At 42.5% G+C, this 284,070-nt stretch overlaps 2 protein-coding genes across 8 annotated transcripts; both read right to left on the reverse strand.

Annotated features, from left to right (window-relative positions):
• Positions 1–5,930: 5,930 nt before the first annotated feature.
• On the reverse strand, positions 5,931–9,750 carry CER1 (cerberus 1, DAN family BMP antagonist). The gene is made up of 2 exons (XM_002707983.5): positions 9,029–9,750; positions 5,931–6,579 (listed from the first exon to the last, which is right to left on the reverse strand). The coding sequence occupies exons 1-2, from the start codon at positions 9,689–9,691 to the stop codon at positions 6,283–6,285; spliced, it is 960 nt and encodes a 319-aa protein (XP_002708029.3). The 5' UTR covers positions 9,692–9,750; the 3' UTR covers positions 5,931–6,282.
• Positions 9,751–26,992: 17,242 nt separating this feature from the next.
• FREM1 (FRAS1 related extracellular matrix 1) lies at positions 26,993–203,816 on the reverse strand. 7 transcript variants are annotated; one of them, XM_002708087.6, is made up of 37 exons: positions 203,210–203,816; positions 168,261–168,759; positions 164,367–164,461; positions 160,454–160,755; positions 158,320–158,516; positions 151,064–151,387; positions 146,684–146,792; positions 142,882–143,013; positions 139,216–139,560; positions 137,999–138,141; positions 129,295–129,491; positions 128,553–128,643; positions 126,593–126,760; positions 124,304–124,512; positions 121,235–121,328; positions 115,894–116,146; positions 108,609–108,803; positions 107,327–107,512; positions 105,435–105,631; positions 97,689–97,911; positions 90,197–90,341; positions 86,167–86,308; positions 81,020–81,215; positions 79,355–79,619; positions 70,712–71,126; positions 65,958–66,159; positions 65,098–65,245; positions 53,835–53,964; positions 50,884–50,956; positions 44,011–44,160; positions 42,296–42,540; positions 41,605–41,652; positions 41,166–41,330; positions 40,831–40,959; positions 39,981–40,096; positions 31,261–31,346; positions 26,993–29,852 (listed from the first exon to the last, which is right to left on the reverse strand). In XM_002708087.6, the coding sequence occupies exons 2-37, from the start codon at positions 168,492–168,494 to the stop codon at positions 29,653–29,655; spliced, it is 6,549 nt and encodes a 2,182-aa protein (XP_002708133.3). In that variant the 5' UTR covers positions 168,495–168,759; positions 203,210–203,816; the 3' UTR covers positions 26,993–29,652. The 7 variants fall into 7 exon arrangements, 5 of the variants coding, with proteins under 5 accessions (XP_002708133.3, XP_069908445.2, XP_089172949.1 ...); XM_070052344.2 differs by lacking the exons at positions 26,993–29,852; positions 31,261–31,346; positions 39,981–40,096; ... (7 more) ...; positions 65,098–65,245; positions 65,958–66,159 and having other exon boundaries at positions 70,503–71,126; positions 203,481–203,686; XM_089316823.1 differs by lacking the exons at positions 26,993–29,852; positions 31,261–31,346; positions 39,981–40,096; ... (8 more) ...; positions 65,958–66,159; positions 164,367–164,461 and having other exon boundaries at positions 70,503–71,126; positions 203,210–203,319; positions 203,481–203,611.
• Positions 203,817–284,070: the final 80,254 nt, after the last annotated feature.

The following is a 284,070-nucleotide window of genomic DNA, read 5'->3' on the forward strand; positions in this document are numbered from 1 at the left end:
AGGTCTTCCTTTTTGCCATTGGTTCACCCTCCAATGGCCGCCGTGGCCGGCGCACTGCGGCTGGCGCACCACGCTGATCTGATGGCAGGAGCCAGGTGCTTATCCTGGTCTCCTGTGGGGTGCAGGGCCCAAGTACTTGGGCCATCCTCCACTGCACTCCCTGGCCACAGCAGAGAGCTGGCCTGGAAGAGGGGCAACCGGGACAGGATCCGGTGTGCTGGTGCTGCAAGGCGGAGGATTAGCCTATTGAGCCGCGGCACCAGCTCATTGTGGTTTTGATTTGCATTTCCCTGATTGCTAGTGATCTTGAACATTTTTTCATGTGTCTGTTGGCCATTTGGATATAAATTTTAAAAAGACATCCTCACTGATGTAGTTGCCTTAAAACAGACACTGATAATGAATTTGGAAGAAGGAAAACATTATAGCATGAATCAGGTGTCTGATCAATATATACATTTTTATGTGTATATATTGTAATGCATATATTTATATGTATTTATATGTATTATATATGTGCATATATATATATTTCTATATTTGCTGTTTTGCAAAAAGAGAGGCTTAGTCAGAAACAGCTTAAGCTTTGGAGTCATTCTGCTTTTGCTACTTCCAATCAATGATACTCAGGGAATGTGGTTTATTTATGTGAGCCTTAGCATCCTCATCTGTACAATGGTAGAGTACTATATTCCCTACTTCATATGATTTTATGAGGAAGAAATGAAATGCTGTACACAAAGTGCTGGGCACAGGGCCTGACACGTGGTACACCTTCAGTGTATAATATCTACTAATCATTCCATACATGCAAAGGCTATTTAATGAGAAACTTCTCTGTGCTGGACCCTTTCCTAGGCACGGATTAAAATGGTGAAAGAAACCCCAGCATGAGCCCTGCTCTCATGAAGCTTATGTGATTATTGATGACACAAGGGTCTGATTAGGAACTGAGGTGTGCTATGAAGCAAAGGTACGCAGCTCCATGAAAGTATGGAAGAGGTGAACCTGAGCTTATCTGAGGTTAAGGAAGGCTGCACAGGGAAAGTGGTGTCTGAGCTTGTTGGGGGAGGGGGTGGAGAGATCATCATTCTAGTCGACAGAGGAAAGTAAGTGGGAAACAGAAAATGTAGTCACTTGTCCCTGAATGTTAGGCTTCTAAAAGCAGGGGTTATATTCAGACAGTCATATGCTGACTTATTTGTATTCTTTGTTCCCAGCACAGTGACCCGGCTCATCCTAGACAGCCAATAAATATTTGTGGATTGAAAGAATGAAGCTCTCTGACTCTCACTTTCCTTGTCACATAAAAAATGAATATGCTATGTCTACTTTCTAGGAGATAAGGGATCTAAAACACCTAAATACACAGTAAGGGCTAATTGGCAGCTCTTATTGTTGTTACTATTACTATTGACTTATAATTTGCATATCTTACTTTGCTACTACATTGTAAGCCTCAGGTGGCTGGAAATGTATTCTCTTTATCTAAATATGCTAAGATTTTTAGCACAATGTCTTGCACAGTCTACATTTTCTATAAATATTCAGAGAAAAAATTACATTCTTAATTAGGAGTTACATTGAATGGTTAAAAGGACTACGTGCATCACCTTGGTGGAGGATTATAATTCCAGACTCCTTTGGAATCAGATTTGCTGGGGCAGGTGTCTGGAGTAGCAGCTTAAGTTGCAGCTTGGGATACCTGCATCCCCTATCAGAGTTCCAGCTCCACTTTCGATTCTATTTTCCTGCTAATGCAGGTTCTCAAAGGCAGCAGATGACATCTCAAGTGCTGAGTGCTTGGGTTGAGCCCAGATTGAGTTCTGGGCTCCTTGCTTCAACATGGCCCAGCCCTGGCTGTTGTAGGCATTTAGGGAGTGAACAAGTGGATGCAAGATCTGTCTCTGCCTTTCAACTAAATTGAGAATAAATAAATAAATATTTTTAAAAGAAAGAAATCAAATTTCCAGTTGACTTGGTATGGTCAAATTAAATGATTAGTAGGATAAAAATGCTTCTGTGTTACTTCCAAGTAAATCTTTAAGAAAGAGTTCATGAAGTTACCTCCCTTTGTCTCATACAGGAAGGACATCATTATTCCAGAAAGTGGCTGCTCCAGTCCAGTGCATGTCCTAGAGTCTGTGGAGGAGAGAAAAGCTGATGAGCGACAGTGTGTAACCAGTAAAGAGTATCAACCTTTGGTGTTAGGCATCCCCATCCCCAAAAATGGATACACTAAGAAATGAATGATCAAAACTAGGTCAACTGCTTGCTCTAGGGAATACTTAATGCTAGCTGCTTAGCATAAAGATAAAATATATAGGGAAAACCTATAAAACCTGTTGTAAAAACAAACCAGCATCTTTGGTGGAGAACAAAAAGGAAAACTGCTGCAGAAGACATCATAGACATATGTAATTTAAAGTGCATAAGTTTGAGGCAGGCAATATGGCACAGTGGTTTAAGCACATTCCGTATGAGTGCCTGATTCAAAGTCTGGCTACTCTGCACTTCTAGACCAGCTCTCTGCTAATGCACCTGGGAAGTAGCAGATGATGGGCTAAGTACTTGGGTTCCTGCCACCCATGTGGGAGACCAGTATGGAGTTTCTGGCTTCTGGCTTCAGTTTGGCCCAGCCATGGCAGGCATTTGAGTGAACCGATTGATGGAAGATTTCTCTCAACCTCTCTTTGTGTGTGTGTGTGTATGAGAGAGAGAGAGGACAGACCTTCTGTCTCCATCACTCTGCCTTTCAAATAAATAAATAAATACTTTTTTTTTAGAAAAAGTGTACGGCTTTATGGGCAGCTTTTTGGTAAAATGGCTAAGGCAATGCTTGGGATGCCAACATTCCATGTTGGGGTGCCTGGACTGGAGTCTCAGCTCCACTTTCAATCCAGACTTTCTGTTAATGGGCACCCTGGGAGGCTGCAGGTGATGACTCAAATACCTGGGTCCCTCCCACCCAAGTAGAATACTCATATTGTGTTCCCAGCTATTAGCTTTGGCCTGGCCCTGTCCCAGCTATTATAGCCATTCGGGAAGAGAAGCATCAGGTGGGAAATCTCCCTGTCTGTCTTTTGGTCTCTCTGCTTTAAAATGAATAAAAATAAATTTTAAAAACTGTTGAAGTGAACAACTTTAGGTCTCCCTCTCAGATTCTATCTAAAATAATCACTAGCATGTTTCTATTTTAATTCTTCGCATACCACTTAGAGCCATTTGATAATTTTCCTTTTGATTGACTAATGAATGGATTGATTTTGAATTACATGTGTGCCCCCACTAGAACGTAGTTCTATAGGAGAAAGGATCTTATTTGACTTGTTCCTTGCTATACTCACAGCACCAAAAGTGTATCCTTCACAAAGTAATAGACAAATAAAAGCTTTCTGAATAAAGGAGCACATATACAAAAATAACATTGCATACTTTTATGAATGTGTATACAGATTTGCAAAAATATAAAAGGGAGGTTGAAAGTATATAAAGAGGGCCGGCGCCGCGGCTCACTAGGCTAATCCTCCGCCTAGCGGCGCCGGCACACCGGGTTCTAGTCCCGGTCGGGGCGCCGGATTCTGTCCCGGTTGCCCCTCTTCCAGGCCAGCCCTCTGCTGTGGCCAGGGAGTGCAGTGGAGGATGGCCCAGGCGCTTGGGCCCTGCACCCCATGGGAGACCAGGAAAAGCACCTGGCTCCTGGCTCCTGCCATCGGATCAGTGCGGTGCGCCGGCCGCAGCGCGCCGGCCGCGGCGGCCATTGGAGGGTGAACCAACGGCAAAGGAAGACCTTTCTCTCTCTGTCTCTCTCTCTCACTATCCACTCTGCCTGTAAAAAAAAAAAAAAAAAAAAAAAAAAGTATATAAAGAATATTATGGGGGGCTAAGGTATTGAATAAAGTCAGAATGGAGAAGAGTGAATTAATAACCCCTTGTAGTTTTACAGGATCCTGTAGTTTTTACAGGATTTAGCTCTCTGAAGTGCTGTTACCTACTTTCATCATCATCATAATTTTGAGGTAATTATTAGCATCCTTACTTTATATGGGAGCAAAATGAGAGCAAGATTGATGAGGGGATTGCTATGAACACCAAACAAATAAGGGCAAGTCTGGCAGAGAACCTGACCTCCACATCATTTCTCTTTCTCCAGAGAACACCAATATCCTTCAGATAGGAGAGCTAGTTAAAGGTGAAAGGAAATTAGCTTGAGACTTATGGGGAAGAGACTGGGACGAGTTAAGTCAAAATTGATGGAGAACAAATGAGCAAGCATTGCAATCCAAATAGAAAACAGGCTACAAATAATCTCAGGCAAATTGCTGAAACTTTCTGAGTATTACTTGCCTTGTCTGTAAAATAGAGTCATTACCCATCTTTTAGGGTTTTTGTGAGCACCAAATTGTATACCTTTTGTAGAAGACACAGCAATGTATGTAGCACTTAATAGACATTTGATGCTTGCATGTGTCTTCTCAGTTTCTTATGCTCTCGTGTATTATATGGAACCATTGGAAATTGCCCTTTTTTTGTAAGTAAAAATGATTGTAAATGGACAATTTCATGAGGTTCATGCGATTATCCTGTGAATGTAAGCCCTGATACCACTATCAGCTATCCCATCTGGAATTTACATGTGAGGGAAGGACAGATCAAAGTTTGAATAAAACAGATAATTGTTTGGAGCATGGGCTTGAGAGTCTATTTGCAAGGATAGATAAAAGAGATTTGCAAGGATGTAAGGAGGGGAAGGAGATTCCAATTGGCAGAGATAGGTTTACATAATCAGGGTTAGGTAATTGCAAACTAGACAGCTGCTCAATAGCTTTTGGCACCAAAATATATTGACCAGCTGGGGTATCATTAATGCTTAACAATTTTATTCTTATGACCACATCTTGGCCAATTAGGTTGTCTTTGACCACCAAAGGGTATAATACATTCTGATGTAATTGCCACATGTGTATCTGTGTAGCTCATATTCTATTACATTGATGTGTTGCATAATATACACTAAATATAAATACATTTGCTTCTTTGGAACACTATGTTTGATGGTGTGATTTAAGAGGAATAGAATTAAAATATAAGCTAATTTCCTTTTAAAAATAATTGGTCATTACTTGGGAAGCATGTGTATGTATGTGTGCACACGCACATGTTTGGGTGCTGAAAATAAAGGTATCCAAATAATTAAAATAATTTTCTTAAAAATGACTTTAAAAACACTTGTAGAAACAGTAAACTAGCTAGAGAAAGCTGGTTCTTCACAATAAATGCATACAAATAAATACAGACAGCAGGCAGGTTAAACGAGTAAAAACAAATTGTAAGATATTTGTGAGCCAAAACATTTTCCAGCATGTTTCCTATATCAACATTTAATACATCAGAATATTGTCAGAACCTGTAATTATAGCATTTGCTGAATAAACTTTGTGATACAGAGTTTTATTCAATAACAAACACAGAAACCTTACTTACTATCTAACCCAAAATACATGTGGATAAAGATTTCACCTGTAAATTGTTTCAGTTTTAAAGCGTCACCAGTTTATTTTGAAACCTATTGGTTATTCTCATGAGCACCTCTGGATTGATTTTAAAGCCTCTGGCTTTTTTCCTTCCTCATAATATTGGTACTTGTTTGGCTAGCTGTGAATTTTCCTCTTACCTATGTAAACTACTAAAAACAGCATCAATATTCATTCTTCAAAGCCAGAGAACTGACAGTAAGATCTTTATATGGGGAGTATTAAAAAAAAGGGAGACAACCAAGTTTCTTTTTACATCTGTAGAAAGACTCCATCATCTAATAGAAGTCAAAACATTGCTTGAGTCACAAAGGCAGCTGCAAGTATGAGCCTTCCTAAAAATACCCCAACTTCTTTCTTTTCCTTCCTCTCTCCCTCCCTCCCTCCCTCCTTCCTCCTTCCCTCCCTTCTTTCCTTCCTTCCTTCTTTCTTGGTTTTTTTTTTTTTTTTTTTGCTGGTGATCTGACCAGCTATCATTTCGATGGCCGGGTTTATTTATTTTCCTTCTTTGGATGGAGGGCTTTTACTAACACTTGAAGAAGATAGGTCACAGAATACTGTAGCAGAAAGACTTTAGCAATCAGCTAGGTTGAGTCCCTCAAATATAGATGAAAAACTTCAGATAAAGAAGGCTTTTACAAACCACCTTGACCTTAAAGCATTTTGTACACACAACATTTCCAGACTGAATAATCAGCAACTTTACTGTTCAGGTTTTGCTTTTCAAAGGTAATAGTGAGAAAACTTCTTAAGTGGAAACTCCTGGTATAAAGGAGTCCTGGGAGCCAGCCTGTAGGAGGTGCCCATCTTCATGTTCTGTCTTCACCTTGCACTGGCACTCTTCCACCAACATCACCACCTTGACAACGGGGGGAACGCCGGTGCAGTTCAGTTGCAAGTGCATCGTGGTGGACTTGGCAGGTGAACAGTGGGAGCAGAAGGTATGGAGGTGTGGCACAGCTTCAGGAAAGTGAACGGACCCACATTTCCCAAAGCAGAGGTTGTTCTGCAAAACTACTTCTTCGCAGTCTTCATGGGTGATAGTCTAAAAGGAAAATACATTTCCCTTACATCACATTGAGTCATATCTTTAATACACAAATGAATAATTTAGACTAAAACCTCCAAAGCAGCTGGCGCCGCGGCTCACTAGGCTAATCCTCCGCCTTGCGGCACCGGCACACCAGGTTCCAGTCCCGGTCAGGGCACCAGATTCTGTCCCGGTTGCCCCTCTTCCAGGCCAGCTCTCTGCTGTGGCCCAGGAGTGCAGTGGAGGATGGCCCAAGTGCTTGAGCCCTGCACCCCATGGGAGACCAGGAGAAGCACCTGGCTCCCAGTTTCGGATCAGTGCGGTGCGCCGGCCACGTTGGAGGGTGAACCAACGGCAAGGGAAGACCTTTCTCTCTGTCTCTCTCTCTCTCACTGTCCACTCTGCATGTTAAAAACAAAACAAAACAACAAAAAACCTCCAAAACTTTCTAATTTGAGGTATATTTTGTAATATTCAACTGATAAGCTCTATAAACAAAGAGCATCTCAACCCAATTCTCTTTATTGAGTAGGTTATCTTTTCAGAGATCTCAAAGTTAACTTGGAAATATTTTACTCTATACCATAAATGCCAAATGATAAGATATTTTCTCTAATGAATGTGACTACTCAGAAAAGTCCTCCTGGCAATCCTTTTCACATAAGTAACATGCTTTGATTTCTACTCCTCACAGTGCATTGCGCATAGTAGGTTATCAATATATACCTATTAAATTGATCACATAATGGATTACAGCATCATGAATTCGATTCTATCTAATTTTGCAGGACCTATGGTGCATTCAAGTCCATGAAGTCCCATGCAGCAGAGTTTCAAGTATGTGCCTACAAATTATCATGCGTTACACCACTCTTGCTTTGCTCATAACCTCACACATGTAGTTTAATGTGCCTTTCAAAATATATGAGTCAAACGCTTTAATTTTCATTTAATTGGCAGTAGAACTCAAAATAAAGATTTCAAAGGAAATTTGATTGCCTGATTCTTACAAGCAATTTTATAATTGCATATGGACCAACAAAGCAGCCATTATTATTTGATAATTGACTTGTTATTGTTACATGTCCTTGCCTTTTCAGGCAGAATTCTGAACTACAATGCATAGTCAATTGCCTTATAATACTGCCTGCTTAATTGTGTAGCATTGCTAGACTATAAAACTTTACCATTGCATTGCTTTTGGTTTAGTATCTACAGTTTTAAAGACTTGGTGCATTTTCCCAGTTTTAATTTAGCATGTGTGGGAATTTCCAAGACTGGAAGAAATAGAACCTTAATGGTGTGGAATTTATCCATGATAACCACAAATCAAATAATACAACATGAATTAGGAGATAGATGGGGGGAGATATGACTTCACATCAAGGTTCTATTTTGAAAGCTTATGGGAAAATAAGTGAAACCAAATGATTTAGGGGATAATGCTAGAAATGATAAGGGGAATTTTGCCTGAGAATTGCTACATGCTTTGATTTTTAAAAGCTGAATAGTTTTGATGGGCTATGAAAGAAAGAAAGAGAGAGAGAGAAAGAGAGAGGGAGGGAAGGAGGGAGAACGAGAGAAGAAAGAGAGAGAGAGAGAGAGGCAAAAGGACAGAATGACATAGAGAGATATCTCATCTGCTGATTTACTCTGCAAGTACCTGCAACAGCCAGATCTGGGCCAGGCTGAAGCCAGGAGCCTGGAACTCATCCAGGTTTTTCATGTGGCTGACAGGATTCAACTACTTGAGCCATCACCTGCTGCCTTTCAAAGTGCACATTAATAGGAAGTTTGATCAGAAGCAGAGGAACCACAACTCCAAACAGGCACTGCAACATGAGATGCAGGTATCTCAATGACTGACCCTCTGCCAAAAACCCACACTTGATATTTTTGTCTAACCATCCTCAGATTTACTCCAGTAAATCTTTTATGTCAATAAAATTTTGAAAATTCAATGGCTTATTTTGCATTTACCCTTTCATGTTGAGTATTATTTTCAATAAACTTGCTTTTTTTAAAAAAAAAAAAAAAGAAACCCTTCATAAACCTAGGAAGTAGCTAAGTGTGAAATACAGAGATCAAGAGCATTGTACATGGATGTAAGAGTGTTTGGGAGAACGTCTAATGTATCTCACCTTATTTAGAGATGGAGTTAACCTGCTTACCTATACTTTAACAGCATGAAAGATACAGCTACAGTGAAGCTCTGATGATTGCACTAAAATTCCCAGTGTCCTAAGTAGGGGTACAGTCTTACTTATCTCTCTGGGTAGATCACCATACAACATTTACAGAATGCCAAGAAGTGATGAAAAACTGTGAAAGAAATTTATGGAATAGGATCATACCTTGATGAAGATCCAAGGACCAAATCTGGAATTTGACAAGACTTGGGTGCCCAACAATCTCTCTCTACCCTCCACCTGTCCCAGCTGCTTACATCCCCCACAACACATACCTGGCTGAAGGGCACTGTCCTACAGGTCTCCCAATGAACTTCATGACTTTTGATGGGCAAGATGATCCCCTGTGAAGCTGGACTCTTTCTGAACATGAAGTGATGCCAGAATTTCTTGGCTTCTTCTCGAAGAGGAGATTTCTCCGCTCTCATCCCATCCATTGGCTGAGTGAGGGCCTGGATCCCAGGTGAGAAGTGCTCATCATCCGAGCCCCTGGCTGGGTGCAGTTCTCTCTCTGTCTTCTTCCAGAACCTGCCAAACTTGGACAGCATCTTCTCTCTCTGCCTCTGGCTTTCCCCTGCTGAGCTGGCACCCATCAGGTGTGGCAATGCCACAAACAGATCTGGCTTATCCTCTGCTTCTTCCTGGTTGCCCATGGGGAGCTCCCTGCGATGTCTTTCTAAGAGCACAAGGGAAAGAGGACTCTGACTCTGGCTGCCATGCAGACGCTGCCCAGCCTTCCCTAGAGGCAGGAGCACCAACAGCTGAAATAAGAGGAGACGCATGCTGTCCCGGGCTGAGCTGCTTTCAGATTCACAGATGGTGAAGCCCCAGGGAGAGGCTCCCTCTCTGCAGGACTGTGAACAAGGACATCCTATATATAGATACCTGCCTGGTGGGATGGGAAGGCAGGTGGTCAGTAGCTGGCAGAGTAAACACATTGATTGTTTGCTTCAATTATGTAGTGCTAATGACGTCCCGCCTTCACTTGGGTTTTGTGTATTTTAGAAGGCTGCAGTGAAAGCCTGGGGCCCACCGGGTAATTAGCTGACAGTTTAGTTATCATCTGAGATTTAAAGAGCAGTAGTAGCAAAAACAACACATCCTTTGCCTGGATTTCCCATCACTGTTTTTAGAAGAACCGGCAGCCGCTAACATTTGCTGTGCATCTGCATTGTGCTGGGATAGGAGAGACACGTTTCATAGGAGAAGTATGCCAGATTCAAATGAAAGGCATACATTTAGCAAGAGTCCAGGCCTTCAGGAAAGCTATCTGCACATGCACACACACATAAACACAACAACACAACGTGAGTGACTAAAGGAATGTGTCAAAGTTGTAAAGAAGGGAAAGGAAGAGAAGGGAGGATGTTAACTCTGTTAAGCAGGGCACTTACTGCTTCTGACTCACATGCAGATTGGGGCTGTTGACTTTTCTGCGGTGACAGAGAAGGGGATGCATTCACCTTTTCCACACTTGGAAACTCACAATTCCCAAGTTAATCCTATATTAAGAATCTAATACTGGGTGCTAAATTTCACAACTGGCCAGGCCAGTAAACTCTTCCAATTGTTAACAAATTTCTCAACAGGATCCTAAGTAATAGACTGACAGCTTGGCAGCCTTCAGTGAGGATGGGGAAGTGTCTCCCTCAGGCCATTCTATCATTTTTTTTTTTCTTTCTTTGAGTAAAGAGCTAGACGTGAGAACTGAGAACGCGGATTCGGAAAGCCAGGTTTGATAGCTTGGGGCATGAAGCTGGCTGCACCTTTCTTTACCTTGCTGAATCCACATCATCCTCTCCTATTCTCCAGTAATTGGTGATCAGATTAAATAACAATTGAGACAAGCAAGTCTTCAGGGATAGAGGAGATTTTGTTAAAGGACTGCCATTCAAAGCTATCATAAATCCTCCAGGAGTGGGAGAAAGAAATATATTCGCAAAACTGAAACCTCAGAATTGAGCTCAATCAACCTACCATACCATTGGACTAATATTGCCGCTGGGAATCGATGTGATACTTGATTATATTCCTCCCTTAATTTACTCAACACATTCTTTCAGTAACACAATAATCCTGGAATATATCCTGCTTTTTTCAGTACTGCCTAGGCTTTCTTTCCAAGAGTGACCCATTTGATTCCTTTTCCCAACATTTGTGTTCTTGATAATCATGCCTGATTTCTATGAGATGAAGCTTCATGTAAGTTCCTCTACTTAGAATCATGAACCATTTTTAAGTGGATCATCATTTTACCAGAATTCTATGAGGAGATGTATTTTAGCTGTACCAAATATCCATGAAACCTGTGCCAGTATTATAACTAATTCAGACTAAAAAGAGCATTAGTATATGCCATGTCTTTTAAAGCATTGTTTTTATTAGTTGCCTACTCTGTAGTTTCTCAAAATGCCTCTTAGCCATCCAGTGCGACAGGCTTTCTAGAGCCAGACATTATGACCTCTGCTAATAAATAGGGTGTGGAAGCTAGATCGGCAGTATTCCCTGATTTCCCATTGCTATCGATTGTGGTATGTAACATCTCCCCAAACTGTAAACTAACCCAGAGATTCCAACTGGGGTCTGCAATGTTGGAACATGGGATATAGTTTCAAAAATTACTGTTGAACTGAAATTTGTAGAAGACCCACTTTGTAGGCCAAGAATCATAGCAGATATTGGAAGATGGCTGAAATGGATGACCATTTGGTCCCTGTCCTCAAGCAAGTTCTACAGTGCAGTGGCATTGTATGTTCTCTGAATTCATTTTATTATCTGCAGGGACATCAGTTACCCACTCTTAACTTCCCATTTTTAATTTTAAACCTATTTTTAATTTCCCTCCCTCTGGCTCTAATTTTGGTGCTCACAAATGCCAGTTAAAAATCACTGTGGAGATTCTCGCTTGGCTGCTGTGTCACTGGTATTGAGGAAATGTGCAAATATCCTGCAGGGTGAACCTAACAATTCAAAGCCTTCCATCATGAGCATTGTGGGCCATAAACCTGTCTCCAAGCTCCATCTTTTATTGTTGAGTGCCAGCAACTTTTGCCTTTCACTGGGCCCTTTTCCCAGTTCTAAAGCTATGAATGTGGTACACTATAATCTTCAAACATAGACAAATGTTTTATAGCTTTCAGCAAACCCATCCTGCTTCTGCTTGTCTGCAGTTGACATAGGCATCTAGTCACTTCTCACTCTGGATGAACCAAATGGAGTAAATGTGAAGGAGGCCTCCATACACAGCAGGGAGCTGTTATGAGGACAGCGCCTCACCAATTGTTGATTAGGGACCAAATACCACAATGGAAGGTGAGTCTGAGCTTATAAAGTGAGCTCAAGCCTGTAATGTCCACTTCCCCATGCCTGCAATGTATGCTCACTGGGCCAGCTTCAGGCAATCTCAAAATACAGTTATCCCTATTTACAACCCCTGCTCAGCATGATCTCTCTCTGTTCTCAACTTGTCCGGTATTTCTGAGGTGTTTTCAGGAATCTGGAGGACTTCATGAAGATACCTAAATATGTTTCCATAGACCAATGGTGCTTTTACAAATGGGCAAGGAAACAGGAATAAGAAACCCAACAACTGCAGAGATGGATTGAGGCTGTGAATCTTGGTATATTTTCAGAGTTTTGACTTACCTATGAGAGGATAGTAATGGCAACATTTTCTGTCCCTCTCACAGAATTTCAGAAAGGAGCTAAAAAAGAAATCTAGTGCTCTCTGAGGAGAGACAAAGAGGCTAAGTTCTTTCCTAAAACCCCAGTCTTAAATCAACAAGGGGTGAGAGACAGTGTTGAGGGATGGTGTGGGTATTAAATGGGACAATGGAAGAGATGGAAAAGGGAATTGCGGGTGATGAATTTGTGGGAGAAATCTGTTTGGGGTGCATGTTGTTGCCTCCTAACTACCTCCCTTTTCAAAATATAGAGTAACAATAGTCACAGCTGAGGAAAGCTCATGGGTCCTCGTCACAGCCTCCTGCCCATCCTGTGGATTTGAGCGTCTGATAACCACACCGTCCTACCCTGCTGGCTGGCCCTACAGAGCCCTCAGGCCACTGGCCTCCTCAGTTCCACAGGTAGGTAATATATACTGGGATGAGGGTTGAGGGAGGAAGACAGCAGGTTCCTGGCCCTGTCTGTGATGGGGGGAGGGACTGTGTGGGCTCGTACCAGAGTTCAAAGTGCAATACCAAGTTCTGGTTCCGGTTGGGCAGGTTGTTGGGTTTCATATCCCCATTTCCTCACCCATTTGTAAAAGCACCACTAGTCTATGGAAACATCATATTTAGATATCTTCATGAAGCCCTCTAGAATTTCTGTAGACATCTCAGTGCCTAACCTTGGGTCATAATAACCTAAAGGGATTTTCTAAGGTCCTGGGATGGCAGCTCAGTAACACTGCTTTGGACATTAATGTCCTGATTTGGAAAGTTGCCAGCAATCCTAGCCCCAAGTCCACATGGGAATTCCAGCCTTATCTCACTGGTTCTTCTGTTACAGAACCCAGAAGCCTGGGCCTGACTCTGAAGTAGTGGGGGAAGCAGGAGGTGAGAATCAAACCCAGCTACTCTCCCCCTGGAACTCCCTTAATGGAGTGAGTTGATCTTTAAATGGAGCTGACATGCAGCCAAGTGGGCACAGGAACCACAAGCTTAGGGTGGACTGGGGCCTAGTAAAGGGGACATCAAAGCCATAGAGTTCCATTTCAGACCCACTGGAGGCCAGAGGACTGGGGGCATTGAGACTGGCAGGAGTCAGTCAATAGATCTTTGTAAAAATTAAGAGTAGGAATGAGAGGGAGGAAGAAGAAGGGTTGCAGCATGCGTGGGAGGGAGGGTGGGGGGAAGTATCACAATGTTCCTAAATCTGTATATAAGAAATACATGAAACTTGCATAACAAATAAAAATTTTAAAACTTTTATTTAAAAAAAGTCAGTGGATTGGCCATCCTTTGGCTGAATGTTTAAACTGAGCACAGATCTAAATCAACTGTTAAAGTCACTTGCATAGGCCTTTGGGGCAACGCTGAAGTCACTTCTTGAGTGTCTGGGTTCAAATCTCTGCTTAGTTCTCTACTCTAACTTCTGCTAATGCTGCCCCATAACCTCCTCGATGGAGGCAGCAGGTGCTGGCCCCTGCCACCTACCTGAGAGACCAAGATTTAGCTCCCGCCTCCTGGCTTTGAAACTCTGTCCATTATGGACATTTGGGGGCTGAACCAGCAGACAGGAGGTCTCTCACTTTTGAAAAAGAATACCAATAGTATCATGAGGATGTATATTATTTTAAAAAATCCAATGAGGGGCCGGAGCCGCAGCTCAATAGGCTAATCCCCGCCTTGCGGCGCCAGCACACGGGGTTCTCATCCCGGTCAGGGCACCGGATTCTGTCCCAGTTGCCCCTCTTCCAGGCCAGCTCTCTGCTGTGGCCAGGGAGTGCAGTGGAGGATGGCCCAAGTGCTTGGGCCCTGCACCCGCATGGGAAACCAGGAGAAGCATCTGGCTCCTGGCTTCAGATCAGCATGGTGTACCGGCCACAGTGTGCTGGCAGCGGCGGCCATTGGAGGGTGAACCAACAGCAAAGGAAGACCTTTCTCTCTGTCTTTCTCTCTCTCACTGTCCACTCTGCCTGTCAAAAAGAAAAAAAAAAGAAAAAGAAAAAAAAATCCAATGAAGCAGAATCTTTCCTCCCAAAGGAAAAGAAAATAGGCAAATTAGGGCAAGTGGTTCCCCCTTAGATGTTTTTTTTTTTTTTCATATTTATTTTTATTGATTTGAAAGAGTTACAGAGAGAGGTAGAGACATAGAGAGAGGTCTTCCATCCACTGGTTCACTCCCCAATGGCTCCAATGGCCGGAGCTGCACAGATTCAAAGCCAGGAGCAGGAGCTTCTTCCCGGTCTCCCATGTGGGTGCAAGGGCCCAAGGACTTGGACCATCTTCTACTGCTTTCCCAGTCCACAGCCAAGAGCTGGATCAGAAGTGGAGCAGCCAGGATTACAATGGGCTCCCAGATGGGACACCAGTGCTTCAGGTCAGGGCTTTAACCTGCTGCACCACAGCGCCAGCCCCCCTTACATGTTTTAATAATCTAATTTTAAAAATTGTTTAAAACATAAAATGCTCCCTCCAATGCTCCTTCCTCTCCCCACCACAAGGATATATTAGGAAGATCATCATTCCTCAACATTGCTCCATTTATTCAACTCATTCATCCATTCACACAGCACATATTTGAACACCAACTCTGTGCCAGAGTCCTGGGCATAAATGGTAGGGTGTCCTTGTCCTTGCCTGGTAGATTTTACAATCTGTAGAGATAGTCTAGTTTCATCAAAATAACTTATATAAAGAAAATTACTAACCGAAGACTGCTTATGGCCTGTCCAGGATGCCTCACTGATGCTAAACCTCTGTCATGCTCCTTCTTCCTCATCCTTGAAATTTATCTTGATTGTTTTGCATTCTACAGAAAGCTGTTCTCATTATTTCATAATGTAGGTAGAAGAAGCTCTGGCGTTGAAGCCAGAAAAACTACATCAGATTCCTAGATCTGCCTCATAGCTTGTAAACTATATGATCTCAGGCATTTATGTCCCTAAATGTCACTAGGGACAATACTGCCTGCCTGTCCTCCTTATCTAGCTCATTGTTCTTCTTTTCACCCTAAATCTAGTATCATCTTGGATAACTTCAGTGTCCACAGGGACAGGTCTGATCAATAACGTGCTATCAGTAGCATATGGCTATTCCATCCAATGCCCTGGCTGAAATCTGATGAGCCCACTCCAACTGGCTTCCGCATCCATTACCTTCTGACTCCTGTTGTTACCAGAACTGCTACATTTCTCAAGTGTGAGTTTCCCATTTCACTCTCTCATAACAATATTCTGTTGTTTCAGTTCTCACTCATTTGCTTCTACAGCATTATCTTCTACTTTTCCCCCTATCACAGTACTACCACAATCATAATTATTTTTTGTGCGTGAATATTTATTTAATATCTGTCTTCACTCTAGATTCTAAAGTCCATGAAAGTATGTTTTTCTTAGTCTCTATCTCAGGCTATAACACAATTCCTTTTACATAGTAAAAGCACAAAAAAGTTGGTTTAACAATGAATGAATGATCAAGTTAATGAATTGCCATCTATATAGTCTCTGATTTCTACTTTCTTCCCTCTCCATCTTGTATTCCATGGTCCATCACATCAAACTTTCTTAATATTCCTAACTCCCTGTCCCTCTTTCCTTCTCTTGCACATATCTTGTAAATTCCAACCATGGAAACATCTGGCTGTGCACCTTCCCTGGCCCAACCCAGGGATATGGATGCTGCTAGAGACAATGAAAACTGAATTACACCTAAATTGTCTTACTTCTCAACTGAACCCTCAACTCTGCCCAGTAATCTTTCTGCTTACTGTAGTGACTCTTCATTTTCCATATAGATTGCTTTAAATCTTCTCTAATTATCTCAGACTTTTGACTTCCCTGCCTCTTTCTTCATTTTCAGCAAATGACCTCAGCCCCCTTTCTTCAGAGATAGAAGACAGGAACGTTTTCTCACATGTGACGATTGAACCAAACCAGTTTGACTCTCCTTTCTACTCTTCTCTTGAAATTGCACCCTTTTCCAACCTACTTTATTGAATAGTCTCCCCCATATTGTCAAACTTCTTGACTCTATTATCTTCACTTATACAATGTTTGATTATTTCAAATTTTTAAAAGTCTCTTAATTCCATAAAAGTTTTCAGGTACTACCTGTAAGCATTGTCTTCTGTCTGCAAGGTCAAGTGATGGTTAGCTTTGTGCAAACCCAGCCTCTGCTTTCTCACATCCATTCACACATCCACCCGTGAAGTCTGACTTTTACTTCAGCAAGGATATATGAGTCCTAAGTAAAATAGAGGGAAAAGGAGAGGTCAGAGTGGACAAAAGAGATGTGAGAATCCCAAAGTTTTAAGCTACAAGACCTGATTGGCCATCCAATCAGCTTTTAGGTAGTAAAGGGTTTACCAGGGAGCCACCTCATTGTAATACTGGGGTTTACTGGGAGCTCCAGAGACCAGGGTCCTTCTTTATTCACCCATTAAGTGATACCTTGGACTTGGCTTGAGTACCTCCAGGTCTTCCTAACAGAGAGAGAAGGTTTCTCAAGGTTGGGACTATATTTGCTAGAGACTGCATTGTCAGCAACTTTGAGAATAAAGATTTATTTTAATGTGTTTCTCTGTTTCTTTTCTATTCCTGGTCCCTCATGCTCTGCTTAGGAGGTTAATGAACAACTTGCCCTATTAAAAGTCCAATATATATGTGGACAGAAACTTCTATCATAGATCCTTGTTGTGCTTTTCTTTCTAAGGGCTAATGCCTTGTCCTGGAGAATTTGTCCTTAATTCTTTGTGTATAGGCTCTTTTAAAATCAAATTTCCACTGAATCTGGGAGGATGCAAGAATAACCCATTCTTTATTTCCCAGCCTGGCCACTGTTTTAGATGGGGTCTATGGGCTTTGTCACATTGCCATAATTCCCAAGGATATGTCTCTTGAAGGATAATGACACTGCTGAAAAAGAAAGAGCAGCTCCTGCCAGAGGACTGCATGTCTGTTAGGTAGCTTTGTGAAGCTTGTGAATTGTTTTACTCCAGTTGGAAGATGAGAGTGGTGTATCACCAACAGAAGTGAGTGTAGGGGCAGCTGTCTGAAAACTGTTCCCCCACTGGCCACCTTGCCAGTTTCTGATTATACAATGCAGGCAGCTTGGGGGAACCATATTGTCCCTATAAGCTCATAACACATGGACAAATGATTAAAAACACATGGAAAACAGTTCCACAGCTAAGCTGAAATTCAGATGGGAATGGAAAATCGACTTGCAAAGCTTTCAACTGACTCAGGGCCAAACATAGGACAGAATGCAAGGAGATGTTGCCAAGAGAGAGGGAAGTTGGGGGAAGCAAGCAAGTCATGGATAGGAAACCTTAAACAATGATGCCTTGTATTGACAACCCTTCCACAGGACTCTCCAAGTATAGGCACCAAAATCAACTCTTTGGAATTACTAAGGCCTTCATTTCATGAAAGATTTTAGACAGATTTATATTTTCTACCCTCTATAAATAACAGTTGGCTTAACTGTCTTGGCAACACCTCATCTTAAGGCTCTGTTACACAAATATTAAAATATTACATGTTTTTCCTCCAAAGTGTGGGAATTAAGTAACAAGGTGGCATGAGACACACTGTGAAAAGCCGTGACAATAAAATGCAAAAGCAAAAATCCCACCAGGATTTGTCATCTGCTGGTACCTGAGGCTGGGCCCAGGATCGGTATTAAGCTGTGCAGGCCTTAGTCACATTTGCAAAAGGTCAACTCTTGATCCAAACATGAAACTCTAGGAAGCCTGTTATTTGTGTTTATTCACAAAAATGACCCCAGGGATGCTGCTGGGTAGGAAATCTGAGGGCAAGGAAATCATTGACTGGGAATTAGTCCTGCAGGTCCTTTCTGCTGATTAACTTGTGCCCTGAGTGCATACTGACTCCCATGTAGATGGAACCACCTTCCCCTCCATTCAACACCACTTAGATCTTCAAGTGTTGATTTGGGGCATAATTTGCAAGCATAGTCCTCCTCAACGTATGTGACAAGTTTCTTAGACGCTGAATGCAAAAGGAAATTTCGAAAATGTGGCTCCTTGGAGGGACTAAGCTTAGAAAGGAATTATCACCCAAGCACAATCCATTAGCAACACAGATAACCCTTCTGCCCTGGGAAGAACTGGCCCCTAGTTTGTCTCTGTTTAGAATGAGATTTGTGCATCACACGTTGTGTCTGAAAGCAAGGATTTAAAAAAGTTCCCTTAGTCATCTGGATGTCTCTAAAAACAGGAAACATTTCCACATTTGACACAAAAGTCCTAGCTTGTGGAAAAGTTCTCCCTGGTAATACAAAACTGAAAAACACCAATCCTCCCACAGCCAGCAACTCCTTTGGGCAGAGATTTGTTACTGGTGAATAAACACTGAACTTGTCGCCATCTCCCATGTGCAGAAGCTGGCTTTGCATGCACACATGCAAACACACATGCATACATAATTCAGATACCATTTATTGAGTGCCTACTTTGTCCCAGGTACATTCTGTACAGGTTCACATTTAATTTTCACAGTTCTTCCAGGAATTTATTATCTTTATTTTATAAAGGAGTAGTTCAAAAAGTTGGTGAAAAATGAAATTGAAAGATGTTTATTTTGGTGCCAAAAAATTTGAAATCCATGCATACTTTCTTCATAACATGCATTTCCATGAATTTTTTGAAGACACCTGTCAGATGAGAAAGCTGAGTTTTAGAATTTAAGACACATGTCTAGTAACTGGTAGAAATTAGATATAAACTCATTTCATATTTTTCTCTGATTAGTGAGCCTGCTGCAGTATAGTTATTTTTTTAAGATTTATTTTATTTATTTGAAAGGCAGAGTGACAGAGAAAGGCAGAAAGAGATGGAGATCTTATCTGCTGGTTTACTCCACACATGGCTGCGATATCTGGGACTGGGCCATGCTGAAGCCAGGAGCCTGGCTCTCCATTCAGATTCTCCTATGCATGGCAGGGGCCAAAGCACTTGGGCCATCTTCTGCTGTTTTCCTAGGCACATTAGCAGGAAGCTGAATTGGAAGTGGAGCAGCTGGAACTCCAACAAGTGCTCTGATACGGGGTGCTGACATCACAGATGGCAGCTTAACCAGCATCACCACAGCACCAGCCCCATGGTGTAGCTATTAAAATGGAACACGCATTTAGATTTCAAAGTAACATTATGTGGTAGAACTATCATTTCAACAGGACAAGGTAAAATATTTCATCAAGCATTCTTGTACCATTGTCTCAAAATTGTTATTGCCCTGAAATAAAGATATCTTCATGCTTAGAATTACACTTTTGAAAAAATTTTATCATGTTGTAGAAATTATTTGTTTCTCTTTTAAAACAACTTTACTGGGGCCAGCACTGTGACATAGAGAGTGAAGCCGCTGGCAGTATCCCATATGGGCACTGGTTCGAGTCCTGGTTGCTCCACTTCCGATCCAGCTCTCTGCTATGGCCTGGGAAAGCAGTAGATGATGACCCAAGCGCTTGGTCCCCTGCACCCACATGGGAGACCCTGAAGAGGTTCCTGGCTCCTGGCTTTGGATGAGCACAGCTCTGGCTGTTGTGGCCGTTTGGGGAGTGAATCAGCAGATGAAGACCTCTCTCTCTCTCTCTCTGCCTCTCCTTCTCTCTCAGTGTAACTCTTTCAAATAAATAAATAAATCTTTTAAGAAAAAAACTTTATTGAAGTATAATTTGGCAAATAAACGTTTAAATAAACATCTAAAGTGTACAATTTGGTAGCTTTTACATGTGTGTATATGTACATCTATGAGCCTATTACTGTAATCCTGATAGTGGCCCTACCCATCACTTCCAAAGTTTCCTCTTGTCTCTTCCTAATTCCCACCCACCCCCATGCCCTTCTCCACTCCATAGCCCTATTCCCAGGTAATACCTGATTTGGTTTCTGTTACTATAGACAGGCATGTGCTTTCTAAAATCCTCTATAAAAGGAGTACGCATATGCTGTGTGCTTTTGTTTTTGCAAGGTTTCTTTCACTCAGCATAATTATTCTGAGAATCATACATGTTGTGTTAATAGCTTGTTTGTTTTAATCCATTGCAAAGACACCCCACAATTTGTTTATTCATTCACATGACAATGGACATTTGGGTTGTTTCCATCTTCGGCTGTTACTGCTATAAACATTCATGTCTACATCTTCAGAAATAATACTGTCGGTGCTGGCACTGTGGCGTAGTGGGCTAAGCCTCCACCAGCAGTGCTGGCATTTCATATGGGTGTCTGTTCAAGTCATGGCTGCTCCTCTTGAAAACCAGCTCTTTGCTAATGTGCTTGGGAAAGCAGAAGGTGCCCCAAATGCTTGGGCCCCTGCACCTGCGTGGGAGACCCAGAAGAAGCTTGGGGCTCCTGGCTTTGGATAGGCCTAGCTCTGGCCATTGTGGCCATCTGGGGAGTGAACCAGAGGATGGAAGACCTCTCTGCCTCTCAAATAAATCAGAATAAATCTTAAAAAAAAAAATAAATGTTGCTGTCTTTTGGGTAAATACCTAAGTGTGCAACGATTGAATCATATGTGATTCAAAGTAAGACATGAGTTTCTTTTGTATAAAAAAATTATTTTTTTGAAAGGCAGGGTGACACAAAGAGAGAGATCTTCCATACCCTGGCTTATGCCCCAAATGGCCATATGATGGGGGTTGGTCCAGATTGAAGCCAGCAACCCAGCACTCAGTCAGGTCTCTCAATTGAGTGGCAGGGACTCCAAATACTTGGCTCATCTGTTCCTCCCTGAGTACGTTAGCAGGAAGCTGGATTGGAAACACAAAAGCTGGGACTCAAACCAGTGCTCACATGGAATGCCGGTGTTTCACACCACGGCCTAACCCATCACAGCCAGCCTGCTTGTACCACTTTATATCTCCACCTGCAGCATATGAGTGTTCCAGTTCCTCTGTCTTCACCAGTACTTGTTATGGTCAGCATTTTCAATTATAGGCAGCCTAATAGGTGTTTAGTGCTGTTGGTGTGGGTTTTATTTATGTCTCTAATGACTAATGATGTTGAATGTATTTTCATGTGCTTATTTGTCATATTTTTCAAAATATCTGTTCAAATATTCTCCCTATTTTTTTTAAAAAAATTATTGCATTTTGATGTTTTTATACTGCAAGTAATTTATCAGATATGTATATGGTAAAATTGTTCTCCCAATCTGTGTCTTGTCATTTTCTTAACACTTCCTTGGTCAAAATATATTATCCATTTGTGCATATTTTGTTGTGGTAAAATTTTGTTTAGATTTTGTCCCTGGATAATCATGATGGACATTAGTCTGCAGTTTTCTTGTAATATCTTTGTACAGTGTGGTATCAGAGTAATATTGGCCTTAGAAAATGAATGAGGGGGCCGGCACTGTGGCGCAGCAGGTTAATGCTCTGGCCTGAAGCACCAGCATCCCATATGGGCACCGGTTCAAGACACAGCTGCTCCACTTCCAATCCAGCTCTCTGGTATGTCCTGGGAAAGCAGTACAAGATGGCCCGAGCGCTTGGGCCCCTGCACCCATGTGGGAGAACTGGAAGAATCTCCTGGCTCCTGGCTTTGGATCGGCACAGCTCCGGCCGTTGTGGCCAATTGGGGAGTGAACCAACAGATGGAAGACCTCTCGCTCTCTTTCTATGCCTCTCCTCTCTCTGTGTAATTCTGACTTTCAAATAAATAAATAAATCTTAAAAAAAAAAATGAATGAGGCAGTATTAAATGCCAGAACCTCAATTTCTTTAGTTATTATAGGGATTTTCATGTAATCTTTTTGTTTTGAGGAATGATCTTTGGTTGTTTATATCTTTTTTTAAAAAAAATATTTATTTGAAAGTCAGAGTTTGGCTGGCGCCGCGGCTCACTAGGCTAATCCTCCTCCTTGCGGCGCCGGCACATCAGGTTCTAGTCCCGGTCGGGGCACCAGATTCTGTCCCGGTTGCCCCTCTTCCAGGTCAGCTCTCTGCTATGGCCAGGGAGTGCTGTGGAGGATGGCCCAAGTACTTGGGCCCTGCACCCCATGGGAGACCAGGAGAAGTACCTGGCTCCTGCCATCGGATCAGCGCGGTGCGCCGGCCACAGCGTGCAGGCCGCGGCGGCCATTGGAGGGTGAACCAACGGCAAAAAGGGAAGACCTTTCTCTCTGTCTCTCTCTCTCACTGTCCACTCTGCCTATCAAAAAAAATAAATAAATAAAAGAAAGTCAGAGTTACATAGAGAGAGGAGAGAGAGAGAAAGAGAGAGAGAGAGAGAGAGGTCTTCCATCCAATGGCCCACTCCCCTTTTGGCCACAATGGCTGGGCCGAACCGAAGGCAGGAGCCAGGAGCCTCCTCTGGGTCTCCCACATGGATGCAGGGACCCAAGGACCTGGACCATCTTCTACTGCTTTCCCAGGCCACAGCAGAGAGCTGGGTTGGAAGTGGAGCAGCCGGGACTTGAACCGGCACCCATATGGGATGCTGGTGCTTCAGGCCAGGGTGTTAACCCACTGCGCCACAGCGCTGCCCCTGTTTATATCTTTTAAAGACTTGGCCATTTAAAGCCAATTTACTGGCACTAAGTTATGTATGATATTTCCTTATTATCCTTTAATAGTTTTAGAATCAGTAGTGATGTCACCCCACTTATTCATAAAATTAGTAATCTGTGTCTTCTCTCATTTTTTATAATCAGTCTATCTTGAGATTTATAAATTTTATTGATATTATCAAGGACTATCAATTAAAAAATGGAAAAATTCTAAGAACCAGCTTTTGGTTGCATTGATTTTGTCTATTGTTTTTCTGTTTCCTGTCTCACTGAATTTCATTATTTCTGCTTTGTTCTTTTTTTCTTTTTTTTAAGGTGAAAAGAGGTTATTGAGTTAAGACTTTCTTCCTAACAAGAGAAGTCTTCAAAAAGTTCATGGAAAGAACATATCATAAAACAACGAGGTGGGGATGGCATCTGATCTGGCAGTTAAGATGCTGCCTGGGACATCGGTGTTCCATTTACTAATGCCTGAGTTCAAGTACTAGCTGTGCTCCCGATTCCAGCTTCCTGCTAAAGCACACCATGAGAAGCAACAGTGATGGCTCAAGTAGCTGTTAAGAGACCTGGATTGAGTTTCAACTCCCAGCTTTGGTCTGGCCCAGTGCTAGCCATGGCTGGCGTTTGGGGAGTGAATCAGCAGATGAAAGGTCTTTCACTATGTCTTCTCCCTCTGTCTCTCAAATAAACAAATACATTTTTAAATAAAATTAAGCATGGATTTCAAATTTTTTGGCACTAAAATAATCTTTTAATTCCATTTTCCATAAATATTTGAAGTACCTTTGTACAAGCATTGAATGCTATAAAATCCAGCTGCATATTTCTTTAACAGCATCTTACAAACTTTAATGTGTTTTCTTTTTATTCAGTTCAAAATACTTATTAATTTCCTCTTTGGTTTATTCTTTAATCCATGTGTTCAAGAAACACATACTCTAGTTTCCAAACACTTGGGGACCTTACAAAAATACTACTGTAATTGATTTCTAATTTAATTCCATTGTAGTCAGAGCACCTATTTCCTATGATCTGAATCATTTTAATCTGTTGACGTTCTACAGTATGGTCTGTTCTGGTAAATGTGACACATGCACGTGAAAAGAATGTGTTTTCTTCTCTTATTGTATAAAATGTTCTATAAACTTAATTAGGTTAATTTGTTTGAGTGTCCACACTTCCTTATCCTTACTGGTTTCATTTGTTCTATCAATTATTGAGAAAATGTATTGATTTACCTATTCCTGCTTACAGTTCCATCAACTTTCAATTCATTTTTAAACTTTGCTATTAGCTGCATACATGTTTTGGATGATTATATTCTCTTGACGTATTGATCTCTTGATGTTATGAATAATCCACTACATCCTTGGCAATATCCTTTGCTCTAAAATCTACTGTTGGGTATTAATATAGCCACTTCAGCTTCCTTTTGACTAGATTTAGAATAATATATCTTTTTCCATTCTTTTACTTGTAAGGCATTTGTGCATTTATATTTAAAGTATGTTTCTTGTAGGCAGCATATAGTTCATCTGATTTTTTTTCCTATAGGGTTTAGTTGAGATTGATTGCCTTTGGAAAGCAAAACTACAGATGCAGATAGAAGCAAAAGGTGAACTCATACGTCATTGCTTGGAAAAAGTGTTGCAGGTTACCACGAGGCCTTTAATGGAAGTGTCAGTTGATTTTTGTTCCTTTCTGTCTTAAGATAAACTTAACTTTATTGCCTAGCAGAATATAAGACCTATAAAAACTGCTCAAAATGAACAGTTAAATGTGCAAGTTATGAGGATAGTCTATTCATTTCCTGCATGATCCTGTTCTACAGGCTTGTAAAATTAATTTTAAGAAAATCACAGTGTTCTGGACATTACAGACATTCAGGCACCCTCTGCCATTAGTAATCGTTCTCCTATGATTTTTGGGGAGGAAGGAGAGGATCAATAAAGCAGGACTGTAAATTTAAAAATACATCAAGTCAGCGTTCCCTTCTGCTGAACCAACTACACAAACAAATAAACAAAAACCTAGGTGAAGCACAGGGCAAAGACTGGAAAATATCTTAGATGAGTCAGATAAACACACTGACTCATTTTTAGCTTTCTAAACTAGAATTTAGTAGCTTTTTAAATGAAATACACTTCATATAAAATTCACCATCCTAAAACATACAGTTCAATGGCTTTAGTGTATTTACTACCTTATGCAACCACAATGTAACTGCAGCAGAATATTTCATCCCTTACAAAGAACCCTGTATCAATTAGCCATGAGTCCCAGTTGCCCTCTTTCTCACACTTTGACAAATACCAGTCTACTCTGTGTCCCTATGGAGGTACATTTTGGGGTCTTTTCATATAAACAGAATTACACACCACGTGATCTTTTAGGTCTGCTTTCATTTACAATAGTGTTTTCGAGAGATGGTGAATTTTATTGTACTCCTCATTCAAAGACATCTTACTTCAATACAATAAAGCCATCTGCTCAGAGGTTACCAGAGAGGTGGAAGACGAACGGCTTCAGCTTACAGTTCAGAAGACCTTGGTGTTGTTTTCTTTACTCTGTAACTTCTGAGCACCTAGGTCTCCTCTGTTGTAAAAGAAGGCTATTAGACATGATGATGAGGCCTCTAATTTCTGCTCCCCTATGAATCTCTAAGGTACATGGACAGACATGGGTTGTCACTTTGGAAAAGGTAATTATTACAAAGCCAATGTACTAGATTCAAAAACCCTAGTTCCCATCTTGATTTTGGAGATATGGCATTTGGGACAGCTGCTATGGACTCTTCATAAACTCAGAAGGTGAATCAAGGAATATAACAAAAGTCAGCCTGAGGGCCGGCGCTGTGGCACTGCCGCCTGTGGTGCTGGCATCCCATGTGGGCATCGGTTCAAGTCCCGGCTGCTCCACTTCTGATCCAGCTCTCTGCTGTGGCCTGGGAAAGTAGAAGATGGCCCAAGTGCTTGGGCCCCTGCACTGGCACAGGAGACCCAGAAGCAGCTCCAGGCTTCGGATCGGCACAGCTCTGACCATTGTGGCCAACTGGGGAGTGAACCAGTGGATGGAAGACTTCTCTCTCTCTCTCTGCCTCCCCTTCTTTCTGTGTAACTCTTTCAAATAAACAAATAAATCTTTTTAAAAAGTCAGCCTGAATGGTTTGCATCTGTGTTTCTCTCCAATTCTGAAAAGAAATAATTTAATCACTGATTTCTGCTGTGACTTCATTCCTGATAAAAAAAGCCTGAGGTTCAAAAAAAAACAAAACAAAACAAAAACTGTTAGAAATTTGCATATATGCCATTATGCTTTCATGTTTTTATTTTCCTATTCCATTTACTTTCATACCCCCTATATCTAGCTATCAGGCGCAGTTGGGACTTCCGTGTCCAAATGTGTTGATTGAATGTGACTGAATGGTAGCTGTATATGTAAAAACCATGCAACTAAAAGCTGGGAAATAGCAAAGATAAGAGACATATTTTGGGGGCCAGTGTTGTAGAGTAGGTTAGGCTGCCACTTTGATACCAGTGTCCCAGCACTTCACTTCCTATCCAGCTTCTTTCTAATGTGCTTGGAGCTTAGTAGAAGATGGCCCAAATATTTGACCCCCTGCCACCCACACAGGAGATCCAGATGGAGTTCCTGACTCCTGGCTTTGGTCTGGCCCAGCCCTGGCTAAATCAGCAGATGGAAATTCTATCTCCCTCTGAAAGTCCCTTTCTCTCTGTCATTCCAAGAAGGAAGGAAGGAAGGAAGGAAGGAAGGAAGGAAGGAAGGAAGGAAGGAAGGAAGGAAGGAAGGAAGGAAGGAAGGAAGGAAGGAAAGAAGGGAGGGAGGGAGGGAGGGAGGGAAGGAAGGGAAGGAAGGGAGGGAAGGAAGGAAGGAAGGAAGGAAGGAAGGAAGGAAGGAAGGAAGGAAGGAATATTATGCTTTTTGTCCTTTCTCTTCTCACCTTGGGTAGGACCATTAAAGCCTAAATCCCATATGTGCTGAAGAATATAAAATGTTGGAAACAGTGACTCAGGACTAGAAATAAATGTATTTTATTCATTTTGATGCAACACAAGATACAGTACATTTCATATGCTGCTTTTTTGCAGACATTAGTCAGCACCAGTTTGCAGTTTAAATTACACAGAGTCATAGTGTGAAAGAAAAGATGTGCACATCTTTTCAGCTGTATTAAAAATAAACAAAAACTAAAAGGCAAATAAATGTCACCTGGTTAATTTCTTACCACTCCTTGGAAAGAGAAGACATGATTATCATGTGTTCCAAGTTTATTTTTAGCAAATTTATGTTGTGTGTTTGTTGAAGACCAAAAATCGGTAGATTCTGAAAAGCCACAGGTCATTGAGCTGGACTGATGGCTTGCATACAGGGAGACTTCTCTTGAGTTGGGATTCAGGTTTGGGGAGAAGATCCGGAAGACACTCAGGTCTCTCTTCCTGGTGCTCTCCTTCCTAGCACCTTCAGTGCCCATCCCTTTCCCCTCAGCTCCTTTCTCTCACCTCTTCTCCCCCATAACCTCCAATTCCCTCCTTACTCTGTCTCATTCCTTCCCATTCCAACCAGAACTTGAAGGGCACCGGTGACCAGTCAAGCAGAGGAAACCATGACAAAGGTTTCTTTCCTTTTCCCCAATTCAAAGCACAACCATGAGAAAGAAATGAAGTTTGCGATGAATATTGCCTGGCACCCAAACTTGCCTGAATTTCTATTTGTGCCTTCTTCCAATTAAGTGGATTTTCCACTAAATCACACTTTCATAACTAAAAAGAACAATTTAAATATTTTTCTAGATTGATTTTTTGTTATAAAAATCAAAACATTCTTTATGCTGACATTTACAATTACAATTAAGTATCATTTTTATTGCATTAGATGTGTGGAATCTCCCAAACTGACCAGATTTTTCAAAGTTGACATAGTTCCAGATTTCCAGTTTGGGGTAGTATTTTTGTAGTTTTAGAGTTCCAGTAGGAAGGTGTGACCCTTGAATTCCTCATTCCTTGAATTTTCACTTTCTCTCCTAGGACTTAACTCTTTAGATAAATAACTCTTTCTTTTTGTTTTCCTGAACCACACCTTTCCACACTGCAGAAAGAGTGATTCGGACAGGAATTAACTAGAGCTGACATGGAGGAAGAGTTTGACATCGTTCAGTTAAGCACCAAAGACTGCTTTTGTCCCACATGAGACCTGTACCTGGAGCCCACCTGTGACATCTAAGATAAGGAGACCTCTGATTCTGCAAATATGCTTGGATGTATAAGAGGTAGAACATCTGCGTCTTAGCCCAACCTCTCTTTGTTAATTTTTTCTAGTAATTTTCCATAAATGAGCAGAATGAAACAAGTCTGTCATGCTTTTATATCCAGAAACTGGGCCGAGATCCTTCAAGCATTGCCAGTGTCTTCAACACTTCAGGTACTGTAGTGAGACCTTCCCCCAAGCTCTAGTCCATTGGAAAACCCTGTTTGGATTCTGAAGTCACACTGGTACTCACGCAGCATGTTACAACTGGCACAGCCATAGTTTCAGTGATTATACGAAGAGGAACATTTTGAATACATGTTTCAGAAAATAAAGTTCTAATTTCCTGTAATCAAACTTTGATTTCAGCAGGGAGTTCTGGGAAGGCAGCAACACGCATCACTGCTTCAAAAATGTTTCACTCAGCTGAGATTATAAATTAATAAGGTAGCCTTCCATTAGAGAATCTACTGAACACGGCATTTCTGTGAATATTAAAGGTTTCAGGGCTTAAAATGGCATCAAACTCCTTTCTGACAACTCAGGCTTTTAAGAGCTCTGTTTTCAGTATTATTTTTCTTTGTTCATCAGCATAATTCATGGGGGACACCTCTGAGGAGGCACTGTTTTTCTTCCATATGTCAATTGTCATTCATAGACACCCTGTATTCCAAATGTCCTTGCGGAATGCTAGTCAGGACAGTAAACACAGATGAAGAGATCAGGTTACTTCAAATTTCTCATGACTCCGTCAGTTTGGAGAAACCCAATCTTTGGTTTGGGAACGGTTCAAAGCCAACATACACACTGGAAAAGGAGATCTGTTTCATGAGCAGTGATGCGTGGATCTCAGAAGCGCAGGTAGCGCCCTGGATTCTCACCTGAACTACAGTTCTGTACATGAGCCTCCATCTGCAAATCTGTCCCATCTAAAGCTTTCCTTTTCACCACGAGAATTCTCCTTCCCATCTACACAGGCTGGGATTCCAGGTTTCACATTTAAAGGGTTCCAAAGAGACAAACCAGTTCATTACTGGTTCAGGTTCGCTTAGAATCAAGTGGTAGGAGCACCCGCATTACACAGATCAGAGTAGATTCATTTGATGTCATGGGGTGAAAAAAAATCCAAGAACCATGGAATTAGTGATGCCTGAGATTTGGAGAGGGGTGAGGCTGAGAGTCTTCTAGAATAAGTAAATTTTATACCTTATAATACTGTAGACATTTAGTCTGAAAGATATTAAGATGCAAAAATTACATCTCATTTGCAAGGAATATTCATTTATCAGTCTCCCTGGAACCATTAATTTGTTCATCACAAAGATGAACTTGGCCAGTCACAACAACTTGCTTTCCACTGAGCGACATTCACATATCCTGTGAATAAATAGGTGAGAAATCCCGGGAGGGCACCTGTAGAGCCAGTCGCATTTAGAGTTTCCTGGAGCACACATAATTGTGGAGCTTGCCCTTCCTACAGTCCTTTGGTTGCCATTTCCCTAGTCTTTGAACCAAAACACAGCTTCTCCCAGGCTTCGTGCGCTGAGGGGGCCCTCTCCTCCAGGAGGTGAAGGTGACGGGTTCACCACCAATCCATTCCCAATGGCCGGCATGCACTTGGTCGTTCAAACCTAAGGTGAACCAAAGGACGTGCCAAATGATTTCATTACACTTACACTTATGTATCACATCCAGCCTCTTGTTCTAAGCTATCACATTCAAATGACCAGGTTCTCAAAGATTAGGAACTGGGGATGCTCTAAGAAAGACTTAAGAACAACAGCCTTTGAGGTCAAGCAGACCTGAGTCCATAATTCTAGCTCTATCCCTGCTGGGTGAGCATCTTTGGGCAGGTTATTTAACCTGCCTGAGGTTTAGTTTCCTAATTGAAGGAATGAGCATGAAATAGTACCTCTAGGGCTAATTTGAGGATTAAATAAGCTAATGCCTGTAAAGCTCCTGGCATATTTAAGTGTGTAGTAACGGACAGGCATCGAAGGAGTGAATCATGTAACAGGAGACCTCTGTAGTGGTCTCTCTGCCTTTTTGTATTTTTAAAGATTCATTTATTTATTTGAAAGGCAGAGTTACAGAGAGGAAGAGACGAGAAAGACAAAAGTCTTTCATCCGTTGGTTCACTTCCCAAATGGGAGCAAAGGCTGGAGCTGGGCCGATCTCGAGCCAGGAGCCAGGAGTTTTTTCCAGGTCTTGCACAGGAGTACAGGGGCCTAAGTGCTTGGGCCATTTTCTACTGCTTTCCCAGGCTGTAAGCAGAGAGCTGGATCAGAAGAGGGAGCAGCCAGGACAGGAAATGGCATCCATATAGGATTCCGGCACCACAGGTGGAGGCTTTGCCCACTGCGCCACAGTGCCAACTCCTAGTGTTGGTACTCTTAAATCATACCAGCTTTGGTACCTGGGGCTGAAAAAAATCCAGTTTAGTCTCCACCCCTTCTGTTCTCTTCTGTCTTGGTAGCCGCTACAGCACGGCCTCAGACTCTGTCTCTCTATCTTTGAAATAAATAAATAAAATAAAAAATAAATAAATAAAATAAAAATTGTAAAAATGGGCTGGTGTTGTGGTGTAGTAGGGTAAGCCTCCATCTGTGGCACTGACATCCCATATGGGTACCCGTTCGTGTCCTAGCCGCTCCTCCTCCTATCCAGTTCTCTGCTTATAGCCTGGGAAAGCAGTGGAGGATAGCCCAAGTGCTTGGGCCCTGGCACCAGTGTTGGGGACCCAGAGGCAGCTCCTGGCTCCTGGCTTTGGATAGGCCCAGGTCTGGCTGTTGCAGCCATTTGGGGAGTGAACCAGCAGATGGAAGACTTTTCTGCCTCTCTCTCTCTATGTAACTCTGGCTCTCGAATAAATAAATAAAGTCTTTAAAAAACTGTAAAAACAGAGGGGATGAGACTACCGAACCAACTACTGCCTGTCACTTAAACCCCAATCATTTGATCCATGGAGACAGTGCATGGTGGTGGTGCCCAGTCCCCTCCTCTTTTTGTCTCCCTCCTTAGTGTAGCACAGATACTTGCCTATCCAAAAGGGCTTTCTTCCACTGATGTCCCAGAGCCATCTCATGTGCTGTCTGGAAAACACACTCACAAGGCTGCCCAAGTGTCTACACACAAACAAACGAAAATGCAATTGAACATTTCTGCTAACGTGAAATGCATAACACAAATGAGAGTTAGTTTAAAATACTAAAAAAAAGTATGTGTAAAAAGAACTTTCAAATATTCTACTACTCTTTTTACTTTAATGAGTATCTGCAGAGTAGGGGCAGGTGTGAAGGCAGGGAAAGTGATCCTTTAGTGTACAGTAATATCTGGGTTGCAGAGTACAGTTCAACAGATTCTGAACATCTTTTGGGAAAGTCAGCATCAACGACTTAGAAAGATTAATCAGTTATTCTTAAGTCATTTCTAATGGTATAAATTTGGCAATTATCCAATTAATTTGATTAGTAAGATAATCTAAATTATTCAGATACAATTACTTGAGGTCTTCATTTTGAGCTTGATATATTTACTCAAATAACCTAATAATTAATGACTTTTCCTTATGTTTAATGCAATGAGCACAGTAGCCCCACTGTCAAAATCTTCACCTATTCTGTTGAAGTTAAAGCACTTGTTCTTACAAACACACATGCAAATTTCCCCACCGAATAGAATTCTTTATGAATTACTTTTTGCAGCTGACTGAATTATTCCTCTAAGACTTATTTGATTATGTCTGATTCCCTAACAGTGCTCTTAAACATGATGTACGTTAAAAGCCAATATTTACATTTTCTTCTTTTAAAAAACAGAAGTTTCAGATATGAAACAAATACATGGGGTTGGTGTCGTGCAACAGAGGTTAGGAAAAGCTGCTAATTGTGGTGCTGACATTGCATACTGGAGTGCCAGTTCGAGTGCCAACTGCTTTGCTGCCCATCCAGCTTCCAGCAAATAGACCTGGGAAGGCAACAGAGGATGGCCCAAATGATTGGTCCCCTGCCACCCACATGGAGACCCAGATGGAATTCCTGGCTCTTGGCTTCAGCCTGATGCAGTTCCTGGTTCTTGCAGACATTTGGGGAGTGAACCAGTGGATAGAAGACCTCTTTCTGTCTCTACCTCTTTCAGAATCCTTCCCTTTCAAATAAATAAATGTAAAAAAAAAAAAAAAGAAATATACACATTGTACAACATAACATCACACTGGACCTTATAAACACATGATTATTATGTGTCAAATTAATAAGTAACATTTTTTTAAAAAAACCAAGCAAGAACAAATAAAATGCCTGGTTACTCTCTGCTGATACTGAATAAATTAGGAAACAAAATTAGTAACACTTATATCAGGTTAGACATTGTTGAATCGATGAACCTAATTCATTTTGCATATATCCTTCCAAAATTCAGTTCCATTTCTTTGCTTTTCCAGGCCACTTATGTTAAGAACAATTTGTCAGGGCCAAGGCTGGTACTGTGGCGTAGTGGGTTTAGCAGTGCCGGCATCCCATACGGGTGCCAGTAGGAGACTTGGCAGCTCCACTTTGATCCAGCTCTCTGCTATGTCCTGGGAAAGCAGTGGAAGATGGCCCAAGTCCTTGGGCCCCTGCACCTGCATGGGAGATCTGGAAGAAGCTCCTGGCTCCTGGCTTCGGATCAGCGCAGCTCTGACCAACTGGGGAGTGAACCAGCAGATGGAAGACCTCTCTCTCTCTCTGCCTCTCCTTCTCTGTGTAACTCTGATTTTCAAATAAATATTTAAAAAAATCCAATCACAATTTAAAAAAAAAGAACAATTTGTCTATTTCCTAATGATTTTTCCCCAAAAAATCCATACTTTGCTGCTCTGTAATGCGGTGGTGACTTCCAGGCCCCTGAAATAGGTGAGGCTCTTTGCTCCACCACTGAATGTCCTAAGGAAGCTGGATTTCAGTTTTGTGACTTTGCTCTGACGTCATTATTTACTGTCAACTCCTGTCTGACAGTTACAACAGGTATATAAAATCAAATTTGTGTAATATGTAGGCCAAGGGAGAGTTTGAGTGACCGTGTTGCCTAATATGGTTCACTGGACTTGGCTGGCTAGACCTGGGCTCCACATCCTGCTCTACCTCCTAATTCCCTTGCTGAACTAATTTCCTCACTGAAGTTTACCAACTTCACATCCTCAACTTCATCACGAGTAGTCACAGGCCTTATTCAAGGATATTTGACATCACCTTGAACTTGAAGATTTGTAAAACTAAGTTTAAAACACTCTTTGTAAATTGCACTTCAGTTGCCTAAGTATGATTTGGCTTTCTTTCTGACTCTCCAAAAGGCAAGAAGCTCCACTATTGCAAACAAATAGCTATGCTTCAGATAGGTAAACTGTTAGAGCATAGCTATTTACAAAAGAAATATCTGGGCATTTGTGTGCTGATTGTTTTGTTAAAATACCATTCTTTTTCTTTCTGTTCATGTACATATGAAACCTGGTAGACATTATCTATATAGATATGTGTATTAATGGATATAAAAAAAAAGTACATAAGCCCACATTTACAAATGTGAATCTCTTGACAGCTATTAAATTTGAAGGCATTCAAAGTATAAAATTAAAAACAAAACTTAATTTTGCTGGTTATAGAAGTAACCATCTACTTCTTTGAAAGTTTTAGATTATGTGTAGATACATTTCAGAGTAACTCTTTAAGGATAGACCAGCAGGGGTTCCAGACACTCCTGTGGGAAGACAAAACAGGTTCATAGATAAAGATCTATAATAATAGAATTACCTAATGTACAAGGACTGCCATAGGAAATGAGCAGATGAGATTACAACATGCAAATTCAAGAGATGCCTATGCTAAAAGTCTGGCTCCTTAGGGTTAGAAAAATAATAAACACTAATGGGGAGTAAAGGAGATTGGAGATAAAAATTGAGTTGAGTTAGAATCTCAATGGGGACAAGGTAGAACATAAAAATTTGCTGTTTTTATAGAAACATGGGTGTTGTAAATGATCCACCAAGAAGGACCTTCAGATACCTAGACCAGTGAACTCCAGGAAACATAGTCCAGAATCAAATAATTGTTCCCAAGATCAAATTGGACAACATATTACATACATTCTAATTACAGATTCTAAAACTAGCTGCTAAAATGCCTAATGACATGGAAAGGCTACTTATTATAAAATGCAAAGCTGCAAATTTTACACCATGCAAGGAACTGACAGTTCTCAGAGGAATACCCCTTTTCAAGCCAATGGGATCGGCGAAGAGGCCAAAATGAACCAGAAAAGTAAATGACGAAGGGAAAGAGGGAGTCTCAAAGGGTGGGGAAAAATTCTGAACTGGCAGAGGAAGACTTGGGATTCAGGGAAAAATTATACCAAGGAGGTGACCTGGTCACCAAAAAAATATTTATTTGAGAATGATTGACACAAAGGAGTGTGGCCATCATTAATTTTCTTTGAATTTGCTCCTAGAGTGCTTTTTTTTGAAATCCCTATAACTAGTACAACTATAATTGTTCTTCCTGTCCTTTTGAAATAAAATGCACACTTAATTATCAAATAAATGCAATTTGAAATACTCATATATAATATTTTAAAGGTAGAAGCTTTTTAAATGATATTTAAAAATATAACACCATATATATTTTCTTTACTTCCCTTGTACAACCTAGTATACAACCTGAAATAGTATATGATACATGTTTTAATTTCTAGACCAGTATGGTAAAGATACAATTTGAAATTTGACAGAGTTTGTTTTCTGACAAATAATTGGTCATTTTCTAAAATACGGTGGAAAAGCACCAGTTGTTTCTAATAGCCTTCTTTTGTTCTAAGAGCTTTCAAATTTCTAAGAAACTCAGAACTTTACAGCTTAAAACATTTATGAGATGAGAATTTATCAACATATTTTGAACAGTTCTGTGTCTACTTATGATATCATATTTGATTTGTTAGATATGATTATTAGTCCCCTTGAATTAAGGAAAGGTGGAACATTTTCAGGTATCATAAAAGCTTTGGTAATGATTTATTCAAAAGAATGTCTTTCTACTTGTAAGTATTTATAAGTACCATTTATATTCTTGTATATGTAATCAACAAATATTGATTGTAGCTTATATTCATATATTTAGTTCTAGAGAACCTAACTGGACCTATAGGAAGACATCAACTCAATGAAAGCTATATCCTATAATTCAGCAACCTTCATATTCTTAATAGAGCTTTATGGGATGGGAATAAGGAAAAGGACAGTATGATAATCTTATATATATAATTTAGCATGTAGCTCATAAATATATACAATAACCACTTGCTAATTAAAATGTAAAGAAATATGATTTAGGACTTGCCAGTAGGACAGTTGGATATGGAGAGTTATGGTGTCTATCTACCTTAAACTCACTGAAGAATAGGGAATTATTTAGTTATTGGCTTTTGGGGTCACTACTAGAGAATGCTACTTCAAAGTATGACCTGGTTCAGACATTTCCAGTACAATAAGTACCCAATAAATACTTTTTGTATGAGCAAATGTATAAAATTGGAACTTGGTTATACTTTAGGTTTGCCCTGAATGGAAAGTTGGAACCATAATTTAATTAAAATATTAGTATGTCTTGGTTATGAGAGATAACAAAATTATTTACACATAATTTTGAAAACATACTTTAGCCAACACAATGTTAAAATAGACAGGCTTGTCTATACAACTGTGATGAGAAATCCCTTTTACTTATGGTACTGTCTCAGAGAGTATAAAATTGAATCCTATTTCTTTCATTTACCTGTATAAATGTATGACCATGAACAAGTGCTTTTGTTTCCCTAAATCTCTTCTTTTAAACCTGTAATCTATAGAGGATAATAATATCTGATCCCTCACCGAGTGATGCAAGTATCAAATAAACTAACACATGTGGAAGAATTCCATAAAGGATAAAGCAAAATATAAAAGTAAGGCATTGTTGGCAAGAAGTGTAGAACTAGGTCAGGCCATTTCATTGGTGAAGGTGCTTAAAATGAAGTTGCAGATGAACTCTTAGGTCAATTATATGAGGAAGCAGTTAGGCTTTTAACTTAATTTGGGGCTTAACATGATTATTGGGACGATTGGATTTTACAATAATAGTAGACATGAAGAGCCTCTCTATAACTCGTCTAGCTACATATCATTAAAACCCAGCTGCAGTGAAATGGATCAATAAAAAAAACTTTTTTAATTTATTTGAAATACGGAGTTACAGAGAGAGGTAGAGAGGTAGAGAGGTAGAGAGGTAGAGAGGTAGAGAGGTAGAGAGAGAGAGAGAGAGAGAGAGAGTCTTCCATCCAATGGTTCACTCTCCAGATGACCACAACAGCCAAAGTGGAGCTGATCCAAAGCCAGGAGCCAGGAGCTTCTTCCAGGTCACCCACACAGGTGCAGGGGCCCAAGGACTTGGGCCATCTTTTACTGCTTTCCCAGGCCATAGCAGGGAGCTGGATCGGAAGTGGAGCAGCCAGGGCACAAACCAGCGCTCATATGGGATGCCAGCGCTGCAGACTGGGGCTTTAACCTGCTGCGCCACAGTGCCAGCCCCAGTAAAAAACATATTTACAAAAAGATGTTTGGAGACTTATGGAGGGTTGTTATAGTTAAGAAATCAACCTTACTGTCAGCTGCCATTTTTCTTTTTCTTTCTTTCTTTCTTTCTTTCTTTCTTTCTTTCTTTCTTTCTTTCTTTCTTTCTTTCTTTCTTTCTTTCTTTCTTTCTTTCTTTCTTTCTTTCCTTCCTTCCTTCCTTCCTTCCTTCCTTCCTTCTTCCCTTCCTTCTTCCCTTCCTTCTTCTCTTTCTTTCTTTCTTTCTTTCTTTCTTTCTTTCTTTCTTTCTTTCTTTCTTTCTTTCAGGCAGAGTGGACAGTGAGAGAGAGAGACAGAGAGAAAGGTTTTCCTTTTTCCATTAGGTTCACCCCTCAATGGCCGCTGCGGCCAGTGCGCTGATCTGAAGCCAGGAGCCAGGTGCTTCCCCCTGGTCTCCCATGCGGGTGCAGGGCCCAAGCACTTGGGCCATCCTCCACTGACTTCCCGGGCCACAGCAGAGAGCTGGACGGGAAGAGGAGCTACCGGGACAGAATCAGGCGCCCTGAAGGGGACTAGAACCTGGGGTGCCGGCGAAGCAGGCAGAGGATTAGCCTAGTGAGCCACGGTGCTGGCCACCATTATTTCTTAAAAATCTATTTTTGATACCAAAAAAGCTAGAAGATCATAATCTTAGTATAAAGAATAGTCTTTCTAAGAGAAAACACATGGTGACCTTGCACCAAAATCTGTGATTTGGAAAGATAGCTGTCAATACGTGTTATCCTTATTTTTCTTGCAACATTAAAATTCAATGAAAGTTACATTATAGACCAGCAGAGTTACTTGTGTTGTCCTTTGAGAACATTAAGGAAGATGAACAACAAGTCTTCTTCCACACTTGAAGTGGGGAGTTTTGTTTTCTTCATCTATATTTCACCAAGAAATCTCAGCAACAATTTAATCTTGATAACCTTGACTGGTGTATAACTGCACTTGTCCACATTTTTGTCAGTAGAGAAGCCTAATCGTTTCCTTTTTTGTAGCATACTACAATCTTCTCCTTGCTAGTTCAGGAAACTTTTGCATCTACATCAAAGATCTTTCCTTAAGAGATAAAAAGACCAAGTACCAGTACTCCTACCCAAGCTTTCAATGTCTGAAGTCAAACTTCAAATACAAGTAGGACATCTGATGATTTTCCAGGAAGAAAGTCATTTGTTCCCAAATATAAGGAACTGTATGTATTTAAACAATGATTATCTTAAAGATTTTAAAAAATTTTTTACTTTATATTACCAACTTAGCAACAAAATCCTCAAAGCCAATGATTAAATCCCTGTGGTGACTCTACTTATAGTAAGGATATGACATACACCATCGATGAAAAAGGTGGTTGATTTGACCACTTTTTATGATTTACATAGAATAAAATGCATAGATTTAAAATATTTAATTTGATGACTTTTGACAAATGTATATGCACAATGTAACAGACACCCACACTAAGACACAGAACATTTCCACCTAGAATATTACCTTACTCATGCTATTTTCTAAGCATCCCATAATTCCTTCCAGAGATAATCATTTTTAAATTGTTTTTAATTCCCAGTATTTTTTACTTAACTTTTTTGGTTATTGTATTAAACACTTTTTGGATTGACACGCAAAACTTTTACACTTTTATGAAGTACAAGGAAATACTATTTTTTGTTTCTCACACCATAGATTTTCCTATTCATAAAAGTGGAATCATACAATATATATTCTTTTGTGGAGAGCTGCTGTCTCTCTACATTCTGTTTTTGATTTACCTACAATTTTCCACATGGTTGTAGATTTAGGAGTTCATTCCATTTCATTGCTTTTAAAACATTTTACCAAAGAAGAGAAAATACATTCTCTAGTTAGTGGAGAAGATACCTAGGACTCCTACAAATCAATAGTGTAAAAAACAAAATGACTCAATTATTATCATAAATAAAGTTACTACAGAATTATTTTGTGTTTTCTTTTAGTGCATGTTTCTATTTCTTTTGTTTATATACCTACAAGTATAATTGCTAGATCATAGAGTAGATATACATGATTTTATATGAAACTTCCAGACAATTCTACAAAGGGTACCACTTTACACTTTCACCAACATTGTGTGAGGCCTCTATCTGTTCTACATTCTCACCAATGTTTGCTACTGTCTTTGTCATACTTTTAGCTATTCTAGTGGGTGTGAGGTGGTATGTCATTGCGGTTTAATTTTTATTGACCTGATATCTATTGGTGTTGAGCGTAACTCCTGACCAATTGCATATCTCCTCCTGTGAAGTTTCCAAGTCATTTTCTATTTCTTAAGTTACTTTTTGTTATTGGTTTATAGGAGTTTTTTTTTTTTTTTTGGTATTTTCTGAATTCAAGAACTTTATCAAAGAAAAATATGGTTTGAGAATAGCTTTTCCAGAATGTAGTTTGCTCCTTCATTTTCTTAATGGTATCTTTAGATGACCATAACTTTGAAAATTTGATGATACAAGGTCTGATCAATACTAGCCAGGGACTTCTCTAGTCTGTTCCTAGCCACAGACCATATCAGTCTAATTGCATTGTTTGGATGATATCCATGTTGGCAAAAAAAAAAAAATAAATAAATAAAATAAAATAAAATCAGGAATATGCATCATTTTTAAAGTATTGGACAAAATAAATTTTGTTGTCATTACCTGACCACAAGCCATCTTTCACTGAATGTTCCATCACTCAGTGAGCCTTTGTCTAACTTGTCTAGCTTTATAATCATCAGTGTCTCTCACATTGCTGGAGGCCTGATGCTATTATGATTTTTATTACTATATATTTTCAAATCCATGAGCAAGAATACCTATCACATATAAAACAATCAGAATGTGCAATGCTGCTGACTCAGAAAAGCTGCTCTGACTCCAAAAAATTAATACGGGGGTGGGAGGTGGAGAGAAAGAAATATGGTGATGGCACAGCTTTAACAGCAAAGAGCTAAGTCCAAGGTCAGCAGCAAATCCATTCTGAACCACAGAACTCCCTCAGGGCTTCTAGAAACAAAGCCAGACAGACATTCAATACTTGAATGAATGAAGTAGGCCTGCAGTTCCATGAGAACAGAAAAAATAGTGGACAAGGAAATATCAACCCAATGTGAAATCAGGTTCCTTACTGTTCCCTGCAAGCTTGCATCGCTGCTTCCCAGGTCTCTTTCCGCCCTGTGATCAATGTGTGACAGTAGCCTGAGTGATGTTGCCATCCAGTGGGGCAGGATTTGTCTTCCACCGCCTGAAAAATAGTTGTCCGTGTTCACACTGTAACATTCTCTACCACTTGGAGTCTATTCCCAGGATAATGAACTCTGTGAGTCCCAAGAAGAAAGTCAACCCTAATTCCAATTCTCAATCTCAGGAAATTCAATGGCTTCCTACAGACAAGACTAAGAGTCAGCAGTGTTTTAATTTGATTTCATCTGACAATGAAACAAAACAAGACGACATCTTTTCCAATTGCATTGATTTTGTGATTTAAAAAAATCACTGTGGGGGGGGCAGGTGTTTGGTGCAGTTGTTAAGATGCCACTTGGGATGCCCACATCCTGGGTCAGAACACGTGGCTTCAAGTCCTGACTACACTTCCAATTCCAGCTTTTTGCAAATGCTCACCCAGGAAGGCAGCCGTGACGGCTCAAGTACTTGGGCCCCTGCTACCCACATGGGAGATCCAGACTGAGTTCCTGGCTCCTGGCTTTGGCCCAGCACAGCCCAGTACAGATTGTTGTGAGCATTAAGGAATAAACTGGCAGATGAGAAATTTCTCTCTCTTTCTGCTTCTTTAAATAAATAAATGAATGAGTAAATTTTGAAAATTACTTTGGGACATTTCTCCTTCTTGGCTTTCCAGGTGTAACGAGGGCATGTAGACATACATGAGTTCACAGTCATGAACCAGATCACTCTGTCTTTATTAGCTTATCACAGGACATATTACAAGTAAAGTGCTTGGCTTTGCCTGTGTCTCACCTTGGTCTGGGGGCTCCAGGCTTTCCAGGCAATCCCATTGCACTCATACAGCTTTTGAATGCTTTCTTCAAAATGGAAGAGGCCCTTTAAATCCAGAGTGCAGTTCTTTGGAAATGAAGGCAACTGGTCCTGTGGGAAGGAAAGGCAATTTAGAACCAACTTGGCCTAAGTGGATCACACACTTGCCTCCGCAGGGTCTTCATTTGCTGGGCAGCATTTGTGTTAAGCAAACTATTCTCAAGCTTGGAGGCTGTGTTGTGAATTAAGTTGTGTTTACAGTCCAGCACACAGCTTGTTATAAGGTGAATAGGAAGGGGAAAAAAAGATTTCCATACCTGTCTGGGGATGTGTGAATCCATTGTGGATTCCATCTTATCTGCCTGCGGCAGTTCTGCCACTCTGATTGTCTTTTGTGGCTGATTAATGATGGATACTTTGGCCTGCCTTTTGTGAGCTGGGAAACTGTCATCTTCCAGTTTCAAGGAAACCATCCCATGATACTTGAGAAGATCAAAACATAACAACAGTAAAGAAAAAACACGCACCAAGATAACAAACAAAACATTTTGTTGTAAACATGAGCAACTCGAAAATCATAAATCATTAACAAAACAAAGAGATGAAAGGTTTCTTTTTGTTCTGACCACTCAATTCTCTAAAACGAATTTCAAAACAAAATTTTAAGAAAAATATATAAATATACTGGTTATAATACTTGCCTAAATATTTTGCATACATAAATACAATAAATCTGGTGCTTTTGACTGTGCTTACTTTATAGACGATGTCTGTTCCATTTCTATAAACAGAGGATGGACGAATCTGGAATCAATGTAAGACAACAAATGGAGAAAACTGGCTAGAACAATGATTGGTAATAGGTTAAAACCCTTTTGATACAATCTTGTGAGTGCCTAAAAATTTTTAGAACATGTTTCTTGGAATTTTAACTCACTAGGCCTGATCACAATTAATGTGTTGTGTTGATTCACACAAAAATTGTCCCAGTGAGGAAAACACTGGGTTTTTTGCTTCTTTGCTGTTTTTTTTTTTTTTTAGTATATCTAGTATACAGCCGTCCAAGAAAACACACACACACACACATACACACACTCATGAGGAATGTGCCTGTCTAAAATGCTATTTTAAGAAGGTCAAAGTCGTGGCTTCCAGAACCAAGTGGATCACTTGAATCTCATTGTTCTAGGGTCACTTGCCATCCCCTATCTGTCTTGACCACAAAAGAAAATATCCTGGATGACTCCGTGTATCTATCACCTAGTAAGCCGGGCAGCATCAGGATCTTTGTATAAAAATGCACTGCATGACTGTGCGAGGAACCCTGGCCCCCACAGGCTAGGAGACTCAAAACAGCTTCTCTAGTGTTTCAGAAGAGCTTTTGGCATCTTTTGTGTCTTTTATTATGCGTCCCGCTCCTCCACTCCCAGACGGTCCCCATCCTTACTGTTTTGCCATTCCCGTGGGCCCCCAGCTTCCTTTGAGAACGATGATGATGTGTGGCATCAAAGCCCCGCAGGCTGTCACCCCTGGTGACTGCTTGCCACTTGGAAGATGGAAAGGGTCTTCCTTCCAGATGAAAGGAACCAGAGGCGGTGGGTGAGGAAGATCCTGGGGGCAGCGGGGGCCAAATGCCCTGCTCCCATGTGTCGTGCTGGCTTTGCTTGGAGGAATACGAAGGATGGCACCGTCCTGGGGACATGCAAGGTGTCAGTTGGTCAGTTGATTTTACACGTAAGTGACCACATGGACACAGCTCCTGAAGCAGCTTGTCATTAAACCTAGAATGGATGGTTTTCCCACCAGATGTTGCCTTTCTGCCATTTGCCAGAAACCCTTTTACTCTTCATCAGTTTTCATCCCCTAAAGCTGTGCCCTTCTGCCCATCTATGGGGTGATTATAAAGCCATGAAAGTGATTTCACAAGCCACAGATGAAAACCAGTGCCCTGAGTTTATCGTCATGCCTCTCCCTGAGGGGAACAGCCTCCCCTTTCTTCACGTTACTGTACCTCTCAATATATCAGGTTTATTCTCTGATCTCTTTAAAATGTTCCTCCTCTCCTAGAGGTTGAAGCTGGAATTGTTTAAAGAGGTCATAGAATGGAGAAACGAATATAAAGGTTGGCATTCAAGTGTTAACAGAATAAAGACCTAGCAAATGGAAACAGAGCTGGAAGCCTGGCTGATTAGTACTTCTGAGAAGGCATGAGAAATAATCTAAGGGCAGAGCATCACTTGGGAATTTACATCTCCCATAGAAAGTGTGTACTTCATGTTATTTCTGTCTGCTTAACATGATGAGAAAATTCTATTGGAAAAGAAATAAATGTGAGGAAGGATGCCAGGGAGAGATGGTTTGAAAATACAGATATTATACAGGAAACAGGATAGTGCCCATTTTTTTTAATTAGGGTGAAAAAGAGGAGATAATGGATTCCAGGTAAGAAAAAACAAACAAACATGGATCACAGGGTATGACAGATGTGAAATAAGGGGCATAAGATTGAGTCTGCTACTGGACACTTCTCAAATGCTAAATAGACAAGGAACTAGATGGGATTTGGAAGGGGGAGAAAACCAGCACCAAGGCTGGTTTTTATTTTGTTTAGTTTGCAGGTTGTTCTTTAGCATAGCTCATCCAGGACCTGTTTGGCTCAGCAACCCAAAGTCATTCATTAACATTCTCCAGCTGCTCCCAATCCCCAAGCTGGCTGCATCTTTCACATCTATTTTCCCCCAATTCCTTCTTCTCAGAGTTTTCTTGGTCACACTACAGTGGGGGCTGAGGTTTTAGGCATTGAGAGCTCTTTTTAACAGAGAAAGATAATTACAGGCCTGCAAACTCTGGGTGTGTGTGGGGGGAGGATAATTGTTGCTAGATTCTCACCAACATTGTCTCCCCCTCGGTGAGAACAGCAAACGGGTGGGCAGAAAACAACCACACTGACCTGTTGCTTTTCTCAAGCACTAGTTCCTAGCAGGAGGAAAACCACATGAAACGAAACCAGAATAAAGGACCTACATCATGACTGAGGTTGCTTTCTTGACAAGAAATTAAGCATTTTGATTTGAAGGTGTTATCAAGCATGTTGGCTGTTGAAAGCAAGCAGCTACAGCGCCAGGACTGCTCCTGATTTCAAGATGAGGATCAAAAGAATACCTCCTTTTGAGTCCAAAATTTTCACTGTGGCTTTTGTCTTTGTGCCAAGAACTGCATTCACAGGGGAGTTCAGAATTACTTCAAAGACCTCATCATCTTCCTCCAATCCGTCATAGGTAATTGCTATATTCCACGTCTTCGTTGACATTCCTACAAGAAATAAACATTTTAATTACTCTTTAATTGCTATTTCAATCACCTAGGTGTCAGAGAAATATATTAATTAACATGTCGACAGCTAGACTGCAGTAGCCTGAGTGAGCTATTGTACTCCCACCAACTCACAGAAGTCCTGCTGTTCTTCCAAATAATAAGGAAAGACCACATTTGTTCCTGGACAATGATGATTCCCTTTAAATGCAAACACTGTAACAAAAAAGTAAGCTGCATTATATATGCAAGGGGTGAAAAAAAACAGTGAGTAGATGAGATCCAAGACTTACATTTTTTCCCAACCCTTCTCTGAATAATAAACAAGTACCGCAATCTTAAAATCTTAATGGTTTCAAAAAAATCTTAACATGTTGATGCAGACAGGAATGATTATTGGCTGGTACTTTACGCAATTCATGGAACTCTTGAAACGATTAATTTCTAAAGACAGCTGCCCTACTCCCTGAGATCCTTGTAGCCCACAAACGCTTTTGCTGATAATGTAATACTCAGTAGTCCGATACCCTCCTAGAGAGAATTTATGAGCTGGGGGGTTCTAGAAATAAATGGTGCCATTTCTTCCCTTGCTTTCTGTCTGCCTCTAGTCACACAGTTACAATCGAGCTTGGTTCCCAGTGGCTTTGTGAAGTTAATACAAAACAGTCCTGATGTGATAGACACTGCCCAGCTCTCCTGCCACCATCAAAGCAGGAAGCAAAGCAACCCCCAAAAGACAAAACCGAAGGGAACTTTGAGGTTGTCTAATTCTGACCAATTTCAGGTTGTCAATGACAGGATGTCCCTCTTAGGTGATTTAAAAGAAAAAGCAGTGGTAGGAAATAAAGAGAACACTGTTCAGTGGAGAAAGAAAATTCAAGTTGAAGGGGCAGAAAGATAGTTAACTTAGAGTTTAACCTCGTAGGACTAACTTTCAAAACCTTACTGTGCCGCTTACTCTTGCTTATGCGAATGCTTTCACTTCCATAAATGCTCCTGTATATAAAGCAGTTAAACATTTTTCTAGCCTCCTCTTCAGAAAAGATGGCTCAGTTTTTGCAGATTGCCTTCTATAGAAAGGCCTCTCCACTGTGCCATTTCCCTTTGATGGATGCTTTCCTAAAGGTAGGCCTCACATAGACTGCAAGATCTAATCAAAGTCTCAACAATCCCCAAGAGAAAGAACTCAAAGTAAAGATGAACTTTGGCCAGAGCTGTGGCGTAGCAGGTAAAGCCGCTGCCTGCAGCACCGGTATCCCATATGGGTGCTGGTTCGAGTCCCAGCTGCTCCACTTCTGATCCAGCTCTCTGCCATGGCCTGGGAAAGCAGTAGAAGATGACTCAAATCCTTGGGCCCCCGCACCCACCTAGGAGACCAGGAAGAAGCTCCTGGCTTCGGATTGGCCCAGCTCTGGCTGTTGCGGCCATTTGGGGAGTGAACCAGCAGATGGAAGAATTCTCTCTGCCTCTGCCTCTCTGTAACTGCCTTTCAAATAAATAAATAAATCTTAAAAAATAAAAAAAAAATGAACCTGCTGCTTTACCCTACTCTTGGCTGCACTTAAAGGCAAAGAATTAGGTGTCCTTGAAATAATTTTATTTTAAAAACATAGGCTGACACTTATTAAGCTTTCAATATCAAATTTAATAAATTATTTTGCAGTCTTTGCAAAAACACAAGTTAAAGCATCTACTGAAAAATCATATTTAATTCCCATCATTGATGGATGAATCAATCCATCAAAATACATATTCTGTAAGTATTGTATCCTAACCTTTACAACAGATGCTATGGACAATACCAGAAGAGTAACATAAACCAAACGCTGACCTGAAAGAGTTTAAAACTTCTTGGAGGAGTTAAGATATAAACATAGTTAGCTGTCCTTTGATCACTACGGGGGGTTGGTTCCAGGACCACTGAGGACACCGGAATCTGTAGTGGAGTTCAAATCCCACATATAAAGTGGTGTGTTTGCATATAAATGATGCTATACTCCCATAAACTTTAAATCACATATACTTACAATATTCAATATAACGTCAATTCTTGAAAAATAGTTGTTATACTCTATTGGTTAGGGAATAATGAAAAGAAAAAATTCCGCACAGGTTCAATGCAGACACAATTTTCTTTTCAAGTGTTTTTGACCAACGTTTGGTTGAATTAGTGGACTTGGAACCCATGGATATGGAGGGTTATAACTATTCAAAGTCGTGTATGATTAGCTGCCAGGAGGTGTAGGCTAGAGCGCTATGTTATATATGTGTGTGTGTGTATATATATATATATATATATATAGGCTCCAGAATTGGAAGGATTTGGACAGAGGAAATGAGAGAACAATGTAAGCAAAGGTAGGAAGGTGGCAAAGCAGAGGCCTCGGTCAGGGGAGGGTGAGAGGACACAGCAGTGGGCAGGAAGCTGTAGGACGGCAAAGGTAGTTCACAAACTGCAGAGAGCCCTGCAACCCAGACAGCCAGATTCAGACTTTAAACCACAGGCAAGTGAGATGGTTCTAGAAAAGAGAAGTGGCACACTGAAAGTGCATGTTGCAGCAAAATGAGCCACATAGGTGGCTGCTGCAGTAAAACTGGCATGGGCAAATGACAGCAAACAATGCAGAAAGCATACAGATACTGAAACTTAATAGTGAATATCTTGACCTTTGAAACAAAAAGTTATGCATTCTTTAAATAAAAATCCAATACAAAAATATATTCAAGCCCTAACCAACTGCCCTCTTCTTTTAAAAAGTTAAGTACTCCTTCCACCACCAAAAAAACCCATTTTTGTTGGGTCTTATGGAGCAGAACCAGATGGTTAGCAAAAATCTTTTCTGAGTTCACTGAAGTGCTTGTGATTTATTTGTCTGCAGTTCAGCTGTGTTTCTATGCCCACCCAGGTGTGTATATAGGACCAACTTTCTTTTAACTAAATGAGATTGGAAGTAAGAACTTCATTGTTTTTTTTCTTTTCCCTTCCTCTTCTACTTTCAAGGTGCAAAGTATTTGTTAAGTCCCTGAGATACAGGAGCATTTTTGGAAGGCTTGAACTGGCTCCCTGTTCCCACAAAACAAAAGGTGCTGAAAAGGAGAGAGAAGCTGTCTTTTTATATACAGCACATCCCACTTCACAGAAAAGGTAAATTCCTGAGTATTTTCCTGCAAAGTAGATTTTGTTATTGAAAGATGTTTTTTCAATATTTTTCAGTAAATGCCACAGATCTGTTCCTTTGGAAAACATTATGACTGATAGAAATGAAGTTTCAATTGAGAATGCAGCAAACCTTTCAAGAACAAATATATGAAAGGAAAACAATCATTTTTCTGCAGAGCATTTACACACTGATTCAAAATTAGTCACAATAGCAGAATGCAGCCTAGTCAGGATCTACCTACTGGTTTCACACAATAGCAACCAGGAGGCTTTCTCCCCAGTTCCTTCCTAAGTGTTCTCCAAATCTAAAAGATCTCACTATATTTAACTGCTCTCTTTACTCTTCCACCTGATCATAGAAGCTTCTGCTTTTAAAGGCATGGGCAGATTGCTCCGGGCAAAGAAGGGGTGAGGGTGAAGGTGGCAGAGGAATGGGATGGGGACACCAGATCACAAAGAGGCAAAGATTAACAAAATGGGTAAATAAAGATTGACTAGACCTGGGTATGGGGAAATGAAAAATTCTCTAAAGCAAAACTATGGTTTATGAAACTATTACTGGCTTAAGAAATTCCAAAATAATGAACAGTCAAGTGTTTTTTCTCATTATAAGATATGCTTGTATTACTTCTTAAAATGTTTAAATAATCTCTACAATTATAAGATTATTTAAAGCCCCCAGAAGTCATTAGGATCTACTCAGAACAACATGTAAACTCCTCTAGATGGGTATTTATCTTACCCAGTGAATCTCCAAGAGGTAAATTTCAGAGCCTCCCTAGTGTGATGCATTCTAGTTCCTATCAACCCAAACAGAATTCCTGGTGGGCTGCTCAAAACCTGCTGGAATCCAAAATCACTCCTGATCTTGTCACAAACAGAAATCAAACAACAAAGACAACATATGGCAGAGACTCTTGACTCCAAAAAGTAGGGACAGGGGTGAACATTTGGCCTTGCAGTAAAGGCAGCCACACCCCATATCAGAGTACCCAGGTTCCAGTCCCAGTTCAGCTCCATATTCCAGCTTCCTGTTACTGAGCACCTGAGAGGCAGCAGGTGATGATTCAAATAAATTGAGTCCCTGTCACCCACATGGGAGACCCAGACTGAGTTCTAGGCTTCCAGCTTCAGCCTGGCCCAACTTCAGCCTTTGTGGGAATTTACAGAGTGAATCAGTCAATGGGAACACTGTCTTTAAAAAAAAAAAAAAGGAAAATTGGAAAGATCAGAACTAGTTTAATACAATGTACAAAACAAAAATGGCACAGTGCAAATGCATCAAACCCGTCTATGGTCAGGTTAACCAGAACACCAGAGCCTGTAGCAGCCTGAGGGTCAACATCAAAATTATGATGGGAACAATTTTCCTGCACAGTGTAGTCAGCCTGAGGAATCAACGCATCCCCTGTCAGTAAGTTACATATCACAGGAAGGAGGCCATAACAACACTGGGTGGCTGAGTGTCAAAGTGAAGGCTCATTTGTACGGGCTGAATTGGCCCTTCAAAAATTCATAAGGTTAAGTCTTAACTCCCACTAACTCAGAATGTGACCTTATTTGGAAATAGGGTAATTGTGCATGTAATTAATTTACAGAGTCATACTGGAAAAGGGTGTCTCCCTAATCTACTGTGACTTATAAGAGGGAGGAAATTTGGACACACACAGGAAGGGCACCACTGAAGATGAAGGCAGAGTCTAGGGTGATGCAGGAGAAGCCCACAAACACCAGCAAAGCTCCAGGAGCTGGGAGAGAGGCTGGGGAGAGTTTCTCCCTCATAGGTCTCAGGCGGATCCTGCCCTTGCCCTTGGATTCCAGCCTCTATAACTGTGCAAGAGTAAATGTATGTTTTTGAAGCCACTCCCTTCGTGGTACTGTGTTGTGCAGCCCTGAGAAATTAGCACAGTGGTCAAACATCCTGTGATAAACAGCAGCAAGCCATTTCTTTCTGCCTTTAATATTATGATTGTCAATTTTGGGATGGTGATGGTCATTAGGCCATTTTTTCCTTGGTCTGTTCCAGCAATTTTATGTGTTAGTGGTGGAAGATGCAAGCATCTAGGCACATTAGCAGGGAGCTAGATTGGAAGTGGAGCAGCGAGACTTGACCCAGAGCCCATATGGGATGCTGTCATAGCAGGCGCCAGCTTTACCTTCCAGGCCACAACACTGGCCCCAAAGCGTCTCCACATTTCTGTGCTGGACCCTCAGCCTGGAGTTTCCTTCCTTTTCTTCTTGCCTAAGTATTGCCTTCCCTGAGAAATCTTTCAGAGCTTTCCTTAGCCAGAACAATGGCTCACCCTTGGAGTCCTGATGCTCCATCAGTGAGTGTTTTCATGTCTCTCTGGCCCACTGCCTTTGAGGATAAAACATCCTTGAGAGCAGTCACTGTATTTTTGTATTCCTTTTGGAACCTAGCAAAATTTTTCCACAAATTCAATTTTCCTTTTTATTTATTTGAAAAGCTGTGTGTGTGTGTGAGAGAGAGAGAGAGAGAGAGCGTGCAAGTGCTTATTATTGCTTCCATTCACTGGTTCACTTCCCAAATGCCCACAACAGCTGGATCTGGGCAAGACCAAAACTGGGAGCAAGGAACTCAATCCAGTTCTCCATATGGATGGTACAGACTCAGCTGTTTGAGCCATCACCTGCTCCTGGCCCAGAGTGTGCATTTGCAGGAAGCTAGAATCAGGAGTGGAGCTGGGACCAGAACTCATATTCTCTGATATGGTATCAGGTGTCCCAAGAAGCATTTTAACTGCTAGATTCAACAGCTACTCACCACAAATGCAAAAAAAGTAAATGCTATTTAGTTAAAGTATGATTTCCCTGGGGCCTATGCTGTGGCACAGTGGGTTAAGCCACTGCCTTCAATGCCTGGTATCCTATATGAGCACCAGTTCACTTTCCAGCTACTCCATTTCCCATCCAGCTCCCTGCTGGTACACTGGAAAAGCAGCAAAAGATGGCCCAAGCATCTGGACTCCTCCCACTCACATGGGAGATCTTGGTGGAGTTCCTGGCTCCTGACTTCATCCTGGTCAGCCCCAACAGGGGGCCATCTGGGGAATGAGCCAGCAGATGGAAGATTCTCTCTCTCTACCTCTGCCTTTCACTAAATAAATAAACCTTTACAAATAATTTCCCTGGGAATTTTCCTAGATCAATCTATTCCAAGCAGGACAATTTAGAAATACCCTTCAGGAACTCATATAAACATAACATTCTGAGAATTTCCATCAAACTCCAAGGCAATTAAATGATTATAGCTTTGTGCCAGGCCTTTAAATAATTTTTAAAATGACCTTATTTGTTCTTGATTGCTTTGGATTTCTGCTTTGCTATTTTATATTTGCTATTTGTTATGATCTTTCTTCTCATTTTAAATGAGCATTCACTGTCATAAAATAAAAATAAAGGTAAATTCAACTCTTCTGGAGTGGGGTGATGTGGATCCCCAAGGAGTTCCTGATAGCTAAAGCTGTATAATATTCTGTCTTTGCCATAATCACCAGACTGGGTTACAAACATGCAAAACAAACAGTGGACAGAAAATGTACCTGGATCAAACTGGATCAGTTTAGATGGAGTCACAGTGAAATCTTTCCCAACTGTTGCTGACACTTGGTTGACCTTAAAGGGAAACAAATGTCTTTTTAAAGTAAAGATAAATGTTATATAATAAAAAAAAAATCAATTGTGCCCCATACTAGACTAAACTCATGCTCTTAAATCTGTTTTTAATATTATGTGGGTTTTTTATTGTAATAAACCATTTTAGAGTCAAGCTTACATGGATCTTTCTCAAAGTTCCCTTTCTGCAAGACGAATATCAATGGAAAGGAAAGCTTTTTGCTTTCTTTTATTGCTTCTCCTTTATATGTGATTCAGTTATTGGAGAAAGTCACTTGAATTTTAAACAATATTTTTTCTCTTTGTTACTAAAGCACTATTTTATTTTACTGCCTTCTCTTTATCCCAGCTTGGTTTTAAAGCAGTGCATCAAAGAAAAGGGAGAGAGAGAGGTGGGGGGGAGGTTGGGGGGATACTTCTGACACCCGGGTGATGATCTGTCAGCCAGCACTGAGGGATCCTGCAGGCTCCAGGGCACCAAAAGCCTTCAGACCAGATGAACTCAAACCAGTCTGGTCCATTTTCCTGTCTGGATGAAACCATCACTCTTCACCGGCATGAATGAGAGCTTTGTGGGATTGACAGCCCTGGTGAACAGCCGCACAAAGGCAATCTACACCCAGATTCCCCAGCTCTAGGGGCCCATCAAGTAAGCTGGAAAGCACATCGCCCAGTCTTAAAAGGACTGTGGACTCATGCTTGGCTCCTGAACGCCTGCACTGAAAACCAAAGGCGTGATTTCGGGCTCTGATGTTCCGACCTTAAATTTGCCCAAGAAGTGCCTACCTATGTGTTAAGCAAAGCACGCTGGGTTGATTTGAAAAGGAGGTAATCTAATGAGAACCTTCCATGGGCATCACGGGCATTGTTACTTTTGCACATTTATTTCTAGACATTTCAGATGGCCAGGGAAGTTGGTTAATATGGTTCTGTGCCTTCTCAAAAAGGAAAGATGTGCACAATGAAAAACTTACAAATAATTCCTCTTCCAGGAGCTCTCAGACCCATCTCTACCACAAAACATAGGCAGTGGAAACATTTTGCTGAAGAGAGGTATTACTTCCCACACTTCCATTTGCTCTTGGTCTTCAATGCCAAGGCTCCCCCTGAACCACCTTTCATTGTGAAAAGGCAGCCCATTGTACACCTGTAGCCACCATATGCTGGGAGCTATATTTCCCTGCATGGGTCTTGCATGTGCAATTACCTAGTATTTACCACCACTGAGTTTACAGAATCCTATGTGGGAAAAAGAATGGTCTGGAGCAAGGTAGGTAGTTGGAGTAATCAGTCAGGTGAAGGTACACAATTCAAAATGGAGCAAAACTGCTTTCTCTCTCCCTGTCAAGTGGCCAGTAAGGTAGTAGGAGGTGCTCCAGGTACAGAAATCCTGAGAGACTCAGGGACCTTGTTGGATGAAGGCCTGCACACTCAGCAGACAGGTTCACAGTGGGCATTCAGTTTAAGTAGATACGAGGTTCCATGCACATCATGTCTATTCTTTCTACCTGGAAAGGTGGATGGTAACAGGGCCCAAAACTGCAGACTACAGCATATGCTGCCTTCTAGGGAGGGCCAGAGGATTACTAGCAAACCACCTCTAAGCAGTCTTCTGGAAAATTACACAGCATATCGCGTTTTCTGCTATTTTAATAACAATAAAACTCAGGGGAAAAAGAGCCTATATGCACTGGAAAGATACGGACCACATCCAGATATGGCTGACTTGGGTGCATGAGGTGTTGAGGGTGATTTGAATTCATTGCAGTAACTGAGAATTAACAGAGATGCCATTTTTCCACAGAAGTTAACTCTGTGCTTTTCTTTTAATTTTTTTTTAACCAGACCGAGGAGGAGGGTCAGGCTCATTCTCCTCCTTTGATCATTAAATGTGCAGCTTCTCATGGTCTCCATCTCTTGAAGGGCTGTGGTTTTTATGACTCCAAACAGATCCTTTAACGCTAGATTGTACTCCATTGTTCAGGTCATTGGCAAGGAACAGCACTTGACCAATGCAAAAATGATCACTTGAAAATTCTTTATATATCAGAGTTCCTATACAATACAATCTCTGGTAATTTTACATGACTTGGTGACTCTTACCACAGGGTTAAGCCCTCTGATTTACCTCTTCCTCTGATACTAGGGGAAGTTACTGGGGTACATTCCAAAAGAAAGCCATTTGAGGACTAAAAACACTGGGTACGCCCCGCAGACTTTCTTACATTTAACTTCTTCTGCAGCTAAGCTGGGACCAAGTTCATGAAGTTGGATAGATCTCCCTGTGAAATCAAACTTTAAAACTTAAAAGAGTGCTGGCTGGTGCTATGGCACAGTAGGCTAAGACTCTGCCTGTGAGGCCAGTATCCCATATGGGAATCAGATTTGTGTCCTGGCTTTTCCTTTTCCAATCCAACTTTCTGCTTATAGCCCGGGAAAGCAGTGAAAGATGGCTCCAGTGCTTGGGCCCCTGCATCCAGATGGGAGACCTGGAAGAAGCTGCTGGCTTTGGACAAGCGCAGCTCTGGACATTGTGGCCATCTGGGGAATATATTAGCATATGGAAGACCTTTCTCTCCGTCGCTCCCTCTCTAACTTTACCTCTCAAATAAATAAATAAAAAATATGTGTTGAAATAAGACCTTAAAATGTGTAAAAAGTAACCAATTTCAAAACTAAAAATTGGTTTAAAGAACCCTGTCTGGGAGTTAATTAGGCCAGATGAAAGCTAGGAATAAGGATATTGTGCACACAGGATTTTCAAAATCCAGTAACATCCCCATGCTTTGAATTTTCCTTAGTACATTGAATTTTTCTAATAAAGGCACCAACCAACAAAGAAGTCTTAGCTTAGCAATTTGCATTTTATAGCCATTACCTTTATACTAACAAAGGCCGAGTCCATGGAATATCCTCTTCTGGTAATTTCCAAGGGCAACACACCCACATTCTCACAGACCTCGTATTCAGTCCGTGACCATTCGATATGAGACCACTTCAACTCCAATCTGTGCAGGAAGGGAAAAGGAAAGGGAAACCATAAGAAACACAGAGAAGTGCTCATTAGGGATTCTCTGCTGGGAGGGAGACTGAGCCACAGGTTCTCATCCTGGTGGCTGGTGTGGTTGCTCAACCTACAGCACGGATAGAAATTCTTGACATTGGTTTGATACCTTGTAGTTCACAAGAAAGCTTTATTAACATTCTCTCATTTGATTCTTACAACAACCCTGTGAAGCAGACAGTACAAGTACTAGAATTCCATTTCACAAATGAATAAACTAAGGTTGAAAGACTACCAAAGGGCTCACGGTTATTAATCACAAAAAGGGACTCGGACTTGAGTGATCCAAAGGGAAGGAACCGGCAGTTGTTAAATTCTAAGAGACACTTATTTTTGGCAAAGGCATTGATTGACATGAAATCCCCTCTCATCTGGAGGCCTTCTTCATTCGTGCAGTAAAAGCCCTTCCACATACCTATCTTCTCTGAACTTGTGTTCAGTTTAACAAGTTATCCTTGATGATGTGCCTAGGAGTTAAAACATGCATGTGTTTTAAAACTGTTATCTATGCCTTTCTCTGTATATGTCAAAGGCCATACTTCTACGTAGCCTGGTGCAATTACAATTGTCCCTCATGATTGGCAAGGGATTGGTCCCAGGATTCCCCAAGCATACCAAAATCCTCAAAAGCTCAAGTTCATCACCAAAAATGGCATAGTATTTGCAAATAACCTATGTGATCCTTCTGTATATGTTAATCTCTAGATTACTTATAGTACCTAACACAATGTAAATGCTATGTAACTAGTTGCTACACTGTATCATTTAGGGAATAATGACAAGAAAAAAGTCTATGTAGTTCAGTATAGATAGTTTTTTTGAAATATTTTTGATCTGTGGTTGGTTGGAACTGTGGGTATGGAACCCATGGATGTGGAGGGCTGACTGCATACAGCTGAATAAATCTGATAAATCAAGAGTATTCTTTTTCTATGATGTATTTACTGAGTCTAACATCTGATGGAAATTGTCATCTTTAATATTCATCATCTAGAGAACTTTTATTTTTTCAATAAAGAAAAGAAAATCCAGCTTCAGAGAAGGTAAGTAGCTTGCTCAAAGGCAAAAAGCTCTGGTAAAGCTAACAGGTGGCAGAGACAAAATTCAAGCATGAATCTGATGACGCCAAGTCTCCCATTCTGCCTCTACCACTGCTCTTCCCGACTGAAGTCCCTCACGATTCTTGTTTGATCTCAAGTAGAGCAACATGAAATCCCCTCTCACCTTCACCCTTTTTGAGGGGCGAGTACTGGAATGTCTCACCTAAACATTTCTAGGCATGTCCCTACTGTTTTCACCACCAGGGACCTTGCAATATAGCAGCATACAGGACATGGCAGCCTTCACCATGGCTGTGGATCACATCCCCAGAGCTTTTGCTTTCTTATTTCCTGTTATTCTGGCTTCATGAAACACTCCGTAGTTACCTTACTGTACTTCTAAAACTCCCAGATTCACAGATTGATTGATACCTTTCCCTCTCAATTTTTAATTTTTTTTTTTATGGAACTAGAAATTCTGTGGCCTACTGTGTGGAACTTGAGTTCACAAATTTCACAGGCTCTCCAGCCTTTCCTGGGGGCAATTCAAATTGAGAGCAAGTTTATTCCCAGCTGCTTGGTGACCTTGCTCTGGTCACAGGTCGTACTCACACCCTGCCTAAGAAGTTCACTAGCAAAATGACTGCAATTGCTCTGGTTCATACTTAAGGCTTGAGAGCCTGGAGGAGAGAGAGGGCAGAAGTGTGAAATTAGCAGAGGTTCATACCTCTATAGAAATATACTTATTCAGTCATTAGATATGAAGCTTACTGTTACTGCATATTGGACTTTATAATGTTTTTGGCATTAAACCAGAATCCTTATATTAAAATATACTGGGCTCCTCATGAGTTTTTGATTCAATTGAACTCAAATCTGGCATGAGACAGAATCAAGAAATACAGAAATAAAGACTTAAAGAATTAGTATAAGATAGCAAGCAAGGAGGATATCATAAATTCTAACAGAAAGAACATGTTGCTAAGAATTCCTAAAGAATCCAGATAAATGAGAAGAGGGGAAAAAAATCAGTGAGATGGGGTAGGGGAAAAGACAGAAAGATGAAAAGGGAAGGGAAGAGTAGGGAGGTAAAACAAATAAATTTGGGTCTTGGTAAGGTTCACGTGAATATCAACGTGTAGCTCTGAGAATCTACCCATTGTGCTGCTAACCACGACACCCAAGAATCCACCAATGTCACTCTGCAGATCTGGGTGATCTCAGTGCCTAAAACTAAATGTAAGGTGGTTGCTGACCTAGATCCAAAAGGCAACAATTCATAGGACTATGCAGCTTCCAAGTATAAAGGGCTCAGTGTTTGGGAATGCGCATGCATTTCTCTGAAGCACCATTAGAAAGCTACATAATGTTTATGGGTTAAGATTGTCATTACACAACATTTTATTGCGTTTTCTTAAGTCTACTCACTGCGAGTAATGAAGAACAATTGAGAAACCATGAAATTTAAGCCAGTTATGTATTTTCCAGAAAAATATTTAAATAGCAAAGTTCCTGCATACTTACAGGATATGGGCAACATATGTTTGAATGTGATTTTTTTTTTCAGCCCCGTATTTGAGAAGACCTTTCTATGCTGACACTGTGATTATTTAAACTCTACATAAACACCTGGGAGAAAAATAAGAGATGTGGGCAATCACTTGGGAATTCTCCCTGCAAGAAGCCAAGCAGCTATATGCTTAGCATTATGTTAATATACAAACGCAGGAGCCCATGAGAGAAACTTGGAAAGTTCTGGACGTGTGAGGTGTCATGTAGATACGTGTTGGTTCATGTCTTCACATTTTCATGATCCCTCCATTCTCCTATTACCAATGAGTAAAATTCATTCTGTGCTCAGAAATGAAGTTTACAGACACACTTTATGTGAAACCCATATGGCAATCATTTCTGGTCAGTTCAAAGGAGGTGAAAACTCCTTAAACCAGGTCAGGGTTTCTCACCCTCAGCGCTGTGGACATTTTGGAACAAGTGATCCTTTGTGGTGGGGGCTGCCTTGTGTGTAAAAGCTATCTGGCAGCAACCCTGACCTATACCCATTACACAGAGCAGCACTTCTTTCCCTCTAGTCTGAACAACCCAGACACTGTCAAATGACCCTGGGAGGAAGGTCACCCCAGTTCAGAACTACCTCCATAGGGTTTTGGGGCTTTCATCACCATAGAAAAGCTGGTTCAATATTAAAGCTACATCATGGTCTTCAACCACCACTAATGTGAATGAGAGAAACAGCATGGATTATTGGAAATACAACTGGATTAGCTGCTGTGAGGCTTCTAGTTCCTCTGGCATGCACTAGTTCTAAGCAGTCAAGCCAAAGGAAAGCTATTTAAACACCCAACTTGGGGCCAGCGCTGTGGATCACTTGGTTAATCCTCCGCCTGCGGCGCTGGCATCCCATATGAGCACCAGGTTCTAGTCCCGGTTGCTCCTCTTCCAGTCCAGCTCTCTGCTGTGGCCCAGGAGGGCAGTGGATGATGGCCCAAGTGCTTGGGCCCCTGCACCCGCATGGGAGACCAGGAGGAAGCACCTGGCTCCTGGCTTCGGATCAGTGCAGTGCTGGCCGTGGCAGCCATTTGGGGGGTGAACCAATGGAGGGAAGACCTTTCTGTCTCTCTGTAACTCTGTCAAATACAAAATAAATAGATAAATAAAATAAACACTCAACTTAAAATCGCAACCTCCTCCCTAAAGCCTGGCCCCTGCAATCCCCATTACGGTGACAGACCTTTTCATTCTCCAATGTGGAGATCACGTATGCCATGCCACCTGACTTAGATTAGGAAACACGGGTCTTCGGTTCATTGATGTATCCCAAGTCTCCCATAGAGTGTCTATGGACATAGTGTCTAGGACATAGTAAGTACTGAACAAATATTTTCTAATTAAACAAAGAAATCTTGTTTAGCACACTGTTTCCCAAGATAAGTTGATCACTGGACATGTTTTTCTCCCCACCCCTACTAATATCATCTTTCACAGAACTGGAAAAAAATGCTAAGCTAGATGATGCCCATATGTTCTCTCTAGGCCTAATTTACTCTGGATTCTCTGTCTATTGTTAGACTTTATTAGAGTAGAGAGAAAGATGGCATTGATAAAAGAACATTCTATCAGAAATCATAACACACATGCATGCTATTTTCTTAGGCATGTGTGTAGTTCTCAACATTTGGGGCTGTACGCAGAAAGCCTTCATGTCACAGCTGGGAAGAGGGTGGTACCAGCATTCTGTGGATAGAAGCTGGGATGCTGATGAACGCCTACCCTGCACAGGATGCTCCCCTATGGGAAAGTACCATCTGCCTCCAAATGCAGATAATTCAACTAAGGTTGAGAGACTGTTCAAGAGTAAAACACACATGCTTTCTGGTGTTTTATGTTGTGGCTACTTGATTCATTTATGTGAAGGAACAACAAAATGAAAGCAACATTTGGTGTTACAACACCTCTTCAGGATTTGGGATGTTAACTTAGGTTAGTAAGAGTTGTGAAAAGGTATTTAGCCCCTCCCTGCCTCAGTTTCCTCACTTCCCCACATATAATGATGATGCATCTATACTTCAAAGGGGTTAAATTAACCTTCATAAATGCTCATTAAGTATTTTGAGCTTCTCAGTAAAAAGTTTTATGGAAGCTAAAATTGTGATTAATCATATAATTAGATTATCATTTTTAATCAAGCAGCACACGATTTAAGAAAGATGAAATGTTAAAAAATACTTTTCCAAGTGTCCAAACGAAGAGATCAATTCAAAGATATTAAGCTCAATAATCAAATTCTATGAACACCTGTGTTTTCATTTTCCTCTCTTTCTCTTTATAACAGGGAAATAGTGTTTAGCCAAGAAGTAGTTTAGCAAGTACCCAAAACAAGTGCTTTGGAGTCAAACACGCCTTGTAACTACTTATTACTGAATGATTATGGTCCAATAAGTCTCTCCAGGTCCCAATTTTCATTATCTTCAGAATGAGAACTATACTCATGTGAAATGATTAAAATTGAAATCAGTTAACATGGATAAAGCACCTGTACACAGTGGGTGCTTAATCAGTGCTGTTTTCCTTCCCTTTGTGTTTTCCTAAGATCCAGTCTAGAGACAAATCCTTTAGCTCCTGGCTTGCAGGTAATGTGGATGCATTAGCTGGCCAAGAGTTTCAACCTCTTCCCCTACAAGGTGTTTCATATAAGCTGCTGAAACATTGCAAAGTTCACCTGATAGAAATTCCTTTTCTGTTTTTATTTCTTCTGTCCTTTCTCTTTGAAGGCCAACTATGGGTAATAGAGCACCAATGCGTAAAACACAGGTAGCCAGAGAAAGAAAAAGAATCAGAGTGTGCCTTCTCCAGCAGCTGGAGAAACAGCCACAGCATTACCAAGAACTTCAACTTGGGCCAACTTTCCTTTTGAAGTTCACTCTTTGTTCCACGGGCACAAGAAAGAGGTCTACATGGAAGATGCATTAGGAAAACTCTCTTGGCCAGAGAGTGGCTACGTTCCGTGATTCTCAAAGGTGATTGTGCTGAATGAAGCAGGCCCTGTGTAACTTAGTTTGGGAGCTATGCAGAGCATCTAGGAGATTCAACCTGAGCCCAAGGATAGACACGCCAAGGCACAAGCCTGTAAGACGAGCACTGGTGTAGATCTGGATGTCCGAGTTCATGATCAGCTGTCACTCATCCAAGGAGCTGCGGGATAATTGCTGAAATGCTTTGAGCCAAGAGTTCCTTACTGATCCCAGAGGAGTGTGTTTTGCAGATTAGCCAATACACGTGAAAGCACCTAGCACAGTGCCTGAAATTCAGGCACTTAGCCAAATGTAAATATGTGAATTTCATGGATTCCAACAGTATAAAGTAATTGGTCTTTACAACAGTATCTCACAAATGCATTCCATGAAGAACTTGTTCCCTAAGCTCGTCTGTGTGGGGGTGGGATGACGGAGGGGCAGGTCTGTAGTCCAGGCAGGTTTACACACACTGCGAATCTTATCTCCGACAGAGTCCCAGTTCATAGAAGCATCTCAGATTCTGGGATGGGATGCAGTTAAACAAGCATGCTAGGAGCCAGAGCTGTGCTGCAGCAGGTTAAGCCGCCACTTGCAACTTCAGCATCCCTTATTGGAGTGCCAGTTCAAGTCCCACCTGCTCCACTTTTTGATCCAGCTCGCTGCTAATGTGCCTGGGAAAGCAGAAGAAGGCGACCCAAATACTTGGGCCCCTTCCACCCATGTGAGAGACCTGGATGGAGTTCCAGGTTCTTGGCTTCAATCTGGACCAGCCCCAGACATTGCTGTCATTTGGGCAGTGAACCTGAGGATGGAAGACTTCTCTTTTCCTTTATCACTTTTCCTTTCAAATAAATACATCTTCCCCCACCCCCAAAAAACCCACATAATGTTAGCTGGTACAAATTTGATTATTCTTACCTAAAGAACATCATTTCTGGGGCCGGCACTGTAGCGCAGTGGGTTAATCCTCTGCCTACAGCACCAGCATCCCATATGGGCACTGGTTCTAGTCTTGGCTGTTCCTCTTCCAATCCAGCTCTCTGCCGTGGCCTGGGAAAGCAGTGGAGGATGTCCCAAGTCCTTGCTCCCTGCACTCGTGTGGGAGACCTGGCCATTTGGGGAGTGAACCAACTGAAGGAAGACCTTTCTCTCTGTCTCTTCTTCTCACTGTCTGTAACTCTACCTCTCAAATAAATAAAATCTTAAAAAAAAAGAGACCAATATTTCTAACACTTTTTAAAATGGAAAATCCTCCGACACGACACAGAAAGACTGCCATAAATAAAACTTCTTGGCAATCTAGATTCTGGGACATTCCCACTGAACACAGGCCCCCTTTGGCTCCAGATTGCACCACTAGTCCCTTTAGCTTCATTACAAAAGGGTTTTTTGTTTTTCAAACAGTTTGGTAAATTTTTTAAAAAAATATTATTTATTTGAAAGGCAGAGGGGGAGACAAACTGCCTGCAGCAGACAGGGCTGGGTCAGGCTGGAGCCAGGAGCATAGAACTCACCCCCAGTCTCCCATGTGCAAGGCAAGAAGCCAACTGCCTGAGCCATCACCTGCTGCCTCCCAGGGTACACATTAGCTGGAAGCTGGATGGGAAGTAGAGATGGGATTTGAACTCAGGCTCTCTGACGTGGGATGTGTGTGTCCAAGTCAGTGTCTCAACCAAATGGCTGCTCCTAAGAAGGCTTTTACCCTGCGTGTATTCATAATGATTCTAGTAATTCTAAGCCAGTGTTCCGCAGCACTGAGCATGTTGGTTCATACGCACATCGAGTGTTCGCTTTGTGAATCATCTCAGAAGCAACTTCTAATTTAAAGTAGGCCTTTTTTTTTTTTTTTTTTTTTGACAGGCAGAGTTAGACAGTGAGAGAGAGGGGGACAGAGAGAAAGGTCTGCGCCAATCCAAAGCCAGGAGCCAGGAGCTTCCTGCTGGTCTCCCTTGCAGGTGTAGGGCCCAAGCACTTGGGCCATCCTCCACTGCCTTCCTGGGCCACAGTAGAGAGTTGGACTGGAAGAGGAGCAACCAGGACAGACTCCGGGGCCCCAACTGGGACTAGAACCCGGGGTGCCAGTGCCGCAGGCAGAGGATTAGCCTACTGAGCCGCGGCACCGGCCTAAAGTAGGTTTTCTAGTCCACCAAAGGTTTCCAGGACACTTCTCTCGCAGTTCATCGTATCCACAGGAATTAGTGACACCAGTGGTTGTCACAGATGGCATCCGAGGTATTTACAGGACACATGGGATGCTTTCACGTTTTTGATTGTCTTTGTTTTTCTAAACAAATTGTAATATTGCACCCTTTTTGCAGATAGGGTCTCTAAGGCTTAGATAATCACTATGTGAATGGCAGAGATAAAGCTCAAATGGCATCTTTTAGTTTCAAGTTTAATGGTTTATTATTAATATGTATTTTTAAAATGTATTTGTCTGAAAGGCAGAGTGACTGAGAGAAAGGGAGAGGCAGAGAGATCTTCCATCTGCTGGTAGATTACCCAAATGCCCAGAACAGCCTGGGCTGGTCCAGGCTGAAGCCAGGAACCTTGAACTCCATCTGGGTATCCCACATGGTTGGCAGGAACCCAAGTACAAGGGTCATCATCTGCTGCCTTCCCAGGGATCTTAACAGGAAAATGGATCAGAAGCAGAGCAGCCAGGACTTGAACTGGCGTTCTTATATGATATGCTGTTGTCCCAAGTGGCAGCTTAACCCACTGCAGCACAATGCTGCCCCTGTATTCTACCAATTCCCAATGTGATCGATGTAGAAGGCACATCAATACTGACACCTATAACTAACATTGTAAAAACCCACTGAGCAATACGGTTCCCAAGCAGTACGTATTCCTTCTTTTTGGCTGCCTGGCTGGCCCACATCTGGAGAGAAAGATGGGAGGGAAACTTGCTGCCCCTTCCCTCCCTTCAGGCCAGGTTAGCAGAGTCATTCAGAATGGGCAGCAAGCTTTTCAGTGCAGTGAGGAAAGCCAGGGACTCCAAAGCTGCACCCCTGACCCGAAGCCCAGCACCTAGCACCTGCACAGCCTTGGGAGAAAAGCCACTTCTTAACTCCATGCGTCAGTTTCGTCATCACCCATTCAGGGTCACGATGGTAACTAACTCCCACTTGGTTGTGGTGATTACAAGACCAAAAAAGTTACCACATTGCAAATACAGGTTTTATATTGTACTTGTAACTAGGCACTTGCTGGCTGTCTTGGGAAGACAATCCGGTATTCACAACATTGCTTCTCACTGGAAAAATGTGCTCCTCGTTCTGGAAGATATTTATTTACAAATAAGGTTGGGGACAACTCTACCACCCCCAAGTTGTGAAGATAAATACTGAGTAATTTCTACCTCGCCCTGCCTGCTCTGAAGAAAATAACCTAATTTCTGTCAGAGAAAAATCAAAGATATTTTTGCATTCCCCCCTGTTGGGGGGCATATGTTACAGCATTTAGTTCCAATAGTTTCAAGTTGAAGTAGAAATAGCTCCGGAATGGGTATATGAAAACTGATATCCAACCCAAACAGGAGCCTGGTTGAAATCCTCACTAGCAGTTATAATTACAGTAAGTAAATTCTGCTGTGATCCTCAAAGGACTCTCAGGGTTATTTAAAAACATAAAGCATCTTCAAAAACAGGAAAAGGGTACATGGGTGAAGCAGTGTCCATGCAGCACCATCGGTCAGCTACACTGTGCTCACGTGTGGAGGACCAGAGGCCAATCATAGGTCAACAGCAAGCCTCTTCAGTATTCTGTTTTGTGGTTGAAATATAGCTTGTTAAAGAACCAAGTAGAGCTGGCGCCGTGGCTCAATAGGCTAATCCTCTGCCTTGCGGCGCCGGCCCACCAGGTTCTAGTCCCGGTCCGGGCGCCAGATTCTGTCCCGGTTGCCCCTCTTCCAGGCTAGCTCTCTGCTGTGGCCTGGGAGTGCAGTGGAGGATGGCCCAAGTGCTTGGGCCCTGCACCCCATGGGAGACCAGGAGAAGTACCTGGCTCCTGGCTTCGTATCAGTGCGATGCGCTGGCCACACCGGCCATTGGAGGGTGAACCAACGGCAAAAGGAAGACCTTTCTTTCTGTCTCTCTCTCTCACTGTCCACTCTGCCTGTCAAAAAAAAAAAAGAGAGAGAACCAAGTAGAGTCAATTTATTAACGTTTTGGGGACAGGAAGGTTTTTGTTTTTATATTTTCTTGAGAATTGGAAGTTGTCTGATACCGAAAGTAGCTGATACATTTCCTGTAACAATTGTGATTCTAAGGACTCACCAATCTTAGGCAAAGGCAGTGTATGAGGTGGGGTCATCTGTTTAATTTTATAACCTCAGGATTATATATTAATGCCAGGGGCCAGGTTTTCGTTGCCTATTTCCCAACTCCTAACGTGGTGTTCCTGGCATATAGAAGCCATTTAATAAAAATCTGTGGGATTAATACATCTGGACCAGGTACTACACGGTGTCAGGACTATGAAGATAGAATACTGGGGATGTTTTTAGAGGATGCCAGCCTTTTGGTAAAAATGACAACAGAGACCTCTGCTGGTGAGGGTTGGAACTACAATTGAGGATCGGAAAGAAAAAGGGAGGAGTACAAAGAGGTTTCTCAGCTTTCTTTTCTTCCTTTATCAACATCCCACCTTAAAAGGACCATAACAGGGTTGTACTCACTTATGGCATTTAGAGTGACTAGGATATGGTGAATAGTAAGACATGGGCAAATGGACAGCTTTTCTTTGAGGTTCCAGGGAAGGGCATTAAATAAAAGGAAGGGACAAGAAAACACGCAGCCCAAGGAGAATGAATTGGCCTTCCTGTGACCGCCCACCAGGTGGTGGGTTCCTTGAGGTCAGCAGCATGAAAGCCTAGAAAGGCGCCCCAGTCGGGGAAGCCACCACGGTCTATTAACCTTACTAAACTAGAGGATTCAGAGGGCCATCACTTCCTGCGCCCTGCAAGTGTCACTAGGTGTATTTTCCCTTTCTGCTGGCTTCATTCTCACTGTGATAGGTTTGCTAACCTGTAAGTTACAGCCTTCGATACCTTGTTGCTGTCTGGGAAGGAGAGATGGTGGGCTAACCTTCCCCACGGCCTCACTCTTCCTGACCCCAGGTAGCTTAGAAGATTCTGTTGCTCACCTGGAGCTACAGTGACCTCTCGCTGCCTGGTTTGTACAAGAGCACGCCAGCCCAGTCCCGGATGCCCGGGGAAGGGTCAAGCCAGGAGCCTCTTTGGGTGTGAGAGTGACAGAGTCCGCGTCTACATGCATGGTGTGAGTTTCCCAGCACCACCCCGCCTAACTTTCTAACATTTCCACTCTCTCTAAAGCTACCGGCTTTCTATCCTTAAGCAGTCCTTCTCTAAACTAAATTCTGTGATATTTGAAATGCTGTTTCAATTTGTCTTCTTAGTTTTTTTGAAAAAGAACATTTCATTTTCCTTAGATTCATTCTGCAGGTTATAGACAGGACTACTGAATAAGCAAAAAAGCTTACATTTGAGGAGTGGCAGAGTTCCCACTGGGGTCCATGATTTGAAACTCCACCAGGTCTGAAGTCACTTCCTTCAAAGATGGGCTTATGATGTAAAGGATGGTCTTTCTGCGTAGGTCCCTTTGGCTAAATTGTTCATGAATAAATTCACCTATAAAAGAAATACATGAAGCTCACGATAATCAACATATTAAATAAGAGCTGATAAAATTATATAGCTACTTTATTCTTTTAAACACAGATTTAAAGAACAGAAAAAGTATCTCTTATAAAAGAAATTAGCAATACTGCAACTATATTAAAATTCAAATGCAACAAACTTAAATTAGGCTTTAAATTTACTTTGCTTCTGAGATATCTGCCTTAAAGAAAATATAAAGGGAAGGGAAATAGAAAGATATGGTAATAAAACTTTATAATTTGGTGCCATCTTGTCCAGTGATATATTGCGATCACTCTCTTCATAAAGCAAAAATCATTTACAACCCAGAAAAAACATTGGGAAACACTAAAATTTGAAAAAGAATCTGACTTCATATCATTTAGAATCCATGATAGAAGAAAGAGTGAGTCACAAATACCAACTGTGTCCTGACTCACCATGTCCCCTGCGGTTGCCTTATCAAATGGCCATTGAAAACAACTGTAAACAATCGGAATTCAGCTCTTTCAGTCAGGCCGAATTTAGGAAAACTCGGCTTCAAACCCTCTTTAACACCAATACTGATTTATAAACAGCATAGGCCAGGAAGCCCTAGGGAGTGTTTACCAAATAGGCTTGCACTTAATGAAATTACTCTCCAGCCCTGCTCACCACTGGGTATTTTACAATGAGCAATTGCAAGGATTAAGGCAGCCAGTACCTGTTGTCACGTTCTCCAGATGTCCATGTTGTGGGCCTCGTAAAATCTTAAAGATGATCCGCTCATCCTCCGTGTCATGGTCCGAGGCCTTCAGGACGCGGGAAGTGATGTAAATGCCATAGCAGCCATTTTTCAGGAGCTCCACTTGAGAAGCACATTGCAAGAGCGTGAGCCGGGGGGCTGTTCTGTCCAACGGGTCCACCTGGAGCGTCAATCATTACATCTGGGGTTATTCAAAAACTTCTCACCCTCAGCAGGCAGCGCAAGTCTCTACTGGCTCAACAGTGACAAACTCTATCAAGTTTCAGATTCCTTACATTCTCTTTGGTTAATTTCCGCTAAACGTTATCTTATTCACAATATCCTCAGCAAATCTCACACTGCCTGGAATCTTGATCCAATTTAATTGTCTGTTTCTCTGACTCCACTTAGGATACAAGCTCCATGAGCACAGATACCATGTTTTTTTCTCTCCCTGATTATCTCCTTGCACCTGCCACAGTGCCTGAACCCAAGAAGCAGCCCAGGGAATACTTCATATATTCAAACTAACCTGAGAATTGCATTGCAAACTTAATGTTAGCTCTTCAGAAGGATTTCCTAATTTTCCCAGAGCTTGGTGATGGACAGAAATAAAATTGAAATGGTTTTACCAATACATGGAATTTAGGGGCAGATCTTTGTTTAAATGGCAAAAATGCTTGGGGCCGGAGCTGTGATGTAGTGGGCAAAGCTGCCGCCTGCAGTGCTGGCATCCCATATGGGTGCTGGTTCAAGTCCTGGCTGCTACACTTCCGATTCAGCTCTCTGGTATGGCCTGGGAAAGCACTGGAACATGGCCTAAGTCGTTAGGCTCCTGTACCCACATGGGAGAGCCAGAAGCAGCTCCTGGCTTTGATCAGTGCAGCTCTGGCTGTTGCAACCAATTGGGGAGTGAACCATTGGATGGAAGACCCCCCACCCCGCCTCTCCTCTGTGTATAACTCTGACTTTCAAATAAATATTTTTTAAAAAAATGGCAAAAATGCTGAATAAAAATAGGAACACCCCAGTAAGAAAAAAACAAAAGGTGACTGTTTTCAGACATTTGCATGTTTATCTCAATGAGGCTGAGGAACAAATATAAACAGGTAGGCTAGACTTGTGACAATGGTGGACAGGCCACAGCAGGTGGGAGCAGGAACAAACACTACAAAGGGCTGGGCTGAGGTCTGGTGGAGTGTGTGGAGCTCAGCGCAGCCTGCAAATGACTGTTGTAGGCTGCAGGGAGAGGTTTGGGTGGATGAGCATAAACTCACCACCTGCACTGGAAAACAGGCACTTTCATTCCCCTAACCCCTGATCACTGTGTTCTTACCTTCATTTACCCCAAAATGTTCATCCCAGCAAAGTATTTTCAGATATGATAAAAATACACAGTTTTTGTTATTGTGATATAATAAACTATAGTGTAGCTATTATAAAGAATAAGGGGTAAGAAGAATTGATGACAATTTTCAAGATTTTATATTGATTGAAAAATATGTTGCTGAATAGATGGCCATAATAGAGATACACACACACACACTCACACCCATATATATGTTTGTGTACATATGGAAAAGATTCTGGGAGCATTTGCACAACATTGTTCAGTTTGTGGGTGGGGAAAAAGGACAGCTGCTTTTTAAAAGTTCTCTATCCTCATTTTATTTGAAAGGTAAGAGAAGCGGGCAGGGAGAGGAGGGATATCAACCTTCCATCTGCTGGTTCACTCCCCAAATGAGGGAGTTATCTTTGGTTTAACAACTGCACCAAATGCCTGCCCCAGTCTTAATCTTATTAAACTTCTAGGAAGTCTTCAAAAGCAGATTTTCTGTCTTGGTATAATAGAAACATTTTTAAATATCAGAGTACAAGATTTAAAAAGAAAACAAGAAAGCTGTAACTTCTGATAATTTGTGCTGTGTTTCCTGAAAATCAAGTCGCATTTGCCAGGACCATAGACAGCAAAGGTGTGGGTCCTTTCTCCCACACTCCAGCCAGCCTCTTCCTGTCTAGAGGAGGCCTACAGGCTACATCGTCACAGTGAACCTGGTCAGACCTAATCCCCACAATATGAATGCCAAGTTGTGCCTGCTGCTGTCCATTAAGCAGGACTGTGTTTTGCCCCTGTTAGATCTAAGTAGTTTTACCCTCAGTTTTCTAGCTGTCACTGTAAAAGTAGTTCATCCATGCTCCGTAAAATTATTTGGGTCAATCATCACTCCACGCTGGTCAGTGTCGGACTGTTCTTGCAGAGAAGGTGGGAGACCGAGGGTGCTGCCCCTCCTGACCACGGGCGGGTTCGGTCACTTCCTAAGTCTCTTTACTCAGAGACCACAGGATTCCCAAGTTATGGGAGAAAGTTTGAGGTTTTCCTTGTCAGGTGTTGACACATCATCATTGTTTTGCCAGGAAAACCTGGTTCTTTTGATGAAAAAGGACATGTATCCACCACTTCTGTCTCAGTAAATTCCACGGCTCCCAGGAGATAGTAGACAACACTCTTGAAGATGTGCTGGTGCGGGGAGAGACGTGATTTATGAACTGGGACTCTCTCCGAACTCTACTCCCTGCTCTGGGGTGCCCGAAGGAACTCTTACGGCTGCACTCAGAATAGAAAATGGGAGTGGGCACTTGACATGGTGATGAAGTTGATGCTTGGGTTGCCCGCATCCCATATTGGAGTGCTGGTTCGAGTCCTCACTACGCTGCTTCTGATCTAGCTTTCTGTGTCTGAATAACTTGGGAGGCAGCACATGACACTCAAGCATCTGGGTCCCTGTCACCCATGTCAGACCCAGATTGAGTTACTGGCTCTGGCTCTTGGCTTCAGCCTGGCCCCCAGCCCTGGGGTTATGGGGACCTGAGGAGTGAATCGGTAGATGGAAGATCTCTGTCTCTGCTTTTCCAATAAAATGAAAATCAATAAAAATGTTTTTAAAATTAAAAACAAGAATTTATAACTTTTATAAATTTTCAGCTGAATCAATACAGAAAATTATTCCTCTTGGATAGTACAGGGCCATTTTTCAACCCAGGATGGGGAGTTAGGATAGACCATAGAGTGGGATGAGACTAATTAAGGCATACAATAACAACAGCCTGAACATGTGTGATGTGCTCCTTACATGATGTGTCACTACCCCCCAGTGCCTTCTCTCTTCTCCCTGTGGCATAATTCCATGGTGTTTTCTGGATCTCCCTAGTGCCAAACACTCATGCAGCACCTGCTATCAGGATTCCCACCCTTGATCGACTGAGACTCAAGGTTAGTTTTAGGTGTCAGCTTTGCTACACTATGGTGCCTAGTTGTTTAACTAAACCTTGGGCTAGCTGTTTGCTGTAAAAGTATGTTTGAGGTGTGATTAATGCTTAAATCAGTAGACTTCAGACAACGCAGATTGCCCTCTATACTGTAGGTGGGTCTCATCCAATCAGTTGCAGACCTTAAGAGAAAAGACTGAGGTCACCCAAAGAGGAAAGACCTTTGCCTGAAGACTGCCATTGGACTCAAGACTGCAGCATCAACTCCTAGGGATTTCTAGCCTGCCAGCTGGCCCCATAATTACAGAGCTCATTCCTTAAATCCTTTATTTATCTATCGATGTACTGCATCATATATATATATATATATGCTCTGTATCACATATATATATATCACACATGTGTATTTTGCATATATACATATATCTCTGACATATAAAGATGTAATTTTATACACAAGTACTCATATTAGTAGTTCTGTTTCTCTGGCTAATACAGTAACTAAAGAGCAAGGGGGAAATAAGATTTTTTTGCTAATCAGAAAGTATCCTGACACAAATTTATGTCTTCTTTGCTGTGGGTGGAAATGTGTAGAACAGGAGTGGACTACATCCAATGAGAGTGGGTTCAGGCAACCAAGCACCAGAATATATTTGGTGTGTTTTGACTAAAAAGAGAAAACCACACAATGCCTGCCAAGAATCAGTATAAGAGTCAGCATGTGTGGCAGTTCAGTGCCATAAGAAAGACACAGAATTGGGGATCAGAACGCCTTCAGGGCTCTTTGTTTATTTTGATCAAATTATTTACTTCTTAAAATGTTGTTCCCTCACCTATAAAATATAGGTAACAAAATTTACGTAATAGGATTTTTATGAGAATTGAATGAGATATAAAGTGGATCCAATCTACAAATATTAAAATAATTGTAACAGCTGCTATTATTATCCTCACCATTGCTACATGTGTAGTATTGGTGCTTGCTGCCTTGTGTTTTCATGTTTCATTCAAAACCCATTACAATGCCAGCAGATGACATGGACCAGTAAGGATCCTCATAACAGCATATACATATAGTTAGTGCTATCTTGGAATATCATGCAAAATGCTAGTGCCTTGCATATCTTGTCTTATTTATTTCCAGCCATAGTACAGCGGACATGTTTGTCAAACAAGGACAAGTAGATTCAGAAGATTAAAAAAGACAAAGTTATTTCAAAGATAGCTAATAAATGGCAAAGCCAAATCAAACCTAGGTGTGTCTGATGATAAAGCCGATATTTTTTGCTTCCTTCTGTACTGCCACCAATTGTCATTGGTGCATACATGGGGACCACACTGTTTGGTTCCTATTCATGTGCCTAGCATGCTGCACAGGTACAATCCATATTTCAATGAAATAAGGAAATAGTTCTCGCAGTTACTTTCTTCACATCTCTCCCATGAATTGTGTTTGTCATACTTGCCTGAATGGTAAATGAAACAGGTTCTTCCCACACTCTCCCATCCACAACAAAGCCTTGGTTTGTCCCATCTGTGGCCACGAAAGTAAAGCAGTCCGACTGGGAGTCCCCTCCCAAGTGCTGATAGGCCACATTGCCACCATCCACATCCTGCTGAGTAAAATTGAGTTGAAGGAGCACGGTGCCCTGCAGGTAGAGCTGGCCATGCTGTGGGAGCTGGGCCAGGAGGAAGGTGAGGTTCTCCACAGGCGTGTCAGGGTCGGCCAGCTGGAGGAGGTCGGGGGAAAGCAGGCCCGTTGCCCCTTGGGCCAGTCTCAACCCCTTATTCCTGGTCACCACAGGCAGGGCTCTGTCCACAGCCTCCAGTGTGATCTGAAACACCCCGTGCTTGGTCTGCAGTCCATTGCTGACGATGAATCTGGCAAAGAGAGGCAAGGCAGCCTTCAGCATGGATTCTTGTGTCACCATCCACTGGAATGAAACGATAACAATACACACCTTTACTAAGCGGTATGTCGTGCTGTGACTCACAGGAAAAACCAGGGGCAGGTCCTTCAGGATGCCTTTCCATCAGTAAGCCAGTCATGGCTAACACGTGAATTAACCGTTCTACCCAAGAGTATTTTCTCAACATTAACGGAGTACTCACGGGATGGAGCAGGCAAATTCTGACAGCGCCATTTCTCAGGGTCATCAGTAGTGAGAATAGCTCCTTATCTCAAATAAGAATTTCACATCCAACTTGATGCATTATTTGAGTTTGAAGAGCTAACTCGTTATATATATTTATCATTTTGCAGTTTGGAATGTAATAAGCTAAGCATGCATGACTAATGATTGGGGGCAACACAATAAAGTGCTGAATAGAACAAATTTGGCTAATTCCCTCTATCCATATGTTTTTATGGTGAATTTCTTAAGGGCAAATCGCACTACTCAGCCATGTAGCTGTACCTAAATCATCTCCTCTTTATGGGCCTTATTTTTACTCTTCTATAAAAGAAGATGGATCAGATGATTGCAAGTACAATCCGACTCCAAAATACCAAGGTATTTCAAAGAGTTTGTAGGAAAATGGAATTACAAGTTTGTCTCAGCACACATGAAAAATGGAAATATACGTGTAGGTTTTCATAATATGCATTTCCCATGAACTTTTTGCAGATCTCATTAGTGCTTCCACACTTGCTCATTATAAGATAGATGAAAGCTGTACCAGACAAGGGTTCTTTCCCAGATGAAAAGAAAGGTTGAAGAACTTGGTGGGAGACATTAAGGCAGGTAGGAGATAGCTCTGCACCCAGGTCAATCTCACAATAATACTGACTTAAATGGTCTTTATAACATTTCAATATGTGATTTATAGTTTAAGAAGAATTAGGAGTACCATGAAATTATGCAAACAAATGCCACATTTAAACAACCAAGAATTAGAATATTGCTACTCACAAATGGAGTTGACAAATTTACCATACACACAAGAAATATACTGAGAAACAATCACAGGCTTGTGTATAATCAGTTTTTTCTCATGTACCAAAGTTGCTAGAAATATTTACAGAACATACAATATTATATTCCATTGATGTGGAACTCTAAAAATGATGTTTTAGTGGACTACAACATTTAATTATATAAAAATTTTCTTTGCATGCTTTTTCACATTTCTTTTACCATTCTGGCAAATTTGAGAAGTTCACTTTATTCCCCCTGAAATTTGTCTTGTCCTGCAGGGTTTCGGCACTGACCTTGAAGGCACCAGGGCCTTGAAATCAGGTCCTGTGAGTGCAGCGAGTCAACTAGTCTGTCGGAGGCCAAGGACTCAGGGAGAAGAACAGTTAGACAAAGAGGGGCTGAGTCTGGCAGAGTGCAGATTTTGCTTCGAAGGTGAGGCTAAGTGATAAGTGCTTTCTCATTATCTAGTTAGTAGGACTTCCTACAAGGAATGTAGGATGTGATGCATAGGACAAGGAAGCTATGTCCAAAAAAGGTAAAATTGCTAAGTGAAGTACGACACAGTCAATTTGACATCTTAAACTCCTAGACTTGTAAAGCATGTAATCGGTTGGCTTTTGTCCCACAGCATCACTTGTTTTTGTTTTCAGAGTCTGGATAAGGTATTGACCTTCCTTTAGACTTGTAGATTGAGAAATGTCACAATCTCCTGCAACTAAATCAATCAGATTTCCTTTTGTAACGCCAAACCATGATGAATGTAGTCTAAGCAAAACAGGCAGTTTCATTGCTGAATCATGAGATGCTATGAAATGAGTTTTTTAATTTAAAAAATATATAGTACACCTAGACAATATCTGTGGATTCTTCCAACTTTTTGCTCAAGTTACTCACCCTAACAGTTCCAAATGCCGAGTGAGACGCATTTGGGGCTATAAGATTATGCTCTGCTTCTCAGGCAAAGCCTTCACTCTGTGGTGCTGCTATTACTTCTTCCTATTTCCACCCCAGATCCTACATCTCCCTGTAGGAAATATAAGGAGGAAGCGATGTGTCCTTTCAGTACCTCCGAGTTCTCCTTTGTCCGCTTGACCCCTCCAGAAATGCCTTTCCCACCTGCCATCCACCCTGTTTCACAAGCCCAGTGTCTCAGATTCCCACAACCCTGGGATCTTCAGTGTGCCCCTGTGGAGATTCTTAGACCAGCCATGGAAACTAAAGGACACAGATTAAATATTGGCATCATCCATGGAGCTAAAGTCTGTCAAATATCAGCAGAGAAAGAAAGAAGGAGAAGGAAGGGGAAAGAGGAAGAGTGAGACGGGCATCAGAGCACCAAGGTTCACCGTGGACCGCGGGACAGGCTCTTTGGATATCTGATGACGACTTTCTCCTCTGGCAACTGAACTCCAAAAATGCCTTGCAGGTCCTCACGGCTCAGTCTCAGGACAGCCACATTCACTGTGAGTGCATGACCTCCGCGAGGACACTGAAGATGCCTTGTGACCCAGGCTGGCCCCCTCCACTTCCCCCCTGCCTGGTGACCAGCCCAGCCACAGTGGAAATGGCCAGGCCGCCGTCAGACAGATGGCACAGGGGCCAGCAGGCTGGGCATCCCCGAAGAGCCAGAAATATGTTTACTGAGGTCGGTGTGCCCAGCTGGGACACCCAGCAGCTGTCAGCGCTGGCCTCAAGCTAATAAGTCAGGGGTGAAAAGGATGCCATTTCTAAGCTAACTGTATTCATGAGTTACCACGCTGACTCCTCCCAGGCAGGGAACTGGCTTCAGAGAGACAGAGGGAAGGATGACGGTTGGGTGCCCGGTCTAAAGGAAGCTAGCAGAATAAAGGGGAGCAGGTCAGTGCTGATCATGTCTCTCCAAAGTCAACCAGGTGATCTACGAAATGTCCCCCACCAAAATAACTGTCCTCCAAACACATACTCGAGATTTAAACCAACAGGGCCGGAGCTGGGGAAGCAGCTGGTGGTGCCAAGGTCCGTTTTGTTTCATTTCCCTTATGACACTCCCCTGGGAAAAGATGCAGCGGGATGCCCACCGTTCTCATGAAATTTAGGGAATGACTCTCGGATTTATCTGGGGTGCCTGCCTGGTCTGATCTCACCATTAACACAGTGCTTTCAAGCTTTCTGCATTTCCTGGCAATAGAGTTGGCTGAAGACTCTGCCATCTGTCATGGCATTTAAAAGATAAAAATGGAATCATAAATAGCGCCAGCTCCTCCTTGGGAAAAAAAAAAAAAGTCCAGCCGGCATGTCAAAATGGAGGACATTAGCATGTTCTTTTAGTACCCGGCAGCCTGCAGCTGAAGTCAGCGTGCTAATCACTTGGTGTCATCTGTCCTAAAGCAGGCTGCCAAATCTCTCTTCCAGGCCAGCAGCACCAAACAATGCAGGAGAAATTTATGATTCACAAAATATTTTTGCAGAAGGTAAAACCTGACCATGAAACTCCCCAGTTTAATTAATGCTGCCATATCCTCCATTAAAAAGGGAAGAGGGGAAAAATCCTGTATCATAGAATTTATCTCTTTTTTCCCAGCCAAATTCCTTGCCAAATTTAACAGCAAGCGACATAAATTTAGGTGATTAGATTGGTTGCATATATTTAATTTTTAAAAAGCACCATGATCATGCTTTCATTAAAATGGGCTCTCAGTTTTGGTTTAGTGCCACTTGACAAACAACAGCACAGCCCATGATTGGGTTTGTGAAATGACAAGATTAAAATTCAAGTCTTGGGCAGATGCTAGGCTTTTCCATTATAAATATGTAAAACTGCTGGCCAAATATCAGAATGACACATTGAGGAGGTTCCTTTGTGCGGGCACAAATTCACCATCATTTTTTGGGGTATGACAATATACAATGGAAATGAACTCTCGGCCCCAAATTCCGCTATGATACTCAGTGATGTCATTTTAGGTAACTTCTGCCTCTTGGAATCCTGGCTGCCTCATGCATAAAATGGGAATAACCACATTTCTCTGAAAGTATTGTTATAAGGCTTGAGGAAAAAAAACATGCAAAAGAGGATCTGATACGTTGCCTGATGCATTGCAGGTATTCAATGAATAGGAGTGAACTTCAGAAAGTTAATGGGTAAAACAGAAAGAAAAGAGATGTTTATTTTGGTGCAAGAAAATCTGAAATCCATGTATAGTTTTTTTTTTTTTTTGTAATATACACTTTCCACGAACTTTTTGAAGACCCCTCATACTAGCTGTCCTACACATATATATAAAAGGATTAGACCGAATCATTGCTTTCCTACCTTTGCTTTTTCTCTCTAGTCCTGTTTCCCAACCTTTTGAAATTTAAGTTAAATTAATATGAAAGGCAGAGAGACAGAGAAAGAGAGAGACATCCTCCATCCACTGCCTCACTCCCCAGATGCCCGCCACAGCCAGAGCTTAGCCAGGTTGAAGTCAGGAGCCAGGAACTCAATCTGGGTCTCCAATATGGGTGACAGGAACTCAAATACTTGCACCATTTATCACTGCTTTCCAGGATGTGTATTAGCAGGAGGCTGTACTTGGAAGCAGAGTTGTGATTTGAACCCAGGCAATCTGATATGGGATGTGGGCATCCCAAGCAGTGCCTTAACCACTGTACCAAATGCCTGCCCATTTTCCTTGTCCTGAATCACTCAAATATCACCATCCTAGTTTTTGACATATGCCTGTACTAACTATACTCTTATTATTTGATATTATTTTGATATCATTTTTACCTACATACATGAACTTAAAAGAAAACCTTATAACTACTACAAACTGAAAGTACTCAATGCTAAAACCTTAGTTTCTATTGTAGAAGAAATACGGCCACAACCAGAGACAAAGAAAGAAAAGGAGATCCCTTCTCCCAACACAGACCTTGAAAAGTGGCTGCTTGCAATTAACTAGTGAAGCACTGCCCACTGTGATCTTGTCTATGGAGGGAAGACGTCCTAAGTTCTACTTCTGTAAACTCCAGGCATAAGTCTGTCCTAATAAATCTGCCCCTGGTACCTCTTTTACAAACATACCAGGCCCACTGACCACTGGAAGTGTGGTCCTAAGTCACACAGGCTGCAATTTAAGCCCACCAATGCTGTAACAGCTAAGGTATGATGCTGATGAACCTATAAATATTGTAAGAAACTTGGGGTTGTCGCTCAGTTCTCGGGAAATGATTCCAGCTGGGCCCGCTGGTGTAATAAACTACTTCAATCCTCCACTGTCTCTGGTGCCTGTTTGAACAAAGGGAGTCTTCCCATCTCGGATTTTTGTAACATTATAAATACTACAAAAAATAGGCATAAGAAAACACGTTTGTAATTCCAACTAGCTATCACTGCCCAGTGGCGTGGAGCCTAGGCCTGCGGTCCTTTTGTTAAGAAGGGAAACCTAAATATGAAGAGCTGTTAAAGACGCGTTAGCACCAGCCCGAGCCCAGCCTCTCTCCTCAAACCAACCAGAACGGAGGAGAGAACTGAAGCAGTAGTTTCTACTCTTGGTTCTCTGTGATTCAGAGGTGACACAGTCTTTCTGCTAAAGGAAAACCTTACCCAGAAGACCAGTGCGGGAAGGAAATTAGAAAGCAAAGTTTCAAAAAACAGAACAGAGCCAGGATCAAGCATTAAATAGGGATGAGGAGCTCAGAACCCCACTGGGAGGCCCTGGGGATTCTTGGGGCTCCTCATAATTCACTCAGAGCAGTAGACCAGACCAGGGACCACCAGTCCTGACTGCCTCACAATAGCCAGGAGAACTTCAAAAAATACAGACTCCTGGGCCTTGAGGTGTTCTTACCAAAGTTGCCTTTTTAGGGGTCAGACTCCAAAATTTGCATTTTGTGCTTTTCCTGGATTTTTCTCTGAGAACGCAGAGATGTAGAAATCCCTGGGTTGAATGGTCCTAAAATGCCATTTAATATGACTTTCTATAGATGCGAATTAGGACAATTTTACAGCATAGCCCATCCTTATATATGGATATTGTATTCTTTATCCCCCTAGATGATTAAATCTAGCCTTCATTTCTCAACTTCTTTACACATTCAAATCCATTGGCTTCTCCAGCAGGGTCACTGGTTTCTCGAATATGGTCATTAATGTCTTCAGCAGGCTCACCTTCGGGCTTTGATTAGGGAAAGCAGCAACAGAGAAAAGCAAGAAGTTCAGAAACAAGTGTAAAGTTAAAAGCCCTGGATCTGATACATACAAGTTAAGCCAAGAAGCACTCAGCCTGCATCAGCAAACAGAAAAAAAAGAACAATGGCTCCTCTCTGTAACTTCTTTCTTCTTTCTACATTATGCTGGGTGTTGTAAACATCAGAGTAAAAATGGAGCCAAGGAAAGAATAAACAATGACAACAAACAACAAATAGATCAGCTGTAATTTTTCAGTTTTTCCTGTGTGCCAGGTGTTGTTCTCAGTACTTTGCATGCATACGGTGATTTCAACCTCCCAATAACTGTTCTGTGAGGCAGGTGTTGTGAGCATGATTCCATTTCACAGACGAAAAGACGCAGGAGCTGTGTAACCTGACAAGGCCAGAGTGTGAGTCAAGGAGACAGTAACTGACCCCAAAGTCTCAAACAAAAAAACCATCCTGAAAAGCAATCCCTACATCTAATATTCGACGAGTACATAGCAATGCACTAGCATTAAATTGGTTAGAGGTTGATCAGCTAGGTGATTACCTGCTACACAAAGGACATTTATCATGAGAAAAAAGAAAATATTCATTCAAGCTTCCTTGGATTTTTTTAAACTATTGGGCTAGCTAAATCATCTTTCGGAACTCATTTTAAGGGCTCACAAAGCATGCAAACCTCCCTAACTGATGGTATTCACCTTAGCAGACATAGTATGAATTAGCTATTTATTTACCTATTTATGTATTTATTTGAGAGGGAGAAAGACAGAGAGAGACAGAGAGCTCCCATCTATTGGGTCACCCCCAAAATGTCCACAATGACCAGAGCTTGGCTAGGCTGAAGCCAGGAAGCAGGAACTCAATCCAGGTTTCCCCAGTAAGTGGTAGGTACACAATCTGGAGCCATCACCACTGCCTCCTAGGCTGGATTTGGGAGCCAGAGTCAGGTATTGAACTCAGGTACTCCAACATGGCACATGGTTGTCTTAAGTGATAGGCCAAACACCCACCCCAACAGTGCAATTTGAATAGGGGTGTATCAGTAGTATTTGACAGTTGATGAGGCTGTACTGAAAATACAGGAGTATACCACACTTATTTTAAAGCGCTCCTAAAAGATTGTGTTATGATGTGGTGAAACTATACTGTTTATGGTAGACAAGCCAGTACTCATAGACCTCCTTCTTAATCAGTAAGTTTTGGACTGGGATTATGTACCGTGATTCCCCCAAAGGCAAGTCAAGATTTTCTGACCTCATAGTGGCCCGAGGACCTGTATTTTTACTATGGACCTCAAGGAAGCCAGCTTTAAGAAGTACTAGATGGTAGATGTTCTAGACAGTTTCTTTCACGTTATTCAACTTGAAACAAATTTCCATATTTTTAAACAACTGTAGACTTCCATTAATGTTATATCTGCCTTTTCACCAGATTGTTGTTCATTCTAGTGATTTATTCGAAGCAAAATCCTCGAACAGGTGCACAGTCCCCAATTATAACATTAGTTCTATGGGGAAATATGATCTACTTTATGACAACATGATTTATGATTTAGTTACAGGAACACATTGTGTCAAAAGGCAGTATCTGCTTATGCCAAATGTTTACTAATAAATGCATTTTCCTCAGACAGAAAAACACACTGACAAAAGAGGGAAATTACTTCTCCGTGTCTCCCTCTGCTGCGACCCTCTTCTTCACATTCCTCCTCAGAGAAGGGCTTGCATTTAGATCTGCTTATTGCGCTTATTTTTCAATAACAGGACCTAGTTTCTTGCCTTGCTGCTGTCATTTTAATAGTGTGCTTTCATGTTTCATAGAGTTAAGCAGAAGAAGAAAATCATAGCTTTTTTTCCTCCTTTTTCTTTTTTGTCAAAAAAATAAACTTTTTAAAGTACACTTAAGGAATGCAATTATGAAATACATACATCTATATCACATATATAATAAAGTGGTTAGTATAGTCAAGCAACATGTTTCCTTTTCTCTTTCTAGGCAGGAAGTTCAGGAAGTTCCCACAGGGCTCACCTGAATGTGTCACTGGGGACAGCAGCCTTGCTCCTATGGATATAGCAGACTGTCTGTCCAGCTATGTCCATCTGGCTGAAGCTTGTAATGGGGACTCCGGGATAGCGGACATATTCTACCTGCCCGTATTGTGGTGGGGAAGTGATGACATAGAGAAGCTCCTCAGGCTTGTCCGTCCCATCCACAGCCAGGAGCGTGGTGGTCGTCAAGAAACCTCTGTCACCATTAGACACCACAAGCGGCTTTGCATGAATGACAATTTCACCTGTGTGGCAGAAGAGGGTGTGGTCAAGAACCATATTAAAACATGTGAAGTCCAAGGTAAATATAAAAGACAAAGGCCAGACTGTGCAAAATCAAAACTTGGATGACATAGACAGGTAGGAACAAGTGACATCAATAAAAACATTAGCCAAAAGAGATAAGGAGCCTTGTCACAGAAGAAATACACGAGGCTGATAAATACATTAAAAGAGACTCAATCTCATTAACTCATTAACAACTGTGGAAATGCAAACAGGGTCACAAGTTGTTGCCATCTAATAACACTCCAGTTGTCAAAGATTGACCATAGCAAGTATTAAAGAGCCTGTAGATCAAGAGACTCATACATGCAATTCTGGAGCAAGTGTAAATTGGTACACAATTTTCATTATTTTGCAAAGAGTTCAATATTCACATATGCCTTGATTCAGCATGTCCACCCTACTTACACTTGTACCCCAGGAGACATCAACTGAAATGGTCACTACAGCACTGCTTGCAATGAAAATGGTGCAAATAACCCAAATGCCTTTCCACAGGTCAACGGATAAAGAAACTGTGGTCTACTCATACAATACAATCAGAGACAAAATGAATGAACTACAGCTGCATGCAGTGATAAATGTGTAGTTTTTTGGGACAGGCATTTAGCTTAGTGTTTAAGATGCTTGCCTCCAACATTGCAGTACCTGGATTCAAGTCTCCCCTCTACTCTGCTAATGCACACTCTAAGAGGCAGTGGTGATGGCTCAAGTATTTATGTTCCTGCCACCCACAAGGGAGACCAGGATTGGATTCCTGGCTCTTGATCTTAGCCTCAGCCAAGCCCTGGCTATTATAGGCTTTTGGGAAATGAACCAGTGGGTAAGAGCACTTTTTCTTTATCTCTCTGTCCCTCTGCCTCTTAAGTAAATAAATAAATAAATGCATTTAAAACATGTGGTTTATAAAGTTTCAGGAGTTGCATGAACAAGTCAAGAAAACTATAAACAAAAGCAAAATAATACATAACTCAAGATGGTAGTTTTCTTCATATGGTGGGAGGAGCACACAAGGAAAAGTCCCTTGTGACTACTCCCATCCATGAACCATGTGGTGGTTGCACAGGTGCTCACAATGTATTTTTAAAAGAAGGTATGTTTACACACTCATGTTCATAGCAGGATTATTCACAATGGCCAAGAGACAGAGGCAACCCCTGTGTCCCTCCACAGATGAATGGATAAATACAATGTGTTATGTACAGGGTCCTTGAAATCTTGCAGAAGAATGAGAAGTTTATTGTGATGCAAAAAGATCTTGAAGTCTAACACAGTTTTTCATAATATGAATTTTCTGTGTACTTTTTGAAGCTCTGATTATAAAAGTTGACCCCACTGATGTTGGTAGGCGTACTTTTACCTTTTCCCATGTGCTTGATGCTGATGTGACAGTCAAATGCAGGGGACTGATTGTCACCATCCCAGAGGTAGAAGGTGAAACCATCTTGATTCTGGGAATCCATTGACCCGGTGTGTGTGTATCTCAGCAGGTTCAGATCCACTTCCTCCTGAGTGCATTTCATGCCAGGGTAGAGAGGGACCCAGTCCCTCCCTGTCTGAAAGGTGCCAGAATTAGTCAGTTGTCCATGGTTCCTCCTCTTTCCAGACTTTCCCCTGAAAATCTCCAGTAGAAAATTATTTCAGAGGCAGGCATTTGGAGCAACACTAAGGATTCTGTTTAAGATGTCTACATCCCATATTAGAGTGTCTTTCTTACAGTCCTGGCTCTGCTTCTAATCCAGCTTCCTGCTAATGCTACCCCAAGCAGGCAAAGATGGTGGCTAAAGTATTTACGTCTCTGTCTCCCACATGGGGGACCCAGATTGAGTTGTGGCTCCTGGCTTGTCTGGTCTTCTGGTTCCTTGGCCCCATTCTAACTGTTGTAGTCATTTGGGGAGTGAATCACTGGATGACAGATCTCTCTTTCTGTTTCTGTCTCTGTCTTTCAAATAAAGTAAACAATAAATGAATACATATACATTTTTAAAAAATGTGTTTCAGGGAAATCCCAGGCTACTTTTGTTATTTTACCTTATTTCTTTTCAAGGAAATATATTTAAATAATTTAAGACTTAGGGAAAAAAACTATTTTCAATAAAAGGATCTTTGATGAAGTCATGTGACAATTCAACAACATTGCTACTTCCAAGATATTTATCATAACCAATCATTGTTGATAAACTATTCCAATTAATGACAGCAGGCAGATAATTAAGCCAATGGAACAGGTTCTTTAGAAATTCAATGAGTTTCTTTTGGAGTTTCCTTTTTTCAGTTCATATCATTATACAACTAATGAAATATACTTTTTCTTTTTTTTTAAAGATTTCATTTATTTGAAAGACAGAGTTACAGGGAGAGGTAGAGAGAGATAGAGGTAGAGGTAGAGGTAGAGAGAGAGAGAGAGAGAGAGAGGGAGAGAGGTCTCCCATCCACTGGTTCACTCCCCAAATGGCCGCAACAGCCAGAGTTGAGCCAGGAGTTTCTTCCAGGTCTCCCACGTGGGTGCAGGGGCCAGGGACTTGGGCCATCCTCTGCTGCTTTCCCAGGCGCATTAGCAGGGAGCTGGATCAGAAGTGGAACAGGCAGGACTTGAACTGGCGCCCATATGGGATGCCAGCGCTGCAGGTCGGGGCTTTAACCCACTGTGCCATACACGGGCCCTGAAATCTATTTTTTTTTCAAAGTGGTTTGCTACTGGGCTTATCTAAAGGAGAAAAAGCAAAAATAAGATAGATGTATTCACTCTCCCGTCCATTTTCCAAGCTTACCAAAACCTAAAGAAAATGATCAAAATCTCCATCACTCTCTATATTTACATCTACTAAGTCAGCAAAAAATACAAATTGCAAATATTATATATTATTTGTGCCAGAATCTTCTAAAAAAAAGCCAATATTAGTTAAGCATATATTCTATACAGAGATTTTATAAAAATTGTGGAATTTTCAGTTAAAAGACATTATCATGCTAGAAGTGAGGGAGTGGCTAACAACTGAGAAAATTTGGGAATGAAATAATAAATCTGTACCTTATTAATAATCTTATGTTTATTTTCTTAAGATACATGTGTAGCTTTTCCTAAGAGTAGTTCATAAAGTCATTTGATGTAATTCAAGGAAAATATTATCTTAGAGTTTTTCTAGATGATATTATCTTGCATATTTCCTATCTGCTTTAAGAGATTAAAACAGAAATTTAAATAATTTACTTTGTATTTCCCTTAATAATCACTCTAGAGACTCTCAGCCCTTGGAATCCTGGCAAGATTTTGTCCCCCTCCATCCCCATTGTGTGGCCAATTCCTTTTATATCATAAAGCTTCTTTTCAAAACTTTTGCCTATCTGATGTTTGGAGATGTATGTTCAGCCTCTGTGCTTGCTGGATTAAAGTTGTTTATATTGTCATCATTAAGTTCAGTGCTTTCTCCATCCTAAGATCTATTTGCAAACACTAGGTTTAAAACAGATATTCTTTCGCATTTTCAACTAAGCAGCCTGAAATTCTATTTAAGTTTTTCCCTTTGTAGTATGAGCTAAGAAAGTAAATACAGTAGCAGTTTTGCTCTCTCTTGTCTAAATCGAATTCCTCACTTGCACCCCTACATTTGAGATTGACTTGAAAGAACTGTTTGAAGGCCCAGAAAAAGGAAGAAAAAGATAGTCAGACTCCAGGTGGAAATGTAAGAAAGGTCAACAAGAAAACAACACTTGAGAGTCGGGGAGGCCTGGAATCCTGGTCTCTGGTTTTGGGAAATCTTGGGGAACCCCTAGGGAGCTGGGAGAGAACTGTGTGGAGCCATCCTGGGAACCTGGACCCATCTGGATGCTCACATATCCAAAACAGTTCAGCTCCCAAGCCACCCAAATGTGTGAGCCATCACTGCATTTCTGCTTCATTACTCTCTGAAATGAAATAAGGACACAGCTGTACCTCAATTTAAATCAGTGACTGCTCTTCACTCTGATTCTCTGTGGTGTCTGCAATCTAAGACAATCAAGCTGTTCCACACAGAGTGAGTCCTTGCTGCTCTTCCAGGACTGCATCCACATTAGATGAAAAGTTAAGGAGTCAGGTGAATAATCACACTGAGAATAGTGGGTGATTGTAGATAGCCTAAGTCCCTCATTCACATAAACATTTTGATTGATTACTCAACTGATGTTCCCAAGTGACTGATCTATAATTCATGTTGGGTAAATCCTTGGATATCACACACAGTCAGAAGGAGACTGAAATTTGGCCATTCCTGGACTACCATGAAAGAAGGGGATGTTACAGGAGCACAGAGCAAGCCGCTGGAAGAGTTAATGAGGGGCTCCCATTGTGGTACAGGGATTAAACTGCCACTTTCAACGCTGGCACCCTATTTGAGTACTGGTTCAAGTCCTGGCTGCTCCTTTTCCAAAACGGCTCCCTGATAATGTGCTTGGGAAAAGCAGTGGAAGATGGCCCAAGGGCTTGGGCTCTTGCCACCCTTGAAGGAGACCTGGATGGAGTTCCAGGCTCCTGACTTTGGCCTGGCTGGCCCAGGCTGTTGGGCCATTTGGGGATTGAACCACTAGTTGGAAGATTATTTCTCTGTGTTTCTCCCTCTCTAACTCTGCCTTTCAAATAAATGTCTTTTTTAAAAAAACAGTTAATGATGGGACCCAGGTGACTTGACCCCTATTGTATCCTTTTCTATACTTACTTGCTCTCCATTAAAGCAAGAAATATCCAGAACATATACAAATCTAGAGATGTCAATGTATTATGCCATGTACTTCACTCACTGGTTTCAAACATGGCTGTTGTTACAATCTGATAGTTGTCAGTGGGTGGATGACTGCCACAGGAAGTCCCCCCTCCCTACTGTTAATTTTTGATTCAAGATTTTGCCCATTTAGACCAGAACATGAGGACTCCAGTGTTGCATGGCAGAATAAAGGCACCAACCTTTGAGTTTTTAAGTTCATCTCAAACAGAATGCAGAACAGTTCTGTCTATTGCTTGCTAAGAGAACTGTCTCCCTAGGGAAGAGATAAAGACTGTCCTGCTCCCCGTGGCGGGGCGGGGGGAGGATGAGAATTGGGAGAGGAACAAGAAAGCTGCCCATTGCTGAGCACAAAAGGCAGGAAGTGAAAATCTCAGTAATGATTGGCATCTAAAGTAGAGAGAGGACCATTTCCCGGACCACTGGGCCACTGGTCTCAGGTCCCTGCAGCCCAGTGTCAAGAGGCAGAGATTGTTGTTAGTGAGAGGATGAGGGCAGAAGGTGAGGGAGGCAGCTCCTTCCAATTCTCCTGACCCTCTTGGCTATGAAAAAACATTATAAGTTTTTATATACCTAAGAATAGTCTAGAATTTATCTGAAAGAGGGAGGTAGAAACACACAGACACACACACACACACACAGACTGATTGATTGTTGGTGGATCTGAAGGAGTTTTATGCTTGAGATGATGGATGGTAAAGAAGAAAATTATGGGCTGGCATTGTGGTACAGTGGGTAAAGCCACTGCCTGCAGCACTGGCATTCCATATGGGACTCGTTGGAGTCTCAGCTGCTCCACTTACAATCTAGCTCCCTGCTTATGGCCTGGGGAAAATAGAAGAGGATGGCCTAAGTGCTTGGACCACTGCACCCATGTGGGAAACCCAGAAGAAGCTTCTGGCTCCTGTTTCAGCCTGCCCAGCACTGGCCATGAGAGGCATCGGGGGAGTGAACGAGCAGATGGAAGAGATCTCTCTTCCCTGCCACCCCCACCCTGTAATTCTTTCAAATAAAGCAATAAATCGGGCTGGCGCCGCGGCTCACTAGGCTAATCCTCCACCTTGCGGCGCCGGCACACCGGGTTCTAGTCCCGGTCGGGGCGCCGGATTCTGTCCTGGTTGCCCCTCTTCCAGGCCAGCTCTCTGCTGTGGCCAGGGAGGGCAGTGGAGGATGGCCCAAGTCCTTGGGCCCTGCACCCCATGGGAGACCAGGATAAGTACCTGGCTCCTGCCATCGGATCAGCGCGGTGCGCAGGCCGCAGTGCGCCGGCCGCAGCGGCCATTGGAGGGTGAACCAACGGCAAAGGAAGACCTTTCTCTCTGTCTCTCCCTCTCACTGTCCACTCTGCCTGTCAAAAAAAAAAAAAAAAAAGAATTCAAATAAAGCAATAAATCTAAAAAAAAGAAGAAGAAAATTACATAGATCATAAGTAAAAAATCTGGTGGGAACAAAGATATCTCAAAAGATGCTGAATTCTCCTTAGAATTCATGCAACTAACTTCACCTCTCTCCCTTAGCATTTAGGGACAATCTTGGGGGCAGAGGACTAGCAATGAAGAATGCTGATACCGAGTTTACTCTGAATTCAGTAAGAAAACTTAGAAGAATGTGAGTTCACACTAGACTAGAAAAATTTCACTTCCGAATAAAAATATGGTTATTAAAAAAGAAGAAATTCAATTACCCAAATGTGTGCATGGAGAAAATTTTTACCTGCTACATTCATTCTGAAAATAAGGAGGCCACTAACCTTAAGCTGAAGTTGCCCATTTTGGGGAAGTCTTTCAAATAGGTAGTAAATCTTCTCCCTGGGTGAGTCTTCATCTACAGCCGAAAGAACAGCGCTAGAGATGATACGGGTTTCCCCCATACTCACAGCAATTTCAGCCTTCCTGTAGGAAAAGCGAATGAAAACAGAAGGTATTACTGCAGCAGGGGACACCATATTGACTCCAGCAGTTCCCACCCTTCAGCAATTAGGGAACGATATTCAATAACCCAAAGAACTGTAAACTGTTACTCAGACACAGGACATGGGTTCTCATTTCATTTCTCACCCCAAAGTCTCAAAAGACAGGTCAGCAACAAGGAACACAGTGAGCGGTGACTCGAGAATTCTAATTACTTGTACCTAGAGAGGCTTTCAGTCTTCTAAGTGGCAATTTGTTAAGATTTTGTTTCCTATATTTCATTTGATAAAACCTGATGAAGTAGGTTGGCCAGGTACTGCCATTCTAACATTATAAATGGAATTACAGAGACTAAATGAGTTAGTCATAGGTGCTCCAGTAACTTTTATGATTGCTACTCTCAGTTTGGTGGCATTTATGTCCTTGTTGGCCATCTAAATCACTCTTGTCCTTGGTAATGTTCTGGGTAGCTCGTGTTTTCTATTAATATTAATATTATTATTATTATTATTATTATTAGAGAGGCAGAGGGGTATGAGAGGGAGGGAGGAAGAGACACAGACACACACACACACACAGAACCAGGGCCCATCATTAAGTTTATCTCCCAGATACTCACAAAGACCAGGACTGGGTTGGGCCGAAACTAGGATCCCAGAACTCAGTCTGGATCTCCCATGGGAGTGGCAGGGATGTAACTGAGTCATCACTGCAGCCTGCCAGAGTCTGCCTTCACAGGAGGTTGGAATCAGGAGCCAGAGCTGGGACTAGAACCCAGGCACTCTGATACTGGATGTGGGCATCTTAACTACGGGCCAAACATCTGTGCTACTTGTGTTCTCTTTCCGGAGATTCACCTTTGCCCAGTGCTACAGCTGCCACGTGAGCGCCTGGTGGCTGGGGCAGCTGCTGCTTCTGCCATGGACACTGCCTCTGTGGTGTCCGTGGTCCCAGCATTGGTGTTGCTTTCACACCATGATGGCCATTTTCTCTGCTCTCATTGAAGTGAGGAAGGGACCTCTTTCCAGCAATGTTTCTGGCTCTTGTTGTGGCCAGCACACATGGCCTAACCCTGTCCAATCTGACAGCTTAGTTTCAGAGAAAAATCAGGGTACCCGAATTCCTTGGCATTCAGGTGAAGAACACTTGAATGCACCCACTGGCGCCCACGGCCTCCCTGTCCCCTGGTATGAAGCCGAATCCTTCAGGGTGTGTTTCCTGACTGCCCAGGACAAAGCAAATATTCACTAGCAACAGGAGGTGACATTTGCCCCTCTCTTGATTGGAGACATTAAGCCCATTATTCTAGAAGGTCAGTTAGTTGGTTGGGAGTGAATGCAGATTAGTGGTGCCATTCCCAAAGACAGACGAATCAAGACAGTAAGCTGATATGAGGAAGATGGCGTATTTGGAAAGAAGAAAGTGAAGGAGTTAAGTATCAAAGAGCCAAGAGAAGAGAAAGCATCTCATCACTGGGGTTACCCTAAAAGGGACTCCAAGAAAAGGACTGTGGCTCAGGTCATTTATTGGGGAAGTGATCCCAGGAAAAAGGGGAGAGGGAGTGGGTGAGAAGGGGAAAGAAGAAAAAGGCTCTGGACAGCTGGGGTTCAACCCTGCTGGGGCTCTTCTAAGAAACCCTGTAGAACGTGATGCACATGGTGCTTCTGAAGAACGGGAAGCTGGGATCTTTTTCTTATCCACTATCTACCAAGGTTAAGGGCTGTTTCTACAATGTTCTCTATTGTGGCTGGTCATGGGCTGAAGGAGTCACTGACCTTCAGAGGAAGCCCGTGGGCAGAAAAGTGGAGCAAAGCACTGTGGGCACCTGAGACAGGACACTGATGACACTGACCATGTGTGTGGTACATCCCCATGGAACCAACAGCATCCAAAAGGATCTCAAGGAAACAGTGTCAGATGCTTCCACAGGGTCCAGTAAGCTGCCAAGAGCCACAGACTTGGTGGGAAAGCCAAGGGTAACTTTTAAGTGAGCAGCTTCAGTAATGAGGTGGAGGTTGGAGACAGTGGACAGAAACAGAAGGCAGGTATACAAGCTACTCTTCCAAACAGTTTGGCATTGAAATGAATGGAGACTGGGTTGTCTTTGCTTTTTTAGAATAAGGATATCTGCTTGCAACAATGACATGGGTTGCTCATGAGCAGTTGCTATGTATGGCTAGTCTTTCAAGTACTTTCACTATTTACATAATCCTAGCAAGAAACCCCATGAATAGGATCCTATTAGTATCATTTACAGAGATGCTAAAAGAGAGAAAGAGAGAGGTTATGCAATATATTCAAGATCACACTGCTGAGAAGTGGCTGAAATGTCAATCTGGCTCCAGTATTTGCCCCCTTAACCATGAATGATATGCTTATGTTTCATTAGCAGAAGACCATGAGAAATAAGAGAAACTTGAAGAAGAAATAATGGAGTCCCAAGAGGAAAGCAAAGGTGAAATACCCAAGCGTTCACATGGAAGATAAAGAGGCAACATCAGTTTCTCTCCCAGGGGGACAAAGAAAAAAGGAATGGGAAGGAAAAAGGGGTGGGGAGATGAAGCAGGGTTGAAGGAGATTTGGTGATTCCGTAGATGCCGATGTTTCAGGAGGATTAGCAGCAAGAACTTGGCCTTTGCAGTCAGTCAAGGTTGAGAGAATACCTGGTGTAAACTATTTAACCTCTCTGGTTTCAGTGTCTCTGAGTTAGGACAATAGGACACATGCCCCACAATTCTGGGGAGGAATAAATGGAAAAAGACATGTAAAAAATCTAATAAGCTGTTCTATATCAGGTACTTAATAGATGTCAGTTTTCAATGCTCTCCCTCTCTGTTAGAAAAAGTTCAATGATCGAACAAAGCTTTTGTAATACCACAAATACTTCACAGAATCTCATTATGAATCAAGGTTCCCAATGTGACATTTTAGTCAGTAAATAAGAGAACAGAAATTTCTGGTGAAAAATACCCTAAGTCCAGCTGATACAACCCTACGAAAAATGATCTGAGATAAAACCCTCTGAGAAACTATCATCAGTATTCCCCACAGTGGTTCTCAAGGACCCTCCCAGAGGCCTATAGGGAATATCGGGAGAGTTGGTTGGGTGAGGAAGCATTTGTTTGAAGCCCTCCCTTTTCTGTAGAGTGAAGGAGGCTGTGGGGGTTTATATACTTTCAGGAAGTTATTCACAGACCGTCTACCCGCTGCCTTTCTCAGCTGCACCTTGGAGTAAAGGGGTAAAGCCCTCCAATAAGAACCTACAACCAGTTACTTTCTACACTCAACACTCAAGAAGAGCTGGAGATTCTGAGAAAGCCTGCAATGAATTCTATCAACTTAGAATTTGCCAAACTGATCATTTTGCCATGAGGTGGCAGGAGATGTTAATCTGTATGGGACATGGCAGAGGACCAGCGGACAAAGCAGTTCCAAGATGATGAGAGAGGAGGAACTGACATATTCCCTCCTTAAAAGTTCAGTCACACTCATGAGGAGGATTGCTGGCAGTTCATATGACATTTCAGTGGACTCTACACTAACTGCACTTCAGTATGTATACAGGCATGTTCATGTAGGTATGCATGCGTTTAAATATTTAATAGAATGCTCTTTCCATACTACGTGTTCAGTCATTCTTAGTTTTACACCACTAGAACTTTTAGAAGAAAATCAACTCATTAAAGCAGTAAGGTTCAGGAGAAGCACTATTAACTCACACCAGCACTAAAGGCTTCAGGTGCCTGAGTGAGTGGGGCTGGTTGAGATAGGAGCTATTTGCATCACTGGGGAGACACACACTACCCAACGGCTATTTCAGACTTTTTGAAATTAGGGAAATCTGAAAGGGACTCCTTTCAGCTAGCTTACTTGCTCAGTGTTGGTTTCTCATCATTCACTGGGGTGACCTCTACTGAAATGGTTTTGAGTATCTTATGTTTCCCATCTGACACCTGGATGGTAAAGTCATCAGCAAGGCTCTCTGAGTCATCGTGCACATATGCCAACCTCATTCCTGGAAGAAGGGAAAACAGAGAGAAAGTAAATTTTCCTTTTATTGAACCATCCCAATGCATGTCACAGATACCCCACTTCAATTTCCAAGGTGTTGGTATTGGAAAGAGTTTATGAATCAATGCTAAATGATGAAATGAAATTAGTTTCATGAAGTCAAAGAGTACCTTCTTGGCCCATTAAAGAATCTTCAATTAAATAACTTAGTATTTGATAAGAATCTTATTTAAAATTAGTGAGAAAAGGATATATTATTTCATCAACTCTGTAAGAACAAAGGTATCAGTGTTAAAAATTAATTACTTGGGGAAAGTCATATAGTTAGATCCCTACCTCAAGCCATTCACCAAAATAAATTAAAATGGATTAAAGCTTAAATATAAAAAATCTACTTTGATAAACTGCTTGACATTTATATGGAAATGCAAAACACCCAATAAGGCCAAAAAGAAGAACAAAATTGGAAGCCTTATATTTACCATTGTCAAAACTTACTGCAAAGTTACAGAAATACTGAAATGTGCACCAACATTTAGGTAAAGTATGTTTCTTGACATATAAGTTTTTTTTTAAACTTCATTTGTTTAAAAATTTATTTATCTGAAAGGTAGAGTTAGAAAGAGAGAGCGAGAGAGGGGGAGAGAGAGAGAGAGAATTGACTGATTTTCCATCCACTGGTACTCTCCCTACAATGGATGCCAGTAACCTGGAACTCCACCTGGGTCTCCCAAGTGTGTGCAGGGGCCCAAGCACTTGGGCCATCTTCCACTGCTTTCCTACGCACATCAGCAGCTAGTTAGATCAGAAGTGGAGCAGCCGGGACTCAAACCTGCACCAGCAGGGGATGTTGATGTCACAGACAGTGGCTTAATGTGCTGTACCACATGCCAGGTCCAACATAAAACTTTTAATACCAAGAAATGGAAAACTATCCATATACTTAAAAATTGGAGATAGTAGTAAAAAATATAACATAGTTAATTTATACAATGAAACAGTATAGTTATCAAAATTATTTTGGATAACATTCTAAAAGTAAAAAGATGCTTATAATAATTCATGAGAAAAGATCACATAACATGGTAGCAGCTTTATGAGTTCATTGGTGGGGGAGGAATGTTTTTGAGAATACATTGTTGTTTTGTTTGTTTGTTTTTTGACAGGCAGAGTTACAGTGAAAGAGAGAGAAAGGTCTTCCTTTTTCTGTTGGTTCACCTCCCAAATGGCCGCTACAGTCGCTGTGCTGCGGCTGGCGAGCTGTGCTGATCCGAAGCCAGGAACCTGGTCTCCTGTGTGGGTGCAGGGCCCAAGCACTTGGGCCATCCTCCACTGCCTTCCCAGGCCACAGCAGAGAGCTGGACTGGAAGAGGAGCAACCGGGACAGAATCTGGCGCCCCGACTGGGACTAGAACCCGGGGTGCCTGCGCCACAGGCAGAGGATTAGCCTAGTGAGCCACGGCGCTGGCAAGAATACATTGTTTTTAAAAAATGTAGCCAGGGCAGAGGTTATCTGCAGTACATAGACCCTAAAATCACTCAGTAGAAAGTTCTGAAAGGTTAGTTTGAGGGAAGGTAGAAGTATTTAAAAATATTTTGTCTCAGCAGATCAGAAAAGAAAGGGATATTTAAATTCTGGGAGACCTTTTAGGGCTTTTCAATCAATATATGTTGCACATATGGCTATACTTAATATTCAGTGGCTACCAATTAAATAAATGCTGCTGCCTGTGCTGGTCTTTACATGATGTGAGTACAGTACTTAACTATAAAGTCATTGGGTTACAATCTTAGATGCCTGATGATGACCTAGCAAAACATAACTTTGACAGAGAAGGTTAAAATATGGACACAAACATAGACAAACTAAAAACAAATTGTGTTACTACAGAGTTCAAGGAATTATAAGATCTAAGAAAATGCTATAAAGGAATTTCAAGGAGCAAGCACACTTCTGTGGAAAAGATTTTATGAGATCAAATAAGTAAGCTGGCACTTTTGTATCATATGGATAACTTTTTTCCTCCTTATGTGTATTTTTGTTACTTTTGTGAAAATAAATGTTGGAAGAATCATAAGTAAAATGGGAAATCATTTTTTTTTCAGAATCTTAATGACATAATCATTTAGTGGTACTGAGTACTGTTATTGTGCTAAGTATATTAATATGTTTGTGGCACATGATTCTATTTTTTAAAACAAACAGTTGGAAATTCAGTATATGTATATTCAATATTTGTTGATTCTTAAGGAAATATGTATGTGATTATAAAATAGTGTAAATTGTACATTTTAAATTTAGATGTGAAATAACAATAGCTACCATTGTTTCTTGACCCAGATATCTTAATAAAATTAGAAAACTAAGTGGGAAAAAAAATGTAGCCAGGAACAGGTATTTGTTCTAGTGGTTAGGATGCCCTGGCCTGAAGTGCCAGCATCCCATATGGGTGCCAGTTCAAGTCCTGGCTGCTCCTCTTCCAATCCAGCTCTTTGCTATGGTCTGGGAAAGCAGCAGAAGATGGCCCAAGTCCTTGAGCTCCTTCACCCATGTGGAAGACCCAGAAGAAGCTCCAGGCTACGGATCGGTGCAGCTCTGGCTGTTGCCGCCATTTGGGGGGTGAACTAGAGGATGGAAGACCTCTCTTTCTTTCTCTGCCTCTCCTTTTCTCTTTGTGTAACTCTTTCAAATAAATGAATAAATCTTAAAAAAAAAGAATTAAGTGTAGCCCTAGGTGAACTAAACTAAAATATAAGTAAACATATAATCTCTGAGAATATAATCAAAATATTAACATAAAAGCTAATTTATAGGGCTGATTTGTGGTGTAGCAGGTAAGGCTGCTGCCTGCAATGCCAGCATCCCATATGAGTACCAGTTCAAGTCCTGGGTGCTCTGCCTCCAATCCAGGTCCCTGCTAATGCACCTGGGAAAGCAGCAGAGGATGGCCTAAGTGCTGTGGTTCCTGTCACCCATGTGGGAGACCTGGAAGAAGCTCCTGACTCTTTGCTTTGCCCTGGTCCAGTACTGGCTGTTGCAGTGAACAGCCAATCTCTCTCTGTCTCTGTCTCTGTTATTCTGATTTTCAAAAAATTGTTTTGAATTTTTGAATTTTAAATTAAATTTTTATTTAAACAAATTTTAAATTAAACTTAAAATTGTAATTTAAATTAAATTTAAAAAATTTAAATGCTTGATTAAAAAGTTAAATATTTTAAAATTAAAAATTTAAGTTACAATTAAATTTTAAGAAATTTAAATTAAATATTTTATTTAAAAAACTAACTTATGGAGTCAATATAGTGGCATAGCAGGTTAAGCTATTGCCTTCAATACTGGCATCCCATATGAGCACCAGTTCAAGTCCAAGTTACTCCTGATCCAGCTTCCTGCTAATATGCTAGAGAAAATAGTAGTAGATAGCCCAAGTGCTTGGGCCTTTGCCACCCATGTTGGAGATTCTTTCAAATAAGTAAATAAGATAAATCATAAAAAGCAATATGAAAAATTTTTAGTTTTTCTTCAAAATATCTGGAGTCCAAAATTTACACAATGAACATGTAATATGTGCTTACCTTGATAATAACTAGCAAATGTTTTTAAAAAATATTTTTGACTAAAATTATAATTATTTCCTTTTGTCTTAAATTTGGAAAAAACATATTTATAATAAAATATCTATTATTTACAGCATGTGGATACTGATTTGGTTGTTATCATTTAAGCTCCAGAATTATTTTGTTGGATTCACTAAAATAGAAATATGTGAATTAGCTTTTTCTAATTCAGAAATAAGATGACATTTATGCAAGTATGTAAAATAAATTTCGGGGCAGAGATTTACATTTTATTGGGGTAAACACAATTCAAAGACAAAGTACAAAAATGTTGAACAAGTGCCAAGATGAAGCCAGCCCAGAGAAGGCATGGTTTGGAGGAGCTGGGTGGTCTCCGAGGGGAAGCTAAGAGAGAGCCGCGTTCTGAAGGTGCTGTCCCCCAGCTGACCTGCAGAAGGAGAGGATAGACCTTCTAGGCTGGAGAAAACACACACATGAAGAAAGAAGGAGAGAGGCCCGCATTCTGGTGTAGCTAGTAAAGCCACCACCTGTGATGCTGGTATCCCATATGGGCACTGGATCAGGTCCACTTCCAATCCAGCTCCCAGCTCCCTACTGACACGCCTGGGAAAGCAGTGGATGATGGCCCAAGTGCTTGGGCCCCTGCACCAGTGGGAGACCCAGATGAAGTCCTGGCTTCTGGCATCAGCCTGGCCCTGCCCTGGCTATTGCAGCCATTTGGGGATTGAACCAGCAGATGGAAGGATCTCTCTCTCTCTCTGCCTCTCTCTCCAAAACTCTGCCTTTCAAATAAAATAAATCTTAAAAAAAAAAAAGGAAGAGAAAGAAGGAAATGAAGAACAGGTAACACATAAGAACTGTACACTTCTCTCAAGTTTTTAAAAGTATTTTTTTTTCTTAAAAATTCATACCAGGGGATTCCAATTCAATCCCATCAAGGTGGCATGTACCAATGCCATCTCACTAGTCCCAGTGATCAATTTCTATTCACAATTGATCATAATGATAGGACTAAGAGCCAAAGGGAGCACATAACAAGACTAGTGTCTGCAAATACTAGCTGATAGAATAAAAAAGGGAGAGAACCATCCAACATGGGAAGTGAGATACACAGCAGACTCATAGAATGGCAGATGTCCTAAACAGCACTCTAGCCTCGGAATCAGCCCTTAAGGCATGCAGATCTGGCTGAAAAGCCCATGAGAGTACTTCAGGCATGGAAAGCCAAGACACTCTGGCAAAAAAAAAAAAAAAAAACACAAACAACACCTAAGTGAAAGATCTCAGTGGAAAGAACAGGTCATCAAAGAAGGAGGTACCTTTCTCTGAAGGGAGGAGAGAACTTCCACTTTGACTATGACCTTGTCTAAATATGATCAGAGTCGGTGAACTCAAAAGGCTTCCATAGCCTTGGCAACTCATGACAAGAGCCTAGGGTGATTACTGATGCTATAAACAAGAGTGTCAATTTGTTAAGTCAACAACAGGAGTCACTTGTGCACTTACTCCTCATGTAGGATTTCTGTCCTTAATGTGCTGTACATTGTGATTTAATGCTATAACTAGTACTCAAACAGTATTTTTCACTTTGTGTTTCTATGTGGGTGCAAACTGTTGAAATCTTTACTTAATATATGCTAAACTGATCTTCTGTATATAAAGAGAATTGAAAATGAATCTTGATGTGAATGGAAGGGGGGAGGGAGCGGGAAAGGGGAGGGTTGCAGGTGGGCGGGAAGTTATGGAGGGGGAAGCCATTGTAATGCATAAGCTGTACTTTGGAAATTTATATTCATTAAATAAAAGTTAAAAAAATTTATTTATTTGAAAGGCAGTGTGACAGAGACAGGGAAGGAGGGAATGAGAGAGGGAAAGATAACAAAAGAGAGGGGCAGAGAGAGGGTGAGAGAGAGAGAGATCTTTTATCTGTTAGTTCACTCCCCAATGACCACAAGAGCCAGGGCTGCACCAGGAACTCCACAAGGGCCTCCCACATGGTTGGCACAGGCCCAAGTACTCTGCTGCTTTTCCAGGCACGTTAGCAGGGAGCCGGATCAGAAGAGGAGCAGTAGGGACTCAATCCAGCACTCTGATATGTGTTTCAAGTAGCGACTTTATCTGTTGTGCCACAACATTGGCGCCCTAAAATATTTTACTTGTGAAAAATTAGATAAAATAATTTTTAAACAGCGATTAAAAAATAATTCAGACTATCATTCCAATGTGTCATTTCTCTAAAAGGCAAATTACTCCCTCAGAGAATAATGCGCTGTTAAATGTGATTCTGTATTTGTTTCAACTGTGGAAATTCTGGCAGGTGATTCTCTTAAAATTTAGTCCTATAATCTCAATAGTTTTAAAAGGATTTTCTTATTATGACATTAAAAACTTGAGTTGGAAATATCAGAAACCACAAACATCACTTTTAATAGTACTATAAATAAAAAAAAGTGTTAGTGCCTTTTCAATTATTTGCTATCTCTAGCTGGGGCTTCATCTCTTCCTAAATCCAGAGCCAGTAAGTAGGTAACTCCAGAGGGATAACTTAATAAAGGAGGTGAATGCTATCTTTTCCATTGTCTCTTTGATTTCTTATTATCTTTTCTGTACTAAATATTTTTAATTACCAAATAAAAACAATATGAAATACACCATGATGTTTTGATTTCTATTTGCTTGTTAGATGGTTAAAACTAACTAACAAGCATTACTTCACTTAGTGATTATATTTTTTGGGAGTGAGAACACTAAAATCTACTCCCAAGGGTGTGTATATGGTACAATGGTTAAGACACTGCTTGATACAGCTAGACAATTCCAGCACATCCTACAAGACAGCAGGTGATGGCTCAAGTATCAAATTCTTGTCACCCACGAGGTATACCCAGACTGAGTTCTGGGCTCCTAGCTTTGGCCTGCCCCAACCCTGTGGGCATTTTAGAAGTAAACCAGGGGCTGGCGCCACGGCTCACTAGGCTAATCCTCCGCCTTGCAGCGCCGGCACACCAGGTTCTAGTCCCGGTCGGGGCACCGGATTCTGTCCCGGTTGCCCCTCTTCCAGGCCAGCCCTCTGCTGTGGCCAGGGAGTGCAGTGGAGGATGGCCCAAGAACTTGGGCCCTGCACCCCATGGGAGACCAGGAGAAGTACCTGGCTCCTGCCATCGGATCAGCGTGGTGCGCCGGCCGCAGCGCGCCGGCCATGGCAGCCATTGGAGGGTGAACCAACGGCGAAGGAAGACCTTTCTCTCTGTCTCTCTCACTGTCCACTCTGCCTGTAAAAAAAATAAAAAATAAAAATAAATAAATAAATAAATAAATAAAAGAAGTGAACCAGGGAATAGATATAGAATCTACCCAACCTTCCTAGCAACCAACTTCTGGTATCCACTATTCCACTCTTGCCTTCTATGAGTTCAATGTTTTTAGACTCTGCATATTTGTGAAAGGCAGAGGGACAAGACAGAGAGATATCACCCATTCATTGATTCACTCTCCAAATGCCCAAAACAGTGTTACTGGGCTAGGCTGAAGCCAGGATCCAAGAACTCAATCCAGGTTCCCCACATGGATGGCAGGGAACCAACTACTTAAGCTGCCTCCCAGGGTACAAATTAGCAAGAAGCTGAAGTCAGAAATGGAAACAGGGCTTGAACCCAGGCACTGCAAGATGAGATGTGGGTGTCCCAAGCAGTGTCTTATCCTCTATGCCAAAGGCCCATCCCAAATTATTAAATCATCACTACTAAATGAACAGAGGTGGACCATGATATACCATTCCTTAGAAGTTCCATGGAAAAGTTGTAAACAGGTTCATGCTTCTGGTGAGGGTTGGCTGGCTGCTTCTTCTGAGGGAAGTCCTTGCTGAACACCTCACTGATGAGGAGGCCGTGATGTGGTTTGCGTACGATGCTGAGCAGTAGGAGGTCCTCAGGAATGTCCAGGTCAGCAGCATGGATGATGGAAGAGTCCAGCTCTTTCCTCTGACCTTCACACACCTGAACCAGAACAAGTCAGAAAAGTCAGCTGTGAGTCAAAGAGAACCTGTCTTCCTGATGGCAAACTGCATTAAAAAATGAATTGAAGATATCCTATTTCAAGTGTTCCATGAGATTTGTAATAGAACGAGTCCTAAAAAGAATTCGCTGGTTTAACAGGAACATAAAAGAAAAAACAAACCTATCATTTCCTTCACATATTTTCTGAAAATTTCAAAGCACTTTATTTCCATTAAAGACAAAGCACATGAGATTTTAAAGCCATGTGTTGTTGGTCATCGTTCAAATGTTAACAAAAAAGGCAACCCAAAAGATGGTTCTTTCTGGAAGTGGCAAAATTTCAGTTGTGAAATCAAATCTAGAACTTTCACCTTCAGTTACCAATGTGTTTGTTTAACCTCCCAGATCTCATCACTTCCACGTTTCTTATGTTCTAACTGCGTTGGAAGTGGCACAAATGCCTGCTACACACACTGGGTTATATTGGGCATATTTTTATTCTGTTATTGCAGTAAGAACTTCTGTACTTCTACTGCAGTCACGAATGAGTGACAAGGATTCCTCTGGGTGCATGGCAGTATATAATTTCATTCTGAGTCCCTCATCTCTGCCTAGTCCTCCAGTTTTCCTGAACTACCCTCCCCCACCTCCCACTTTAGGCTTTGTACATTTTATGCACACAGACAGCTGAAATTTTATCATTTCATGTAGGGTTGAGTTACTTAGAACTTGACAATATGGCACTTATCTGTCTTGATCTTATTTTTTTCCTCGTAGGGAAGACAGACAAAGAAATATCTGTTTCCTATTTGGAAATATAGCAGGGTGTAAATAACAGGGTGTACAAATTCTTTGTGTGCTTTCTGGAAATCTGCAATGTTGCTGCTCTCCACACTGTGGGAAACAGATATTCTCAGCAAGCAAAATCAGGAAACTGTGAATGTCTGTCTATCAACAGCTGCAATGCAAGGAAGAAAAGCCCGGTGATGCTACTTATCTACGGGCAAGAAGCACAACAGGGTGGACACAATCAGGACACCTTCATGGCTGAGAGCCCCCTCAAGCCTGGCAAGATACATCTGGCTTAGATTTGGGAGAACATGCTCTCTTTTCAGCCTCTCTTATTGACTTGGAAGGGAGCCCTCCTGCAAACATTCTTTACTGAAATTGCAGAAAGAACCGCTCACCATCTATAAAACCAGGGCCAAAAAAGCACTGATTTCCTTTTACCTGGCTGTTCTTCCTAAGAAATAAGGGGGCATCCTAGTTGAAGTCACAACAATATACTTATGAAATCATCTTTTTGATATTTGTCCCTCTGGGACTGGCTTATTTCACTCAGCTTGACGTGTTCCAGATTCCTCCATTTTGTTGCAAATGACCGGATTTCTTTTTTTTTTAACTGCTGTATAGTATTCTGTAGAGTGCATATATGTTCTCCCTGATCAGTGACAACTAACTGAGCCCCAAAAAGGAAACCGGTGAAGTGAAATGGACACTATGAGAAACAGTGACTTGATCGGCTCTTGTCCTGTTGATGTACAACTTAATACTTTATCCCTTTTAGCATTTCTTTTGTTCTACTTAATACTATTGGTTGAACTCTTTAATTAACACACAATGATTCTTAGGTGTTTAAATTTAACTGAAAAGTGATCTCCATTAAATATAAGAGTGGGAATAAGAGAGGGAGGAGATGTACAATTTGGGACATGCTCAAGCTGACTTGCCCCAAATGGTGGAGTTAGAAATATGCCAGGGGATCCCAATTCAATCCCATCAAGGTGGCATGTACCAATGCCATCTCACTAGTCCAAGTGATCAATTTCAGTTCACAATTGATCACACTGATAGGTCTAAGAGTCAAAGGGATCACACAAACAAGACTAGTGTCTGCTAATACTAACTGATGAATAAAAAAGGGAGAGAACGATCCAACATGGGAAGAGGGATACACAGCAGACCCATAAATGGCAGATGTCCTAAACAGCACTCTGGCCTCAGAATCAGCCCTAAAGGCATTCGGATCTGGCTGAAGAGCCCATGAGAGTATTTTAGGCATGGAAAGCCAAGTCACTCTGGCAAAAAAAAAGGAGCTAAATGAAAGATCTCTGCGAGTGAGACCCAGTAGAAAAAACGGGCCATCAAAGAAGGAGGTACCTTTCTCTGAAGGGAGGAGAGAATTTCCACTTTGACTGCGACCTTGACTCAATAAGGTCGGAGTCGGCAAACTCAAAAGGCTTCCATAGCCTTGGCAACTCATGACTAGAGCCCAGGGAGATTACTGACGCCATAAATAAGAGTGTCAAATTGTTAAGTCAACAACAGGAGTCACTGTGTACTTACTCCTCATGTAGGATCTCTGTCCTTAATGTGTTGTCCAATGTGAATGAATGGTATAGCTAGTACTCAAACAGTACTTTACACTTTGTGTTTCTGTGTGGGTGCAAACTGTTGAAATCTTTACTTAATATATACTAAATTGATCTTCTGTATATAAAGATAATTGAAAATGAATCTTGATGTGAATGGAATGGGAGAGGGTGCGGGAGAGGGGAGGGTTACGGGTGGGAGGGAAGTTATGGGGGGGGAAAAGCCATTGTAATCCATAAGCTGTACTTTGGAAATTTATACTTGCCAAATAAAAGTTAAAAGAAATCATCTTCAATGGTCACTTGACTTTTTCTTAAGAATTTTACTAAAGGAACTTAAAAACATGTTGTAATTTTCCTTCTTCATAGAGCTTGACTATAAAGCCTTTCTCCCCTCTGCCTCACTGTATGTCAATGTTTCCAGCTAATGAGAAGGTAAATTCAGGGGCCAGCACTGTGTCATAGTAGGTTAAGCCTCTGCCCACAGTTCCAGCATCCCATATGGGTGCAAGTTCAAGACCTGGCTTCAAATCCAGCTCCCTGCTAGTGTGCCTGGGAAACTAGAAGATGGCCCAAGTGGTTGGGTCCCTGCACCTGTGTGGGAGACCAGGAAGAAGCTCCTGATTCCTGGCTTTGGATGGGCCCAGCTCTTGCCAAAGTGGCCATTTGGGGAGTGAACCAGCAGATGGAAGACCTCTCTCTCTCTCTCCCTCCCTGTGTCTGTAACTCTTTCTATCAAATATATAAATCTCTCTCTCTTTTTTTTTTTTTTTTTTGACAGGCACGAGTGGACAGTGAGAGAGAGACAGAGAGAAAGGTCTTCCTTTTCCGTTGGTTCACCCTCCAATGGCCGCCGTGGCCAGTGCGCTGCAGCCAGCGCACTGTGCTGATCCGATGGCAGGAGCCAGGTACTTCTCCTGGTCTCCCATGGGGTGCAGGGCCCAAGCACCTGGGCCATCCTCCACTGCACTCCCAGGCCACAGCAGAGAGCTGGCCTGGAAGAGGGGCAACCGGGACAGAATCCGGTGCCCCAACCGGGACTAGAACCCCGTGTGCCGGCGCCGCTAGGTGGAGGATTAGCCTAGTGCGCCGCGGCGCCGGCTCTAATATATAAATCTCTTTTAAAAAAAGGTAAATCAATTCATGAGATTACTGGGGTATTCTTTAAAATGTATTTATTTGAGAGGCACACAACTCTCATCTGCTGGTTCACTATGAAAATAACCACGATAGCCATGGCTCGACTGGGCTGAAGCTGGCAGCTGGGAACTGGGAACTCAATCCAGATTTCTACATGAGCGGCAGGAACCCAGTCATTTGAACCATTGCCACTGCTTCCCAGGGTTTGTCTGCTGGAAACAGGAGCCACAGCTCGACCTTGAATCCAGACACTTTGATGTAGTATGCAGGCATGTTAGTGAGTATCTTTTTTTTTTTTTAATTTTTTTAAAATTTTTAAATTTTTTTACTTTTTGACAGGCAGAGTGGACAGTGAGAGAGAGAGACAGAGAGAAAGGTCTTCCTTTGCCGTTGGTTCACCCTCCAACGGCCGCTGCGGCCGGCGCGCTGCGGCCGGCGCATTGAGCTGATCCGAAGCCAGGAGCCAGGTGTTTCTCCTGGTCTCCCATGGGGTGCAGGGCCCAAGCACTTGGGCCATCCTCCACTGCACTCCCAGGCCATAGCAGAGAGCTGGCCTGGAAGAGGGGCAACTGGGACAGAATCCAGCGCCCCGACCGGGACTAGAACCTGGTGTGCCGGCGCCACAAGGCGAAGGATTAGCCTAGTGAGCCGCGGCGCTGGCTGTTAGTGAGTATCTTAACCACTAGGCTAAGGGCTGCCTCAATTATTGGGAAACTTTATTAAAAAAAAAAAAAATGGGATTCTTTGGCACAGGTTGAATTGCCTGTTGAGATTACATCAAAGTGTTTAGAAATCAATGTATATAAAATGCAGAAACTTTGTAGTAGATAGGTTTGAAATGGATTCTAATAATCTAAACTAAAACCTTAAATCTTTTTTTGCAGTATAACTGCAAAAAAAAAGTACTACAAAATAAATTCCTGTTCTTACAAGAAAGCAAAATACAGCTATTGAAAAAAATCCCGTAAAGGTTAAAATGGGCTGTGCGGAGAGCACACAGGGCTGCCTATTTGTTACTCTCCAGCAGCTTCCGCGGGGGAATGCCCAGATTCAGAGCATGATAACTTCCAGAGAAGAGCAAGGGATAACCTCCCAGCGGCCCAATTATTTTAGAAGTCCCAGCCCTAGACAACAGACATAGCTACAGAAGGAATCATAAATGCATTTTTTTTCTCTGATATTACTGAAGGGCTCTCCAGAGAAACCCATGTGCCAACAGAAGAGGAAAGGCAAGGCTGACTCTTAACTTTCGTGTTTATTCTCACATGCCAGTAAGATTCAGTAGAAAATTAAAATTAGATAAAGACTTAGCATTTAGAATTTGATTTTTAGTAAAAGATATAACAAAATAATGGTCTCTAAATTGCTAATATTTGCTTTGTTCCATATCATAAAAAAGATCAACACACTAGTGAAAACAGCAATAACACCTATTTTAAAAAATTTTTGAGATGCAAAGAGACAGGTGAGGAGAGAGAGAGGGAGGGGAGAAGGGGAGGGAGGGAGAGAGAGAGAGAGAGAGAGATTGATTTCCCATCCACTTGTTCACTCCCTAAATTCCTGCAATGGTTGGGGTTGAGCTACAACAAAGCCAGGAGCCAGGATCAGAATCCAGGATTCTATATGGATGGCAGGGACCCAACTACTTGATCCATTAATCCATCACCTGCTGCCTCACAGGATGTAACTTAGCAGGAACCTAGAATTGAGAGCAGAGCCAGATTTGAACCTAGGTGCTGCAATATGAGATCTAGGTGTCCTAACCAGCAGCTTAACCACTACTCTAAATGCCCACCCGACACACATGTATGAAGGGTCTCTTCTGTACCATTCATCTTGATCATCATGGTTACCCCTTAAAGAAGATTTGCTGAACATTTTGCAGATGAGGAAACAGAAGCATGGGGAGAAGTGGCTTGCCAAATACCCTACAAACTCATCGAAATGACACTTAATTCCCTCTGATCACAAAGCCTGGCCTCATGCCAATGAATCAGAATTTGTTATACATATGTCTGAATTAAGTAACCACACATAAAATAGTATTGTTTAAAAATAATTACACACTGGGGGCCAGCGCTGAGGTGTAGCAGGTAAAAGCCACTGCCTGTAGTGCCAGCATCCCATATGGGTACCAATTCAAGCCCTGGCTGCTCCACGTCCAATCCAGCTCTCTGCTATGGCCTGGAAAAGCAGTAGAAGATGGCCCAAGTCCTTGGGCCCCTGCACCCATGTGGGAAACCCAGAGGAAGCTCTTGACTCCTGGCTTCAGATCTACACAGCTCTGGCTATTGCTGCCATTTGGGGAGTGAACCAGCAGATGGAAGACCTCTCTCTCTCTCTCTCTCTGCCTCTGCCTCTCTGTAACTCTGCCTTTGAAAAAAATATTAAAATCTTTTTTAAAAAAAGAATTACATACTGATATGAAAAGACTTCCATATATACATATGTAGTAGTACATAAAATCTGATCCATTATTTTTAAATTAAAAACATACAGAAAAATCATAGCACACAAACATCGCTGCCATGTGAACAAATCCTTCATGTGTAATGAATTATACCGCAAACTCTGTCACTGGGGAGTGACAAGTAGTAATGGTTTTTGGAGAGGGAGAATTTCCGAGTCTGCTTTGCATGATTATCTACGTTAGATTTTATTTATTTATTTTAATAATTTAGTTTTTACTTTTTTTTTTTTTTTTTGACAGGCAGAGTTAGATAGTGAGAGAGAGAGACAGAGAGAAAGGTCTTCCTTTTCCATTGGTTCACCCCCCAAATGGATGCTGTGGCCGGCGCTTCGTTGATCCAAAGCCAGGAGCCACGTGCTTCCTCCTGGTCTCCCATGTGGGTGCAGGGCCCAAGCGCTTGGGCCATCCTCCACTGCACTCCCGGGCCACAGCAGAGAGCTGGCCTGGAGGAGGGGCAACAGGGACAGAATCCGGCGCCCCGATCAGGACTAGAACCCCGGGGTGCCGGCACCGCAGGCGGAGGATTAGCCTAGTGAGCCGCAGGGCTGGCCTAGTTTTTACTTTCTAAAATCAACAAGTATTATCTAAGTAATAATATTAAGGGTCATTTAACTATATAATATATACTACATATAATTTTTCCCAAAAGTAATTGTATAGAAACATGTTTAAAACTACATAAAAAGAATAGCTTATATTTTTCAGCTCATATGTGTTTTACAAATAGTTATATTTTACAAGATCCTGAAATTTGTGAATTAAGAATACTTGCCATTGTAGCTTTGGTTAAGAAGGAACGGTATGTAATAAGACTATATGGGCGGGGCTGGCGCTGTGGCTCACTTGGTTAATCCTCCGCCTGTGGCACCTGCATCCCATATGGGCGCCGAATTCTAGTCCCAGTTGTTCCACTTCCAGTCCAGCTCTCTGCTGTGGCCCAGGAAGGCAGTGGAGGATGGCCCAAGTGCTTGGGCTCCTGCACCCACATGGGAGACCAGGAGGAGGCACCTGGCTCCTAGCTTCAGATTGGTGTAGCTCCGGCCGTAGCAGCCATTTGTGGGGTGAACCCACAGCAAGAAGACCTTTCTCTCTGTCTCTCTCTCTATCTGTCAAATAAATTTTAAAAAAAGATTATATGGGCAAAAATCCACTATGTTCCACCTAACTTCCAATCTTTGTGATCTTGCCTTATTTAAAATGGGAATAGTAATGCCATCATCCTAAAAGTCTATTGCAAAGACTCAATATAAGTACATGTAAAGGACTTGGAACCTACAACCTAGTAAATATTCCATCCTGTAAATATGCAACCTAGTATTTATATCTATGCAATTGCTACATGTTAGTAGTTATTATTATCTTTACCCTCATCATTATTCTTAGATTAATAGTTTTCAAGTGGTTGCATTACATATTATAGGATACTGCCTTTCCCATCCTTTACCAATTTAATGTGAAAAGTGTACCTGGACCAATGTAAATGGACAAAATAAAAATCAGAAAGTGATGAGACACTAAGAACATTTTGATATGTTTCTTACAGTGATATTCTGCACCACAAAGTCGGGAGCTTCATCATTTCTGGGATTGATTGTAACATAAAATGGTATCTCCAAGGAGCGTTGCTTTCCATCTGTGACATACACCACAAATTGATCGGCAGTTGGTTCTATCCTCCGATGTCTGGACTGCACATAATTAATGTGCAAAGCCTTCATGTCTTTCCACTGAAATGAAGCTAGAGTACACCAAGATGGAAGAAGGAAACGCGAAAAATGTTATTTCCAAGTTTACTGGTCCTCAATCCTTAACCCAATAATAGCATATTTCCCAGCAAATCAAGAGATCTTAGCAGTTGACCTACATGTCGACTATCAGGGGCTACAACAACCGCTGACCACCGACATGAAAGCAGGCATCCAAGGATCACAGGGGAAGATGGAATTTGCAAGGAGAACAGAACAGTGATCAACATTAACCATAGTGCATACAGACCTGTGGCCACTTTTCAGATCCTTGAAATGAACATCAGCCCGTCCCTGTTAAACACTGTTTCTGCACGAACAATCCTTGTCATGCTTCAGTAGGAAAGGAAGAAGTGACCACGTCAAAGGAAGAGTCAACCAGTCATCGGCCCACTTGACAGGCACACATCAAGCAATTGGCTGGGTTGAGTGCAATTAATTGGCCCATTGTTTTGATATTTTGACATACCAAAGTCAAAAGAAAAATTCTATAAGTTGCGTATGAAGTCACTGGACAAACTGGGTGACTTTAATTCAATTAATCTTAAATCCAGTCTCTCTTATATATAAGATAGATAGGTTTCCAAGGGTCTTGGAGAATCTTTTATTTCTAAAGTGTTGTTCTTGAAAGATTTTCTTTTGGATTTCTGTTTTTGTCTCTGTTGTGTTGTTTTTGCCTGACATGCAGTAGCTATAAATAACTGGGACATATGTAGGTTTCAAAATTAATAAATCAGTATCAGCTGTTCTCTCTCTGATATACTCATCGTATATTTCCTAACCTTTTCCAGCAATATCTATCAAAGATGCCAAAATTTTAAAGAATGATTTTGGGAGCTCCCATCAGATTTTGTTTGTTTGTTTTTAGGATTTATTTACTTAGGGACCCAGCATTGTGGCATACTGACACCAGCATCCCATATGGGTGCCGGTTCATATCCTTGGTTGCTCCAATCCACCTCCCTGCTAATGGCCTGGGAAAAAGCAGTGGAATATTGCCCCAGTGTTCGGGCCCCTGCACCCACCTGGGAGACCCAGATGAAGGTCCTGGCTCCTGGTTTCAGCCTAGCCCAACCCCAGCCACTGTGGCCATTTGGGGGATAAGCCAGTAGATGACAGATCTCTCTCTGTCTCTCCCTCTCTGTAACTCTGCCTTTCAAATAAGTAAAAAAGAAGCCACGAGTCTGGAACTCCATTCAGATTGTCCACATGGGTGCAGAGGCCCAAGGATTTGGGCCCTATTCCATTGCTTTCCCAGGTACATTACCAAGGAATTGGATGGAAAATGGAGCAGCCAGGACTTGAATCCATGCTCATATAGGATGCTGGTGTCGAGGTGGTGGCTTAACCTGATGTGCCACAACACCAGCCCCATCACCAGATCCATTCTATCATAATATTCTGTTGCAAAGAGCCTTTAAACATAGTATCTCTTCAGTATTTATTATTTTTTCTTTTTTATAAGTGAAAATTCCATTAATTTTGAAGTAAACTCATATGCATGGGAAAGAATGAAAATAAAAATGAAACATAAAAAGAGTTGAAAGTATCAGCTACTATAATAAAAATGACTTGAATGAATTCAGTGCCGTGAATATTTTTTAAAGACCAAACCCAGTTATTATGCTCGATTTGGCGAATCATATCCTTAAACATAGGTCACTGCCGGTCATAAAATCTTCACTTACCTATACTTATGCCCATATTGCTCTTTTCAAAACCCACAGAAGGAAGTGTGTTTTCCAGATAGCCAAATTGGGGTGAAGAAACCAAAATGAATTCCAAGTCATCTTCTGCAGTGTCAGGATCGGTGGAGAGCAAATGGTTAATGGTAAGGGTTGCTGACAAACCCTCATCTACAAAGAACATGGTACCTGCATACAAACAACAGCACAGTGATGACTTAGCATGAACTCTTCTGATCAGAACACTGAGGACGAGGGGCATGGCTGAAATTCCAATCCAGAGAAGCTTCCTCTATGCAAATACACTTCATTTGTTCATTCACTTCAGATGTTCATTTCCTTTGATCGAACAATGTTTAGAGCAAAAACATTCAGGAGCACTGGGTGGAATTTAATTTGACTTACGGAATTATACTTTTCCTTGTACAAGCAAGCCAGACAATAATGGAAAGACAGCAGAAATACGAAATGCTCCAGCAGAGCTCTTTAGTCATTCTCAAGGAGCCCTGATTTCCCTGGTGTCTCTATCCAAGTGACAAATGAAAAGAAGAATTGCCAAGCTGTTTTAATGATAAGCCACTAAATGTAGTTTATGTGCTCTTCAAGATCAGTTGTTCCTACTGTTTGTCAGAGCGTTAATTACCTGAGAGCGATTATGAATTGTGTATAAAGAACATTTTTTTCATGCCTTGGTGCTTAATTATTCTGCTGGGATAATGCTTCCTTTCCAGAACATTGCTTGGCAAATAGTTTGCAAATTACAATAACATTCATACATATGCTTATATTTTTCTGAGAGACAGAACATATACATAATGCCTATGAAGAGATGACTTTCTCAAAAGCAAATAAGGTTAAATGTATATAAATGGTCTCTCTGGTATACTTACTCTGTTCTAATGGAAATTATTACAGATAAAATAAATCACTCTCCCTCTCTCTAGCAGGCAAATGATATCTTCCCCTGTGAAATAAACTAGAAAATTTGTAGATTCTAATGTTGTCCTTGTCCCAATACACACACAAACACACATGCTTATTCTCTCACACACATACACATACACACACACACACACACATGCTTGCATTTGTTATACACAAATATCAAATTTTACTTGTAATCTCTTGGAAATTTGGGGTTTTCTACAAATTTGTGTGGCAGCAATTATTGGGGGGTAATTCATGATGATTTTCTATTTTGACTATAAATAAGGTATTATTTCACTGAACCACAGATATGACATCAAGTAAGAGGACAGTACTTTAACAGAAAAAACATCATCACCGATTGTAAGCGAAGGTGGCTGGTTGTCCACTGGATGCACTGTGATGTTAAGAGTATACACTGGGAAGGACTCATGAAGAGGAACAGATGGATTAGGTCCGTTGTAGCAACAGCCGTTCACAGAAGGGCCAGCATCTCCATCCGAAACCACCAACGAGATGGTGTCAAAACAAGGCAGGAGGCCAATCTCGCCACCTGGAAGACACGACTATATCTAACACCTGACTTTTTAAAGATATAGACCACATAGAAGAAATCTACTCCTACCTCTTCTACAAGCAGCAACTGAGAAGGAAAGGAACTTACATGCATAAAATGTAAAACCTCATCTTATCACTATGAAATTTAACATAGTCATGAAAATAATGCAAAAACGGTTGTCCATCTGTTGCCTCTGGTGAAATCCCTGCCAGCCATCTAACACCATATGGAGGCAAAGCAGGGCTAACGATGGTCTGACAGTTCACAAATGAACAAGGGAGAGATGAGAAGCTAGACTGGTGATGGTTTCATTCTGCCCTCATCATCGTTCTGTGTAGGGAGAGACAGAAGGAACCTCCATCCCACGATTGGCCACTGGCTTTTCTTTTGCATTAACCACCACTGTCAATGGACCACCATCAACCACACAGCACATGAGAAGGCACAGGGGACTCCAGAGTGGTCAAAGACAAAGGTAATCTACGTTTTTGTCGTTTTCTTTCAATATTTCCTTATTATGTACCAGACAAAATGTTGTAAAGTAGCAACAGTCTTTGGAAAGGAAGTGACATTTGCTTTTCTTCTTTTGTTCCTCTGCTGACCTTTTAGGATTCAAAATAGCCCCAAGTTAGACAGTGAGAAGGAAGGAAAGATAGCCTGCTCTTGGGTTGGACAGCATGGAGGAGGAGTCCTGGCTCGCCAGGGGCCACCATGTCTCCACATCTGTGCTCTTGGTGATTCTCACACATCCCCTTCACAGGGCCAGGGGAAGAGGGCAGACAAAGAAAATCTAGAGATAACATTACAGAGCAATAAAATTATTAAAGATGAGAAAACTGAAAAAAAAAAAAACCCACAGAATTGAAGTTGATAGAGTTAGAAACAACCAGTCTTCAACTTTGGGAAAAGTCAGTGTAAGAGGTCTCTCACCTGTGAATAGTTACAAAAATCAAATTGGCTTAAATTACCTTTTTTCCTTTTTTATTGGCTTAAAACTCTTACCATTCACTCACTGGATAAATATTTATTTAGTACCTACTATGGGATGATTAATGTTTTGGTTGCTACAGTAGAAAAAAAGACAAGCCATTTCTAAAGAATGTCAGGAGCTGGCATTTGGTGCGGTGGTTAAGACACTGCTTGGAACACTCACACCCCAAGTCAAAGTGCCTGGAATTGAGTCCCAGCGCTGCTCCTGATTCCAGCTTCCTGTTGATACACACCTGGGGAGGCAGCAGATGATGGCTCATATTGTTGGGTGCTTGCCATCCACATGAAAGACCTGGATTGAGTTCTCAGTTCCCAGGCTCTTGTTTCTTTCTTTCTCTCTCTTTCTCTCTCTCTCTCTCTCTCTCTCATAAAATAACTAACTCAATAAATGAAGTTCCAAAAGACAAACTGAGTGCTGGGAACTGAAAAAGTCTAATGGGAAAGAGGGACATGTTAAGTCAGAAAATCACAGGTGTTTGTATGTGCTATGAGCATACATGACATTGCTATATTGGAGCAGGTGTTGTGCTGCAATGGGTTAAGCTGATGATTGGGATACCCACATCTCATATCAGTGTGCCAGTTCAAGTCCTGGCTACACCAGGTTTCCACTCCCAGCTTCCAACTAAGAGGCAGTAGATGCTGGCTCAAGTACTTGGGATGGGGTTCCTGGCCCCCTGGCTTTGGTCTGGCCTACCCACCACCTTTGTGGGTATTTGGGCAATGAACCAGAAGATGGAAGATCTTTCTGTTTCTCTACCTCTCTGTGTGTCACTCTGCCTTTCATACTAAATACATTTTCACACAAGAAATTGCTACTATTAAACCCCTTTTTACCCACTGAATGGCAATTTCAAATACAGTCAGACCACCATATCCAGGATTTCCATATCTATGGATTCAAACACCCAGATCAAAAATATTCTAGAAAAAAAAATCATGCATTTTGAATGAGTATACTTTTTCTCCTTGTCATTATGTCCTAAACAATATAAAGTAACAACTACTTACATAACTTTTATATTGTACTAGATATTTGAAGTCATCTTAAGAGGATTTAAAAAGTTTACAAGGAAATTTATGCAGGTTGTATGCGAATATCATACCATTTTACATAAAGGACCTGAGCACTGTGAGACTTGGGTATCTACAGGAAGTCCTGGTAATAATCCCCTGTGGATACTGAGTGAGGATGGTCCTTCAGCCACACTTAGTACGAGGTGCTAAGTGTGAAAGAAGATGAGAGTACACGCAGGGCACACACACATGTGCAAGTCAGGGAAGTCTTTCCAGCTGGCTCTGATGGCTTTGTGCTGGGCAGTAAAGGGATAGCAAGTATTTGCCACTTGCCATTTGCCAGGCAGATGAGGCACAGAACTGAGTTGGGAGAGAAGATCTGCCAGGAGAGATAGTTGGAGAGAGAAATGGAAATGGACATTTTGAGATTTGATGATTGTTTACAGCCCTTATCTCTTCTGTTGAGGAACAGTGTTTTTCTCCTTCATACTATTTGTTGAACTCTTTACTTAGTATAGGGTTAACCTTATGAGTATAGGTAAACTGAAAATAGATCTTTGTAAAAACTAAGAGTGGGAATGGGAGAAGGAAGAAGAAGAAGAAGGGTTGGAGAGTGGGTGGGAGGGAGGGTAGGGAGGGAAGTATAATTATGTTCCTAACTCCATATATATGAAATACATGACACTTGTATACCTTAAATAAAATTGAAAAAAAAGACAAAAAAATTGCAGAAACATGTCACTTAAAAAGAAAAAGGCAAGCAAAACACATTCAATAACTAATTTCTCCACAATGAACACATAGGATATACAAGAATCTCATTTTTTCCATGAACATTTGGATGTACTTAAAGAAATAATTGGAAAGGTAGGCTAAAAATTAAATGATTAAAAAGGCTACACTGGGGATGGAAGACTTTTTTACCTTGAAGTAGAATAGTGCAAGGGTTGATTTACACTTAAAAACGTTAATCATACTGTGATTTAAAAGAAAAAATTTTAATGATTTCATGTTTAATATTGGAGGAAAAGCAAACTAATAATGTACTTCTACAAGTAAAATATTCAGTTGTTAAAGCTTATACCATTTAAAATATTTTCAATATTCTAAATAAAAAAGTAATGTACAAGATGGCATATACAATATGATTAGAAAAAAGAAAATACTGTGATCCTGAAATACCAACAGAGATTATCTTTGAGAGGTGTTAATTGTCAATACTTCTGTATATATTCTTACATTTTTATTAACATAAAAAGAACAGATTTCATGTATGTCATAGGTACAATTCTAAGAAGATAACCATATTTCCCTCCTTCCTTCCCTGCCACAATCCCCTCCTTCCTTCTTTTTTTCTTTAATTTTCGCAAAAACACAATTTCAGTCTACTCTATAATCACAGGCTTAATATGCCAGTAAATACTTCTTATATTTTCCATTCTTTTCAAGTTTTCTGTAATGAGCATGGATTCTTTTTATAATCACAGAAAGCAAGTAAAATAATGCTGATAAAACTATTCTTGGGTGGTCATTGTAATCGATGCACAGAAGCAAGAGGGGGCCAGATGACTCACTGAAACTTAAGTCTGCAATACTGGGGTTCTTTACGCTGGTCATGGCATAGTGCTGAGTAATTACCTATTGAGTAAATAAGTGAGCATTATAAGCAAACACAGCATGCAACTATGAAAACATCCTTTGAACGCAGTATTTCTTCTAATTTAGTAACATGACTGAAAACTATCTATTTGAGATACACAATTTGTCCCAATGTCCTAAGATCTTACTTTTAAAAAAATTAGTTAGCACTCCCTTACATGGCCATTACACTAGAAAAAATCTAGCAATATGTACACCCAGTGGTCAGCACTTGGGATATAGCACTGGAAGAGAAGACCAACTCTTCTCACCCCTTTACCTGTACTGCATGAGCCTGCCAAAATTGCTAAAATTGTGACTCAACGACCAAAGGGGCCCAGAAGAGTCTCTAGATCTGATTTCTGCCGGTCTGTTTCAGATCTAGCGAGAAACTCAAAAAGAGGGGCAACAGCACATGAGCTGCACTTCCTGGACCAGGAAACAGTGACAGCTTCCCTAAGACCAAACACAGACAAGAGGAAAGGCAGATACAACTTAAAGAGAAAAGATGTCTGGTGGAGCGATAGAAGTGTTCCACAGTAATTCATTAGCCAAGACACAACCAGTATCCTTGTATTGTTTGCGAAAATACACATGAAAGATGTTATTTTTAAACATTTTCTCCTACTTCCAGATAACTCGTTAGCTATCTCCACCCCTCTTCCTGAGTCCTTGCCCTCCCTCACCACTTGATTTCTCTGACTCTTCAAACAAGAAAATCATTTGAATTCTGGTAGTTCTTCCTTGTGCCATCACTGGTTCTCACATATGCCAATAATGTTTCCACTATGAAATCTGCAGATATTAGTAGCCAGGAAACCATAGCAGAGTGTGGTTAAAGCTGGCATGAGGGGTGGGTATTTGACACAGTGGTGAGGATACCACTTGGGCTATTAGAGTGCCTGATTCCAGTCTCAGTTTAGCTTCCAATTCCAGCTTCTTGCTAATGTGCACCATGGGAGGCAGAAGGTGATGCTTAAGTACTTGGGTCCCTGTCACTCACATGAGAGACATGAAATGAGTTCAAGACTCTCAGCTTTGGGGAGCCGACGCTGTGGCATAGTGGGTAAAGCTGCTACCTGCAGTGCCAGCATCCCATATGGGTGCTGATTCCAGTCCCGGCTGCTCCACTTTCACTCCAGCTCTCTGCTATGGCCTGGGAAAGCAGTAGAAGATGGCCCAAGTCCTTGGGCCCCTGCACATACGTGGGAGACCTGGAAGAAGCTCCTTGCTTTGGATTGGCTCAGCTCTGGCCATTGCAGCCGTATGGAAAGTGAACTAGCAGATGGAAGTCAGTGTCAGTCTCAGTGTCTGTCTGTCTGTCTGTCTGTCTCTCTCTCTCTGTAACTCTGCTTCTCAAATAAATAAATCTTAAAAAATTAGACTCTTAACTTCAGCCTAGCCCAGCCCTAGTTATTGAAGGTATTTGGGGAGTGAACCAGTAGATGGAAGATCTCAATCTCTTGGTCTTTCTCTGTGTCTCTGCCTTATAATTTTCGTCAGCCAGAGGAAATCCACGCCATCTGTCGCTCCCCCTCTTCACGGAGGAATGACACAGGACCCTGCGCTGTTCTTTTGTCTGCTCGGCCCTTTCCGGGTTTGCTGCTGGTTCTTCCCGGGTTGGCTGCCGACCCTTCCACCTCCGCGGAAGGGCGGTGCCCCCTGCCACTTTCCCCACTTCCACGGGGGAGCGGCACACCGCCGGCCAGCTCTCTCGGGGGCTGCTCAGATGTTATCCGGATGTTCCCTTTAGATGTTCCTGGTGCATGTTGTCTCTCTCCTCCTTTATAGTCCTCTTTCACCAATCCCAACTCTGCTACCCACACGCCGAGTACGCTGCTCTCCTCCAATCAGGAGCAGGATCAGCTCCTGCAGGTCATCACTCAAGTTGGCAAGAGGCAGCTAAGTAGAAGTTGTTTACTCCCTTCTCAGTGCCATATTGTGGGAGAGCAGATGCATAGAATAAGTCTTAATTCCAGTAACTTAGTCTAGTCCGAGTTGCTCCCCACAGCCATCATCACTGAGGAAGTACTGCCCCCCAGGCTGTAGATGACATGATGATGAGCAGATATGTCCTGTTGTCCTCTCTGTATATGAACTTTGTTTAAAGATTTAGTTGTTTGAAAGTCAGAGTTACAGAGGGAAAGAGAGAGATCTTCCATCCATTGGTTCACTCCCCAGATGGCTGTAATGGCCAGGGCAGGACCAGGCTGGAGCCTGGAGCCAGGAGCTTCTTCCAGGTCTCCCATGTGTGTAGCAGGGTCCCAACACTTGGGCCATCTTCTGCTGCATTTCCTAGGCCATTAGCAGGGAGCTGAATCAGATGTGGAGCAGCTGGGATACAAACTGGCACCGTTATGGGATGTCATGGTGGTTTTATCCACTATACAAAACACCAGCCCCATTTTATTAAATATTAAAAGTCCTTCCTAGCAAGGTCTGGATTAGACCCCACTGTAATCCCATAGTGCCTAGCCTTATGTAACTTGCAGATAATCATATTAAAATTAACATTTTTGTTAATTTTACATATCATGTGGGAAATTAATGCCACCTTGACCCAATATCATGTGACAGCAGCAACTAGGCACAGTATTTATAACCAGGCTTTTGCTGTATACCCTACCCGTACTCACACTATCATGTGCTGTGGGCAAGTTAAATAAAGTTCAACATACCCTCATTACTTTTAAGCAGTTCAAAAAGCAGATGAGCTACTTTTTAGGAGCTAGCTGGTGATCAGTGAGCTTTCTAAAAATTAATAATGTAATTACATTATGGAACCTACTTCAGGCATTTCTGTTATGATTGATGGATCCATAAGCTATGATGGTCAAATAAGTATTCTTCAAATTTGCCAAAAAGGAGATGAGGGGAATCACAGAGTAAATAGGAGTCCTGTGTGATCAGGAGTAGAACAGCAGCTAACACACACACACACTCTCTCACTCTCTCTGCACTCTGAATGAGAAACACCTCTATGTGGGGTGATGAGGCAAACATGAGGTATAGACTGCAGCTGTATCTTTTTCAAAAAATTATTCATTTATTTGAAAGTCAGACAGAGATCTTCATCTGTTAGTCCCCAAATACCTGCAACAGCCAAGGTGGGCCAGGCTAGAGCCAGGAGCCAGGAACTCAATCCAGGTCTCCCCCAAGGGTGAGGGTAACCCAAACACTTAAGTCATCACCTGCTGCCTCTCAGAGTGTGTATTAGCAGGAGACTGGAATTGGGACCAGACCTTGGACTCAGATCTGGGCACTATGATGTGGATAATCCAAGTGGCATCTTAATCGTTGTTCCAAGCCCTCACCTATGCATCTTTATTTTAATGGAAGCAAGTATCAAGACCACTAGATTATCTGAGCCTGTAGCACAGGGTGGACTGAAACTCCCACGTTTTCATTGCAATGCCCCTTGAGTCATGCTGTCACTTACCTGTGTGTTTATATGTCACAGCCCCTGCGATAACATCGCTCTGAGAGAACTGAACCACAGGGACTCCAGCTTTGCTCACTACCCCATGCTCAGGTGCTCGCACAACCACAAACGTCAGCTTCAGGTCATCACTGTCCACATCAGTGGCAAAAACATGTTCAGGGGTGATGACCACCTCCCCACCCTCGGAGCAGTGCATCACGGGGACGAGGTCAGCCTTCAGGACCGGGGGTTCGTCATTTACAGGGAATACCTAAGCAGGAGAAAAATGCACATTTAAAAAAAAAAAGAAAAAAATGACAAAATCGCCCAACTGGTAACTCACAGCTCCTAGTCCGAGCGACAGACATTATTTACGTCTTCCAGATATGTGAAACAATAGCCGTGGAACTTGGCCAAGCAGCCTGCGTCTTGCAATTTTCCCCACACGAACCATCTTGCGAGGAATGCCCCACACGAGAAGCATTTGGGAGAACGTGGTTACGATTTGGGACTCAGAGCTCTCATTTGTTCTCAGACAAAATATAAATGTAATATAAAGTGTTCTTCATCAAAGCCCCGTCCTCTGTGGTTAAATCCACACATATTCCAGAGGAATGCTGGTCCTTGTGGTCTAATGCATTTCCATTTACTGCATCAATGTTATTTTTATTTTAAATGACTTGGTGATTACAAAGCTTTCCTCCACCAGCAACTTCCTGCCAGCCAGGAACTTGCTCTGGGCTTACAATATGCAGCAGCTGCATTTCAAACCATGTGAGAGTGGAAACTCCGAAACTATTTAATCAGCACCAGATTTCAACTTGACAAAACGCTTTTCTCTCACTTGCATGAAAATAATGCTCCAGGTAGCAGGAAAAGGAAAGTAACATGGATCCTGCTGGCTCTCTGAACTTAGAATGATCACCTAGAAAACGGATACAGTGTGTCTTCCAAACAAGGAAAAGGGGCATTCTGCACGTACGTTCATAGCCACAGCCTAGTAGGTACTCTAAATAGGGCAAGACTCACTTATGAGTTCTTTCAACCCTCCATTTCTTTCCTTCATGCTTCAGCCGAAGTGGTATTTTTAAAAATGTTGATTTCAAGGGGACAGCATGGTGGCACAGCTGTTTAAGCCACCACTTGGGTCGCTGGCATACCATATCAGAGTGCTGGTTTGAGTCCTAGCTGCTCCACTTCTAATCCAACTCCCTGCTAACGTGCCTGGGAAGGCAGCAGAAGATGGCCCAAGTGGTTGGACCCTTGCCACCATGTGTCTTTAGCCTGGACCAGCCCTGGTTGTTGCAGCCATCTGGGATTGAAATAACAGTTGGAAGATTGACCTCTCTACTTTTCCCTCCTCCCACCTACCCTTGTCACTCTTTCAAATTATAAAAAAATCTTATTTAAAAAAAATCAATTTCTAGTCACTGCCCTGTGAGGACCTTTGATGGCTTCTCCTGGGAACCTCTGGCCTCACCCACAGTGAGGGATGCCTTTACCACCCCAACCCACTCAAGGCCTTTGTTCTCTCTCTTCACCTTGCCTGGTTCTGCTCTGTCTCCAACTCTGTTCAGAACTCCTCCTTTGGGGTTACATGTAGATTCTTTAGGGAAGCTAATTTAGGGGCTACTATCATTGTTCTCTTTTAGCACTTTGCTTATTTATAGAACACATCTAAGTTTTTAACCAATTCATGACCATGGTGGTCACCTCTTTAATGCCTGGTCTTCAGCTCTGGGCAGTAGCCTCTAGAAGAGGGACTCTGTTTGTCTTGATCTTTTTCAAAAAGATTGATTTGTTTATTTGAAAGGCAGAGTTACAGAGAGGCAAAAGCAGAGATAGAGGCACAGGCAGAGAGAGAGACATCTTCTATCCACTGATTCACTCTCCAAATGACCACAATGGCCAGAGCTGGGCCAATCTAAAGCCAGAAGCCTGGAGCTTCTTCCAGGTCTCCCACACAGGTGCAGGATCCTAAGGACTTGGGCCATCTTCTACTGCTTTCCCAGGCCACAGTAGAGAGCTGGATTGGAAGTGAAGCAGCCGGAACTCAAACCGGCACCCATATGGAATGCCAGCACTGCTTTACCAGCTCCGCCACAGAGCCTACCCCTGTCTTGATCATTGTAGCTCAAGTATCTATCTTAAGATCTGGCACATAGAGGCACTTAATAAATATTTGCTGAATAAATGAATGAGTGGATATAACTATGTATATAAGCCCTGATTATCCTGCTCCTTAAGCAGGCTAACAACTCTGAAACAAGCATGAAGTTATGCGGGCACATTCCTTTAATGGGTAGGATGGGAGAGTTGGAAACCCTAGGCATAATTATTTAATAAAAAGCCAAAAATGAGAGCATACAGTATTCTTTATTTTCTATTAGCTTGTTAAGAAAGATTATCTTTGATCATGGCCTCCAAGTGAATTAATTAAAGACACTCTCATTGATCCTGATGCTAAGGAATCTCACGAATAAATTCAATGATGACCATTTTACAGCAGCTCACAAAAGAGCTTCAGTTTTCAAATGGATAATAAAGTCCGAAGCCAATAAAACTAAGAACATTACTTCTGGGTAAAGAAATATTATAAACACTGGCCCAAAAGTTGGTTCTGCTTCTGTTGGTTCTCATAGATCATGCTCTATTGTTTAAAAATAACAATAAGCAAATTGTTTCCCCTAAATGCATTGCTTATTGTCAGTAATAAGACAGTCACAGATGGAAACAGACTTGAGGCTTTGTCCCCTAAAAGTCTGCTCTCCTTTTTTTTTTTTTAACTTACTTGAATGGCAGTGAGATATAGACAGAGGCAGGGAGACATACCGAGATTGGGAACAGTATTGTGGCAAAAGCAGGCTAAGTTGCCAGCTCCAACTCTGGAATTCCATATGGGCACCAGTTCATGTCCTGGCTGTTCCACTTCCGATCCAGCTCCCTGCTAACGGCCTGGGGAAAGCAGTGAAAGATGGCCCATGTGCTCAGACCCCTGCTATCCCTCTGGGATACCAAGAAGCTGCTCCTGGCTTCAGCCTGGTCAAGTTCTAGCCATTGCAGCCATTTAGAGAGTGAAGTAGCAGACAGAAGATTCTCATTCTCTCTCGCTTGCTCGCTCTCCCTCCCTCCCTCCCTCCCTCCGTAATGCTGCCTTTCAAATAAATACATAAATCTTTTTAAAAAGAGATAGACTTCGGGCCACAATGTTATATCAACTCCAAAACAACTCCAACAGTTACAAGAGGAGTTCACTAGGTCCATTGAGATCTCAGCTGATGCCATCCAAGGTCTCCAAAGCCAGATCTCCTCACTAACAGGCGTGATACTGCAGAACAGACCAACCTTAACGGTATTGTTATTATGTTAACCAATCAGGCCAGGTAAAACCACATCCATCAGACAGTCTTCACAAGGGCCCAGAGACCCCCCCATTTCCTCTCCTCTATGAAATCCTCTCATTCCTTGGTTAATGCCACTCCTAATACCATTGGCTGCTGTTCTCACCCTGGCTTTTATACTACTGTGTCTGTTTGAGTGTTTACAGGAGTTGGTAATGGAACAAACCAAAGCCTTCACCAGCCAGGTGGTCAACTAAATGCTGCTACAGGGATATACACAGCTACCCACCCAGGAGATCACAGCTTGAGACATCGCCCCATGCCAGCAGAGAGTAACTCATTGCCCCATGTCAGCAGGAAGTAGCTCTAAAGTCAGATCATCATCCCTCCACCCTTCCTGGACTTTGGGGGCTGATATAATCCCATACAATACTTGTTTATTAAAAAACAAAAGGGGGGAATGTTAGTAAAATGGTGCAGTCTTATCTGTGCTGCAACCTAAGCCCTGGGACACCATCCTCCACTCTAGCCCCTGCCACCATTGCTAGAAGCCAAGTGACCAAATGGCCCAACCACAGATGTCAGTCCCTCATAGCGGGACTTGTTGATCCTATCTCCCTGCCCCCGAAAAGGTATAACAGGACCTGCTTCCCACACACGTCATCTCTCTCCATCTCACCACCCCTCCCCCTGTCCCGGCTTCCTCCATGCAACAATAATCCTTTCCTCTAAAAAGAGAGAGAGAGAGAGAGAGAGAGAGATCCTCTATCCACTGATTGAATTCCTAAATGCCTGTCACAGCTGGGACTGGTCCCGGCTGAAGTCAGGAGCCCAAAACTCAATCCAGATCTCCAACATGCAGTGGCAGGGACCCAACTACTTGAGCCATCACCTTCTGCCTCCCATGGTGCACATCAGTAGGAAGCTGGACTCAAAAGTGGAGCCTGAACTCAACCCCAGGCACTCTGATACAGGATGTGGGTGTCCCAAGCAGCCAGTGTGTTAGTAGCTGTGATAAAAGGGAAAAAAAAGTAACCCAGAAAAGTTTTGAAAGCTGAAGTAGCATCCTGCTCTTCATCCAAATCTCAAAGGCCATACGAGGACTAAGTAGGAAAACAGGCCTGGCATACAGAGAAGGGCGTAGGAACTATGGGCAAGCATGGTCCTTATAATCAGTTGGCAAAGCTGATGCATGGCAGAGGGAGAAGGAAAAACACTGCTAAGTTACAGAGTGGAAAGGCTAGCCCAGGTCCTCATGGTCAAGTTAATGTCTAGGGGAAGTCATTGAAAGTTGATGAGTCTAAGTGTCCTTAGCTATGAAATGGAGATAATTCCTTTCTATCTGCTTCTTAAAACAACAGATTGTGGGAACACTCTTCATGTATTACTAACTGGAAAATATCCTACAAAAACTTAGTTATCACCATTGGTAATAATTTCATATTACAAATATCTGACAAAATTCTAACCAAAAGTCCCGGAATTTAGTGCCACGAGAATGCTTAGTGGTTCTGCAGGGAAACTGGTGAGTTTTTCTGAAGATCTTTCTGTCACTGGTTCCCCAACCCTGCAAAGTATAAGTCAGGCTCAGGGACTTGGTCGCCACTCAGCAGAGAACCCCAGGTGTTCCCCTAAGACCTTCAGGTTCGCACAACTTTTTGCTTATTTTTTCTCCATTTGTTTAAAGCTCCAGTGTTGCTAGCTACCTACCAACCTGGTAAATAAAAACTTGAGTGTTACAGTAAAAAAAAAAAAAAGTACATAGAACCAAATATTTTTTAAATTAAGTATCTAGATTTGAGACCAAGCTAATTCTACCTTTAAATGCCTTGGAGAGAGAGAACAGTGCTCCCATTTCACCAATATAACTGCGGTCTCTACAGCCTGAGACACACAAAGGTATCTGAAGGCATTCTCTTGCTTTGAAGCCGTGTGCTTCAAGTTCTATCAGGGACACTGAGAGGTTTCCAAGCCAGACGCTTTACTTCTCTGATCCAGGGAGGAAACTTCCTACCCACCTCAATGTGTAGAACAAATTCTGCTGAATTTGTGCCATCTGTGACCTCCAAGACTATGTCATCCTGAAGAACCTCAGATCCATCATGTTGATACCTGTGGGGATAATATCTGTCACTCATTTCTCAAGAACACTGTGAGAGTAAACTGAGACGCATAACACAGGGACCTTTACATGGGCCACATGCTCATTAAATAAATAAATGCATAAGAACAAAACAGCATAATCATGAAGTCACATGTTCAGCTACTCAAGTATTCCTAGAAGTAAAATTGTTCCACCCTGGAAAAATGTGTTGTATGCATTGATAATTTGCCCCTGCAACAAAAATCAACCTTTTAATTGACACCATAACAACAGGAATCATTTGGTGTGGTTCTGCCTACTTGTAGAATACACTGGCTGGGGCCAGGGGACTCTGAGACTGAGCAGTAGACAAGAAACAGGGGACCACTGCATGGATTTGATGAATCCCTCTGTACCACTTTAAGGGCTAACCTGCCTGTATTGTAGTTCTATTCAGCTCTTCTCTAAAACCTTGCTCTATAATCTTGCCTCTTACCTGTCATTTTCCCTCTTCCATTAACTAGCTCTCTCCCTCTCAACCTATAAAAATTCTAAACCCTCTCCCAAACTTAAAAATAACATTCTTTGGTCTATCATTGGCTCTCTCTTTCCTTAACTCTTAGCCCGGTTTCTTGAAGAAATTATTAATTCTAGGTTTTCCATGTACACTCCTGTCCACAGCTGTTGAACTGGACTGAGACAAGTCTTTGACATATCAGCTATCTCTTCAGGATAATCAGGGATAGAAATAAGTCTTAGGAATTCAAAACAAAAGTTACTTTGAAGATAGTATACAATATTGAAGATATTGACCCACAGAAAAAAAAATCATTGCTTTAAGGTATTTTACTCAGGACTAGTCTCATGCATAGGCTGGGTAGGGACTTGGGTGTGGAATTCCATTCCAGTGGTGGTACAGGTCTATAGTTTGCCATGCTCCCTACCCTGTTTTTCTAAAATAGGTAAGTGATAAAGTACTATTTTATGAAGCTAACACCTCCAAAAAGGGTTACATCCAAAGTCATGTCTATAGAGTCAAGCAAATTGACTTTTTTTTTTTTTTTAATTTTTTTGACAGGCAGAGTGGACAGTGAGAGAGAGAGACAGAGAGAAAGGTCTTCCTTTGCCGTTGGTTCACCCTCCAATGGCCGCCGCGGCCGGCGCGCTGCAGCCGGCGCACCGCGCTGATCCGATGGCAGGAGCCAGGAGCCAGGTGCTTTTCCTGGTCTCCCATGGGGTGCAGGGCCCAAGCACCTGGGCCATCCTCCACTGCACTCCCTGGCCACAGCAGAGGGCTGGCCTGGAAGAGGGGCAACCGGGACAGAATCCGGCGCCCCGACCGGGACTAGAACCCGGTGTGCCGGCGCCGCAAGGCGGAGGATTAGCCTATTGAGCCGCGGCGCCGGCCGCAAATTGACTTTTGAAAATTCTTTCAAAACCTGACTCCTTTATATACTCATAGCAGCCGCATAATCTTGGGCAAATTCCTTAACCTTTTGTGCTTAGCTCTTCAACTGTGATATGAGAGTAAAACCATCTACTCTGTCAATCTTGATTACTGTGAAGATTAAGTGGGAGGGAGAACATAATTGAAAATCTCTAGCAGAGTACTTGAACATATAATTGTTTCAAAGATTGTACCTTCTTTTTCTCATCATTCACTCCCTAGCAATAATTGCCTGAGCAGAATTCTCTTTTTAACGCTTAGCTGAGAGCATCATCTCCAATAAAGGGGGGTGAATTTTAAAGGGAATAGGAGTGAATAGTGAAAAGAAGTGAAGAAATTTGGAATGGTAAATCAATGATGTAACTAAACTAACAGGTTTAAACTGATCTTTGCATGTGTAAATTTTAGTTTCTAAGCATATATAGAACTAAGCAGTTGGTGTTTAGTGCCTCATACTACACTTTATCAAAAGAGCAAATGCTCTTTTGTAACTTGAATTTTTTTAAAGATTTATTTCTATGCTAATTTATTTGAAAGGCAGAGTGTCAGAGAGGAGGAGACTAACAGAGAGATCCGCTTGCTCACTACCCAAATGGCTGCAACAGCCAGAGCTGGGCCTTGCCAAAGCCAGAAGCCAAGCCAGGAACTCCATCCAGGTCTTCCACATCGTTGGCAGAGACCCAAGCACTTGGGTCATCATCTGCTTCCCAGGCACTTTAACAGGAAACTGGATTGAAAGCAGAGCAACTGGGACTTGAATCTGCACTCCAATATGGGATGCCAACATTGCAAGAGGTGGCTTAACCCTGTGTTACAACACTGGCCCCTATAATTTGAATTTATGTGAGAAATTAGTCAGTTTATCTATCTAGCTGGCCATTGCTTTTCAATGTTTGCTGTATTAGCCACAGAAATTATCTTACTAGATTTTGTAGAAAAGTTTCTTGCAAAACTATAGTAGATAAAAGAAATGGAAGACATTAAGGTGTGGGGAACTAATGTAGGACCATGAGGCAGGGATTACTCTATCCCTGTAGGGACAGAGTACTACTTCATGTCCTACCCACTCAGTCTACCCTACCTGTGCACCTGCAAACCCTTACTGAGTAGAAAAAAATAAAAGTTATACTCAAGATTTTGATTAACAGAATTCTGTCCCGGGATTTTCAGGATTATGAAATGGGCTTTTCTTATAGTCAAGTTCAATTATGCAGATTAGCCTCACCCATTATTTCAGTCTCCATTTGTCTAGTTTGATTGTTACCTTTTGTGATATGTGCATTTGCAACAAATTTAATATTCATTGTAATTAATTTTTGTTATTCAAATATCCATCAAGTCTTCCTACTGGTACAGCAAGCCAGAGGGAAATAAAGTGTCTGAAGGGAAATGAAAAAACAGGTCATCTCTAATTTTTCCTCTGACTCTTCAAAGTGTTAAATAGGATGTTGGGAGCTCTGAAAGAATCCAGTAAACTTCATTCTCCTTGCTCTACCTCACGATGGGTCCAGATGGGAGCCAAAGCATGAAAAGGACAAAGTCATGAAGTGTTCTAACCTAACTTTTAAGGTACAGAGGTCTCCCCAGGAAAAGGTGCCCCCGGGGTTTAAAGGAAAGCCATCAAGCTCCACCCCTCCATGTAGAGGCTGTCTCTGTAGGGAGAAATAGATGTTGTCCTGCACGGTGTCCACGTCAGAGACCAGGATGTGCTCTGTGCTGATGACATGCTGACCTCCCTCAGTCACTCTCAGAGGGTTGGTGAACACCTACCAAGAAAGAGAAAAACATTCAAAGTCTCATTCCACAAGGTATCCCTGAAGACAGAACTCATTTAATCACTGTAAAACTCCCAGGACCCTCTTCACGTGTCAATTAACTTTTCATGAATGGGGTAAGGGAACAAGTTCATAGCTGAAAGTTTTGGCTAAAATATTTTTGTAACCCAATGTTTCCAATCTTAAGCATTGATGTGTACAAAGAAGCAAGTGTCTCCCTCTTATTTTACCAAACTTACCTACATACCTACGTATGTGGAAGGAAGGAAGGAGCTCTTATTTTTTAAATTTTTATTTATTTATTTGAGCCACAGAAAGTGCACCCATATGCTGATTCACTCCCCAAATGTCTACAAGAGCCAGACCTGGACCTAACCAAAGACCACAGGTGAGAACTCAATTCACATCTCCCACTTGGGTGGCAAGAACTCAATTACTTGAGCCATCACTGATGTCTCCCAGTGTCTTCATTAGCAGGAAGCAGAAATCAGGAGCCAGAGCTGGGTAGGGAACCCTGGTATTCCAGTATGAGACACGAACATCTTAAGTACTTAGTCAAACACCTGCCATGTAGCTCTTTATTTAAAGAGGACAATTAATCTTTGCACCAAGGTTCCTACTTGGGAACCTCATTTTCATGAGTTTTATCATGTGAATGGCCCAGAATGGAAATGCTTTCAGGAATACATTTGGCTACATTAGATGATTTTTAAAATATATATTTTAGGGAAACTTTCAGGAGTCACTGTGCACTTACTCCTCATGTAGGATCTCTGTCCTTAATGTGCTGTGCATTGAGATTTAATGCTATAACGAGTACTCAAACAATATATTTCACTTTGTGTTTCTATGGGGGTGCAAACTGTTGAAATCTTTACTTAATGCATACTAAACTGATCTTCTGTAAAAAAAAAAAAGGAAATTATCAATTCCCAACTTGACTCTCACTGGGATTAAACATGACAATAGGTCTGATCTGATTTCATCATCATTTAAAAAAAATCATCTATTATTTTTCACTTTATGTTTCTGTGTGGGAGCAAACTGTTGAAATCCTTACTTAATGTATACTAAGCTGATCTTCTGTATATTAAGAAAATCAAAAATGAATCTTGATGTGAATGGAAGGGGAGAGGGAGTGGGAAAGGGGAGGGTTGTGGGTGGGAGGGACGGTATGGGGGGGAAGCCATTGTAATCCATAAGTCGTACTTTGGAAATTTATATTCATTAAATAAAAGTTAAAAAAAAGAATCGAAAGCATAAGGTTAATTTGCCTCCATTTTTTTAAAAAAAGATTTTTTTTAAATTTGAAAGTCAAAATTAGAGAGAGAGAACAAGGAATACCTACAACTCAAACAAGGACTCATATGGGATGCCGGCATCAGAAGCTGAGTGCAGCTTAGCCTGCTATACCACAACCCAGTCCCCCCTTCTTTTCTTAGGGATGAGACATGTATAGGTTCTGGTCCCCTCTGGTTTGTAATGAAAGGGAAATGTTCCTCCTTCCGTTCTTAAGGGGGTAAAAAGAGCCCAATAATAGCCTCACTGATTAAGTCTGGCACTCACAAGTGAAGGAGGGGAACGGGGCATGTCAGACTTGGTGTTTGAATGCCAGTTTCATGGATAAGACGCACAAAATAGCATCGCCTTTGTAGTTCACTCTTAATGAAAGGTGTGGGTCCTTTGAGTCTGGCAAAAACACTGGACAGCGTAGGATGAGAGGGCCCATCTGAATTTATTTCAGAAAATTAAAGAGCTTCTTTAGATAACAAAATAGTACAGTTGCCCTGTGGTGAGAGCCAATAAGCCCTTCTGGTTGCTAAGAGACCCAGGACTTAATCCCCTTCCCCTGATCAACATGTGAAACTCAGCAGAATGAAAAGCAAATGAGATTCAGATAGAACTTTGAAAATAATGCCAAACTCAGCAACCAGAAAACCTCACCTAGTGGATAAGTAGTCCCATGGAAAGTAAAGGACTCCCCTCCCCTTGCTTTTCCCTCCTCGATTGCAGCCGTTAAATTAAAAAGTTGATCTTTCTTTCCTTCCCCCACACCAGGCCTTGTACGTACCTCAGGAGCTTGATTGTCCACTGGGAGAATGGTAATGTTAAAACAGATCCCATGCAAAGTGCCGCCGTGCTGGTTGCTGATGGAAAACGTGAACTGGACGTGTCTGACATGAGGGCCTATATCCTGCAGAGGGGGCATGTAGGCCACTTTCAGGTAGTTCACAGCGTGCTGCAAAGCAAATCGAGATGGACTTGTGGGTGTGCATCAGCAAAGACCAGAAACCTTCAGAGACCCATGTCCAAGACAATCATTGTGCTGATATTAAATATCACCATCCTCAATTTAAAGATCCTCCAAGGGTATAGTTTATAAATTATATGTTCTACACATCAGGAAAGAAAAAGACAAAGAAATTAAGTAAATATGTCAAGTGTCTGAAGCCACCAACTCTGTAAAGGCAGGCTGGCGTTATACCACAGTGAGTTAGGGTGCAGCTTATGATGCTGGCATCCCATATTGTTATGCCAGGTCAAGCCCCAGTGCTCCACTTCCTATCCAGTTTTCAGCTAACGAATACCCCAGGAAAGTAACATACGAAGGCCCAAGTACATGGGTCTGTGGCACCCAGTGGGAGACCTGCATGGAATTACTTGCTCATGGCTTTGGCCTGGCCCAGATCTGGATATTGTAACCATTTGAAGAATGAACTAGCATTTGGAGATTCCTCTTCTGTCTGTCACTCTGCCTTTCAAGTGAGTAAATAATCTTACAAAAAAAAAAAGAGAGAGAGAGAGAGAATAGTACTTACTATTTGGGACTCACATAGGCATTTAAAACCTCTAACTACAGTGAAATTAGCCATAATTAGTCCAAACTACACAGCTGTCTGCTGCCTAAGCCCTAAACACCATTATCGTGACTTCCCATGGGGACTTCAAAGTAGGATCTATACAAGTAGGCAGAGTTTTGGTGAAGGATTTTGGAAGATAGTAAATGTTATGGGTTAAATATTTTTTAAGATTTATTTATTTATTCATTTGATAGGCAGAGTTACACAGAGAGAGGAGAGATCTTCCATTTGCTGGTTTACTCCCCTAATGGCCACAAAACCAGGAGCTTCTTCTAGGTCAGGAGCGTCTTCGAGGTCTCCCTTGTGGGTGGCAGGGGTTCATGGACCTGGGCCATCTTCCCCTGCTTTCCAAGGCACACTAGCAGGGAGCTGGATCAGAAGTGGAGCAGGCTGGGATTCAAACTGGCGCCCATATGGGATGCCAGCACTGCAGGCTATGGCGGCCACAATGCCAGCCCCTGTGGGTTGAATTGTGTCCCCATAAAATGATATGCTGAAGTCCTAAACCTCAGTATCGCAGAATGTGACTTTATTTCAAAACGGGGTCTTTGCAAATGTAATTAGTTAAAATGTGGTCATACTGGAGTAGCTATATCCAATATCCAGTGTCCTTATAATGGGAAGAGAGAGAGGATGGCCACATGATGACGAAAGCAGAGATGGGAGTGACGGCTTGCTGGCAGACCACGAGAAGCTAGAAAGAAGCAAGAAGGATTCCCCAACAAGGTCTCAGGAGCTACATGACCCTATCGACACCTTGAATTCAGAGTTCTAGCTTCTAGCATTAACAGACAATGAATCTCTGGTGTTTTAAGGCATCATATTGTGGTACTTTGTTATGGCAGCCCTAGGAGGCTACTGTGAGTTAAATTTGCTTAAATTAAAACATACGTACCTGATCCCCAAATTAGAGTCCTGCTCCTGGCAGAACAAGGCAAAGTGCTGTGTTGAATTCTACCAAGATTCTGATGTCATATCCAACATGATCAAGCACTTTTAAATAGATGTCATGTGCTTAATGGAAATGTACAAGCAGAGATAATAAAGACACTAAGCTTTTATGGCAGACATCAAAGGCCAGTATTCTCAGCTGCAACACTCATGCATGCCTATCTTCTTGCAGGACATTTATATAATCAGATTTATCAATATTTTCACATATCATCATACCTGTGTGAATGACTTCAGTCCCAGGGCAGCAGGATTTTTGGTTAGCTTTGGTATGCTGTCTACCATGAATAACTTCCCAGCATCCAAGTATCTATGGAAAAATACAGGAGAATATATCAGCTAATGTTACAGGTAAAAAGAGTCACATACCCTGCAACCAAATTTCAAAAACTGAAAGAACTCATTGTGGAAAGATATCAGATGTCCCATCTTCATATTCTTGTTTTAGGTAGGGAGCAGGTGCACTAACTTTATGTCCAGGATCACTGATGCCACCTCATCACTGCAAAAGATATGTACAGAATCTTCTGATTCGGCATCATGAAAGGGAACTGTTATTCTCATCCCAAGAAGATTCCTCTATTATCATGTACATGACCCTGACCTGCCACTTTTCTGGACTGAGATCATCAAATACAATCATTTCTTAACCTGTGATATCTAAAAATTACAGAAAACCTTAATAAATTTTACTAAAAAGAAAAACAAGCACTCTCTTTAGAGAAGGGGGATTAATGACTGAAGCCCCATTATGCTGAAGATACTACAGGTTACAGTGACTTTCTAATTAATCCAGATTTTGAAGGGAGGGCTGAGATAAGTTTGAGATAACAGTAAATTCTGAATTGAGTATAAGTTCATGTCTGACCAATGAAGCAACTGAATCATGGTACTATATAATGATAGTTTTTACTCTCGAATCCTAGAACTGATGGCCCTAATGATGACTTTTCAAAGATACCTGTGGCTGAAGGAGAAAAATGGGGGGGTGGTGATGGTGTAGAGCAGCTCCCCATCGTGTGATTCTGTATCTAGGAAGTACAGATGTTTCTTGGTTACGTAGGCAACCTCTGTCTCGTTGACAACCAAATGCCGAGAAACTCCAGGAGCCTCTTTTGGAAGCTGGTCATCCACTGGAGTGATGTGGATTGCCACCACCTGGAATGAAAATATTTGTCCCGTTAATCCAAGATACCCAGAAAATGCCAAAAAGAAAGTCCCCCATTACCTAGTCACAGATAAAGTGATTTTCAAAAGCTGAGATTTATCGTACACTTTTGTTAAAATGATTCAGGAGCTATTGAGGGCATGAGATAAAAATGAGATACTTCTTACTCATTTTATATTCCGTTTAAAGAATTTGATTACCACAGTTATAGTTGATCCAGTCATGAAGGCTGTAGGATGAGCACATAAAACAAAAAAAGGTGTTCTAATTTTTAAAAAACATCTCCTTGCCATCAACAGCCAACACTTTTCTTAATACTTCCCCATGCTCAGTCATCAGGCATAGAAACCTTAACATAACTTTTGGTTCTACCTTCTCCACCCATGTATAACACAGTCCCAGAGTTTCTGTTCAAGAAATTTCTATACCAAGACCAGCCCTACCTATAACCCTAAGTGTTAGACCTACTGCTAAAGGCCAAACTCTCATAAATTCTTCCCTATGTTATTGCAACAGCTTCCCATTAGCCCTAACTCCAACAACTAATCTGGACTGTCATATTTCTAGCATTATTTTTTTTAATGTAGTCAAATCAGTTGATTCACCTCCTGAAAAACTCTTAACTAGCCATCCATGTTATTATAGTATTATTCAAATTCCTTAGCGAGGCTCCAAGATCCTTCACAGTTTAGACACACTCTATTTTTCACCTTTGTCTTCTTCCACTTTTCAACATTAACCTAACATTCTAGTTGCACACAATAGACCATGTGCTGGTCCTCTAGCATATGTCCATGCTTTGGCTCAAGTTGTTTCTTCATTCTGGCTTGCTTTTCTCTTGTTTTCTCCAGCTATATGAATTTGTCTCAGCCTTTAAGCCTCTTCTTAGACATCCCCAAATTTCTCAGTTGGAATTAATTAATTCCATTTTCTCAAATTTCTCTTATCCCTTGATATGTTTCAAATGTTTCCATTCTTACAAAATTGATGTTGAAATTTATGCAACAGTATTTTTTTAAGATTTACTTATTGATTTGAAAGGCAGAGTTACAGAGAGGCAGAGGCAGAGAGAGGTCTTCCACCCACTGGTTCACTCCCCAGATGGTTGCAATGGCCAGGGTTGTGTCAATCCGAACCCAGGAGCCAGGAGCTTCTTCCAGGTCTCCCACATGGGTACAGGCGCCCAGGGACTTGGGCCATCTTCCACTGCTTTCCTATGCCATAGAAGAGAGCTGGATCAGAAGTGAAGCAGCTGGGACTTGAACTGGCACCCATATGGGATGCTGGCACTGCAGGAAGTGGCTTTACCTGCTATACCACAGCACTGGCCCCTGCAATGGTATTAACAGGTAGGGCTTTTAGGAAACGATTAGGCCAGGAGAGAGCTCTGCCCTTGTGAATGGATTGGTGCCTTATAAGAATTTGAGGGGCGAATTCACCCTTCTACCTCTTCTCCAATGTGAGGACAGAGTATCTGTGCCCTCCAAAAAATGCAGCAACAAGTTGCCATCTTGGGAACAGAGCAGCTCTCACTCAACCTGCTAGAGTCTCGATCTTGGATTTCCCAGCCTTCAGAACTGTCAAACTTTTTTTTTTTAATTTCTCAATCATCTAACAGCAAGTATTTCATTATACCAGCATGAATGGACTAGGACATCCCTTGATGTCAATCTCTGCTGGACTGAAAGTTCCATGATGGCGGGATTATGGTAGCACGCAAACCACATGGAATTTGACAATACCGGTTGAAGTATTTACTGCACTACTCACATACCAGAAGCTGTTTGACCTTAAATAAGTTACTCAACTTTTTGATACCAATTTTTAAGGCTTTCTTTTTAATATAAAATTTAGTTATTTAAATGGCAGAAAGACACGTAGAAAAAGACAGACAGTGAGAGAAAGCTCACATTTGCTGGTTCACACCCCAAATGCCTGCAATGGTTGGGGGGGGGGGCTGAAGCCGGGAGCTGAGAACTCAACCCTTGTCTTCCTCATGGATGGCAGGAACCCAATCACCTGAACCATCACTTCTGCTTCCCAGGGTCTACATCAGTATGCAGCTGGAATCCAGAATGCAGGTGGGAATAAATCCCAGGCACTCTTGAAAGAGTTACAGAGAGAGGGAGAGACAGAGAGATCTTTCATCTGCTGGTTCATTCTCCAGATGGTCACAACAGCCACAGCTGGGCCAGGAGCCAGGAACTTCATCCAGCTCTCCTATGTGTGTGGCAGGGGCCCAAACACTTGGGCCATCTTCCACTGTTTTTCCCAGCCCATTAAGCAGGGAGCTGGATAGGAAGTGGAGCAGCCAGGACACACATCCCATATGGGATGCCAGGGTCACAGGCAGCAGCTTAACCTGCTTTGCCACAATGCTGGCCCCCAACCAGAATCTTCATTGCTAGGCCAAATGCCCACGCTGTGTCAGTTTTCTTATCTGCAAGTTCAACATGACACTAACAACCTCACGAAGTTCTTTTCAAAAATCAAATATCACTATGTAGGTAAAATGTCTGGCATGCAGTAGGTACTTAATATATACTATGCTCATCTCTGTATCTCCACAACATCTGGCATAATATTTTGTAGAGGGAACGCATTTCCTCAGTGTTTGTTAAGTGAATGAGTCAACATGGCTTGTTTGCAATATTAAGAAGTCTTGAAGCTATCCTTACAGGTTCGGATCATGCTAGAGGGCAAGGAGCACTAACTAAACAGCTCTAACCATCGCATCTATTTCCTTAGAATACTCTGGAATTGGTTACAGGAAAGCTATTACTTTCTCTGGACGTGGCACAGGCACAGGGGTATTTGCACAGCCTGCCATAGGAAAGTATTCTTACCCTGATTTTATGCTGATGCTGTCACCAAAACACAGATCAGCAATGACAATTCTGTCTAAAACAGCGGTGGTCACAGGACCCGATTTGAAAATGAAGGTAATTCCTTTTTAAATTGACATACAGAGCAGAAACTAAAACACAGTTAAGCTTTTCTATTATGTAAAATAAGACTATATCACATCGGCTTACCACCCACAAGCTGTGCTCCCCAGGGCAGATCATCTAACCCCTCTGGCACTCTGGTTTTCTTCTCTGCACATTAGGAATAATAACTATGGCTATTAAAGTAAAATATTATCATGATCAAACAAGATAGTGGCACAGTGAGCATCTGGCACTTAGTAGGTTCTCAAGACATTAACTCCCTGTCTCTACCTTTCATTATTTTTATAAAAGCTTACAATATGTTTACCATCCATTATGAAGCATTTCAATAATTAAAAATTGAAGCCAGTTATCAAAGTAAAGGAACACAATGACAGTCATTTCTCTAGTCTCCTGGAGTCTGTGTCATGATTTTTTCCCCAATTACAGTATTTTGCTAATCTACAAAGTTCAGGAATGCTCTATGGGACCTTCCCACCATAGTGTGGATCAGTGAGGCTCTACTTAATTGAAAAACTGAATTTAATAAGGAGACAATAGTTATTGTGCCTTCAAAGAGACCATTTTCCATGCTAATTTATTCTCCAATGTGTTCTTTGTGTAAAAAGAATGTACAAGCAAGCTTTATTATACCTCTGTAGTAATTCTTGGTGGGCACATTTTTCAACATGTTTTATGATAGCCTAAGTTGATGTGTCTTTACATATTTATGCATGTTTAAACAATTACTGCGTGTGTGTCTATGGGTGAGAAAAACCCTATTTTAACAAAATTCCACAGAGAAATAAAGCATTTTCATTGTACTGAAATTTGGTTGTAACAAAGACATTATTAAACACCCATTCCCAGGCACACAGTGGAAAACTAGTGCTCGAATCGTCTTTGGTTTCTTGTTCTCTGGCAAATCCCTGCAGTCTACTTATGGCCATGGGCACCCACGGACTTGAAAGGAATCAGAATATAAAGTGAGGAATCAGCATAGACAGTGACAATGTCTGACTTTGACGCTCAGACTCAGCTCACAGTAGGACTCTCCACCATCGGGAACCTGACCTCCTAGTGGCCCTGAGTTCCTGAGCTGTCCTCTGCCTTGAGCTCTGATTCGTGCCTGCTCCTTATTTTACATCTTCCTTTTTGCCAATCCAGTATCACTTCTCACCCCCAGAAACGACCTCCCACTTCAGTTTTGCACACAGGACTTTCTGTTCCAGCTTGTGGTAAACACGTACCCCCAGGGTGCCTGTGGTCCTATCCAGTCACCTTTCATTGCACCCTTCCACTTTAGTCAGGCTGTTATGGCACCTGCTTCCTCTCTTTGTCCATGTTCAGTACTCTCCTCTATCTTTATTTTCCACCCTCCAATTTCCAATATGTCTCTCTCCTTGCTATTATCTGAATCTGGCTTTAGCATGTCCCTTAAGAGTGTCACATGCTGGAAGCTTGCCCTCCTTGCTAAGAGGCAGTGGGACGTCTGGTGAAAGGTTGTGAGATCATTGAGTGCCTTTGGAAGAGGTTAACACAGTTGTTGGGGAACCCCAGTCAGGGTCTGACTTTCTCTCTTGCCATGTGATCACTCCCTCCCATGCACCTTCCTGACACTGTGATGCCATCTGCTGTGAGGCCCTCACCAGAACTGAGCCAATGCTGGCATCATGCCCTTGCACCTACTGGACTGTGAGCTAAATAATCTTCTCTTTATAAATACCCCACTTTAGATTTTCCTTATGCTAACAGAATACTCTCACACTTTTGGTTTTATGTATCTTAAGGCTTAAACTCCATAAAGCAGGATTTAGAAAGAAAATTTTTTCTTTTAAAAAATAATCAATTAATTTAAATTATTAAATACATTTAGTAATTTAATAATTAATTAAAGAGGCAAAGAGACAGAGAGTGTCCAAGCACTGCTTCATTCCCCAAATGCCCGCAATAGAGGGGACTAGGCCAGGCCAAAAGTGGGAGCCAGGAACTCAGTCCAAGGTCTACTACCTAGGTAGCAGGGATCCAACTACTTGAGCCATCATCTCCACTTTCCACAGTGCACACTGGCAGGAAGCTGGAATCACGAGCAGAGCCTGGATTTGGACCCAGTAAGCCAAACTCTGATATGGAATGTGGGTATCCAAATCAATATTTTGTATTACTATTTGAGAGGCAGAGTTACAGACAGAGAGGGAGAGATAGGGAGAAAGGTCTTCTTTCCACTGGTTCATAAAAGGCAACAATGTCCAGAGGAGTGCTGATCTAAAGCCTCTGGTCTTCCACACAAGTGCAGGGGCCCAACCACTTGGGCCATTTTCCACTGCTTTCCCAGGCCGTAAGCAGAGAACTGGATCAGAAGTGGAACAGCCACGACATGAACTGGCACCTGTATGGGATGCTGGTGCCACAAGTAGAGGCTTAACTACTATGCCACAGTTCTGGCCCCACAACCAATAATCTTAATCAGTAAGCCAAACTCTTATCCCAAGGAAATACTTTTCTTTTCTTTTTTTTAAGATTTATTTACTTGAAAGTCAGAGTTACACAGAGAGAGAAGGAGAGGCAGAAAGAGAGAGAGGTCCTCCATCCACTGGTTCACTCCTCAACTGGCCGCAACAGCTGGAGCTGCGCCGATACTAGCCAGGAGATGTGAAGCCAGGAGCCAGGAGCTTCCTCCAGGTCTCCTACGTGGTTGCAGGGGCCCAAGGATCTGGGCCATCCTCTACAGCTCTCCCATGCCATAACAGAGAGCTGGATCAGAAGTAGAGCAGCCGGGACTCAACTGGCACCCACGTGGGATGCAGGCACTGCAGGCGGCGGCTTAACTGCTATGCTACAGTGCCGCCCCCAGGAAATACTTTTCAAAAAGCAAATGACAATCACAGCAACCAAGATAGAAATAGAAAAGGGATTTCTTGCTGATACATAGACACCTTGTTGATATGTAGGTAGATCCCAGCAGGAGTGTTCAGGGGAAGAGTGCAGGGAGATAATAGGAAACCTCCTTCTTACTTTAAAGAGATTCTCATCTGAGAACACCCGTGGTTTCTGCCTCTATGAAAGAAAAGGAAGCTTCCTAACAGCATGACCCGAACGACCCTGGACCTGATACTTTGGTGATGATGGAACCCTCTGATCACAAATGCTGTAAGTAATCATCTTATCTGAACTTTCATTTTTTGTTGAATATTTTAAATAAATTTTTATTTGTAGAACTTGAGGAGGTACTTGTCCAAATTGAGCATCCAATCATCTAATGAACTAGACGATCATTTAAGTCCCTTAAAAATGACAGCTGCAATGATGATATCCACGTTCACCAGCAAGGTACACAAAATATTTGTTTTTGTGGGTATGCACACACTAATTCCTTGAAACTTTGTGCCTGAGAGGCAGCAGATAATGGCCTAAGTGTTTGGATTTTTGCCACGGACATGGAAGACCCAGATGGAGTTCTGGGCTCCTGGCTTCTGCCTCGCACAGACCTGGCCACTGCAGACATTTGGGGAGTGAACCATCAGATAGAAGAGATCTCTCTGCCTTTCAAATAAATTAAAAATCAGTAGGGGCCAGTGCTGTGGCATAACGGGAAAAGATGCCACCTGCAGCGCCAGCATCCCATATGGGCATGGGTTCCAGTCCTGGCTGTTCTATTTCAGATCCAGCTCTCTGCTATGGCCTGGGAAAGCAGTAGAAGATGGCTCAAGTCCTTGGGCCCCTGCACCCACATGGGAGACCCGGAAGAAGCTCCCAGCTCCTGGCTTCAGATCGGCTCAGCTCCAGCCATTGCTGCCATCTGGGGAGTGAACCAGAGGATGGAAGACTCTCTCTCCCTCTACCTCTCTGTAACTCTGCCTTTCAAATAAATAAATAAATCTTAAAAAAAAATAAGTAAACACTAAATGGAAAAAACCTGTTCCAATTAAGTCTTCATTACTTTGGTCTTTATCGTAGAGGAATCTAACATTTCTGTGTATGAGGAAAGAATTCTTGAAATTTTCACTTTTAAAAAGCTACTTAGTTTGCTAAAAGTGCTATGGTATTCATGTCAGACACGTAACTCAAGTTGAATAAATACACAGAAGACTTAGAAATAAACTCTAATAACAGTTGTCATTTTGAACTCTCAAATGAACAAAGGTCTTAAAAAATTTTAATCCAAAGGTCAGTATTGTGGTGCAGCATGTTAAACTGCTGCCTACAATGTAGGCATCCCAGATAAGTACAGGTCCGAGTCCCAGCTGCTCCACTTCTTATCCAGCTCCCTGCTCATGTCACTGGGAAGCAGTGCCGAGTGGCCCAAGTGCTTAGACCCTTGCCACCCATGTGGGAGACCCAGATGAAGCTCCTTTCTCCTGGCTTTGGCCTGGCCCAGCCACAGCTATTGTGGCCATTTGGAGAGTGAAGCAGTGGATGGAAGATCTCTCTCTATCTCTGTCTCTGTCTCTCTCCCCTCTCTCTGTAACTCTGCCTTTTAAATAAATAAATATTTTAAAAGATTTAATCCAGAAGTATATAATGCATTGGTGAAAAGAGAGAGCTGTTGCTTGAAGTTGTCTTGTTAGTCAAAAAGCACTTGAATTGAGATGCTTCTCGTTCGTTCTCCACTCCTTCTTCAGAGGCATCACCTACCTCCTCTAGTGTCAGAGCTCAAGTCTCATCCTCCCTAATCATCTCCTTCTGATGTATTCATCATAGAAAATGGATAATCAGCTTCAGGTAAGCATCAGCCGAGGTCAGTGACTGTGACATTATATGATATTTATGACACAAGCTTTTACTAGTCATTCTAGAACAGGTGGAAAATTAGCTGCATCCACACACAATACCTCCCAATACAAAATGCCTAGAAAAGGGACAGGGATTTGGCACAGTGGTAAGATCTTGCTTGGGACACTCACATCCCATCTCAGAGTGTCTGGACTTGAGTCTCAGCTCCACTCTCAATTCCAGCTTCCTGCTAATTTGCAGAAAGTTCAGGTAAGATAATTACTTAATAGCATTTGTGATCAGAAGGTTCCATCATCACCGAAGATTAAACTCAGGACCAGGATCGTTCGGGTCATGCTGTTAGGAAGCTTCCTTTTCTTTCATAGAGGCAGAAACCAAGGATGTTCTCAGATTAGAATCTACTTAAAGCAAGAGGAGGGAGCAGGTGATGGCTCTAGTATTTGGGTCCCTGCCAATCACGTGGGAGACCCAGTTTGAATTCCAGGTTCCTGGCTTCAGCTTGGCTTAGCCCCAGCTGTTGCAGGTACGTAGAAATGAAACAGCAGATGGGAGATTGTTCTCAGTCTCTGTCTCTCTCTCTGTCTTTCAAACAAACTAAAAGAGATAAAATAATCCCACTGTTAAATAACCTTAAAAACACTAAATAGAAAGTTATAGTACCCTTTAGAAAAAATGTTTGAATAGCCCTAATGCAAATAAATCTCTTTAACTTTGCTTAATCCATTGCTTTTCAAGTCTTGAACCTTGAAACCTGTTTTCATATAGTTTGTGACCATCTGTAAGAACTGATGTCTTATACAAGATGTTGGAAGCATTCAGAAGTTATCTCTTACCTGTGGCACTGAGAGATTCGGAGGTTCATGGCTGTCCCATAGGACAAATTCAAAGGAATCTTCAAAGATTTCTTCACCAAAATGACGATAGTAAATAATCCCATTAAAGAGATCCCTCTGAAGGAAGCCAGGGACAGGATAACCTATTGGAGGCACAAACACTACTTTTTATTATATGAGTTTACCAAGTATTTGGTACAACGATATTAGACTTACCACCCAAAGTTCCTCTGCCTAGTACATTGTATGTGCCCAAGGACTCCACATTTAATGTTTTAAAATCAAAGTTTATAAAAAGCTAATCAAAGTTTATAAAATAATAAATTGGAGAAAGTAAAATTGCTATACTAGTCTTCACATAGGAAAATTATCACTAGAAAAAAAATTTTCCAAAAATATCATCTTATTTAAAAACACAAAGTAATAATAGTTATTATTATTTACTCGATTCCTGTTTTGTCAAATTTCTGACCTACCCACTTTAAGAAGCAGTTATGAGGGGCTGGTGTCGTGGTGCAGCGGGATAGGCTGCCGCCTGCAATATTGGCACTGCTGGCATCCAAATTGGGCACTAGTTTGTGTCCTGGCTGCTCCACTTTCAATCCAGCTATCTGCTAACGTGCCTGGGAAAGCAGCAGAGGACCGCCCAAGTACTTGGGCCCCTGAAGCCATATGGGAGAACCCAAATAAACTTCCTGGCTTTAGCCTGACCCAATCTTGGACATTTTGGCCATCTGGGGAGTGATTCAGCAGATGGTGGACCTCTCTCTCCCAGCCCCCTCACTGACTTTCAAATTAATAAATGATCTTTTTAAAAATGAATCATTTATGAAATGATTCTAACAAAATGTAAATGAACAATATATATGAGGTTACTTTGCAATCTTGAATAAACCAAACACCTCCCTTCAGATTTATTTGTTCCATCTTCTCTTGGTATAATGGTTATATTGTTAACTTCTCTTGGCATAATCGTTACCTTGAAGTTCATCTCTACACTTTCTAGATGTACACCCTTGGACAGGTAAAATTAACTTCTCTGAGTCTCTGGCTTCCCATCCATGAAATGGCAATAGTAATAGCATCTTACTCCATAACGTTGATGTCCACCTTAGCACAAAGGCAGGCATGATTCAGCAAAGCCACAGGAGGACACAGAAATTTCTCTATGGAAGAGTCAGTTTCCTCCAAATGAATCTTACAGGCCCAGAGCTTACCTATCAGACCAGGCCCTGGCTTCTTCATGATCTCGCCAGCCTGTGGGGCTGTTGTAATGTTAAAGAAGATGTAGTCATCGCTGGAGTCCACGTCTGAAGCTCTGAGCATGGAGCCCTGGAGCGGGATGGTCTGCCCCTCTTCCAGTTCAATCACGACATTGGTTACGAGGAACGGAGGGCTGTCATCTTTGGGCAAGATGTTGATAGGAAACTTGTGACCGATGCTGTGATGGCCATCAAATATCCTGAAGACCACAAAGTCTTTGGTGGAGTCGCTGTCATCATGGTGATAGCGAACAACTCCAGCCTGCAGGTCAGCCACGGTGAAGAGAAATGCCTTTCCCCCTGACGGAGAGAGCAGAGCAGGTGCAGAGTGAATGTGGGAGCACTGACACAGCCACTACAAAGACAGCATCAGCACAGGAGATTGCCAGGGAACATAGTGCAGCCCCCACCTGCCCTGCAGAACAACAGAGGATGGCCCACAGGGCCCTGGAACATCACACATCTGGTGCTGAGTACTGCCTCTAACATTTATTAGCTGTGTGGACTTAGGAAGGCATTTAATTCATTTGAGATCCAGCTATAAAAAAGATTAACAATACCGCAATGGTTAACTTTACATGTCAACATGACTGGCCTCAGGGATATACAGATCACTGGGAAAACACTATTTCTGGGTGCTTCTGTGAGGAGGATATTTCTGGAAGAGATCAGCATATGACTCAGCACACTGAAAGACCCATCCCCACCACCGTGGACCTGAACAGAACAAAATGGCCAGGAGGGGAAAACTCCCTCTTCTTGCGGTGGTGCATCTATCTTCTGTCCCGAGACATTGGAATTGCTGATTTTGGGGCTTCTGGATTCAAGAACTCATACTAGCTTCCTCTCCTCCTAACCCTTTGCCTTTGACTTCAGACTGGGAGTTACACCCTCAGCTCTCCAGGTTCTCAACCAGAACAGAACTCCTTCTTGTGCTTCCTGGTTCCCCAGCAGTATCAGACTTCCCTGCCTCCACACTTGCATAAGGCAATCCTCATAAATCTCTTCGTGTGTGTGTGTGTGGGTGTGTGTGTGTGTGTATTTTTTCTCTGTTGGTTTTGTTTCTCTGGAGAACCCTGAAAACTCCAATACAAATGTCTACTTCATGTTGCATAGCAGAGATGAGAGAATCTAAATAATAGTCAGCCTCCAATAAATGCTGGTTATCTTTCAATTCATTGCTACCATACTACATGGAAGCAGTTCCTGAAGGATTGTCTTCCTTTTCATCTTGGCTTATTTATTTAAAAGAGAGAGAGAGGAGGAGAGAGAGATATCATCCATTTGCTTATTCACTTTCCAAACACCTGCAACTGTGATAGCCAGGGCTGGTCAAGGGCTGGGCCCACCCAAAACCAGTATCCCAGAGCTCAATCCAGGTCTCCCACATGGGTGATAGCCACCCAAGTACCTGAGTGATTACCTATCACTCCTTGGGTGCTCCTTAGCAAGAAACCAGAATTAGAAATGTAGCCAAGGCAAGATTCAAATTCAACTAACCTAATTGGATGCAGCACATCCCAAGTTTTATCTTAACTACTGCACCAAATGCTTGCAGTATGTATGAATGTACATATGTATGTATGTATTTTATTTGACAGAGAAGAGAAAGAGAAAAAGGGAGAGATGACAGCTTCCATCTGCTGTTTTACTACCCCAGATGTCCACAAGAGCTACAAAACCTGGAGCTGGGAATTCAATCCAGGTCTCTCTTGTAGGTGGCAGTAACACAATTACCAGAACCATTTTATGCTGCCTCCCAGAATGTACATTAACAGGAAGCTGAGCTGGGACTTGAACCCACGTATTCCAAATAGGAATGCATGCTTCTTAGCTACTAGGCCAAACACCTATCCCAAAGGATTGGTTTTGAAGCAGCAGCAGCAGTATTGTCTGGGAAACTGTTAGAAATTCAAGTTCTCAGGCCTTACTCTGGACCTACCATATCAGAAATTTTGATCTGTGTTTTACCAAATATCTATGTTTTACCATCCTCTGTGTTTTTAACAAACCCTCCAGGAGAGTCTAATGCATGGGAAAGTTTAACAATCACCGCGTTAAAGTCCAAGTACTAGAGCACTAATATCAAACAGACTGAGCCCAAATCCCAGTTCTGCCATTTTCTATGTATATAAATCAATTTCTCTAAGTATCAATTCCATTATTTTTCAAATGATATCGATAACAGCATCTCACTTCATAAAGTCAGCATGAAACAAATGAGATAAAGTATGTTGAAGGGTTTGCACAGTATCTGACACAAAGTACAGGTTTCATTAATGTCAGTACTGTATCCCTACCTCCTCTGATCCCAGAACAGCATTACAGTATGGGCTCTCCTCCCCATTTCACTTCCACTGTGTTAATCAACATTGCTTCATTTTATGCATAGCCACAGAGCATCACACTTCCTTGGGCAGGTATCCCCATCACTCTCCTCACACCCTACAGGTGTATAACAGACATCAGAAGAACAAACGATTAAATGCTAGTGTGACGGACTCAACCAGTGACTTGCCCAATAGCCACTCCCTAGTTTTACTCAGCAAGGCAATACAAGCATTTGAAAATACTCAGCTTCCCAGATGCTGCTGTGCTAAGAGGTTACAGGTGGGAGTCAGGGAAGGACATTCACACGGAAATGCTTGTTCAAGGGCAAGCTTAGATGCCATGACTTCTTACATTGCCCTTTCTCTCTCTTTCAGCCTTGAAGACATGAAGAAAACAACACTGACTTTCAAGCTGCTTTGGTTGGGTTTCTCTTACATGAAGTAGGAGAATTTATCATTTTATTTTTGATTTCAGAATTCCCTCATCACAAAAGATGACAAATGAAAAGTGTCTTTCTGATTTACAGGTAGGCAAACCAAGAGATTTGAATTAAATCCTCTAAGCTCTTTATAAGGAATACATTATTTTATCATAAAGTATGAATATTATTATTAGGGCTATTACCTGGTTAACTGGCATCTTTATAATTATGATTTCATTTCTATTAAATGATGGCAACTATCTCTAATAACATAATAATACCATTCTAAAGGATTAAAAAGTCGAAGTGTTTCTGGTTCTTAGTTTATTTCTCTATTTCTTTGAAGCAGCACCCATGAAGGGTTACACATTGATTTGAGCCTAATATGAAAGTCAATGGCTTCAAGATCTCCAGATTCTCTGAATATGACAATCTCACTTAGAAATAGGGTCAAGACATGTCACATATATATTGCTAAATACAATTTGTTTCTTAAGACACTTTGGGCCTACTACTGTGGCATAACAGCTTGGGCTGCTGCTTGTGATGCTGGCCCTGCTTCTCATCCAGTCCCTGCTAATGTTCCTGGGAAAGGAGTGGAAGATGGCTGAAGTGCTTGGGCCTCTGCCAACCACATGGGAGACTGGGATGAGGTTCTCGGCTCCTGGCTTCAGCCTGGCCCAGCCCTGATTGTTGTGGCCATTTGGGGAATGAATCAGTGGATGGAAGATCTCTTTCTCTTTCTGTCTCTCCCTCTTCCTCTGTTACCCTGCCTTTCAAATAAATACATAAATCTTTAAAAAAAATCAAACCAAAAAAACCACATACTTCTTAGGTTTTTTCTTAGGTTATAAAGGTTGATCATTCACCTCTTAATGTAAGCCGTCCATGCTGTAGACCATCAACAGTGACTAAGCGGACAGCACTTATGTCATCATTGTCAACAATCTGAAACTGTTCCCATGTGATGGCCCGAGACTGACCCTCCAGTAGATTAAGTCCTGAAACAGAAAACAGAAGAGCATTTTGGAACATTTTATTACATGCTGACATGTCTGCTTACAGAAAAGATTAATGGATGTCCATTCACGAAACAATCTGAAAGTTTTATCTTCAAAAGCTTTCCAAGAAGCAGGTGTTTGACACAGCAGTTAGGCCGCTATGTGGGACACTAACATCCCATATCAGAGTGCCTGGGTTTGAGTCCCTGCTCCACCCAATTCCAGCTTTCTGCTAATGTGTATCCCAGCACATAGCAGGTGATGGATCAATACTTGGATCCCTGCCACTCATATGGGAGATGGAGATGGAGTTCTGGTCTCCTAATTTCAGTCTGACCCAACCTCAAGCATTGAAGGCATTTGTAGAGGGAACTAGTGTCTCTCTGTCCCTGTTTCTCGCTCTCTCTCACTCAAATAAAATAAGCAAACAAAAGTTAAAGAAAAAAATGCTTTTCAAGAAACTGGAATGTAGCTTCTATTTTTAATTTTTTTTTGTTTTGTTTGTAAGGCTAGCATTGGGATAGTGGTTAAGAAGTCAATTGGGATGCCCACACTCCATACCAGAGTGACTGAGTTCAGATCTCAGCTCCACGTCTGATTCAGGATTCCTGCTAATGCGTTCCCTGAGAGGAAGCAGGTGATGACTGAAGTACTTGGGTCCCTAACCAAGTGGGAGACCTGGGAGGAGTCTGGGCTCTTAGCCTTGACCTGGCCCATGGCCCAGCCCCAGATGTTGCAGGCATCTGGGAGGTGAAGCAGTCAATGGAATACCTCTCTTTGTCTCTGCCTTTCAAATAAACAAAAAATAATAAATAAAACTTTTTTCAAAGATTTATTTTATTCATTTGAAAGTCAGAGTTACACAGAGAGAGGAGGAGAGGCAGAGAAAGAGTGTGGGAGAAAGAGAGATGTTCCATCCACTGGTTCACTCCCCAGTTGGCCGCAACAGGCAGAGCTGCACCAATCCAAAGCCAGGATCCAGGAGCCTCTTCCAGGTCTCCCAGGTGGGTGCAGGGGCCCAAGCACTTGGGCCATCTTGTACTGCTTTCCCAGGCCACAAGAGAGCTGGATCGGAAGTGAAGCAGCTGGATCTTAAACCGGCCCGGCCCATATGGGATACCAGCACTGCAGGCTGCAGCTTTACCCCAGTAAAACTTTAAAAATCACGTACTTTTTAAAATTTATTTTAAAATACGGTTTTTAAATTTTTTTACTATGATTAAATCCAATCTGACACCTGATTCCTCAGAAGAGACCCTTTAGAAGTCCAACAGAAATGACCAGGTTTCGTTTTTTTTTGACTGCTGTATAGTATTCGATAGAGTACATGTCCCATAATTTCTTTATCCAGTCTACTGTTGATGGGCATTTGGGTTGGTGAAGGAAAGAAAAGATGTTATGTTTCTCAGTGGTCTCTAGTTCATAAATATCCACATGGAATTTTTCAAAGGCTACATGCCAGTATTTTAAGTGGGCAAAAGAGTCATACATGTGTGTGTATACGTATATATATATATACGTATATATATATATACGTATATATATATACGTATATATATATATATATACGTATACACACACACACATATACACTCTGTGAAAGCACACATAGCTTGGAGGATGGAAAATGTCAGGTGCTTAAATATACACATACAGAGCCACTGCTTCAGGGGGTTGTCTAATTGTGATAGACAAAGAACTTCCAATCACTTTGCATTGTAATTTACTTTAGACTGTAATAAGGAAGGGACTTTTGTAATGATATAAAAACCTTCTCCTTAGACCAAGCATGCTGCAGGAAACTATGGAGAGAGATTTGCTTGCTGCTCAGAACAAGAATACATGATCTGAACTAAATGCCCTGGAAGCTGTAGCATCAACAGACATTTCCATCACCCAGGGAAACTGGGAGCCAACAGGTGCAGGGAATCACGAGAAGGAGCGGAGCTCTTTAAAGAATCAAGCTGATAAGACCTAAAGACAGTCCACCAGTGGACCTCGGACCTACCAGCTCTCCCTGCTCCCTGGCCTTGACCATCTGCTGGCTTTCCAGTTAGAACAGCCCCATGAGGCTTCCCACACTCTCCACAACTGTGAAGCCCTCCTATCACTCTGCCTCTTCTTCTGATGCAGTTGGTTACTTTGACTGCCCCGTGACATGACCTCCCTGGGTCACTGGTCAGGTCTCACCCTGTGGGATCCACGGAGTTTGTGCAATGACTGCCAAGAGGAGCCAGGTAACACAATCGGGACAGGAGGGAAGGTAATCCCCAGTGAGGCAAACCAACCAGTTCAAGACAGGAAATGGGAAGGAATTGCCAGACTGTTCACCTTTCCCTACCTACCCTCAACTCCTCCCAGACACAGTGACTCCATGTTGTCCCTGGAGACATGGGCAATGTGGAACAAGCTGCTTTATGTTACTGTAAAGCTAGGACCAGCCCAGCCACGTCACCTTATCACCTGCTTCTCCCCCTACGCTGATTCTCAGGATAGGGTTGGGATAACTGCTTTCTAAGGAAGATGGGCTAAGACATACAATATAGGAATGAAGAGGAGAGAGGGAGACAGGATAAAGGAAGTAAAAAGAAGAGAAGGAGGAAAGACAAGCTATTAAATATCTCTGTACAGGTAGGAAGGGTTTTGAAGCCATAACAACTCACAACAACACAGGACACGTCATGGGATACAACAGAGGAAGTAGCAAAATATCAAAGGTGGCTATATCTTTATGGTAGAATAATAAAAGGCTTTAATTCTACTTTATATTCTCCAAATTTTCATTTTAGAAAGGATTCTCATGTCCAAAGTACTGAAAATCAGATCTGGAGCTCCCTTAACAAACCTGAATGACATAGACTACAAATACACATACATCTCTACACTCTAGCAATAGTCCATGTGATGGCTGATGATTACTAAACCCTAGGTTACCAATGCCTTCTTTTTCCTCATTATCCCTACCACAGAGGTAAAATGCAATAGGGAGCCAAAATTATATATCAAGGCTGACCAACTGATGCTCCCCATCCTCTGCTGAACCTCACATGTGTGCAAGCACAGACATGTGCATACACACACACACACACACATAGACACATATGCATGAGACAACTTGCTAAGCTGCCACCTGAGGGTTTCAATTAGTCATAGATATTTCCCCTTAATACAACCTACCACTACTACCTACAAGCACATTTTGCATGCTGTTGAAGGGATTGGTAAGAAAGGAAAAACTTCATTTATATTCCACATTTGCAATTGATGTAAATAATCCTTCTCATTATGAGTCCACTCAGAATGGTGAAGCAGCACAAAGCCTTTTATTTTTTAAAGCACTTTAAGTTTTGACCTATGTGTTTTGGTTTCCATGCATCCCAACAAAAAAATTGGACAGTGGGCTCTAGAATTTACCTCCCTGAGTCTCCTAAATGGCGAGTAGGAGACCTTTTCTTTCTTAAAAGGTGTCTTCTAGCTTATCTCCTACAGAGCCAGACCTTGACACCAGGACACAGAGATCAAGGATTCCAATTTCTCACTCCACCAGAAAGGAAAAAAAAGGAGAACAGCTTTCTAACAGCCTTAATCTATCTGGGATGCGGTGGTCTCATGTACTGCTCTCTCCTGATCCATCTACTTTCTTGTAATCCCTCAGAGCTTTGACCTTTACCTGTATTCCAGGAGACTCGGGGGGCATTGGTATCTGCAGTTCTGATGGAGATGTGGACTGTGATAGGTGTGCTCCTTCCAAAGAAGAAGTCGTAGACCTCCAACTCCAACTGTGAACAAACAGATGCACCTGACAAGTTAGGGTAGAAAGTCCTATGGCCATAGACAGAGGCAAAAATGGGTTCAGGTTTCTGCTGGCCTCAGATCTCATCACTTTTGAAGAACCAATGTCACTTTTACAGGCCCTAACCTAGTTCCTTAGCTTAGTAGTATTTTTTAAATTTTCTTCTCCATAAAAGTATTCATCTGAAATTAACACCTGTGCTAAAGAAAGATCTCTGTGTGAGCTCAGGAGGCTGTGCCCTTGAGGCAGCACACATCTCCCATAGGGAGGGACTCCGAGGCAGTGCATCTCAGCTGCTGTGACTTTGTCCCTCCAGGGGGCGCTAAGAATGTTGGAAGACGTTTTTGGTTTCACAAATGGGTGTGGTGTGTTACTGTCATGTAACGCCTACAGGCCAAGGAATGCTAACATCCTCCTGTGCATAGCACAATCCCCAACAATAAAGAATTACTGACCCAAAGGATCAATGGTGCTGCTATTAGGAATCTCAGATCAAGAGGCATCCATTACACTAGATGTGTTTTTAAATATCTAGATTTTATTTGGTCTTAAGAAATTTATAACTTCTTTAGGAGCTACATAATAAGTTTGAGCTTTGTTATATGTTTTGTGTGTTCTGCACCAGAGACTGACATGAGAAGGACCAGGTATAACAGAAATACCCGGTTCACTGCCTACTTTCAAATAATGTGTAATTTGGGGGCTGGCATTGTGGTATAGTGGGTTAAGCTACCACCTGCAACACTGGTATCCCATATATAGATGCTGGTTGGAATCCCTGCTGCTCCACTTCTGATCCAGCTCCCTGCTAATGCACTTGGGATGGCCCAAGTGTTTGGGCCCCTGCACCCACATAGGAGACCCAGAACAATTCCTGATTCCTCACTTTGGTCTAGCCCAGGAGTTGTGGCCATTTGGGGAATAAACTAGCAGATGAAAGATCTCTCTCCCTTCCCCCAACTTTGACTTTCAAGTAAATAAATCTTTTTAAGAAATAATGAGGGGCCGGCGCTGTGGTGCAGCGGGTTAACACTCTGGCCTGAAGCGCCGACATCCCATATGGGTGCTGGTTCTAGTCCCTGCTGCTCTTCTTCCGATCCAGCTCTCCGCTATGGCCTAGGAAAGCAGTAAGAGAATGGCCCAAGTCCTTGGACCCCTGCACCCACGTGGAAGACCCAGAGGAGACTCCTGGCTCCTGGCTTCGGATCGGCACAGCTCTGGCCATTGCAGCTGATTGGGGAGTAAACCAGTAGATGGAAGACCTCTCTCTCTCTCTGCCTCTCCTCTCTCTGTATAATTCTGGCTTTCAAATACATAAATAAATCTTTTTTAAAAAAATAATGTGTGATTTTTTAAGACAATAAGAGAAGTATATCAGCAAACACTGAGTAACAAAAAGAAGGTTCAAGTGTGCCAAAGCAACAGACTCAAAATGAAACTAGACAAGGGCAGAAGGTCTTTTGGGGAAAGTATACTATAAACTGTGGGGAGCAACTCGGACTAGACTGAGTTACTGGAATTAAGACTTGTTCTATGCATCTGCTCTCCCACAATATGGCGCTGGGAGAGAAGAAAACAGCTTCTACACAGCTGCCTCCAGTTCAGCCAATAAACTGTAGGACTTGCTCCTGATTGGAGGAGAGCAGCGTACTCGGCGTGTGGGCAGCCGAGTTGGGATTGGCAGAGGAGGACTATAAAGGAGGAGAGAGACGGCATGCACCAGGAACATCTAAGGGGAACATCTGAGGGAACACCTGTGCAGCCCCCGAGAGAGCCGGCCGGCGGAGTGCCGCTCCCCTGCGGAAGTGGGGAAAGTGGCCAGGGGGAACCGCCCTTCCACGGAGGTGGAAGGGACAGTAGCCAACCCGGGAAGAACCAGCAGCAAACCCGGGAAGGGCCGAGCAGACGAAAGAACAGCGCAGGGTCCTGTGTCGTTCCTCCACGAAGAGGGGGAGCGACATAAACAAGCATCAGGCTGGGCTCTGCATCAGGGCTTTCAGCCCACAATCTGAGCCATGCATGATCTCTACTGAGAATATTAAGAGTTAGCTTCCAACAACAAAAAAATCACCCATCCAGACTGGTTCTGCAGCTCATAACAAGAACTTTGGGTGATTACTGACGCCATAAACAAGAGTGTCAATTGTTAAATCAACAACAGGAGTCACTGTGCACTTACTCCCCATGTAGGATCTCTGTCCTTAATGTGTTGTACTATGTGAATTAACAGTATAACTAATACTCAAACAGTACTTTGTGTGTCTGCATGGGTGCAATCTGATGAAATTTTTACTTAGCATATACTAAGATGATCTTCTGTATATAAAGATAATTAAAAGTGAATCTTAATGAAGAATAGGATGGGGGGGTTGGCGCTGTGGCACAGTGGGTTAATGCCCTGGCCTGAAGCGCTGGCATCTCATATGGGCAACGGTTCTAGTCCTGGTTGCTCCACTTCCGATCCAGCTCTCTGCTGAGTCCTGGGAAAGCAATGGAGGATGGCCCAAGTGCTTGGGCCCCTCATCCGTGAGGGAAGCCCAGAAGAAGCTCCTGGCTCCTGGCTTCAGATCGGCACAGTTCTGGCCGTGCGGTCAACTGGGGAGTGAACCATCCGATGGAAGACCTCTCTCTCTCTCTGCCTCTCCTTCTCTCTCTGTGTGTAATTCTGACTTTCAAGTAAATAAATATATCTTAAAAATAAATAAATAAATCTTTAAAAATTGAAGAATAGGATGGGATAGGGAGTAAGAGATAGGTTGGTTTGCAGGTTGGAGGGTGGTTATGGGGGGAAAACCACTACAATCCAAAAGTTGTACTTTCAAATTTATATTTATTAAATAAAAGTTTAAAAAAACAAAAATTACATTATAAAACACCAGAGAAGACACTGAGAGCACACAGAAGAATGGTGCTTTATTTGTGAGCTCAAGGTAAAAGTGGATGTGTGGGAAGTCCCGGGAGGCGAGGGAAGGAAAGAAAAACCAGCTGCCACAACTACAAAGGGAAGCAAATGAAAGCAAAAGGCACAGCCCCACATTTATAGTCTGAAGTCTTTCAGCTGCCCTGGAGGCTAAATGCTGAAAATGCCAAAATTACAGGGAGGACAATTTGCTAACCCCAGCGACACTCATTTTCCTCAATAAACCCAGAGTCTGCACCAATCTGCTCATTTAAATTCCCCTTCCTGTTTGAATTGACTTGCTGGTAGGTCTAAGTATGGGAGGCATTATTGCGGGCAAGGCTGTGACCAGCTGTTCTCCACTCCCACTGGATGCAAAACAAGAGCAGAGAGACTGAACCTGCAACCAAAGGAATTTAGATCTGATGGAAGCAGGACTTTTTACCCATTATATATTCTATCACGAACTCGCCTATCCTGACTTATTATTAGCTAAAATTAAGAACCCCATAAAAACACACACAGGAGAGAACAAAAACTTACTAAAAGAACTGTAAAATACAAAACAAAACAAAAAAACCTCTAACCCCAATGGTGTATGTTAGACAATTTGTTGAAGGACAGCAGAACTTGCAAACTGGGCTGAATGCAGACCTCAGAAGTATTTTGCAGCTGTCTTGAATTTTTTAAATTATTTTTTCTATACCTAAAAAATGAAAATCTTTTTTTTTAAAAGTTAGGGGCAGTGCTTGTGGCACAGTGGGTTGAGCCTCAGTTTGCAACATCCACATCCCATATTGGATGGGATGCCTGGTTCATGGCCCCAGATACTCGGGGCTTCTAGTTCAGCTTCCTGCTAAATGCTCCTGGGAGGCAACAGATGATTGTTCAAGTGCATGGGACCCTGCCACACACATGGGAGATCTGGATGGAGTCCCTGAGTTCTGGCTTCAGCCTGGCCTATTCTTGGCTGTCGTGAGCATTTGAGGAGTGAAATAAATAAATCTTTTATTTAAAACAAAAACAAAAATTTCCCACTTCTCTTGACAAGGTGACAAGTGAGCACCATGGCCAGCCTGGGTCATGTGTTTGCTGGCATGGCAGCAAGTAGTGGGGGGGCTGAGGTACAGCCATTTCCTGGCTCGCCTTTCTATTGCCGTGCCAGTGTCCCTCCAAGCAGGCTGCATATTTGCACCACCTGCCTGGCTCCTCTGGACATTAGTTTGCATCCTGATTTTCAGTGATTGCCTTCCGTGGCAAGGGACATTCAGCCAAACCGGAAGGCTAACAGATGACGAGTGTTAAATGACTGTGGGAACACCAGCAAGGCTAGAAGCTCTGCCCCTCTTCCTCCTTACCTCGTAGTGTCTCCTCTCAGGATGGCTGCTGTTTGGAGGCTGGTAGGCAACCTGCATGTCACTGAGGTCTCTCCAGGTGAATGAGGAGATGGGTTTGGTGTGGTCCAACAGGTGAGTCACATAGCCCTGGAGTGGGGCTTTGGTGACGTTGAACACCAGCAAGGGCTTGGGGGTCTCATCCTCTTCACAGTCCACAACCGATGTAGTCAAAGAGGTCAGGATGAACTGATCCACTTCCAGGATGAACGTGGCCATGAATGCAGCCCTTGGAATCTGATTTGGGATGCCAGCTCTGATATAGACGGGTAACCACGCGTTCTCTGACTTGTGAAGGAGAAAGCAAATACAAAGGGGGAATAACAAGAGAGAAGCTGCAAGTTAGAGAGTTCATAGCATGCTGTGTAATCAAGCCACAGCCCGGAGGATGTGCCCTGCAGAGAGCCGAATCCTGCACATTAGAATCACCTGGTGAGCTTTCATGTTCCGATAACCAGCATCCACCTGCAGAGCTTTGCACTCAATTGTTCTGAGGAGGGGACCAAACAGCTCATCTTTTTAGAGCCCCCAGCTGACTGTAATGTGCAGAGAGCATCAAGAAGGGGGCACCTATCTTGGCATCAGAAACAAGGGTGTTTATGAGTCTGTCTTCTACCCTTTTAATTTGTCTGACTTCAGACAAGTCACTTAACTCCCAAGACTTGTTTTCCTACTACCTGTAAATGGAAACGAACAGCGGACTCCTGAGTATCAAGTGAACACTAAATGAAATAGCCAAAGTAAAGCACTTTGCAGTGTTTGGCATGCATCACCAGCTTCTCCCAGCCACCTCGGCCATCTCCTGCCAAGTGGTGCTAATGCTGGCAGCTGGGGAAGGGCAATGGAAAAACATAACTCAGGACTCAGGGGTTAAGGGAGGTCTGCTCAACTGGTTGGTTACTTAAGATCCTGGGTCTCCAAGCCAAAGGTAGATGTTGGGGATTGCAAGCGACCACTCAGGCTAGAAAAGCATCCATCCAAAATGAGACAGCTCTGAATAAGAAACTTTACAAAGAAACTGTGACAGTGCACCATGGACCTGAGTTGTCAACAAGTGCTATGTGTGAGAATTCTCATAGCAGCAGATTCTGGCTGTCACAGAGTTTGATGTACCCTGTTTGTAAGAGTGCCAGGCTCAGGACTGACCCTGTGGCACAGCGGGTTAAACTGCCATTTGCAGCACCAGCATCCCAGCTGCCCCACTTCCTATCCAGCTCCCTGCTAATGTGCCTGGGAAATCAGCAGAAGATGGTGCAAGTACTTGGGCCCCTGTACCCATGTGGCAGAACCAGATGAAACTCCTGGATCCTGGCTTTCAATTGGCCCAGCAAATGGAAGATCTCTTTCTGTGTCTGTCCCTCCCCCTTTCTCTGTAACTCTGCCTTTCAAATACATAAATCTTAAAATAGTACCAGTCTCAATGATCAAGGTCACTTTAGTGCAATACTGCTGAACATTGGATATTAGCCTAGGAAGTCGTCATCTGTATCTAACAGAATGTTAAAAATGGAATTCTTCTTGGTTCCGTCTCAACTGAATTTCCAATAAAGAGACATTAGATTTTAATATAAATGTGAGACAGAAACTACATGCAAAACTTACAACACAAATTGTCTAGAACTATAAGAATATGAAAAGTTTGGGAGAAGTAAGAGAGAAATTGGGAGAAAGGGGTGCGGTGCTGAGTCATTTCCAAGACCCCAATACTGCACACCCCACAAAGCAGGAAGTGTGGGACAGTGCGAATTCCCTTCTCAGATGTCAGGAGAGCAGCTTCCTTGAGCTCAGCCTTAAACTGAGCTTCCTACAGGTGGTGCACCCAGAAGACTGGCTCTGGGCTCATACCTGAGGAAGTGCAGTAGCCGGAAGCAGAAGAGTAACAGTGGCTCGGCTAGATCCAACTGTCTTTGTTTGCAGCACAGGGGACCCGTAAGTGCTTCCAGATATGGGCCAAGTAGGGTAGCTTTATTTTTTGTGGGGCGGAGGGGTCATCCTGGACCCTAACATTTAAGGGATTATCTTTCTTTGAGAAGGAAAAAAAAAACGCAGTAGTAAAGAAACTGTAGATGGAAATCATATCCTTGGGGCTACTGAAGGGAATGCAGTGACCACGCATTCAGAGGAAACGCATCCTCTGAAGATGAGAGAGCTGTGAGTGAAAGGCCCCATGAAAATTACCCTGAGACAAAGAAACCATCTATCAGCGCCTGATCAAATAAGACCTCTCTCTCCAACACTCGCCCCAAACCATCCCTGCACCAGCCTGAAATGAGCCAGAAAAACTTGGGAGAAGAGAGAAGAGCAAGAGAAGATAATCCACACCTCCTCTTCTCACTGCATGGCAGATGAAGGTCACTGAATGACATACTAAGGCACTCCAGGGCTTACAATGTCTACTCTCCATGTGCCACTGGAAGAAAATTATTTGGAGACCCATGATTTGAAAACTCAAGAAATGGCAAGTCACGATTTAGAATGACTAGAACTGAACACTGAGACCAATTCTAGAGTTAAGTCTAAACAAACATGTTATTTTGAACATGTTAATTAAACAGATACACACATCAGAAGCACTTACATAGAAGATGGATGATACAAGAACTAATAAGGTATAAAAATCCTATGCTAGGACTCTAGAGGGTAGGCAGTTCCCAGAGAAAGGACCAATTGGATCAATCCTCATTTTGTGCATAGGTAGCAGCCTGGGGACTTCATTGGATTTTGTGAACTACACATATAAAGAATAGTTTTTCAAATGTGAAATTCAATCCAAATAAGATAGGGGCCATCATTGTGGTGCAGCTAGTTAAGCAGCTTTGTGACACAAACGTCCTGTATCAGAGTGCCAGTTTGAGTCCCTGGTGCTCCATTTCACATCCAGCTTCCTGTTGATGCACTCAGGAAGGCAGCAGAAGGTGATCTAGGTGCTTGGGTCCCTGCCACCAACATGGAAGATCAGGATGGAGTTACCAGCTCCTGGTTTCTGCCTGGCTGCTGGCTATTGTGGCCATCTTGGGGGTCATAAGATAGATGGAATCTCTCTGCTTTTCAAATAGATAATTTTTAAAATGTTTATTTTATTTATTTGAAAGAGTTACAGAGAGATGTACGCAGACACACACACACACACACACACAGAGAGAGAGAGAGAGAGAGAGAGGTCTTCTATCCATTGGCTCACTCCCCAAATGGCCACAACAGCCAGAGCTGAGCCAATCTGGGAGCCAGAAGCTTCTGGGTCTGTCAGGTGGGTCCACGTGGGTGCAGGGGCCCTAGTGCTAGGGCAATCCTCCACTGCTTTCCCAGGCACATTAGCAGTGAGCTGGATTGGAAGTGGAGCAGCCGGGACTCAAACCAGTGCCCATATGGGATGCCAGCACCACAGGCTGGGGCTTTAACCTGCTGGTGGCCCCAATAATTATTTTTAAAAGAAGAATAGCTTTTAAAAAATCCATTAAAATTAAACCCAATAAGATAAAATAATTTCAAGTAAGATAAAGACAAAGAAAATAACATATTTTATAAGAAAAAATATTTTAATTAGCAAGAAAGCATAAAATGACCACAGAAAATCCTGGGTATACCTACAAATATAGACAAATACTCTGAAATTCAATGAAAATATCCATTGCATGTACCTTACAGAAAAGATCCTTAAAACTACATAAAAAGATTAAAAGTAAAAGGATGATCCACATTTATCATGTAAGGAAAAAAACAGAATGGTCATATTAGTTTCAAACAAAGATGAACTCAAGATGAGTTCATTAAAAAGGACAACATGGACAGTTGATATTGATCAAACATACAAGACAATGACTCTTGTAAACCTTATATTTAATACTGTTCTGCCCAAACCAATGGGAAATAGTGCCGAAATAAGAGGAATAATTATAGAAAAAGAAAAGACACAATTATCATCATTAGTGAATGATATAATTATGGTCTTTAAAAGCCCAAAGAATTGAAAATTTCTTAAAATAACTGGATTCAGGAAAGAAGCCAGAAAAAGAAAATTACACCAAAAATTAGCTTTCATGTTTATCATCAATAACCAATGAGAACATATAACGGGTGAAAAGGATTCTATTTTTGCAAAAACAAACTGGACGGACTTAATAAATGTGCTCAATTGACATGAAGAAAACTTTAATCTTTAGAGAAGCACATGAAAGAGAATTTGCCCAGATGAAGGAAGGTGCCTCATTTCTAATGTTCTGATATTTCAATTCTTCCCCAAAATAATCTATGGTTCTAATCCAATATTGTTAAACATCTTTGGTTTAAAAAAAACTAATACAAATGATTTAACTATTTATCCAGAAACAAGAATAGGGAGAATGACTATGAAAATTTTGGAAGAAAAAAAATTGAATCAGACTAGTGAGGAAGAACGTGTCTAGAAGACATGAAAGAGTATAGATATATTAAATTTCGAACAACAGATATGGTACTGGCACAAGTATAGGGAACAAAAGAGCGAGCCCTGAAACAGCAGACCTTGTACCCGTACCTTTCTACACAATAGAAGAATCATCTAAAATCGATGGGAACCAAGTTACTTGTTCAACAGATAGTGTGGAAAATTTGGGCTACTTGGAAAATAATTGTTTCACATACTTCAATGCACAACAAAATTTGGTCTAGGTGAATTAACAAAGGTACACATAAAAGAAAAGACCTTCAAAAATTCATAAGAAATGATGGGAAAATGTCATTCAGTCATACAATGAGGATGGACTGTACAACCATAGAAGTAATAAAGGGATGAGTACAAATGCTTCATATATAATGTCAACTGAATTCCATAAAACAAAACCAACTCTAGTGTGTGTCCTCCCACTGTCTTTGTGTGTACATAAAAAGGATAGAAATACAGTTAAGTTTTATTTCCTCTTATTTTGCTTTCTGTGTTTTTAAAGTCCCCCCTATTACCTGCAGTAAACATATTACTTTTATGTCCACAAATGGGTCTGTTTATGACATGCCAAATTGACTGCAGAATGGGTGAATGATAAATTAGGCAAGAAGGACATTTAAAGGAGCAACCTCCCAATGCAACAGATCTAAAAATACAAAGAGTGCCCTAACAAAGTAGTCAGGAAAAAAAGAAAATCAGGCCAGCACCATGGCTCACTAGGCTAATCCTCTGCCTTGCGGCGCCAGCACACCGGGTTCTAGTCCCAGTCGGGGCGCCAGATTCTGTCCCGGTTGCCCCTCTTCCAGGCCAGCTCTCTGCTGTGGCCAGGGAGTGCAGTGGAGGATGGCCAAAGTGCTTGGGCCCTGCACCCCATGGGAGACCAGGAGAAGTACCTGGCTTCTGCCATCGGATCAGCACGGTGCACCTGCCACAGCGCGCCAGCCGTGGCGGCCATTGGAGGGTGAACCAACGGCAAAGGAAGACCTTTCTCTCTGTCTCTCACTATCCACTCTGCCTGTCAAAACAAAACAAAACAAAAAAATCAGAAAACTAAATGGCTCAATTTTTTAATGAAAAAAAATCATTAAAAGTGATAGAAGGTTCATGTCAAAACAAGCAGAAAATATGTACTAATAATCAGTGTACCTGGAATTTTAGCCCTGCCCCAGCTATAAAACACCTGAGTATGTTTGGGCAGGGGGCCTCATTTCTCTATGCCACCACTTATAAACAAGAGACTTAGTCAAAGCAATCACAAACCTGTCCCATATCAGTTTTTCACTAGGTGACTTTTGAGCCAGCAAAATATGTGGATGCTTATGATGTGCCAGTCTTTTTGTCAAGCACTTTATACACATTGTCTCCAATCCTCTCATTCTATGAAGTGAATACTATTATCCCCATTTCAAGATGAATAAAATGAGACATTAAAGCTCAAAGTCACAAAGCTAGTTATGGAGATGTATGAGCCCAAGCAATCTGGGACCAGTGTGCATGCCCTTAACTGTTAACATTTAAAAAGCTTTCCGGCCGGCACCGCGGCTCACTAGGCTAATCCTCCGCCTTGCGGCGCCGGCACACCAGGTTCTAGTCCCGGTCGGGGCACCGGATTCTGTCCCGGTTGCCCCTCTTCCAGGCCAGCTCTCTGCTGTGGCCAGGGAGTGCAGTGGAGGATGGCCCAAGTCCTTGGGCCCTACACCCCATGGGAGACCAGGAAAAGCACCTGGCTCCTGGCTTCGGATCAGTGCAATGCGCTGGCCGCGGCAGCCATTGAAGGGTGAACCAATGGCAAAAGGAAGACCTTTCTCTCTGTCTCTCTCACTGTCCACTCTGCCTGTCAAAAAAAAAAAAAAAAAAAAAAAAAAAGCTTTCCAAGTGATTTACCTGATCAATTTGACCACACTGGAAGTTTTATCCCAGGTCTCCATTCTAAAATTCTATGATCCTGTTGTGTTGTTTCTTTCTCACTCCTCATCTTACCAGTGCCTGGGGTAAAAAGTCATTATTTGACTGGACTCCTGGGAGAAATCCTAGTCGAGAAACCAGATTGTGAGAGAGGTCCCTCCACAAGTCCTCCTGGATCATCTCATGTCAAGCACAAAATGTGAACCATTTCAGCAGGTCTACAGATGGCCCCAATTTCCCAAGTAAATTATAGAATGTGTGAATTAAGAGAGTAACGCATTAAATACCTCATACAAATGCATTTCACTTCCTGTCATCATTTGGGTATGAAGATCTCGAGAGGAGGAAGAATGAGGAAGTTTCAAAGAAACTGGAAGATGGGGGAGGCCTTTGGCAGCAGCCTGTCACCTGCCTGACCCAGCCCTCCATCCCAAAGCCTGCATGGGTGAAAATGATTTCATCTGCACAACCATAAAAATGGGACTGAATATCCCTTCCCTCCTAGCTTCCTGTGGCCTCCCTCCCAGCATGGATCCCCTGGTTTCGAGAAGGGAAAAAGGCATCAGCGGGGTGTTACCAGAGGTCAGTGACAAGCTGATGAGTCCTGGGGCTCAAGAGGGAAGAGGGGTAGCCTAGTCCTTCCCAGGTTGCATTGGTGATGAAGAGCCAGAAGAGCAGAGGAGGAAAGCTATTCACTCACATTACAGACAAGAGCTGCTGCTTTAAGCCCTTATTAACAGAGCAAAGATGCCTGCAGTTCCCACGAGTCACCTGACAGTTCCACCTGCAGTAGCACAGGACGGTCCCTGACACGGGTGCCAGCACAGGCACCCCCCTGGGACTGGTTCTCTCACTTTGAATCAGCTGGGGACATTGACATGACCCCAAACCCTACCTTGTACACGATTTTACTCCTGCTGTCCGTGAGGTGCAGCTGGATGGAGATGTAGTCAACGTTGGGCGAAGGGGGAGCTGTATGGTGATAGCGAAGCCCCATCAGCAGGAACTCCTCACAGCTCACGCTGAGACTTCCTATTTTCTTCAGCCCCAGGGCACAGCGGCCACCTGGACACTTCAGTTCTGTCCCCAGACCTAGGATGTACAGCACTGGATAAATACAGTCACCCAAGTATACTGGCTCTAAAATTTAAAACCAATCCACCCTCCCCTGGACACTGATTCCCCAGGAATCCCCCTGTGTCTCCTCCAGTCATTCTCTGAATCGGATGTCATTATTCTGGAAGCTTCTGATTTCCTTTACATAAAAGAACAGTTTGGGGCAACATCAGCATCCCACATGGGTGCTGGTTCAAGGAGTTCCAGCTGCCCCACTTCAGACCCAGCTACCTGTTAACGGTCTAGAAGGTGCCTGGGCCCCTGCCACCATGTGGGAGATCCAGAAGAAGCCCCTGGCTCTTGGCTTTGGGTTGGCTCAGCCCCAGCCATGGCAGTCATCTGGAATTGAACCTGCAGAAAGATGATCTCTCTCTCCCCCCAACTCCCTCTCACTCCACTCTCCCTCTCTTTCTGTAATCCTTTCAAAAAAATAAATAAATCTTTAAACAAACAAACAGAACAGTTGCCCTGTGTCTCATCAGGCCCTTACCCTCCACTCACTGCACTGAGATAAATAGCAGAGTACGTTTTCTGGTGGTTGAGCATCTCTTACGAGGAGGCCCGGCTCACTGCAGGCCTTCCACAGGCCCTCCAGTCTTCCTTGACAGCATCAGCTTTCTCAGCTGCATCACACCATCTCTACCCACTGCCATGCTCACTGAAACTCCTCCCCAGTGTGCTTACACTCAAATCCTACATCTCCTTCCAGGCCCAGCTAGTCTTTTCTACTAACATGTCCCTCACATATTCTTTGAGCACCCTATCCTGACTTAATGAAAACCTTAATTGTCTCCCCTGCAGTGGTCATGCCTCCCCCCAATTGTATTTTTCATTCTTAATGGGCATCGGATACTCATATAGGACATTTATTTTTTGAATCTCATTTCCCTGATGTACAAACTAAATAACTCTTTTTCTCAACCTCAGGATTGGAAAGACAAAAATGAGATGATTATGTTTAAGTGTGTTTTTAGCTGTAAACTTCTGTCCAAATTCAAGGTATTATGTGAAAATATTATGACTATGATTATCACTTTCATTTCTTTTGCTAGTTCCCAAAACACTATTTTGCAAATAGGTGGTACTCAAATATACTGATTGAATAAATAACAGAAGGCATATTATCAACCCTCCCTGATTTAAATCATGGCTGCTAGTTAGCTCTACTTCAAAACTCCTCATACTCCAATAATAATAAATACACCAGCTACAGTAACTATTGCTGTGATTCTTGTTACAGATACCACCTGACAATCACTGTATATCCTATGAGCCAGGTGCAGTATTAAGCATTGTGTGTACGTGTGGTCTCATTTACTCCTTTCCTGCCGCATTGTCCTTTCCCATCCTGCAGAGACTTAGATTGGTGAATAACTGAAATCGCACAGAAAATGAATTGCAAAGGCAGTTTTCAAATCCAGGTCTTTCTGACTCCAAAGTTCATGCTCTTAACCACTATACCATACTTTTCAATGAGCTGAAAAAAAATGTATCAGTTAAGTAGATGCTTTCATGGGGGTAAAACAACCATTTGTAGATACTTTTATCAGTTTTTGTAATATTTAGATATGTGTTAAAAGATATAATACAAGGAGCAGGCATTTAGCCTAGCAGTTCAGACACCTCACATTAGAGTGCCTGTGTATCTCACATCAGAGTGCCTGGGTTTGAGTCCTAGCCCCAGCTCCTGACTCAGACTTCCCCCCAGTGCAGACCCCAGGCGGCAATGGTGATGGCTCAAGTAATTGGGTCCATGCCAGCTATGTGAGAAACCTGGATTGTGTTCCAGGCTCCCAGCTTTGGCCTCAGGCCTGGCCTTGGTTTTTGCAAGCATTTGTAGAGCAAACCAGTAAAAGGGAACCCTCTCTCTATCTCTCTGCCTCTCAAGTAACAATAATAGATAGATAGCATACGGGACTCAGGGAAAAAACCATGTGGCTGATCTCCACGGGGTTCTTCTGGCCAAGACTCCACCAGAACCATCTGGCCATGTGCTGGCAACCGAGTCTTCACAGGGTCCAGCCTGATGGTACATTCCAAGCCAGCCATCCTGTCATATTCAAATCTGAGTAGGTTCTTGTCGATTGCTCGGGACAAGCCATAGAATTCAGACACCTCCAGTGCATTGCCACTCATACGGATGATGTTACAGTCTGGTTCCAGCAGGTAGACCCGCAGGATAAAGGTTTCCGTGAAGGTGTCTGTTTCAGTAAATCTGTGGAGAGAGCAGAGCACAGGTGTGTGGTGTGTGTTCATCGATGCTCACCCATGAAGCCTGCCCTTCACACAATCTGGGTCAAGTTAGCATCTGGTTCAACTCTTTCCTCCCAACCTCCCTGTTCTCTTCTTCACTTTGATGTGAGTGCCTTTTCTGTCACTCCCTCCTTCAATCATCTTTCCTTGAACACTTGCTCTCAAGCTCGCCACCCACACTGGTATTTCATCATTGCTGACAGCTCAGTCTCACTTGTAGCACAGAGTGTCAAGCCTTTATGGATTGAGCTTAATATTCATTTATTTTTTAAAGATTTATTTAAAAGAAGAGAGAGAGAAAGAGAAAAAAAGAAAGAGAGAGAGAGAGAAAGAAAGAAAGAGAAAGGAAGGAAGGAAGGGAGAAAGAAAGAGAAAGAGAAAGAGAAAGAATCTTTTTTTTTTTTTTGACAGGCAGAGTTAGTGAGAGAGAGAGAGAGAAAGGTCTTCCTTCTGTTGGTTCACTCCCCAGATGGCCGCTACGGCCGGCGTGCTGCGCCGATCTGAAGCCAGAGCCAGGTGCTTCTCCTGGTCTCCCATGCGGGTGCAGCGGCCCAAACATCTGGGCCATCCTCCACTGCCTTCCTGGGTCACAGCAGAGAGCTGGACTGGAAGAGGAGCAACTAGGACTAGAACCCAGCGCCCAGATAGGATGCCGGCGCCGCAGGCAGATTAACCAAGTGAGCCACGACGCCGGTCCCAGAAAGAATCTTCTAATCTTCTATCCACTGGTTCACTCCCCAAATGGCCACAACAGCCAAGGTTGGGCCAGGGTGAAGCCAGGAGCTTCTTCCAGGTCTTTGGGTACAGGGTCCCAAACATTTGGGCCATCATCCACTGTTTTCCCAGGCATATTAGCAGGTAGCAGCTGGGACTCAAACCAGTGCCCATATGGGATGCCAACATTGTCGGAGACAGCCTAACCCACTAGGCCACAATGCCGGCCCCTGTGGGTTGAGTTTTAACACAGGAGTAATGGCTAAGGACTTTTGGAGGCATCAAGGCTGTGTGCTCATCAGAAACACCACTATGTGGGTGGTCACTGAAATCTAGTCTGGGCACTATTACTCCCACTCCTTTCAGCCCTCTAGAGACATCATTCTCAGGGTATTTGCAGATTTAGTGAGGGGGCTGTCATTCTTCCTGCAGGGAGAAAATTCAGAGGGAATGAGTGTGTATCAGCCATGCAGCCTCAAATGGACATGCTTTTATCATGGCCCAGGCACTCTGCTAAACTCTACAGCAGCATCTCATTCGGTCTCTTTAAAAATCTATAATAAGGGGCCGGCGCCGCGGCTCACTAGGCTAATCCTCCGCCTAGCGGCGCCGGCACACCGGGTTCTAGTCCCGGTTGGGGCGCCGGATTCTGTCCCGGTTGCCCCTCTTCCAGGCCAGCTCTCTGCTATGGCCCGGGAGTGCAGGGGAGGATGGCCCAGCTGCTTGGGCCCTGCACCCCATGGGAGACCAGGAGAAGCACCTGGCTCCTGCCTTCGGATCAGCGCAGTGCGCCGGCCGCGGCGGCCATTGGGGGGTGAACCAACGGCAAAAGGAAGACCTTTCTCTCTGTCTCTCTCTCACTGTCCACTCTGCCTGTCCAAAAAAAAAAAAAAAAAAAAAATCTATAATAAGGGATAGGCGTTTGGCCTACTGGTTTGAAATGCCCATGTCTCATTTTGGAGTACCTGGGTTTGAGACCTTCCTCCAGTTCCTGGCTCCTCTAACGCTGCCCTCCATGTATGCTCTTCCAACCTCCCTTCAAAACTTAAGAAGAAGTGGGAACAGCCAGAATTCATCAGCTTTTTTCCAGCCCTTCCAGGTAAATCATTGATGTCTGGTTTTTAAGGTGAAAGTCTTTGCAAGATCAGACAGCTCTGTGTGCTGATTTTACAGCTGCGTAAGAAATCTGTGAGTGATGCTTCATTTCCGAGCACAGCATTCAGTTCTTGTCTCTTTCGGCACTTGCTATTCTGCAGCATCAGCGACCATGTCTCCTCGTCTCCGTTTCTTATGCCCTGTGCAGAGCACCAGGCAATCACTAGTCTGCTTTCTGTCTTTATGGATTTGCACATTCTGAACACTTCATATTCATAGATGCCTACAGTGTGACATTTCGGATCTTGCTTCTTTCACTTAACATAATGCTTGCAAGGTTCAACCATGCGTTAGCAAAAATGAATGTTTCATTTCTTTTTAAGGTATTCCATTGTATGATATAACACATTTTGTTTATCCTTTCATCAGTTGGGTTGGTTCAACTTCTTGGATAGTATGAATAATGCTACAATGCACATCTATGTACAAAATCTTTTATAAACAGGTTTTTATTTCTCTTGTACATATAGCTAACAGGAGAACTGCTGGGTCATACAATCATGCTTTAAGTTTATAATTGACTTTTTTTTTTTTTTTGACAGGCAGAGTGGACAGTGAGAGAGAGAGACAGAGAGAAAGGTCTTCCTTTGCTGTTGGTTCACCCTCCAATGGCCGCTGCGGCCGGCGTGCTGCGGCTGGCGCACCGCGCAGATCCGGTGGCAGGAGCCAGGAGCCAGGTGCTTTTCCTGGTCTCCCATGGGGTGCAGGGCCCAAGCACCTGGGCCATCCTCCACTGCACTCCCTGGCCACAGCAGAGAGCTGGCCTGAAGAGGGGCAACCGGGACAGAATCCGGAGCCCCGACCGGGACTAGAACCCGGTGTGCCGGCGCCGCTAGGCGGAGGATTAGCCTAGTGAGCCGCAGCGCCGGCCTATTTTTTTTTTTTTTTTTTTTTTTTTTTTTTGACAGGCAGAGTGGACAGTGAGAGAGAGAGACAGAGAGAAAGTATAATTGACTTTTAAAACATTTTCATGACTTAACGCACTTAAAAATGGAGAAGGGGTAGGCATTTGGCCCCAGTTAGGATGCCAGTTAAGGCGCCTGCACTCCATACCAAAGTACCAGGGTTTGATGCCCGGCTCCACTCTTTGCTTCCAATTTCCTTCTAATACAGACCTTGAGAGGTAGCAAGTGATGGCTCAAGTTATTGGATTCCTGACACCCACATGGGAGACCTGGACTGAATTCCTGGCTCCATGCTTGAGCCCTAGCCCAGTCACTACCTACAGGCTTTGGGGGAATGAATCAATCTCCCCACCTCCAACTTTCTCCATCAAATCAAATCAAAAATTTTTTAAAGAGGAAGATATTTTATTTCTTACAACTAAGCAAGTAATAATCAAAAAGGACCCATTCAATTTTGAGGTATTTATTCTTAATTCTCACTTAGAATTTATAGTTTATAATTTTTCTCATCATAAGCAGTGGATTGGAATATCAGACATACCTGTACAAGAACACTAAAGGGAAACAGAATAGATCTAACAACTTGTCAGAAATGCTCCCAAAGAGGATCTTACAAACGAAGATCATTGAAAGTTGGCTGCAATCTTTGTTTTAGCCACATGAGTCTCCAATTTCTAGTGATTCCTTTCCTGTTAAGAATCTGTTAATTCTCTTCATGGTAAAATCCACAGAAGAAGCCCTAAGAAGTACACAGAATGATCATCCAGCAAGAATTGAGCCATGCTCCTGTGCCACATACCTGTAAAGTCTAAGCTTCACTGTGTCTTCATCAAGAAGTGGGCAGCCGTTGTGTGTATACTTTACTTCATTGGGAAGGAAATGGCAATCAAAAACCTAGTTTGCATGCATGAAGAAAGGGAAATGTCTATGAGAAATTGGTACCAGGTTTTGTTTTCTCATTTCTATCATTAAAAGACTTCCTGGAGAAACTACAATCCACTAGTTGTGTGTGTGTGTGTGTACGTGCGTGCGTGGTCACCACCTTTATCCTTTCTTCATGCTCACTCTCCATCTGCTTATGTAGTTAGGTGTTGTTTAGAGAGTACCTAAATTATGAAAATCCAAGCATATCAAGCAAATAAATTAATGGATGACTGTCTCTCTAAATAATTGTTTTTTAAAGTGGATAGTGCATTTAAAATATGGTTCCATTTATTAAAATTTTATTTACTGCCTACAGGCATTCATAGCAATTGAGTTAGAGTCTGTCAGTGTGTCTGTGTGGAAAGGCATGTCTTAAACCACCCACAAACACACTGCATTTTTTCTTTATATTTTTTTTCAAGTAACATGTTTGTTTTCAAAGATGGAGCCACTGAACATGGATAGTATTGTGGTTGAGCAGAGTCAACCCTGATCAACAGCTGTTTCTCCTACACTTGCAAACAGTTGCTTCTGTTAGTTGTATAACAACATACATGACCAACGATATCAATAGTATTCTGAAGGCAATTTCCTCTCTTCAAATAAAGTTATAATGAACTGTATCACCTCATTCAGAATTTTTGCTCTTATAGTTTGGGAACGCTGGTTTTTAAAAGAAGAATCTTCTCTGCCACCCAGCTCATGGCCTCATTCTGCCCATCGTGACTTGGTAGAGCCATAGGAGGCAGTCTTGAGGTAGTCACACATCATCACTATCGAGGTCACGTGTTCTATCTGTACTTTTTACAACTTCAAACATATTCAGACATAATCCATCCCGAGAAGCCTTCATCACTAAAACAAATGGCTTTCTTTTCCCATAGATATCATTGGTTCCTCCTTTTAATTGACAACTAGGAAAGAGATAAAGAAAAGACCTTCCCCATATCATCAACAAATAGTCATGGTAATAAAGAGACAATCTGCTTTGTTAAAAGAAACATCTGTTTTATGTTTTGTAATATGTTTCCCTTTTATAAAAGGCGACAACCATAATTGTCCATAAATTTACTAACTAAAACAAAGGAGAGCTAAATCCTTTTCTAATTACTGTCTTGCTTTGTTTTTTTCCACTTCAACTGCTTTTCAATTACAATTTATAATTAAATTGTCACACATTCTTAACTCATTACTCACTTTAATGACAGTAAACTGGTTCAAACTAGAGATACTTTGTCACTGCTGTATTTCCTACTCAAAATAGCAAGCTCAGCATTAAGCTAGGTGTTTTTCCTTCCAGGAAATGTCTTGCTTTAAGTTAGGTGTAAGAAGTGCTGTGTGAGGAACTCTTGTCCTAGGACATGAGAAAAAAATACTGCCATTGACCTCATCTAATTGACTTTATCAAGAGGGTTATCTAAACAATAGGTAGCTAACTGTGCACCAATCGAAATTCCTTCCAAATATCTAATAGGAAAATGAACCTGTTGGTTCTACGACAAACTTCAGTAATGAAATGAAAGCACTAATTGAACAGATGTTAAACAAAACATTTTCTGTGCAAATCAAATGAAACTGTTCATTACACAGCAGGGTGTTGTTAATACAGTCATCTTGCTAGAAATGGGTTCACATACGTCTGGCTTTCTAGTAAGCTCTTATGTTTAGGCTCTGTGTGTGTATGTATATGTGTGCACGCACATGCTCACTGGGGTATAAAGTCTCCATAAGAAATAAATCCCTAGGGAGGACTGAACTAGTTGGAGTTAAAAAACAAGCATAAATTAAAAAAATAAAATAAAATATAAACAAAAGAAGGGTGTACATATACCAGTAAAGACACCAGCTAAGATGCCCACTTTGGAGTACCTGGGTTCAAAACTTGGCTCTGGCTCATGACCATGGCTTCCTGCTAATTCATAGGCAGCGGTGATGGTTCAAGTACTTGGGGCCCCTTCCAACCATGTGGGCAACCAGGATTGAGTTCTAGGTTCCCAGCTTCAGCCTGCCTAGTCCCAGCAATTGCAGGAATTTGGAAAGTGAACCAGCAAATGGAAGCACTTTCCCTCCCCCAACCCCAACCCCTACGCTGTGTGAGTGTGTGTGTGTGTGTGAGTGTGTGTGTGTGTCTGTCTTTTAAGAAAATACTTGAGAATCTTGTTTTGGTTCAAATTTACAGAATAAAAAAATGGGAGCAGCCACTTGGTGGTTCAAGAAACAGTTTCCCCACTGCACAGAATTCTCTATGACATAAAATCCTAGTATCAGGCAAAAGGGTGATGAAACTCCGCACTTTAACAGACTTTCACCACAGACTAAGCTTTAGAAGATTAAATCACTTGTCTGCTTTAGATGACATAAATCCGTCTGAGCTGTCATATTTACCTCTCAAAATACATGCACTGAGCATTCAAAACACAATTCTACTTTGTGACTATGAGCAGTGGCTCACTAGGGGATCAGTGTACTTAGGGGTGTCTTCTAGCAATATAACCTATTAACTGGATTTCTGCCTTAAAACAAGAGAAAGTTTGAGACAGAGACCATGTGGAGAGCTATTCCAACCTTCAATCTTTATGACCAAATACGTTTTTCACCTACTTCTTGTCCCTTGGATCCCTTTATGCTCCTTAGAGCAGGCCAAACAATCAGAACATACTAAAAATATGCACTGAAGTCACAACTTCATTATTCAGAGTATTGCCATATATGCTAAGAGCTGCCCGGCTATTTGCAATGAAGAGAGGATAACCCCAGAGGCTGGCTTAGGTCACAACAGATCATCTCCAAACTACCTTCTCTTGAGGAGAGTCTGGGGAAAGGCAGGACTTTTGTTTTGCTCAGTGGGGTGTGCAAACTCCAGGTCTAAGCTGCATAGCACTAGACAGACAGCTTTTGCTTCTCCTCTTCTGCACACCCAAATACTTTTAAATAAAGGTTAACCTTTCTAAATATATTGATCAAGTGAAATACCCAGTGACCAAATCACACAAGTGACTGCCCACACCATTTCCTGGGAAACAGCCCATTTTGTTCCCTTTCTATCTTATAGAGTGGCAATGTACCTAAAATGAGAAATACATATGCCTTTTACAAGTTTTCCCAGATGATAAGCTACTCCATAAGTTCTAGCAGCCATTAAAATATACAGGATTCCTGGGACAATGGTTTAGTCCAGACATTAAGAAATCCGAATCCCAACATAGGAGTGCCAGGGTGGGATTCCTGGCTCCAGCTTCCCACCAATGTAGACCTGCACAGAGTTCCTGGCACCAAGCCTAGCCCCAGCTACCACCAGCATTTAGGAAGTAAACCAGCTGATGAGCACTCTGTCTCTTTCTTTCCCTCTCTGTGTGAGTGTCTGAATGTCTTTCATATAAATACTAATTTTTAAAAGATACATAAGAGTTCTTGTCAATAAGAGAAAAAATTGAAAAGACTCGCTAAAACAGTACATTAAAAAATACATGCTTCCATGTCAGCTTGAACTTCACTTCTTCCACAGATGTTAACGTAATTAGGAGTAAATCCTGACTGCTGCAGGCTTACCATGTGAAATCAGTCAAGAATGTTCCAAAGTAGGTTTCAACTCACATAGAAAAAAAAAATAATGCTAATTACAAGCCTCCTGTCAAATGGGAACACCTTACAACACTCACCTGTGATTGGTTGAGGGGAGACCATTTTATACTCATTCTCTCGTCCTCCTTCCCTGCTGCAGACCCACATCACGCACACTTCTGAAGAGGAACGCTTGGCTACGACCTACCTGGGGAGTGAGCGTGCCCACTCTCTGGGTGATTGGCTCATTCATCACCACTTCCACCTTGCAGGCATCCTTCTCTTTGGGGACGGCCAGCTTCAGGTCATCTGCTGACAGGAAAGCCGAGCTGCCCTTCATCACTCTCAGGCCACGATTAACACTGACGAAGGTGGGGCTGGCCCAGCCCAGGAGCAGCAGCAGCAGCAAAACATGCAGCCCACCCCGGCTCAGAGGGTTCATGCTGACAGGTGCCAACTCGTTTCCGTCCACTGGTGAAATCCCGGCCACCAGGGGGGCCTCGGCGCTTCCTCCTGCAGTGTCAGCTCATAGCCCGAGGAGCAGGGCAAGGGGTCCCCACAATGCACCCTGAGATCTTAGCATGCCCCTTTCATTTCAGACGCAGACAAGGAGGCCTTTCAGGCAATCCCAGGGCTTTTAATAAAACTCGCTGATCACTCCTGACAACGCCGGCAGATTAATGTGCCTCCCAAGAGCTTTCCTAATCCTGCAAATGGGAGAAGGGGTGGGAGGAAAGAGAGGGAGAGAGAGAGAGAGAAACCAAAGGTTTGTGCAGCTATTCAAAAGATTGCTCCTGACAAAGGGATCTTACAACCAGCCTATAATTTCAGCTAAATTAAAAACAAATCAACTAAGTTGACCTCGGAGCCCATCTGTAAGGCAAAGCAGTCATTTCACTGCCCTGCTTGGGGCCCCTGCTTCTGGACTGGACGTGACAGAGCAGGAAGTCAGTGCCGTGGTCCAGTGGCCCAAGTACACTCTGGGTCCTCTGAGTTCAGAGGACGTGGCCGAGCTCTCGAATGCTTTCTCCTCACTTGTTCAATGAGGCTATAATCTAGGTGGCGTCAGGCAGCTGAGAGGATTATTTGCGTGCTGTTTGAGAGCGTGATTAATTCTAAATCGATACATCCCAATTAAGAAATAAGCTTAACGATTTGTCGCATGGGGCACTGTTCTGACTTCATGGAGCATTGTAGACACCTAAGAAACACTTGAGTGGAAACTGGAAAAAAATACATTTTTTCTAAGTGAGCTCTCAAGTTTACACATAGAACAGACTAGGAAGAGAGCACAAAGTTGTAGTGCACACAGCTAATGACTTGGTGTATGTACGCACACTGCTGCCATTCTCAATGCTAATTACATTGTTACATACTCAATCGTCATAAAGGAACCTTTGTTTCTACTTTAATCACACAGAGCCTCATGATAACTCTTTTTGTTCTGGAAGAACTGAAAAGATTTTATCCAAGGTGAAATGTACCACAATACATCCTTAAATGCATAGTATGTTTTATGAATCCGTGGTAGTTTCTTTTGCCTATAGCAAAGCCTCATACTTTAAGGATTTCAGGAAGTTTCTCTGTATAACCAGTGGATACCAAAATCATTGTTTGTCAAAAGAGTGTACGAAAATACCTCCGGTACCCCTCATTTCCCATGCCAGACTCTGCCCACTCCACACCGCCTGCACATGCCATGGTGCTAGGAAGATGGACAAAGCCTTTGCTGAACACATGAAGGAAGAAGCAAGAGTGTCAGCGGCTCTGCAAAAACTGACTACAGTGGCCAAACCTGACCGCCTCAGCTCCTGCAAGGGCAATGACTTCACCATGGAAACTATCCCAGATGCTCTGCTTGTGACCCAGCTTCCTGCTAATGCACTTGGGAAAGCAACGGATTGTGGCCCAAATGCATAGACCCTGCCACCCTCCCAGGTAAGAGACCCAGGTGAAGTTCCAGGCTCCTGGCTTTGGCCTGGTGTGGGGAGCAACTCAGACTAGACTAAGTTACTGGAATTAAGACTTATTCTATGCATCTGCTCTCCCACAATATGGCGCTGAGAAGGGAGAACCAGCTTCTACACAGCTGCCTCCAGTTCAACCAATAAACTGTAGGACCTACTCCTGATTGGAGGAGAGCAGCGTACTCGGCGTGTGGGTAGCAGAGTTGGGATTGGTGGAAGAGGACTATAAAGGAGGAGAGAGACAACATGCACCGGGAACATCTGAGGGAACATCTATCTGAAGGAACACCTGTGCAGCCCCCGAGAGAGCCGGCCGGCGGTGTGCCGCTCCCCCGCGGAAGTGGGGAAAGTGGCAGGGGGAACCGCCCTTCCACGGAGGTGGAAGGGACGGTAGCCAACCCGGGAAGAACCAGCAGCAAACCCGGGGAGGGCCGAGCCGACGAAAGAACAACGCAGGGTCCTGTGTCGTTCCTCCACGAAGAGGGGGAGCGACAGCCTGGCCCAATCTTGGCTGTTGTTGCCATTTAGGGAGTGAATCAGCAAATAGAAGATCTTTCTCTCTTTCTCTCTTTCTCTCTCTGCCTTTCAAATAAAAAAATAAATTCTAACACAACCCTGAGAGCACTTTGAAAGCTACACAGCTTGCCCTGTAACCTAGCAGAGAAGTTCGAAGAAAATATAGCTGATGGCAGAGGAAAAACCTGCATATTCTATGACTTTATAAACAGCTTATTTGTTCAACATTAGGAATGGGATGGTAAAGAAAACTGACAGATGGAAAATTAGAGGTAATATGCTTCATGAATGTTATCTCTTTGAGGATACTCAAAATGTTCATGGAAAAATGGAATTAAAAAGATAAGTTTACCTGGATACAAAAAAAAAAAGTTGAAATCTTGAGTGAGTATTGCAGCACAGTGGTGAAGCCACCACTTAAGATGACTGCATCCCATACCAGAGAGCCTGTGGTTCAGTCCCGTGTTCCACTCCTGTCCACCTTCCTGCTAATGCACATCCTGGGAGGCAGCAGACGATAGCTCAAGTGCACGAGTCCCCGTCACGTGGGAGATTTGCATGCAGTTCTGGGCTCCTGACTTCAGCCTGGCCCAGCCCTTGACTGTTGCAGGCATTCGGGAGGGAACCAAAGGATGGAAGATCTCTTTTTTCTCTCCGCCGACTCTGTCATCCCCAGCCTCCTGCTATCCATAAGTTCTTTCCCTTTGAGTGCCAGCAAAACTTTTGACACTTTCAACCAACAGAATCATCAAAGGTGAGGGATGTCACTCCCATGATCACGTGTTTTTAGAGAGAAGACTCTCAGACTACAGCTAGAGGCTTTTCCTGCTGAACTTGAACAAGCATGCCCCTGTGAGTTCCATGACCTCAAGGCAATGAATTCTGCTGGCAGTCTGCATGAGCTTGAAAGTGGATTCTTCCCAAGCGGAGCCTCCAGGTAAAAGCAAGAACCCATTCAACTCTTCGAAAGCAGTCTGGTGACAACCAAAACACAGAACCTTGCTAACCCATGGCAGACCCCAGACCTCTGGACACTGACAAATGGCAAGTGTGTGTTAAGTCATAGAGTTTGTAGTGATTGGCTACACAGAAATAGGAATTCAATATATTCTTCCTTCAAAACAAATCCAGAATCCAGCTACTTCCTCCTTCTCCTGTTGTCACCTTGACCCAAGCCACCACTAATTCCACTGGATGATAAAAAAGCCTCCTGTTTGATCTCATTGCTTCTACTTTTGCATGCCCATTAAGCATTTCTCAGCATAGCAGCCAAAGTTCCTATGAAATGTTCTGTATACCATATCACTTCTCTGCTCAAAATTTCCAATGACTTCTCATCTAACAAGGTGTGTGATAGTAATTTAGAAAGCCGCACCCCATTTCAAAGTGCCTGGGTTAAGTTCCAACTTCACTTCCAATTCCACTTCCTGCTGAGCTCCAGGCTTCAGCTTGGCCCAGCGCTAGCTATTGTGGGAAATTCAGGAGAGAACAAGCTGTAAGCATTTTGAGAAAGAACAAGTGGATGGGAGATATCTGTGTCTGTGTCTCTCTCTAAACAATAAAAGAATAGGGGCTAGCGCAGGCATCCCATATGGGTACTGGTTCATGTCCCACCTGCTCCTATTCTGATCCAGCTCTCTGCTATGGCCTGGGAATGCAGAAGAAGGTGGCCCAAGTGCTTAGGTCCCTGCACCTGCGTTGGAAACCTGGAAAAAGCTCCTGGCTCCTGGCTTTGGATCAGCCCAGCTCTAGCTGTTGCAATCATTTGGGGGAGTGAGCAGCAGATGGAAGACCTTCCTTTCTGTTTCTCCTTCTGTCTTTAACTCTACCTCTCAAATAAATAAAATATTTTTAAAAAGTAAATGAACAAATATATATATATATAATGTGTGTATATATGCCAGAAATGGGGGGAGGAGAGAGAGATCAATCATCCGTCCACTGGTTCACTGCCCAATACCTGCAACAGCTGGGGTTGGGTCAGGTCCAAGCCAGCAGCCTACACCTTCATCGGGGTTTACATGAGTCCTCATGATAGATTTCTTATAAGGAAATAAGGAGACCAGAGCTCTGTGTCATGTGGATGGATGGCATGAAGTTGGCCCTCTGCCAGCTCTAGCAGCACCTTGATCTTAGACTTCCTAAGCTTCGGAACTGTGAGGAATACATTTCTGTGTACTTCTGCGAGGAATAAACTTAAGCCACCTAATCTATGGTATTTCTGTTATAACAGCCTGAACTAATTAAAATTGTGTTAAATTACATATGTGTGATGTAAAGGGAAACTTAAACGAAATCTTACAATGTTAGAAGGCTTTTCCAAAGTATATTGGCAGGGAACTTCAAAATAAACATTTTTTTAAACAAATAGCTTTATGATTAAAAGTTTACATTAAGACATATCCTCTGACAAAGTCAATGTACACCAAGCCTATCTTACATCCTTTGGTCATTCTGTTGCTTAACTGAAAATCAATTTAAGAAAAATCATCAGTGTAATTAATTCCTGGGTCAGTGTTGTGGCATACTGGGGTAAACTGCTACTCACATAGGAGCACTGGTTCAAGTCTTAGATCCTGCTGTTTTCTATCCAGCTCCCTGCTGATAGCCCTGGAAGGCAGCAGAAGATGGCCCAAGTACTTAGGCCCCTGCCACCCATGTGGGAGACCCGGGTGGAGTTCCTTGCACCTGGCTTCAGCCTATCCCAGATCTGGCTGTTGGGGTTATTTGGGGAGTGAACCAGCAGTTGGAAGATCTCTGTCTCTCCTTCTCTCTTATGTCACTCTTTCAAACAGTAAATATATTTTAATTATTTTACTTACATTTTAATAAATTTTATTTATGTATAAATTTCATTTTATATATATATATATTCCATCAAACACAAAGGGCAGATGCATTTTTCTTCTCAAGCGCAGTCACCCATTCCATGGGTGGACTGTTAATGCACATGAAACCAAAGAACACTACAAAATGCAGAGGCCCCTGTGTGAAGTCTCCCAACTGTCAGCTCAGACGTCTGGTGGGCAGGGTGTGTCACGCTCCACAAGAACTGTTCCTGGCAGAGCTGGCTACATGCATGTTGCCCTGGAATTCTGTTTTCCTACCAACCAATCAGCCAGCAGCTGAAACAAATCCCCTTGGAAGCCCATGAAGTCCTGTGGCATATGAAGGCACATCAAACAGGGGCTTTGATCCCGAGTTAAGTTCCTGACCTTGGTCCATATGGCGAATTCCTGCACAGCCTTGCTGTGGTCCAGCCCGACCTCCCTCCCATTCCCAGCAGCTCACAGCACCTCCACATTTCAGAGCCAGACCTCGCTGTAAAGTATGAATAAATCAGTCTCAATGAAAGGGAGTCCAAACAATTTTGCCATATTTCACAAATTTGTCTTTCATGACTTTAAATATGTTTTGGTTTAGCATGGCTGTAATAAGAAAGGCAATGTGGACTAAAATGGAGCAATCAATCAAAATATTCTGTTGCTTGTCAGCAATTTAGAAGGACAAATATGCTCCTCTTTAATATTTTTTAAAGATTTATTTATTTGTATTTATTTGAAAGGCAGACTAACAGAGGGAGAGGGGGAAGACAGAGATTAGAGAGATCTTCCATCTGCCGGTTTTCTCCCCAAATGCCTGCAACAGCCAGGGCTAGGCCAGGCCAAATCCAGGAGCCAGAAACTCCACCTGAGTCTCCCATGTCAGGAGTAGGAACCCAACTGCTTGAGCCATCATGTGCTGCCTCCCTGGGTTACCAGGATGCTGGCTGGGAAGCAGAGGCAGAACATGCTCCCAGGTACTCCGATACGGGATTGGCCCAAGTAGCAGCTCAGCTCTGCATCACAACACTCACCCTCCGATACATTTTAAAGATATTATGACAAATGTCTCCTTCCTTTCTCTTAGGGAATCTTAGTGATTGTTTTCCAATTTGTATCTGTGACAAGAATGTCTATTTGTCCCACAATATCCATTCTCAACTCATTCAGTAGAAACAGAATTTTTAGCCAGATTTTTAATCACCCAGGTCAAGGACTGTATTTTGCAGCCTCCCTTGCAGCTATATGTGGCCACGTACCCAGATTCCCACCAGTGGAATTTGAGAACCAAGGTAACAAGGCAGCTCTGAGAAACCATCTTTAGGAAGTAGTTACTCATGTTCCTCAACCCTTTGTCTTTTTTTTTTAATATTTTATTTATTTATTTGAGAGGTAGGGTTACAAACAGTGAGAGGGGGAGACAGAGAGAAAGGTCTTCCATCCATTGGTTCACTCCCCAAATGGCCACAACGACTGGAGCTGCGCCAATCCGAAGCCAGGAGCCAGGAGCTTCTTCCCAGTCTCCCATGCGGGTGCAGGGGCCCAAGGACCTTGGCCATGTTCCACTGCTTTCTCAGGCCATAGCAGAGAGCTGGACTGGAAGAGGAGCAGCCGGGATTAGAACTGGCACCCATATGGGATGCCGGTGCCACAGGAAGAGGATTAACCTACTTCGCCACAGTGCCGGCCCCACCTTTGTCTTTGTATTTCCATGCATCTTGTTGTCTAGCCTAAGGCTACTCACTCTTGCCCATGAAAACCAGAGCTACACCATTAAGTGGGCAGGAAGCAGGAAGGAGCCGGGGTCTCTGGAGTGTGTACAAAGCAGTCACCACACCAGCCCATTCTTTGAGAATTTTATCTGGCAAAGAATATAACTTCTTTCTTGCTTAACTCACTATTATTTGGGGGATTTAATAGATCCCACAACTGAACTTTATAGCTTTCATAAACACTTTATGTTTCAAGTTTCTGTATTAATTTAGCTTTACCACTAATGAGGTAAAGATTGTAATTTTTGTACTTAATAAACTTTGGGGTGATAACTTATTCTGCAGTGTATCCCAGTAAGTCCTCAACTGGGAGATAAGATCAATGTCTAAGCTCCCAATATTCATTTACCAGGAAGACAGAGAGAAGAAGAGAAGGGAATCTATCTATATTATTCCCTGTGCCACAGTGTTGTGGCAGGATTAGCCCACTCTGCTGGTCATTCATCAATTTAGTCTTTCATAAATGGGATGCTTCATCCTGCCACTTCCAAACTGTCCCTGTACGACCAACAATAGACATAATCTATGTGGAAATATTTTCTTAATGATAAAGCCCCATATAGATGTAAGATTATTACAAAAAAAGCAAAGGAATGAGAATAAAACTTTCTCAGGAAAAACAGCATGGCAGGAATTAGGCCTTGGTGAACAAGGCACAAAACAACATCCAATAAACCTCAAATAGAGTATGTTGTCTTACCCCACTTTATCATTTTCATCCTCATAATCATAAGACAGGACACATAATTTGAAAAAAAAAAACCACCCTGAATTCTAATATTTCAAAACAACCTGAAACAATGCAGTTGAGAGGAGGGAGGAACACAAGAATAAAAGTTCCCAAATTCAAAATCAAACAAAACTCCTTGATCAATCAGACGTGCAGAATTTGGTGTAATAAAGATCAAACAGAGGGGTGGGCATTTGCCACAGCGGTTAGGACACCACTTGTGACACCCGCCTCCTGTGTCAGATGGCCAGTGTCCTGGCTCTGCTTCTGATTCTAGCTTCTGACTAATGTGCACATTTTAGAAGATGGCCAGTGAGGACTCCAGCAGCTGTCCCTGCCACCCATACCCAGATGGACTTCCATGTTCTTGGCTTTGGCCTGGCCCAGGCCCAGCTGTTGTGGGTATTTGGGAGAGTGAATCAGCAGATGAAAGCTCTCTATCTCTATTTCTCTCCACCTTCAAAATAAATAATAAATATAAAAAAATCAGATAATGATTCATTTGCATTTTACTTACATTTCTAACACTGCTTCTGTAATTTTTTGTTGGTATTGGAAAACACTCGTTTATGGACAATACTGCTGATTTTTTGCCTCAAGAAGATGTGGGGGAAGGAAAAGAAGAGAATTTGGATGAATGCACAGAGAGGATAAAAGAGAAATACAGAATGGTAGCAAAGCACATCAAGACTCTGAATCAAGTAAGATATCAAAGGTGGGGGATGGGTCTTCCATCTCCCCTAAACAAAACAGTGAAGCTATCTTATCTCTGACACAAAGTTAAGATGCCCAGGGCAGCCAGCCTTTACTTTACAGCACCTCTAATGGTAAAGCCTCACACATCCTGAGAATTTCACCTTCTCCATCTCATCACTGGGTCCCCACCCCAACCCACCCCCTGCCGCCACAAGATCTGAGCACAGTTTGCTGGGATCACTATAGTGGGCACCCACTGAGTCAGTAGTGTTATGGGAGGTACTTAAAAGTGGAAGGAGAAGAGGCACTCAGATTCCCCAGGGAAGCTTTTAGCTGCCTCAAACTTAATTTGATTCTGCAGTAGAAACAATCCCTGTCTTGTCTTGCTTATGTGGTTCAGCTGCTGCTTAGTGTTTTGAAACCCTCATGTCTCACTTATAAGTCAGTTCTGCTCTTCCTAGTTTCCCAACATTACCTTTCAACTTCATGCAGAAAACCTGTATTCTAAGTGTACCCTCATATGCCATTAAGTATGTGAAAAAAAGTTCTGAAAAGTAGAAAACCATCCTGCTTTGAAATCTTCCTTATAAAAATTCTTAGGCTTTGTTTAACCAAACTTTCTTGCAACATTTCTCAAATGAAAGAAAAGAGTAACATTTCATTTCAGAGCCGGTTCTGTGGTGCAGCAGGTTAGTGTCCTGGCCCAAAGCGCAGGCATCCCATATAGGCGCTGGTTCAAGACCCGGCTGCTCCACTTCCAATCCATAGCTCTCTGCTATGGCCTGGGAAAGCAGTAGAAGATTGCCCCAAGTCCTTGGGCCCCTACACCCATGTGGGAGACCCAGAAGAAGCTCCTGGCTCTTGGCTTCGGATTGGCGTAGCTCCAGCCATTGCAGACAACTGGGGAGTGAACCAGTGGATGGAAGACCTCTCTCTCTCTCTCTGCCTCTCCTCTCTGTGTAACTCTTTCAAATAAATAAATAAATCTTTAAAAAAAAAAAACATTTCATTTGGTAGAGGGGAGATATACATTAAAATTTATCTAATAACATATTCAGCTTAACTGCAGGAGTACCTATCCTTCTTGTTGATATAAACATGATACTCCTTTCATTATTCTGAGAAAACCTGTGCACAAAAAGAAAAGAATGGATTTCAGCTGTGCTCTAGATTCTCAAAAAATGCAAATTCTTGATGGTTGATGATAGTGATGTGCCCTGATGAGAATAGTATTTACTATTCTCCCTTTCTGGAATGCTTGCAATAGTAGCTACACAGCACAAGGCAAGTGTTCGGCACAGATATACAAGTACCAAAAATCTATCTTGGCTTTGTTTGCTTGCGTTGCTTTCTGCAGAATTCTAATGTGGCCTGAATTGCCTCTCATCATGGACTCAGGTAACGATCAGCATTTCACAGAAGATGACACAAGCAATGACATCTTTCTGTCTTCCCTGGACGTAATGCTATTACCTCCTGACTCATAGGTTTAGATCTTACAAATACTCTAACGATCTTTAAGCAGAGAACTAAAACTAACAGAGAAATGGCATTTTAAGCAAAAACTAGTCCACTCAGGAGTAATTCATTCCTATCTACCCAAACATATGGAAAGATTTTCAATCCTTTCCTAGAATGGTGAAAAAAAAAAGGAAGATTTTCTTCTTCTATTTCACTTAAAAATCTCTAAAATGCCAGTCAGAATAAGCTTATAAGTCAATATGAAAATTTTCATGTATTTTTTTCAAATTTTCATCTACTTGAAGGTGAGAGTGACAGAAAGGGGGAGGCAAGAGAAGGAGGGAGGGAGAGAAGGAGGGACAGAGAAAGTTCTTCTATCCACTAGATTATTCCCCAAATGCCCTCAACAGCTAGGATTGGGCCAGGCCAAAGCCATTAGTTAGGAACTCCATCCAGTTCTCACAAATTGATGGCAGGGACCCGAGTATTTGAGCCATCATCTATTGCCTCCTGAGGTGTACATTTAGTAGGAAGCTGGATGGGAAGCAAAGTAACCAGGACTCAAACCTGCACTCCAATATAAGATGTAGGCATCACAAATGGTGGCTTAACCCATTGTGTCACACACCCACTACATGACATATTTTAAAATCATCATGGGTTGAACATTTGGCACAGTGGTTAGCATGCTGGTTGGGATGCTGCTATACCATATCAGAGTGCCTGGGTTCAAGTCTTGGCTCTACCCCAGCTTCCTACTAATGCCACTCTGGGAGGCAGCAGGTAGTGGTTCAAGAGGTTGGGTCCTACCACCCACATGGGTGACCCGGATTGAGTTCCCAATTCTGTGCTGACCTGGCCCAGCCCTAGCCCCTGTCATTGAAGGCCTCTGGGGTGCGAACTAGTGGATGAGAGCTCAATTTCTCTCTCTCCCTCTCTCCCTCTCTCCCTCTCTCCCTCTCTCCCTCCCTCTCCTTCCCTTCTCCTTGCCTCCTTCCCTCTCTGGCCCCATTCTCTCTTTCTCTGTCTCTTTGCTTTTCAAGTAAATAAATAATAAAATAAAAAGAACAAGCAGAGGAGACTGGAAAGGAGTAGTTGGTGAAATAGGAAGAAAACTGAGTTCCTTAATGGTATTTTTAAAAAAGTAAAGTCATAATTTTCATACAAATGAATTTTCAAGGTAATTCCTACAAATCAAATTTTAGAGCTTCAAGCATAAACCCATAGCTGAATAAAATTTTCCATAGGACAACTGACTTGAATGCAAATCACATGTGGCATAAATTGATGCACTGAGAGGCAATGAACTAGAAGGCAGAAGAGCTGTGTCCTCAGGGACAGCTGACTGCCTAGTCCTGGGGAGAGCAGCTGTCTTCCTTATGTTCCCATTGAGGAAGTAAGGCTTAGAAAGACTTTACCGAGCCACTGTCTCCTCTGACCTTAAATCTCCCTGAGCCAGAGAAGTCCAACCGCTCCTTGACACAGGCCACCAGGAGTGAACATTCTAACGGATGGCAGGGTCACAGCAGGAGCTGTAGAGCTGGGGAGAAGCATCCCAGCCAAGAGCTCTTCCCTCCTGTCTTCTGACAATCTCATTCCATCCCCTCCAACGTGCAGTGGTTGAGCCACACCATGAAAGCACCCCCCTCCCCACAACTCTCTCTGCCTCTCAAGTAAATAAATTCCATTTTTTTAAACCCTAACACATTAAGTGCTTATTATATACTACATATTATTCAGTGTGCTTTACATATGTTGTTTAATACCTACAATGGGTTTAACAGATAGCTAGTGAGTGTACAGATTTGGAAAATGAGGGGAAAAGAGGCTAAGTAACTTGCCCAAGATCATCAGCTTGACCTTGTCCTTGTAATCAAAGCCAGGAACACTGCATTTCATCACTATATTATACTGCTTCACTGTACATCAAAACCATATACTCTGCAAAGGCTTCCCTAGCCTCAGGGTCTTTGTCCCACAATGTGTACATCTTAACAACTTTAAGCTTCCAGACAAGCCATTGATGACAAAATGAGAAGTCAAAATTTCATGGGAGCCCATGTTCTCTAAAGGAAATAGCTGTTACTTAGGAGCACCTAATTAACACAGATACTCCATCCATGGGCAACCCATGTTTCAACCCCTCACATTATAGGAACAATTAGAAGGCCAGAAGGTAAACAGGCCACTTCATAAGTTCAGGCTGTTAAATCAATAAAATAGGCGGCACAATAGGCTAATCCTCTGCCTGCGGTGCAGGCACCCCGGGTTCTAGTCCCAGTTGGGGTGCCGGATTCTGTCCCGGTTGCTCCTCTTCCAGTCCAGCTCTCTGCTGTGGCCCGGGAGTGCAGTGGGGGATGGCCCAAGTGCTTGGGCCCTGCACCCCATGGGAGACCAGGAGAAGCACCTGGCTCCTGGCTTCGGATCAGCAAGGTGCACCGGCTGCAGTGCACCGGCCACAGCGGCCACTGGAGGGTGAACCAACGGTAAAGGAAGACCTTTCTCTCTGTCTCTCTCTCTCACTGTTCACTCTGCCTGTCAAAAAAAAAAAAAAATATATATATATATATATATGTTGGTTCTGTCTACAGCATTTGTTTCCTCCTCTCTGCAATTTTTTCTAAACTGTAATCGAAGCTACAGAATGTATGGTTTAGAAGGAACTTTAGAAAAAAACAGGTCCATATCCTTCATTTTATTTTGCAATTTATTTGCTTATTCTGAAAATAACTTCGTTTTTGGATATCAAAGAAATGTACACTTGTTAATTAAAAGATAAAAATACAAAAACCCATAGAAAAGGAAAATACACTTCCCAGAGAAAACAATTTTAGGTGTATGTGTGTGACTTAATCAGAATGATACTACAAAAGGCATCGAGTAGCATTCTTTTCTACCAACATACATTCTACTGTAAACATTTGCTATATTTTTTTAAAGATTTATTTCTTTAAAAGGCAGAGTTAAAGAGAGGCAGAGTCAGAAAGAGAGAAGAAGTCCACTGGGGTGGCACTCCCTAAATGCCTGCAACAGCTGGAGTGGGCCAGATCAAAGCTAGAAGCTAGGAGCCAGTAACTCAATCCATGTCTTCCACATGGGTAGCCAAAACTCAATCACTTGATCTATCACCACTGCCTCCCAGGGTCTTCATTAGCAGGAAACTGGAGTCAGAAGCAAGAACTGGGTATGGAACTCAAGTGCTTCTGACATGAGATACAGGTATCTGAGCAGTTAGACCACATGTTACCGCCTCCATCCCCCAACTTGCTCTTACCATAAATGTTACAACCCACCACTGCTTTAACATGCATTTCCTTTGTTTACCTTTTTTCTTGTATTTAAATGTCTGCTACTCATGTATTATCTTTTCTAGAAAGCCTTTCATTTTACAGAATAAAGGAAATTCCATGGCAGAGAAGTTTCTATCAAAATCACAGCACTATCTGGAAACCTGGACAGAAACCTCAGTTCTGACCTCAGAACAGTGCTTTATCCATTCCCCCGTGTGACTTCCTTAAATCACTGATGTCTAGTCTGTACTTCTTTCTCAGAGCTATGGAGAGGGAACTCTCCCTCCGGCTTTCATCCTGAAACTAAGGGAGGAAAGATTCATTAGCTGGGAACCAGCCAGACTGAAAAAAGGTGAACAAGAGAAAAACATAGCAACTTATTTATGTGTAAGTATTAGAAGACACAAGAGACTTCATAAGGAAATGAAGACTAAAAGAAAGCTTAAGCCTGAGCATTTTATACTAGCGTGATAAAGAATGGAAATTTATTACAGGGAAATGTGATAGCACAAAGGGGCAGGAGCTCCGGGCCAGGGGGCTGTGGCGCAGTGGGTTAAGCTGCCTCCTGCGATGCCAGCATTCCATATCAGAGTGCCTGATTTGAGTCCTGGCTACTCAGCTTCCTAACCAGGGCCCCCCAACCACCACAGCCACCTGAACTTCCTTTCCTCCTCTTAAGAAAATGTTGCATTTCTTAATTCATGATAAAACATCAAATTGTCCAAAAGTTAGGTTCTATTTAAGTTCATATTAAATCATGGTTCAGGAATTCATCTTCAAGAATACTCCCATTTTTAGAATACATTCTGATCCTTTATTTGGACATAACGCATTCATTCATTGATTGTTCAAACAATTGTTGGGTACCTACCTTTTGACAAGTGCTATACTAAGTGCTAGGATTATGAAGACAAAAAGGCAAAATATTCTTGCCTTTAGAGAGTTAACAATGTAATTCATAAACACAGATATATGAACTAATGATTCAAAAAGGGTGGTGTAGAGAATAAGAGTGGAATGCTCTATGTGTTATAGGAATAAATAGGAGGGCAACATTTGACTCAAACTTAGCCTTGGGGATGCTTCCTTGAAGGTGAAAGAGTTAAATTTGAAAGAATAAACAGGTATTAGAAAAGTGAAAAGAAAAATAAAGACCATGTCAGAAGGTGGAAAGACAGAATATAGAAAGAATCAACAGGGTAGCTGTTCAAGAGGCAGACAGAGAGGCAATGTGTAATAAGAAGTTTATAAGAAGTAACCCATATCTTTGAGAGATTGAGGTCTGATGAGAAAGAGTATTGGCTACCTTATAACACAAAATGTATGCCTGCTGTAAGAGGACGCAAGCAAAATACTCTATTTATTGCCCCAAACTTACAGCATACATCTAAAGAAGTGTCCACTCTCCAGCTTGAACCATTCTTTATCAAGAAACAATTGTGGGGCCAGCACTGTGGCACAGCAGGTTACGCCTCCACCTGCAGTGCTGGCATCCCACATGGGTGCCAGTTTAAGTCCTGGCTGCTCTACTTCCGATTCAGCTCCCTGATGATGGCTTGGAAAAGCAGTGAAGATGGCCCAATTCCTTGGGCCCCTGCACCCATGTAGGAGACCTGGAAGAAGCTCCTGGCTCCTAGCTTCAGATTGGCCCAGCTCCAGCAGTTGCAGCCATTTGGGGAGTGAACCAGTGGATGGAAGACCTCTCTCTTTGTCTCTCCCTCTGTCTATAACTCTGCCTCTCAAATGAATAAATAAATCTTTTAAAAAGAAAGACACAATGGCTCAGAGATTCAGAAAACCACCCAGCCTTGCTCCTTGAGAGTGCTAGTAAGCTCAGCCATCTTATTTGCACGCTGTAGCTAATGATAAAACTCAAACTCACAGATATCTATAGTAGGAAAGCAACCAGCCAGTACATACACTTTTGTTAAGATAGCTGCTATAACGGAAATGCTTTTGATGACTTAAGAAATGTGGTGAGGATAGAACTGTGATATAGTTGGTAAAGCTGCTACCTGCAATGCTGGTATCTCATATGGGTGCCAGTTCATGGCCAAGATGTTCCACTTCCAATCCAGCTCCCTGCTAGTGACCTGGGAAACAGCAGCATCTGGCCCAAGTGCTTGGGCCCCTGCCATCTATGTGGGAGACCTGGATGCAGCTGTTGGCTCCTGGTTTCAGCCTGGCCCAGCCCTGGCCACTGTGGCTAGTTGGAGAGTGATCCAGTAGATGGAATCAAAATCAATCAATCTCTCTCCACACACACACACACACACACACACACACACACCGTAACTCTTTTAAAATAATAAACAAATCTTAAAGAAGCAAGAAACATGGTGATTATGACAAAAAAGGGCCATATTGTTGGACCCTAAGTCACAGTGTATTCAAAACCACAGAATTCTGGAGTTAGTCACAGGGGTGGGGAACATCTTTTCTGCCAAGGGTCATTTGGGTATTTATACATTCATTCACAGGCCTTACAAAATTATCAACTTAAAAGTTAGCCTGCTGTAGATTTATGGAATCTGGAGTCTCTCCTGTGGTTGCCTTGGCAGAGCCAGGCCAAAAGACTTCACAGGCTGGCCATTCCCCACTCCTGAAGCAGCTTCCCCAAATGTTAGATGTAATAATAAGAATAATAAGCATGATTACAATTTAATCTTCAAAACAATGCATGGAGTCAAATCTATCATTATTGCCATTTTGCCACTGAGGAAACAAAATTGTAACTTGTTGAGGGATATGCTAATAAGCAGTGTTACAGGGATCCCAACCCCAGCAGACAAGCTGGAGAGCCCCAGTGTCAAATTCCCATGCTCTGCGCTCTAGCACACACATAGTGATCAAGATGCAGAAACGGGAACCCTGAGAGGCCAAGCGGTTTTTGGGGGAGCTGCTGCTGTATCCTGCAAAGCAGGCAGAGTATGGGAATTAAACACACTATAGCCGGCGCCATGGCTCACTAGGCTAATCCTCCGCCTTGTGGCGCCAGCACACCGGGTTCTGGTCCCGGTCGGGGTGCCGGATTCTGTCCCGGTTGCCCCTCTTCCAGGCCAGCTCTCTGCTATGGCCAGGGAGTGCAGTGGAGGATGGCCCAAGTGCTTGGGCCCTGCACCCCATGGGAGACCAGGAGAAGTACCTGGCTCCTGCCATCGGATCAGCGTGGTGCGCCGGCCGCGGCGGCCGTTGGAGGGTGAACCAACGGCAAAGGAAGACCTTTCTCTCTGTCTCTCTCTCTCACTGTCCACTCTGCCTGTCAAAAAATAAATAAATAAATAAACACACTATCACATACTGAGATGTAAGAAAACTGCAAACCCTAAAACCAACAAATAAAGTTTACAGAACTCTGATAAGAGTCTTGATGTTTCTTCCTGCTGAAGATCTCAGCACAATTTTGACATCTACAAGCTGCAACCTACACATCACTTATCCTTTAGCATTCATTTATACAAATAACTTTTTAAATAATTTTCTGATTTAACAATACTGAGTATTAAGTGGACTGTCTGCTCGATTCACAATAGCTAAGACCTGGAACCAACCCAAATGCCCATCAACAGTAGACTGAATAAAGAAATTATGAGACATGTACTCTATAGAATACTATACAGCAGTCAAAAACAATGAAATCCGGTCATTTGCAATAAGATGGAGGAATCTGGAAAACATTATGCTGAGTGAATTAAGCCAGTCCCAAAGGGACAAATATCATATGTTCTCCCTGATCGGCGACAACTAACTGAGCACCAAAGGGGAAACCTGTTGAAGTGAAATGGACACTATGAGAAACAGTGACTTGATCAGTCCTTGTCCTGACTGTTAATGTACAATGTATTTTATATTTATATTTTTATATTTATATTTATATTTTATCCCTTTTAGTATTTTTTTGTTCTAGTACTATTGGTTGAACTCTGTAATTAACACACAATTATTCTTAGGTGTTTAAATTTTAACTGAAAAGTGATCCCTGTTAAATATAAGAGTGGGAATAAGAGAGGCAGGAGATGTACAATTTGAGACATGCTCAATTGGACTTGCCCCAAATGGTGGAGTTAGAAACGTGCCAGGGGATTCCAATTCAATCCCATCAAGGTGGCATGTACCAATGCCATCTCACTAGTCCAAGTGATCAATTTCTGTTCACAATTGATCACACTGATAGGTCTAAGAGTCAAAGGGATCACACAAACAAGACTAGTGTCTGCTAATACTAACTGATAGAATCAAAAAGGGAGAGAACGATCCAACATGGGAAACGGGATACACAGCAGACTCATAGAATGGCAGATGCCCTAAACAGCACTCTGGCCTCAGAATCAGCCCTTAAGGCATTCGGATCTGGCTGAAGAGCCCATGAGAGTATTTTAGGCATGGAAAGCCAAGACACTCTGGGGAAAAAAAAAAAAGAAGACCTAAATGAAAGATCTCTGAGAGTGAAATCCCAGTGGAAAGAATGGGGCCATCAAAGAAGGAGGTACCTTTCTCTGAAGGGAGGAGAGAACTTCCACTTTGACTATGACCCTGTCGGAATAAGATCGAAGCCGGCAAACTCAAAAGGCTTCCATAGCCTTGGCAAATCATGACTAGAGCCTAGGGAGATTACTGACGCCATAAACAAGAGCGTCAAATTGTTAAGTCAACAACAGGAGTCACTGTGTACTTACTTCTCATGTGGGATCTGTCCTTAGTGTGTTGCCCAATGTGAAGTAATGCTATAACTAGTACTGAAACAGTATTTTACACTTTGTGTTTCTGTGTGGGTGCAAACTGATGAAATCTTTACTTAATATATACTAAATCGATCTTCTATATATAAAGATAATTGAAAATGAATCTTGATGTGAATGAAATGGGAGAGGGAGTGGGAAATCGGAGGGGTGTGAGTGGGAGGGAAATTATGGGGGGGATAAAGCCATTGTACTCCATAAACTGTACTTTGGAAATTTATATTTCCTAAATAAAAGTTAAAAAAAAAACAGTACTGGGGGGAAAAAAGGAGCTGCAAGGCTTAATTCTCTGATGTAGGATTGATACTGAAGTGAGAGAAAATGCAGACATCAGACTGTTAATCAGATCCACCAGTCCTGTGCGCCCATCTTGGTTCTACCCTTCCCTTGAGCAAAATCTTTATCCTCCTTTGCCTCTTTTTTCATCTATAAAATGAAGAAAATACATTATACCTTTCATTCCTACAGCAACTCAAGTGCTAGTTAAAACAGATTAATGTAATATCCTAAAGAAAAGAGCAGATCCAAATCTTCAACACACACACACACTCACACACACACAGCTCAAACTCCTTGTAATCCTCTTTCTACCACAAGTGCAACAAAATAAGCTTGTTCTCAGACTTATTTTAAAAGTTACACTGATAGTAGATACACATGAGTACACATCTGTGGGGAACCCACAGAATGAACAACATTAAGAGAACCCAGAGTAAATTACCAGTTTCACTCATAATACTTGGCTCATCTGTTCTAACAAATGCATCATACTAATGCAATACATTAATAATAGGGAGAATAGGGGATAGAGGTGAAAAGGTATTGGTAACTCTGTTCTTAGGGCTCAATCTTCTGTAAACCAAAAATTTCTAAAAGCTAAAGTCTGTCAAGGTTCTTCATTGAGCCATCCTTCGACATGTCTCATGATTTAGGTCAAATGCATCTTCCTGTGATGCCCAGGTAGAGGTGGAATATTGTCCATAGAGCAATGCAAGGCCATCAGCCACAAAACAAGCAAAGCAAACCACAGTGAGGTACGGCTCACCACACCTGGTGGTGTCTGGGGACTGGGGATGATTCCAGCCAGGCTCTTTGGATCAGTCCTTTCTTGGGATCTGCATGCCCGCAGCCACTCAGGTGCTACTCAGGTGCCACTCAGCAGGGCCTGCTGTCCACAGGCTACTCCCCCCTGCTGCAGCCTCCTGTGGGAATGCATACCCATGCCAAGGGTTAGTTCTGCTGCCCATGCCTGTGCCCTGCTGTGACTGTAGCTCACCAAGTTCAACACCACTTACAGTAGCAAAACTTGATACACTTACTTTGGCAGAATTTTGGGTCCGCTGAATAAAAGGTCAAAGAGTGTTCTCAGGTAGTGAGATTAAAAATGCTTCAAATACTAGTTCAAAATCAAAATCTCCATAAACACCATTGGCTGCAAAAGTACTTGAATATCTGATTAGGTGATTTATTGTTAAATAATGTGTGCAGGAGGACACAGCAGTATACAATAATTATGTCATATAAGAAAGAGTTAGAAACATACCAGGGGATTCCAATTCAATCCCATCAAGGTGGCATGTACCAATGCCATCTCACTATTCCAAGTGATCAATTTCAGTTCACAATTGATCATAATGAAAGGACTAAGAGTCAAAGGGAGCACATAAACAAGTCTAGTACCTGCTAACACTAACCGATGGAATAAATAAAGGGGAGAGTGATCCAACATGGGAAGTGAGATACTCAGCAGACTCATAGAATGGCAGATGTCCTAAATAGCACTCTGGCCTCAGAATCAGCCCTAAAGGCATTCGGATCTGGCTGAAAAGCCCATGAGAGTATTTCAGGCATGGAAAGCCAAGACACTCTGGCAAAAGATCTCTGTGAGTGAGATCCCAGTGGAAAGAACAGGTCTTCAAAGAAGGAGGTACCTTTCTCTGAAGGGAGGAGAGAACCTCCACTTTGACTATGACCTTGTCTAAACAAGATAAGAATCGGAGAACTCAGAGGGCTTCCATAGCCTTGGAACTCATGACTGGAGCATAGGGAGATTACTGATGCCATAGACAGGAGTGTCAATTGGTAAAGTCAACAACAGGAGTCACTGTGCACTTACTCCTCATGTAGGATCTCTGTCCTTAATGTGCTGTGCATTGAGATTTAATGCTATAACGAGTACTCAAACAATATATTTCACTTTGTGTTTCTATGGTGGTGCAAACTGTTAATCTTTACTTAATGCATACTAAACTGATCCTCTGTAAAAAAAAAAAAAAAAGAAATTATCAATTCCCAACTTGACTCTCACTGGGATTAAACATGACAATAGGTCTGATCTGATTTCATCATCATTTAAAAAAAAATCATCTATTATTTTTCACTTTATGTTTCTGTGTGGGAGCAAACTGTTGAAATCCTTACTTAATGTATACTAAGCTGATCTTCTGTATATTAAGATAATCGAAAATGAATCTTGATGTGAATGGAAGGGGAGAGGGAGTGGGAAAGGGGAGGGTTGTGGGTGGGAGGGACGGTAGGGGGGGGAAGCCATTGTAATCTATAAATCGTACTTTGGAAATTTATATTCATTAAATAAAAGTTAAAAAAAAAAGAATTACCAATACCACTAAATTAGATAACTATCTTACAAGACAGAAAAATACAGAACATACCGGCCATCTTGGCTAAAACATTTTCTTAGACGCTAAGATGCAAGCAGGTTTTATTCAAAATACTGATTTGCAAATAGTCTTGACATGGGAATGTGATTGCCCTAGGCAAGATGTCCTCACTAGCTGACAATGCAGTTCGAACTGTGAAATCTCTGGGTACTGCATGGTGAAAGACATTTCTGTGGGAAAATACACTAACGTATCTGCTCTTTAAAGTGCTGGCCAGAGGTGTTGAAGGCTCCTTCATCCAGTTTCAGTCTGGTCAGCACTCCGAATTCCAGGGCGCCATTCCTGTTGTAACCAGGCACCAGTGGTAGCAAGAATGCTGTTTACATGGACCGCAATGTGATGGTGCCCTGGAATTGTGCAATGTGGTGGCAACCTCCCACATCCTGGAATAGTACTAGCTGAAGAACAGACTCCACTCTCTTGGCTTCAGTCCTACTTCACTACCTACCCCAGAAGGAAACAAACTGACTTATAGTAGCTTATGGAGGTTTGTACTATTGATGACGATAGGAAACATACCACATCCAAGAGCTACTTCTGACGCCACCCCTAATCTAGTGGGTTCCATCTCTAGCTCATACGACCATCACCCAAACATCATTTCTGAATTTCTGCTTTAATTTGTCTGGGTGGGGTCCAGGCATCTCAATACAAAAGTCCTCTGGGTGATTCTAATGAGCACCCAGAATTCAGAACCACTGGGATAAATGACTGCTCCTTATTCCTTTTCTTTAAGTATAAGAAGAGGTAAAAAGAGCTTTAGTGACAAAGATGGAAGTCAGATTCCTTTTGGTGTATCTGAAAAACCACCAAACTCCAAAAGTCTCTGGTTCAGGGAAGAATGAAGTAGTAGGGACAGGCTGGGGCCACTACCTTCAAGATCAGTCTCTGGAAGAGTTTGAATACAAGACCCACAGTGGAGGTGATGGAGCAGGTTTGGTGGAGAGAAGAGGAGCATGGGATGATCCCAGACAGAGAGAAGCTGACATCTAGGGTAAAGGAATGCAGGAGGCCCCAAGTTTGGCATCAGAGGAGGATTCTTTCATTGACTGCCTCGCTGGGATGCCAGTACTAGGCTGTGTGAGATGTACACAACTCAGTGACTTTCTCAGTGGGCAAAATTGTCAGAGAGGAAGCAAAGTCTAAAGTGAAAGAAATTCACTTATTTATCTAGTAAAAAATTTGTGCAACCACCACGACTATTTCCTGTAGTATTGTAATATTTTCTCTTGCTGTGAATCTTTAAACACACACACACATATGTAAAGTTTTCCATGCTTTTGTTTTCACAGTGCTATGTTTTCAGATGAAATAGAAATTTGGTGTTTGAGTTTAGACAGGAAATAACTAGCTCTCTCTAAAATCATTACCTACAAAATCGTTAGTGATCAGATTAGGAGACTGGCGTCTCTGCTGAATCATCTGCTGCAGAACAGAGAAAGTCAAACCTGGCCTGTGAATTAAAAGTCTCTCACATCACCCCAAAGTGTGGTTCTTCCCTGTGTTCCTAAAGCGCGGAGTACTTCCAGTGAATTTTTCAGCGAAAGAATGGCCATTATCCGACAACCTTTAAAATACATGAACCTCAGTCTTATCCATTGGAGTCATCTCACCCTCTCCAGCTTTATGTCTGCAATAAACAATTTAACTTTTGTCTGTATAACAACAAAAAACAAGGATCAATGATCTGAAAAAAGAAAGGAATCAATCCCTTCTTTTAAATAAATTGTGGTGCAGTGGGTTAAGTGAGCTCATCAGAGGCCCACATCCGCTATTGGAGAGTCTGGTTTGACTTCTTGTTACTCTGCTTCTGATTCAGCTTCTAGCTAAGGCATCTGAGAAAGCAGTAGATGACGGTTCAAGAACTTGAGACCCTGAAACCCATGTGGGAGACTCAGATGAAGTTCCAGACTTTGGGCTTTGGCCTGGCCCAGCCCTAGCTGTTTCAGGCCTTGGAAATGAACTTGTGGATGACAGACTTCTCTTTCTCTCTCTTACTCTTTCAACTAAATAAATGTTTTAAATAACATAAAAAGGATATATATATATATATATCGAGAGAGGGAGAGAAAGCATTATAATAATGCACAACATTTATAGCATTTATCTGCTCAGATTTTTTTGTAGGCAGACCACATTTAAACATATGAACTGGGGATGGCACAGTGGCATAGCGGGTGAAGCCAGTTCCTGCAATGCCAGCATCCCATATGGGTACCAGTTCAGGTCCTGGCTGCTCCACTGCCAATCCAACTCTCAGCTATGACCTGGGAAAGCAGTGGAGGATGGCCCAAGTCCTTAGGCTCCTGCACCCATGTGGGAGATCTGAGGCAGCTCCTGACTCCTGGCTTCTGATCGGCACAGCTCCGGCCGTTGTGGTCATTTGGGGAGTGAACCAGCAGATGGAAGACCTCTCTGTTTCTCTTTCTACCTCTCTCTGTAACTCTTTCAAATAAATAAAATAAAAATCTTAAAAAAAAAAAAAACATATGAACTAATAATAACATTGACTAGAGTGCTTACTTTTTTTGGACACTTTAGTGTCTGGGGAGAACCTCAACCCACAAAAGGTAAATATGTCATTTAAACTTTCTCCGCTATGAATGCCTCATCTTCACAGTGAGGATTTGTGATCTTGACTTCACAGGTTGTACAGTTGGTGTTGTTATTTTTAATAGAGAAATTCAAATTCCCTCATTCTTGGGCGTGTGTAGTCCTCACCATGACATCATCTCAACATCTTAGGTGTTAAAATCTAATTTCAGGCTCTGTCTGGTCACAGAGCTCACGGTTCAGATGTGATACCTCTAAGCACTGTGATGACGATGACGTCTCCATTCTCTCACAAGGCTGTCATGATTAGCCATTCTCAACACTAAAGTTGGGGGAAGAATACATGAGGACCCATTGTCCTCTGATCAGAGATCCCAAAGCCTGTGATTCCCATGCACTACACCAAGGCACCTGGCACCAATGCAACTTACAAAGCCACAAATAAGAAAAGTTCTCTTCTTTCGTTGGGGGTAGGGTGGGGGATGCTAAATGAAGACCAATGGTTTCCAATAAAGCAAGTTAGCAACAAGAAGTGAGGCCACACAGCATCTGTACTTGGCACACTGCTCCCTCCTCTCTCAACCAGTCAACTCAGCACCACAGGCACTAGAAGACATAATGGGCTGCCTCTGGGGTTTTGAAAAGATTCTACAAAAGTATGAAGCTAGTCCTCCAGCCTGAGGAAGTTTCTTGGTCACCCTATCCTGCAGCAACTCCAGAATATATCATGATTTTCAAATGTGGGTTTATGTGGCTACAGATTTTACCCTATTTCTTTATAATGTAGTCATGTCTTGGCCGGCGCCGTGGCTCAATAGGCTAATCCTCCGCCTAGCGGTGCCGGCACACCGGGTTCTAGTCCCAGTCGGGGCACCGGATTCTGTCCCCGGTTGCCCCTCTTCCAGGCCAGCTCTCTGCTATGGCCCGGAGGGGGGGGGCAGTGGAGGATGGCCCAAGTCCTTGGGCCCTGCACCCCATGGGAGACCAGGAGAAGCACCTGGCTCCTGCCATCGGATCAGTGTGGTGCGCCGGCCGCGGCGGCCATTGGAGGGTGAACCAACGGCAAAAAGGAAGACCTTTCTCTCTGTCTCTCTCACTGTCCACTCTGCATGTAAAAAAAAAAAATAATAATAATGTAGTAATGTCTTAAGGATTTAGAAAACCAGCTAACACACACCAGGATGAGGTCTTGACATGGTAGCATGGTAAACAGGATATGAAAAGGATATTGAATGCAAGTGTCAAACTCCTTGCATACTATTTAATCAAATAACTATTCAATTCCTAGTCTCTTGCTACTGACAAATCACCCTTACATGATCTTTTAATCATCAGTCAGTTCCTCCAGTAGCAGCTGTTTCTTTTAATTGTTCCAAAAATTTTAAGGGCTTAAGACATTGACTATTTCACACTATTAAAAACAAAAGTATTTTTAGAAAAAACTGCATTTCATTCAGATCTACTGGGTGCTAGCAGCAAGGACCAGAGGCAATCAAGAGATCAAAGCTACTGAGTCACAACACGTGGTGGGCAGGAGTGGGATTTGTCTCAAGATGAAGAAAATGTTGGGGAAAGAAAGTGAGGAGAATGAGAGGGGAAGAAAGCAAGGAAAAGGCAGTGGTGTCTGTAATTTGGAACTGAAGGTTGACACCTTGACTGCCAGGGAGGAGTGGCTCATGACATCACAGTCTGTTAAATAACAATGATTCATGTCAAAAGGGGGCTACTTTGTGTTGCCAGGAATGTTTCTGCTTCTGTCCTTATTGAAATCCCTCACAATCATTAACAATTCAGGAAACGCCTCCTCCAGGATACTCTAAACCCTGATTAGTCCATTTGGAAAGGCTCCCTTGCTATTATTGCAGAAGGAATATATTTTATATAAACACATCACACGGCATTTGTCAAACATTATCTGGCAGTGCGACTACTTATCTATATATTTTGAAGGCAGAAGGACAAACTGTCTATTGCATGCAGTCTACATTTGATATATGTATCAATAAGTGAAATCAGCAATTATTTGTCATGCCTTTAGCATTCTCGTCAAAGCAGAAACACCAACACACATTGGTAACTTTCAACTGTTTATGACTTGGGTTATAGAGACATTTTGACAAACTTCCTCTTTAAAAAAAAAAAAAGATACCTAAAGCAATCTACAGATTCAATGCAATCCCTATCAAAATACCAATGATATTCTTTACAGAATTTAAAAAAAAAATCCTAAAATTCATTTGGAACCACAAAACTTCCAGAATAGCTAAAGTGATCCTGAACAACAATAAAATATCAAGCTGCATGTATCTCAACAACAGATTTCAAAGCACAATACAAAGCTATAACAATTAAAACAGCATGGTACTGTCATAAAAACTAATGTATAGATTAATGGAACAGAATAAAGAGGCCACATAGGAATTCATGTACAAAGAGCCAACCTATTTTTGACGAAGTACCAAGAATATACAGTGGGGAGAATCAATGGAGGCTGCAAAACTGGATGTGAATATGTAGAAGCATGAAATTAGATCCCTACCTTTCAGCATAAACAAAAACCAATTCAAGATGGAATGTGGGTCCTGCCCTGTGGCATAGAGGGTTAAAGCAGTGCCGGCATCCCATATGGGCACCAGTTCGAGTCCTGGCTGCTCCTCTTCTGATCCAGCTCTCTGTTATGGCCTGGGAAAGCAGTAGAAGATGGCCCAAGTCCTTGGGCCCTGCACCCACATGGGAGACCAGAAGAAGCTTCCGGCTGCTGGCTTCAGATCAGCACAGCTACTGTCATTACAGCCATCTGGGGAGTGAACCAGCAAATGGGAGACCTCTCTCTCTCTCTCTCTCTCTGCCTCTGCCTCTCTGTAACTCTGCCTTTCAAAAAATAAACTAAATCTTAAAAAAAAAAAAAAGATGGGATGTAAGGAGCCAGCACTGTGGCACAACCAGTTAAGCCACCATCTACAGTGCCAGTTCTAGTCCTGGCTGCTCCATTGCTGATCCAGTTCCCTGCTAATGCACCAAGGAAAGCAGCAGAAGATGGCCCAAATCCTTGGGTCCCTGCACCCACATGGGAGACTCAAAGAAGCTTCTGGCTCCTAGCTTGAAGCAGGCCCAGCCCTGGTGTTATAGCCATTTGGGGAGTGAACCAGTGGATGGAACATCTCTCTCTGTACCTCTGAGTTTCAAATAAATAAATAAATAAACCTTTAAAAAAAAAAAAAAGATGGAATGTAAGACCTGCAACAATGAAATTGCTAGAAGACATAAGGAGAGACACTTCAATACATCGTTATATGCAATGATTTTTCAAATCAGATCCCCAAAATGTAGGCAGCAAAAGCAAAACTACACAAAAAGGATTATACCAAACTCAAACATCTGCACAACAATCAATCAACAGAGTGAAGAGACATGCGACAGAATACAATAAAATATTTACATGGTACTCACCTGACAAAGGATAAACATCCAGAATATAACAGGTACTCAACAACCACAAAAGACAATCAGTCAAGAATAGGCAGGGGCAGGGGCCAGTGCTGCGGTGCAGTGCATTAAAGCCCCAGCCTGCAGTGCCGACATCCCACATGGGTGCCCGTTCAAGTCTCAGCTGCTCCACTTCCAATCAGGCTCCATGGTAATGTGCCTGGGAAAGCAGCGGAGGATGGCCCAAGTCCTTTGGTCCCTGCACCCATGTGGGAGGCCCAGAAGAAGCTCTTGGCTCCTGTCTTCAGATCAGCTCAGCTCTGGCCATTGCAGTCATTTGGGAAGTGAACCAGTGGTTGGAAGACGTCTCTCTCTACCTCTCTAACTCTGTCAAATAAATATTTAAAAAATAGAAATGGGCAAAGAAACTGAGTAGACAGTTCTCAAAAGAATTCAAATGGCCGACAAATACACAGAAAAATGTCCAACATCACTAGCCAGCAAGGAAATGCAAATCAAAACCCTAATGAGAAATCACTTCACCCCATTAGAATGGCTACTATCAAAAATACAGAGTAACAAATGCTGGTGAGGATGTGGTGAAAGGGGAACACTTCTATATTATGGGTGGGAATATAAAGTAGTACACTCACTGTAGAAAACATATAGAGATTTCTTTAAAAACTAGAAATAGAACTGACACATGATACAGCAATACCACCAGAGGGTATATACCCACAAGACATGAACTCATTGTATCAAAGAGATAGCTGTTCTTGGCTGGTACTGCGGCTCACTTGGTTAATCTTCCACCTGTGGTGCCGGTACCCCAGGGTTCTAATCCCGGTTGGGGCACCAGGTTCTGTCCCAGTTGCTCCTCTTCCAGTCCAGCTCTCTGCTGTGGCCCAGGAAGGCAGTGGAGGATGGCCCAAGTGCCTGGGCCCTGCACATGCTTGGGAGACCAGGAGGAGGCACCTGGCTCCTGGCTTCGGATCAGTGCAGCGTGCTGGCTGCCACGGCCAAGTTGGGGGTGAACCAACGGAAGGAAGACCTTTCTCTCTGTCTTTCTCTCTCTCACTGTCTAACTCTGCCTGTCAAAAAAATAAAAATAAAAAATAAAAGATACCTGTTCCACCATGTTTATAGCATTACTGTTCATAATAGCCAAAACAAGGAATCAACCAAGGTGTCCATCATCAGATGAACAGATGAAGAAAATGTGAGATATTGCATATATATGCAATAGAATACTAAGTCATGAAAACAATTGAAAAATGCTGTCATTTGCAGCAAAATGGATGGAATTGGAGGACATTATGTTAAGTAAAATAAACCACACACAAAAAGACAAATACCGTATATTCTTCATACATGGGAGCTACCAAGAAAAAAAAAACAACTTAATATCAGTGATTACTAGAAGCTGTGAAGAGTGTGAAAAAAGAGGGAGTTTGGAATGGGGGGAAAGGCAGGCATTGTGGCACACTAGATTAGCCACAGTGTAGGATGCCCACATCTCATACTGGAGTGCTGGTTTGAGTCCTTGCTACTCCACACTTCTGATCCAGCTTCCTACTAACGTACCAGGAAGGCAGCAGGTGAAGACCCAAGTATTTCAATTCCTGCCACCCTCATGAGCAACCAAGATGGAGTTCCTATTTCCTAGCTCCTGGCTTTGGTCTGGTTCAGCCCTGGCTGTTACAGGCATTGGGAAGTAAAGAGGAAATCTCTCCATTTCTCTCTCCCTAAATACACACGCACACTCTGCCTTTCAAATAAATAAATACATCTTTTAAAAAAGGGTAGGGGAAGCCAGGTGTGGTTTGTTAATTGTGACAAATGTACTAATATGTTAAAAAAGGAGAAAGATTAGAGGTATCACTTCTCTTAAGAGAACCACCTGGAGTTGTGTTCCATAGCTGTTTTGGGTTCTTTCTGGTTAAACATTTTTTTCAAAAATCCCTGAACAGAGTTATTTAAGACAAGCTTAATCTACTTCACAGAGAGCACAAATCCAAGGGGGTTAACTGTTATCACTGAGGACACTACCAAGATCCACTGCCTTGATAATGGGAGCCTGGAATGACGGACTGAAGCCAGTATGTTAGCTTTCAGTGAGCAAAGCCGTGTAGCTCTACATTTCTAAAAATCAATTGCACATGTGCAATCTGGATAGAGAAGAGTCTGTCTTTGGTATCTGAATGAGAAGTGACTTTATTCTGTGGCTGTGGGGAACCAGGAAGAATGAATGGGTATCCCACCTTCAGAAAGAACCTTCCCTTAGTGTTGTCTAACAATGACAAGGGCTGAGGTAGACACAGGACATGGTTCTTTGTGACAGGAAGGAGTATGGATTCGGTACGTTCTAAATCCCTGGAAGACTGGATTTTGCTGATTGTCCCCTGCCCACCTCTCCATGCTCTTCTTGCATGACAATCCTCCTTGGCATTGACACGCCAAGGAAACTGGACTTCTTGCCTTTCTTGCACTCACCTTACTGCCCACCCTGCTTGCAAGCCTTTGCAGGTTTTGCCCAAGCTGATCCATGCACCATGAATTCCCCTTTCCCAGTTCCACTCCCATTCCCTTTTCCCCTGGCTAAATTCTACCCATCCTTCAGATCCCAACTTCCCAGATCACCTTTATCTGCTCAACAGAATCCTGCAAGACACCCTGCCATACATTGCACACTGATAAGCATTTTTGCTGTTCATTTGTAGTCATGTTTTAAGTCTCCATTTTCTTCTGGTCTGTCAGCTCCTTAAAGATAAAAACCAGAACTCTTCTGCTCTCCCAACTGTCTCCAGGGTCAGTCACTGGGTCTTGCCAAGAGAAGCTCAATCAATATCCCTTAAATGACTGATTCCAATATAAACATCAGAGCTATAAAAAAAATTATGGGGATCAGACATTGTGGCACAGAGGGTTAAACTTCTACTTGAAACACCCACATCCCATATATCAGAGTACCTGGTCAAGTACTGGCTACTCTGCTTATGATCCCACTAATGCATCTTGGGAGGCAGTAATGATGAACCAAGTGCCTGGGCCTCTGCTACCCATGTGGGAGACCAGGATGGAGTTCTGGGCTCCTGGCTTCAGACAGGCTCAGCCCTGGCTTTCAGTGAAGTTGGCAGCTGGGGAGTGAACCACCAGATGGCAGGTAACTCTGTCCCTTTCTCTGTAGCTTTGCCTTTCAAATAGACAAAAATAAATAAATAAATAAGTATTTAAACTATGTTTTCCGAGGCCAATGCTGTAGCGTAGTAGGTTAAGCCTCTGCCTATGGCGCCAGCATCCTATATGGTCACTGGTTTGTGTCCCGACTGCTCCTCTTCTGATCCAGCTCTCTGCTATGGCCTGGGAAAGCAGTGAAAGATGGTCCAAGTGCTTGGGTCCCTGCACCCGAGTCGAAGACCCAGAAGAAGCTCCTGGCTTCTGGCTTTAGATTGGCTCAGCTCCAGCTGTTATGGCCATTTGGGGAGTGAACCAGCAGATGGAAGACCCCTGTCTGTAACTCTGCCTCTCAAAATAAATAAGTAAATATTTTTAAAAAATAAAGAAATTTTCCATTCAAATGCAGGCCTCTCTCTGCTGGTGAGGGAAGGGAGGAGGGAGGGAGGGAGGGAGGGAGGGAGGAATGGTAGAAGAGAGAGTACATGTGTACCCCATGTGTTTGAAGAGCTCTGTCCTTCCATTTGGTGATAGTTCACTGGCTCACCATGAGACAACCTCAGAATTTCAAGTTCTCAAACATTTTCCCCTTACACTGTAGCCCTTGCTATAATGAAGTAAATTCCTGGGGGAAAAAGATTCCTCTCCTTAAAAATGTGTCTGAAGGCTGGTGCGGCGGCTCAATAGGCTAATCCTCCGCCTAGTGGCGCCGGCACACCGGGTTCTAGTCCCAGTCGGGGCGCCGGATTCTGTCCTGGTTGCCCCTCTTCCAGGCCAGCTCTCTGCTGTGGCCAGGGAGTGCAGTGGAGGATGGGCCAAGTGCTTGGGCCCTGCACCCCATGGGAGACCAGAAGCACCTGGCTCCTGCCATCGGATCAGCGTGGTGCGCCGGCCGCAGCGCGCCGGCCGCGGCGGCCATTGGAGGGTGAACCAACGGCAAAGGGTTGGTTTGTAAGCTCACAGATCTGTTTCAGGCTTCAATCCAAATCCAATCTTTACAAAGAATTGAGGGATACCTGAGCTGCTTCTGAGTTTAAGGTCAGGGGCACTGAGGGTGGAGATCCACTCTGCTCAGTGGCAACTGGAAGAAAATGTATTGCCTATTTCTCAGTCCTTTTCACCTATAAATTAAGTAACTTGCCACATATTTGCTCCCTTCCAGCCTTCACACCTGTATTAGATGTTTCCCAAAGAAGGAATATTTACCAATCACTTGCTGTAAGTCAAGCACCGTGCAAACGCCAGAGAACTAAGGATCAACACCCTCATTTCACTCTCCAGGGAACTGACTACTTTTACCCATATCACAGAACCAAACAACAATGTAGCCCCAGGATTAGAACCCAGGGGAAATGCATTTAACAGCCATTCTTGTTTTCTATTGCACTTTTCTGATTTAACTTCAGGCTGTTGTATCCAAACTACCTTCTGATTACAAAACAATCACCAATGTTTATTGGATGCAATATAAATATCCTACCAAATTTTAATAAAATTGAATTTTCATATAAAACAGAATCAGATGTGCTGCTGGGCTGTCTTTCTTTGGAGCAAGATCATTTTATAGGAAAAATAAATCAGGGCTTTGATGAAAATGCCCAGCAATTTTGAAACATTTAGATGAGTCTTCATCTGGAGAGTTCTATCCTTTCTGAAAACTTTCCTGACCTTACAAAGATTTTGGTTTATCATTTATACAATGAAGAATTTTTTGTGCTAGCAGAAAATATGGGGCCTTGGAATGAAGACAACATGGCATTGAGTGTGACCTCATGAGATAAAGTTGGGACTCACTTATTTTAAGAGAAAGCACAGGGAGCATTTGTATATACTGAGCAGCTGATAACACTTGACAGAGTGCAGACCCTGGTCCACGGAGGCAGAACACCCAACAGAAGGATTTGGATCCAGTCAGCCTCCCCTCCCCTGGTCTTTAGGAAGCCAGATAAGGAAGCTTCAAGGATAAATTTGAGAGTGAAATGTGACACGCAATCTTAGCAGCCTTGGGATGAGGCACAAAAGGATTATTTGGGGCATCATTTACTAACACTCATGTTCCCCCAAATATCATCAACCTCAGGAATAGACAGGGAAAAGGGGGAAACCAAAAACTATTTCAGCCTCTCCTGGAAAAACTTACCAATGAGAGGAAAAGAACGTGGGTTTAAAATATCCTAATTTTGGGAGATTCCCTTACTCTGATAGTTTCACACCCAAGCATAGAATCTTCAGACAGCTGGAGGCTGCATTTGTCAACAAAGCACATAGAAAGCAGTGATAAGTTCTTTTCTTGATGGCCGACTTTTAGAGTCCTTGGACACGCTGCCCCAGTCCATAGTAACAGAAGCTACTTCACAGGCAAAGTACAGAACGCACAATGTCAGCAGTTGCGGTGTTGGCATGGTTTGGTTTTGCTTTAGGTTGTGTTGGTTTTTCTAGGCCAAAGGTCTCTAAGCCTCTCACCTAGTGGCACAGAAGCTGCCCAGTTATTTGACTGCAAGGGTCAGCTTGCAAGCTGTGAAGTCCTGCTCAGACCACCCAGATCTCCAAAGGGGGAGTGACATCAGATTGAGACGAGATAAGAGGCTCCTACCCGAGCTGGCCCAGGGAAACAGCCTGTCTGGAGAGTGACACATCCTACTGTGTGGCGAACGGCTAAGTGCTCAGAAAGCGGACATCTAACTCAATATACCCTTCGTCTTGGTTCTTTGTAAGAGGAAGAAAATGTGTAAGTTGTAATTGAAAAGATGAAATCTTGTCATTTAAGGCAACAGGTTTGGACCTAGAGGACATTATGGTAAGTGAAATAAGCCAGGCACAGAAGGACAACTACTAGGTGTTCTTACTCAATTGTGAAAGCTAAAACAAAGTGGACCACGTGGAAGAGGAAACTAGAAGAGGTCACTAGAGGCCTGGGCAGGTGAGGTGGAAGCAAGAAAGTGGGTACCAAAAGAGACCAGAGGAGTAGTTCTAATGTAACACATTACAATAGAGGAACTACAGTCTGCAATCATTATTTCATAACAATTAGAGATGAAGAGCATAAAGGTTCCCCATGCATAGAAATGATATTTGTGGAGATGGGAACGCTAATCACCCTGACTTGATCATTACGAATTATATACATGTATCAAATTACAATCATGTACTCCACTAATATATACAAATATTATACATCAGCTAAAATCACAATTTTTAAAAAAGGCACAATTTAAATTCTGTGAAGAAAAACCCACTCTTCAGTTCTGTCCTCAAAGCAAATGCTAAAAAGCTTCCAGATCCCTTTATCTGCATTTACAAGACTGAGCCATATCCAATGTCAGATTGGCAGACCCCGGAAGAGACTGAAACTCATTTAATTCATCTCTTTTTATTCTAGGCTCTAAGTGAAGCTTAGAGCAAATGAGGGGCTCATCCAAGATTGGTCAGCAACACCCAAACAAGAACTGCCGCGAAGACAAGGCCTCTGTGCAGAGTTCACATTCATCCTTCCGGAATCCTTGGACACCAGCACTGAGCCTGGCTGACAGCAGCCAGCCCCAGAGGAAGAGGAGAGGGAACAAAGGAATGGGCTCTCACGACCACATCCTGTTTTCTTCTTACTGAAAATACTAAATGCCACCCAATATGGGGAAGGGGATGGACACTGAGCTCTGGGTTCCACGTGTTGTCAAATGAGGACTTTCACATGATGGAAGAATCACTTCCTTTTCTTCCAGTCCCTGGGGGTGGGTACAGTTTTAACTGATTTCTAGGAAGAAGATTCCTTCTTAACATTTCCAAGAAATCCGGCTCTCCTCTGCCCAAGTCAGCCTAGTCCAGCCCCTGGAACGGGGCACCCCCAGGAGGCGGAGAAGGAATTAAGAACAGCTCTGGGTTTTGAAGTTTCCAAGTCAAACACTGCTTAGCCATGCAGTGCAAATCAGGCTGTGCAGCAAACACGTAAAAGCAAGGTATCATGGTATCCAGGTACCTTCGCCAAACTCCTTCTCTCTCATAGGAATGGAAAGGTGGAAATGGAAAAAGCAGGAAGGAAAGAAAATGAAATCGGTGGGAACACTGGTTTCAAAGCCCTGGGTTGGCAGTTGAGCATGCCAAACCAGGTCACACGTAAGTTAGGTTCAACATCACTTCCAACTCAGGTTTATGATTTAAGTATGAGGTCTACTATTAACCAACTTCATGACAAACATGTAATCGCCGAGGGCAATGCAGAGCAATGTTTGCCCATGTGTGGTCTCACGTGCATCACAATCACCTGGCAGCTCCCTCGCCCCACCCAGGTCCAAAATCCTTGGGAGCTGAGGACTGGCCACCTGCCTTTTCACCAGCACCCAGGTGGCGCTGCACACATCAAGGGTGGAGAATTCCTGATGGCGAGAGAGAGCAAAGGTTACCAGCATTTTGCTGGTTATCCTGGAGGTGCTTTAATCAAGTGTAAGCAAGCAACTGGAGCTTAGAGCCCAGGATGGCGCTGAGTTTTCCAGAGCACAAACTCTCACAGCATCTGCATCACTAGGTCTGGCCTGCAACACTGCCCTGAAGAGATTAATCTCTCCAGCCAGATGCCCAGGCTGTAACGCCAAGCAGCCCTGACACTCTCCTTGCAGTTCACACCACACACCAAAACGGAACCCTAGTTTTGTTTTTTTTTTTTAAGACACGAAAATTAAATGCCTGGAAATGATTTCTGTGATCCAGATGAGAACTAAAATATTTACCACAACACCAAAGTCTCTGGACCAAATCTCAGTAATGTGCTGAGACAGCAAAAAAAAAAAAAAAAAAAAAAAAAAAAAAAAAAAAACACGCAGTCTAAAACTTCAGATTCCTTTGCCTCCCCAGCACTCTCTGATCTCCAAATTATGCTTTCAAAATCATCTACCAATTATAGCTAAGCTAAACCAAAGGTATCCAGAAATCATCACATCCAAACTTCTCTATTTTTATACCACAAAGATACGACCCGATTTTGCTCATACCCTTTGCCATTTTATTTAGCTGAGAAGAAACATTCTAATATCAGGAAATAAATCATTAAATTAAAAAATAGTTATGTCATGGGTGAGTGGTGTTGGGAAGGATTTAGAAAACAGTGGGAAATATGCAGCCAGGAATCAAGAAAATCCCATTGTTGGCATCCAGTTTTTAAAGCACTGCAAGTTGGCCCTTCTGAGTTAAACAGAGAATTAAAGTTCGGTAAACCAGCTGTGTAGACGTCTTGCATTGTTGCTTGGCAATAAGGATGCCAGGCAGAAAACCTCTGGAGTTTGGTGCTAGCAGAATATCCACAATCAAGAAGAGCACAAGCACATAAAGCAGATACTTACTGGTAAGTGGCGGCTGTCCTTTCCGAGCCAGCAAGCCGGAAACCTCTGGACCTGGTGGGCAGTGGGTGGGCAGGCAGCGAGTCACTGACCCGGTAATCTGGTTTAAAGGGCTTTGAGAGGAAGGGGGAGGAAAAATAACCCAGGGGGAAGAAGAGAGCTGAAATTCCAGTCTTTCAAGTCAGCTGAGTTTGAGTTTTCTTTGTACTAAAAAACTATATCCATGAATGCACTCAACAACAACAACAACAACAAAAAATAGAAGTTCACATACACACGGTGCTCTTTGCTGGTCTTCTCCAAAGCTGCTGCTGCGATTCTGAAAACTTCCCAGGCGTCCAACCTCAGGTCTGCCCCTAGCACAGAGCGGTAAAGATGCCTCCAACTGCTGCTAGCAGGGAGCCCGACCTCCCTGGCCGACAGCCACAGCTCGCCCCATCCCTCTGTGGCTTCGGTCCGCAGGGACAAAACTGAGCTTTTGTTAATAGGGCGATTGCTTCTCTCCTAGTCTCTTCCCAGCTTCCTTTCTCATTATGAGTTGTGTACTCACTGCTCTGCCTGCTACTGGCTGAGCCGAAGCAGCCTCTGTGCTTGCAGCACAGGCGCGCGCACGTCCACACACACACACACACACACACTCACGAGGAACACACCCGCAAATGCTCTCATCGGCGTGCACACACACAGGGACACACCTTGTACATATGTGCATGCAGGCTCACACGTGCTACACTCACGTCCTCCCACATACATACTGACTCTGCAAACTTTTTTTCTTGCACTTCTTTTCTTCTAACAAATTCCCATCCTGAAAGGTTTGTATTCAAATTCAGATGAGACACCCTGTGTTCCCAAGGGGGCAGGGAAGTGGGATCTGGGTCCTTTTGACTTTTGTCCTGGTGTTTAAAGGAAAAGACAGTGTGCAGCTAGGTTCTAGGGTGCTGTGTTAAGCACCACCTTAGTTCTCTAAGTTATTTTGTTTGTATGTGTCTGGTTCTGTTTGAAACTCTGATTCCATTTAGATATAGGTCATGATCCCACCAACTCAGATACATCGCTGGCCAGGAACTGTTCTCCCCATGAACATTCACATAGCTGAACTTGACAGGATTCAGTGGGTAGGTGAAAGAAAGCCTTGCTCCTTAACAACTGTTTATTAAATGCGTCCCTGTGTTTCCTCCCCATCAGAAAAAGTTCATGGCACACCATCTGGCCTAACTTTTAAATTAGCCATAAATAAGATGTTGGAGTATTATCCTATTTTTGGAGAACTGTTTATATTGAAACATATATGGCTGTTCTAAACTTTCACCAAAATATAGGGCCCTGTAAATCCAATTTAACCTGACCTGTGTTTCCTAGGAAACTCACCACATCAGGGGAGGAGACAGGGAAATAGAAAAGAAAGGAAGAAAATTATGTGATGAAGGGAGGGAGGGAGGAAGGGTGACCTAAAGGCTCCGCTCCCTCGCCCACATGGGAGACCCAGATGAAACCCCTGGGCCCAACCCTGGATGTTGCAGTCATCTGTGGAGTGAACCAGCCCACAAAAGATCTCTGTCTCTGCCTTGCAAATAAATAAACAAATGCTTAAAAATCCTCGATAACATTTGCAAATCAAATCCAGCTCTACATTTTTCAAGATAATATGATAAATAGGGTTTTTTTTTTTTCTGGATTGCAGGGATGATTCAAAATTAGAACAGTTAACAGTTTAATATTTTACAGGAGGAAAAAAGGACACATGATTATCTTAACTGCAGAGGAGAGACATTCAGTAAAATTCAACACTCATTCACTGAAAAACAAAGAGCAAGAAACAAAAACTATTAGCCAACTAAGAAGGAAGGAAAAGTTTCTAAGCCTATCATAGACATCTTGCTACAGCTTTGGTTGGGAGATCCTACTAAACATGTCAAGAAAATCAATGAAGCATGAAGATTAGAAAGTAAGATAATAAGCTATTTTCTTATATAACAAAATATTTTTATATTAAAATATATATTAAAATAGCTTACAAAATATTTTTATATTTTGTTGTATGCAAAATATAAGTCTCTGTGTAAATTGTCCGAAAGATTTCACTGCTTGAACTACTAAAATTGTTCAGCAAACTCTTTGGATGTAAGATCGATATATAGGGCAGGTGTCAAGGAAAAGCAGGTTAAGCTGCCACTCAGGATGCCCACATCCCATATCTGTAGTGTCTGATTCAAGCTCCATCTCTGCTTCCAAACCATTTTTTTTAAACTTTTATTTAATGAATATAAATTTCCAAAGTACAGCTTATGGATTACAATGGCTTCCCCCCCCATAACTTCTCTCCCACCCACAACCCTCCCCTTTCCCACTCCCTCTCCCCTTCCATTCACATCAAGATTCATTTTCAATTCTCTTTATATGCAGAAGATCAGTTTAGCATATATTAAGTAAAGATTTCAACAGTTTGCACCCACACAGAAACACAAAGTGAAAAATACTGTTTGAGTACTAGTTATAACATTAAATCACAATGTACAGCACATTAAGGACAGAAATCCTACATGAAGAGTAAGTGGACAGTGACTCCTGTTGTTGACTTAACAAATTGACACTCTTGTTTATGGCATCAGTAATCACCCTAGGCTCTTGTCATGAGTTGCCAAGGCTATGGAAGCCTTTTGAGTTCACCGATTCTGATCATATTTAGACAAGGTCATAGTCAAAGTGGAAGTTCTCTCCTCCCTTCAGAGAAAGGTACCTCCTTCTTTGATGACCTGTTCTTTCCATCTTTCATTTAGGATTTTTTTTTATTTTTTTATTTTTATTTTTTTGCCAGAGTGTCTTGGCTTTCCATGCCTGAAATACTCTCATGGGCTTTTCAGCTGGATCCGCATGCCTTAAGGGCTGATCTGAGGCCAGAGAGCTGTTTAGGACATCTGCCACTCTATGAGTCTGCTGTGTATCTCGCTTCTCATCAAACCATTTTCATACCAGTGTGTATCCTGGGAGCCAATGAATTAGGGCTCAAGTACTTAGTCCGCCTCCCATGTGGGAGACCCAGCTAGACCTGGCTTCAGCTTGTCCCAGCCCTGACATTTGGAGACTGAACCAAATGTGATAGAGCTTTATCTTTTTCTTTTATTCTATAACTCTGGCTCTGTCACTCCCCGTCTTCGTGGAGGAATGACACAGGACCTTGCGCTGTTCTTTTGTCTGCTTGGCCCTCCCCGGGTTTGCTGCTGGTTCTTCCCGGGTTGGCTACCGACCCTTCCTCCTCCGTGGAAGGGCGGTTCCCCCTGCCACTTTCCCCACTTCCGCGGGGGAGCAGCACACCGCCAGCCGGCTCTCTCGGGGGCTGCTCAGGTGTTCCTTCAGGTAGATGTTCCTGGTGCATGTTGTCTCTCTCCTCCTTTATAGTCCTCTTCCACCAATCCCAACTCTGCTACCCACACGCCGAGTACGCTGCTCTCCTCCAATCAGGAGCAGGTCCTGCTGCTTATTGGTTGAACTGGAGGCAGCTGTGTAGAAGCTGTTTCCTCCTCTCCCAGCACCATATTGTGGGAGAGCAGATGCATAGAATAAGTCTTAATTCCAGTAACAGTCTAGTCCGAGTTGCTCCCCACATGGCTCCAAATAAATAAATAAATAAATAATTCTTAAAGAAATAGCAATATACAAAAATCAATGTCATCCATAAAGATAAGTAATAATTTATTAATAAATGCTTATTAAAAGACAATTCTCCATAATAAAAAGGTTTAAAGATCCTGGGAATTCGACTAAATCAATTAAATTCAGCTAAAATTTTTATGAAGAAATTAAATGATTAAAGGGCATAAAAGAAGACTTAAATACATGGAAAGATATGTTTAACTGGCTGAGAACACTCCATACCGCCAAAATGTCAATTCTCCCCAAGTTAAAATCCCAGTGCAATGCCAGTTGGAATGCCAATAAGGATATATCTCAACAAGCTGATCATAGCATTTTTCTGAAAGAGTAAAGGCCACGAATGGCTAAGAAAAATTAAAGACAACAAATTTAAGGATGAGTTTTTTTACTGAATATTGTACATTATAAAGTGTCAGTAATTTAAAAAATCTGATGAACTTAGGAGCAGGGGCCTGTGCTGTGGTGCAGTGGGTTAACGCCCTGGCCTGAAGGGCCAGCATCCCATATGGGCCCCGGTTCAAGACCCGGCTGCTCCACTTCCAATCCAGCTTTCTGCTATGGCCTGGGAAATCAGTAAAAGATGGTCCAATTCTTTGGGCCCCTGCACCCACATGGGAGACTCGGAGGAAGCTCCTGGTTTCGGATCTGCACAGCTCCAACCGTTGCGGCCAATTGGTGAGTGAACCATCAGATGGAAGACCTCTCTCTCTCTCTCTCTCTCTGTCTCTCCTCTCTCTGTGTAACTCTGCCTTTCAAATAAATAAATAAATCTTAAAAAAAAAAAAAAAACAGCCTGTAGTGCCAACATCACACATGGGTGCTGGTTCGAGTTCTGGCTGTTCCACTTCCAGTCCAGCTCTGTGCTATGGCCTGGGAAAGGAGAAGATGATGGCCAAGTCCTTGGGCACCTGTACCTACATGGGAGACCTGGAAGAAGCTCCTGGCTCTGGCCATTGTGATCATTTGTGGAGTAAACCAGCAGATGGAAGACCTCTCTCTCTCTGGATCTACCTCTCTCAAATAAAGAAAATAAATCAGAAGGAAGGGGCGGGGGGGAGGAGGGAAGGAAGTTAGGAGCAGCTCACTCACATGTAGCAGAACTAAAAGTCAGAACAGAGTCAGTGAAAAGATCATAGCCAATTTAATATATGATGGAAGGACAACTAGTAATCCTAGGAAAAATATAATGTGAGATCTTTACCTTACTCCATACATCAAAATAAACTGCAGTTAAACTTCAACCTGAAAACAAAACTTTTTAACTTGATATTAAAAAACAGTTGAGTTTCTCCTTGACATTATAGTAGGGATGGATTCTACAATAAATAAGTAAAAACCCTAAAAGAAAAATCTGATATAGTTTATAATTAAGATTTTCCATAGATCAAAAGACATATTTTTGAGAAAAAAAAACATAAATTGGAGAAGATACTCCCAATCAAAACAGATTACAAAAACATTGTTTAGAATTTAAAGGACCTCACCTGCGCCTCGGCTCACTAGGCTAATCCTCCGCCTGCAGCGCCGGCACACGGGGTTCTAGTCCCAGTCGGGGCACCGGATTCTGTCCCGGCTGCTCCTCTTCCAGTCCAGCTCTCTGCTATGGCCAGGGAGTGCAGTGGAGGATGGCCCAGGTGCTTGGGCCCTGCACCCCATGGGAGACCAGGAAAAGCACCTGGCTCTCTGTCTCTCTCTAACTCTGACTGTTAAAAAAAAAAAAAAAGAATTTAAAGGACCTCTAGAAACCTACACAAGTCATTAAGAAGAACATCCCACTATTCTTTTATATACACATGAAATATACATGAAAGCATCTGCAGCCTCACTAGGAAGGAGGGCAAAGCAGATGAAGACTAACATGGAGATCCGTTAGATGGGTTAAAAAGTTTAAAGTCCTACAATATCACATCTGATTGAGGATAAGAGGGGGAAGAATGCTTATCAGCTACTGGCAGTTTGAAGTAGTGACTAACACTTCGTAAGGAAGTGGGCAATTCCTAGTAAAACTAAACACTCAAAAAATGTCTAGATTTTTATTTAAATTCTCAGATGTGTTCTAAGAGTCTTATACATGATATTTCTTACCACTGTAATTTTAAAACATTGTAATGACCACCATCTAAGCCCAAGGGCTGTTTGTGTAAAGAAAGCAAATTGCAAAATATAGGGGTAGAATTTAACATGATTGCTTTGACTCTGCAGGTCACTTTATGTAACATGGACATTTTGACAATGTTAAGTTCCCCACCCATGAACATGGATGTTCTTCTGTTTATTGATGTTTTCTTTAATTTCTATCATCAGTGAGTTGTGGTTTTTAGCACACAAGCTTTACATTTACTTGGTTAAGTTTATTTATAAGTGTTTTATTCTTTTTAATGCTTTTGTTTATGTTATTGTAATTGAAATGGTCTTAATTTCATTTTTGGATAGCTCATTGTTAGTATACAGAAATAGAATTATTATATGTTTTATGCCCTGCATATTACTGTGTTGATTTATAAGTGCTAACAAGGTTTTGATAAAGTCTTTTGGGATTTTCTTCATACATAATCATTCCATTTATATAAATATAAGAATATATATGAAGAGAGAGGAGAGAGTGTATATGTATGTTTGTTAGTTCTTCCATCCACTGGTTCACTCCCCAAATAACAGCCAGGGTTATGCCATGCCAAAGCCAGAAGCCTGGAACTCCATCCACATTTCCCACATGGGTTACATAGATTCAGCTACTTCAGCCATTACTTGCTGCCTCCCAATATGTGTGTTGGCAGGAAGATAGAATTGGAACCTAAGCCAAGATTTGAACCAGACACTCTGACAGGCACCAAATGCCTGCCCCAGAAAGCAGAAACTCTTAAGTCAAAAAACCTGAGATCGAGTCCCAGGAACTTATCCACCATGTGGTAACAGCTTATCATTTAAGCTCCCCCAGCCTCAGTCATGCTATCTGTAAAATAGGATCAATAATTGTAACATTGATCTCCCAGGTTTGTTGAGTGGCCCTTATGCCTTAATGAATACACAAATTAACGACTTAAATTAAGGAGGCAATGAAAAGTCATTGGAGTTTCACTACAACCATATAATCAGACATGGGTCAGAGTTACCAGAATTTTCTTGCAGAAAAAGAAAAAACAAATTGGGAAGAGAAAATCAGGGCAAGGGCCCCAGGCTGCAGCTATTTCCCTATTTCTGCCTAGAGGCTTTCAAGAAATGATCTGGCCGGCGCTGTGGCTCAATAGGCTAATCCTCCGCCTAGCGGCGCCGGCACACCGGGTTCTAGTCCCGGTTGGGGCACCGGATTCTGTCCCGGTTGCCCCTCTTCCAGGCCAGCTCTCTGCTATGGCCAGGGAGTGCAGTGGAGGATGGCCCAGGTGCTTGGGCCCTGCACCCCATGGGAGACCAGGAAAAGCACCTGGCTCCTGGCTCCTGCCATCGGATCAGCGCGGTGCGCCGGCTGCAGCGGCGGCCATTGGAGGGTGAACCAACGGCAAAGGAAGACCTTTCTCTCTGTCTCTCTCTCTCACTGTCCACTCTGCCTGTCAAAAAAAAAAAAAAAAAATGATCTGCATGAAAGTTGCAGGAGAGGATGCTCCTGATGGAGACACTGAAGTGACACATTTTTCCAAAGACACAGGCACGCACCATGCAAGCAGCAGTTATTAATTAACAAGGAACCCAACTCCCAGCACTTCGTTTTATGCTTGGAGCTAAGGGTCCTGCTAGAGACTGCAAAGGATGAAAGACTGGGTCTTGTGATTTTATGAGGGCTGATACTCACATCACCTGCGTCAGTGAATCTATTGAGTAAACATTCCCCATCCTCCATATTGAAAGCTGTCACTTGCAGACATGCAAACTTCAAGCCAAAAATTCTACTCCCCGTATTATCATTTCTACACTTTCCCACTAAATTCAGGCAGGAAGTAAGAATAAACTGACTCATTCATCCCAGATACAAACAGACATTGTTTTTTTTTTTTTCATTAATAATTAACTTCAACACATCTTTAAGTGGAAGCATTAAACAGACATTAGGATTTTGTACACACATTTAAAACATAAAAAAAAACTATCAGAAATCCTTTTTATCTCCAATTTTTGCAGGAAAAGGGAAAATGCACCAAAGGCAACATAAAGAATTTAATTTGAAGATGCTTTCCATTTTAACTATCTTTGTGGGGCTTGGGAGTGATTGGATCTTCTGAAAGCTTAACATCAGGACAATTTTACCTTTGCAAACAGAAGGAGTTGAGTCTGCCTACCCATCTTTTTGTTTCTTTCTTTCTAAAATGTAATTCTAGAAAAATGGCCTAAATCTCACTCTCTCAGAAGACAGTGTGTTTTACATGATGAAAAAGAAAAATATAAACAGTGGCTACATAAAAACATCATGGCAGCTTAAGTCAAAACACTGCAGGGACTGGTGCTGTGGTGTAGCGGATAAAGCTGCCTCCTACAGCGCCGACATCCCATATGGGCGCTAGTTCGAGTCCTGGCTGCTCCAATTCTGATGCAGCTCTCTGCTATGTCCTGGGAAAGCAGTGGAAGATGACTCAGGTCTTTGGGTCCCCGCCCCCACGTGAGAAACCTGGAAGAAGCTCCTGGCTCCAGATAGGCGCAGCTCTGGCCATTGTGGTTATCTGGGGAGTGAACCAGCGGATGGAAAACTTCTCTCTCTACCTCTCGCCATGAGTCTTTCAAATAAATAAATAATCTTAAAAAAAAAAAATGCAACGAACAGAAAAAAGCCATAGGTAAAATGTGCTTCACGTCTTAGAAGTAAATGGCAGAAATCTACTAACAAGGTACTAATAATCTACTAGCAAGGTGAGGCTGAAGCCACATCCTGCCTGCGTCTCACAGGAACCAAGTATTCTGGCCCCTTCAGCAAGGGTTATTGGAACTTAGCGTTAAGTTCTAATAAGGTGTTGTGCTAATCACTGGAGGGCCAGAGATGAGCAAGACCTGGTGCCTGCTCTCAAAGACTTTACAACCTAGTTGGAGAAGTAAGAATACATAGAAATAGGATATACTGAGATAGGATTAAGGATCATTCACATTTACTGAGCATGGACACTCTCCTGTACATTTCTATTTACACAGATTCATTAACTCACTTAATCCTCATAGCAACTCTAATACTTAGATGTTCACACCGTTCTCTGCCCTTCATTCACCAAACTCTGTCTCTGCTTTACTTTGCACGTTAACCTTATTTTTTCTTGCTACATAGAAGCTTTTTAATGGAGAAAAAAACATCAGCAAGCCAGCCCTATCTTTCTATGACTTGCAGTATAAAAAGAAGAGAGTCATCAACCAAATTAGTTGTAGCAGGAAAATCCCAGGGCAACTGGAGGAGCAGTGGGGACGTGGATACATCACGTGGAGTAGGGAAAGATTTTCCAAATGGGAGCAGAGGAGGAGGGATGAGAAGGCAGCTGGGCAGAGCATTCAGGCACTGCAAGAAATGTCTAGTTCCATCTTTGAGGCAAAAGGGAGCTCCTGAAGGGTTTTAATTAGGGGAGGGACATGGCCCTGAGCAGCCAGGCACTGCATGAACCTTGCCCTCTGCCAGCCATCTGCATCTCACCATGGCTTTGCTATTCTCATTTAATAGCTGATCTCCATTAATCTTCCAAACAAACCCTTGAAGATAATACTGTTTCCTCCATTGGAAAGGTGGAGAAATTAAACGGTATCTTTGGAGACTTGCAAATGTCAAGTAGCTAATGAATAATACCGATTATAGGCACTCTCTAGAGATCCATGAATGAATGAGTCGAACACTAATATTCATTACACTTCTGGCTCTGTAGCTGATATCAATTCAGATTAGCATTATAGGGTCCTCATTCCCAAAGAATTTATGACGCTATTGGTAAGACAGGGTTTATACAATAACACTTGCCACATGAAATGGGAAGGAATACCAAGCAATATATGGTAATTACTTCAAGAAACGTGGTGTGGTGGCCCATGGGATCTCTCTGGGGCCTGCACATTTAAGCAAAAGCCTGGATGAAATGAGGCAAATAAACCTGGTGGTTGAAGCAAAAAGGAGCGATAGATAGTTAACCCAGGTTAAATTATGGGTATTCTAAACCTTTTTTAAGCCTTGCAATCATTTTATAAATAATTTTTTCATAGCATCCCAATCTACAAGATAGAGCTAAGTGGTGCTATTTATTTGGAAAGTAGGGGTGGATGATCAAGAGACCCCAACCTTGGATTCCTGCATTCTGAACTCAGGAGCACCTTTTAGAAATGTCAGAACCTCAGATAACACTGTCGGGGAAAATAAATGTTCAAGTAATATCCCCATTTTACAGATGGGTAAACCAAGGCTGGGAGAGTAAGTGAATTTCCTAAGCAAGCACAGCTATTTCATGGTGGTTCAGAGCATAGAACTCATGTCTTCTCCCTCTGCAAATAAGACTCCCAACCACACTTCATTCACTCCACCATTAATATCTGTCAAACTCCTGTAATTCACAAGACATCATCTTCCTCACTGAAGAAACTACAACATAGGGGGAAGAAAAAATAAACCATGCCATGCCACTGGTCTCACCTAATTTATGCTATGGTCAGTGCCTAGCTTGTATAAAAAAATAATCACAGGGTTAGGTGTTTGGTCCAGCAGTTGAGATGCCACTCAGGACACTGGCATCCATATTGGAATGCTGCCGCCACTCCCAGCTACAGATTCCATACCGCTCCTCCCCGTGAGCTGATCACGTTTTCTTCCATTTATTTGCACATCGAGCTTTTTTTTTTTTAATATTGTATTCATTTATTTGAAAGGCAGAGTTAGAGAGAGAAATCTTCCATCCACTGGTTCACTCCTCAAATGGCCATATCAGCCAGAGGTGGGCCAGACCAAAGCTAAGAGCCAGGAGCTTCTTCTGGGTCTCCCACACACGTGCAGGGGCCCAAGGACTTGGGCCATCCTTCGCTGCTTTTCCAGGCACATTAGCAGGGAGCTAGATTGGAAACGGAGCAGCTGGTACTAGAACTGTGCCCATATGGGATGCTGGTACTACAAGGGGAGGCTTTTCCCACTACCCCACCCTACATGCTGGCCCCTAGGACTTCCTTGTAATGTGTACCCTGGGAGGCAGTAGCTGATGGTTCAAGTAGCTGGATCCCTGCCACTACATGGGAAACCTGGATTGGGTTCTGGCTCATGGCCATTTGGGGAGTGAACCAGAGGATAGGATTGCTTTCTAATTTCCTCCCTCCCCGTCTCCCTCTCTCTGCCTCACAAAATAAATACAATTCTAAAAACACACAAAATTAGTAATTATTAATTGTGGTAATGTCACAAAAATGTGCTATATGGCATTATAACATCCCCTGCATAAGGTGGACTAGAGGAGAAACTTATCATGTCTCATACAGAAAATGTTTGCCTTAAGAACTTACACTCTCCCATATCATGTATGCCGACTCAGTGTATTTCAGTTAAGACTTCTCCTGACTGGATTGATGCTCACACATCTGCTTTGTCCCACAGACAGAGCAGACCTTGACTGAGACCTATTCATCAAGTCATGCACTGATTTGATCAAATGACGTCTACAGAAACACCTACTTCTCTTCCAACATTTGCCTTATTGACAGTTTTTCTCCATGAACATGTATGTAGATGACTCTCCTGTAGTCTTAAGGAGTCTACCTTTCGTGGTTAGAAGCAAAGTCAGATTGAAAATCACTGGTATCTCTGGTCACAGTCTTCTCGAGGGGGAAGGGAGATCTTAAGAATTCCATGAGGAGGCCGGCGCCGTGGCTCAACAGGCTAATCCTCCACCTTGTGGTGCCGGCACACCAGGTTCTAGTCCCGGTCAGGGCGCCGGATTCTGTCCCGGTTGTCCCTCTTCCAGGCCAGCTCTCTGCTATGGCCAGGGAGTGCAGTGGAGGATGGCCCAAGTGCTTGGGCCCTGCACCCCATGGGAGACCAGGAGAAGCACCTGGCTCCTGGCTTCGGATCAGCGCGGTGCGCCGGCCGCAGTGCGCCGGCCGCGGCAGCCATTGGAGGGTGAACCAACGTCAAAGTAAGACCTTTCTCTCTGTCTCTCTCTCTCCCTGTCCACTCTGCCTGTCAAAAAAAAAAAAAAAAAAAAAAGAATTCCATGAGGAGACATTGGGATCCTTCTATATTGTTGCTGTGATTGCAAAATTGTGTGGCATTACTCACAGACATTCAAGAGACTAAAAAATAAGATGACCTTATGATCTAACCATCCTACTTCCTGGTTTACATACAAAATGATTAAATGCAGGGTCTTGAAGAGATATTTTGACATCTGTGATGATCACAGCATTAGTCACAATAGACAAGACGTGGAAGCAACCTAACTGTCCATATATGGATGCATGGATAAGCAAAATGTGGCATATATATCCATGGTGGAATATGAACCTTAAAACAGAAGAGAATTCTGCTACATGCTACAATATGGATGAACTTTGAGGACATTATGCTAAATGAAATAAACCAGTCCCGGGGCCGGCGCTGTGGCTCACTTGGTTAATTCTCTGCCTGCAGCGCTGGCATCCCATATGGGCACCGGGTTCTAGTCCCGGTTGCTCCTCTTCCAATCCAACTCTCTGCTATGACCTGGGAAGGCAGTAGAAGATGGCCCAAGTGCTTGGGCCCCTGCACCCGCATGGGAGACCAGGAAGAAGCACCTGGCTCCTGGCTTCAGATTGGCGCAGCTCCGGCCGTAGCAGCCATTTGGGGGGTGAACCAATGGAAGGAAGACCTTTCTCTCTGTGTTTCTCTCTCACTGTCTAACTCTGCCTGTCAAATAAAAATAAATAAATAAATAAAAAAGAAACCAGTCCCAAAGAGACCAACAGTATATGGCAAGCATGTAAAAAAAAAAAAAAAAAGCATTGGCGACAGTGACAATTTGGATTCATGCTCCACATCCATGTCACAGAAGGGTCTGAGCTCTCTCACCTCGCATCAACAAAGATGTCGTTAGGAAACAGATTTGGGAGCTGAGTGAGAAAGTCACTGAAGATGTACCAGAGATGCTCGCAGAAGCACAGATGCTGATGCGAGGAAGTGGTCTAAGTGGACAGAGCTCCTTATGCTGCCCTTTTCCGCTTTTTATTTTCTAGCATTAACTTCATTCATTCATCTAATATTTATTAAACACTAAGCAGGTGTTAGATGCTGACTTGGTCTTGGGAAAATAATAAGGAACATAACACTTATAAAGAACTATGAAGAGTGTAGATTTCATCCTACTTGCAAGCAACAGGTTAGTTTGCTATAACTTCTAGAAGCTAGTGGAAGACAAAAGACTTGTAGATTTCAGACAAAGGACAGTTTATTACTCACAGTGATAGCAGTGGCCAGTATGAAAATATTTTCACCACTTTTCCAAAACTCAGCAATCATAACATTGTGTGAAGAAGTTCAGTTACTACCCTCATCTGCAGTGCTGTGCATTATAAGAAGTGAAATCTGAGTTTAAAAAAAAAACTGAATATTTTATTATGGGAAGTGTATCAACCAGCCTTCCCACCCTGGACCTGGAGTGAAACATTTATTACACTGGACAGTAAACAAACCTGCCTCTGCTCAAGGGAGAGAATCTAGATCTGTTAAGGTTGGTTTTTAAATATCCATGAAAAAGTAACACAGAACAAAGGTAATCAGTGCCTTTGCTCACGAGACATGTGGAAATACAAGAGACTTGTGGAGAATTGTTTCCCCAAAGAGAGTCTCTACCTCAAAAAATCTTCCAGTCTAAAAGAGGGACTAGGGACAAGCATTTGGGTCAGCAGTTAAGATACCTCTCTGAACACCTGCATCCCATATCCATGTGCCTGACTCAAGTTCTGGCTCCTCTCCTTCCAATCCAGCTTCGTGCTAACGTGCGCTCTGTGAGATAAGAGTACTTGGGTCCCTGTCACCCATGTGTTAAACCTGGATTGAGTTCCAGGCTACTGGCTTCAGCTTGGTCCAGCACTGGCTATAGGCATTTAGGAAGTGAATATATCTCCCTTTCTCTCCCCTACACCTTCAAACAAAATGAAGATAAATCTTAAGAAAAGACTAGAATTCAACAGGAAGATGTAACTATTATAAATGTATATGCAGCTAATTACAGGGCACCAGTTTATTTAAAAGATATGTTAAGGGACTTAAAGGGAGACTTAGACCTCAATACAATAGTACTGGGAAACTTCATTACTCCACTCTCAGAAATAGACAGATCAACAGGACAGAAGATCAACAAGGAAACAGCATATTTAATTGACACTATTGCCCAAATGGATCTAACAGATATCTACAGAACTTTGAATCCTACATTTAAAGCTTTTGCATTCTTCTCAGCAGTACATGGAACCTTCTCTAGGATTGACCACATACTAGGCCATAAAGCAAGTCTCAGCAAATTCAAAAGAATTAGAATCATACCATGCAGCTTCTCAGATCACAGCAGAATGAAGGTGGAAATTAGCAACTCAGGAAACCCCAGAAAGTATGCAAACACATGGAGACTGAACAACATGCTCTTGAATGAACACTGGGTCATAGAAGAAATCAAAAGAGAAATTAAAAACTTTCTGGAAGTAAATGAGGACAACAACACAACATATCAAAACTTATGAGATACGGCAAAAGCAATGTTGAGAGCAAAGTTTATAGCAATAGGCGCCTACATCAAGAAATTGGAAAGGCATCAAATAAATGAGCTTTCAAAGCATCTCAAGGATCTAGAAAAGCTGCAGCAAACCAGACCCAAATCTAGTAGGAGAAGAGAAATAATTAAAATCAGAGAAGAAATCAACAGGATTGAATAAAAAAAAATTACAAAAATCAGCCAAACGAAGAGCTGCTTTTTTGAAAAAATGAATAAAATTGACACACCATTGGCCCAACTAACTAAAAAAAGAAAAGACCCAAATCAATAAAATCAGAGATGAAAAAGGAAATGTAACAACAGACACCACAAAAAAAAAAAAAAAAGAGAGAGAGAGAGAGACTAGAAAAGTTAAAGCAATAATGACAAGATGGCAGGTAAAATGAAAGGATGTATATGCACAAGACACTATGGAGATTCAAGTATAGACTCTGAACCAAGAGGATGGAAGAGGAACATTCAGAGAAGGCTTCCCAGAGGACATAAATGCCAGTGCTGACTTTGAAAAGAATAGGAAGCAGCAGATGTTCAAAGAGAGAGATCATTTGACCCAGCAGACCAAAGGCATACAGATGAGAGCAGTTTGCTACAAGTAAGGGAACCTCAAGAAATAGGGTGTCACATAAGCTTAAAGCTTGAAGGCCAAGGGTAATGGGAGAGGAAATGAGATAGAGAATCAAGACCTAGAATTTGGACAACCTTTGATGTCTTTCCAATGAATATATTTTGTGCCCTACAGGCACTGGAAAGCTACCAGAGGGTTTAAGCAAAAGATTACATTTATATTGAATAGATCACCCTAACAGAAAGGATTCCATGCCTCTGGTTCAATGCTGTGATTTTGCTATGATGCTGGCAAGTCCCCTGTAATCTCCGATCGCTGATGACATGGAACAGAAAGTATCTATGGTTGTCAGCACATTTCTTTGATATCTGGTGGGGCCATGTTCTCTTCTCTGTCCATCCTAGTAGGTGTGCTCTTCCTCTCACATTCAGCCTGTCTCCAACAATGCACCAGAAATGTGTTTATAACTGCTGTGCCTTACAGCACACATACCACCCCACTGTCTTCAGGGTAGCTTATCTTGTCGCTTAGGGTTCTAACAGTCAAGGATAAAGGTATCCAATTCAGCATTTTCCTAGCATCTCATTTCCCCCTCTGACTAATGCTGCCACTCACGACTGATGGAGACTTTCCTGACCCTCTGTTTGCCTTGCTGCGGGCCCTCCAGAGCACTCAGCTTGTGCTGATGGGAGCCCTACGTGTCTGGGAAGTGTGCTGACAGCACAGTTTTTGGTCACGGATGGCAAGAAGAGGGAGTTCCTTGTAACCATTTCTTTCTGAAATCTTTTTAGCATTCTTGGACTTGGACACAGTAGGACATTTAACGACACATTAGCAGCTGTTTCAGCCTAAAATCCATGCCAAATACTTTTCCATCACTAAATGTTGCAAAAAGCAGCACTAGACCTGCATATCTCTGATTATCAGGAATGGAAAAGCACTTACCTGACTGATCCCGGAAACTCTACCCTACAAAATTTCAAGACCAAAACTTATCCTGCAAGTCTCTCTTCCCATGACACATCTGACTAACAGCATTTCAGTAAAACAAACAGGCCCATCATTTTAGAATGCTCATTGTCATGGTGAATGGATTAATTACTTATCTAGTCCATCTTCTTTCTCAGCATATTTTTAGGTCTGGAACTGCTATGTCATAAACTAGCTAGATATCTACAGTGTTTCAAAGCAGAATTTTAAATAATAACAGTAACTTCCAAGCCTTGTCAAACCTAGTCAGACTCTAATTTGGGAATGTATTAGTATCTTTAATTCAACAGATACTTATTTTGCATTTGCTATGAGTTAGGAATTGTGATAGTTAATGTATGTGTCTATTTGACCTGGTTATGCAATGCCCAGATAGCTGGTGCAATATTATCTGTAGGTGTGTCTGTGAGAGTGTCTCTGGAAGAGGTTAGCATTTGAATTGTAGATTACGAAGGGCACCCTCTCCAAGGCAGGTGGTAGGCACCGTCCAATCTGCTGAGGGCCTGAATAAGATGCAAAAACTTAGGAAAGGATTGGCATTTGGTGTGGTGATTAAGATGCCACTTGGGATGCTGGATTACCATAATGGAGTCCCTAGGTCCACGTCCCAGCTCTGCTTCCAATTCTACCTTCCTATAATGTGTATCCTGGGAGGCAGCAGGTGATGGCTCAAGTACTCAAGCCACAGTCATTCACAAAGAGACCTGGATTGAGCTTCAGACTCGTGAATTTTGCCTGCCCCAGCCCCAACTGTTGTGGGGGATTTGGGGAGTGAATCAGCAAATGGAAGCTCTTAGTCTCTCTCTCTCTCTCTCTCTCTCTCTCTCTCTCTGCCTTTCAAATAACTTTAATTTTAGAAAAGAGTAGGGGCATGCTCACACCTGTCTGAGCTGGGTTATCTATCTTTCTCTGCCTTCAGATATTGGTGCTCCCGGTTCTCAGGTCTATGGACTCGTTTGGAACTTACACCATTAACTCCTGTGATTCACAGACCTTGAGTTTAGACCAAACCTGTGCCACTGGCTTTCCTGAGCTCTAGCTTGCAAACTGCACATCAGGAGACTTCTCCATCTCCATAATTGCATGAGCAAGTCAGTCCCTCGTAATGCTTCTCTTTCTGTATATCTCCTATTGTATACCTCTCTTTCTGTATCTCCTATTGATTCTGTTTCTCTGGAGACCCCCGACCACACACAGGACAGCAGCAATGACAAAAGCAGTTATGAGCCTGTCCTCTTCACACCTACATCCAATAGGCAGTGGCCACTGAATGAGAAATTAGACCATGGTGAGCACTACCAAAGAGAAGTGAAAGCCATTCCTCGATGGAGCATATAACAAGAGTTCTGACCTAGTCTGAGGTGGAGGACCTTTCTCTATTTCTGCTGCAAATGGGCAAGAATGAGTCACAATACAAGCATTTGGGTTTAATGCTGTAATGCTGTGTTAGTTGAGATAAGACCTGGGTGGTCAGCAGAACGAGTTTATCTCTAGTGGGAACACCACCTTACATTCTAGTCCAAGGGGATTATTCCTCTTTAGCTGTTCGAGGAAACAAGTTTGTAAACTAGTAACCAATTATACAGATAAGCCAGTAGTCAGACAAGGAGTCCTGATGCTTTTTCTGAGTAGCAAAGTCATTTACTCCCTTTATATGCAAATGTATCACAGTAATCTGAGTTCCCCTGAAAACAAATGTATATCTTCAGTGATAATTATCATTGTTAAGTGCACAGGAGATTATGGTGAACTCACCAGGTCTTTAAATAATGGCTTAGCAAGACTTTTAGGAGTAAATGAGATCAAGTGTCAGTCCTAAAGGAGGCACCCTTATCACAACAAGGGATGCAATTTATGTTTTCATTATCTGCCAAGCCAACAGTCCTCAAAATAATAAGGGAGATTTATGGGTTCCTGAGACTATTTTTGTCAAAATTATCTTACTATATTAGACTTTTTTTCTTATTTACTCACAGTCTCCCTGAGCACAGTGTCATTTTCCCAGGGCTACATGATGTGTGGTACTGCAAGAGTGAATGCAGAAGCAGCTGTGGAGACACAGCTGTTTGCTGTTAAGTCAGACTTTAGATTCCCAAAAATGTAGAGCGACATCACTTTCTCACTAATTGTTTTCAGAAATGTAGGTGTTTTTCATCAAAATAGTTATGTTCACATGTAATAAATATATTATTCCTCTTGAACATGGCTAAATACTTTCAATATTCCTCAAATTTAATTTGTAATACAATAAATATGGATATGAGGAGACTTCAAATGGTCCATGAAACAAAGAATTAAAAGATAAATTTATTTTTGGTGCAAACAATTTGAAGTTCAAGCATTGTTTCTTCATCATACATATTCTTCAAAAAGTTTTTGAAGATTGCTCATAGATGTAGCTCAAAATATTTTGAGTCTTCCATAATATTTTAAGAGTTAAGAGCCATTCTAAGACCAAATCGTTTGTGAATTATGAATACAAGCAAATGCCTTGCAAACATTTTCCATCTCCTTATTTAACAAGCCTCTGGGTCCACTGTCTGCTTTGTCCATGGTTCTATCAGCCAAGACTAAATAAAGAAAACAGGGCTACGGAAACCAAGAAACAAGATAGGACAAATGCTTTTCCAACAAAGAATATCAGGCATATAGCTATCCTGTCTCCACCAATTGTCTCATGACTCATTATTTCACACTTATAGTCATAATTTTATTCAATTCTCAGAACTCTGAGATAGATAAAAAAGAATCTTAATTCTGATTTTACAGATGAAAAAACTGGCTTGGAGAAATTAAATGATTCCTCCTTGGCCACAAATTTCTGAGTTAACTTTGGATCTAAATATTCTATAAATCTCTGATTCTTCATTAGTATTGTCCTCCTGAAATTTTTTCCTTCAAAAATGTCAGTATCATTTTTTAAGAACTACTTCCACCAAACCTGAAAGAATCTTAAGAAAAGCTAATATGCTTTAAGTATCATTATAATTCAAAGGTAAAAAACTCAGTTATCTATTTTGTTTTCCCATTCACTAAAAGAAATATGCACAGTCCAATTTGGACTAAAAATAAATATACCTTCTGAGAAATAACTAAAAGTTAATAAGGGGATATCTCAAAAACTTTGTGCAGCAGTGAGCTTTTGGCTCAGCAATTAAGACACTGCTTAATATCAGTGCCTGGGTGCCCCTATCTCTTTTAAAATATGTCAGTGACTTGGACTAACAAGGAGATTTTGACTTCTCCAAATAAATGTTAAATATTTGAGGTACAATTTCTAACTTTTATATTTTAAAAATTTCAAATGGTATTATTATTTGCATTATTATGATCATTTTTAAATGATTGAAAGTCAGAGAAGACAGGCAGGCAGAAACAGAGAAAGATCTTCCATCTGCTGGTTCACTCCCCAAATGCCATCAACAACCAGGGCTGAGCCAGACCAAAGCCAGGAACTCCATGGAGATCAACCACATGGACGTCAGGGACCAAGGAACTGAACCATCATCTACTGCCTCCCAAGGCGCACGTTAGCAGGAAGCTGGATTCAGGAGGTGAGCCGGGACTTGAACCTCCGTAGTCAGGTAAGGGATACAAGTGTCCAAAGCAGCATCCTCACTGCTGCTGTACCAAATGGCCACCTGGATATGTTGAATCAGGGAGAAGGAGCCAAGGTTTGAGGAGTGAGACATAATGAAGAGTGAGAGATAAATTTCTCTTTAGAAATGATCTTTTTAAATTTAAATGATTCTTTTTAAATTTCAAACCGTGTCCACCATGATTAAAAGCAAAGATCACAAATTTGCTAAATGTTTGTGATTTGGAACTGTTTTGCAAACAGAATGATGGAATCCACACTTGCCAAGAACAAAACAAGTGAGGTAGGAGGAGAAATCCTCCAATCTCTAAACAAGGTACCTTGCAACAACAGATCAATACCAATGTATTTTTCTAAACCTATCACAACATTTCAGCCGCGACTTAGCTTTAGCAAAAATAGTAACAAATTCTGTTTCTAAAGAGGCTAACCATTACAGTCAGTTTGAGCTATATGGTCACCAGAGAACTGGGAAATAGAGCAAACTTTGAAAAATGTGATCTACCTCAATGAGTTTGCAAACTCCCCAAACTGCTGTTGCCATGTCATGCCCCTAGACAGTTAGAGAGGTAGGAAGGCAATTAAACCAGAACATTTATAGTTCCCATTTCTTTTCATAGACTCCTATACAAAAAGACCCCTGACCTGGGTAATTTCTGGCATCACTATCTCTCTCTTTTAAAAAGGAATTATCATTCAGTTATAATAAGGCACCCCCATACCGCAGATTAAAACCTAGAAATTGAGAAAAGAGAATTTCCAAAGAGGGTCAGAATCTTTTCCTTTAAACTAAGTACTGTGTGTGTGTGTGTGTGTGTGAGAGAGAGAGAGAGAGAGAGAGAGAGAGAATCAACGCGATGGCACATTCATTATCTTACTGCTGGTACAGCATATGTTTTCAAATTATTTACTAACAGGCATAAATATTAATTAAAAGGATAGCTTAAAATTAGACTTAATCTCACTGTAGCATGTATCTTGGCCAAGTAAATATCCTCAGACATTTATGGCAGATTCTGGCCCACAGGCTAAGGTTTCTTGATTCTGCTTTGTGGGAGTACAGCATCTGCTTACTATCAAGAAGCAAGGGAATGCATTTTATGGTGACTGTTTCCTGGAGAGATAAGAAGAAAAAAACCTTACATTTTCAACATCCATTCTTTCAAACCTTAGATTAGTGCCTCTTTTACAACTGATCATCTGGTTTTACAATGAGAACCTAGAGCTGAGGGAAATGTATTTCCTTTACAGTCACTTAAAAGTAGATGATTGCTTTGTTAAAAGATCCTTTGATGGTTGGGATAGACTTGTATTAGATATCTTTTTCCATCAAGGCAAAACTGACAACAACAACAACAAAAAACCATTGAAAGGGTCACATCTTTTCAAACGTGCCTGATTCACAGGCAATCTAAATACTGCTTTACAGATTTTTAATTAAACAAAATTTTTATTTCTGTTACTCTCAACATCTAAATAAATACAATTTTTTCTAACTGAGAAACTCTAAAAAATCCAACTAGTAGGAGGTCTCATGGACATGTGTAGGAGCATTGAAACATTTAGGATGTGGCCATTTTTACTTCTTGGTGAATGACCTTTGAAAACTACACAAAAATGTTTTGTTGTCATTGGATCTTTATACGTCACTCTCCAAAAGTCCTACCATAGAGTACATTACTAAATGACTTAAAAAAAGTTCATGGAAAGATAGAATTAAAAGATAAGTTTATTTTCCATGAAAAAAATTTGAAATCATGCACTTGTTTTTACAATATATGTCTTCTACTATGTATAGATTTCAAAATTTTTTGCACCAGAATAGTCTTATCATTCAAATTTCATTCTCAACCAATTTTTGGAGTACCCTCATACCACTTTGATAATTAAGAGGGCAAATAAAGTAAAATTTCAGAAAAAGGAAGGAAGAGGCAAAAAACCAGCTGTTCCTTAAGTCACAACACCTTTCAACAATCTAGGAGTATAACTGACACTGCAAAGATGGGGGTAGCCAACCAAACAAGTTGCCAGCTGCCAAACATAAGAATTTGCCATATTTGTGTTTAAGTGAAAACACAGGGAGAAATAAGGAAATATTGATCATGGTGATACTTGAGAAAACTGATACTGCATATTGAAATCAAGCAGCAACTGGGGAACCCCTAGAAATCAATGACTTGAGATTCTCCAGAGAAAGCAGGGAGGACACTCACAAATAGGACATCAGCCTCAGAGGCTGGTTCGGGCACGACCGGGGTGAGGTCTGCAGCACAGTGAGGAATGTAGAGTGATGTGACACATCCACTGCCTCACATAACTGAAAAAGGGCAAAATCTGAGGAGAGGAGCTTTAACTCAAACCATCTGCGAGGCAGTGGTTCTCAGGCCAGACAGCAATCAATGTTGCCAGAGGAATGTTTAAAGCAAGTGGACACCTGGGCCCCATTGTCATAAAGCAATCCTGTCATCTCAGGCAGGGGATGCTGAGCGCCTGTTGAGAGCCACAGGTCTAACCAATCTACAAGGGGCCCTTCACGGAGGTTCTCAGACTTTTTTTCAAGGGTGAGATAAGGAGATCAACTCAACAGGTCTACTATCAGTGGATAGGAAGGAATTATACCATCAGGGGTGGGTGTTCATTGCACCAGTGAAGACATTACTTGGGATGTCTGCACCCATAGAATTTAAAAACAGAAATTATATCACCATCATCATTATAGCGCTCATGTAGTAAATGTCTCAGTATCTAAGATCCTATGCTACGTAGCTTATACTTTTACATATATTTTATCATCACAGCAACACTTCAGAGAATTTTTTATATTACAAGTCAGTACATGGCATATTTTGCATCTTATTCAGAATTGACTTTTATGGAAAGTTTATAGTACATAAGTGACATTAGACATTTGTGTCTTGTGGTACTTTGACCAATTCGAAGGAAGGAAATTTGATCAATATAACAAAATCAAACATTAGAGAGAGCTGAGCAGAAACAAGTTCTAAAAGGTTTGCAGCTAAGATCTAGGCAAATTTACCAAGTGGGTTTGTAACCAGGACTGCTTTAAATCATAGTGGGTACTTTCCATTGAATTATGAGCCTCTTGTTCTGCTCTGTATGATCAGGGTTATCTTTATGTAAAGAAATAGCTGGATACCATGTTGCCTCATTCCCTTTGAAGTTGGAGACGTGTAATATTTTTGTTTTACTATTTTGTTGTTATTGTTATTTGCTTTTGGGGAAGGAGGAGTTGTGTTTGTTTTGTTTGCATGTTTGTTTCTTAAAAAAAAAAAAAAAAGTGCCAGGATGGGCAATTGGCCCGGTGGTTAAGACACTGGTTGAGAGGTCCATATCAATATTTGAGTGTCTGGGTTTGATTCCCAACTGCCCCTCCCTGCTAACGTAGGCCCAAGGAGGCAGCAATGATGGCTCAACTACTTGGGTTTCTGTAACCCACCTGGGAGACACAGGTTGCATTCCCAGCTCCCGACATTGGCCCTGGTCCAGCCCTGGATGTTTTGGGTATTTGAGGAGTGAACCTGTGAATGGAAGCTATCTACATCTCAATCAATTCTAAACAAATAATGTGATCAGTACAAAAATCTCTGAAAGATTTTCTGAGTTCACGCAAGCCCTGCTGACTCTCTGAACTTTGTTACTCTCTTATGCAGATTTGCACAAAGTCTTTCAACATTACAAGCCCATTGCAACAGCTGTGATTTGGTAGGCATCTCCTAGTACTACAGAGGAGATTGAGTCTCCAAAATTGCTCAATAAAGAAGCTCCAGTTTAATGACAATCACAGCAATTATTTTCTGCTTATTAAATGAGCACTGGTAAACATTATCTACAAGTTTTAATAATTTTGTACTTGTGGCCAGCACTGTGGCATAGCCGGTAAAGCCACCGTCTACAGTGCTTGCATCCCATATGAGTGCCAGATCTAGTCCCAGCTGCTCCACTTCTGATCCAGCTTTCTGCTATGGCCTGGCAGTAGAAGATGGCCCAAGTCCTTGGGCCTCTGCACCCACATAGGAAACCCAGAGGAAGCTCCTGGCTCCTGGCTTTGGATCGGCACAGCTCTGGCTGTTGCAGCCAATTGGGTAGTGAACTAGAGGATGAAAGATCTCTCTTTCTCCCTCTCTCTCCCTCTCCCTCTCTCTGGCTCTCCTTCTCTCTCTGTGTAACTCTGACTTTCAAATAAATAAATCTTTAAAAATAATTTTGTGCTAAAAAGTACGCTATAAAATTATATACCAGTACATTTTTATGCAATACAAATAAAATGATTAAGTTCTCTTAGTTAGCTTACTAACAATGATCTATTGCCACAGATACAAAGAAAAAGAAGTGAAAATAGACTGCTCAATAGTTCAGGTCAGTCTTGAAGGAATCACTGGGGGAAATTATGAAATAGGAGGTCCTCAAGTCACAAACTTTTAATTTCTTTCTGATGGACACAGCAACAAAAACTCTTTCAAGCTCCTAGTCAAGGATGTAATTTGATCTCCATGTATCATCTACTTAAGTTGTGTAGGTAATTACATGGAATCATACAGGCAGGATCAAAGGCCCTCACCCCTGAGGACAGATGCAATCTTGGCTCAGTGTCCTCTTCATGACATGCAGGGTTCCATTGCTTCCAGACCCACATACTCTGCTAATTGTCCTTCAGCGGTAAAAGGTGCCATCTAAAAAAACTGACTCAAGCACTCTGATCAAACACGTTAATGACAGGTGTCCAGAGTCTTCACATCCCACACAATTTCCCATAATATTTGCAGTTTTGGAGTCCTCAAGACTGCCAGTTTTTGGTGAAATCTGGGTGGAAACAGTTTATGAGCTGTCTGAGTTAGAAAACACATGGAAAACAAAGTAAGGACTTGCCAGAAATCCCTACTTCTTCACTCAATATATATGTATGTATGTATGTGCATATGCACGTCCACCCTCTTCCAAAAAGAATTTCATGCATCCATGACACTTCCCCATCTGTACAAAGCAATTATTTTGCAGCTCTTTCCACAACTTGCAAATATTTACTTCCATCTCCAATCCAGGGCACAATGACACCAACATCTGAATCTTCAAAAAATACGCTGTCTTGGAATTTTTTTCTAGATAAAGAAATATAGAGAATGGAGAGGACTGGAGAAGTGGGAAGAGTTGGGGACATTGGCTATTACAGGGAGAAGAAAAAAGCTTTGAAGAAATTAGGAAATTATTAAGTCATATCAGATGGATATAATATCTTTATAAACTTTTTAAAAAATATTTATTATTGATCTGATAGGCAGTAAAAGAGAGAGAGAGAGAGAGAGAGAGAGAGATCTTCCAACTACTGAGTCATTCCCCAGATGCCTGCAACAGATGGGGTTGTGCCAGGCTGAAGCTAGGATTAAGAAAGAAGAAAGGGTTTCTCACATGAGTGGCAGGAGCCCGGGTACTTGGGCCTCTTCCTCTGCCTTCCCAGGCACATTAGCAGGGAGCTGGATCAGAAGCAGGATAGCGAATGCTCAAATCCCCACTCAATATGGGATGCAGTCACCACAAGCAGCAGCTACACCTACTGAACCACAATGCCTACCCCAAGACCCTTATAAACGTAATGTGTGCTATTTCCAAATAAAATATATGTTAGAGTCTGCACAATTAGATCATAGCTATATATTACGCTTCCCCAAAAAGGTTTTTAAAGAACATCTCCAGGAACTAGTAAATATTTGTGCAAGATCTTCCTACCTCCAAATGCTTTGGAAGTAGTGGTGTCCAGGATTACTAAAAGGAAAAGGCAATGTCTGGATTATATAGGTGGACTAAAGAGAACATTACAGCAACATACATAAACACAAGAGAGAGAGAGAGAGTTAGTTCTATATTCCATTGCCTGACACAGCAATATGCATCAACGTGTAGAGAATGTTGGCTGGTTTCTTCTACATTTTAGTGAGTCCTGGGCATTTGATTCCACTTTTTATTTATTTTTGTATGGAATTAGGATCTTCTTTCTAGTGGAATCTAACATTTGAAAGAGACTGAGCTATCATTCAGGTAGAAGAACCCTAAGCCCAACCCAGAAAAGAGATTGAATCCCGTATTTTTTTTCCTTTCTATTTTTCTAAATCATTTATTTTTAAAAAAATACTTGTTTATTTGAAAGGCAAAGAGAGCGAGATCTTCCATTCTCTGGTTCTCTTCCCAAATGCCCACAACACTGGGGCAAGGTCAGAGCAAGCCAGAAGCCCAGAACACGATCCAGTTCTCCCCCATGGATGTCTGGGATCCAAGTCTGTGAGTCATCACGTGCTGCCTCCCAGGATATGCACTAGCAGGAAACTGGAATCAGGAGTGGACCCAAAACTCACACTCAGCCATTCCAATATAAGATGTAGGTGTCCCAAAAGACATCTTAACAGCTGCACCAAACACCCACCCATAAACCAGTTTAAAACAGGGACCCCTCAGGAACAGGAACTCCCCGAAAAGGATCACATACAGCCTAGGAGAACAACTTGGCAGGGAAAGGAAAGAAGGTGAGGACCAGGGTTTCTATCCAAAACTCACAGAACCTCTATTTGGGTATGATGGAGGGCTCCAGTGTAAAATTCCAAACATCCTGATTCAGGGGCTGTGGCGTCACTAAGTAGGTTTCAGGACACCTGAGCAGAGCAAGTCCACAACATTGTTCTCCAGGAGCTCTCCTCCAGCTCAGGTGTCTCTGGGTCAAGCCTACCCCTTGTGTTAGGAATGGCCAGAAGAGCAAGGTGGAGCTGCTGATAGACTCTGATCAGATCTGGCTCTGTCTGCACCAAGGTAACAGAGTCCTAAAGCATGGAGCACATTCACAGATATCCCTAAAGACTAGAGATGTGGGGGCCAGTTCTGTGGCATAGAAGATTAAGCCTCTGCCTGCCGTGTTGGCATCCCATACGGATGCTAGTATGAGTACTGGTTGCTCCACTTCCCACCCAGCTCCCTGCTAATGCACCTGGGGAAAGCAGTGGGAGGATGGCCCCTGTACCTACATGGGAGACCTGGAAGAAGCTCTTGGCTCCTGGCTTCTTTGAGCTTTACAGGAAGGATGAATAGAACATAGTTTTATCCACATTAACAATGAAAAAGAAAAAAATACAGATTACAATGAAATCAATACAGAAAGTCACAATTCACTAGTGAATGCCACACAATTCATTCAGTGCTGAATGGCTTCGACTTGCTTAGGAGGACAGTAACAAATGGGTCTCAATCTCTTCCTCTCTTCCTTCCTCTCTTCCTTCCTTTCTCTCTTTCTCTCTCATCTTTCAGCATCAGTGCAGAGGCAGGAAGAACAAAGCAGGATTTTTAAAAGGTAAAGACTCTAGCAGAGCTAACCTTAATCCTTTCCATGAGGTCCCGTGTCAGCAGTGACCAGCAGTGACTGAGGATGACGTTTTAGAGAGACTCCTAAAGAAGAAGAATAGGAGAAGGAGAGCAGAAACTGGGACATTGCTAACCCTGTCCCTGCCCCCATGGCATCATGGGAATGACTCAATGATGCAGCTGAGCCTTGGGTCTTGCCCCCTCACTGGTGGTGCTTGTGAAGTAATGGGAGGACTATTGGTTGGATATGGAGGCAAAACTTCCAGGTCATGACTTTGGACGAGTTGTTACCTCTCTCACTAATCAGACCACCCCTTTGAAATCTCAAAGGGCTGCATGATGAACTCATGGGACTCTTTGCAGGAACATATTTAAAAAGGGAGTGCAGGGCTAAAGAGCACTCATTCCAAGAGAACAGGAAATAAGCAGACTTCTGGTCACAAAATGGCCTCAGTTTAAAAGTAGGATGAGGCCTTTATTTCAGAGGCCGTGTCCGTGGGAAAGAGGGAAGGGATAGGAGAATCCACATTCTGCCCCTAAAACAGTGTGCACCTCTGAAATGAGACTTGCTTCTCTAGGCAAAGGGGGTACTGAAACGCACAGTGTAGATGCATCATAGCCAGAAACCGGGGCTCGTGATAGTGAGTGCAAGATAAGACTGTTCATTCAAGGAGTGACCTAGGGACCCAGCATAGCACAAATACACAACGGACTTCCCTTTGGGAAAGGGAAAGACCTGAAAGCCAGTCCTGCAGCCTTTGAGCAGCCTGCCTCCTGAGAGTTTGATGCCATAAGCATTAACGTGCTTTTCATAGAGTCAGCAGGCCCAAACAACTGTGGGTTTCCAGGATGAGCAACTGCAGGTTTCTAAACTTTTATTTATTTTATTTGACAGGTAGAGAGATGGAAAGAGGGAGTGGGGGGAAAAAGAGATCTACTGGCTCACTCCCTAAATAACTACAACAGCAAGGGCTGGACCAGGCTGAAGCCAGGAACCAGGAGCCAGGAATTCAATCTGAGTCTCCTACATGGATGGCAAGGATCCAATCACTTGGAGCCATCATCGGCTGCCTCTCAAAGTGTGCATCTGCAAAAACTGCAGTCAGTACCAGAGCTGAGGCTCTAAACCAAGCGCTCTTAGTGAAATGCTGGTGTTCCAAACACCAGCCTAATCTCTACCCTCCATGCCCACCCCCAGCAGCCGTGTGTGAAGCAACCTTTTCTCACGCTCCCAGGAGCCTGGGTCCCTAGCCAGGCCTGGATAGCCTGAAGGACATCCAGTCCATCAGCCTCGCTCTCCATAGCCCCAGGCTCTGCCTCTGGGGGTGCACTCCTTTTGGTAAGCCAGAAAGTTCTCTTCCATGCCCCACTTTCAGCAAAATCTCTCCATGAAGTGCAATATAATTAGTTCTTGCTTTATCACCTTCTCTACAAAGGATAATCTGTTTCTCCTAGCCAGGGGTAATGATTCCTAAATCTATTTTTCTTCCCTAAACAGAGAGTGGGGACATGTCTTCTGTCTCTGGTGAGTTTTGGGGAAAGTATTAGGGAATTCCAGGAATTCCAGCCTAGAGAAAACAAGGAATCAGTTTCAACTCTGACAGCTTTGGCTTTCTGAAGGTGACCAGGTTTATGGAGGGAGTTTGACAGTGGCGTGGCACACATGTCACTATCTTGAGTTCCTTCATTGTATCTGTGAAGATATTCTGTTTCTAAATTTGTTACAGTACTGTTATAATATATTAATATGTACACAAATACTTTGCATTACAAACATCCAGAGATTCAGACAATGTGCAAATCTGATTGAGACCATACTCCAGGACCTGAACCGGTCTTCCATCTGTTCCCAGTTTGCCTTGAACATAATACAGTTATGGGATGGAGTGGATGGAGCTGCACAATCATCAAAGGGCCAAAATTTACCTACTCAGTCTCCAGAAAACTTCATCCTCCAAAAATGGAACTGGAAGCTTAGAGGTTGTGAGGCCCTGGGTTCAGAAGGGCAAGGAGAAATCCCAATGACCCCAAGTCCTTTGGGGAGATGTTTCCACCTGCCCCCTGAAGCATCTGTCACTCCAGATGCCACCGGGGAGACAAGCCCTGCTTCCACACTCAGCCTTCATGAGAAGGTACAGCCAGCCAGCTGCTACGTCATCTTTCCTCTATGGACTTAGCCACTGAAGTCAACTTGGACAAAGATGACAAATGAGTTCTTACCCATGGCCGGCGCCACAGCTCACTAGGCTAATCCTCTGCCTGCAGCACCAGTACCCCGGGTTCTAGTCCCGGTCAGGGCACCAGATTCTGTCCTGGTCGCTCCTCTTCCTGTCCATCTCTCTGCTGTGGCCCAGGAGTGCAGTGGAGGATGGTCCAAGTGCTTGGGCCTTGCACCCACATGGGAGACCAGGAGAAGCACCTGGCTCCTGCCTTCGGATCAGCGCGGTGCACCGGCCACAGCGCACCAGCCGCAGCAGCCATTGTGGGGTGAACCAACAGAAAAGGAAGACCTTTCTCTCTCTCTCTTTTTCTCTCTCTCTCTCTCACTGTCCACTCTGCCTGTCAAAAAAAAAAAAAAAAAAAAAAAAGAGTCCTTACCCTCCTCCTCATTCATGCTGTCAAGGCCAGGGCCACTGAAGGACCCAGGAGGGGCCACAGGAAGCAAAGAAGCCACAAGCAAGCAGGCCCACCAAAAAGGGAAGCACCAATTGTCGTGGAATCCCTTTCAAGTGTACAGAAAGGATCTACCACATCCACCTATTGGGCCCTTACCAGTCTTCAGGCCCAAAGTGGAGGAGAGGTGAGAGGAGTGTAGACCATTGTGATTCCACATCAGTCTCTTCTGATGAGGAAATAAATGTCAGCTCCCATGTCCAGGCCCAGAGAAGCAACTTTTATCTCCTACAGAGAGATCCAGACTTCAAGAGCAAGAAAATCTCAGGAGACTGATTTCCACTTTTTATCACATTATTAATAATACTACACATTCTATTTCATTCTCTCAATGTGACATTCTTTGAGGCCTGGTTGGCTCCCTGTGCCTGTCAAAAGGTCAAACAAAACGCACTATCACAAATTAAAACCCTAACTTCTAAGAGGAGGCCTGAATATCTTTTGATTCAGAGAAGAGAATATCTGCATGGACTGGTAACATTTCCATAATCAAAGCCCCCTGGTTCTTTATGTTAAAAGCAAAGTCCAGGCCGGCGCCGCGGCTCACTAGGCTAATCCTCCGCCTCGCGGTGCCAGCACACCGGGTTCTAGTCCCAGTTGGGGCGCCGGATTCTGTCCCGGTTGCCCCTCTTCCAGGCCAGCTCTCTGCTGTGGCCAGGGAGTGCAGTGGAGGATGGCCCAAGTGCTTGGGCCCTGCACCCCATGGGAGACCAGGAGAAGAACCTGCCTCCTGCCTTTGGATAGGTGTGGTGTGACGGCCGCGGCGGCCATTGGAGGGTGAACCAACGGCAAAGGAAGACCTTTCTCTCTGTCTCTCTCTCTCACTGTCCACTCTGCCTGTCAAAAAAAAAAAAAAAAAAAAAGCAAAGTCCAGTTAATGGCTACAGAGAACAGATATACACCCTTCAGAGAAATGTTGAGTGCTAGGAGGAGGCATTTGAAACAAATTTAGACCTCCTGGAGCAAGTTAAAAGGTGGAGAAAGTAGGGGGTCGGTGCTGTGACATTGAGGGTAAAGCCACTGCCTGCAATGCCTACATACCATAAGGATGCAAGTTCAAGTCCTGGCCACTCTACTTCCAATCCAATTCCCTGCTAATGGCCTGGGAAAAGCAGCAGAAGACAGCCCAAGTATTCGGGCCCCATAATTCACATGGAAGACCTGGATGAAGCTCCTAGCTCTTGGCTTAGCCCTGGCCATTGTAGGGAATAGCAGGGAATGGTCCTGGAGTATGGTCTTAATCAGATTTTCACATGGTCTGAATCTCTGGATGTTTGTAATGCAAAGTATTTGTGTACATATACTTGGGGAGTGAACCAGCAGATGGGAGAGATCTCTCTCTCTCTCTTCAACTCTTTCAAATAAATAAATAAATATTTTTTAAAAAATAAAAAAGGAGGACAAAGTAATGCCACTGACAGGGAAAGTAAGAAAGTCAGTTACAAAAAAAAAGTCATTTACTTCCTCTATCCCAGCCTCCAGTACTTCGGCCCAAAGGAAACAAAGTGAATCATATAGGGGAAAATGTATAAGCAGGAAATTCAGATATGCCAGGCAATAATAATCATAAAGAGGAAGATAAAAGGAAGAGAAGAAGGAGAATTAGAATTTTTAACCATTACAAAGTAAGGAAATAAAATATTTGAAATAAAAAAGCTAAGAATTTGTTTTCAATCCACATCCAAAACAATGACAAATCTTCTGGAAAGGGGGATAGAAGTTAGTGCTAAATGTGCAACAGAGGAAGATGGGAAAAACGACTCCCCAGCGTGAGGGGTGTTAAGGTGCCATAGATGAGCAACTGCCAGTAGAATAGCAAAAGCGGCGTCTCAGGGAGACTGGCTAATCAATCAAAGGGAAATGGGAAAAGTAAACTCAATATGACGACCTGGGTTTCTCTGATTCTTTGTTCCATGGCTCTCTCTAGTCCAGAGAGGAAAATAAGAACTGATATTTTAATAAAGTTTGCCTGATTGTTAAAGCCTTGTGACCTTTGCTAGAACTTCAAACACCACCCTCCCCCCAAAAATGTGGCCTTTATAAGGGCTGCAGATGGACTGTAAAGCAAACCATGTGTCCTGTTTCACATCCAATCACAACACACGCGATCCTTTAACAGGTACTAAATCAGAGTGTCTTGGGAACTTCCAATTGGAAACAGTGATTAGGACATGTTGTCTGGGATCAGGGTAGGGTGCACATATCCTGTATAGTATATCTGGGAGATATCTCAAACTCAAGATGTCCAAAACAGAACCCTTGATTCTCATCTCTCAAATGAATGATCCCGTCATCCTGGTGGCAGATGCACTAGAAGCTGAAAGATACAGAGAGCTGTGTCACTAATAGGCTCTCACACAGGGACCTGAGGCCTGTTTTACCATAAAATAGCCCAAGAATGAGTTGAGAAGTTAATTGTAAATGTTCTGGCCAGCGCCGCGGCTCACTAGGCTAATCCTCTGCCTGCAGCACCGGTACCCTGGGTTCTAGTCCCGGTCAGGGCACCAGATTCTGTCCTGGTTGCTCCTCTTCCAGTCCAGCTCTCTGCTGTGGCCTGGGAGTGCAGTGGAGGGTGGTCCAAGTGCTTGGGCCCTGTACCCCATGGGAGACCAGGAGGAAGCACCTGGCTCCTGGCTTCGGATCAGCGCAGCGCGCCAGCCATAGCGGCCATTTGGGGGGTGAACCAACAGAAGGAAGGCTTTTCTCTCTGTCTCTCTCACTGTCTATAAGTCTCTCTCTGTCTCTCTCTAACTCTGCCTGGCAAAAAATAATAATAAAATAAATTGTAAATGTTCTTTATAATATTAAGTTACATTTTTATAGCATTCTACAGTTTTTCAAGCCCCTTTGCAAGAGATTTATTAAGTCTTTTTATCCTTTTGACAGCCAAATTATTTTTTTAAAGATTTATATATTTTATATTTGAAAGGTGGAATGACAGAGGCAGAGGAAGAGCTTCTATCTACTGGTTCACTCCCCAAATGCCCACAGCAGTCACGTGTGGGCCGGGCTGAAATCGGGAGCCAAGAGCTCCATCTGGGTCTCCCTTGCGAATGGCAGAACCCAAGGACTTGGGTCATCATCTGCTGCTGCTTTCCAGGTACATTAGCAGGGAGCTGGGCTGGAAGTGGAGCTGGGACTCAAACCAGATGCAGGCATCCCAACCCACTGTACCACACTTCCTGTCCCTAAATTCTCTTTCAATCCGTCTTAAAGAAAAGAAATTGGAGTTTCAAAGTATCTGCAACATGGCCAGCATTACAGAGATGGGAAGCAGCATATTTCATCAATCTTCTTACTGTGTGGCTTGGGGTAAACTACTTAACCTCTCTGAGATGGTTTCCTCATCTGTGAAAAGATGATAATAGTAATCATGTTGTTTGCAAGATTGAAGATTTTGTGTATATAATATCTGAGATGCGTGCTGAGGGTAAACAGCAGATGGCTCATGTGTCGAGTCACCCAGTTTTACTCAGCAAGATGCTAAGTCAGGCTTCCCCAGGGGACCCTTGGATTCTAGATCATTGACTCCTCACAATTACAAATCAATTAAAGCTTCAGTGTGAACTCCAGCCTTCATTTTTATTAACTGAGAGAGTTCATCCCCACATGTCAGGCACACACACACACAAGCCTCGCTGTCGTATCAGCTAGTTTCATCTCTGTAATTAGATGGTCACTCTGATTTCAGGGATCGGAGCTTCCTCTTTTCATGCTGCTTTGAGCATAGGTTTGATTATTTCTCAATGGATGAATAATAATAATAATAAAAGCTACAGAGAGGAAGTTGAAAGGGTCTTCAAGAAACCCATACTATTTCAGGAACAATTCTGTATGGGACATGATCCAAATCAGCCAGAGGTCCTGACCCTACTCTCAGAACATTTTTATGCCTTAGGGGAAAAAAAAAAAAAAAGTCCTGCATTGTATTTCTGGGAGGAAATCAACTCTCTGGTGAGTAGGCTGTTAGGCAAAGTGCCACAAACAACAGTCATGGTTTCACTGTGGTCCAGGCTGACCACAGAGCAGGTAGGACCCTGTCACAGCCAACTCAATGAACAGGACAGATAGGACAGATGGCAATAATTAGGAGACCAAGTGACAAGGGGTGAACCCTTAGGTTCTCATTGTCACAGATGCTATCTGCTCCAACCACAAATAAATTGCATGTAGCAAATGCTTTCCAAGGAGTTTGAGTATTCCCAGTTCTTTCCCCAGGGCTATGGCTTCCATCTCTCAAATATCCATATTAATAAGGATCCCTGGTTTTAATCCTAGATGACTGACCACATAACTTCCTGTTTGGGACTCAGCTGAACACAGTGGATGGGATTGACTCCCCCTCAACAGGTCTCATGTTTTGACAGTTCTCCCAAGAGGTCCCTAGCCATTGTGTCTTGACACTAACAAGAGAAAACTTGCTCCTCATGGTAAAAAAGCTGCTCCACTATGGTGGAGGTGGTACATGCTTATGTATCTTAATCTCCATTCTAGGTCCGTGCCTCCACGGAAGTAAGAATTCAAAGCAGTGCACAATGAGAGGACTCATTTTAAAAAGAGTGACTATACAGTCATGTACGACTGTGGGCAACACCATATGACAGCATATCAGTGGGCCAGAAAGTTGCCTCTACATGGTCCAGAAGCCCAGAGCAAAAGAAGGAGATATCCTCTCATGTTATCAGTCTCTTACGAGATATGAGCTGGTGCCCTAATTGAATATACAAATGAGGTAGCATTTGGCATGCCTGAGACTTTCTAAGGGTTTCATAGTGCCTCCACATAGAGCTTAACTTCCTCATGGCCAATATGGCATTTCCTTCTCACTGATCTTGGGCAAGAAACAGGTGAATTATGGGAAAGTAGGTCTAACAGATTCGTAGGTAAGGGGCTAGAGTTACAACACAGGGCTGGCATAAATTGTGACTCCAGCTCACCTATGCCTACCTAACCTTCCTGCCTAGTTCCCCTATATCAGAGGCACTGGAAGGCAGGAATTTGCAGCCAAACTGTAAATGATGAGAAACCAGGCTTGTTTTGACGTTAGAACCAATCTCTGAAGTACTGCTTCAGAGTCAGAGTTTCATATTTTCAGCCCAACAATGCTAGCTGCTACACTGAGAACACAACTAATATGTCTTGAAATACTACTAGCCATTATTTAACACTTACCCTTTACCACATAGCATGTAAGATACCTGGGAAATCAGCTCCTCCCTCTATCACAGCCAAATGAAGTAGATATAACAATTATTTCACAGATGACACAACAGAGGGTCAATTTTTCTGAAGTCACACAGCTAGTTAGCAACAAAAAGGTCAAGTTCAAAAGGTCAAATTCAGGTCAAGTTGACCTCAAAGCCTTCTTGTACCTCCATATAAGGTCCTTTCCTTTCCTTAGGCCAACTATCACTAAAGCCAGGCCTAAAGGGATAAAATACCCCCATGCCCTTTCATCCTTCAAGTATCAACTTGGAATAAAATCCCCTCTTCCAGAACCCCACTGGACCCTCTCTGTGCTTTAGGACCCCTCATGTACACCTATAGCACACAGTACTCCTTTATCCCAGCACTCCTTGTAACCTCTGGTCTCTCTCACTAGACTGTGAACACAGACAGGGAAGGCACAAGGTCGGTCATGTTCACAGCTAGAACCCAGGAGATAAGAAAACTGGCAGGACTTGCTGCTGGATGTGTCCAGAAAAGATGAGCATTTTTTAAAAAATATTTATTTTTATTTACTTGAAAGAGTTAGAGAGAGAGGTAGAGACAGGAGAGAGGTCTTCCATTTGATGGTTCACTCTCCAGATGACTGCAATGGCCAGAGCTGCGCTAATCCAAAGCCAGAAGCCAGGAGCTTCTTCCGGGTCTCCCACATAGGTGCAGGGGCCCAAGGACTTGGACCATCTTCTACTGCTATCCCAGGTCATAGCAGAGAGCTGGATTGGAAGAGGAGCAGCCAGGACTAGAACCAGCATCCATATGGGATGCCGTTGCTTCAGGCCAGAGCATTAACCCTCTGCGCCACAGTGCCGGACCCAAAGATGAGCATTTGAATAAGGGGACTGAGCACAGCAGATCTGCCCTCACCAAAGTGTGGACATCATCCAATCCACTGAAGGCCTGAGTAGAACAAGAGATAGAGGAAGGATCAGTTCAGTCACTGCTTGAGCTGGGACATCTATCTTCTCCTGGCCTGGACATCAGCACTCCTGGTTCTCTGGCCCTTTGGACTTGGACCCAACTTCCCACCATCAGCCCACAATTCTCAAGCCTTTGGGTTGGAACTGGAGGCACATGACTGGCTTTCTAGAACCTCCAGCTTGCAGACAGCAGACAGTGGGAATTCTTGTCCTCCACAATCAAGGAGCCGACCCTTCACAAGCAAGGTCATCCTCTGTGTCTCTATAAATCCCATTGGTTCTGTTTCTTTGGAGAATTCTGGCTAATACAATGGTTCTTTCTATAATGTGAGAGCCAAGGATCTCTCTGCTTTGTTTGGGGAATCAGAGAAGCAGGTGAAGCTGGGGGCATGCTTCTGAAAATCCTGTAAATCCCTTAATCACACTGATCCTTTGGATGGAAAGGAGCTCAGATTTCTTGGTGGTATGTAAAAGATAGCTATGCCTTAAATATACCACACAGCAAGTATTTGTTAGCTGTCTTACAGCGGCAACTGAGGGAAAGGAAATGTGGTGTGTGAACATCCATGCGTGAAAGTAAATCTTTGGGATATTGAGTATCATGTTATTATCAGCAATGTGGATTGCATCAGGAGGCAGCACTCTGAAAGCATGGTCTTGCCTGTTCACAGCTAACCAGGAGCTGCTACAGGATTGGTGGGACCCAGTACAAAATGAAAATGTGGGCTCCCTTACATAAAAATTATGAAGCATTTCAATAAAAAAATATTTCAATACATAAAAAAACATTGGGCATGAAACGCCTGTGGGTCTCTTTTAAGCATGGGTCCCCGAGCTGTCACCTTGTGGATGCATCCATGAAATTCCTTCTGCTACTTACACTCTCAGAGCAAGCACTGACCAAGCTCTTCAGTTATTGTTTATTTTTATGTCATTCATCCTCACAACTGCTGCATGAGGAAGATGCATTCTAGCATCAAACAGAGGAAGACTTTGTTCTGAGCAGTGGAGAGGGGATGACAATAAAACCAGGAGAGGAAAAGAGATGAAGATGGAGGCAAGGAACTGAAAGTACCTGTGACTGACCAACTCCCAGCTAAATCTCAGCTGTAGCTTTCTTCCATTGGATTAGGAAATGTATAGGAAAAAAGGATTGAGGTAGAATAAATAGTTTAAGATAATTTAGGAAATAACAATCCTCAGCATAGGGGCAAATAATATTATTCATCTCTTTTTTTCAAGATTTACTTGCTCATTTGAAAGGAAGAGTGAGAGATGTGCGGGAGACAGAGAGGGTCTTCCGTCCTCAGGTTCAATTCCCAAGTGTTCCCAAAAGCCAGGACTGGGCCAAGCTGAAGCCAGGAACTCCGTGCTGCTCTCCCACATGGTGGCAGGAGCCCAAGTACTCGAGCCATCATTTCTGCCTTCCTAGATGCATTAGCACAGAACTGGATTGCAAGTGGAGGAGGCAGGACTCTAATGGCAATCCAACAGGGGATCCAGGCATCCCAGCAACAGCTTAACCTCCTGCACCACAAGGCCAGCCCAATTCACTCCTTCTCTTTTCAAAAAGTAAGATTATTGACAAACCTCAGCTGTTGGACCAGCCTCCTGACACCGTCCTCTGACAATCAGAGGCAACTCCAGCCCTTAAGTGTTGTGCTCTCTCGCCTGCCCAGCATGCATGTGGGTGCTGAGGATTGGAGAGGAAGACAACACAAGAAAAACCACAACCATTTCACTCTGCTTACTGCTGTGTCACCCTCCCCTGCTACCACAGGTAAATGGTGGCTCTGAGCAAGGTGGAAGAGAGAATTTCTCCCTGCCAGGGCCCTGAAAATTTTTTTTTAAGATTTATTTATTTGAAAGACAGAGCTATAGAGGTAGGAGGTAGAGACAGAGACAGAGACAGAGAAGCCTTCCATCCGCTGGTTCACCCCCCAAATGGCTGCAATGGTGAGAACTGATCAGAAGCCAGGAGCTTCTTCTGAGTCTCCCATATGAGTGGCAGGGACCCAGGGACTTGGGCCATCTTCCACTGCTTCCCAGGTGCATTAGTAGGGAGCTGGATCAGAAGTGGAGCAGTCAAGACTTGAACCAGCACCCCATATGAGATGCGGGCACTGCAGGCTGGGGCTTTAACCTACTGCACCACAGTGCTGGCCCCCATAGGGCCCTGTAATTTTAATGAAAAGTTCTAAAATGGTAATGAAAACCTCTGGGTCTTGGGGGGAAAAAAGCACAAAATATTTCAAAGTTAGTCTCTGTGGCTTTTATGATAAGATGTGCACAGTAGGCATTGGCCTGAACTGAAATGCTATATTAATAAGATAAGGAAAAGTCAACTGTCAACTGCTGCTCCTTTGCTCTTACTGGAATTATCCTGACTCCTGACTGCAGAGCAAAGTGAATTTCCAGTAGTCCCAGTTCTGTTTCATGCAGAGTTAACCTTGTATACTTCTATACTTCAAAACTATCCATTAAGCAAAATGATCTGAGATTGCCCAACACCACTTTTACCCTACCCCAATCCTGTCTCCAGTGACCTCCAATGAGGTGCCATTGTGTCACTATCAGAACCAGAAACTTAGCTCAGCCAAAGCTCCCAATCACCCAGAGTGAGTGGACCAAAGAGGTAGAAGGGAATTTACTTTGTAACGCGTGCACACCTCAAGGCAAGGGCACATAGTAAACACCTAAAACCTGTTTGTTGACTGAATTAATGACCTAACTTTATGGGGATGACTCTGGCCTCCTGGGCATTAGCCTGTCCTTTGCAGTTTTTGAGTTCCATCAAAGCCTGCGATCTCTTTCTCTGGCTCATTTAACTTTTTTTTTTTTTTTTTTTTTTTTTGACAGGCAGAGTGGACAGTGAGAGAGAGAGACAGAGAGAGAAAGGTCTTCCTTTGCCGCTGGTTCACCCTCCAATGGCCGCCGCTGCAGCCGGCGCACCGCGCTGATCCTGGCAGGAGCCAGGAGCCAGGTGCTTTTCCTGGTCTCCCATGGGGTGCAGGGCCCAAGCACCTGGGCCATCCTCCACTGCACTCCCTGGCCATAGCAGAGAGCTGGCCTGGAAGAGGGGCAACCGGGACAGAATCCGGCGCCCCAACCGGGACTAGAACCCGGTGTGCCGGCGCCGCAAGGTGGAGGATTAGCCTATTGAGCCACGGCGCCGGCTCTCATTTAACTTTTTGAACAAACTCAATAATTTGCAGTAATCACTTATGCACTCTAGCAATTTGAATCAGGTTTAGAATCAGAATGTCAGAATCTGTGCTGACTCACCAGTCTAAACTCCAGGTTGCACAGGGAGAGTTGTCTGAGCAATTGCCCTTGGTGAGGCACTGGGAGACTGGCTTGGTAGACACCTGCAGCTGTTTTGTGAAAAATCTCACAGATAAGCTAAATCCTACCATCGGACTTTAGGTGGGGGCAAGGCCATGTGCAGTCTCTCCAGACTGTTCCAGTCAAAGATTTATATATAAGCACATCGGCCATTTCTTTACACTGGAGTTGCCAAGCTTATTACTTTGAAGATTTCCATGGGGCCAGCATTGTGGCATAGTGGGTTAAGCTGCTGCCTACAACACTGGCATCCCTATGGGTGCTGGTTCTGGCCCTCGCTACTTCATTTCCAACACAGCTCCCTGCTAATGTGCTTGGGAAAGCAGTGGAAGATGGCCCAGGTACTTGGGCCCCTGCACCCAAGTGGGAGATGCAGATGAAGCTCTGGCTCCTAGCTTCAGTCTGGCCCAGTCCTGGACATTGTAACCAAATGGGAATGAAGACCTCCACCATCTCCATCACTCTCTAACTCTTTCAGATTCACTTTTTAAAAATAGAAAAAAAATTTCCAGAAAGTAGCATGTCATTGGAAGAACACAGTAGATGACAAACTGTGGGTGTGTCAGATTCTCCGGCTTCCTTTAGGCATTAGTGGGAAAAAAATCAAAATGAATCCAAGAGATGTAACATGGTCCCTTTGCTTTGGCCCCTTGATTTGGTTAATCCCCTAAGTAGGTATGAAATGGAAAGGTAAACACTAAGTTGACATTTTTCCCCTCAGTTTCAACCAGAAATGTATGACTCCCCTTGGAGACATTTCATTTTATTTGAAAGGCAGAGAGACAGAGACAGGAAACAATCTTTCATCCACTGGTTTACTTCCAAAATGCCTGCAAAGCCAGGACTGGGCCAGGCCAAAGCCAAGAGTCCAGAACTCCATCCAGTTCTCCCACATCAGCAGGGACCCAACTACTTGTGACATCACCTGCTGCCTCCCAGAGTGTGCATTAACAACAAGCCAGAATCAGAAGCAGAGCAGGGACTCAAATCAAGGTAATTCAGTACAGGACACAGGTGTTCCAAGCAGTGTCTTAACCACTGCCCCAAAACTGTCTTTTTAAACATCTGAATAACAAGGCCAAGTTTTCAGCATATAGAGAGAGTGCTTACCAAAAACGCTGTGATGGGGACAAAGGAGAGAGCTCTAGGAGTTGTACTTTGCATGACTACTGTGGCTACATAATCACGCCCCAGATTGACCTTGCAAATAGCTTCATGACTTCTGAAGAGCAAAGAGTATTGGGAAATAGGTACATATACATACAGGAAAACAGGAATGGCTTGCAAAGGGTAGCACAGCAGTATAGACAGCCTGGCTCCAGAATCAGAACTCTAAATTCAAATCAGAATGCAGACACTTCCTGACTATGTGGCACTGGGCATGCCTTGCATGCTTGGGGATTTTCCATTTCCACTTTAAAGAAAAAAATGTACATACTAGTACCAAAGAATGTAGGGCAGATTGTTTTTCATGATGAAAGTAGCTATACACTGGCAAGTCGTAACATCAATTGAGTGAGTTACAATCAAACTTCACAACAAAATGAAAGGGCATAGAACAGAAATTATCCATAATACTCCCCACATACTAAGAGTAAGTATTATTTAATAAAACTTTTGCTTTAATTTTTATATGTAATATATAATTTTGTATAACTGTTTGTAATTACAGCCTATATACTATATAATTATATAATATGTAATATACAATTAGAATGTGTTGCTTGCTAAAGACCACAGGCAGAAGTTCAAGACTCATTGTTCTATGCATTTTACATGGATGAAGAAGAGGGCATGTACAGGAAAGCACCTAGTATGTAGTAGGAATTCTGTTACTCATAGTTTCCTTTTCAAGGAGAAACTACCATGTTTAATATACACAATCAGAATTCTCACTTTCTGCTCTTAGCATGAATGAAACTTTTAATATTTTTGCTAAAACTTGCTTCTCTGACATGTGATACATTAAATACATAGAGAAATCATTTTAAGATCATTTAGGAGGTAGTTCATGGAATCTATCTCCTGCTTTGAGAAAATGATTCAAGGCCATTTATTGTGAATGATTGTTAAAAGGAAATCAGCTCTTGTGAGTTTGCCTACCAATTTTCTGGATGTCTGCTTAACTTCTTTGTGAAGAACTGCAACATCTACAGTAGAAAGAGGTGAGAGCAAAAGGGATATTAACATCCCCTGAGCCCCTCCTGGGGACCAGACTAGATGATGAACCCTTCCTTCTGACCCTGTGAGATAGTCACTGAAGAAACTGAAGCCGAGCAGAGGTGAGTAACTGGCCCAAAGTATTCAGCTAATGCAGACCAGAGCATGAACTGGAACTCAGTTCTGACCCCAAAGTCCTTGCCTTTCTTATCCACCATGTAATGGAGCTCATGAACCTACAAATCCCAAAGCAATTCATTACTCCCTCTCACTCCAGGAGGAGGATGGCTTTTATCCAATGGAGTGAAGCAGGGATTCCATGGGAGGCCAGACCTGTATCCACACTCATATTGCATCAGTGTGAGATCAGCTTGCTCTCTGTCAGGGAAAGGAACTCATGATAACTCCAGCATTCCATGAAGAGCTGTCGGGACTTTTATTCCTGAGCATGTAAAGACCCTTCACTTTCCCAGCCTCTCTTCCTTCCCATTCTTGAAACAGGAAATGCCCTTGTGTATTCCTCAACCAAGGTATTAAACTGAGTTTTCAACAAATACAGAAACCAAAGACCTTGCATCCAGAAACGCCCACCATGCCTCCCTTGTGAGATTTTCCTTAAAGCGCTACCTCCCAGGTTGTAAAGAAAGTCAGCTCTGGTTATCTCACATTTGGCAAGGGCTTGAGGGAACTAGTTTTCCTAGACACAAGCCAGGCCAGGCAGTGCACAGAATGGGAATGTCTGTAAAATCCGGTCTCAGGAAAATCACAGGTTCATATCACTGCAATGTTAGGAGGTAAAAAAACATCCTGACTTCACTCACCACACCAGAAAGTAAAACACAATCGAATTCTGAAAAAGCTCAGGATGGGACAATGCCATAAATAAAGAATACAGTTCTTCTATGCTATGTCTGAATAAAAGGCAACGCTTTCAACATTCAGTTCAGACACATTCAGCCTGGCCGATAAGAAACGGACGAAGTTTGTGTCCATATCCTCCCATTTCCATTTCTTAGTCACAAATACCTTTGACCTCAAGCTTTCTTTCCCCTCCCTTGATCAAAACCAGTTGTCAAAGACAGGAATTTTGTTCTTTTGTTCCCATTAAGGTAAAAATTAATGATAAAACTTAATGTGCTACCGTATTTTAGGGAGGTTCTACCTTATAACCAGAGATAAGTTGACAAATATTGCCATTGTAATATGTTTTGTTCCTTTATGGGAAAGCTCATATTTTCTCCTTGATCCATTTTGCTCTAAAAAGCTAATCAAGCCATGAATCCAGGAAGGAGAAGGAATTATCTCCCAGCTACATAGAGAGGAGAGGCACAAAAATCTCTTCCCTCTCTGGATGGAAGGATAGCTAGACTGTGGAGGGAAGCTGAGGTCATGGAGAAGGCTAGACTCCTGGTGTCTTTTCCTCTACTACCAGGCTCCTCAAGGATGAGATGATTTCAGAAACATGCAGAACATCAGGGCTTCTGGTCCCCATCACTCAGGTACTACCTTGGGGAGGCCCAGAGACGGACTCAGCCTTGAGTAATGCATAATGTTCAACACAGTGCAGAAAAGTAGAGGAAACACGATGGGGTATCGTGGGAGGTTTATAGACCCAGGCATAAAAAGATGTTTATATTATCATATTAGGTTTAATTTACTGTTGACAGTGAAAAAGTGCCAATACTCAACACTGATCTACAAAAGAACAATTTTATATGGTTCAACTTCAAAGAATGGAGTGGGATTCATTAGGAGGATGTGGCTGGTTAAACTACACTTCAGTTCTTTATAAGTGGGTGTAGGGAGATTAAATAACTCACCTTGCTACATAAAGGAAAAGAAAGGACAGTATCTTATGTACCTAACCCAATCCACTTTCCCTTTCCTATGGCCTGGAAAGCTGATCTGCATGACCCAAGGCAAAGACCCCTGGCTCTCGGTTTCCTGCTAGGAACACTGGCAGGAGATGGGAGAAGATGTTTCCCAGTATTTGCACCCATCTCCCCTTCTTAGCAAGGTCACCGAGCTGTGTTCCTCATTGTAGGCCACTGCTCCTCTCAAAGACACTTTCCAATCCCCTTGCTATAAACTGGAGATACCCATGATGCACTGCTCAGGCTCCTCAATTTGCCAGAATGCTGGTCAGAACTCAGGAACACACTTACCTTTACCTGTTTACCCTAAAGGATGTAACACAGGAGCAGCACAATGGAAAAGATTCGAAAGGCAAGGTACAGGAGAAGGGCATGGGTCTCCCATGCTGAGCCTGGGCACTGCACAGCCACCTGCCTAGAACCTCAGTGTCTTCAACCTAGACACTCCAGCTCAAGAGCTTTTAGGGAGTTTGCTTCCCAGCCTCCTGCCCCATCCCTTCCCAGCACAGGGTGGAGGGTAGAAAAGGTTCTCACCCTTTAAGACTTCTTGGTTTTTCTAGTGAATGGGGCCCTAACGTAAGTCACCTCCACAATATTAACTCTGGTGCCCTCACAAGGAGTTGTTTTTTATTTTTTTTGTTTGTTTGTCTGTTGACAGGCAGAGTAGACAGTGAGAGAAAGAAACAGAGAAAAGGGGCTTCCTTCCGTTGGTTCACCTCCCAAATGGTCACTACGGCTGGCGCGCTGCACCGATCCGAAGCCAGGAGCCAGGTGCTTCCTCCTGGTCTCCCATGTGGGTGCAGGGCCCAAGCACTTGGGCCATCCTCCACTGCCTTCCTGGGCCACAGCAGAGAGCTGGACTGGAAGAGGAGCAACTGGCTCAGAACCAGCGCCCCAACTGGGACTAGAACCTGAGGTGCCGGTGCCTCAGGCGGAGAATTAGCCTAGTTAGCCGCTGCACTGGCCCACAAGGAGTTTTATGTGAAAAACAAAAGTCACTCCAAAGATTCAGAAATTCCAAGGGTTTTAGGAGCTCTGTGCCAGGAACTGGAGCAAAAATTAAATATATTTTATTATATTTATATATACAATAAATATTCAAAAGGGGCCAGTGCTATGGCACATTTGGTTAAATCATTGCCTGCATTGCTGGCATCCCATACAAGCATCAGTTATGGTCCCCACTGCTTCACTTCCAATGCAGCTGCCTGCTAATGCACCTGGGAAAACAGGAGAAGATGCCTCAGTGCTTGGGCCTCTGCCACCCACTTGGGAGCTTCTGGCTCCTGGCTTTGGGCTGGCCCAGCCCCAGCCATTGCAGCCACTTGGGGAGTGAACCAGTGGACAGAAGATCTCTCTCTCCACCCCCCACCCCAACTCTGTCTTTCAACTAAATAACTAAACCGTTAAAAAAAAAGTCATTCAAATAAATAAGTTATAAAAAAAATCCCTGGTGATCCTTGCCATAATAAATGCTGAGGATTCAAAAGTGGCTAAGTCGTGATTACCAACCTCATGCTAACTCGAGGTAACTCTGAAGAGGAATGGCAAGGAAACTCTGAAAAGTTCAGCTTCTGAACTTGATGCACGCCTTGGCTTGGAGAGGCAAAATAATTAGCCTCTTAGAGACAGGCAGGGACAGGCATTAGAGTTAGTAGTTAAGATGCCACTTGGGATACTCACATCCCATATCAGAGGGCTTGGCTTCGAGTCCTGGCTCCATTTCCAACTCTGGTTTTCTCCCAGTGCCCAGCCTGCGAGACAGCAGGTAATGGCTCAAGTATTTGGGTTCCTGATACCCATGTGGAAGATGGAGTTCTGGGCTCCTGACTTCAGCCTGACCCAGCCTGGCTTTGTGAGCATTTAGGGAGTGAACCAACTGATGAGAGGTCTCTGTCTGTCTGCCTTTCAACTACAATTTAAATAAATAAATAATGTTTTTAAAAGGAAGAGAGACAGGCAGAGGGGACTTTGTGGAAGTCGGACCTGAATGAAGAGAGATTGCCTGGTAGTTATGGACACAACGATATTCCAGAGTTGTCAGGAGAGACCTGCTCCTAGCTTCCAGTTCAGATAACTCCTCACCAGGAGCCCCAGCAGACTAACACAGAGAGAGTGGAGAATTGTCCTCACAGCCTTTTTGAGGTGATGCGGAAATAGCTCTTATGTGGTTACTTCTTTCCTTGGCTCATTTAAAGTTCAAATTTGTTGAATCTGTTAAAAAAATTTTTTAACTTTTTAGAAAGGTTAAAAGAAGTGAAGTTCAAAAAAATATTCCAAGGAGGAACTATATGGAAGAAATCTTAGTGCCTTGATTTTAGGGAACCTCCCTGGCTCCAAGGAAAGATGTGAGACATCTAGGAGCTTTGCCTCTCCCTCTTGTAGTTGCTCCTCTTAAATTTGCAGTTAGGAGGAGCAGAACCACAATCAAATCAAAATAAATAAATAGCAGTATGCCCTTATGAGTACCAGAAAGGCATTTGTTCAAGCTTGTTTCCAAATATAATGAGTATTAGGCCCATGTGGCTCACGACCTAAGCCAAGAGCGGACATGGTTATTTCTATTCTTTGTAAGAAATATTTCCATGCTTGTGGAGGCCAAGATGGAGAATGTTTGCCGAATGTGCCTGGTGATTAAGCACTTGAACAGTGTGAAAATATTTTCCAAGCTGATCAGTTAATCACTGCTAAAATTATATGTGAGGCAGAGGCAAACTTTGAGATTATAGATTTTCCTTGGTTATAATCCTTATTAATTAACATTTGTTCTGTCACTTTTTTTTTTTTTAATTTAAGAGGAAGTGACACAGAGATAGAGAGAGAATGCTCCCATCTGCTGATTCATTTCTGAAATACCCACAAAAGCCAAGGCTAGGCTGAACTGGACTAAAACCAGAAGGCAGGAACTCAATCAAGGCTTCCCACGTGGGTGGCAGAAACTCAAGCACTTAAGCCATCATCTGTGCCTCACAAATCTACATCAGTGGGAAACTGGAGTTAGGAACCAGGCGCTCCAATGTGGAATATGGATCTTAACCAGCATCTTAACTGTTAGGATGCCCTCTCCATTATGAATATTTATGAGAAATTCTCATTTCATCTGCCAGACATAATAACTAAGGACTTTATTAGTCTTTGGAACCATTAATCTTATTTAGTTTTATGTGATAATAAGGACTATAAGAATGTCTTTTTGCTGAAATGGAAATGTCATTTATTACACATTTGTTATTGTCAGTACTCACATGCATTTGAGCTGTTTATTTTCTGTCTTCTCCCATTGGAGAGGTCTAGGGGACAGGGGCCTTGACTCTTTTCAGTCTGTATCTACAGCACCAAGATGTACCTGGTTCATAGTAAAAGTTCAATGCACACTTTTACTTCAGCAAAAGAACAACAGTAGTTCCTATGAAAGGTTAGGCTATGGAATCAGAAAACCTGACCCAAACTCTACTTCCACTGTGCAAATTTGAGCAGACAAGTCATTCAATGTTCAGGAGTCTCAGTTTCCACATCTTTACTGTGGGATAAAATATTTAGAAAGCCTGGGAGGTGAGTAGAAATCAACAAATATTACTTGAATTTATATTTTAAGCACTGCTAAAAATATTACCTAGATATAGCCCCAGGTTTTCATATCTAACAATTCAGCAAGGCTAAACTTTAATTAATACTAAGTGACAATAATGGATACCACACTTGGATGGGTTTCAGAATCTTGTTAAAATGTAGACTCCTGATCTCTACCTGTAAAGATATGGATTTTGTAGGACTAGCATAGACCTAGCACTGCACCTTTCTTTTTCAGATTTATTTTATTTATTTGAAAGGTAGAGTTATGGGGGATGGAGGACAGAGAGAGAGAGAGATCTTCCATTCACTGGCTAGGGCTAGGCCAGGAACTTCTTCCTGGTCTCCCAGGTGGGTGAGAGGCCCAAGCACTTGAGCCATCCTTCACTGCTTTCCCAGGCACACTAGCAGGGAGCTGGATTGGAAGTGAAGCAGCTTGGACTCACATAGGACCCACATGGATGTCAGTGCTGCAGGTGGCAGCTTAACCTGCTACACCAAAGTGTTGATCCCAGCACTTCACACTTCTAGCAAGCACCTTAGGTCATTTTGATGCAGGCAGTCTACAGACCATACTAGGACACCCATGAAACCAAAAACAGCAGCAAAATTCAATCTGCAAAAAATAAAATTCAGGTAAAGAAGTTGACAGAGGAGGGCCGGTGCTGTGGTGTAGCGGGATAACCTGCTGTCTGCAGTGCAGGCATCCCATATAGACACCCGTTCCAGACCTGGCTGCCCCACTTCTGTTCCAGCTCCCTTCTAAATGTGCCTGGGAAAGCAATGGAAGATGGGCCAATTGCTTGGGCCCCTGCACCCATGTGGAAAACCCAGATGAGGCTCCTGGCTTTGGTCTGGCCCAGCCCTGGCCATTGTAGCCATATGAATAAATAAATAAATCTTAGAAGAAAAGAGGTTGACAGCACCAGGGTCAAGTTTCACCCTATAAAACATGGAGGTCCAGAGAGTGCAGAGGAGGGAGGTGACGAGAAGCAGGCAGGGAAGCTTCCACCAGCGTCCCCACTCATTAGAATTCTCTCCTCCTCTCTATAGCTCTTTCAAGTAAATACACAAAAATCTTTAAAATAAAAAAAGAACTTGGGATTCTGATTGTATGGCAAGATTATTCGCGTATGAGGCCAACTGCATCTCATGGATTCTAAGTGATTTAAGAACATTTCTAATTGTCTTGCTGTTGGAAGAACCTGATATATTTTTCTCCCCCACCCAGTGCTACCACAAGCACGGACGGACCTTAAAGCAATGTTTATTTCAAAGCCAAATCTAAGCCACATGTTCATCTTATTGAGACTTGAGTCAAAAATGCTTTTAGAGTTCATTGATAAGAGAAAACCTTTACCATGAAAACGGCAAAGAGGAATTTCTGTACCCTTGGTACATATATTTAAACAACATTCAGGATTGAAGAATGGTAGTTTAAAGGGATGAGGGGAGGAGACAGGAATTCAAAAGCAATTATGGAAGATTTTTCCAGGGATGGTTAATGTGTACTTAAGCTCAAGCTGTACATTCCAACTGCTTTGAACTCTTAATTTACCGCTCTTGTGTATCCATTCTTTCACTGTGGGCATAGACAAAGGGCACAGTTTAACTAAGGGTAAATTAGTTTTGATACCTCATCATGATTGCTGAATTGCTTTAAGCTATTTTCTTAAATAAACTTTTTCATGCTAGAGACTGTCCTTTAATCACTAACAAGTTATAATGCTATTTATGTTTAATTCTTGAGGACAAGCCAAATGCATTAGAGAAACAGGACAGCTGTACTGCCCCGTAGGGTAAATTTAGTCTCTGTTTTTATCCTATTCTTTCCACAATCAAAGCTTACATCATGAGAGTCTTAGTGAGCAAAGACAACGCAAATATTTTTGTCCCCAGGGACAGAATCAGCCCTTGTCTGTTGTCATAAGTGGAATGCTACTGCACATTTTAGAAGCTGAAAAGGGAGCAGAAGTGATCTAGCAAACCCCTGAATAAAGGAAAACTTGCATGGGAGCCTGCCATACCTTCCAGGCTGCCTGAAGGAGGCTAGGTGGTATAGGAAGATAGCACAGGTGTGCAGACCTGAGGTTCTGGGTTGGAATCGTGACTCTTTTCTTGTCTTGCTGTGTTCTTGGGTGAGGTCCAGAATCTTTTCTAGGCTGATCTACATATGAACTACAATACCCTATAAAATTTTTAAAAAATAAAAATTACCCTATAAGACGGTTCTAAAGATAAGAGGATTTTATATGTAAGCTTTAGAGCCACAGCATAGCAAAGGGGCATTGCAAGGAGCCATGTGCATGTGGTGTAGGCAAAAAGTGGGTACATTATCAGCAGAGAACTTAAAAACAATGAAACTGACTAAGGCCTGAACTACTTTTTTTTTTCCCTTCTAATTTGAAAGGCAGAGACACATAGAGACCTCCCAAATGCCCAAGATCACTTCCCAAATGCCCAATCCAAACCCAGGAGCCAGGAACCCAATCTGTGTCTCTCATGCAATTGACCTGCTTTTTATTATTAAATTTTTTAAAAAACTGCCCATGAAATATATTTATTCATTCATTTATTTATTTGGCAGAGCTACAGAGAGGGAGAGAGAGAGAGAGAGAGACTTTCCATTCATTGGTTCACTTCCCAAATAGCCAGGGCTGAGTCAGGCTGAAGCCAGGAATTTTATCTGGTTCTCCCACGTGGGTGCAGAAGCCCAAGTACTCTGGCCTTCTGCTGCTTTCCCAGGCACATTAGCAGGGAGCTGTATCAGAAGTGGAGCAACCAGGACTCTGGGATGCCTGGGATGCTGGCATCACAGGTAATGGCTTACTATGCCACATTGCTGGCCCCTCATGGGCAACTATAAACAATTTCAGTGATCAAATAATTCTCCCACTAAAGCAAGTAGCTCACACAGCACCTGTCTCCTAATTTGTTTACACCACTGGTTAAAGACTGTTACACAGTAGGTCTTCAGGAAAGGCTACCTCTCTCTCTCATTGGAAACAGGCCCAATCTGTGTGAAAATAATTCTAAAAAAAGAAAAGAGCCTTTATGCCTATGTTCTAGTTCAGCTTAACTGAGCTCCAGTGAAGGCATTGAAAAGTGACATATAATTGTTGTCTACTCAGCTGGTTGATTTCCACAAACATCTTCTCAAAGGACAACTCCAAGAAAAATCTCAAAGTTTAAGCCTTAATTTTATTTTTTAAAGAAAACCCCATTACAACACACACACACACACACACACACACACACACACACTGATGAAATGGAGTCATTACAATAATAGAGAAGGGGAAATGATGCTATAATAATGTTAAGGTCAATTATTCCAATCCTCATTGTACAGAGTTGGTGTTCTTGGTTGCAAACAGACTGCCTGAGCTGAATAGTTATTTGCTAGAAAGCTATTGGGTAGTTCATAGAATCAGCATGAAGAGTGAAGAAGAAAGCTGATCAACACGCAGGAACAAGGGAGGTAGCCAATCGAGACAGAGCCCTAATTATTTCACGGAAACTGTTTGGGACTCTGCCATGGGGAGAACCGACACTGGGCTCCTACCTCCACCACCATACAGATGATCTTTGGTTGCCCCTGCATCTCTGTGTCAGGACTTCAAGAGTCAAAGTCCTAGGAGTGAGCAACTGGACCAATCCTAGGTCACGTTTCTGTGGGGCAGTTACTCCTTCAACTTAACATGAACGCTAAGTAGATCCCTGCAGATATCTCATGCTGCAGTATCGGAGAATCAACCGGGTGGGGCACAAGAGGCATGTGACACAGGTTCAGGGTAAGATGCCAGTAGATTACATCTGCGTGAAGCTGGCCAACACCTACTACATCTGGACACTATCTTGTAATACCACAATACCCTAATCACAGATAATAAAAATGACAATTCCTTAATATCATCTACTACCTAGTTCATATTAAGGATTCTACTGCTTGTCTTCCAAATCTTTCTAAAGTTGGTTTATTATATCATACTGTGGTATATTGTGTTGAAATATACTATAGCCTATACAAGGGGATTTCAAAAGGTAATGGAAATTCAATTATAAGATAAGTATTGTTTTGGTACAGAAATTTTTTGAAATCCATGCGGTTTTTTTTTTTTTTTTTTTTTTTTGACAGGCAGAGTGGACAATGAGAGAGAGAGACAGAGAGAAAGGTCTTCCTTTTGCCATTGGTTCACCCTCCAATGGCCACCACAGCCGGCGCACCACGCTGCCAATGGCAGGAGCCAGGTACTTTTCCTGCTCTCCCATGGGGTGCAGGGCCCAAGCAAGCACTTGGGCCATCCTCCACTGCACTCCCGGGCCACAGCAGAGAGCTGGCCTGGAAGAGGGTCAACTGGGACAGAATCCGGCGCCCTGACCGGGACTAGAACCCGGTGTGCCGGCACCGCTAGGCGGAGGATTAGCCTAGTGAGCCGCGGCGCTGGCCACGGTTTTTTCATAATATGCATTTTCTATGACCTTTTTGAAGATTCTCTATATTAAGACATATTATATAGACTTCTAGGTTTGGCTCAGAGATATAGAGATCTGAGGAGATTGTCACTCACATCATTAGGACAAGAAAAAGCTGAGTAAACTGGAAATCAATGATCTTCTTGAATTTAACAACTGAGATCACAAGGCAAAACAATTCAATTAGAATATAGGAGAGAGAGAGTCAGGAGGGAGAAACAGGACTCCAGCACTTGCTCACGTGGGGCCAAAGCTGCTAGAAGCCATATGATTATCAGGAAGTTTTAGCTAAAAATCCAAATAAAGTCAATACATATGGGCCCCAACCACGATAAACAAATAAGCAAATGAAAGAAGAAAGGACAGAAGAATTACAATTAAGAACATAAAAAGGAACGAGGACATGGAAAATGACTATTAATAATTAATAATTATGGCAAGATTCACATATGAATGCTAAAATCATGGGCAAAGGCATAGGAGAAACAGAATACTTACTGTCCTAACACATCTTCAATCACTGCTTCTGAATGCCGTGGACTGGGTAATTCATAAAGAGATGATTATTTAGCCCACGTTTCTGGATTTCCAAGAGCATGGATGGCACTGGGATCTGGTGAGGACCTTCCTGTTAGGTCAGAGCATGGTGAAAGGCCTCACAGGATGAGACAGAGCAAACATACGAGCTCAGGTCTGCCAGTATAATCGGCGGGTCCCACCCGTATCACCTCATCTAATCCTACTGACTTTTCAAAGATCTAGCTTCCAAATACCATTAACATATCACTTTGGGGATCAAGTTTTCAACATGTGATTCCATGGACACACCGAAACAGCAGCACCTACATGGCCTCAGTGGAACTCTTTAAAACATTTGTTAATTAGCACGTGTTCTCAAATTCTTTGATAGTCTGTACTTAGGAGGTGGAGCTTAATTCCCTTCCCCTCATGCAGAGGCTGAACTTAGTAACTCATTTTTTAAAGAACAGATTACAGAAAGACACTGTAATAACTTTACAACGTACAAACTGGGAAGACACCACCTTAACTGAAAGATCAGAGTTGACAGAATCAATAAAAAGTCATGTTGATAACATGTAAGCTCTCATATAACAGAGAAGAAAGTGGGGCCAGTGCCGTAGCTCACTTGGTTAATCCTCCACCTGTGGCACCAGCATCCCATATGGGCACCGGGTTCTAGTCCCGGTTGCTCCTTTTTCAGTCTAGCTCTCTGCTGTGGGCCCAGGAAGGCAGTGGAGGATGGCCCGGGTGCTTGGGCCCTGCACCCCATGGGAGACCAGGAAGAAGCACCTGGCTCCTGGCTTCAGACAGGTGCAGCGTCGGCTGCAGAGGCCATTTGGGGAGTGAACCAAAAGAAGGAAGACCTTTCTCTCTGTCTCTCTCTCTCACTGTCTGTAACTCTACCTGTCAAATAAATAAAAAAGAGAGAGAGAGAAGAAAGTTTCACCTCCATGGTATATTTCCCCAAAATCCATAACTCCCAATCTAATAATGAGAAAACATCAGATAAATTTAAACTGAGGGATGCTCTACAAAATAACTGACCACTACTCTTCAAGGGAGTCAAGGCCATTAAAAACAACTCACAAGAGAGTCTCATCTGGAAATACAAAAATAAAATACAACATAGTCTGTATTTTGTCTTGGAAGAGAAAGTTGTGTGATGACTGGTGGCATCCAAATAAAGTATATAACTTAGCTAATAACATTTTCCAAAATCTTCTAGTTTTGTTGAATATTCCATGATTATGTAAAATGTCCAGGTGAAGGGAAACTGGGTGAAAAGTATATAAGAACTCTCTGCATTATCTTTAGAATCCTTACATAGATCAAATTATTTCATACCAAAATTATAAGTGATACACAGGGGCATGCATTTGGCACAGAGGTAAAGAAGCTGCTTGGGAAGCCCATATCCCATACTAGAGTGTCTGGGTTCAAGTCCTGGCTCTGCTTCTCTATTCCAATTCACTGCTAATGCTCACCATAGGGGGCAGCAGATGATGGCTCAAGTACTTGGGTCCCTATCCCTTGCATGGGAGACCCAGATTGAGTTCCAGGCCCCTGGCTTCAACCTGGCCCAGCCTGGCTGTTTCAAGTGTTTGAAGGGGAATGAACCAGTGCATGCAAGTTTTGTGTATGTGTGCATGTGCATGCCTTTCAATTAAAAAAAAAAAACTATTCTGAAACTGTTGGGCAGAGGGTTCTATAAACAGCAATTATAACAAGGAAGCAAGGAAGTTGATAATGTCATTCAGATCATTCAAGTCTTATCTTGCTGACTTGGCAATTACTGAATGAGGGACATTAAAAATTTTAAGATGATTGCAGATTTGCCTACTTCTCTCTTCATTTCAGTCGATTGTTGCTCCATGTATTTTAAATCGGTTGTTAGGTGTCCAGACATTTATTTCATCTTTCTGATGTATTTTATTTATTAAATATTATGAAAGCTTTCTATCTCTGGTGACGCCTTATCTTTAGGGCTATTTTTTCTGATGGTAACAGACACACTATCTTTCTTTCTTTTCTTTCTTTCTTTCTTTTTTTTGACAGGCAGAGTTAGACAGTGAGAAAGAGAGACAGAGAGAAAGGTCTTCCTTCCATTGGTTCACCCCACAAATGGCTGCTACGGCCGGCATGCTGCACCGATCCGAAGGCAGGAGCCAGGTGCTTCCTCCTGGTCTCCCTTGCGGGTGCAGAGCCCAAACACCTGGGCCATCCTCCACTGCACTCCCGGGCCACAGCAGAGAGCTGGACTGGAAGAAGAGCAACCGGAACAGAACCTGGCGCCCTGACCTGGACTAGAACCCAGGGTGCCGGTGCAGCAGGCAGAGGATTAGCCTAGTGAGTCATGGCGCCAGCCTATCTTTCTTATGCTTACTATTTACATTTTATCTCTTCATAAGTTCAGTAACAATGTACATATCACTCTTCTTAAAGTGTATCTCTTTGGAGGGTATGCAACTGGACCTTGCTTTTCTATATAACCTGAAAATTACCGCTTTTCAATCATGCTATTTACATGTATACAGTATGATTAGGTTTAAGTCCACAATCTTGCTATGTGCTTTCCATTTTTCTCATTCATGATGCAAAAGAAACTGTGAGTGTACAATAGGACATAAGGCTGGAGAGCGTAGCAGAAAGCAGGTCAAGCAGGGCTCTGTGGGCTACACTCAAGTATTTCTATCCTGTACGATTCAGTCTTTACAAGGAAGGACATTGTGACACATGCCAAAACACAGCAGAATCTTGAGGACACCGTGATAAATGAAACAAGCCAATAACAAGGCAAATACTCTAGGATTCCACTTATGTGAGGAACCGAGATATTCAAATTCATACAGACAGAAACACCCACAAAAATCACAAAATAAACCATACATTTTGTTCTTTCTTTCATTCTACATAGATTATGAAGCAGAGCAATGTTCTAGAAGGGAAAGGCAATCTGTCACAGGGGGCTCCTTAGAGCATGTGGCTAAATTCATTCTTTGGAGATGTTTGAAAACCGGGCTGATTTAAGTGTAGCCTAAAGGCAAGAACGGCTGGATGACCTCTCCCAGACCCTAGTTATCTGGTATCACACACGGCACCAGGGCTGTTGTGATGTCTTTCATGCGCCTAGGGAGGAATTCAGGAAGTGCAGCAATGTTAGAAGTCAAAGTTGAGGAGTCCAAGAATTCTACAGCATCGCCAAGAACTTCCGAATGTTTTAACCAGGGGGAGCACCTTTATGAAGGATAAAGAAAAAGACTTCTGGTGAAAACCCAAGCTCTCTTAACAACATTTCTGTAAATGCTTTCAGGGCTTTCCTGCTCGGTGTGGGATTTGATTTCACCTATCGGTGAATTAGTAAGTTAGCTGTTACTGTTTCTTGAATTCTTTCAGAAGACCTGGATCCCTGGTTTAGAAGCAAAGGACTTTATTCCTCATGGCACAGCAAGCAGCCTGGGAATCAGGAACCACAGGGTACCATGGAGAGCCCAGAGGGGATGCCTGCACGCAGGACCTGGCACTACAGGAGAGAAACACTGGACTCAGGCGACTCATCGTTTTACAGCAAGCAATATGCAAGCCAGCGCTTCATCCCAGAGGGCTACATTACTTTATCCCTCGAGGTAGTCCACTGCAGACAAAACCTTGAGAAATGGCCTGGATATAAAGCTAACTTGGCCTTATATTCCCAGCATAATCAGCAAAATATGGTGGAGTGCAAGGTAACTGTGCAAGACTGTCTCTCCTCTTGTTTCCCCTAGCTGTCCCATTCTCTTACCTAACCCTCCTTCCACTCCTGCAACTGTGGAGAAAAGGAAACTAGGGAAAAAGGCTCAGACCCCACCCCAGCACAGCTTTTGAGACAAGAACCCTCTACCTTCATACATCTCATTTCAAAAGCTGAGAAATACATGCTATCACCTTACATAGTCTCTTCTATGAGCTCCCAGAGGAAATCTGGCTTCTCTTCCTTTTCCTTATAGACCAGCTGCCTGCAGTTTTAATCTACCCATGGACTCTAACTTTCAGCTCTGCTTGTGGCTTAACAACAGTAGATATATCTTACAACAGAACAAGAGAGAAATTTCCTTAGTTCTGTCACTCCCCCAGGCATGGTGTCCACAGGCTTCCTGAGAATGTTGTTTCAGCAGGCAAAATGTAGAAGAAGAGCCGGCGCCGTGGCTCAATAGGCTAATCCTCCACCTTGCGGCGCCGGCACACCGGGTTCTAGTCCCGGTCGGGGCGCCGGATTCTGTCCCGGTTGCCCCTCTTCCAGGCCAGCTCTCTGCTATGGCCAGGGAGTGCAGTGGAGGATGGCCCAGGTGCTTGGGCCCTGCACCCCATGGGAGACCAGGAAAAGCACCTGGATCCTGGCTCCTGCCATCGGATCAGCGCGGTGCGCCGGCTGCAGCGGCGGCCATTGGAGGGTGAACCAACGGCAAAGGAAGACCTTTCTCTCTCTGTCTCTCTCTCTCACTGTCCACTCTGCCTATCAAAAAAAAAATAAAAATAAAAAAATAAAATAAAATAAAATAAAAAAAATGTAGAAGAAAATTATATGGCTGGTGCCACGGCTCACTAGGCTAATCCTCCACCTGTGGCACCAGCACCCTGGGTTCTAGTCCCGGCTGGGGCACCAGATTCTGTCCCGGTTGCTCCTCTTCCAGTCCAGCTCTCTGCTGTGGCCCTGGAAGGCAGTGGAGGATGGCCCAAGTGCTTGGGCCCTGCACCCGCATGGGAGACCAGGAGGAAGCACCTGGCTTCTGTCTTCGGATCGGCACAGTGCTGGCCATAGTGGCCATTTGTGGGGTGAACCAACGGAAGGAAGACCTTTCTCTCTGTCTCTAACTCTGTCAAAAAGAAAAAAGAAGAAGAAGAAACTGATAAGTGGAAAAGATGTAACACTTACTAAGAGCCTGTTATGTACTACCAGATACTGTACAAATCAATTTCTTCTGTAGCATCTCAATAATCACAATCTGTAAGGAAGGAATTACTCCCATTTTTATCAAGTAAGAAAATAGACTCAGTGAAGCAGGCATCCTACCAAGATCTCAGAGGTGGTGAAAAGTCAGCGTGATGTAAACATAAACCCAGTGACCCACTGCACTGCACCGTATCTGTTGAACCATACATACCATAGTGCCTCTACAAGTCACACGAGTGACTTGCAAATAGTCCCTATTGCTCTGAGCTGTATTATTGTATGTTCAATGGTATGCAATATGAATGCCAAGTCCAAGGCAAACTGACTACTAACCCAAAAGAGGCTATTTTGGATTCTTACCCTGCCACACACACACTCACACACACACACAATTCTCTTACTCATTCACTCTTTTTTTTTTTTTTTTTTTTTTGACAGGCAGAGTGGACAGTGAGAGAGAGAGACAGACAGAAAGGTCTTCCTTTTGCCGTTGGTTCACCCTCCAATGGCCGCCACGGCTGGCGCACTGCGGCCGGCGTACCGCGCTGATCTGATGGCAGGAGCCAGGTGCTTCTCCTGGTCTCCCATGGGGTGCAGGGCCCAAGCACTTGGGCCATCCTCCACTGCACTCCCTGGCCACAGCAGAGAGCTGGCCTGGAAGAGGGGCAACCGGGACAGAATCCAGCGCCCCGACCGGGACTAGAACCCGGTGTGCCAGCGCCGCAAGGCGGAGGATTAGCCTAGTGAGCCGCGGCGCCGGCCACTCATTCACTCTTGTGAATCCTGAATAAGAGTTTTGCATCCAAAACTAATTATACGTATCTGGTAAGCATTTGTTCCTTTTGTTCTCACCTGTGCTATGTTCTCTCTGCTATGTGCCAGTGACAGGTGGCTGTGGGCACAGCTAGAGAGGTCACTTAAGAAGGGAGGATTTGGTTTCCAAAGCCTCAGACAAGAAGCTTATTAATAAAAGTACAACACAAGGATGAGATCGGGCATCTAGGTGGATCACCATGAAGCTAGAATCTGTCCGGAAACACAGCTAAGTTCTCCCAGAGCTTAACAACAATTTCACCACCAGAAGTAACATATAAAGAAAGCAGTCTGAGGGTCCTCTGGGAACTACAGATGAACTAACAGATGTTCAGAGCTTTTACTAGAATGAAGTTTGATAAGCAGCTCCTCCTCCTGCCTGATTTCTGTCCTAGCACCATCATCATCATCTTCTGAGACTACAGTAGAACATACACACATATCAAAATAGACTTGGATTTTGAAGCCTGGACCCAGTTGATGACCTTGAGTAAGCCACACATCTCTCTTGCATATAAGCCCCACAAGAGCACAGACTGCATCCTCACCACAACTAAAATGACAAGTGTGGGGAGCAACTGAGACTAGACTGAGTTACTGGAATTAAGACTTATTCTATGCATCTGCTCTCCCACAATATGGCGCTGAGAGAAAGAGACCAAACAACCTCTACGCAGCTGCCTCATCAGTTTGATAAGCTGCAGGAGCTGATCCTGCTCCTGATTGGAGGAGAGCAGCGTGCTCGGAGTGTGGGCAGCAGAGTTGGGATTGGTGGAAGAGGACTATAAGGGAGGAGAGAGACAACATGCACAAGGAACATCTAAGGGGAACATCTAAGAGGAACACCTGTGCAGCCCCCGAGAGAGCCGGCTGGCGGTGTGCCGCTCCCCCGCGGAAGTGGGGAAAGTGGCAGGGGGAGCCGCCCCTCCACGGAGGTGGAGGGGTCGGCAGCCAACCCGGGAAGGACCAGCAGCAAACCCAGGAAGGGCCGAGCAGACAAAAGAACAGTGCAGGGTCCAGTGTCGTTCCTCCTCGAAGAGGGGGAGTGACAGACAAGCATATAGTAGGCACATAATCAACAAGTATTGAACGATGAATTTCTCTGAGCCTCAGCTTCCTGGAGGATGCCTACCCATACACGGCTTCAAGGATGTAATGAGACAGTGCCCTGTATGTTCTGGTAGAGTGTCCAGCTTACCAGCTTACCAGAAATTCTTGATAGTGGCTAGTCAGGGGCAGCACTATGGCATAGCCAGTAAAGCCACCGCCTACAGTGCTGGCTTCCTATATGGGCACCAGTTCCAGTTCCGGCTGCTCCACTTCCAATCCAGCTCTCTGCTATGGCCTGGGAAAGCAGAAGATGGCCCAAGTCCTTGGGCCCCTGCACCCATGTAGGAGACCTGAAAGACACTCCTGGCTTTGGATGGGCACAGCTCCAGCCGTTGCGGCCACTGGGGAATGAACCAGCAGATGGAAGACTCTCTCTCTCTCTCTGCCTCTGCCTCTCTGTAACTCTTTCAAATAAATAAAATAAATCTTTAAAAAATAAATATTTTTTTTTAAAAATAGTGGTTAGTCCCCTCCCCTCTCTAGACAGATAAAGGTTTTCTGTCTTCCCTTCTTTCTCAATAACTAATGTCCTTTGATCGCTCTGATTTTTTAAAATTTCAATTTCTCCATTTGAGAGGCAGAGAGAGAGAGAGAGAGAGAGAGATATCCCATCTTCTGGTTTACTCTCCCAATGACCACAAATTCCGCCAGCTATGGCTAACGCCAGGAGTTGGGAACTCAATCCAGATCTTCCACATTGGTGGCAGGAATTAAACTCCCCAAGCCATCACCTGCTGCCTCCCAGGGCTTGCATTGGCATGGAGCTGAATCAGGAACTAGAGCCAAAAATTGAGTCCAGGTAGTCAGATATGGGTTGCATACATCATAACAAGTATCTAACCCCTAGGTTATGTGATTTCCATGACCTCACTCATTATTCCCGAGCCACATAGAGGTGGGTAGGAGAATATTTTCCCCTCCAAGTCAATCAGCCATAAGCCCACAAGAAAAATGCCCTATCGTGAGCAGTACAGAGGTTTAGGCTACGCTTGGTCAGATCTCACAGTGTATGGGCAAGATGCTAAGTGCTCTGGTTCAACTGTCACAGCAGCTCTCTCAGAGTCCTCTAATACTCACAAATGAGAAAACTAAGGGTAAGAGGATGTAAAATGACTTTCCCAGAGACCAGTGTGTCAGGCTCCAGAGCCCAAGAAGGAAGTGGCCTATGTGCCATTTTCTATAACTTGAAGTATTTCTGCAAGGAGAGCATAGCCCATTTGTTCTTTCTGCTCAGGCTCAAACAAAATATGAGCTGAAATCACACGGCCACTGCAGCTGGTGGACAAGTTGCTAATGTTGTACAGTTAGCGGAGGGGCCAGTGGAAGCCCCATACCAAGAGATGCCTATAAGGGCAGCAACAACTGCCCATCTTGGGTAGTTTAGGGAAACAGAAATCTCTTTTCTCTCAAGGTTGACTGACAAAATGGAAAAATTTAATCAAAGGAGTTGCAATTGCTGAGACTTTAATGTAGTACTGCTTCTATGTTAGACTCTATTCAGGTCCTTTACATTAGGTAACACAACTAAGATCAGAAAAACAAAACACCATTTCTTCCTTAGGAAAATAAATATACTCCTCAAACTACTGTTTAAACTATCAACCATAAGGCTCTATTTCACAACTTCCACTAAAATAATACTTCAGCCCTGTGAGAAGGGGAGGGGTTGGAGGCAGAGGAAATAATAAGAGAGCCAAGTTGGGTAGCAGTAGGATGAAGGGAGTATGGAGAATATAAGGGAGAAGAAGAAACATATTTTTTGAGATGGGGAACTGGGAACAAAGAAAATATATTCTTTCAGATGTTGCTGTTAGAGCATATAAATTGCTTTCTTCTAAATGTGTGTGATTAGATCTCAGGGAACTACTCTGTCATTATAATAATGGGTGTTTTTTTCCTTACAAAGTCACGTTTTCCTACACAAAGTCTCCTTTGACTAAATGAATTTCATATGTGTAATCAAAATGTTATGCTTGTCATTGTATTTTGAGTTAATTTGAACAATTTTGGTTAAAATTTACCCACATGATAAAATACTCTTTGAAAATAATTTCATGAAAGAGTTTTTTTTTAAAGTTATTAAATATGACCATGTAGCTGCAGTATCTTTTTTTCTTCTGGACCAACGGTGTCCTTAGATATGATACAGTTTTACATCAGTGTGGGAATAACATTTTGGTTCTTGAGAAGCAACTAGGAGATTATATATTACCATACAGGGACATTTTTACAACATCAAGCCTCCTACAAATAAAAGGAATTTTTTTAAAACATGATTAAGAGTGAAAAATGGGAAAACTTCCATAACAATCACTCATTCCTTCAATCTACACACAGGTGCTAGCCTTGTTCCAGGTACAGACAAACTTCCATAGCTTGCACAGCCACCATCTTGTTGAGTTCATATTCTAGAGAAAAAGAAAACTTTTGTGTCTTCAAACAATGGAGAACTGCCTGGTCATCCAAATGATGTTGTACTAGCAATGATGTCCACTGTATTTAGGTAAAGAAGATAGCTCACAGAGAAGATAACTGTGTGACAGTGTCTACTTAAAATGTGTATAGTAATGTAAGAGTTAGCAATTAGTGAAGTATTAGCATGAGGCATTGTTCTAAGTACTTTTCATTCATTACTTCATTGTCTTTTTATTTTAAGTCTGCATAGAGTTTGAAAAGATCACAAATCCCTTTATAAATGGAAGAATGAGAATTGAGGCAGAGAGAGATTATCTTGTTTGAAGTCACATGGTTTAAAAGTGAAGAAACTGGGATTTAAATTCAGAGAGTGTGGATATAGACATGCACTTTATTTGCTGCTCTGAATCATGTGTGCTCTGGGCTCACTCAAAGTGGGTTCAGATCCAGGCTATGCCACTTGCCAGTCAAGTATTGAGCAAGCTAATTTCTCTAAGCCCCCTGTCTTCTGAGTGAAATGGAGGAAAATGATAGCTGATCTATCACATGGTGTTAACACATAGATAAAGCAAGAAAATCCATGTAAAGCACAATGCCTGGCACACAGGTCTCAATAAATGTTCATCATTTTTATCATCTTCAAATTCTGAAAGAAAATAATGTTAATAGTGACAATCCCTAGGAAGTATAATTATAGAACACTTTTCTTCTACTTAATGGCATTTTCTATTTTTAAATAATAAATATATGTGTGTCAATCTAATTATTGAATATAAAGTAAAATTCATATTTCTCAGTTGTTGCAGAGGGAGAACTAACAAAGCTATGCTGATATTGAGCACATTTTACATATCAGGCACTGTTTGGGGTGAAGGAAACACAAAAAACTAGTAAGACATGGAACAATCTCTTAGAGAACTTGCAATATAGAAGACAAAAAAGGCATAGAAGGAGAAAAGGTAGTATTTTGAGAGAGACATGTACACAATGTTTTATAAGCCAAGACGACTCTGGAAATCTTCCCAGGAAGCCAAAGAAGGTCTCACATTGCAGGGGATGGGAGTGTGAGGCCCCACACTATCAAGAGACATGTTTTCCCACTTATCCGAGGAAGAAGTAAATCATTACAATAACCTAGAGATGTTAGGAGTCACCTAACCAGCTGTATACATTGTGAGCTGGAAGTCACATTGAAACCTACCACTACCATACCTAAGGGATTCTGCGTGTCCCCCCAGAATTAAATCACCTCTCAACATGCTTACTCATGAGCCTTTAACCTAAGGCCTGAAAATGAGTAGGAATTTCTCAAGTGGATAAGTTGGGCTGGAATCAGAGGGTATTTTCTTGGGCCAAACTAACTGAAGAGGGAAGAAATGATAGAGAAGATGTAGGCAAAAAGAGGAGCCCAATTCACAGGGGATGTCTGTCGCTCCCCCTCTTCATGGAGGAACGACACTAAGCCCTGCCTAGGCTTCATATCCGAGTCACGGCACCATTATGTCGCTCCCCCTCTTCGTGGAGGAACGACACAGGACCCTGCGCTGTTCTTTGGTCTGCTCGGCCCTCCCCGGGTTTGCTGCTGGTTCTTCCCGGGTTGGCTGCCGACCCTTCCACCTCCGTGGAACAGCGGTTCCCCCTAGCCACTTTCCCCACTTCCGCGGGGGAGCGGCATACCGCCAGCCGGCTCTCTCGGGGGCTGCACAGGTGTTCCTCTTAGATGTTCCCCTTAGATGTTCCTTGTGCATGTTGTCTCTCTCCTCCCTTATAGTCCTCTTCCACCAATCCCAACTCTGCTACCCACACGCCGAGTACACTGCTCTCCTGCAATCAGGAGCAGGTCCTGCTGTTTATTGGTTGAACTGGAGGCAGCTGTGTAGAAGCTGTTTCTCCCTTCTCAGCGCCATATTGTGGGAGAGCAGATGCATAGAATAAGTCTTAATTCCAGTAACTTAGTCTAGTCCGAGTTGCTCCCCACAGATGTCCATGTACAAAGAGGAACTATGGGGAAGTGAAGTGGCTTATTCAAATCCCAGAAAACCACAGGTGAGAGAAAGGAAGATGTGGCAAGAGGATGGAGTCTCTCACTGAACACTGTGCTGAGTCGTGAAGCAATAAATCACAGGTTCCATCTCCCAGGGAACAGCAATGGCCACAGCTCTCCTTGTAAGCTCAGAGAGTTTCAGTGCTGAGAGCTAAGTCTAGGGAAAACGTTCGATCACCATTGGAGAAAGTCAAGGTGAGGTGGTTTGTGGATGCTGCCCTTCATACATTGGTATTCCACCAATTCCTGGACAGAGTGTTTATTTGAAAAAACAAAACTTTCATATTCACTTAATAAATTAAACATAAACCTCCAAGGTGGTCAAATGACAGAGAATTTCAACATAGAAAGAAGGGTTGGAATTACATTAAAAACCCAATGTAATTCACTTTGACAAATAGGAACCCCATCACCACCACCAAAAATGGAATATCTACAATTCATCAACAGGTCATTCAAATATACACAGAGAAAAAGTGCAAATGGCTAAGAAACATAAAAATATTTCCATTCTCCCCAGTAATAGAAGCAATGCAAATTAAAACAATGAAACATGGTTTTCTATCAGATTGAAAAATATTCTTAAAATTATAATAGCCAGGAGTGTGTATGGAAACTCTGTAGGGCAGTTTGATAATATGCATCAAAAATATTGAAATACCTTGATCCAACATTTGGACATCTAAGAATATAGTGTAAGAAAATAGTTAAGGACATACACAAAAAGTTATGATAAAGTATTCACTACAAAATCATTCCAAAATTATTTAGAAATAATCTAAATGTCCAAGAATCAGAGATCAATTGAATACATTACATTTTTTTTTAATTTTTTTTTTATTTTTATTTTTGACAGGCAGAGTGGACAGTGAAAGAGAGAGACAGACAGAAAGGTCTTCCTTTGCCGTTGGTTCACCCTCCGATGGCCGCCGTGGCTGGCGCGCTGCGGCCGGCGCACCGCGCTGATCCGATGGCAGGAGCCAGGAGCCAGATGCTTTTCCTGGTCTCCCATGGGGTGCAGGGCCCAAGCACCTGGGCCATCCTCCACTGCACTCCCTGGCCACAGCAGAGGGCTGGCCTGGAAGAGGGGCAACCGGGACAGAATCCGGCGCCCCGACCGGGACTAGAACCCGGTGTGCCGGCGCCGCTAGGTGGAGGATTAGCCTAGTGAGCCGCGGCGCCAGCCCTGAATACATTACATATTTTTAAACTTTTAAAAATACTTTTAGATGTATTGAAAAGTTATTTATGAGTACATAGAACTCCTATAAATCCTTGTATTTGTTTTCCTATCATTGCCTAATAATTTAACACAAATTTAGTGGCTTAAAACACAAACACACATACACACAAAATCGGTTACTTCCTGGTATAGCTCCAAAGTCCATCATGGTTCTCACTGGGCTAAAGTCAAGGGCTGGGTTCCGTTCTGGGGGCTCTGGGGAGAATCCATTTCCTTGCTCATTGTAGTTGTTGGCAGAATTCAGTCCCTTGTGGGTGTGGGTCTGAGATCCCCATCCTGGCTCTCAGCCATAGGCTTCTAGAAGCCACCCACATTCCTTGGCTCATGGATCCTTTCCACTCTCGTTGAAGACAGCAACATTAGGTTGGGTCTCCCTCAAGCTGAGAATCCCTCCTGGCTCTTCTACCTTCTACTTTTAAGGGTCCATGTAACAACACTGGAAAATTCAGATAATATCCACTATTTAAGGTCTATGATCTTAATTTCATTTGCAGTGTCCCTTTTGTCATGAAAATATCAGGGATTAGGACACAGACATCCCTGGAGGTGTGCAGAGTATTAGTCTGCTGACAACAACCCTTTACCCAGATTCTGCTAATGTTAAGACCTCTCACAGAATCATCAATACTAGCAATATGCTGTAAACTACAAATTTATTCAGACTTTATCAGCTTGATGACTAATGCCTTTTTCTGTTCTAAAATCCATCCCAGGATCCTACATTAGGTTAACTTCCATGTTTCCTGTGACTCCTCTAACTTGTAACAATTTCTTATTATTTCCTTGTCAGTAATAACTTTGATATTTATGAAGAATACAAGTCAATTACTTTGTAGAACAGTCCCTTAATTTGGATTTGCCTGATTATTTGTCATGATTAGGTTGAGGTTATTATGCATTTGGGGCAGTAGTACCCCAGAAATGGCATACCCTTCTCAGAGTGTCACCTAGGCAGAGCATGGAACACAGGGTATGTCTTATCACTAGTAATGCTAACTTGTGCTGTTTGGTTAAAGTAGTGTCTGCTAGGTTTTCCCACTGCAAAGTTACTATTTTCCCCCTTGTATCTACTAGTAAATATCTTAAAGGAGATAATTTGAGACTGAACAGAATTCTCTTTCTCCTCAAACTTTCACCCATTAATTTTAGCATTCATTGGTAGCTCTTGCTTTAGGCAGTTGTCACTGTGGTGTTGTAGTGATGTTTTTGATGACTTCATTCCTTCTATAATTACTGTATTTACTTACTAATTGATATTGTTTAGTAAAAATCTATCCTTTCTTCCCTATTCGTATTTACTCAATGATTTGTTTAGACAGGTATGGACCCTTAGATATGTAACTTATCCTATAAGTTATAATTCAATGCTATTATTTAGGGTGTTGCGTGAATTATTCTACCTTTGGCCATTAGAAGCTCTTTTAGGTAGATTCCTGTAACCTTTTGACATGCTCCATTCTTTTTCCGCCCTTCTCTTTGTTTTCAAGTGCCTCTTCCATTTCTGGCACAATGAAATACCCTAGGCTCTTACATTTTCCCTCCACTAGTCCCAGAATTTATCACCTCTCTAAGGAGTCATGACTTCTGTCAGGCAAAATGGTTTTTAGACATCAAGATCTAGGTGTTGTGTGAGCTCCTTTCTACCGTGATATCATCACCCCTAGGCCTTCTCAATAGACAGTTTGAAAGTATGCTTAGATGTAGGTTTAGTAGCCCATGCTTAAACACGTCTATATTTCTCTATCTTTCTGTGTATGTATGTGTATGAGCTAAAATCAGTAGCTTATATTCTACTCCTACACCATGTGGTTTAGTCTAGTATCCACATTATTTAAGCTGTAATTAATAATAATTGTACACATTATGGCCTCTACTGTGACATTTCAATACATGTATACAATGTCTACTGATGAAAATAGAAGAGTCAATATTCCTCCCTTATTTGAAATCACTTTATGATCGGAGGCTTACAGTTTCTTTATTCTATTTGTTCATATAATATATACTAGTTATAGTCTCCTCATTATGCTGTGTAACACTAGAAACTTTTCCTATCTAACTCTGATTTTGTACCTATTATCCAAACACTATCTATTCCCACTTATCCCTTGTAGCCTAGTAGTCATCATTGTGTATTCAGATCTATTATTCCCCTAAATTACTACTAACATGGAATAATGAGACTTTCACTATTATTTACCTTAATACCAACTTGATGTTGTATATTCATATTATTTCCAATTTTTTGCTAATCAAAATGTGATTAACATTTCTGTCTATAAACACTTACATACACTTATTTTTATAACATTCTCTTTGAAATTCAATTATGGGGTAAGAACAAAGACATTATTAGAATTCTTAAGACACATTGCCAAATTGTCCCCAAGGTTCTCCAACCGTAGCCCTGCATGATGGGACTATCCTGATGGGTTGTTTAGCTTAATTCCTGCTAAGCAATCAATTCAGTCCTCACTGGAGTCTAAGTATTTGTAACCCCTCAGAATTCATATGCTGAAGCCCAATCACTAATGTGGAGGTGGAATATACAAGAGGTGAGTAGATCATGAGTACAGAGCCCTCATGAATGGGGCTAGTGCCCTTATAAATGAGATCTCCAACAGGTCTCTCGTCCTGTCCACTATTTGAAGACAGATTTGAGGAAAGAGAATGCAGAGGGAAAACACCACCCGTGAATCAGCAAGAAGGCCCTCACCAGACACTGAGACTGCCCACACCCTGATGTCTTCTCAGCTTCCAGAATGGCAAGAAATGTCTGCTGTCTATAAGGTGCCCAGCTTCTGGTATTTAGTTACAGTGGAGTAGCAGAGACTTACACCAGCACCCATATGGGATGCTGGCATTGCAGGTGGCAGCTTAATTCACTATGCCAAACACCAGCCCCTCCATTCAATTCTTTAGTGAAAAGAAAATATATTGTATTTATTTTATTTTGTTTTTGTTTTTGTTTTTTGACAGGCAGAGTGGACAGTGAGAGAGAGAGAGAGAAAGGTCTTCCTTCTGCCGTTGGTTCACCCTCCAATGGCCGCCACGGCCTGCGCGCTGCGGCCGGCGCACCGCGCTGATCCAATGGCAGGAGCCAGGTGCTTCTCCTGGTCTCCCATGGGGTGCAGGGCCCAAGGACTTGGGCCATCCTCCACTGCACTCCCTGGCCACAGCAGAGAGCTGGCCTGGAAGAGGGGCAACCGGGACAGAATCCGGCGCCCCGACTGGGACTAGAACCCGGTGTGCCGGCACCGCAAGGCAGAGGATTAGCCTAGTGAGCTGCGGCGCCGGCCTATTGTATTTTTTTTTTTTTACTTTTTTTTTTTTTTTTTTTGACAGGCAGAGTGGACAGTGAGAGAGAGAGAGACAGAGAGAAAGGTCTTCCTTTGCCGTTGGTTCACCCTCCAGTGGCCACCGCGGCCGGCGCGCTGCGGTCGGTGCACTGCACTGATCCGATGGCAGGAGCCAGGTACTTATCCTGGTCTCTCATGGGGTGCAAGGCCCAAGGACTTGGGCCATCCTCCACTGCACTCCCTGGCCACAGCAGAGAGCTGGCCTGGAAGAGGGGCAACCGGGACAGAATCCGGCGCCCCGACCGGGACTAGAACCCGGTGTGCCGGCGCCACAAGGTGGAGGATTAGCCTAGTGAGCCGCGGCGCCGGCCAACTGTATTTATTTTTAATAGCAAAAATAAATCATGTGTTTCTAGGGATTCTTATAGAAAAATATAAATACAAGAAAAGCCATTTGCGCTTCTCCACTCCTAAACTCTCATTCCCTTCCTGAAACCTAAATGGTCTAATACAACTCACTTGCAACTTAATTTTTCATAATAAAATTAGCATGATCTCAACTATAGCAAAACAGTAAGGGAGTTGAATAAAAAAAGTGAGAAGGCATCAACTGGTGTGTCGGAAACCTCCTAAGAAAAACCCTGTCCTCATTTCCATCACCAGCTTGGTTAATAGTTCTTCATTTGCATTATGCTTCATACACTGGAATTAAGTACATGTTCACATTCTGAAATGCTGTCATTTCAGTAACAACTGTGTTCCAGAGAACGGAAGTCTAGATTTTGCAGCACCTCCTTGATGCTTAAAAAACACGTCAGACTTGAACTTAAAAAAAAAAAAAAAAAGTTTGGGGGGTGGAGAAAGAATGAATTTGGGTCTTTAAGAGGAAATAGCTAATGTTCCTAAACGTTTCAGTTAGGACATAAATTACAGGTAACTCCCACCATAAACACAGCTGCTCTGTCTCCTCCCGTGACAGGAGAGACAAACACTCTTCTGTCAGGATCTCAAGAAAAGCAGAAGAGGCTGCCTTTGTGGGGAGCAAATTAAAACCGTCCCGTTGGCATCCCCAAAACTCAGTGTGTTTGAAGCTGTGGGCAAACAAACTCCTCCCTCCCCTACGCTCGTCCTGTCTCTGAGATAAGTAGAACGTTTTCTTTAAACAGCCTCTAGATGAGAGGCAAGGCTTTGCAGCTGGAAAGGGAGCCTGTGTGTCAATGACAAACACATGCGCTGAATGTCAACGGTGTGAAGCGGCCCAGGAAGCGCTGCAAATGTCTCTGTGCAGTGTAGGTCAGACCGGGCCGGCTGCCGCCATGGGATTAGAAAGGGCCCACAGGCACGGCCACAGAGCTGAGCCCCATACGAGACCCTGGACTGAATTCCTGGAAGGAGGCAATGGCCAAAGTACTCCATTCTCAGTGTCATGAGAGTTTCAAAGCACGTTAAGGACAATTAAAATTAAAAAAGAAACCATGTTGTATTTCTTTTTAATAGCAAAAAAATAGTTTCCAGCAATTCTTACAGAGTGAATCTTTAACTATAAAGGAGGGAAAGACCAGTCATGCCTTTCCTTGGATATATTTACTAACAGAAAAATTAGTGAACAGAAATATCAGCAATCCGGTGCATGTGTGTCTTCCTCTCTACGTAACTCTGCTTTCAGATAGAAAGATAGATATATCGCAGAGAAACAACAGGAATTTATAAAAATAAAATCCATCATGATATGGAAATATGTTGTTAAAACTGAGCTATTCAAAAAAAAAAAAAAGACAAGAAATTACATGATAGACATGATTCGAAAGCCTACTAAGATGCCAAAAGAGCCTGTAAGAGATCGAAGACCATGCACAAACATCAGTAATAGAGCCCCCAAAACCAAACCTTCACAGTTTTAAACACAGTCCCATAATCTCAATAAGCTACACATCACTGGAGATCAGTGAAGAGGCTGCCCTGAGGCTGAGGGCAGTCATGAAACACTGCAGTGCGGCACCTGTTGGCAGGAAACGCCTTCCTCCGCCCCGTCATGCTGTGGATGATCTGCATAGAGCTCTGAACGCGATTCCTGTGGGCGAGTAAGGTATCCTTTGCGTCTGTTTCGCCCTGTGTATCCTCCATTCAGAAAGCCATTGCCAGCCACTGCCTGCCTGGGGACTGCAAGCCTTCATAATCAGTGAAAATATATCCACCATATGTTGGTATATTAAAAGAAAATAAAAAGGAGAGGAAGAGAAGGAAGAGGAGGCAGAGGAGGAGGGAACCAAAAACAAACAAAATCCTCCACACTTCAGCTGGATCCACCACGATCATGTCATGGGGACAGACACTTCGACGTGGGAAAATTCTTTTCTGCTTCACGTGTTTCATTATCTCTTTTCCAGCATTTCATGGTGTTCTACGTGTTGTAGCCCGAACATTGACTTTAGTTTCCATAGAAATGATCATGAATCGAATCGTTCATCAACTTCATAAAATCTCAGCTGCTGCTTAAACAGTTCCAAAAGTGGGAACATCTCCAACCCATCCTACATTCTAATGCTTACTTAGAAATTCTGCCTTTTGCATAACAAGCCCTAAGCCCCTAGATATTTCTTTTTGAGAAACAGTCATCCCCTGCAAAAAGTTGCTGAATAGACATGTATTCTTCAAATATCCCGTAGCACAGAGGTCAGGCTGCTTTTGTTACAACTATAATCTGTGATTACCTGGAGTGTGTGTGTACATATAGAGAGAGCCAGAGCCAGATATCCTTAGACAATTGAAGTAGATCCTTCCTAGTCCCCTCTTCCCAGATATAAAATGAACCAGAGTTCTTTGTTTGAAAAAGTGCTTATTTATGTAGCTGTTCCTGTCCACTCCCCAGACTGAAATGTCCCTTCTGCTTACATAGCCCTGCTCTCTAGGAGTCAGTTAAAGTGCCCTTTACTATAGACTATGCAGAAACACTGATGCTTAATGATTTTCCTCTTAATCTACATTGGCACTTAAAGATATTGGCTTTTAGTTAAAGTCATAAAGGACTTGATGATCACCTAGTTCTTTGCTTCCTAAAATTTTGTGGGAAAAACTAGGTATAGAAGTGATGTCAGGGGCCGGCAGGGTGACGCAGTGGGTTAATGCCCTGGCCTGAAGTACCGGCATCCCATATGGGCGCCAGTTCTAGTCCCAGCTGCTCCTCTTCCAATCCAGCTCTCTGCTATGGCCTGGGAAAGCAGTAGAAAGTGGCCCAAGTATTGGGGCTCCTGCACCCATGTGGGAGACCTGGAAGAAGCTCCTGGCTTCGGATCGGCGCAGCTCCGGCCGTTGCAGCCAATTGGGGAGTGAACCAGTAGATGGAAGACCTCTCTCTCTCTCTCTTTGCTTCTCCTCTCTCAGTGTAACTCTTTCAAATAAATAAATAAATCTTTTTAAAAAAAAAGTGGTGTCAGCAAAACATCAGGCTAGGAAGCTATAGGCCCTATTTCTGCCAACAGACACACTGAAGTAACAATAGCATATGAACGAGACTACCTCTGTGAAAAACCTAGGGGGCAGTTGAGAAGTTACAGAACAGAGTTTTTGTAAAATGCAGAAAGGATTTTAACAAAGAGCATGGGGAAATTTGCTGCATTTGGTGCATGCGTTCATGGCCCTCCACCTACATGGTGCATCATGAAGCAACTGGGAGGGAATCCCCACACTGGAGCTCCTTCCTCTAGGTTGAGACAAAAGAGTAGATTTTGCACCAAAGTTTCTGGCTCGTGTGAGGATGCTTGAGGGTCTGCTTTTTGTCTCACTTGACCTGCAGCACTGGCAGGATCAGTGCCAGAGTTGGAAGCCACTAAAATAAAAAGTGAACTGCACACGAATGAATAGTTCTATACAGAGAGGCCAGAGGAAGGGAAAGACCAGAAAAGATTTGACAAGGACTGGAGCTCCTGGCTGGGCTGACTGTGAAGGTCTACTCCCACACAAAGCCAATATGCAAACACTGAGAGAAGTGGTGTTTTTATTTTTAAATGCTCAAACCCCAGAAAAAAAATTACAAATAATTCCACAGAAAAACAGGACCTAATAAAACAACTAAAATAGAATTCTATAAACCTACCCTAAAGAAATACAGAACTCTGAGATGGCTGATAAAGAAGTTAAAATGTCCTAAAGATGCTCAATAAACTAAAAAAGAACTCAGAGGGACAACCAAATGAAATAATGATATAATCCAAAAGTTGTACTTATGAAATTTATATCTATTAGAAAACGCTTTCTATTAAAAAAGAAAAAAGTTCAACATTTGCACATAAAACAAAACAGCAAATGAAATCAGAAAAACAATATATGACCAAAATAAGAATATCAAAGAAATAGAAACCATAATCAAATCTCAAGATGTCAATTTTACTTATATACATTACTTTTTTTTTAGTACTTTGTATATTACCTATCACAAGTCAGAGAAAATATACTTGTCTTTTGGGGTCTGGCTTATTTCACTAAGCATAATCATTTCCAGTTGCACCCATTTTTTTTGCAAAAGACAGGATTTCATTCTTGTTACAGATGAGTAGTATTTCATTGTGTATATATACCACAATTTTTTTAAAAGTCATCAGTTGATGGACATCTTCATTTGTCTATACTCCTTTGGAACAGTGATCTTTCCACTTTCCACTTGTTGAATTCTTTATTTAGTATAGGATTAAGTCCGAAATTATAAAGTAAATTGAAAGTATGTTATTGCAAAAATTAAAAGAGGAGGAGGAGGAAGAGACAGAGTGGAAAGTAATATGTGCTTAAAATTGAATATATAAAATGCATGACATCTGTTCTCATATTAAAAAAAAGAAATGGAAAGGAAAAAATACACACACATTTATAATCTGTGTGTACACACAAAGAAAGAGAAGTTATATATGTAACAAAGTATTAAAAATTGGCAAACATCAGTGAAGAAAAAGGGAAATAGAAACCATTAAAAAGGACCAAGTAGAAATCCTGTAATTGTGCCCCAATAAATTGGATAACCTAAAAGAAATTTCTAGAAACACATAATCTACCAAGACTGAATAATAAAGACCTTAAAATCTACACAAAATGATAACCAGTAAGTTATTGAATCAGTATCCAAAAAGCTCTCCACAAAGAAAAGCCAAGGACCAGATGGTTTCACTAAAAAATTCTACAAAATATTTAAAGAATTAAAATTGATTTCAGGAGTATTAACACCAATTCTCCTGAAATCCTTCCAAAAAAGAGGAAGTATTTCTAAGTTCATGTGTCAAGCCAGCATCACCCTATACCAAAGACAGATAATGCCACTACATGATAAATACTAATACAAAAAATACTCAACAAAACACTAGCAAATTAGGAATGGGCGTTGAAGAGCAGCAACTAAACTGCCTCTTGGGATGCCCACATCCTATATCACAGTGCCAGGGCTTGAGTCTCACCTCTACTTCTGATCCAGCTTCCTGCTAATGCACACCCTGGGAAAGCAGCAGCCTGTCTGTCACCCATGTAGGAGACCTGGATAGAGTTCCTGACTTCTAGATTCAGCCTAGCCCACCACTGTGGGCATTTGGGGAGTAAACTAGCAGATGGAAGATCAAACTTTGTCACTCTGCCTTGCAAATAAATAAAAACCAATAGTCATTAAAAAACAATACTGGCAAATTGACTTCAACAGCAAGTTAAAAGGATTATATGAGTACAACATGACCAAGTAGAATTTATTCATTAAACACAAGAGTAGGGGCTGGTGCTGTGGCACAGTGGGTTAATGCCCTGGCCTGAAGTGCCGGCATCCCATATGAGAGCCAGTTCAAGACCCAGCTGCTCCACTTCCTGTCCAGCTCTCTGCTATGGCCCAGGAAAACAGTAGAAGATGGCCCAAGTCTTTGGGCCCCTGCACCAACGTGGCTCCTGGCTCCTGGCTCCTGGCTTCGGATCGGCACAGCTATGGCTGTTGCGGCCATCTGGGGAGTAAACCATCGGATGGAAGACCTCTCTCTGCCTCTCCTCTCTCTGTGTAACTCTTTCAAATAAATAAATAAACATTAAAAGAAAAACACAGGAGTAACTCAGTGTATAAAAATAATCACTGTAATTTACCACATTAACATTATGAAGGACAAAAATGACATAAAATCTCAATTAATGCAGAAAAGAATTTGACAAGATTCAATACCCTTTTAGGGTAAAATCACTCAATAAACTAAAACCAGAAGGAAGCTACCTAACATAAAAAGACCATTTATAAAAAGCCCACAAGCATAGGAGACCATTTGAGACAAACCACATCCCATATTAGAGTGCCTGGGGGTGAATGACAGGTCCACTTCCATTCCCAGCTTTTTGCTAATACACACCCTGGGAGACAGCAGGTGATGGCTCAACTATTAAGAATCTATCACTTGGGGCCAGCGCCATGGCTCACTTGGTTAATCCTCCGCCTGCAGCGCCGGCATCCCGTACGGGCACTGGATTCTAGTCCCAGTTGCTCCTCTTCTAAGTCCAGCTCTCTGCTGTGGCCTGGGAGAGCAGTGGAGGATGGCCCAAGTGTTTGGGCCCCTGCACCCGCACAGGAGACCAGGAAGAAGCACCTGGCTCTGCATCGGCATTGTTCCAGCCATAGCGGCTGTTTGGAGAATGAACCAATGGAAGGAAGACCTTTCTCTCTGTTTCTCTCTAACTCTACCTGTCAAAATAAATTTAAAAAAATTTTTTTTTAATTTAAAAAAAGAATCTATCACTCATACGGGAGACCAACATTGAATTCTAGATCCTGATTCAGCCTGGCCTAGCCCAAGCTATTGCAGATATTTGGGGCACGAACCAGCAGATGAACAGTTTCTCTCTTTTTTCTCTACCCTCCCTTCTCAAATACATACATATATACATACATTTTTAAGAGGGGCCAACATCCTGGCACAACCAGTTAGGTGACGCCTATGATGTCGGCATTCCATATGAGCACCAATTCAAGTCCCAGATGCTCTACTTCAGGTCCAGATCCCTGCTAATGCAACTGGAAAGCTCAGAAAGATGGTCCACATATTTGGACCCCTGACATCCATGTATGAGGTGCAGATGGCATTCCTGGCTCCTGGCTTCAGCTAACCCCATTGGAGCCATTTGGGGAGTGAGCCAATGGATATAAGATCTCTGTTATCCTGTCTTTCAAATAAATAAATTTTTTTAAAAAATCTAAAAGAAAGAAGATCCCATAGGTAACATCATACTCTGAAATAAAACACTGAAAGTTCTCCCTCTAAAATCGGTAAAAAGGCATAATGCCTGCTCTTACCATTTTTGTTGAACATATCACTGAAAGTCCCAGCAAAAACAATCAGGCAAGAAAAAGAAATTCAAATTGAAAGGGAAGAAATAAAATCACCACTGTTCACAGATGACATGATCTTACATGTAAGATCTAAAATTCACTTTCTCAAAAAAAAAAAAAAACTAAACAGTTGCAGCTCATAGATAAATTCAAACACACAAAAATCAGTTGCATTTCTATACACTAAAAATGAATATGAAAAGATTTAAGGAAGCAAGTCTATTTACAATAGCATCAAAAAGAATAAAATAGAAATAAACCTAACCAATGTAGGAAGAGATTCACGTGTTGAAAATTAAAAAAAATTACTAAAAGAAATTAAAGTAGGACGGCACCGTGGCTCACTAGGCTAATCCTCTGCCTTGTGGCACAGGCACACCGGGTTCTAGTCCCGGTCGGGGCGCCAGATTCTGTCCCGGTTGCCCCTCTTCCAGGCCAGCTCTCTGCTGTGGCCAGGGAGTGCAGTGGAGGATGGCCCAAGTCCTTGGGCCCTGCACTCCATGGGAGACCAGGATAAGCACCTGGCTCCTGCCATCGGATCAGTGCAGTGCGCCGGCCGCAGCGTGCCGCCCGCGGCGGCCATTGAAGGGTGAACCAACAGCAAAGGAAGACCTTTCTCTCTGTCTCTCTCTCTCACTGTCTACTCTGCCTGTCAAAAAATTTTAAAAAAAAAAGAAAGAAATTAAAGTATATGCAAATAAATGGGAAAACATCCAATGTTCTTAGGTTGGAAGACTGATTATTGTAAGATGTCCTTACTATCCAAATTGGCAGATTTAATGCAATTCCCATCAAAACACCAATAACAATTTAAAAAAAAATAGAAAAACTCATCCTAAAATGCATATGGAATTTGAAAGGACTCTAAATAGCCAGAACAATTTTGAAAAACAAAAATATAGTTGATGGACTCACACTTCCTGATGCCAAAACATACTACAAAGCTACAATACTCCAAACAGGACAACAATGGCATAAAGGCATACAAATATGCCAAAGGATGTAATAGAACACCCAGAAATAAACCCACATCTATATGATCAAATGTGGGGAGCAACTCGGACTAGACTAAGTTACTGGAATTAAGACTTATTCTATGCATCTGCTCTCCCACAATATGGTGCTGGGAGAGGAGAAAACAGCTTCTACCCAGCTGCCTCTCACCAACTTGACAAACTGTAGGACCTGCTCCTGATTGGAGGAGAGCAGCGTACTCGGCGTGTGGGCAGCTGAGTTGGGATTGGCGGAAGAGGACTATAAAGGAGGAGAGAGACAACATGCACCAGGAACATCTAAGGGAAACATCTATCTGAGGGAACACCTGTGCAGCCCCCGAGAGAGCCGGCCGGCGGTGTGCCGCTCCCCTGCGGAAGTGGGGAAAGTGGCCAGGGGGAACCGCCCTTCCACGGAGGTGGAAGGGACGGCAGCCAACCCGGGAAGAACCAGCAGCAAACCCGGGGAGGGCCGAGCAGACAGAAGAACAGCGCAGGGTCCTGTGTCGTTCCTCCACGAAGAGGGGGAGCGACATCAAATGATCTCCAACAAGAAGGCCAAGATCACTCAATGAGAGAAGGTGAATCTCTTTAACAACTGGTATATTATCACCCATAAAAATGGAGGAAATTCTGTAACATGATACAACATGAATAAACCTTGAAGATAGTATGCTAATTAAACCAATTGCAAAAGCACACGTGCTATATGATTACACTTACAGGAAGTACTTAAAGTAGTCAGATTCATAAAGACTGCAAGTAGAATGGTGGCCCAGGGTCGGGGTGGGGGGCGGTGAGGGAGAAAAGGAGAGCTATTGTTCAATGGGTATAGAGTTTCGGTTTTGCAATATGAAAAAGTTCTGGAGATTCATTACATAACAGTGTGAATATATTTAACACAACTGAACTATACATTTAGAAAATGGCTAAAATTATAAATTTTGTGTCATTTTCCATTACAATAAAAAGCGAATTCTATGGAGTCCTTCAAGAATTTGAAGAAAGCTGTGCCTCTCCCTTGCCAGAAAACTGCATAAATGTTGCACATAATTTAAGGGAATCAAAAAGTACCACAGGTAAGAATAGCTGATCTAGATTATGCTTTACAACTGCAAAATAGAGAAGACAGGAGGCAAATAATTTGTTGACGATCTCAGAGCTTATTATCGACAAAGCTTGTGTTAGACTCTTGGTCTCCTCAATGCTTGCCTGGTGCCCTTTCTACCACTGATGCTGCTGCTTATGTTGGAAGCTAAATTACTATTCTTTTTTTTTTTTTTTTTTTGACAGGCAGAGTGGACAGTGAGAGAGAGAGACAGAGAGAAAGGTTTTCCTTTGCCGTTGGTTCACCCTCCAATGGCCGCCGCGGCCAGCGCACTGCGGCCGGCGCACCGAGCTTATCCGATGGCAGGAGCCAGGTGCTTATCCTGGTCTCCCATGGGGTGCAGCACCCAAGTACTTGGGCCATCCTCCACTGCACTCCCTGGCCACAGCAGAGAGCTGGCCTGGAAGAGGGGCAACTGGGACAGAATCCGGTGCCCCGACCGGGACTAGAACCCGGTGTGCCAGCGCCACAGGCGGAGGTTAGCCTATTGAGCCACAGCGCCGGCCTGGAAGCTAAATTACTATTAAAAATTTCATTAGAGATGGAGACTGAAATTCATTTGTGATGAAGGCTTCAGTTGACCCTTTGAGGAGTTCTTATAGTTATCCTCTGTGGGTGCGGGAAGGCTGAGATAGCAAGCTTGGAATCTCTCTCTGCCCCATTTAACAGTCCATACATGCACCTGCTGAGAAAGCATGTGACCATGGGCCAGGAAGAACTCTTCAGGGCTTCCACTGAGAACCACCAGCCACCAATTCTCCCAACAGGATAATGGAATGCATATTTGGGCCCCAGGGAAGGGGAAATCCACGCAGGACATAATGCTTACACTACAATGGGTGTGTGAGTACTTGCAATCAGGCTCCTATTCCTTACCTAATCACCCTCAATATTTTAAAGTTATATTTTCCCCTCATCCACTCCATACTCTGAAAGAACCCCAGCCCTTAGCCCATCAAGAGCAGGCAGAATGCAGCTACGATGCCCTAAGCATTTCTGAGCAAGACTAAGGACTTCCGCTGAACATGGTAATGACAATTGACCTTGACAAAATCAGGGCGTCCATTTCCAAAAATAGTCCCTGGGGGGATCCCAAGAGTAATGGGATGAAATTGATTGAGCAATGCATTGTTTCGCTTTATAGCCTTTCCATTTGTCATACAGATTATAATGAATACTTATTTCTTGATTTACATTGCAGCCTTCATACAATTTGCAGCTCCTGCCATGTTTACATGCACCATCTGGAAGAACTAATGAGCCAAGGAACAGCAGAATTATAACTTGCTTGGACTAAACCTAGAAGAGTTTCTACTGGCAATTAAATGATTTTGCCTTTTATTTCCTTTTCTGGAATTGCAAAAAAAAAAAATTAAAAACATGGGATTCACTGAGTATAGAGCAGAAGTATGCATAGCTAATTTTAATAGAATGAACCTGGAGGCATCTGGCATTCCTAATCAATTCGGAATAATTTAGTCATTATACCAATAGTCTCGTGACAGGAAGTCTCTTCTGACATTGGAATTCTTAAAACTGATTTCCTGGCCTTTATGTGAACGTCACAGTGGGTTCCAGTGAGCATAAGAGGAAGCAAACAAAAATGTAATAGCATAGTGTTTAAGAACCTGGACTCCGGTCTCCCCTGGTCCGGGCCCATCTCTGCCTTTTATTTTGATATGATATGACTCTGGACAAACTACCTAACCTCTTTAGCTACCAATACCTATACTTTTTAAAAAAATATTAAACATGGATTAATAGAGATTACATAAAGGGTTATTGTGAGAATTAAAGGAGATAATGCAAGTAATCTAAACAGAATTGTTAGAGCATGTCATGAAAGAAGCACTCTATATACATAAGCAGTTATTCCTGATATTACAGAATTCACCAAAAAAATAAAGTTTCTTCTTTCAAAGCCATTTTATAGTACTTCTTGGGTTATATTTGGGTAGAGGGTAACTCAGAATAACACAAATTAGTTAAAGCAGCCTTGGCTCAATCAAAGTGCCAGTTTTTGTCCCCTGACAGAGTATGAAGTTCTTCCAGTTAGTGCTGGCCTAGGAAGCTAATCCAGTGGACTCCAGGATGTGTAAATGGGTTTGCAAATGGGGAAAGCTACCTGGAAAATCTTTTACACTCTTACTTCTTCCTGAACGTTCACTTTCAAGTCTAGTTCTGCACGCCAGCAGATAAAGCTCTAGGTTGACAGGGAAGGTGAAATGATGTTACCTCTATGATACTGCAAGTCATCTCCAGGGATAAAGATTTAAAATAACATGCAAGCTAAAAAATTGAGTAAGAACTACCTGACAGGGCCCAGCATTGCTGTATAGCAGGTTAAGTCCTTGCCTGCAATGCTGGCATCCCATATGGGCTCCTGTCCAGGTCTCAGCTGCTCTACTTCCCATCCAGTTCCCCGATAATGTGCCTGGGAAAGCAGCGGAAGATGGCCTAGTGCTCGGGCCCCTGTACCCACATGAGAGACCTGGGTGAAGCTTCTGGCTCCTACTCTGGTCCAGCTGAAGCTGTTGCAGCCATCTGGGGAGCATGCCAGCAGATGGATGATCAACTGCTCGTTTGCGCTCGCTTGCTCTCTCTCTCTCTCTCACTTGCCCTCTGTAATTCTACCCTTCAAATAAATAAATTTTAAAATCAAAACTACCTAAGACATGAATCCAAGTTAACTCTCATTTTTTTAAAGATTATTTATTTATTTGAAAGGCAGATTTAGGCAGAGGCAGAGGCAGAAATACAGAGATCTTCCATCCTCGGGTTTACTCCCCAAACGGCTGCAATGGCTGGAGCTGGGCCAATCAGAAGCCAGAATCTGGGAGTTTCTTCCAGGTCTCCCACGTGGGTGCAGGGGCCATCTTCTACCGCTTTCCCAGGCCATAGCACAGAGCTGGATTGGAACTGAAGTAGCCGGGATTCAAACAGGCAACCATATGGGATGCCGGCACTGCAGGCAGTGGCTTTACCCTCTATGCCACAGCACCGGCCACAACTCTCATGTTTTCTTTTACTCAGTTAGTTGACTGTGGTGGAATAAGAAGGCCGTGTCAAGATGGCCACTGGCAAGCGAGCGTCAGTTACTCAGGAATGGCTTCGGAACCCACCTGGCAAAGGAGCCTACCTGGCAACAGGCAGTGATTGGTTATGGCATAAACTGCCCTTTGTCCGGATTGGCTGCCTCGGCTATATAAGCTGCTGTACCAACTGCAATAAATGAGTCTGCAAGCTGCTCGCCTCTAGCCTGCTTTCACCCGTGACTGTGTCTGTGTCATGACTGTGTCTGTGTCGTGACTCGCGTCTCTTGTCCTCACCGTGCTTCTCCTCTCAGAACGAATCCACAGCAACAGTTGAGTAGTAATTATGCCTCAGACACAAGTTAAAAGCCTTATAAGCATTATTTAAGTCTTATAATTCTGAGATCAATCTCATTTTCCAGGTGAAGAAAATAAGACACATAAAATGAAAATAATTTATCTGTGAGAGTTGACTCCTAATATCCATTATCCTCGTTTCAATAATAAATTTCTGAGTTTTAGCTGGGCACGCAGCCACTTGACTAAATACATTTCTTAACTTTTTGGTATGGCCATTGCCTTACACTCTTTTTTTTTTTTTTTTTTTTTTTTTTGGACAGGCAGAGTGGACAGTGAGAGAGAGAGACAGAGAGAAAAGTCTTCCTTTTGCCGTTGGTTCACCCTCCAATGGCCGCTGCGGCCAGCGCGCTGCGGCTGGCGCACCATGCTGATCCGATGGCAGGAGCCAGGTACTTATCCTGGTCTCCCATGGGGTGCAGGGCCCAAGTACTTGGGCCATCCTCCACTGCACTCCCTGGCCACTGCAGAAAGCTGGCCTGGAAGAGGGACAACCGTGACAGAATCCAGCACCCTGACCAGGACTAGAACCCGGTATGCCGGTGCCGCAAGGTGGAGGATTAGCCTAGTGAGCCGCGGCACCGGCCACCTT

Source organism: Oryctolagus cuniculus, chromosome 1 (assembly GCF_051225735.1).
Source record: "Oryctolagus cuniculus isolate XC-2025 breed Fujian yellow rabbit chromosome 1, ASM5122573v1, whole genome shotgun sequence".
NCBI lineage: Eukaryota > Metazoa > Chordata > Mammalia > Lagomorpha > Leporidae > Oryctolagus > Oryctolagus cuniculus.

Excerpts from the sequence above, each read along its gene's own strand:
- FREM1 (XM_002708087.6), bottom strand. The coding sequence starts at position 168,494 with ATGAACCCTCTGAGCCGGGGTGGGCTGCATGTTTTGCTGCTGCTGCTG. Across the intron at positions 126,761-128,552 it reads GACTGAAGTCATTCACACAG|CACGCTGTGAACTACCTGAA; the intron begins GTATGATGATAT and ends TTTGCTTTGCAG. Across the intron at positions 86,309-90,196 it reads GAGAAACCAACACTGAGCAA|GAAGGCTGAAATTGCTGTGA; the intron begins GTAAGCTAGCTG and ends CTTTTCCTACAG.
- CER1 (XM_002707983.5), bottom strand. The coding sequence starts at position 9,691 with ATGTGTTTACTCTGCCAGCTACTGACCACCTGCCTTCCCATCCCACCA. Across the intron at positions 6,580-9,028 it reads GGACAGTGCCCTTCAGCCAG|ACTATCACCCATGAAGACTG; the intron begins GTATGTGTTGTG and ends TTTTCCTTTTAG.